Below are 288358 nucleotides of genomic sequence, written 5' to 3'. Positions count from 1 at the left end.
AGTACAACGAGAATTATATTAAACGACAGAGGCCGAAACAAAGGCCCAACTAGAAACATTAAGGTCGAGACTTAAGTAAGCGAATTCTATGGAAGAAATAGATAAAATAGCAAGAGAGCATGAGATAGATATTAACAGAATTAAAAAGAAAATATATAGCAGTTCAGTGTTCAACCGGCTTTCCCCTGAAATTGAAAGAATCAGGATATAAAATCTCAGACCTTTTTCTCCACATCAGATATTAGTCCTCACGCAGAAGGAGAGAGTGGCAGAATGAGGCATTGGGGTGAAAACTTTTTTTTTTAATGTACCATCCGAAAAAAAAGCGAGACACTTCGTCTGCAGAGGTAGATAGCGCTAAGAACAATGACAATGACACCTCACGAAAATAGACCGAGATTCTGTTTATCCGACGAACAAAATACAGACGACACAACAAACAAGGGATAGCTTGATTATTATAACAGATAGTGATAATAAGTCTGGTACTGAGAATGACGTACGAAATTTTAAAAAGGATAGTGAGAATACGGGTAGTGTTGGGAGAAATTCACAAATTCCCTGTCGTGCTTGTATAGCCAAAAATTACGATAAACTCTCCACTGGGGATGAAAAACAAATAGTTCACCCGATTGACCGAGAGAAGCAACAGAGAATAACCTCTACTAGTGTCGCTATGACGACTACTACAGTTGCTGCCAGTGATATTGTTAGTACGGCGGTTACTACTAACACGGCCAGAGCGATGACTGATGCTATGCCTGCTGCAAATTGGGACCGACCATATCCTCAGAGATGTATAGAGCAACCTTTCGGTAGAGAGTTAACTGATGTTTTAGTCGAGAACAAAGCTTCGTTCTTAGAACTGCACGCCTGTGGAACTCTGTTCCGTCTGCCTGCTTCCCTCCTGACTACAACTTGGATGTCTTCAAGTCCAACGTAAACACATTCCTGATGAACCGCCCTCTTAAGTAGACACTTTATTAAATATCCACACTGTACTGTACTTACAATAATCCTTATCCCTGAGTGGCTTCCGGACCTTGATAAGTGGCGACCACCTTGTAAAAAAAAGAGACAGGGTTAAGTGACAATGAGAACCATGATGACGGCGACGACGACAATAATGACGACAACGGCGATGAACATGATGGTGATAAATATACGCTAAACGACGAAAGTAACGATAACCATATGATAGATATAAAGTATATGGCGAAGATGACGACTATTTCGAGAGTAAACCAAAAGAAAATGACGAGGATGGTGACAGTTGTAATAATAAAGTAAGAAGTTGTAATTTACGCCCACATAAAGATTGGGGCAAATGCCTTCCGTCAGATGAACCTTTGAAGACAATCCTATTTAATTTAGCGTTTCGCAAGGCGGTAAATAATATCTTACAATGGAGAATGAAATCTATAAAAATATTTGTAATATTTCCTGCGCCGCTTGTCGAGATTACGTGAAATGGGCTCACATGTGAGCCTGATTCACTTGTTTTAGTGGGGAGATGTTACATAATCCTAAAACAAGATTATGTGGTTAAAAGAGGAAGCTTTAAATTTAACTTATTTTAGCAGACGAAGAATGCATCTAGCCTTTTCACTTTGTTCTAGTTTAATTGCCACTAAAGCAATAAGAGAGAAAGAAAGAGATAAAGGAGAAAAGAGTTGGATAAAACGCTCAACCGATATTAACACTTCCCACCCCCTTCAGTATGAGTCAGCGATTTTTGCCACGTCATCCGTTGTTTTATTACCCCGCTCGGTTTCGGGTTTCTTAGCGTCAAAAAATGAACAAAGAAGGAAAAAGGAAAGACAAGTGAAATATGGATGGAAAAAGAGAGAGGGAGAGAGAGAAAAAAGACATTTCGTACAGACTCTGCCGACCCGCCGATCCGGGCGGACATATAAAATTTCCACCCAACAACGACAGAAAAAAAGGAGAAACGACTTGACACTGTCAAAGGAGATAATGCTGGGGAAGAATTCCACACCAACAGCGAACGAAAGGAAATAATGCAGACCGTAAAATGACGAGGAAATGGCGAACCTTACAGATATGTTTTCAAGCTATGGACTAACGAAGAAATGATTGTTGAAGACATCTGTTTGAACCAACTGTCCAAAAGAAAAAGAAAAAAGAATCCTAAAACAACAGACTGTCGAAGAAGCCTCACATAAGAAAAATATGAACTGTAAGTCCTCCCTCTCTATATACCTCTTCGTGCGACATATCGGCGACTCGTTTATTTTACCATTTTTTTTAATTGTTTTTCATTGATGTATTTTCCGTCGGCATTTTTGGACACTAGCATAAGACCTCCACCCTCATGATTGTTCTTCTTTTGTTGTTTAATTAATTCTTTTTCCAGATCCCCTCCCTTAGCCTATTATTTTCTTTGTAATAAAGTTGACTTAAATTTAAGACCGCGTTTGCCTCCATTTTCTCTCACTGTGTTCTGTTTTATTTCACTGGTCTGAGAAAGGTCTTCCCCTCCCCTCTTGTTCGATATACTGCATGCATTCGAACCAGAGAACCAAAATTATTTTCCACTTTTCTTTTTGTTACGTAATCCTTCTTCGTCGTTCAACACTGAGGGGCATTCATATCAATATATATATATATATATATATATATATATATATATATATATATATATATATATATATATATACTAGCATCGGTGCCTGGCGTTGCCCGGGTGTTTGGGAGTGTGTGTTTAGCAAAAAAAAAAAGTCGAAGTAGGAAGGCAGGCTCGAACCCGTACCGCGAAGGAGGAAAAAAAATGAAAAAATATGACGTCTTTTCTGTTACGACCATCGTCAAACTGGAAGTGGCATAGGTTTAAATTAAGGCTAGAAAATTGAAAACGGGGATGACTTTTGAAAATATCGGCGAAAAAAAGCGACCCTTCCCTGTAGAAAAGTGCAAAGTTGAGGGTGAAGAAATTAATGTTTTTAGCCAATTTTTCGGTATTTTTCGTCTGAAGGGTCGAGCTTCAAACGATACTGATCTTGTGAAAATCGGTTGCCTCTATCGAAAGTTTTAGGCAAACATGCAAATAGACATGCATAGACTTATATATTTGTAGCTCAAATTTTCGACCCAAACCGATTAAAAAACTTGCTTTATCTCTGAATACCCTTTATGTAAAATTTCAAATGTTTAGACCAGAAATTATCTGAGTAATTTGGTAGAGACCACAGAGGTAAAACTTTTTTAAAACTTTAACCCCTATTATGACCCCTGAACATTTATTCTTTTGGGCTCAAATAAAGTTAGTAAGTTAGATCCATGCCCAAGGAACCTATATCTAAAATTTCAAGTGCTTATACCCAAAATTGGCGGAGGAGTTTAGTAGAGTTCTCAAAGGTCAAATCGTTGAACTTTGATACATTAACAGCTAAATTTCTGGCTGAAAACCGATTAAAAGATTTTACATAATCTCAGGACCCTGTAAATCAAATTTTGAGTCTGTATATTGAAAGTTGACTGAGTTATTGTGTAAGGAAATGTACACAGACAGACAGACAGACAGACAGACAGATACTTTAATTTTATAGATCTATCTATATCTATCTATTATCCATCTATACTCGTATGAATTTGTTTTTCTTTTGTGTGTATTGATATTCATATTAAACCCCCTCTTTTCTAATTATTAAAAAAAAAAAATTTCTTATACTAGCAATGGTGCCATCCGTTGCCCGGGTGTTTGCAGGTGTATGTTGAGCAAAAAAAAACGGTCAATTTTTTTAATTTTGACCCCTATTATGACACCTTAACATTTATTCTTTTTGGTTCAAATCGAGTTATTAAGTTAGATCCATGTCTAAGGAACCTATATCTAAAATTTCAATTGTTTAGACCCCAAATTGTGGGAGGAGTTTAGTAGAGTTCTCAAAGGTCAAATCGTTGAACTTTGACCCCCTTAACAGTCAAATTTCTGGCTGAAAACCGATCGCATCGATTTTCCCAAATCTCAGTACACTGTATATTAAATTTGGAGTCTGTAGACTAAAAATTGACAGAGTTATTGCGAAGGAAAATGTCAACAGACAGACAGACAGAAAGAAAGACACACAGACACGCAGACACGTTCACTTTTATAGATATACTAGCATGGAGGCGCGGCGTTTTGGAGGTATATGCTGAGCCAAAAAAAAAGGGTCAATCTTTTTAAACTTCGACCCCTATTATGACCCCTTAACATTCATTGTTTTGGGCTCAAATCGAGTTATTAAGTTAGATCCATGTCTAAGGAACCGCTGAAAACCGATCGCATCGATTTTCCCGTATCTCAGAACCCTGTATATTAAATTTTGAGTCTGTAGACTAAAAATTGACAGAGTTATTGCGTAGGGAAATGTACAGAGACACATAGACACGTTCACTTTTATTGATAGATAGATAGATAGATAGATAGATAGATAGATAGATAGATAGATAGATATGGGTAGTGAAATTGTATTCACTAGTAAAAGATCTAGCTAATTTATATATTCTTTTAAACATTCATTTTAAGTTGCTTCGGTTTTCTTATGGGGTGATCATCTTTAGTTAACTATTACATTTAATTATATTAATGCAGATATTCTACATGATTTATACTTGCATAATATTTGCGCAAAAAGTTTATAGTAAACACAAAATTGTTTCCATATATATATGTATACGGATATATTTTTGTTTAACAAATTTTGCCCACCAAACTCCTCCAAGAGTTTTTGGTCTACAGACATGAAATTTCATATATAAGGTATTTGAATCCACGCGAAACATTATATTTGAGTTTTAGCCCGGAAAAATCAGTGCAAAAGTGTGAAAATTAAAAAAAAAATGAAATTTACCAGGTGAAGGTCAGACGCCACCATTACAAACGCATAACATAGTAGCTATTGGTTCCTGTTTTAATTTTTAACCTTGCAGTAAACGTGGCTTCATAGTCCAGTCATTGACGGAAGAGGCAAAGTAAATCATGAGCTGAACGTTTTGGTTTTGATTCTCGGTGATGTCGCATGAGTCTTTTTTTATATACTTTTTAAATAATTACTATATATTGCATCCAACATGTCTGTCTGTCTATCTATCTATCTATCTATCTATTTATATATCTATCAAAGTGAAAATGTCTGTCTGTCTTTTCTCTATAGTAGTTAAGGAAGACTATTGTACAGAAAGGCATTATTTTACATATTCACACTTTTATATACGAGGGGCGTGCAATAAGTAATACCCCTGACCCACTTCCCATAGCAATAGAGCAACAAAACTTGGCACAGTTATTAGTCTTTCTCTACATAGGAACCACCCAGAGTTATGCATTTCTCCCATCGTTTGATGCAACTCTGGAGACCGTTTTTGTAGAACTCCCCGGGTTGGTCCTCCTGAATACAGGCTGCATCATCTGGGAAACGCTTTCCTTTCAAAAACAACTTCATGGCTGGGAAAGAGGTGAAAGTCAGAAGGTGCAAGGTCAGGAGAGTAGGGAGGATGGGGAATGATTTTATAACTACGCGCCCGTGCTTCTGATCTGGTGACATGCGAGTTGTGGATCGGAGTGTTGTCCTGCAGGAGGAAGGTACCTTTGCTGATCTTGCCCCGCCTCTTGATTTTGATAGCTTCCCTTAATTTCCTCAAAAGTGAAGCATAATAGGAGCCTGTAATTGTGGTGCAGGAAATCTGTCATCACTACTCTGTCCTAATCCCAGAAGACTGTGAGCATGACCTTGCCAGTGGAAGGCTGTACCCTTGCCTTCTTTGGAGGTGGTGAGTCCAAGTGCTTCCACTGCATTGACTGGACTTTGGTCTCTGGATCATAGTGATGGACCCAGGTTTCATCCTGTGTAATCAGTCTTTTGAAAACCTTTAACTCATCTTCTTGGCACATTTCCAAATTCATCCTCGAGTACTCAACGCGTTCTCACTTCTGGAATGGTGTGAGCAACCTGGGAATCCATCTGGCAGACACCTTATGCATATGCAAATGGTCATGAATGATAGACCCTGTACTAATCTTGATATCTTGGGCTATTTGGCGAATAGTAATGCGCCAATCTTCCAAAATGGCAGCCTCAACTTGATGGACAGATGCCTCATCAATGGCAGAAGGGGGGCGATCAGGTCTGGGAGCTGTTTCCACAGACTTCCGGCCATGTTTGAATTCACGATGATAAGGTCATATGATCATAATCACCATAAGTTTCTTTCATTTCATCAAAAGTCTCCTGTGGTGTGCGTCCTTTCAAATACAAAAACCGGATCACTGCTCGACATTCAACAGGCGAACGTGTCTGTGTGTGTGTGTGTTTGTGTGTGTGTGTGTGTGTACATTTTCCAACGCAATAACTCTGTCAATTTTCAGTCTACAGACTCGAAATTTGATATACAGGGTCCTGAGATTTGGGAAAATATTTGTAATTCGTTTTTGGCCAGAAATTGGGCTATTAAGGGGTCAATGTGCAATGGTTTGACCTTTGAGAACTCTACCAAACTCCTCTGCCAATTTTGGATATAAACACTCTAATTTTAGATATAGGTTTCTTGGACATGGATCTAACTTAATAACTTGATTTGAGCCAAAAAAAAAAAAATAAAGGTTCATAATAGGATCAAAGTTAAAAAAACAAAAATTTCCTTAACATGCACCTCCAAACACCCGGGAAACGCCGGGCTGAAATAAAAGTGTGTGTGTGTGTATGTGTGTGTGTGTGTGTGTGTGTGTGTGTGTGTGTGTGTGTGTGTGTGTGTGTGTGTAAACATTTTTCTAAGCAGTAACTCTGTCAATTTTAAGTCTACAGATTTGAAATTTGATATACAGGGTACTGAGATTTTGGAGTCTTTGTAATTCGTTTTCGGCCAGAAATTTGACTGTTAAGTAGACAAAGTACAACGATTTGACCCTTGAGAACTCTACCAAACTTCTCCGACAATTTTGGGTATAAACACTTGAAATATTAGATATAGGTTCCTTGGACATGGATCTAACTTAATAACTTGATTTGATCCCAAAACAATAAATGTTCAGGGGTCATAATAGGGGTCAAAGTTTAAAAAATTGACCTTTTTTTTTTGCTCTGCGATCTCAGACAATTTCTGATTTAAACATTTGAAATTCAGAGGGTGAAGGGTATTCAGAGATAGGGCAAGCTTTTTCATCGGTCTAGATCTAAAAATTTTAGTTAATAATATATAAATGTATGTATATGTATGTTTGCATGTTTGCCTTAAACGTTAGTGAAAGGCGACGGATTTTACCAAGTTATCATTTTGAAGTCCGACCTTTCACACGACAAATATCGAAAAATTGGCTAAAAACATTAATATCTTCACTTTCAACTGGGCACTTTTCTATAGAGGGGGGTGCTTTTTTCGCCGATATTTTTGAAAGTCATCCTCTTCTTTCGATTGTCTAGCCTTAATTTAAACATGAGTCTCTTCCGGTCTGGCGGTGGTCGTAATAGCAAAGACGTCAGGTCTTTTTCCCGGTTTTTTTTCTCCTTCGCGGTACGGGTTCGGGCCTGCCTTTCTACTACCACTTTGTTTTTTGTGTTGTGTTTTTTTTGGGAGGGGGGGGGCTCAACATACACATCCAAACCCCCAGGCAACGCCGAGCTGAAATGCTAGTACTCCTATAAAATCGTTTTTTTTTTAGTTTTTTTGATGAAAATTATATAAAATATGTAAATGATTCTTTTTAAATGTGGCATAAGGCCAAAAAAGAGTGCATGAAGGCCGGGGGTCGTCCACATTGTCTATTCCCTATAACTAGTTGCAGTCACCACGATACTGCATTCACTCTAGGGGTTGGATCGACTTAAACGCCCCAGATGACATGAATAATATTTACTAGCTTTTTTTTTCTTTTTTTTATGATTTTTATTTACAATGAAACAATGAAGGTGATGCGTATGATATATGAAAGATGGAATGGTGATACTTATGATATATGCGGGTGATGGGCGGGGATAATGAGAGCCTTAAAACACCCCAAAATAAAGAAAAACAACAGTAATAAAAAATGAATGAACCAAATAAAACGTTAAGCGATGAATGTGTTAATGAGGACCCATCCTTACCTATTTAATTTTGAAATGCTTTCTGTTTTCCGGTATCAGCCGAAAACAAGGGAACACTTCCTAAGAGTGAATGGACACAACTACGGACAAAATAATAGGGGGAGGGAAACGACCGACGTTGTACATCCAGGGGTCGCTCTTTTGTGGGGTCTTCGTGGCTCTTCAGTTCTTCTTTGCCACCTTGGTCCAGTCATCCGCCGTTGTTGCTTCTGCTGTTGAGGTGCCCCCTCCAGCTGGCTTCTCAGGGGCTGTTGGTACCACCGCCGACGGTTTTGCAACTACTACCACAGGCTGAGCGTTTCTTTTGGATCATTCCCGTGCCATATGGCCCTGCTGTTGACAATTGCAGCAGTGGGGCATGCGACCTTCTACTGTAATAGTCATTTTTAGATTGTAGTCTCCTACCATAATGTTACGGGAACAACGGACTGGGAGAAAAGATTCAACGTCCCCATATTGGTTCATAAATGCCCCTAATTGTTCAGGGCCAAGGAAGCAGGGAACACCCAAGATTGATACGTTGGTCCGCGTTTTGCTCAAATATGCAGGTTTAAAGCGGAGGTTTTTCCACCTTAGCTCCGACCTAAATATTTTGATGGCATCTTCTCTCGGCAGCAGGAGATCCCACATCGTATAGCTATGACGACAGATGTAGGTTGCGGGGATGTTGAGTTCCCCCAGAATTTCTGCTATGCTGTCTTTGGAAACCCCGGTCAGTGCTCTCTTTTTGGTGTCTATGGTGTCTAACGATACTATCCTGTTCGATAGTCTTTCCACAGCTCCAGGCACTGCTTTTATGATATTAACATCGGTCAACTCCTTGTATTTGGAGTCGAATAACCGACGGTAATCTTCGGGGGTGAGTTGAGACTGAGGGCCCCATTACTTTACCACTGCCGAGGCCGTTTGTGGTGCGACTCTGGGGATGGAGGAGTCCTCTGACAAGGGGGAATAGTTGAGCCAGAGGAATCCAGCGCCTGCGAACTCCCTGGCAATGCTGGCCACTCCGCTGGTTTCTCCTTTGGGAACGATGGCTTGGGGACAGGTGCCGGCTTCTTCATGGCTGTGGTACTTGCTGCCCCACTCTTGATGTCTATCCTAGCAGCCCCCTTCTTGCTCCTGGGACGGGATGCTCTCGCTTGTCCTGGCAGTCTGGTCTTGCTTTCATCCTGGCTGCTATCATCACTGCTGCACCGTAGATCGTCACCCAATGTGATGTTAAGTTGTGATTCCAGCAGCGAGAGCATGTGATGTTGATGGCCTCTTCCCGGTCTTCCGGCACCGCGTTCATAAATGCCTGATCCGGGTCGATGGTTCTCAAAGTGGAGAAATTGGCAGAGGTGGATGGTTTTATTCCCATCCCTAGGAGTTCTGTCCTCCTATGGGCGGGAGGGCTAACAGTTAAAGCCCTCTTTCTCTGCCGATCCCACTGAGCTGGATCACATCTCCCAGCTGGCCTAAGCCTACCACTGACGGGGACCGCAGTGTTATTAATAGTCCAGGAGCCGCCACCGGCCAGCACCGGGTCTAGTGCGGGGGGCAGCAGCGGCCGCACCTATGGGTCTATTTACTGAGCCTGAACCGGTGACCGTGTCAGGGACACGACCACCAGAACCCGGGCTAGGGAAAGGAGCGGATCCGGACCACGTGGCGGTGGTGGTGAGACTTTCTCTGGGCCTGATCCAGCCCCCAGATTGATCAAAGCCCCCCTCTGGGAACTGGACCCCGGACTAGGCATTTCCGCACTGGAGTCCGGACCAGCTACCCTCCCTATCTGCGTCTTCTCCCCGGCTCAGACCCGCCGATTTGGCCTGGCTGAGGATTATATTGGATTTGACTCCAATCACCTCAGACACAGAGCGGCCAGCTGCTTAAGTCGAGCCAGGGAAGAGAGACAACCTGAAAGATATCGAAAAAGGAAAAACAGTTAATGGCTTCAACAGGAGGCGAAAAAACAAGAACAATAAAAAAAAAAGTTTTAACCAGACCCAAGGGGTCTGGTAGCTGGTCTTTGGATGTCGGGGACAGCCAAAGGGCTAAACAGAAAAGACAGGAAACCGGTCTTTTTGGTTTGTTTAAAAAGAAAATACAACTTACTTATAAATGAGTTGTGGAATTGCATTCACTAGCAAAAGATCTAGTCTATTTGCATATTCTTTTAGACATTCATTTTAATTAATTCCCTATTAGTTTATTCGGTTTTCTTATTCTTTAGTTAACTATTACGTTTAATTATAATATATATATATATATATATATATATATATATATATATATATATATATATATATATATATATATATATATATATTAATAATATTTGGGTAAAAAGTTTATAGTAAGCACAAATTTGTTTCCATATATATTTATGTATACGTACATATTTTTGTTTAACAAATTTTGCCTACCAAACTCCTCCTAGAGTTTTTGGTCTACAGACAGGAAACTTTATATATAAGGTATTTGAATCCATGCGAAACTTTATATTTGGGTTTTATCCGGGGAAAAATCGGTGCAAAAGTGTGAAAAAAAGAAATTGGCCAGGTGAAGGTCGAACGCCGACATTACGAATGCATAATGTAGTAGGTATTGGTTCATGTTTTAATTTTTAGCCTTGTGTTATAAATGTCTTCATATCCAAGTCATTGACAATAGTGGCAAAAATAAATCGTGAGCTGAACATTTTGGTTTCGATTCTCGGTGGTGGCGCACGAGTCTTTTTTTTTAACTTTTTCAGTCATTACTATGTATTGCGTCAAATCTATCTATATCTATATATCTATAAAAGTGAAAATGTCTGTCTATCTGTGTGTCTGTCTGTGTACATTTCCCTACCAAATAACTCTGTCAATTTTCAATCTACAGACTCCAAATTTTAGATACGGAATATTGAGATTTGGGAAAAATTTTAATCGGTTTTTGACCAGAAATTTGGCTGTTAAGGTGTCAAAGTTAAACATTTGACCTTTGAAAACTCTACCAAACTCATCCGCCAATTTTGGATCTAAACACTTTGGATATACGTTCCTTGGACATGGATCTAACTTGATAATTCAATTTGAGCTCAGAACAATAAATGTTAAGGGGTAATAATTGGGGTCAAAGTTTTAAAAAATTGATTTCTGCGGTCTCTACCAAATTGGACAAAGTGGGGGGAGGGTAGTGCGGTAGCTGTAGATATATCTAAAGCTTTTGACAGGGTATGGCATAAGGGTCTCCTCAGGAAAATTAGAGCATATAGTATCACTGGAAGAATACTTAACATAATTAAATCCTTCTTAGGTAAGAGAAAAATCCAGGTTGTCCTTAACGGTCGTATATCCAAACAATATAATATAAATGCAGAAGTACCTCAAGCGTCTATTCTTGGACCTTCACAGGAAATATTAGAACAATTACATTGAGAGCATTGCCAGGACCGCTGTGAAAAAGGTGGGCTCTCTCTACCGTGCTAGAAACCTACTAACACCTGAATGTATCCTTCTATAAGGCCACCATTCGCCCATGTATGGTGTCATCTTTGGGCTGGTGCATCTGCTACTAGTCTATCGCTCCTAGACAAGCTTCAAAAGAGAGTCGCAAATCTGATAGGTCCTGAACTGTCATCTAAACTCCAGTTCCTGTACCATCGACGAAATGTTGCATCCCTCTGCCTGTTCTACCAGTATTTTAATGGTGAATGCTCTGACGAACTGCAAGCACTTGTGCCCCACACCGTAAACACCCTTAACAAACCCGACAGGCAGCTAAATCCGATACAGAAGTTCAAGTGTAATGTGAACCGACATCTTTCTGCCCAACTCCCTACATAGTACCCCAGTAGTTGTTTCCCCTGATAGTAGCCCCCTACACCAAAGTGGCAATGTGCCTTGTTTGGGGTGAAAATGTAATTAAAAAAAAATAAATAAATTTTTGGTCTAAACATTTGAAATTTTACATAAAGTGTATTCATACATAGGGCAAGCTTTTTAATCGTTTTTTGCAGAAAATTTTGCTTCCAAGGGTCAAAGTCCAAAAGATTTTACCTTTGCGGTCTCTAGCAAACTATTAAGTCACTTTTGGGTCTAAAAATTTTAAATTTTACATAAAGGGTATTCAGACATACAGCAAGCTTTTTAATCAGTTTTTGGGCGAAAGTTTGGCTGGTAAAAGGTCAAAGTTTACAGAGCTGACCTTTACAAACTCTACCAAATTCCTCCGCGAATTTTGGGTCTAAACACTTGAAATTTTAGATGTGGGTTACTTGGACATGGGTCCAACATTTTAATATAATTTGAGCCCAAAACAATAAATGTTAAGGGGTCAAAATTGGGGTCAAAGTTAAAAAAATCTGACCTCTGCGGTCTCAACCAATATTTCTCTATGGAAGTTAAAGGGGCCTATTATATAGAAAGGCATTACCGTACATATACACACTTTTTAATATATACATATGCACATAAATTTATGAATGGTACATAGGACCCAAGTAAAGCCGGGCTGAATTGCTAGAATAGCTATAAAAGTGAACGTGTCTGTTTCTTTTTTTTATTTTACTTTTGTTAGTTTGGATCACTTGATTCTATTACAGTTTAAATTTATATCCGAGGGCTCTTTTAAGGATAGATACTGTTCCCTTTATGGCTGCTATCTGTATTTCCTTATAGTTTGGTTTTCCAGGGATTGCTTCTAAGTATTTATGAAGGTGATTTTTTATTAGGTCAGTTGCTCCTATCACAACTGGTATAATGTTTATTTCTTTCAGAGACCATGTTGTTTTTAGATAATTTTTTAGGTCCTGATATTTTGTTATCTTTTCCCGTTCTGCTCTATTAAGGCCAAAGTCGTTTAGAACTGTGACGTCGATAATGAGTGCAGTCATTTCGGGCTTGTTCCATATTACTATATCTGGCTTGATGGCTTTTCTTTTATGTATCTGCCTGCCTGTATGTCTTTGTCATAGAACACTGTCACTTTTCCATTTGATGTTATCGGTGGTGGTTCATGTTCCCAGATGTTCGACGACCTATCTAGTTGCATCTCTCCACAGATCTTCCAATGTCAGTATCTACATACTTTGTTGTGGCTGGCAGTGTAATGACCATCGGCTAGAATGATGTCTGTGTGTGTGCCTGTGTGTCTATGTACATTTCCCTACGCAATAACTCTGTCAAATTTAATCTACAGACTCGAAATTTGATATACCGGCTACTGAGATTTGGGAAAATCTTTGTAATCCGTTTTCGGTCAGAAATTTGGCTGTTAAGGGGTCAAAGTTCAACGATTTGACCTTTGAGAACTCGACCAAACTCCTCCGCCAATTTTAGATATAAACAATTGAAATTTTAGATATATGTTCCTTGAACATGGATCTTGATTTGAGCCCAAAACAGTAAAGGTTAAGGGGTCATAATAGGGGTCAAAATTTAAAAAATTTGACCTCTGCGGTCTCTACCAAATTTCTCAGACAATTTCTAGTCTAAACATTTGAAATTTGACATAAAGGGTATTCAGACATAGGGCAAGCTTTTTAATCGGTTTGGGTGGAAAATTTGAGTTATCAATATATAAATATATGTATGTATGTTTGCATGTTTGCCTAAAACTTTCGACAAAGGCAACGGATTTTCACAAGATGACTACCGTTTGAAGCTCGACCCTTCAGACGAAAAATACCGAAAAATTGGCTAAAAACATTAATTTCTTTACCCTCAGTTGGGCACTTTTCTACAGGGAGGGGTCGCTTTTTTAGCCGATATTTCGAAAATCATCCCTCTTTTCGATTTTCTAGCCTTAATTTAAACCTACGTCATTCCTGGTTTGACAGTGGTCGTAACAGCAAAGACATCACGTTTTTTTCCGTCCTTTTCCTCCTTCACTGTACGGGTTCGAGCCTGCCTTTCTACTGCCACTTTTTTTTTTTTGCTCAACATACACTTCCAAACACACGGGCAATGCCGAGCTGAAATGCTAGTATATAGATATATTAAAGTGTACACATGCCGTCAACGAAAAAATGTATTCTTCGTTCGCACAAATGAAATCATAAATATTAATTTATTTTCTTATGTTCGTATTTCTAATGACTTACATTTGTCGGAAAGAACATTTGCCCTTGATGCTTAAGAATAAAGCATTATTTCTAGAATCATTTTGTGTGGGGTGTCTGACTTGGCATTTACTTTTCCGCATCATCTTAGTATTTTAAAAAGTTTCATCCAGAGTTAAAAGAAGGCATATTTTTACTTTTATGTGATGATACACTATTATCTTCACTGTAAAGTGAGTAAAATATGTATATATTCATAGAGCTATCTCTGTCTGTCTTTCTCTCTCTCTCTCTCTCTCTCTCTCTCTCTCTATATATATATATATATATATATGTGTATATATGTGTGTGTGTGTGTGTGTGTGTGTGTGTGTGTGTGTGTGTGTGTGTGTGTGTGTGTGTGTGTGTGTGTGTGAAATTGAAATATTTAAATGCTTGGATTTTGACTTTACCTATATTTACTATGTGTGGGTTATTCCGTTGTATATTCATACTGCACTTAATTCAAATTAGTTTCACTATGAATTTCAATTACAAAATTCTGTTTGGTGAGTTTAATTTTTATACTGTTAGATACATTTCGTAAAGAATTCCTCTCAGTGTTTGAAAAGTAATAGGAATTGAGTACACCTACACAAGATATTTTATGAAAAGCATGGACAAATTTGTAAACAACATTAAATGAAATTATTGTGATTGCATGAGTGAATTAAAGAATAAAATATCAACCAACATTCAGAACTGGCAAGGAACGACATTGGGAAAAGGGATGAGACCCAAAGAATTATGGTAAAATATTATTGACTTAATTTATGTAAAACAAACAAAAAAGCAACTAAGAACTCTACAATAGAAAATTTAATATTTAATTTGCAAATAAACTCTTATATCATTAACGTATCGAAAAGGTAAATCCAAAAATTAACGCATGCATTAAAACATCGAAAAATGACATGCGTTGGTCACTAAATATATTCAACTTAAACATGTAAGCAAAACTAAAACTGATTGTTGAGAAAACGGAAAGACTAATTAAACGCGGCAACATCTGAACACACTTCATTCAGATGCATTGATTGAGGAAGACATTTGTGGATGGAGTGGTGGAAGGAGGGAAAATAATTACTGATTTCTTAACGAAGGTTTTACAATGAAAGAGATAAATATTTGAAAATATTAATGCGCGAAGAATACTAAAGTAATGAATAAAAATAGTAAAAAGAAAAAGTGAATTTTGATTAAATAAATGAATGCGTTAAGAAATATTGAACAGAATATAAATGTGAACATTTGCGTCGATTGTGAAAAAATGAATATGCAGGTCAAAATTAACAAAGCATAATTAGCCAATTTTTGTTATATAATATCGAAATACGATGACAATCGGGAAGAGTTTATTGTAAATAATTAATTGAATACAAGTTGCCATTTTACGCATAGTTAATGGGAAATCCAGTTTCATATGTTTTTAAACAATGTTAGTATTATGCAACGATAAAAGAAGTTAGACTTAAATTTGGTTAATAACAATTTCAATGTACGCGTCATTATTTAACACGTGCACTTGGAGCCGAGCGGTTCATGTTGAATGAAACACTTCTCTTCAGAAAATAAAATAAAATATATGACAAGCCGACGAGCCTTTAATATATCATGATTGTAATTTCATGATGTGCAATATTTATTAATCTCTTTATGAGATGACAAGTAAGTTAATAGAAGTTTATATTTGAAAATTTCAATACGTGTGTCAATAAATCCTGAAATATTAATACATAAGTTCTATTTAATATGTTACCAAACGAGAATGTTGCTGAGTTATTAATAAACTATATTCGATACTAAATTAATTTATATTTAAAATAATTTGAAAAACAAATCTCTGATTTCACATTTATATGGATTTGGTGTTCGAAAAAATGTTCGAGAAAGTCTCAAGTTAAAATGTAAAGCAAATCATGGTGTAAACGTTGATACATAACGAATGCCTCAAATGTTGTCGCTGACAAAAATCATTTTTATCGTTAATTTCTATAAACCTGTTACTTTACTACGCCATAATACGTTGCTGGATAATATAGTAATAACGCTAGCAAAACTGCGGACCTGCGACGAGACGCAGACATTTGCTAATATTACAATTCATACGAACAAATTTATCCGCCGAAATGTATTTGCTAACACTTAGACCTAGCTAAATTGTATGAAGCCCTTGCTTGTCATTCATCGAGAGGCAGGCAAGAAGCCCAAACTTGTTTCACAATGTCAATTTTAATGAACACCGTTCGTATTTCCAATTCGTATTGTCCGAAATAATTAAGGTAAAAGCGAGAAAGTTTGGCACGTATAATTGTCGCCGTTCTCTTCCGTTCTGCAAACATAATAAACAGACATAATAGTTCCATCTTGTTGTAAACTACATAAAACTATTCTCTTGTCAGCTTACGTTAAGACAACCTCATGAAATATTCATACCTTCATTTTGATAAAACCAAAAAAAATAGTTCACTGAAAACAGAAGTATTTAACCACGATGAGAGGAAAACGGATGACAAATTTGTAGGTATTTAATCCGGATTAACGTGTCATTAGTTTAACAATATTGTTCAATTTCATCGAAGTCCAGTGCATCCTTGTTGCGCAAATGATGAATACTCAATGTTCTTCTGTTATCTGCAAAATAAATCATCGGGATATGTTTACAACGGTATGAAACACTTCTGAATTATCGTGCTATACTTGCGCATTATCGATTCGAATCTGCTTTATATTGTTCTGATATATGTATTGTCAAATCGATGTTTTAGGCATCAACTACATATTCATCTATGTCCGTGTATCACTAAGATATCTAGGTCAAATATAACGCTGTACAATTGTGTCTACAAATCAAGGCTGTTGTTTTTGTCTGTATGATCAAATAACTTCGTAGGATATGAGCTGCACTTATAAAAAAATACTTTGTATTTCTTTATGACATATAATGCCAAAGATATTTTCAAGTAGCTTATTATCACTTTAACTTATGAAACTCACTGCCCCAATTACTCTAACTGTTGGTGACGTGTATGTAGCATGACTCCTCCTCCTCCTCCTCCTCCTCCTCATCATCATCATCATCATCATCATCTGTCCATTTTCATTTGTTTTATAATCATTTCGGCCTGACTCCTGCATGAGACCAAATGTCACAAATGTTTCCATAAATTTTTCACTGCGTACCAAAACAGCATACAAGTGTTGGTGATTTTCATACAAATCGATTGCAGATCATTTCCGTATAAATTGAGGAATTTCTCATGACGATGTTGACAATGCGATCACACCGAATGTTATATTCGATTATTGATTAATCTACTTTTTATGTATACTTTACAAGCATTTGTTACGTACAGCAGAAATAAAGCATTCGTTTCTAGATTTACTTTTTACCAAATGATATTATTATTATTATTATTATTATTATTATTATTATTATTATTATTATTATTATTATTATTATGATTTTATGATTATTATTATTATTATTATTATTGGCGATATAATGAGAAGGCTAGCTGGTTGGGAGAGGTCAGAGAAAGGCTATCAGAAATGCAGCAGATGAAGGACGTTGAGATAATCATCGACGACGTTAAAGCTGGCATACGAAGGATGACAAACTGGAAGGAACCTGGTCCAGATGGAGTGATGGGCTTCTGGTTTAAACAGTTTCCATGCCTTTATCCACCTATAGATGCTGCTCGGCAAAGGGTTGTAGAGTTGGGAGATATCCCTGATTGGCTTGTGAAGGGAAGAACAACACTGATTAGGAAAGATCCTGCAAAAGGAACAGATGCCAATAATTATAGACCAGTTACATGTCTGCCATTGATGTGAAAACTGTTGACTGGAATATTTGCGGAGAAAATTTATGAACATCTAGAGAGTAATAGTGTTTCTCCTGGCGAACAAAAGGGGTGCCGGAAAGGCTCGAGAGGTACTAAAGAGCAACTACTCAATAATGCAGGGTGCGAAGAAGAAGAAGAGAAATCTGAGCGTAGCATGGATCGATTACAGAAAGGCTTATGACATGGTTCCTCATTCATGGATACGTGAAATACTATTGATGATGAATGTTGCTGAGAATGTGTTAGGGCTTTTGGAGACAAGTATGGCTCAATGGAAAACGGTGCTGACAGCAAACAGAGAGGAGATGGGACAGGTTGACATTAAACGTGGGATATTTCAAGGATATTCGTTATCGCCACTTCTTTTTGTAATGATAATGATGCCACTGAGCATCCTCTCGAAGAGAGAAAAATTGAGGTATAACTTTGGATCTGGTGATAGACGCCTCAACCATCTACTGTTTATGAATGATTTGAAAATATTCGGTAGGAAATGGAGAGACTAGTAGAACTTGTGGGGACATAATCAGGAGACATTGGGATGGAGTTTGGGATTAGTAAATGTGCGGTGCTGGTGATGAAAAGAGGAGTAAAGGTTCATTCGAATGGAATAGTGCTGCCAAATGGAGAAATCATGAAAGAAATAGAAGATACAGGATATAAGTATTTAGGAGTGCTGGAGGGGGTAGGCATCATGAACAGGGAAATGAAAGAAAAAGTCAGGAAGGAGTATCTTAGAAGAGTGAAACTAATTGCAAAGTCGAAACTGTATGGAGGAAATCTAATGAAAGCAGTAAATGCATGGGCAGTCAAAGTTTTGAGATACAGTGCGGGAATTTTAGAATGGTCTGACAAGGATTTGCATGCCATGGATATCAAAACAAGAAAAGTTTTAGCAATATTTGGTATATTTCACATTCGAAGTAGTGTAGCAAGGCTGTATCAAAAGAGGAAAGATGGTGGGAGAGGATTGAAAATTGTAAAAGATTGTGTTAGAACCGAGGAGATGTCGTTGAAGGAGCATGTGGTTAGAAGTGGAGAGTGGATGCTTAAGGTTATGGCCAATGAAGTGGAGGTATGTGAGACCAAGGCTGATTATGTGAAACGTATGGATAGAGAAAGGACAGACAAACTGGCTAGGAAGAAAATGCATGGAATGTTCTTCCAGGATATAGCAGAAGTGGCTGATGAAAGATCATGGCAATGGCTTAGAGCTGGGTATCTGGCTAAGAGTACTGAAGCTTTTGTTTGTGCAGCACAAGAGCAGGCATTAGGAACACGATTGTTCAAAAAAGTGGTTCTAGGAGAGGAAGTTGCTGCAGAATGCCGGATTTGTGGTAAGAGCTCAGAGTCAATTGCGCACCTTGCAGCAGGGTGTAGTGGACTGGCCCAGAGAGAGTACCGCAAAAGACACGATCGCATGGAACTCCGGATATATTGGGAGGTGTGTAAGAGGGTTGGGGGTGAAGTGTACTGGAAAATGGTTTGAGGAGGTTCCTGATGAAGTGAGAACAAGTGAGGATGGCAAGGTAGAGGTATGGTGGGACAAAAGTGTCATAACTACCAAGCAATTGGAACATAATCGTCCAGATTTGGTCGTCATTGACAAGGTTTAAAAAAACTGGAAGATTGTAAACTTCTCAGTACCCTGGGACAGGAATGTGGGAGAGAAGGAAAATGAGAAGTGGAGCAATTATGCTCCATTGGATGGGGTTAAAACACAAATAATCCTGGTCGTAGTTATTACACTAGGAGTAGTATCAAGTCGTCTGGAAGGACAATTGAAAAAACTACAAATCCCCGATGTTTTAGGTGGCCTTCAACCCTCTGCAATTATAGGTACCACCAACATCCTTAGGAAAACCTTCGATCTTTGAAGTTCCTGGTTTGAAGCCGGGATTAAGAGAAATCCTCTGGAAATGAATCCCATCCCTTTCCAGAGAGACGTTCATAAACTAATTCAGAATTTATTATTATTATTATTATTATTATTATTATTATTATTATTATTATTATTTCTGCCTTCACATTTGTGTCTGACTGTTGTTATAGCCAATTTTATACTCATAATAGGCAGATCACAACAAATGACCATACGCTATCAGCATTTTTTCTCAGTTGTCCAACACTTTCAGCAAGACTCTGGTGCTTACTAACAAGGCAGTCTTTTGAAGTATTCCAACATTACAGTAAATCCTAATTTTCTCAATTTAATTAACAAATTCCTTTCTTACACTCATCACAATAAGTACATCTTATTCTTCATATTGTTTTTTTTTTTTACTGACAATCTAACGCAAGTTATTATAAGTGGTCGTTCACTGGTAACAACAGCTAATGTTCCTGGAATCTGAGTAACAAGTCACACCAGATTTGTATTATTTTCTTTTTCTGTCGATTATCGTTAGAAATCATTGTGTATTATTATTATTATTATTATTATTATTATTATTATTATTATTATTATTATTATCAGTAGTAGTAGTAGTAGTAGTAGTAGTAGTAGTAGTAGTAGTAGTATTTCGATGATCGTTAGAAATCATTGTGTATTTATCATTTTATTATTAGGCGTATCGCTCCGTCCGTTATCATGCTGTGCATCCCTAAAAAAGGAAAGTGGAATATTCCAAAAAGTGGAATATTCTCAATAAACCTTGTCACCCTTGAAAAGGAAATTAAAATAAACATAAAAAATAAAATAAATAAATAAATTGGTGTCGCTGTTGAGGCAAAGCTAACAAAAATGATTTGTCTTTCTTGGCCTTTTGGTTAAGATCAAAGTGCAGTATCTGTTCTTCAGGTGTTACATTTCAATTTCTTCTCTCTCAGTTGAAGAGAAATCCTTTACGACTAAGACAATTTTTTCTCCACGTTAAAAAACGACCCTGGTGTCTAAATCTGCCCCGTGAGGAGGCATTGTGAATTGGTACTATGTTTAATGTAACAAGTTTTAATATTAAAAAAAGTAACTGGAAAAGTTATTTCTGATTTAATTACAAAATGCCCTGGAAATGTCACCTCTGATTAATTATAAAATGCCCTGGAAAATGTCCGTTCTGATTATTTTTTTGTTTGTTGTTGTTTACAGGGGCGGAATTGGACATGAGGTCGGTTAAAAGTTTAGGGTGAAACCAGCTCCCCAAAAGGGGCACTCTGGTCAATAACAAAAATAAAAATTGTATCAGTAATGAAGGATTTCTCCTCCATTACCCAAGACCTAAAAAGGGGGGATTTAAGTCATTGGAATGCTGAAACTGATACTACACTCAGAAATTCATGTTGAGGCAATGGTTGCCTAAACCCTTACTGTGTTAATGTTTTTATGTATTACTTTCGAAAAGCTGCTCAAACAGTTTATGATTTAAACATTACTTTATTTCAAGTATATTTTAAGCAGTGGGGTGGGGGATATTAAATCAGTCCCGAAAATGGGTGAAACCGTTTACGCATTACACATTACTTTATTTCATGTATATTTTTAACATTGGGGTGGGAAATATGAAGTCGGTTCTGGAAATGGCTGCAACCATTTACGTTTTGGACATTACTTTATTTAATGTATATTTTAACAGTAGGATAGGAGATAAGAAGTCGGTCCCGGAAATGGCTGAAAAAGTTTACGATTTATACATTACTTTATTTCATGTATATTTTCAACAGTGGGTTGGGGATTATAAGTCAGTTCCAGAAATGGCTGAAACAGTTTACTATTTAGACATTACATTATTTCATGTATATTTTTAGCAGTGGGTTGGAGATATGAAATCAGTCCCGGAAATGGCTGAAACAGTTTACGATTATAACATTACTTTATTTAATGTATATTTTCAACAGTGGGATGGAGGATATGAAGTCAGTCCCGGGATTGAATGAGATGTGCAAATATATACTATCAGAAAGCGTCGCCCAGTATTGAATGAGATATGTGCAAAAGATATAGTAGCAAAATACCCAGCGTTGCCCGGGATCGAATGCGATAGGTGAACGATATATATTAGCAGAATATGCGGCGTCACCCGGGATTGGATAAGATAGGTGAAACATATAATTGATTGATTTGTTTGTAATTAAATAATCAGCCCAGGCAATATATCAAAGTTATTATTTAAGTAAGGGGGAGCAACATATTGGGTTAAAGTTATGAAAATTATTGTCGAAATTAGTAACACATCCAAGAATTATGAAAAATGATGAAATGTGAGTTACTTGATTGGTGTGTTTGTAATGATATAATAAGCTCAAACAATATATCAAATATATTATATAAGTAGGAAGGAGAGGAATAGTGTGGGTTTTTAATTATAAAATTATTGTCGAAATTAGTAGCATATCCAGGATTATGAACAAAGATTAATCGATTATGTGTTTATAATAAAATAATCAACCCAGAAAATATATCAAAGTCATTATCTTAGTAAGAGAGGGCGATAAGGATGGTTTAAATTATGAAAAATAATTGTCGAAATTAGTAACATATCCAAAAATTATGAAAATGTAACATATTATTTAATGCATTACGATGTTTGCAATGAAATAATCAAACCAGAAAATATATAAAAGTTATTATTTTAGTAAGTGGGGCGATGATGTGGGTTAAAATGATGAAAAATGATTGTCGACATTAGTAACATATCCAAGAATTATGAAAAATGACAAAATGTGAGTTAATTGATTGGTGTGTTTGAAATGAAATAATCATCCCAGATAATATATCAAAATCATTATTTTTGTAGTGGGGGGTTGATAATGTGAGTTAAAAATATTCAAAATAATTGTCGAAATGAGTAACATATCCAAGAATTCCGAAAAATTACGAAATTTTATTTAATTGATTGGTGTGTTTATAATAAAATAATCAGCCTAGACAATATATCAAAGTTCTTATATAAGTAAAGGGGGAGGAGATAAGGTGGGCTTAAATTATGAAAAACTATTGTCGAAATTAGTAACATATCCAAGAATTACGAAAAAAATGATGAAATATTAGTTAATTGATTGGTATGTTTGCAAGCAAATAATCAGCCTAGACAATATATCAAAGTTATTATTTAGTTAAGAGGAAACGGCGAAATGTGGGTTAAGATTATGAAAAATGATTGTCTGAATAAGTAACATATCTAAGAATTATGAAAAATGATTAAATGTGATTTCATGCATTAGTGTGTTTGTAATAAAATAATACGCCCAGACTATATTTCAAAGTTATTATTTTATTAAGCAGGGGGCGATAATGTGAGTATAAATCATAAAAAATGATTGTCGAAATTAGTAACATACCCAAGAATTATGAAAAATGATGAAATGGCGGTTAATTGATTAGTGTGTTTGTAATGAAATAATCAGCCCAGCAAATGTATCAAAGTTATTATTTTTGTAAGGTTGGGCGACAACGTTGGTTTAAATTATAAAAAATATTGTCGAAATTCGTAACATATCCAAGAATTATTAAAAATGATGAAATGTTAGTGGATTGATAGTTGTGTTTTTTTATACAATAATGAGCCGATACAATATATCAAATTTAATATTTTATTAAAGAGATGTGGGTTGAAATTATGAAAAATTATTGTCGAACACAGTAACATATTCAATAATTATGAAAAAATGATAAATGTGAGTTAATTGACCGGTGTGTTTGTAATAAAATAATCAGCCCAGGATATATATCAAAGTTATTATTTTAGTAAGGGGGGGGGGGCAAAACAGTTTTAATAAAAAAAACTAGAATAATATGATTGTGCCTTCATTCATGCTGAACAGAACACTCACAGCATGCCCAGCAACAATATATTACATGTGAAAAATGCTGCTGTGGAATTTCCACAGGTCCTGCTAGTTGTTGTTGTTGTTGTTCTTCTTCTTCTTCTTCTTCTTATTATTATTATTATTATTAATAATAATAATAATAATAATAATAATAATAATAATAATAATAATAATAATAATAATATTATTATTAATATTGGCTCACATGGAGCTTTCACACAAGTCAACAAACAATCTGATTGGAAACCTGTGGTATTCTCTGGAGGCTGAGTGACAACAAGTCTCCCCAGACGTCCAGTTCTCTCCACCTCCTTCGATAGCATTTGCAAATGAATTTGCATCATCGCAACAGCCGCTTACCAATGATTTCTCGCCGGTAGTGGGCATTGGTTTGTACTGGAATTTGAGTTGACCTAAGTCTCTCCAAAGTCCCAGTATTTATTTTTATTATGATTATTATGATCATTATCGTATTATTATTATTATTATTATTATTATTATTATTATTATTATTATTATTATTATTATTATTATTATTATTATTATTATTATCATTATTATTATTATTATTATTATCATTATTATTATTATTATTATTATTATTATTTCGATGATCATTAGAAATCATTGTTTATTATTATTATTATTATTATTATTATTAATATCGTTAGAAAGCATTGTCTATTATTATTATTATTATTATTTCGATTATCGTTAGAAATCATTGTGTATTATTAATTTTATTTTTATTATTATTATTATTATTATTATTATTATTATTTCAATTATCGTTAGAAATCATCGTCTATTATTATTATTATTATTATTATTATTATTATTTCGATTATCGTTAGAAATCATTGTATATTGTTAATTTTATTTTTATTATTATTATTATTATTATTATTACTATTATTATTATTATTATTATTATTATTATTTCAATTATCGTTAGAAATCATTGTCTATTATTATTATTATTATTATTATTATTATTATTATTATTATTATTTCGATTTTCGTTAAAAATCAGTATGTATTATTATTATTATTATTATTATTATTATTATTTACATGATTGTTAGAAATAATTGTGTATTATTATTATTATTATTATTATTATTATTATTATTATTATTATTATTATTTCGATTACAGTTAACAATAATTGTGTATTATTATTATCATTATTATTATTATTATCATTATTATTATTATTATTATTATTATTTCGATTATCTTTTTAAAAAATTGTGTATTATTATTATTATTATTATCATTATTATTATTATTATTTCGATGATCGTTAAAAATAATTGTGTAGTATTATTATTACTATTATTTCGATTATCGTAAGAAATCATTGTATTATTATTATTACTATTATTATTATTATTATTATTATTTTCATGTTCGTTAGAAATCCTTGTGTATTATTATTATTATTATTATTATTATTATTATTATTATTATTATTATTATTATTATTATCATTTCGATGAGCGTTTAAAATACTAGTGTATTATTATTATTATTATTATTATTATTATTATTATTATTATTATTATTATTATTCCGATGATCGGTAATAATAATTGTGTATTATTATTATTTTTATTATTATTATTATTATTATTATTATTATTATTATTTCGATGTACGTTAAAAATAAATGTGTATTATTATTATTATTATTATTATTATTATTATTATTATTATTTCGATGATCGTTAAAAATAATTGTGTATTATTATTATTATTATTATTATTTCGATTATCGTAAGAAATCATTGTATTATTATTATTATTATTAGTAGTAGTAGTAGTAGTAGTAGTAGTAGTAGTAGTAGTAGTAGTATTTCGATGATCGTTAGAAAACGTGGTATTTTTTTCAGATTAGGTCCACCTTCACAATTTTCTTTTAAATGACAACTTTTAAAGGTTTTCGACTATGCTAAATACGAAAATCGCATTTAAACTTTGCAGAAATAAGTAGGTATCGAAATATATAAAGTTGTATTATGCATTGTATTCTTTGGCGGCCATCTTTTTACCCGCGTGCAGTGTCAGTCATATATGAGTAGATTTGCTATTGCGCGCGCTGACGCGCGTAAAAAGATGTCCGCCAAAGAATACAATGCATAATGCAACTTATTATATCTCGATAATTTCTTGTTTCTGCAAAATTTCTATGCGAGTGGAAAACTTATAAAAGTCGTCATTTAAAAGAAAATTGTGGAGGTGGACCTAATTTGAAAATTTACCGAAATCATTGTGTATTATTATTATTATTATTATTATTATTATTATTATTATTATTATTATTATTATTATTATTATTTCGATGATCGTTAGAAATCATTGTGTATTATTTGAACCGCACTTTCCTACTGTATTTCTCGCATATAACGGCAAATGGAAGCCTTTCCAATTTTCTACTAATCAATAAAATAACGAGAAAATCATAAAATTCAACAATTCATTCAATAAACTAACGGCGTTCCAAACAATTATTTACTTTTGTTTCGTAAAAATACCACAAAATAAAAAAATCGAAAATTGTGTTAATACCTCGTCAATTTCGTTTTTGAAAAGTCCACCTTAATCTTAGTATCTAATTTGCTATTTATGAATTTCTCTTCTAACTAAAACAGTTAATATGAATTACAATTGTTGCTCATTTGTTCTTACTGCATCGCATGCACATTATTGATATTTACGTGAAACAAAGGATTGTAGATCAGAAATAATTGTAAATATTAATGAAATTCTATAATTCTAAAGGATGAGCAAACCAAATACCAGCATCATCATCTTGTTGCATAACATGAATTGTGAATGAAGTAAACGAAGTGAATTAGCATTTCTTGATGATTCAAATTTACATTTATAATTGTGTGAAATAAACGTTCGAACAATTATTCTCGTGTATATAGCGACATAGTTTCGGTTACAGACAAACATGCATTGTCCACAATAATATGATATGTATTATTTTGAGTATTCGGACTGTTGAAAGTCCGATAACTCTTGTATCCCTATTACCTCCCTTTTCCCTGTACATATCCATAATCCCTTTTTGTTCTTCCCCTTTTTCAATAAAGAGTTCTCCTCATCAGTCAACACGTGTATCTATTTTCCTCCTTTGAATTCCTGTCCATTTTTGTCTCTATTTCACTAAAATGCACCACTCAACAGGTTATGGGCCTGACGTAACGAAACTACCCGCTGTAGTTCGTGGAATGCAAATAAAACCAAAAAAACGCAAACAATAGAAATTTCAATATTTGCATTCAAGGAAAATTCCCTCAAAGCAGAAACAAACACCCGGATGAACGAGCAATAAGCATACTACATCTAGTTCACTCGGACTTAGCCGGCCCTATAAACCCGGCAGACCTAAACGGAAACCGATACGCTGTCTCGTTCACCGATGATTTCTCCGGTGCTGTATTTGTATATTTTATTAAAAATAAAAGTGACACCACACTCGCCGCCGAAAAATTCATTGCGGATATCTCACCCTACGGCGAAATAAAAATACTGAGGACAGATAACGGCTCAGAATTTAAGTCGAACGATTTCCAGAAAATTAGTCCGCAAAAACAAAATTAAACATGAGACCTCAGCACCGTACTCACCTCACCAGAATGGAACAGCCGAAAGAAATTGGCGGACACTGTTCGAAATGGCGAGATGCATGATCATAGAGAGTGGATTACCCAAAACCCTGTGGACCTATGCTGTCATGACATCCGCAGTTATACGAAACAGGTGTTTCAACAACCGCCTGAAACAAACTCCATATTACGAAATAACGAGGAGGAAACCCGACCTCTCGAAAATGCACATCTTCGGTTGGGTGTGCTACACCTACTCCAACACAAGAGGGAAACTGGACCCAAAATGTCAGAGAGGGATATTTATCGGATACGACAGAAACAGCCCAGCATACCTAATCTACCACCCTGAAAGTGGGAAAGTGTATAAACACAGACAAGTAAAATTCATCAACAACTCTGACGTACAACAAAACCAAACTTCTCCACCAAGCAATAATGATAAGGACTTCCTCCAAAGAGATTTGACAAAAAATCTAAAACCGAAAGAAGACAGAGAACAGCCTAGTGTTAATGAACCACTCAATATCATAGAAGAAAGCAGTTATACACGCAGATACCCAGAGCGGGAACACAAGATGCCCAGCTACTTAGAGGACTATGTAACGACAGTTCAAGACGAGAGTGGTCACACACTTGTCAATCTCGACTACTGCTACAAAGTCGCACATGGTGTACCACACACATATAAAGCAGCTACGACCTCCCCAGTAGCACACCATTGGATCAAAGCAATGCAGGAGGAAATCAATTCCTTGAAAGAAAACGACGTGTACAAGCTGACACTTCTACCCAAAGGCAAAACAACAATCAGCGGTAGATGGGTATACAAAATTAAAGAAAACCCTGACGGATCCCCGAAATACAAAGCAAGATTTGTTGCAAAGGGTTACAACCAAACCAAGGGGGTAGATTATACAGAGACTTTCTCCCCAACAGCTGACATCACATCAATCCGCATACTAATGCAAGTAGCTATCCAATACGATCTCATCGTACACCAAATGGACGTCAAAACGGCGTACCTCCATGCCCCAATTGACCATAAGATTTACATGGAGCAACCAGAGGGATTTGAAGTGAGATGGAAAACGGGCGAGAAACCAGTCTGCATGTTAAACAAATCTCTATATGGACTGAAACAATCGGGCAGAAATTGGAATCAAACCCTGCATGACCACCTCACCAAAAATGGTTTCATTCAGAATAGAGTGGATCATTGTGTCTACATGCGACACAACAGTGAGGAACGAATCACCATCATCTCATGGGTCGACGATTTAATTATCGCAGCCAATAATAATGATTCGCTCAACACCAGCAAGCAGATGTTGATGTCCGAATTTCAGATGAAGGACCTTGGAAAACTCCGGCATTTCTTAGGGATAGACTTCGACATAACTCAAAGTCGTATACTGATGAGCCAGGAACGGTACGTCACAAAAATACTGGAAAAGTTTGATATGACCAATTGCAAACCCAGGACAACTCCATGTGAACTAAAGTGTGATCTAACCGAAAATGACTCTGACCTCATCGACCCCAGAAAGTACCGTGAAGTCGTCAGCAGCCTAATCTATCTGGTGATCTGTACCAGACCAGATATAAGCTATATCGTCGGCAAGTTGTCCCAACACTTATCAAAACCGCATGAGCAGCACTGGACGGCAGCCAAACATGTACTTAGGTACATAAAAGGTACTATGCAACACCAAATATGCTATACAAAATCAAACGATCAACTCCAGTTATTCGCGTATAGCGATGCCGATTGGGCATCAAACCAATACGACAGACACAGTATATCTGGATACTGTTTCAGCCTAACAAAAGGCGGTCCACCCATTTCCTGGAAGTCAAAAAGACAACCCACGGTAGCGTTATCCACATGCGAAGCCGAATATGTGGCATTAGCAAATACAACCCAAGAAGGTATGTACCTCACACAATTACTAAAAGAAAGTGACTGGTATAAGGAATACACACCCATTAAAATATTCGAGGACAGTCAAAGCGCTATAGCACTTTCTAGAGACCCAGTGCATCGACAAAGATGCAAACACAGACATAAAATACCATTTCGTCAGGGACGTTTTGAACAACGGCAACATAAAAATTATCTATTGCCCCACAACAGATATGCTCGCAGACATCATGACCAAACCCCCAACCCGAGCAAAACTAGAAAAATTCAAACCACTTTTATTCGGGCTTTAAATTCGTTTTTTTGCCGATTTGATGCTCTTATATATACGCGTATTCTTTCTTTATAAACACCAAAAAAAAAAAAAAAAAAAATAATAATAATAATAATAATAATAATAATAATAATAATAATAATAAACAAATAAGTAAATAAATTAAAAATAAAATACGCTCACACTCTAAGAGCAAGCGGGGGTGTTGAAAGTCCGATAACTCTTGTATCCTTATTACCTCCCATATCCCATAATCCCTTTTTGTTCTTCCCCTTTTTCAATAAAGAGTTCTCCTCATCAGTCAACACGTGTATCTATTTTCCTCCTTTGAATTCCTGTCCATTTTTGTCTCTATTTCACTAAAATGCACCACTCAAATTTACATTTATAATTGTGTGAAATAAACGTTCGAACAATTATTCTCGTGTATATAGCGACATAGTTTCGGTTACAGACAAACATGCATTGTCCACAATAATATATGTATTATTTTGAGTATTCGGACTACTATTCTCATGACATTTCGATGTAAACTCCGATCTTTTTCAAGTCTATCTTTTCGAACTATGGAATCACAAGATTGAAATGATAAAAAGCTGAGGTTACATCGTCAACCATTTTATAAGAACCAAGATGAGAACAGTTAGTCGAAATAAGCCAAACAATCCAAATTATCAAAATCCTCGTCTAAAAAGTCTGAATCATAATAAAATATATGAAAACCTGAATTGTGATTATCGAACGTCCATGATTGTCGAAGCGAATGATGTTTTGGCTTTTAATTAATTTAATATGACTGCACGATCAGACAACTTAAATGAACCGACATTACGGTATAATTAGATAAAAAGTATTCAGACGCACTTAAAAATGTTTTTTGGTTAACTCAGCAAAATGGGCTTTTAGATCGGCTACTTCAAGATCCATTACGTTTTGCCTTTGATCGGTGAAATGTATGAACAAGAAAGTGCTTTAAACGCTTTTTTTTTTTGGTGGGGGGGGTTAGCGAAAAGTTAGTTAATAATTAAATATGCAAATCATAAATAAAATCTTTGAAAATGTATTTAATATGAATATATTATATTTTTTGTACATGGCAAAGTTTTGTTTGTTCATTAACGAGAAAATATGTAATTAATGATTCGGGAGTAAATTTATAGAGGGTAACGACATTGTAGTTAATGTACTAAAATAGTGTCAACTAATATATGCTTTTAGCTCAGTTTCTTTAGAATTTTTATGATGACATTACTTTTTAGTGTAATGCGCCCAAACAAGATGATTTTTAATGACACTGGTGGCAAGTAGATTTATAGAAGACAACGTGACTGGAAATTGTGGCAGGAATTTGTGGTAAATATTTGTTCGCATTGCATTTACATTTTTTGCATGTTGGCACAATTGGAAAAAAGAGAAGTAGAGAGGGAATTCTAAGCTTAAGGCTAGTCCAAGGGGAAGATGACGACCTGCAGTGAATTCATCGTAGCACATTCTGTGCTAGTACTAGCAAGAGGCTTGGGTTTCGAATCCTGAGTTCGGGAGCCCAAATGAGGGTGAAACTCGAGTCTTGGACTTCTGGTTTGTTGGCTGTCATGGCTCTTGTAAGCTGCGACGTTGTTTGGCTGTGGAAATAATTATATATATATATATATATATATATATATATATATATATATATATATATATATATATATATATATATATATATTAGCAGGTCTCCCAGCGTTTCCCGGTCGTCAAATAACCTAACTATGATGTTTTAATTTTGGAAGATTTCGTATTTGTTATACAGTCAATTCTCTACTGATTATTATATTGTTCTCAATATATTGTAGCTGTTTGAAAATGTTAAAATGTGTGTGTAGGTCAAAAACTGACGAAGGAGTATGGTAGAGACTTTTCCTTACACTAACAAAATCAGTTTATATATATATATATATATATATATATATATATATATATATATATATACATATACATACATATATATATATATATATATATAAATTGTTAAAATTACCTAAAAACACACGCAAAACATAAAAAAAATCCTACAAATTCTAATTTAGCATCTAAACTAGCATTAAAAGGCAAACCTATGCATTCAAGATATTCGAATCTTCAAATATTAAAATTTCATTAGAAAGGCAGATCGAATGACCAAAATTTGGAAAAGAACGTAAGAAATAAATTGGTGGAACTGAGAAGTTTGAATTGTGGATTTTATTAAAAAAAAAAAAAGTTTAATGGGTCCGATAAGCTCTGAGATTGGTTTCCTTGGGGGTTGTCATATACTTTTCTAAGTCTACAGAGTCTCATTTTTTACATGTTTATTTTGATATGCAGTTGTCTTTATTCTTTTGATATTTGTAGCTATTGTAAGGTTTGATGTTTGCTTAAAATAATAAACGTCAAGATCGCCATGGGCATGGAATATGTGCCTACATTAAGGATGGCTTCCCTGTGGCAGGGATATCTCTAGAGAAGATCCTAATTTACCCTATATGTGCTTCAGGGTTGCACTTGCTAACACCACTGCATTTATATTTGCCTTCTATCGGCCCCACAACAGCGGAGTTACTATCTTTAAGAGCATATCTGAGAAAATAGACCACATACTGTCTGCACATCACTCAGCTAACATCCACATCTGTGGTGACTTCAACGTCCATAACGTGGAATGGCTGACCCATTCAAATAAGACAGACGATGAGAGGAGGTTTTGTCATGATTTTGCCATTGCTTATGACCTCACTCAGATTGTTCGCGAACCCACCCGTGTGCCCGATACACCCGGTCAATATGCAAGCCTCCTAGACCTTTTTCTCTCAACTTCCCCTGAGCTATGTTCATGTTCCGTTCATTCTCCTCTAGGATCCTCCGACCACTCCGTCGTATCAGTTAAGATAAAAACGAAATGTAAGAAGACGTACCCCTCCACCGTACTGTATACCGGTACTCTATGGCTGATTGGGATAGCTTCCGTACATTCATATCTGATTTACCTCTGCACTCCATGTTTAAAAAGGAAGTGTCCTCTATAGTATCAGATCTGACCGAATGGTTAATTGAGGCATAGACCAATTCATACCATCTAAAAAATTCCAACAAAAACCTAACAGCCAGCCATGGTTCTCCCCAGAATGTGCTACTGCTATCGCGCACAGAAATCACTTTTTCCATAGCTGCCAACGTAATAGATGCACTGAGACTAAAGCTGCTTTCAGGAACGCCAGCAACCACTGTAAAAGAGTAATAAAAAATGCTAGAGAGCTATATGCCCAGTCTGTTAAATCCAAGGTAGCTGATCAGCGGCTTGGTTCCCACCAGTTTTGGCAAATAACAAATAGGATCCTGAACAGAAGTGTGCGTTCTATCCCAACCATTATCAATGGACCAGAGGTCATCGCGTCAGCGTCAGACAAGGCCAAACTATTTGCAAAGAACTTTGCAGCTAATTCTACCCTATGCGACGAAGGCCATCAACTCCCCATATTTCCTCCTATAACACAGAACAAGCTAGGTAACATACAAATATCCGTGCATGAGGTCGTCAAGCTAATTAAGAACCTAGATAACAGTAAAGCAACTGGCCCTGATGGCATCCCAATTATAGTGTTAAAAAAGCTTCAAGCAGAACTTGCTCCCATACTTACGAAACTATTTAAGCGCTGCCTTAAGGGGAAGTGCTTTCCGACTCCCTGGAAGACTTCATCAGTTTGCCCTGTATTTAAGAATTCAGGTGATAAGTCATCTCCCTCTCAGTACAGACCAATAAGTCTCCTGTGTGTTATGAGTAAGTTGCTAGAATCCATATTAAATAGAGAAATAGTCAACCATCTCAGCAGGTACAACCTTCTTAGTGACACACAATATGATTTCCGTTCTGCAAGATTTACCGCAGATGTGCTGACGGTTATATCCCACAGGATTAGTGAATCTCTTGACAAAGGCTTCCTTTCTAGGGCAATTGCTCTTGACATATCAGAGGCCTTCGACAAGGTATGGCATAAGGGTCTACTTTACAAGATTTCCAGCTACGGTATAACTGGAAATTTTTTCTCAATCATTAAATCATTTCTCTCCGATAGGCTCATAAGAGTAGTGGTAGATGGACAAAAATCGGAGGCCTGCAATATAAATGCTGGAGTCCCTCAGGGGTCAATCCTGGGCCCAACTCTCTTCCTGATCTACATAAATGACCTCCCTAAACACATACTTAAATCATTCGTTGACATCTATGCTGATGACACGACCATCTACAGCAACACATCAAAGGCTGTAAATGGCAAAGTTCTCTCTGATTCTCTCTCCTCTGATCTCGAGCGCGTGGTTCAGTGGGGGAAGACGTGGCTGGTTACCTTTAATGCATCCAAAACCAAACTCCTCTCCTTACATCATCAACGCTCTGATCCCCATCTGGCATCAATTGTGATGGATGGCTCTCGTCTGGGTGAGGCCCCGTGTTTTGACAAGCTCCTGGGTTTGACCTTTACTCCTGATCTGAAATGGAACACGTACATCAAGTCTGTTGCCAAGGTCGCTAGAAAGATGGTGGGATCCTTCAACCGCTCCAGAAGATATCTCACTACTGATGCAATACTCTATCTATATAAAAGCCAAGTACGCCCAAGGATGGAATACTGTTGCCATATCTGGGCAGGAGCTGCTAAAAACAGCATATCCTGCCTTGACAGAGTACAAAATAGACTTCGTGGCTTAGTGGGGGATGCCCTTTTCTCTACCCTGCAACCTCTCTCCCACAGAATAGACGTTGCGAGCCTGTCCTTGTTTTATCGTTATTTCCATGGCAGGTGCTCGTCTGAACTCCAATCTCTGGTCCCTCCTTGCCAATCTTTCACGAAAAATACCCGTCTAGCTGAATCCACTGTCAAAAATTTCCCCCACTCTATATCTGTGCCTAAATCAAAACGTGGATCCCATGAACAAAGCTTCTTTCTTAGAACTGCACGCCCGTGGAACTCTGTTCCGTCTGCCTGCTTCCCACCAGACTACAACTTGGATGTCTTCAAGTCCAACGTTAACAAATTCCTAATGAACCGACCCCTTAAGTAAACACTTCATCAAATCTCCACACTAATGTAATGTACTTGCAATAACCCTTATCCCTGAGTGGCTTCCGGGCCTTGATAAGTGGTGATCACTGTGTAAAAAAAAAAGTTATATAAATGGGATTATTTTCTAAGTCTACATTGAAATCCTCCCCGCTATCTCTCAATTCAGTGCATAAACTGGCTTTGGCCGATTGTAAATATGAGATATGGTCGGATAGTGGAAGAGTCGAAAATATCAAAATGCAATGTATTTTGCACGAACATTAGTCGATGAGAAAGTTGTGTTCAAAGTGAGTTGCGCGTTTGCTCATATATTCATTCAAAAACAAAAATTTTGACGAATTAGAGCGTTATTTACAATTGTTTCGTCGTAACAAAAATAAGGAAATAGATCAACATAGATTACCCTAATTCATTCCGGGGTCAAATTGATAGCAAGCTAAGTCGGGAACAGCAAGTCCAAAGCGCAAACACCAGACGGCAAAGATTCGGCCTCCGTATTTTGAAATGTTTAAAGTGCTTTGTTCATAAATTATTTTTAGAATGAAATCACAAATAAAGAAAAAAATTCTTTTGTCAACACAATGCATCATATCACAAGTCGATCTCAACAATGGCAAAAATACATGAATGTCACTTTAAACTTATCATATTCTATAGATGTAGTCTAACCAAATTCTGGTTTTGTGTAGAGCGTAATAGAATTCTCCAGAAAAAAATGACTCCAATAAAGAAGCCACATCGGAAAGTGAGAAGTATTATAAACACCAATGAAATTGTACTATAAAAAACATTTAAATTATTATAGAAGGCGACTAGATTGATGAATCAAGTCGAATTTGTCGGAACTTGTTGCGTGATGTGTTTTTTTAATTCAATTTTCACCCAAACAAGGCACGTAGCCACTTTGATGTAGGGGGGCTACTATCAGGGACATATGCTACAGGGGTACTATGTGGAGAGTTGGGCAGCAAGATGTCGGTTCACGTTACACTTGAACTTCTGCATGTCAGTACAGTTGGGGAAGCAGGAACCTGGCAAGGAATTCCAAAGTCCAGCGGTTCTGGGGAAGAAACTGCTGGAGTAGAAAGCTCTCTTACATCTAGGGATCTCTACGGTAATGGAGTGGGATTTAACTGTTTGTCGGGTTTGTCGGGGGTATTTACGTCGAAGGGGTACAAGTGCTTGCAGTTCGTCGGAGCATTCACCGTTAAAGTACTTGTAGAATAGGCAAAGTGATGCAACATTTCGTCGATGGGACAGAGGCTGAAACTTAGATGACAGTTCAGGACCTATCAGGTTGGCGACTTTCTTTTGACCCTTGTCTAGAAACGAGAGACTAGTAGCAGATGCACCAGCCCAAATATGACAACAATACTCCATACATGGGCGAATGGTGGCCTTATAGAGGTACAGGATACTTTCGAGCGTTAGTAGCTTTCTAGCATGGTAGAGAGAACCTACCTTCTTCGCAGCGGTTCTGGTAATGCTCTCAATGTAATTGTTCCAACTCATGGTAGTAGCAAATATTTTCCTCTTTATTTTCCTCCCAGAAAAAATTCTAAAACACCGATTTTTTATTCACAGCAATACTTAGCTACAAGACACCGGTTCATTATTCCACTACTTTAATGCATTAGTTTCATACATATTACGTTCGCCTGCCATTAGCCAATACGAAACGCTCCCTTTCTATTCTGATTTCAGCAGAATAACGGAATGGCACTCGTACAAACACCTTAGCGTTAGAACCAGTCGTTCTTCGATTAAAGGAATACTATTCCCGAACACGAAAAACGCCTTCCTCATTATCGCTATCAGACACGTTACCACGAAACAAAAACTTTCCTCATATCAAATATATAAATTATCCTTTTTACAAGTTTTCCTTAAATATTCCGGTTATATTTTATAATAAATCAACGTGCATTAACTTTTTATAAATTACATTCATGACAATTGCCATGGCCCATATTTATTGTTTCGTAACGGTGAGTAGGTAAACACACACGTTGTATAGAACTGGCCATCAGCCAGTTGGTTGTCTTTCCTACTTTCTTGGCATTTTTTACTTCTTTTTTCAGTAACATCTTAGTTTCTTCTTTTTCTTCTTTGTCTTCTTCATCATCGTCTTCTTCTTTTTCAGATTTTGCTTCTTTTTCACCGTCTTCTTCTTCTTAGTCTTTTTTTTTTTTTCATTATCTTCATTTTCTTTGTAAACGTCTTCTTCCCCCGTTTCTTCTTTTTTGTTGTCTTTTCCTTTTTCTTCTTCTTCCTCAGAATCTTCCTCATCATCTTCGTCATATTCTTCATTTTGTTTCTTTCTTTTGACTTCTTTTTTTCGTCTTTTTTTTTCTTTTACGTTTTCTTTTCCTTCTTTTTTTCTTTCAGCTTCTACGTAAAACTTCTAAACAATTTCTTACGTTAATCTTAATAGCCACGCTATTAATTGATTATAAGGTTTTACAGAAATGTATCTTTCTATTCGACCGTTTAAAAGCGTCAGTATTTCTTTCAGTTCCTCCTCTAAATATTATTGCGAATCATTAGAACTGGTCAAAATATATTACGTACATAGATACGTATTATAGGCACGGTTTGCACTTTGCTTAACATCATGACATCATTAGAGTGAGCAGTTTTTCACCTTCAGTAACAAAACCTAATTGGGCGTTTTAAGAAGTATTTCGATCTTACAAATGTGATTATTAGTTTCTTTAAAGGGCACATACGCTTGCACCTTAAGTGGAAATAAACGTATATTCTGGAATAGAATTAGTTGAATAGCCGGATCGACTTCAGAATCTTAGTATGCATGCACCGACAGACAATTACAAAGTCAAGTAACCGCCCTAAAGCAAGATTAATCGCCAGTAATCACCAGTGCCAACAATAACAGCCAGTAGAGTCCACTAGCTGTCACTGCTAGTCAATGCACGACAGTAGAAGCCAGATGCTTTTCTTTTGGCCACTCCTGCCAGAGCCCACTGTTTTCTTGAACTTACAATGGCTAACACTAGCAACCACCGCCATCTCTCTGTGTTAATATTTTTTTGTTGTTTAATCATGGTTAGTAATTTGCGTGATTCACATACGATAATGCACTAGATAACCATGAGTATTTTTGGTTTTATGGGAGAGGGCTTCACCGTAGCTGTTCTGGCTTTGGGCCATATTTCCATTGGGAAAAGCCGGTATATTGGCTCCTTCTAGTATCTATTTATAAAACGCTAGGAATGCGTATATGTTTATATATCTGCGTGTATAGGATTCACCCCTAATACTATTTAACTGATCATTTTGAATTTTGATCTAATTTTGGCTTATCTCTAGTATAAATTTGTTTCATACAAAGGGATAAAAATAGTTAAGCTATTTTTATATATTTATATATTTCAGATACCTTCGAATTTTTGTGAAATTTTAATCGTTGGTATTAGCCAATTTCTTTCGAATATTTCAAAATGTAGTTTAGCAAACATAACATAATCACAACTCATTTGTGATTCGAACATTCCAGATTTGCAATGAATTTGAACTATAGTCACTAGACATGAATTAAGTGATTTTCTCTGAATTTCAATTGTTTTATATGGTGCTTTTACTGTGAGTCTTAATTTTATACATTTTATGTAATCAAGGTAATGTAATGGTTCTTGATTACATTTGGTATAAGGATAACAGGCAGATAGTATCATAATATCTTGATTTTAGGCTTCGGACGAACATGGTGCAAAACTGTTCGAGTTGACAAATAAGTTCTATAGTTATTCTTCAAGGTTACTTCAAATTTTTCTTCAGACAAATCCCCCCCCCCAAAAAAAAATAATAATAATTACTGGCGTAAAGTAACCACATTCATTTTTAAGATTGAGTTTTCTCCCACATTCCACTTACAAGACATGATAAATAATTGCATGCACAATTGATTTAAATGTGATGAAAATCACCTCACCCAAATTTCCAATTGATTTTGCTTAAAAAGTTCTGTCACCTTGAGCGACTATGTATATATACGAGGAGAGATAACACTAGTAAACGATATATTCACGTAGATTACAGTCATTATTCACCTTCGATAAGGATAACACAAAATCAGCTACAAGGAAACTAAGTCATTAATCTAAATGAATCAATGACCATAAACATTGTGAACCAACGCTATATCATATCGACGAAACTTTCGGACCCATATGCTATGAGAAAATAATATGTTCAAGCGCCAGATATTTGCAACCTATTTTGAATGTACACTCCTGAAAATTAAATTCCATTGTTATTGACAATTGTTTTAGGGTTACATAATCAAGTGGGAATTTAATAATAAAAAAAGATTATATTAACTTTAAAAGTGGGTGTTTTATATTTGAATACTTTAGTTTTTTGTGTGGTTAATTTGCACAAGTAGATAATATGATCCGTTCTACTTCGAACGATTTAACTCGCATATAAATAAATAAATCTTTCCAAGCGTATTAGATTATCACATAGCATATGCGTTTCTATTGGATATAGTAATACTTACTTCATCTCGTGAGGATTCTGTTGAAATAAAAGTTGAGCACCAGAATGCATTCAGATCCTCTCTCTATCTCTCTCTTAATCTCTCTCCCATAATCTCTCTCGGGCTCCATCTGTCTATTTTGCTTGAAATAACTCATAAGAAATATTGGTGATGGCTTCTGTATTGGATTCTTCCAATAACCGTATCGATGAGCATATAACGATGAAAGCTTCCTTAGTTAAGGAATACCTCTAAAGTGTCATACGGAAAGGAATTGCAAGAAACATTAGAAAATTGATAAGGAAACAAGTCTTATCATAATCCAGAAGTGGACGGACATGCAAAGTGGTAAAAGGAACAATATAAGTGAAGGATAAACTTTGTAAGGTTATTGACGTGTAACATTGCTGAATTCCAGACCGTAGTTGAATGGGGATATAAATGGATGGTGACATTTAATGCTAGTAATACTAAGCTGCTATCCCTTAACAATTACAAGAATCCTCTCCAAACACCAATACCCACAACAAATAACACCCTACCTGAGAATTTTTCCTTCAAACTCCTCGACTTAACATTCATAGCAAATATAAACTGGAATGAATACATTGAGAACACTGCGAAGGCTACTCCAAGGAAGGTGACCTCCATCTATGATACTAGAAAACTGCTGATAGTTGAGATTATCCTGTACTTTATAAAAGGCCACCATTCGCCCATGTATGGAGTATTGTTGCCACATCTATGGTGGTGCATCTACCACTAATCTCTCCCTCTTGAATAGGGTCCAAAAAAGAGTCTCCAATCTAATAGGACGTATTTTGTCAACTAAGCTCCAGCCCCTGTCCCATCGCCGCAACGTTGCATCCTTACGCCTATTTTACAAGTATTTCAGTGGAATATGCTATGATGAACTCATTGCACGTACATATTCCCGACAACCCCGCTTAGCAACAAAATCACACCCCTTCAGTGTTGAGGTTCCCATAATGTCAGAAAATTTTCTACTCAAATAGCTTCTTCCCTATGACATCTCTCTTCCTGTTACATGCTTCCCAAACTGTACTGATATGCAGAAGTTCAAATGCAACGTAAACTACCATCTTAATATTTCTTACACATGATACCAGTTAGTAGCCCCTTTCGTCAAAGTCTTGTTTGGAGTGAAGGTGAGTAAAATAATATATATATATATATATATATATATATATATATATATATATATATATATATATATATATATATAGCAAAAGTACCCATAGTTGACTGGGTTCAAAAACAGCCTACAGAAAATGGACTCTGATCTCTGATTTATTAAAGTATGATAGGTTATGAAAAGGAAGGGTTGTAAATAGATAGCTTCGAATTTGGGGGTATCAAAACCAAAGCAAAATATGATGAAAGTAAAAATTAAATAGATAAACCCCATAATTTATTATACCATACCTGTTCACACTGAAACACTTATCACAATATTCTGTGGATCTATATTAAAAAACCTTGTTAAACTTTGTGACATATTTCCATTCTATGGTCAGGTCAGGCGCGAACGAACACCCCATAATTTTATTATACCATATTTCTTGAAACTGAAACATAATTATCAAAGTATACTTACGCAGATAGATATGAAAAGTCTTTATTAAAGTTTGTGCCTATTTTCATTCTATGGAGGTCAGGCACGAACGCAGACCCCACCATTTTATTGTACCATCCCTATTTAAGTTAAAACATACTTATCAAAGTATTCTTATGTACATCTATATCAAAAACACTAGTAAACGTTTTTTTTTTTAAATTTAAAATTTTTTATTTCCATACTTTGTGGACCAGGCGCGAACGCAGACCCCACAATTTTAATGAACCACCGTTCTGCAGAATCAAACATACCCATTCCTGTGTCTCGATACCTCTTCTATCATTATATGTTATCAGTTTTTTAAAATAGTCATCCATATAGGAGCCTATTCGTGACCAGACACACACGCATACACACACACACATCCAGCTTTATATTATACACACACACACACACACATATGTGTGTGTGTGTGTGTGTGTGTGTGTGTGTGTGTGTGTGTCTTATTTTTTTATTACCGTTTTATCTGTTGGTTACATATGTTTCAGATGTTGGACCATGTTTATGATCTAACAGCCTCGTCAGACATTACAGAAGTGGTTGTTAGTATTAGGAAGAAGTGTTTTAGAAGAAGTACGAAAAAAAGGGGGGTTGAGGTATGAGATAATAAGGGGGGAGGAAGACGGGTATTGACAATATTTCAGTTTTGAGGGTTAAGATACTGGCACTAGGAAATATTAATTATTTTTGTCGCTATAGCATACATCTTTGCCAAGATCATTTATAGGTGCCGACATATTGGCATAGCTAAATAGAAACGTCTGTAATATACCATATAAGCATCAACTGTATATGGTTATCTGGGAAAGGATTAGAGATTGCCAAATCCTTAATAATTGCTCATCGTTTAGACATTTGCAAGTTTGCTTTCTTTTTTTTTCATTTCCAACGTGTACATTAATTTATGTGCATCGCAGTTGGCAACGAGCGCGATTGTGCATGGAAAATATTTTTGTTTTGCAACAATACGTGCACTAGAATGCAGCCGCTTTTGATTCCGATATGTTTATGCCTTGAAAACCATTGTTGCAATCGCTATGTTGCACATCATAAAATCTACAAACAGAGTATACGTCATATGGAATTCATTGTGTACAAAGAAATGTATTTCATTATTAGATAGAGTGTTGTGGGTCTCTAGATATTATGTAATATGAATGTTTCAGGTTGATGGACCAGTACCCCATCGGCTGAGACGTACAGGGTGTCCCAAAAAGATGTATACACACTCCTAAACTGTATTTGCATTTCAACAGCGTTTTCATGCTTAGGATGTTTTCATTTTAGAATGAATTTTTCATGTTTTAATTTTAGAATGAATTCTTTTTCTTCAAAGGTTAACCTGGCTGCCATCATTAACATCGATGAGTTTAATCTGCAAAGAAAAAACAAACACCTGGTGGAAAATTATTTAAAGTGTGTATAAATCTTTTTGGGACACACTGTATTTCGAAACATTCTATAACATCTAGCAGTACACGTGTACCGATGTTGCCTGGTAACAATTCGACTGGAACGCATACGACGCATAAATGTTAAAAATATTTTTTTTCAGATCTTCAAACGCGTAATTTATTCTGTAAAACTGTGATTTTTGTCCGACAATTAATTATATTAACAATAGTAATAATATTTTTATTTAATTCATAACGTATACCTTTTATTTCCTTTTTCTCTTTCTTGCGCGTAGAAACCCACGTGCTGAAAATGTTAAGTAGAAAGCGAACGGTTAAACAGATACGAACAGTTGTGAAATGTTTCTAAGTGAGTCTTAGTAACTGAGCGACTGTAACATGAAAAATCTAAAATTGAAAGCCGTGACACCACGGCAGCAGAAGGGGGGGGGCAAGTGTTATCATTGTGGAAAAACTGGACACATTAAATCTGATTGTCGACTGCTCAGTGAAGATACTAAAGATAATTTCAAGCAGAAAAAGAAACCGTTCTTCACTAAGAAAATGCAGGATAATTCAAACGTTGTCGGACTTTTCTCACATCATACGTTGTCTAAGAATAAAATTACAGACTGTGGACTTTGGTGCTACATGTCACATGGGTTATGGCGAAGAAATTTGTTAATTTCCGGGAATTGGATGCGGCAGAAGAAATAACCTTGGCGATATTTTTTTTTTGGGGGGGGGGTCTACGTGTCTTATAATTTAAACGACACTTTGACGATTAAAGAAGCACTTTCTAGTCATGAGAAAAATGAATAAATGAAAATAATAGAAAGTGAAATTTCTTAAATACTCATAAAGTATGGAATCTTACAGAATTGAACGAAAAGCTGTTAATAGCAAGTGGATGTTTAAGCGAAAATATAATGCCGACGAAAACATGGAACATCACAAAGTTCGACTAGTAACTCAAGATATTTCTTCAGAAGCACAGAATTGGCTGTGATGAGACTTTCTGCCCAGTTGTGAGATTTGAATCGGTGTGAACTGTTATTACGTTAGCAGCACAGCTTGATCTAAAGCTACACCAATTAGACATAACCACTGCATTCTTAAATGGTGAGTTGAAGGAAGAAATTTTCATGAAGCAGACAGAAGGATTTAAAGTTAAAGGCAACGAACATCTTGTTTGTAAATTGAAGCGAAAAATCTATGGTTTGAAATAATCGACTTGTTGTTGGAACGAAACTCTAGATCATCAACTGAAAAAGGTATATTTCAAGCAGTTAAAGTGATCCTTATATCTACATACAATAATCAAGAGGAAAATATTTATAGCTGCTGTTTACGTTGACGATGTTATGCTGGCAAGCAAGCCTCTGACACGTATCCAAGAATTTGTTAAAACAATATTGAAAAGTGTTAACCTTAAGGATGTGGGAAAACTTCAACACTTCTTGATTACTTATCCCAAATCAGGGAAGTATAGATTAAAAAACACAGAATTTTAAAAAATATTCCAAATGGAAAATTCAAAACCCACATCAACTCCAACTGATGCTGAAGCAAGATAAACCAAAGCCACTAAAGAAAGCTAGTTGGTTAACGAAAAGTTTTATCAATCACCAATTGGAAACCTAGTGTATCTGTCAGTGAGGACATTGCCTGATATTGCCTATGCTGTTGGAAATGATTTTGACTTTGTTCCCAACATACAATGGAACACTGGAAATCTGAAAAACATATCCTATGTTACTTAAACGGTACGCAGGAGTGAGGCCTACTATATGACAAGGAGAAGGTAACCAAGCTTCTGAGGTACTCAGATGCAGACTAGGCTGGTGATCTAAATGATAGGAGATCGACCTCAGGGTATGTGTTCAAATTATGTGGAACTGCTGTCAGGAGGAGACGTAAGAAACAAACCTATGTTGCAATATCAACAGCTTAAGTGAAATACGTGGCATTGTCAAGTTCAGCATAAGAGGCAGTATAGATGCAGCGTCTTAAAAGAAGCTTCAGTCAAACCAATACTCATTTATCAGGACAATCAGTCAACGATATATATGATAAAATGTCCATGTCATGGAGGAACAAAATATGTTGATATCGAGAATCACTACATTCGAGAACAAGTGAAAAGCAAAGCTATCAAGCTAGAATACTGTTAGAGCACATGATAGCTGACATACTAACAAAAGCACTTGTGAGCTCAAAATTTGCGAAACACAGAGATCTATTGGGTGTCATAAAACCAACATAAAATTTTTTGTTATAGGTCGAGGAGGAGTATTAAAATTAACGATCTGTTGGAGTTGTCTCCCTTGGACTGTGTGAAGATTTGCTTCCTTTTGTCTGTGTAAGGGTTTGTGATGACGTGTTATATTTAATTCCTAATTTTTAATTTATAGTTAACCATCAGAAACCATAATGGTATTATGGCTACATATGCGCATACAATTTACAGCTTTAAAACGGTTGAAACCTCATCATTTTAAATATTCAATGAAAAATAAATACCAATTTGACGAAAATTAAATTTCTTGAGTGGGGCTAAATTTGTGGTAAAAACGGACCACAGACCGTTGAAATATTTATTTGAGACAGATTGGACGAACAAGAAAATCCAGCAGTTGGCACTCAAGTTGTCCGACTATCAGTGCCGAATTGAATACTTGCAAAGTAAGGAGAATACCTATGCGGATCTCCTGTCCCAGATTCCAGAGCAGCTAGAATCCGAAGACATCCGATTAGAACCAGGAGTGGATGATAGGGCTTTCCATGTAGGAGCGATTAATTCTCACACCATAAAGGAAAGACCGAATTGGACTGAGATAGATGTAACTGAAGCTGAGCCTATAGTCGACCCACATTGGGTCGAAATGATCGAAGCAAGTTAAGAAGATAAGAAATTAGCAGGGTTAAGAGCTCGAGTGAAGGAGGGTCGAACCCAAAAATACACCCTCCACCACGGCAGGCTGTATTATATTGCTGGTCGAGACGGAGAAATGGGATTAAAGATGGTGGTACCAGCCCTACTCCGGAGAGAAGTCCTGAATCAAGCCCATGAGAAGGCAGGATACTTAGGAATCGAAAAGATGTATCAGTTGATATTTAGAAATTATTATTGGCCGGGACTGGTCAAGGATGTTGTAGAATGGGTAAATAGATGCGTAATATGTCAGACTCACAGTAGATACCACCCACTTGCTCCACTGGCGGAAACAGATGTTCCGCAGTATCTCTTCCAGAAAGTAAGTTTGGACATGTCCGGACCCTACTCCTTGACAGAGCATGGCAATCAATATATCGTGAGCATAATGGACTGGCTTACTAGCTGGCCAGAGGCTTATGCAGTACCAGATAAGACTGCCCAGTCAGTAGCCGGTGTAATCCTAGATGAGATTTATCCGAGGTATATGTCCCCAGAGCAATTAGTTACCGACAATGGCGCAGAGAATGTGAATCGGATTATGAAGGAGGTACTCGACGAGCTTGGTGTTCAGCGTGTGTTGACCTCCACTTATCACCCCCAGTGTAACTCCAAGGTTGAGCGATTCCACAAGACGCTGGTGGGTATCCTGCGTAAGCTTGTGTCTGATAATCCGGCGGAATGGGATCTGTTCCTCACACAAACCTTAGCAGCAGTGAGGTTCATGATGAATGAAACATTGGAATTCTCACCATGGTTCTCCCGATTGATAATCTTTTAAGGCCGCGTAGGAAGTATTTGAGGGAGGAGCATCACCAAATATTGTTGGAACAGCAACATCAGAAATTTGTCCAGGCAAGGAACCGTATTAAGCGAGCACAGAAGAAACGGAACGCTCGAGTGAACAAAGATAGAAGGGAAGTGGAATTCAAGGTAGAAGACCCTGTGTATTATAAGGTACAAACTCGAGAGGGGAAGCTGGATAAGCGTTGGACTCCTTACTATCGAATAGTAGAGCAGATTGGCCCTCTTTCATTTATAATCTGGGACCAGGTTGCTGGGAAATTAAAAAGAGTGCACGCCAATGATCTGAAGTTGGCAGAATTGGAATATGCTGTAAAACTTGCCCTGCGAACATCGAGGAGACGCCCACATAAGGCTAGCTTGGTTGCACTCCAGTAAATGGAAACCTCCAAATGAAGAGGGAATGTCCGTTCAACTCGACGTAGATGTTATGAGAACGCTGAGAAATCTGGATAATAAAACCGCGATCCCAGACCCCCGGGAATTGCAAGAGGCCGGAAATCGGCGCCAATCTGGGTGGATTTCCGAACTGAGAACCACGGAGGGCGTCGGCATTGGAGATGACCCTAGAGAGGGGTCGAATGCGGACAGTGAAATCCTGTCGGAGGGCTCGAGTCGAACCTGGGAGGAAGAAGACCAAATTCCTCTATCCGTATTGAAAGAGCGAGAGGGACGAAGGAAACGCCTCTGAAAGACTAAGGGGGGCGGCGACCAGAAGGGGAGAGAACTGTTGACATCGTATTTTGAATTATGAGTTAGATCAACTTCGTTTTTATTTTTGGAATATGGAGCAGTCCTTCCTAGTTGAGAAATTACAAATATTAAGTTTATAAGAGTTAATCTAATAATAATAATAATAATAATAATAATATATATATATATATATATATATATATATATATATATATATATATATATATATATATACACAAATAATTTGAGTATTATCCCAACAGAGTTTGTAGAGACATTAATTTAAGAATTGAATTGTTTCTTTTGAAAAATTAATTACATATTTTTTTCCTTCCTTTTCTCTTTTCTTCCTCCTCAATCGGAAAAGATTTTTTGTCATATGAAATAGGATAGACTTTAGTTGAAAAGAGGCTTTGAAAAGAAAAGGGGAATGAATGTTATTTTAATCAGTTCGTGAATTGGATGAAACATTTTGGCTGAATTAATCTGTATTTCATGTAGTGATACTAGTCGTTGTGGTCAAGAATGAGACTTTTGAGAGTTGCGTTTTTATGTTTTCAACGGGAATAATTGGAAATATTAAATTTTGAGGGTTGAATTAATTTTTGGAAAAAATTATCTTTTGTTTACCTCAGTCTGGAAGGATTTTTTATCAAACTGAACAGATTTAGTGGGAGTTCAGTTGAGAATAATTAAAGACATCAATTGCGGCGATTACTGGACTTTTGGGAAGAACTAGCATTTTATCTCAGTCGGGAAGGATTTCTTAATTGCGAAATAAAGGGTAAAGGGTCGCTAATTGAATGAGATTGATTGAAATGATTGTAAGTATCACTAATCGGACTAATAAATTATATGGAATGCACTTAACACGAAAAGCGACTTAATTAAAAAAAAATTTGCGAGGGCCGCTAAAACATTACGCATTTAAAAAAAAGGGGGGGCTGATAGCGTGTGCCGTTGTAATGATTGTCGAGTGGCCCTCGGTTTTGGATCCGGCCGGGAGTGACCTGATACCAATGGCAATGCCTCCACCCTGCATAGGCCCTGTAGTCATTCATAGGTGTGGTGCACGGGAATGGGATGGAGAAATAGGTGCACTATGAACGATATGTATACAACTCGTGGTAACGATAATTGTGCTGTTGTTGGTGATTGTATGGTGCATGAAAAGGACGAATGTAAGAAAGAAGCAGGTGATGAGCATCTCGAGGCTAATTGCATAGCTGGCAGGAGAGAGACTGCTTCGAACTCGCCGGTGATTTCTGGAAAATGCTGCTGCTGGTGTTAACGAAAACAAGACGCAAGCCGAAGACCTCCCTGATGCTGAAATCCAAAGGAACTGAAGACGGCTTGAAGATTCTCTTTTCTTTCTTTTCTTTTCTCTCTGTTTTATCAAAATTCTTGCAGGGCGCTGAGCTGAGAACCGTCGAAAGAAAATCCCAACGATACCTTGAATGACCGTCTATTGAGGTAAGAAGAAGTCCTCAGTTGAAAGAAATTCTTACAAGATGCCTATAAAGAATTGAACTGTGAATTAGAAGGTGAAGGTTCAACTACGGCTGCTTAAGGTGAGAAAGATTCTCCTAGCTTAATAAAGAGCGGATCCTTTGAGTACCCTGATTAGGGCTGCATACCCTTTATTATGAGATTGTGCTGTTGATAGCAACGAAGTGAAAGAAAAATCTTGTAAATTGTGATTGAAACTCTGTGAAAAACAAAAAATTGAATTATGACTGAATATCTGAAAAAATGGAAGAGGGGGAATAACTCTTATAAACCCCTTAAAAAAATCGAGTAACTTTTTTTATGAAGAAAAAAAAGAAAGGGGACAAAACTTTTAATCAAGGGAGGTAACTCTTATGAGCTAATTGGTGAACTTTTTGCATTTTATTAAGTGACAGGTATAAATGGTGATTATCTTTGAATTATTAATGTGAATTGTAAAAAAAACAAAAAAGGAAACTTGATTAACTGATAAACTCTGAACTTTTACATTACTTATGAACTTTTGATTTTCTGAAACCAGTGAACTGACTTTCTTATAAACTTTTGAATGGAAAAGGGGGAGAACCCTGATTCAAGGGTGGATATTGGATTGTGTGTATGCTGTTTTTCTTGACGGGTAATTTCATAATGGAGAAAGGGGTCTGTGAAAAAAATTTGACGGCGAACTGTGAAAGGGACAGAGCGGAATGTTAAGAAATTAGACTCCATTGGTTCTATCGAAGCAACGGAGTCTAAGGGGGCGAATGTGACCTGATTGACCTAAGGGAGCGTTTTGTTCCCCATTTGGGGGGATCAGACCTTCCAGGGGCCGAGGAGAACCGGATAACTATGCTGAGATAGCTTTAATAGGTCCCGAGCAATGGCGGATATCCTAAGACTTGAGCTTGAAATATATAAATATATTTGGCGTTATTGTTTGAAAATCGAAGATATATTATTGTTTGAGAGATGAACAACAGAAAATGTGAGAATGCTAGAATAATCGACTGTACTTGTCGACCTACAGGATCTTTCAAACTATGGCTGTCTGAGTGATGGCACATGACCTTTTGAGGTCATGGGAATTGAATGTTGATTTTGGCCCCAGATTTCAAAAACTCTCACCTATAAGTCGAGCTGCACACACGCAATCCACACTGCATGGCGTAATTTGATTGGCTTAAGAGACTTCCCAATCTAACAACCCCCCTATATAATGCTAAACCGCTCAGAGATTAAGCAGATTCCCATTTGATTCCAAAGGGCACAGATCGTGTGGAAACTTGCCGTTCCCTGAAGACGTGATGAACATGCCCCTCATCCGACCTGTCTGAGGCTATCTCCGCAGAGAAGAAAGATTTGAGACTTTTAAAAACTTACTAAGAACTGAACCATATATTTGTAAAAAAAAAATCTGTAATATATTTTGTGAAGTAGAATAAAATTCAAGCGTCTGTTGCCCTTTTTGCCTGCGTAAGTTTTGATATTCGTTTTCAGCATACCAGATTCCATGTGACGGCCTCTAGAAGTACCAGATGACACGGGCCAAAGTTTCGAAGATCAGGGGTCCTTACGTAACTTCATAAGAGAGGGTGTTACAATACGATCAGATTCTTGCCCATCACTGAAGAAATAATTCACCTTTAATTTCAAAATTATTTTCTTTTTATCTGTATTATATCTCCCTTAGTCTATATCGTTGTCTATCCCTTTCCATTTTTTCTCGAAAACTACTGAGTCGATCTGTTTAAAATTTTGTATAGACCTTTGTTATGATAAGGTACAGCGAACATACTATGGTATCCGTTTTGTACACAGTTAAGGATTAATAAGAATTAATATGGATTAGTATTTAAGTTCCACTTTTTCTGAAACTATTGAGCCGATTTGTGTAAAATTTTGTATGGACCTTTGTCATATGTTGTAAAATCAGTTTGATGCATAGGTAGGGATTAATAAGAATTAGTATTCAATGCAACAATGTGCACAAATTTAACCATTTTCGACCATCGATTTAACATAAAAGCAGTCATTCACAATCAACGCGTTATCATTTTTTAACGAACTAAAAAATCAACCTCGTGTATTATAAAAGTTTTTTTTTAATTTCCAACTTCAAAACCCCATAAGAATGTTCTTAGATGTTCAGATGACTTCTATTATTTCACCGGAAATGTCTACATGCTTAAACTTTTTAATGTCTATATTTATATGTATGCAACTGTATTCCCTGTATAACCACAACTAACCATATCTAATATAACCCTTTGCATTTGGAAATATATATCTCTAATCAACTTCAAGATCATATTGTATTGAGTTTGAGATAAGAAATTCTATATAAAAAAAAATACATGTCTGTTATTTATAACAACGTAGCCGTAATAACTCGGGTATATTTATTTTGCGTTCAAATATTTGTAGAGCTTCTAATTGCTTTGACGGCCTTGACGAGTTCAAATCTAAGCGGTTCTCGTGTATTCTGCTATGTACTTATAACATTGGAAGAAGTTACACTTTTTTCCACAACTATCAGAAAATAGCAACTTGTATTATACTAATAGTTGTCAGTACTAATTGCGGCTTTTGTATGACATGACACTATATGGGATTGTTACAACTGCATTTCCCTGCTTTCAATGACCAAGATAATATTGTAAATGTTAGTCATTTTCATGCGTCCCCGTGCAAAACGTGTTGCGCGTCGTTCATGACATACGCATTGATTTACTAATATTTACAATTACGTAAACATCGAAAGACTTCCAAAAGATTGTCTATCGTTGTAAGTGAATTTCGTAAAAAGTTTTATCAAATTATTCTACGATCATAAGACATAATCTTAGATTCAGATACCATTGTTAGGTTTCTTCATATATGAGAGCAGCCGGTTTTCATCAAATCGACGTCCTGCTAGAATTTATTTCACGCACGGTTTTTCCGCATAACTAATACAACTACTACAGGAAACGTCGCTTCTAAGCTGCATACGATGACAGGCGACATGTTCTCAACTATTAAAGCTTCTGTGGCATCAACTTCTATTTCAACCACTTGTAAGGCATCGGAAATAACATTATTATTTTAAAATATAATAATAATAATAATAATAATAATAATAATAATAATAATAATAAATAATAATAATAATATCCTATTACAATAAATCGGTTATTGTGATTATGGTTGTTATTTGAAGCAGTTGCCTGATGCAGTGAACCACAAAACTAGTTTTACTGCAAGTTCATTCAGCTTGTGTGTATGCCTTTATTCGGAGCCGGTCATACAGAGATCGGAGTTTGGAATAAGAACGATGTCTTTGACAACAATAAACAACTTCGAATTTCTATTTACTTTTGTTTTCTTTGGAATAATAGCAGCCATAAACGGTGAGTATGCCATTATAATTACACGTGTTGTTAATTATCTGTTTTCGTTTGATGTTTGTAAATGAAAACAAAGATTATGAAACTATGAAAAAAGAATGCTGAGCGTGAAACGAGTTGCGAGTATTAATGGGAAATGAATAGAGGGAAATTATCGAACTGGCTGAAGAAAGTTTAAACTGGGTAAAAGTGTTAAGAAAATACAGCGCGGGATTGTCTCCAGGAAACGGAGTATATATAAGATGTAGATGTATGCATGAATGCATATATGTAACTTTATGTAAATATTTTATTATGACTATAATATATATATATATATATATATATATATATATATATTCCTATAAATTTTGTGTGTGTGTATGTGTGTGTACTGATATTCATATTAAAAACCGTCCCTATTTATTTAAAAAGAAAATACGATTTTCTTATATATGGGTTGTGGAATTTCATTCACTAGCAAAAGATCTAGCTGATTTGCATATTCTTTTAAACATTCATATGAATTAATTCCCTATTAGGTTTTTCGGTTTTCTTATGGGATAATAATCTTCAGTTAACTATTACGTGTATACTTGCGTAATATTTGCGTAAAGAAGGCTATAGTAAACACAAACCTCTTTCTATATATATTTATGTATGCGTACATATATTTATTAAAAATATTTTTTTAAGTTTTTGATCTACAGAAATGAAACTTATATATATATATAGGATATATATATATATATATCCTATATATATATATATATCCTATATATATATATATATATATATATATATATATATATATATATATAGGATATATATATATATATAAAATCAAATATAAAGTTTCGCATGAGTTTGAATATCCTATATATATATATATATATATATATATATATATATATATATATATATATATATATATATATATATATATATATATATAGGATATTCAAACTCATGCGCAACTTTATATTTGATTTTAGCCGAAGAAAATCGGCGCAAAAGTGTGGAAATTAAAAAAATGGAATTCGTCTGGTGAAAGTCGAATGACAGCATTACAAATATGCATGCGTAACGTAATAGGTATTGGTTCATGTTTTAATTTTTAGCTTTGTAGCAAACATATCTTCATAGATCAGGCATTGATGCCAAAGGAAAAAGTAAATCGTTCTGGTTTCGATTCTCGGTGGTGACGAACGGGACTTTTTTTTTATTGTTTAAATCATTACTATACATTTGGTCCTATATAATAATAAATATGAAATCTGCATTAATCAAAATATCATATTTAAGCGTATTTTACGATCGGGCAATGCGGGGCGACCTGCTAGTATAACATAAAAAGAATTTTGCGTACGCTCGTGTATATATATATATATATATATATATATATATATATATATATATATATATATATATATACACAAAGAAAGATGGGGCGTATGTACGCTATCATATATGTGTGTGTATCTACAGTAGCGTCCAAAAGTTAAGGAACGATGGATCATTTTTTTTAATGGCTTCTAACTTTATCTATGAAAAAGAAAAAAAAATTTTGGTGAATTTTCCAATGTTTAATAATGATAGTTAAAGAAAAAAAAATTTTAATTTTTGATTTTAATACATATTAGTTTTTTTTACATATAAATAAATTTAATTTAATTACAGGCGTCCAAAAGCTAAGGAACGAGGGAAATTCATTATGAAAAAATAAAGAATCCTTTCAGTATTTAGTGAAAAGCCCCTTGTTTTCAATCACACTATGGCATCTTTTGCTGCAAGACAGAACCAATCGTTCACATGTTATAGGTGAAATATTATTCCAGGATGTTTTTATACATTCCCATAAATCATCAAGATTTTTTTGGGTTTTTTTCTGTGATCTTATCACCAATAATTTTCCAAACATTTTCAATTGGATTCAGGTCTGGGCTCTGAGCTGGCCAATCCATAACGCAAATATTGGATCTATTTAGCTCTTCTAAAACTATTTTTGCTTTATGGCACGGTGCGTTGTCTTGCATAAAGATATCAGAATTAGAAAGATTAGGTACCACATGTTCTCTAATCAATTCTCTGTACATTCGGACATTAACTTTTCCATGAATTCTCACAAGGGGGCCAGTTCCTTTTGAAGATATCATGCCCCATAGCATTATACTGCCGCCTCCAAATTTTACTGTACTTTTAACGCACTTAGAGGACAGTCTTTCTCCATTTTTTCTTCTGACATGTGGTCTTTTGTCTGATCCGAAAAGATTAAATTTAGATTCATCAGTAAAATGAACCTTTTCCCATTTTTTTCTTCCCACTTGTATTTTTTGAATGGCTTCTAACTTTATCTATAAAAAAGGGAAAAAAAATTTGGGTGAATTTTCCAATGTTTAATAATGGTAGTTAAATAAAACATATATTTTTTTTATTTTTAATACATATTAGTTTTTTACATATAAATAAATTTAATTAAACTACAGGCGTCCAAAAGTTTAGGAACGCAGAAAATGAATACAAACGTTAACAATTTTATTAACAACAATAAAATGTCGACTCCGAATATTCGAAAAAGGCTATCTGTACAAGAAAAACAGCTTATTTGTGACTATTATGATGAAAAATGTCCATAGGGGAGATTGCTAAAATATTGAAAAGGTCTAAAAGCGTTGTTTTTCGGATTATTGAAAATAGAAAAAAGGTTTACCATTGACTGAAAAGAAAAAATCGGGCCGACCCCGAATAACAACTAAAAGGGAGGATAGAAAAATCACTCGATCATCTCGTTCTGATCGCTTTAAAACTGCGGCTTCGATATCCCGAGATTTTACATCCGAAACTGGACACAAGATTTCCCGACAAACGATCTCACGAAGATTAAACGAAGTTGGATTATTTTCAAGAAGTCCATACTCAAAGCCTTTAATTTCTATTAAGAATAAAAAGGCCAGATTGTTATTCGCCGAAAAACATTTGTTTTGGGAAGAAAAAAAATGGGAAAAGGTTTATTTTACTGATGAATCTAAATTTAATTTTTTCGGATCAGTCAAAAGACCACATGTCAGAAGAAAAAATTGAGAAAGACTGTCCCCTAAGTGCGTTAAAAGTACAGTAAAATTTGGAGGCGACAGTATAATGGTATGGGGCATGATATCTTCAAAAGGAACTGGCCCCCTTGTGAGAATTCATGGAAAAGTTAATGCCCGAATGTACAGAGAATTGATTAGAGAACATGTGGTACCTAATCTTTCTAATTCTGATATCTTTATGCAAGACAACGCACCGTGCCATAAAGCAAAAATAGTTTTAGAAGAGCTAAATAGATCCAATATTTGCGTTATGGATTGGCCAGCTCAGAGCCCAGACCTGAATCCAATTGAAAATGTTTGGAAAATTATTGGTAATAAGATCACAGAAAAAAACCCAAAAAAATCTTGATGATTTATGGGAATGTATAAAAACATCCTGGAATAATATTTCACCTATAACATGTGAACGATTGGTTCTGTCTTGCAGCAAAAGATGCCATAGTGTGATTGAAAACAAGGGGCTTTTCACTAAATACTGAAAGGATTCTTTATTTTTTCATAATGAATTTCCCTCGTTCCTTAACTTTTGGACGCCTGTCATTTAATTAAATTTATTTATATGTAAAAAAAACTAATATGTATTAAAATCAAAAAATTTTTAAAAATTATTTTCTTTAACTACCATTATTAAACATTGGAAAATTCACCAAAAAAAATTTTTTTTTTTATATAGATAAAGTTAGAAGCCATTAAAAAAATGATCGATCGTTCCTTAACTTTTGGACGCTACTGTATATATTAATTTGGATAAACAGTAAATGTTAGATAATAAAAATAAGTGTTAAAAACATCACGTTAAAAGTTCAATAATTTATTGAATATTTGATGTTTTTAAATTTATGAATTTATATATATATATATATATATATATATATATATATATATATATATATATATATATATATATATATATATGACAGTTAAACAATTTTTTCTTTATTCCCGAGCAAAATCATAAGGAGAATTGTCAAATTACAACATGTATGTACACAGGGAGGTATGTGAACGTCTGGTTTGACTGGCCTTGTCTAAAAATGTCTTTTAAGAGTAAATTTATTGTAGCGACTTAGTGTAATTTTGTGGGGGGTTTGGGTTTTTTTTTTTTTTTTTTGCTTAAATCATTACAAATTGTTTCAATCGACAGGACAATAATATTATCTCGCCGAGCTCTTCAGACAATTCAAGTCAAAATAAATTGAAAAGTAAGATTCTTTAAAATTACAAATGAGCATAAAAAATCAAGAGTTGAAGTGCTGGAGAGAGAGAGAGAGGGGGGAGAAGTGAGAGGGAAGAAAAAGAAACGGAAAAGAGAAGAAGAGAGGTGAGGGGGAGAAATAAAAACAGTTTAAAAGAAGGTAAATACATACGTCCAATAAATTTAAGATTAGATCTTTTATATAAATGAAATAGGTAATGATTAGAGATTTATAAGTAAATAATCAGTAAAAGTTGATAGAATAGATAATTATTATAATTATTATATTTACTATTAATACTAATGGAATAAAAGATAAATAACTAGCATTATTGCGGATGAAATAAAAGAAAGATAGATAACTATTATTTCATAATTATTACTAATTATTATTATTATTAATAATAATAATAATAATAATAATAATAATAATAATAATAATAATAATAATAATAAATTATTATATTAATATCATTAAAACCTGCCGGTGGTTTATTTGTGGCGGATCTCTTCCACCGAAGAGACACGCGTTAAACTTAAATTTGCCAACATTTAAAAGTAAGTGCATTTCTAAAAGAATTTATCCAAAATTGTATTTTATGGATTAAAAATGATTTACTATCATTTTATTTTTTCATATTTAAACTTATATTTTAATGAATGTTTATAGAAATTAATTAAATTATTTTTATTATGTAAGAACATGTAATTATTATTATTGTTGTTGTTGTTGTTGTTGTTGTTGCTGCTGCTGCTGCTGCTGCTGTTGTTGTTGTTGTTGTTGTGGTGGTGGTGGTGGTGGTAGTATTTAACACGGTCAGCTAAATTAATACTCCAAACTAAATCAAGATTCTTTGTGGCCGATTATATGTTAACACTATGGAAACTTTTGGAAAGAAAACAAAAAATCAATCATTTAAGAATTTAAGGTGGGGGATCTGCTTCACATATCAATCGATGTAAAATGAGTTCCTATTACCGAGACATTTTAGCATTTTAGAGCAGTTAACCAAAATTGTCATGTTTTTCAGTGACGGATAAATTGCGTTTATTTGGAGGGGGGATTAAGTGATTAGTTTTACGATTTTGCTGGTCTAATATAGGGTTAATGCTAAAAACCGTTCATGAACATTACTGTAAAGTTAGAATAACCTGGAAATGATGGGCATTGAGTTTTATGCTAAATTGGTAATCGTGAAGAAAGAGGGAGCCTGTTTCCCAGGTTTGACTATAGGTGGCGTTACTGTCTGTCCACCCAGTTATGGAAGCACAAAATGTATATAATGGCACCTTTGAAATAGAAATAAATGTTTTTGTTATATTTTAATTTTAAACATGTTTTTCTTTGTTTTTTTTTTTGTTTTGTTTTTTGCAAACGTATTTAAGTTTGTTTTTTTTTTCTACCATATTTACATTTTTTTTTCTTTTTGCAAACATATTTAAGTTTATTTTCAAACATTTACGTTTTTGTTTGTTTTTACGTTTTTTTTTTGTTTTGTTTTTTTTGCAAGCACAAACTAAATATTTTTGAAATATTTTTCTTTTTGAAAAGTTTGCTTATGCACTTATTGTACCGCGCTATTTTTTAATAGTAGTTTCAATAAGGTTTTACAATATCCTTTTTCAAATATATATATAAATACTCGCGGAAAAGGTAAAATAAGTGCAGAAAAATTAAGAAAAAAGTGGGGGGGGTCCATAAAAAAAAAAGATAAAAGAAAAAACGTTGATTTTTTTTTATTATAAGAGCGTAAAAAATACTCACGGAAAAACGGTTGTACCCATAAATATGTTTAAAAGAAAAATATAGCAAAAACACATAGTTTATGCTTGCAAAAATAAAAAACATAAAAACAAACAAAAACGTAAATGTTTGAAAATAAACCAGCAACAAAACGTAAATGTTTGGAAAAATAAAACTTAAATATGTTTGCAAAAAAAAACAAAAAAAAAACAAAAGAAAACGTAAATATGTTTGCAAAAAAAAAAAAACATGTTTAAAATGAAAATATAACAAAAACATTTATTTTTATTTCAAAGGTGGCATTATATACATTTTGTGCTTCCGTAACTGGGTGGACAGACAGTAACGCCACCTATAGTCAAACGGAGGAAACAGGCTCTCTCTTTCTTCACGATTACCGCTAAATTTATATACGAAAGTTATCCTCCAGTCGGAATTCTAAAATAATTATTTTTGTTTTCTTTTCCGACAAGTTTTTCACACGTAACAACATGAAACAAAAGGAAGATCGTATTTTTAGCTGAGTGTTGATCTACGAATCTTACATTATTATTAGTAGTAGTATTTCTATTATTATTATTATTATTATTCTTATTCTTATTATTATTATTATTATTATTATTATTATTGTTGTTCTTGTTGTTATTGTTGTTATTGTTATTGTTATTATTATTGTTATCATTATTATTCTCATTATTATTATCGTTGTTGTTATTATTATTATTATTATTATTATTATTATTATCATTATTATTACTACTATTATTATTATTATTATTATTATTATTACTAGTAGTAGTAGTTGTGGTGCTAGTAGTTGTGGTATGTTTTTATTATTACTGTAGCTGTAATGGTAGGTGTTGTTTTTTGCTATCATTGCTATTGTTGTTGTTGCTGTTGTTATTATTATTGCTACCGATATTAGTGTTGCCATTATCATTGTAGATTTTATTTCTATTGTTGTTGGTGGTGGTAATGGTAACAGTGATGGTGGTGGTGGAGGAGAAATTCGGGAGGAGATCTTTCACCTTGGTAGGAAACCCTCCGAGAGATGATGTCTCAATAAACCTATTAGTGGTGGACTGGTGGTGTAACCTTAAATTCACTAACCCCATTTATGGGAGAATGTCAAATCAAAATATTGAAAATAACGACGTGAATGAGACTGGAACATCTTGTGATGGTCTCACGTCAGGTAGGTGTCCCACTGGTCAACAGGGTGGGTCCTGTCGTCATCATACAACTGTTCGAAATTCCGAGGATGAGGCTGGATATAGGGGGAGTGAGAGTTGCTAGAGAGTGTATCAAGACACGAAGGGAGTTGGAATAGGAAATGTCAAAAAACCATGGACGGATGAGAAAAGAAGAGTACTGTGGGAATGCTTTGTAAGAAGTGGAAGTACTAAATCTGGTGGATATATCCGAAAAGTGAAGGAAGGATGGGATTCGGGAGGAGGAGCAGCTAGAAGTGTCGCGAGTTTGGTATCCCAGTTAAAACAAATTAAAAATAACAACCTACTTTCAGTGATTGCAAGAGAAGAGATTGAATGGATGGTTAGGAATGAAATGAATAACGAAAGTAAAATTGATGAAACTAGCTCTGATGAAAGAACTGAGAGAGTATAAGTGCAGAAGGGAAATGTAAGCGATGATGGGAGGCGGACAATTGAGGAGGAATGAAATCCTATGGTTAGGGGAAGTAATAAGAAAGAGTTTGAAGGATCTAAGGCAGATGAAATCATTGACTTTGAGACAATGGAACCAGTGAAAGGAGCAGATGTATGGAGAAGTGATGATGAAGTTCGAACTTTGGCTTCTGTAGAAAAAAAAGTACTTCAGAAGTTAAGAGAGGTTCTTCTCAGAGACGATATCATAGAGATTCCAAGTATGAAGAGCAGTGATAGGTAGAAGGTGAAAAGCGAGGTAATAGTTCAAGGAGTAATTCACAGCATCATAAGAAAGAATATATACATGTACAATAATTTTATTTTATTATATTTTTGCAATAATTTTTATTTTATGATATTTTGTACGGTAATTTTTATTTTAATATATTTAGTACATTAATTTTTTATGTTATTATATTTTGTACAATAATTTTTACTTTATTATAATTTGTACAGTAATTTTTATTTTATTATAATTTGTACAATAATTTTTATTTTATTATAATTTGTACAATGATTTTTATTTTATTATATTTTATACAATAGTTTTTATTTTAATGTATTTAGTACAGTAATTTTTATGTTATCTTATTTTGTACAATAATTTTTATTTTATTATATTTTGTAAAATGATTTTTATTTTATTATATTTTGTACAATAATTTTTGTTTTATTATATTTTGTTAAATGATGTATATGTTATTATATTTTGTACAGTAATTTTTATTTTATTGTATTTTTTACAATAATTTTATGTTATTATATTTTGTACAACAATTTTTATTTTATAATATTTTGTACAATAATTTTTATTTTAATATATTTTGTACAATGATTTTCATTTTATTATATTTTGTACAATAATTTTTATTTTATAATGTTTTGTACAATAATTTTTATTTTATTATATTTTGTACAATAATTTTTATTTTATTATATTTTGTACAATAATTTTTATGTTATTATATTTTGTACAGTAATTTTTATTTTAATATATTTTTACAATAATTTTTATTTTATTATGTTTTGTACAATAATTTTTATTTTATTATATTTTGTACAATGATTTTTATGTTATTATATTTTGTACAATAATTTTTATGTTATTATATTTTGTACAATAATTTTTATGTTATTATATTTTGTACAATAATTTTTATGTTATTATATTTTGTACAATAATTTTTATGTTATCATATTTTGTACAATAATCTTTATTTTATTATATTTTGTACAGTAATTTTTATTTAATATATTTTTACAATAATTTTTATTTTATTATATTTTGTGCAATAATTTTTTATTTTATTATATGTTGTACAATAATTTTTATGTTATTATATTTTGTACAATAATTTTTATGTTATTATATTTTGTACAGTAATTTTTATTTTATTAGATTTTGTACAATGATTTTTATTTTATTATGTTTTTACAATGATTTTTATGTTATTATATTTTGTACAATGATTTTTATTTTATTATATTTTGTACAATGATTTTTATTTTATTATATTTTGTACAATGATTTTTATTTTATTTTATTTTGTACAATAATTTTTATTTTATTATAATTTGTACAATGATTTTTATTTTATTATCTTTGTACAATAATTTTTTTTTATTATATTTTGTACAGTAATTTTTATTTTAATATATTTTTACAATAATTTTTATGTTATTATATTTTGTACAATAATTTTTATTTTATTATATTTTGTACAATGATTTTTATTTTATTATATTTTGTACAATAATTTTTATGTTATTATATTTTTTACAATAATTTTTATTTTATTATATTTTGTACAATAATTTTTTATTTTATTATTTTTGTACAGTAAGTTTTATATTATTATATTTTGTACAATAATTTCTATTTTATTATGTTTTTACAATGATTTTTATTTTATTATATTTTGTACAATGATTTTTATTTTATTATATTTTGTACAGTAAGTTTTATATTATAATATTTTGTACAATAATTTTTATTTCATTATTTTTTGTACAATGATTTCTATTTTATTATTTTTGTACAATAATTTCATAAAATGAAATTATTAATATAATCTTAAAAAATTATCAAATAACAAGGTTCAGCAACCTTAATTAAAAAGATATGTAAGTACTCGTCTAAAGTTCGCGTCATTAAACCAATATGTAATCCGATATCATGGTTACATACTGTTTAAAGAATACACAATCGCCAATATATTTATCCAACCTGTCTACCAAATATAAACATACACAGTTCGCAGAATTCATACATGACTTTATGCTGATTTCGTATCGCAGACAAAAGCATTCGCGTTGTGGGTAACCACCAGTAAACATAACTGATATTGTTTTAATGGCAAATTCGTTTCTGAGCGGTCCGTGATCAGGCCATTACAGTAAATAGAAAATGCGCAAAACTAGTAAAACTCAACATAAACCTTTTTAATCAAATTATCTCGTATGTCATTCTCTTAATCTCTTGTTATTCTCAAACAACGAATTCTGTTTATTCGTTTATATTAGTACACTTAGTTTGGTCTAGTCTACATGTCTGAGAGCAAATCAATCCTATGGAATTATATTGAATGCGAGGCTGAAGAACATATTTATTGTGAATGTAAATTGATTAGAAGCTTCTGGCTATCTTTATCTTAATAAAGTAGGCGAGCATATCTGAGAAAATTGACCACATCCTGTCTGCTCATCATTCGGCTAACATGTGGAGACTTCAATGTTCACAATGTGAAATAGTTAACCCACTCAAACAAGACAGCTGATGAGGGGAGTTTCTGTCAAGATTTCTCCATTACTTATGACCTAACTCATATTGTCCGCGAACCCACACGTGTGCCCGACAGTGGCGGTCAGTATGCAAGTCTCCTAGACCTTTACCTCACAACTTTCTCTGAGTCATGTTCATCTTCCGTTCTGTCCACACTGGGATCTTCCGACCACTCTGTTGTTTCAGTTAAGATAAAAACTTCTCCATCGTACAGTACATCGATACTCTATGTCCGACTGGGATAGCTTCCGTACATTTATATCAGATCTACCTATGCGTTCCATGCGTTCCATGTTTAAACATGCAACTCTATAATATCAGACGTGACGAAATGTTTAATTGTAGGCATAGACCGTTTCATACCTAGAAAAAATTCCAGCAAAAACCTAACAGCCAGCTGTAGTTCTCTCCGGAATGTGTTCCTACCATTGCATACAGAAATTACTTTTTTCATTGCTTCCAACAAATGCACTGAGACTAAAACCGCTTTCAGGAATGCCAGCAACTACTGTAAAAAAGTAATTAAGAACGCGAGAGCTGTATGCTCAGTCTGTCAAGTCCAAAGTAGCTGAGCAGCGGCTTACTTCCCACCAGTTTTGGCAAATATCAAACATAATCCTGAACAGAAGCGTGTGCTCTATCCTAACCATCATCAATAGGCCTAAGGTAATCTCGTCAGCATCAGACAAAGCCAAATACTTTGTCTGGAACTTTGCAGCTAATTCTACCCTATGCGACCAAGGTCGCCAACCCCCGTATTTCCTCCAGTATCAGAAAGCACGCTATGCGACATACAAATATCCGTACATGTTGTGTTCAAGCTAATCAAAAACATTGATTTCAGTAAAGCAACTGGCCTGATGTCATTTCAATTATAGTGCTAAAAAGGCTTCAACCGGAACTAGCTCCCATACTTACGAAGTTGTTCAAGCGTTGTCTTGAAGAGAATTGCTTCTCAACACTCTGGAAAATCTCATCAGTATGGCTTGTATTTAAGAATTCAGGATCTCTCTCTCTCTCTCTCTCTCTCTCTCTCTCTCTCTCTCTCTCTCTCTCTCTCTCTCTCAGAACATACTAATAAGTCTCCTGTGCGGCATGAGTAAGTTATTGGAATCTGTGTTAAATAGAGAAATAGTCAACCACCTCAGCAAAAATAACCTTCTTAGTGACATACAATATGGTTTCCATCCTGCTAGATCTACAGCAGATGTAGTTTCGGTTATATCTCATAGGATAAGTGAATGTCTCGACAGAGGCTTCCTTTCTAAAGCAATTGCTCTTGACATATCAAAGGCCTTTAATAGGGTATGGCATAAAGGTCTACATCACAAGATCTCCAGCTATAATATAGCTGAAAATGTCTTTTCAATTATTAAATCATTTCTCTTTGATAGGTTCATAAGTGTAATGGTTGATGGGCAGAAATAAGAAGCTCATAGTATTTATGTTGGAGTCCTTCAGTGGTCTATAGTGGGTCAAACTCTCTTCCTGATCTGCATCAATGTTCTTCCAAATCACATCCTTAGATCATTCGTAGACAACTAATTATTTTTTTACTGACAATACTACCATCTATGGCTACGCATCAAAGGCCGTAAACGACCAAGTTCTTTCCGATTCTCTCTCTTCTAATCTTGGGCACGTAGTGCAATGGGGAAAGATGTAGCCAGTTACATTTAATGCATCTAAAACCAAGCTTCTATCTTTACGTCATCAACGCTCTGATCCCCATCTGACATCAATTGAAATGAATGGCTCTCGTATTGGGGAGGCTTCATTTTTTGACAAGCTTCTGGGTTTGACCTTTACTCCTGATCTGGAATGAAACACATACATCAAATCTGCTGCCAAGGTCGCTGGAATAATGGTGAGATCCTTCTATCGATCCAGTAGATATCTCCTTATTGATACAATTCTCTACCTATATAAGAGTCAGGTACATACAAGGATTGAGTATTGTTGCCACATCTGGGCAGAAGCTGCTAGGAAGATCTTATCTACCCTTGACAGAGTTAAAAATAAACTTCGTAGCTTCGAAGGGGATGCCCTTTTCTCTCTTTTTTTAATTACATTTTCACCCCTAACAAGGCACATTGCAACTTTGATGTAGGGACACAGGCTACAGGGGTACTAGGTGGGGAGTTGGGAAGCAAGATGTCGGTTCAAGTTACATTGAACTTCTGTATGTCAGTACAGTTGGGGAAGCAGGAACCAGGCAGGGAGTTCCAAAGTCTAGCGGTTCTGGGGAAGAAACTACTGGAGTAGGAGGCTCTCTTACATCTAGGGATCTCAACTGTGAAGGGGTGGGATTGTACTGCTTATCGGGTTTGTCGAGGGTATTTACATAGAGGGGGTACAAGTGCTTGCAGCTCGTCGGAACATTCACCGCTAAAGTACTTGTAGAACAGGCGCGTCGATGGGCGTTGATGGGCGTCGATGGGACAGAGGCTGAAGCTTGAATGATAGTTCAGGACCTATTAGGTTGGCAACTCTCTTTTGAACCTTGTCTAGGAGTGAGAGACTAGTAGCAGATGCACCGGCCCAAATATGACAGCAATACTCCATACATGGGCGAATGGTGGCCTTATAGAGGTACAGGATACTTTCAGGCGTCAGTAGCTTTCTAGCACAGTAGAGAGAACCTACCTTCTTCGCAGCGGTCCTGGCAATGCTCTCAATGTAATTGTTCCAACTCATGTTTCCTGTGAACGTTAGGCTGAGGAGTTTGAAAGATGTGCTTTCAGATAAAGAGTCTTTGGCCATTGCTATTGGTGGTAGAGAAGGTTTCTTGTAGTTATGGAAGGAAACAAGTTTAGTCTTGGCAGCATTGAATGTGATCATCCATTTTTGTCGCTATTCCACTACAGATTGGAGGCAATCCTCTATTGTTTTTGCCATTTCTTTAGATGTGTGTCCATTTGTTTTCCTGTCGTGTCTGTTATAGTTTGGTGTCATCAGCATATATACCCATCTCACAGACATAATTGTCAGGGAGGTCATTTATGAATATTAGAAATAATAGACGTCCAAGGATAGACCCCTGAGACACTCCCGCATTGATATCATATTGTTTAGATGTACGGCCATCGAGGACAACCTGGATTTTTCTCTTATCTAAGAAAGATTTAATCATGTTAAGTATTCTTCCAATGATACTGTATGATCTGATTTTCCTGAGAAGACCTTCGTTCCATACCCTGTCAAAAGCCTTAGATATATCTAGAGCTACTGCTCTACCTTCCTCTGCTTTGTCAAGTGAATGGTATATATGCTCGGAGATTACAGTTAGAATGTCTGCTGTGGAACGGGCCTGCCTAAATTCATATTGTTGATCGGTAAGAAGTTTAGCATCTGTAAGGTGATAGACTAGAGCTTGGTTAATTATTGTCTCAAATATTTTGGCAAAAAGTAGGAAGAGGCTAATGGGGCGGTAATTTGCTGGGTCAGTTCTTTCGCCAGAATTCTTGAAAACTGGTACTACAGAAGCAGTTTTCCAGCAGTCAGGAAAGCAAGATTCGTTAAGGCATTTGTTGTAAAGTTTGGAGAGAACTGGAGCTACTTCGACTGAGCACTTTTTAATAGCACATCCGGCATGAGATCAGGTCCACATGCTTTTGCAGTGTCAAGATTTTTATGATAGCATGCATCTGAGAAGGGGTGATTTTCAGATCGTCAAGTGTGGCGTCTGTCCTCAAAGGAAAGTCTGGGAGAGGGTGGTTAGTAGGGTCTAGTGTGGAGTTGAAGGCAAACCGACTGGCAAGCACATGCCTTCTCAGTTTCTGAGCAAACAACCTCATGATTGTAGGTTAGTGGGGGAATTGTTGGTTGCCCATTATTTACTACACTGTTGTAGATTTTCCAGAAGTCACTGGTTCCTAATTTTTGTGCTTCGATGCATGTTTTAGTGGTTTCAGTAAATTCTCTCTTAGCTGTCACTATTTCTTTCTTAACGTTACTTCTAGATTTTATATACTTCTGTCTGTTTGAACTGGACTTATGTCGGTTAAATCTGCGCAGTTGCGCAAGTAGAAGTAAACCACTGGGGAGAGTGAGGCTTGCTATAAAATTTCCACGTGGGCACATGTGCTTCAATTGCTGTTTTGAACCATTCAGTGGTCTCATTTGCGCACTGTTCAACAGGAAGGTTTAGCTTCAGAGTTTTCCTTTTCCTAGACAGATGACCTGGGAAGATCTACGAGTCCATCAGCACCGAGAGGGTTTACCCCGCACCTGGGTCCTAATCCAGGTATTTCTGTGACCCCGTGTGGGTAGTTAATATTACTGGGTTAGTATGTAAAAGTTATGTCTACTGAGAAATTACACTCCTCAAGGTGATTAAGGGACATTGCTATTACATTGTTACTGGAGAGTAGAAGCAACTATATTTGCAACAGGTTAGTTGGAAAAAGTTCAGATATGGTTTGATATTTTTCCTTTAAATTTAGAAAAAAAATTTTTTTATTTTTTTTTTTATTTTATGTTGGCTTAGGAATAGGATAACGCGTTACAGAATGACTTTATATTAAGCGTGTGTAATGTATGAGTGTTTGTAGCAGCTTGGGGAGTAGGGTAGACTTAGTTTTTAGGAGACGATTAACTTTAGGAAAGTATTCACTTACAGAATACAGTAGAATTAATTCTTAATCTTCCCTTCAACCTCTTTCTCGCATAAGAAACGTTGCGAGCCTATCTCTGCTTTATCGTTATTTTCATGGCAAGTGCTCGTCTGAGCTCCAATCTATGGTCCACCTTCGCCAAACTTTCACGGGAATACTCGTCTATTTGAAAACACTATCAATAATCCCCCCACTCTTTATCTATGCCTAAACCTAAACGTAGATTCCATGAAAAAAGCTTCTTTCTTAGAACTGCACACCTGTGGAACTCTTTACCATTCGCCTGATTTCCAGCTGCCTAAAATATGGTCGTCTTCAAGTCCAACGTAAACAAGTTCTTGATGAGCCGTCCCCATAACTAATAGAATTTACCAAATTTACACTACTAATGACTATTATGATATTGTCCCATTGACTATTGTTCAATCTTTAACCCTTATCCTCGAGTGACCTCTGGGCCTTGATAAGTGGTGACTCCTATGTAAAAAAGGCGCAGGAATTCCCCCTCTGGACAAAAGTATCGTAGGTTTGCAATAGCAGATGCCACATACAAATTCAATACAACTATGCTAATAGCCGAAACCTTATGTATCTTTCACACATCATTTCCGTCACTTCCTGGTGACTACTAGTAGTAGTGGTAGGACAAACTATTTAGAGAGAAAAATAGGGACTCCTTCCTCAAAAGATGTTGCGATTGTAATGGTGTTGCTCGTAAGATGTAATGTAGTATTTTATAATCACGACTGAATGTACGTTACAGCGACTTTGCTGAGTTCTTTAATGTTTTATTTTGAGAGAACGTACTAATGGGGAGAGACAGAGACTAACATAAATAAATTTGTTTTCTTTTAACTTAGTTAAAAACTAAATTAAGAGAAAACGAATTTATTGAGAATTGAAACGGGCCGATGGACAGACAAAGAAGTGATATTCGCTTTAGATTATTCTACACTATTGTGCGGCTTCTAGAATCATGTGACGGACAAGTAAACCTTTGTTTCTCTCGCTCGAAAATGTAACATCATGCCATATAGTGATCATTGGCTACGTTTTGTCTAGGGAGTTTGACCTGTTGCCCCTTGATTCCATACGTCACCTGTTTCTGGATACAATTATGTTTGCAGCTAGGTTATCTCTATATATACTATGTGACCCTTATCAAAATCCACACTAGATAACTTAATCGCTTCTTACTAGGATAGGGTCCTTACTATGTAACACTATTAGTATATACAATGATTGATAATCATAACAAACAATTTATAAGTACACAATAAAGGTAGACACATCGATAAAGAATAACCAATCTGCACAACAGAAATTGTATCACAATTTAGGCCGCGATGGCGCAGGGATATTTAAGTTTAACTTTAGAGAATTGTTTCTTTTTTTTTTTTTTTTTTTGTTATTTCACCCTAAACAAAGCACAGGGATACTATGTGAGGAGTTGAGTAGCGAGGTTTTTGTTCACATTACACTAGAGATTTTGGATGTCAGTACAGTCAGGGGATCAGGGACCTAGAAAAAGAGTTCCAAAGTCTAGCAGTTTGAGAGAAGAAACTATTTTAGTAGAAAGTTTTCGGACATCTAGGGAGTTTGCTACTTGTCAGTTTCGTAGGATTTATTTATGTCGATGGGGTACAAGTGCTTTGAGTTTATTGAATCATATTTTATTAAAATATTTGTTAAACATGCAACATTTTCACGATATGAAAAACGTCTTTAAAAGAATATTTAAAAAAAATTTCGAAATTTGTTTTTTCTACAATTGCCATAAAACAATTGTAAGCACCTTAAAACAGAACTACTTATAGTAAAAGAAAAGAAAGGGGTTCATTGATTGTAAAATTGAATGACATGCGATAATAACTGAAGTTGCAATATAATTATGAGGATTCCTCTGAAATCTTTTTTCGAAAAAGTTTATGACTATTTGCCCAATGAATCGTGCACATAGATATAAGCATAAAACTTGTTTTTCCTATATAAGTTAGTATTAGAAACGAGTTAAAATATATATTTCGTTTTCAAAATATAATAACGGTTTGGATAACCACAGCAATAATCGGCAACAGTTGGTGTGTCCGTTCTGTAGAGAATAGATGATATGCGAACCTGAAACGCGTCTGATACTAAAAATAAGATAAATGTATATTTAGCCGCTATCGTTGTTCGAGGTGGTATTATAAACAAACGTGTTCTTTTTGTGTGTGTGTGATATTTTATTTCGTGCATGTGAGGTTGCTGCAAATTTGTGGAATTCGTCGTTTTATAGAGAATTTTAATAACAATTTGAGTGTCAGACTTTGTGAAATTTGTTGTCGTCGTGAAAAGATTAAAATATGAATCGCGTCTGACTTTTGAGACATGTGTCGTTAATTTACAGAAACGATTTGAGTGACAATTCTTGCCGGATTTTGCATTTTTTAGAATTAACGTTGTAACGTGGACCAGTTTCGTCTGGCAGTGTATCGTGGGTCAGTTACGTCAGGCGGTGTAAGTAGGCCAGTTGTAGTCTGAGTTTAATATACGGCGACGATGAAATGGAGCCGGACGATTTTCACGAGGAAGAAGTGGGAGCACATGCGAAAGAGTAATTGACAAAAACGACCGTCACCAGGATTTCACCTATGTCATAAGACCAGGGAGAGATTTAATAACGGTGTGAAAAAAAAACAACAGCAATAAGCGGCAACGGTTGGCGTGTGCCTTTTGTAGAGAAGTGCTGGCATGCGACCCCGATACGAAAATAAGAAGATAAGTGCAAATTTAGGCATTATCATGGTTCGAGATTGTAGTATAAGCAGATTTTTTGTTGTTGCTGTTCTTCGAGGATAGTGACATTTATCTCCTGCACGTGAGGTTGCTGTCAGTTAGAAAGACGACAAAAAGAAAAATACGATTGCTCGTTGGAGAGGAAATAGAACGCTGATTATTAAGAAGAATTCCGAATCCGACCATTTTTTTCTCTTTTTCTCACTCTGTTTTGAGACCAGTGAGAAATCCGCCAAACGAATCATCTCAAAAGTTAAAAAAAATTATTTTGTTTCGAATGTGCGCGTTGTGTTCTCTACGAAAATTAATGCCATTCTTCAAAAAAAAATGATCTACTCTCTCCCCATCCCCATAATAATAATAATAATAATAATAATAATAATAATAATAATAATAATAATAATAATAATAATGTAATTTACAATTTAAAGCGTAGTTGCGGTGCCAACTACGTGAGTCGAACAACGTTGTTATTGGATGGGAGAGTCCAATAGCACGTACTAAGTAAAATCAGAAATGGGACATACCGAGCAACGGGCGTACTTGCTAACACATACAGGTCTTCAATAATTGACTATCTTATTAAATCCCGTCATGTGCAGCGAACTTCATCACGAACTCCTTTTCAATTCTGAGTCGTGCTCACTCTACATTTCATCTAAAAATCCTGGGGACTATTCACGTTCGATTGAGGAGGCTTTCTCTCTGTAAACAGAGCGAATGTCGCTTAGGTCGCTTAGTGTGATTAACCTCTAGGATCTTCGAAAATATCAGAACGCTGCTTTATTCGCTTCCATGTTCTTTTTTTTTCACCCATGAACAGAACGCAACGTAACTTTATTTCATTAATATACACCTTTTATGTGTTTTACGCATTTTACTTTTACTCATGAATAATAAAAGTCTTCCCTTTATGATTGCAATATTTAAATTTTATATTATATAGAAGGCTATACACCAATAAGTTTCATGTAATATTTGACTTCATCCAACGTGTTTGACCCCGTACCCATACGAAATGTAAAAGAAATAAACATATTTAAGATTCTATATAGTGTTCAAACATCGTGATACGGGAAACGAACGACGCAGTATTGCTTTAATTTAGAACCTCTTCATATTTTCTTACTACATGTTTTACATTTGAAGGAAGCAAAATAAATATTTTTTATACATGATCTACATGTATATATGTAGCAGAATTAGCAGTAACCAAAATGAGAAATAGAGCTTACCTCCGATACGTCTGTTTTGGTTTGAGCAAAAGAGAGAGTTCCAAGATGGCGTCCATGGGCTTTTATTAGCGTTTACCCAATGTGATTATCGTTGAATCACGTCTGCTCTCGCGAGATTATGCTAATATGTCGTTCCCGGCCGCTATAATGGCAGGACACTGGAAAGGAGAGGCGGCGTTCTGCACATTGTGTGTTGGTGATTCTGGCGAGTAGATTGTGCTCGTTACGACCCACGTGTCTGCGAGAAGCGAGTTTTTGTTCCGTCTGTTTTTAGTTGTATTTTTTTTGTTTTGCCTACTACATTTCTGTTTCAAGCTATTTCGGCCCGACTATGGCGAAGGTGCGGATAAGCAGCGATATTATCAAGCCGTTCTCTGGCGAGGGAGACGTAGCGTGGCTGAAAAAAGTGAGACTTGTCGCACAACTCCAGCAGGTGGATGATGTAGCGAGTCTGCTACCTTTATATCTGGAAGATGATGCACTGGCCCTCTACATGGAAATGGAGGCGGACGATCAAATAGAAATAGACCGGATTGAGGCCCGATTAAAGGAGGCATTTACCGACGACGCGTTTGCAGCATACCGAAAAATAACTATGGTTAGATGGGCTGGCGAACGTGTGGATGTTTACGCCAACAAAATCAGGCAGTTAGTTGGATTGGCCGGATTCACAGGAGATGGCTTAGAGAGACTCTCAAAATTGACTTTCGTCACTGGATTCCCTGACGCTATCTCAATTGCTCTTCAACAGGTGCCGAACATCAAAGTCCTGACCATGGGGGAACTAATGTCGAGAGCAAGAATTTTGACGACGACTGGGGAGCACAATCAGGACGTGGTTGCAACCACATGCTCACCCAACAACCACAGGGCCCAGAATATTCCTGTTAGTGTGACCTGTTTCAAGTGCAATACGAAAGGCCACTTTGCAAAGGACTGTCGAAAACGTGGAACACGGTGTTACCGTTGCGGTGAGAGTGGGCACTGGGCTCGGAATTGCTCGGGAAACGAGCACGGGAAGGACACTTAAGCGCCAGTCTCCTTCCCCACCAAGATGCGAGCACGACGCTCCCGGTGATAAGCATCCAGGTTGACGGGACGCGATGTTTGGCGCTTATTGATACAGGATGCTCTATGTAGATGTCAAAACGATTGGTGGAATGTCCCATGCGTGCTGCGGTGTTGGAGCGGTCTCTCTGTCCACTGACGAAGGAGTGTCTGCCAGAATCGATGTGTTGGTGGTGCGTGGCAAACCGCTGGGGTTTGACTTACTTCTAGGGATCGACGCCATAAAAGCTCTGGGCGGTGTCGTTGTCAACCCTACAGGATCAGTGCGGCTGGGCGACAGGAAAAATATTAAATGCGCAGCCATTTCTATTAATGAACCAGATTTCACCGCCACCTTTGATCATCAAAACCGAACGTGGACTGCATAGTGGAAGTGGTCTGAGGACCACCCCCCTGAAAGACTACACAATCGAGTGTCAGAATACCCAGTGTCGGCGGAAATCCGTGAAGAATACACGCAGGAGCTCCACACCTGGATAGCTAATGGTTGGCTCGTGCCATACCCAGAGGATAAATTGGGACCTCCCAAAGGCCTAATTCCCCTGATGGCTGTGATGCAGCAGAACAAAGCCAAAGTGCGCCCGGTAATGTACTACCGGGAGCTAAATCATTACATAGACGCGTTTACGGCCAACGCAGATGTGTGTGCGGCTAAGCTGCACGAATGGAGACAAAAAGGTGCTAACGTGTCTCTACTGGACCTCAGGAGAGTATACCTACAAGTCCGGGTCCATGAGACACTGTGGCCATACCAGATGTGGAAATCGATGGGAAAAAATATTGCCTAACCCGTCTGGGGTTTGGTTTGAATGTGGCTCCCCTGATCATGAGAGCAATTGTCAGCAAAGTACTGTCTCAGGAAAAAGTTGTAAGCCGTGCAGCATCTGCTTACATCGATGACATTTTTGTCCACGAGGACGTGGTGCCCGCGACCCATGTAAGAGAACACCTAGCGCAGTTTGGGTTAGAGTGCAAGAACCCAGAGCGGTTGAAGGACGGTGCACGGGTGCTGAGATTGGCGGTCTGGATGGAACACAGTGAACCACGGTGGAAGCGAGGAAATGCAATTCCAGAAGCTCCCAGCATTGTTACGCGACCGACAATGTTTTCCCTGTGTGGTCGACTTGTCCGGCACTTTCCGGTGTGCAGTTGGCTTCGTGTGGCTTGTGGAATACTCAGAAGGAGAGTAAGTTCAGTAACGAAGGGCTGGGACGATGAAGCAAGGGACGCCGTACTGCATCGTATGATGTTCGAAACCTTGGAATCTGTGCAGCGGAACGATCCGGTCCGGGGAAATTGGTGTGTGGATGGCAAAGAGCTGAATGTATGGGTCGATGCTAGCTCCCTAGCAATTGGTGCAGCCTTGGAGATGCACAAAACTGTGTTGGAGGATGCATGTTGGCTGTGACCTGAAGGTGACTCTCAACATATCAACTTAGCCGAGCTGGATGCCGTATTGAAAGGTATTAATTTGGCTCTACAGTGGCAGAGCAAAGTGATACACATAAAGACAGATTCTATCTGCGTATACCATTGGGTCTCAGGCACACTAACTGGAAAGGCGCGATTGCGCACCAAAGCAGCAAGCGAGATGCTTATTAGGAAGCGACTAAGCACTCTAAAGGAGCTCGTGAAAGAGTACGGGCTGACAGTGGACGTGACGCTGGTTCCTTAAGCACGAAACATTGCTGACCGATTGACACGAGTACCACAGACATGGTTTGAGGCAATGAAAAAGAAAAACGGGCCTGGCCCGGTGATAGGCACGGTTCACACAGATGAGCTGGATGAGAGTCAAATCATGGCTATTCACAAAGGTAATGGACATCCGGGGGTGCGACGCACTACCTACTTTGTCAGGAGAAGTTGCCCAACCACGACAAAAGCAACCGTTAAAACGGTCATACGGAAATGTGAGGAATGTCAGTCCATTGACCCAGCGCCAGTCAGGTGGGAAAAGGGAAAGCAGGAAATTAACGAGAATTGGCAAAGAATTGGAATAGATATCACGCATTATAGCACCTTCCATTTTTTAACTCTGACAGACTGTGGCCCATCGCGTTTCTCCATTTGGAGGAAATTGGCAAGGCAGGACTCGGCAAGCGTGATCCATCAGTTGGAAGCAGTGTTCCTCGAGTGTGGCTCGCCGCACGAAATCCTTTTAGACAATGACACGGCTTTCTGCAGCAACGCATTTCAAGCATTTGCACATAAATGGGGAGTTCACTTGCGATTCCGTTGTGCGTACGCTCCAGCTGGGAATGGCATAGCGGAGCGATATCTACGTACAGTGAAACGAATAGCGGCTAGAATGCTCTGTCCCATACAGGAAGCTGTCTACTGGTATAACATCACACCAATAGACGACACATCTCCCTTCACTGCGCCTGCCAACAGGATTTATCGATACGAAGTTCGAGTAAAGGAGACGAATCTCGCAACAGCTCTTACCAGGTCGGAGATCGCGTGTGGGTCAAAAGACCGCAAAATCGATGTACCACGAGGTTCGGCAAGGGTGAGGTGACCAAGGTAATCAGCCCTCAATCGATTTTGGTGGACGGTGTGCCTCGCCACGTGAAAGATCTGCGCCCTCGCCATTATGTTGTTACATCAGAGGAAGAGGAAGACAGTACAATATCTTCTGAACGAGCAGAGAGTATGATGCAGGACGATGAAGAACCATATAATGCTCATACGGAAGAAGCGGAAGAGGGACCACCCGTCTTGCCTTTATGAAGGAGTACTCGATAAAGACGGATACTGCCCCCCTGTCCCTGCCCTAATTGTAAAACACCGCCTATGGAACAAGCTGGCAGCAATAACGGTGGTAACGAGGAAGATGACAGGGAGGAAGTGCTGCCTCCAGTTCTTCGAAGAAGCACCCGGCAAAGAAGACTGCCCCCATGCCCCGTTTGTGATCATGAGATCAGGGAGGGGAGTGTAGCAGAATTAGCAGTAACCAAAATGAGAAATAGAGCTTACCTCGGATACGTCTGTTTTGGGTTGAGCGAAAGAGAGATTTCCAAGATAGCGTCCATGGGCTTTTATTAGCGTTTACCCAATGTGATTATCGTTGAATCACGTCTGCTCTCGCGAGATTATGCAAATATGTCGTTCCCGGCCGCTATAAAGGCAGGACACTGGAAAGGAGAGGGGGCGTTCTGCACATTGTGTGTTGGTGATTCTGGCGAGTAGATTGTGCTTGTTACGACCCACGTGTCTGCGAGAAGCGAGTTTTTGTTCCGTCTGTTTTTAGTTGTATTTTTTTTGTTTTGCCTACTACATTTCTGTTTCAATATACGTTCAGTCAATAAGATTTCTTTGGTTTGACTAGATAAGAATATACTACCGAGCGCTAGGTTCGAACGCCAGAAGTCATCTTTGACTTTTATCCAACGTTTTTGTCATGACAATATCTGTATATATATAGAGAATTAGATTAGGCTGATTAACGAATAATACCAATATATATCTATTCCGAAAGTACTCAATACTATGCTTGTTTTTAATAGAGCTAATATGTGTGTATGATTTGTTCAAAATACATTGAGAGGTCAAATTTGAGGTTTATGTGACTTCCTCAATTCTGATTTTTTATTCAATTCCAGTTAAATACAAGCTATCCAAAAAGTTACTAAAAGATTTTAAACTTAATTAAATTGTTTATGTTTTATGATATCTTCCTTTAATTTTAACACAATCTGACTATGGCATTAAGAAATTATTTAAAAAAATGCAAAATTCAAACAATTTTTATTTATGAAAAAAAAATGTCTTTTAAATGTTTGCCATTTTCAGCTTCGCATATTTGTACTCTTTCCAAAACATTATTCATGACAAATTGCAGAATCTCTAGATTGCGATTTAACTCCATTATTTTGTTGCTGATGGTTTCCTTCAATTCTCGCAGGAGTTAGGGTTTTTTAACATATCTTTCTTATTGTCAAAACTAGGGAAAGGTGACTTTTTGGAAACGCTATAGAATAGCGATTTTGAGAAGTTCATATAGTTCGAAATCTCGATTTATTGATGTAAACCGAACAAACACACAAACACACACACACACATACACACACACACACACACACACACACACACATATATATATATATATATATATATATATATATATATATATATACTAGCAGGATGACCGAACGTTGCACCGAGATTGAATAATGATCAATGAATATTTCGCACTCACAATCAAATCGATTGATTGCCTGCTCTGGAAATTCATCGTAGTGTACCTGAAGGAAGCTTCACATGCCTCTCGCAGTGACTTAATTCATAATACATTTTAGTCTACATTGCACTGTAGAGAAACTACTGCTGATTTTATAAACTTATGTATATATATAATGGCTTACATTTAAAGTTTAAAATGCAAAAAATCAAGTATCATGCTTCAATTGTGGTCTAAATAGAAACATTCATTTCGAAGGCGCCCTTGTCATATCAAAGAACCTTCTACTTATTTCATATGACTGGCATTACTGGTTGCGCGGTGATAATGACTTGAATTTAAGTTAAAAATGAAAGAGTCAAGTATCATTGTGAAATTGTGCTTTAAACAGAAGTATTCATTTCGAACGCACCCCTGTCGTATTAAAGAACCTACTGTTCATTTTATATATTGTGTCTTTCGACTTGTGAGGTAATAAAATTTCTCAAATGCACTTGTGATGTTAGGCTGTATAAGAGTTTAATTTTGGTCAAAATCGCAGTTTCTTTTTTTTATCGGATTATTTCGATTATCGACACTTATCGAAAAGATTCCGGCGTAGAACCCATCTAAGAACACTGGTAGGCACATAAATTACCTTCGTATGAAATTTCATAAAAATCGACCCTGCCGTATCGAGTGCATAGGGAACGAACACAGGTACACAAAGTTCCTTTTTTATAATAGTAAACAGATGAGAGAGAGAGAGAAGAGGAAAAAATTACTTATATTCTTTGCGTGCAGTTTGCTATGTTGTCGGAGAACAAATCTAAAAAAAAAAGAAAAAAAAAACACTCTCATCCCCGAAATTGACTTGCTCTGTTTTATATGAAACATTATCGAAACAACGTGAATACTATTTTTCACGCCATTGATGGCATACAGTACAAATTTCCGTTGAGAAAGGACACACCTGAACAGCACGCACATGAATGTTGAAAATCTAAGGTTCATTAAGATCGTTACAAAAGGTCACGTGTGTGCAACGATAGCGACCTTCTGTAATCACATTTCAGCGTCACCTCTTTCCATATTATCTAGACAAATAAAATGACATGTTTCTCTTTATTTTATCGGCCTTCTTCAGAAAAAATTGAATGTAGTTCAACTAAATTGATATGTGTATACAGTTTGGTGCAGAGATTTAAAAAGACTCTGAAATCAAATATTTAGTAAATTTTTACATAGAATTATACCGAAATACATGTAGTATTGTTTTTTTTTATCTTTAAAATTATATAAGAAAAATAAAGTCATTCGGTAGATTTCACTCTATGTAAACTGTACGTGTAATTGTGATAAAGGACTCGACATATTTAATAATGCAATGTGCCAACTTCTTCGAGTTTAGACAAATAACTTACCATAAAAAATTGGTATGACCAATCCCTTATGCACACTCTACCAAATTCGAAATATAAATTCTTTCAAATGCTAAACAAATGCAACAAATCGATCCATAAAAAAATATATATGTTGTATAATTCCATTGCATTCGATTATTCAAATCGTACAAATTCAAATTGAAAGTTGTTGGTTTCACATCACATTCAGATGAATGCTTGTTTGTTTCTGTTTTTTTGTTTGTTTTTCAAGGAAACCGTAACTCCGAAGTTACTCTGAGCAAATATAACAAAAAGAATATACTAAAAAAAACAAAAAGACTATACTAAACAATACAACAAAAAGACTATACTAAACAATATAGCAAAAAGACTATACTAAACAATATAGCAAAAAGACTATACTAAATTTTTGGAGTAGAAGTTTTCATAATCTAACTAATCCCTATAAAATCCGCTTCAATACATTCTTATAATTTTCTTAATTAGTAAATCACCCGTGTAAGAACATTTCATTACACCGAATCTCATAGCAAAATCAAATGAAAATATTTTCTTCATCGATTTTACTCAATTATCCCAAAAAATATAAAGATTGTTTTTATTTTTTATGTTGCATTTATCATTTCTTTATCTAATAAAACGTCATAACATTTAACAATATATATATATGTGTGTGTGTGTGTGTGTGTGTATGTGTGTGTATGCATATATATATATGTATGTATATATATATGTATATATATATATAGGGCGAAATTCAAAGACTTACTTTATGTATATGGTTTCTCTCTTTGTTTTATTTTACTTCAGTCGAAGTTCTCAGAAATCAAGCGGCCCACAACCAGGGGCTAACACTTGAACTATATATATATATATATATATATATATATATATATATATATATATATATATATATATGTGTGTGTGTGTGTGTGTGTGTGTGTAAGTATATGTATCTATATGCATATGTATACATATATATGCGTGTATGTATGTATTGTTACAAATATGTGAAAAAAATATATAATTTGAGACAATTATTACTTTTAATATTATAAAAAAACAAAGTCGAGAGAGAAAATCTGTTTTATCGCGCTTTATATTGTCGTCTGCTGTCAGTGAATTTGTAAACATCCGGAAAAAGAAAAAGAGAGAGAGAGAACATACGAAAAAACAGCGAGGGGACGCCTATAAACTGTAAAGAAAGAGAGAATGGGAGAGAGAAGATATGAAACTAGAGAGAGGAAAAGCTGCAGGCATCCGCCTCGCGTATTATTTAGCGAGTGACGCGAGAGAGATGCAGGTACATACAGTGAGAGAGGGGGCGCCAAAGAGAGAGAGAGAAAGGTATACCATTAGAGTGAGGGAAAGGAGCGGCGCAGGGTAGCGAGACAGTTACGATATAGCCGCCGAGGAGGAGGGTCAGGGAAGCGACATTGTTGGCGATAGTGACGGCGTTTGTGGTGCTGACGACGGCGAAGAAATGAACGATATATTTTGATGACAGAGAAAACGAAAAAAGGCGATAATGAGGAATGACGATATATCCAATGGACGAAGGAATGAAATTGTTTCAAAAGAAAGGAATGCGATATAAATATTTAAAACCCGGCGCTGAGTGAGTCGATTGTTTATTTTTCTCTCTCTCTCTCTCTCTCTCTATATATATATATATATCTCATATATGAAAACAACTACAAAAAAAAAACACAAAAAGGATATCCTTCCATTTTGGAGTAAAAAGCAGACGACAGGGTGTGAACTGTTTATTTCTTTTGCGCGGAAATTCTCTCTCGAATCTATTTCAAGTTTGTTTGTTCATCCAGTTACACATTCTCTTTTACTTTCGTTACAATATATTTTTATATATGTAAATAAAATTGTGTTAATTTTTCCATTGGTCTCGATATTGTTACTTGGATGTGTTTTTCCTGTCTTGTGTTTATAAATGTCTTTCGAGAAAATGGATATATCCCTCCCGTATCTAAAAACCCGGGAAAACTAATTTCTTTTAAATAATTTTTTTTTATATTTTGTGTTACGACTTTTACCCCTAGACATTCAGGGTCGCAACAGTATGTATATATATATATATATATATATATATATATATATATATATATATATATATATATATATATATATATATATTATATGTATATAAATTCCTTAATAAAAAAAGACATAAGGCATATTAGTTTGTACATATGTTACATGATAAGGGCTGTCCCCTTTTCATGTAAGGATAAAAATAGAGAGATTTAATTAAAATGAAAATAAAATGAGAGAAAACAGAAAGTTTTAAAGAACAATAGGTTTAAATGGAATGTCCAGTAAATTGATCATTCTGATAAAATAAATAATAAATAAACTATTCAATTGTTAGAAAGAATGTGGATAATAAAATATGGGTTAAATGAATTAGATATGTAGGTTGAATTCCTTTGTGAAAACAACAAAGAAAAAATGGGAAATCAGAATGTTCGGAAACGTGCAGGTCGCGCATGTTGATGGCACGTGAACTGTGGTCACGTTGGCCGGACATGCATGGATTTCTCAATATAGGAAGTGAGAGTTAGTTAGAGTGAAAAGTCAGAAGAAGGGAGGCAGAGAGTCAAAGTCAGACGATAGTCTGGGTCCAGATGGGAGTCGAACGTCTAGAAGCGAGACGGTCACTTTTGAATTAGAATGTGAACCTTTGAATTCCTGAACGCAAAGCCACCAACCGGTCAAGGGAAGAATAAATGCTCATCATGTTTTCATAACTGCCGTCTCCTGTGTCCATCATTACATGAAAAAGGTATTGTCTATTTATGTGTACAAACTATTTGAAATTCATCATCTAAAAAATATGTGTTAGAAAGTATATGTGTCTATTTATGTTATAATAACACTCCCGTTCATACGAACTGTCAAAGCATAAATGTCAACCTCTCAATCTATCTGCATACATGCCAACTTATCGGTCTTTCTATATAGATATGAAAACACCTTCTCAAAATGTATTTATATGCAATCTCTCTCATTTATAAACTCTCCCTCTCTCTTTATATATACGTGTTAATGTCTCCATTCCATATCTCACAACATGATCTCTTACTTCCATGAACACACCTAAGACTCTAATCTCTCATAAGACTACTTATCCTTAAAAACAAGAACACTAAATAATAACTCACGTAACATACGTGCACAAGTGGTACCTTCGTCTAATAATAACACTATATATAACACATATAATAAATACACATTTAAGTGTTGGTTCACTTTGCCAACATTCTGAAAACTTAGTGTCTGTCATGAATCAGAACTTTCTATGATATAATAAGGTATGTTTGAGGATGTGCGCTTTCCTAGGTATTATCTTCTGCGTAGGAAGAATGATGCAATTTCCGATTTCCCGCATCCATGGATGCATACTGGTCCGTAATAGAAACTTACGTAGATTAATAGAAATTTAGGTGAATTATTGTCCATCAGATTCCAATGAACACCAATTAAAAAATAATACTGAAAAAATGCATCTCTAACATAATTTGTTCGAGAAATTTTGTAGAATAGAAAATATAATATTGAAGAGCCAAACTCCTTAGTGTATTTCTTGTTTCATGAACGAAGTAGATTCTGTATTTGAAAGAACTTTGAAAATTGTGAGTGGCCGCTGGAAAAACTAAGCAGCAATACTGATGTAAACAATAGATTAAATAAAATATATAAAATTATATATCCAAAAATTTTTAGACAACTTAACCTGTATTCGTGTATGCTTCTCGCGATTGCGTAACTCGGGCATTGAATTTGTGTATTCCATGCCTTTACGTGTTTATCATTGTAATAAAATATTTACGCGTATTAATTATAATAAAATATTTACGTGTATTAATTATAATAAAATATTTACGTGTATTAATTATAATAACATATTTACGTGTATTAATTATAATAAAATATTTACGTGTATTAATTATAATAAAATATTTACGTGTATTAATTATAATAAAATATTTACGTGTATTAATTATAAGATATTTACGTGTATTTATTATAATAAGATATTTACGTGTATAAATTGTAATAAAAATATTTACGTGTATTAATTGTAATAAAATATTTACTGCATTAATTATAATAAAATATTTACGTGTATTAATTATAATAAAACTATTTACGCGTATTAATTGTAATAAACTATTTACGTGTATTAATTATAATAAAATATTTACGTGAATTAATTATGATAAAATATTTACGTGTATTAATTGTAATAAAATATTTACGTGTATTAATTATAATAAAATATTAATGTGTATTACTTATAATACAATATTTACGTTTATTAATTATAATAAAAATATTTACGTGTATTAATTATGATAAAATATTTACGGATATTAATTGTAATAAAAATATTTACGTGTATTAATTGTAATAAAAATATTTACGTGTATTAATTATGATAAAATATTTACGGATATTAATTGTAATAAAATATTTACGTGTATTAACTATAATAAGATATTTACGTGTATCAATTGTAAAAAAATATTTACGTGTATTAATTATAATAAAAAATATTTACGTGTATCAATTGCAATAAAAATATGTACGTGTATTAATTATAATAAAAATATTTACGTGTATTAATTATAATAAAAATATTTACGTGTATTAATTATAACAAAATATTTACGTGTATCAATTAGAATGAAAATATTTAAATGTATTAATTATAATAAAATATTTACGTGTATTAATTGTAATAAAATATTTACGTGTATAAATTAAAATAAAATAATTACGTGTATTAATTGTAATAAAAATATTTACGTATATTAATTATCATAAAATATTGACGTGTATTAATTGTAATAAAAATATTTACGTGTATTAATTATAATAAAAATATATACGTGTATTAATTGTAATAAAAATATTTACGTGTATTAATTGTAATAAAAAATATATACGTGTATTAATTGTAATAAAAATATTTACCTGTATTAATTGTAATAAAAAATATTTACGTGTATTAATTACAATAAAATATTGAAGTGTATTAATTTTAATAAAAAATATTTACGTGTGTTAATTATGATAAAATATTTACGCGTATTAATTAAAATAAAATATTTGCGTGTATAAATTGTAATAAAATATTCATGTGTATTAATTATAGTAAAAATATTTACGTGAATTAATTGTAATACAATATTTACGTTTATTAATTATAACAAAAATGTTTACGTGTATTAATTGTAATAAACATATTTACGTGTACTAACTGTAATACAAATATTTACGTGTATTGATTGAAATGAAAGTATTTACGAGTATTAATTGTAATAAAAGTATTTACGTGTATTAATTGTAATAAAAATATGTACGTGTATTAATTATAATAAAATATTTACGTGTATCAATTTTAATAAACATATTTACGTGTATTAATAGTAATAAAAATATTTACGTGTATTAATTAAAATAAAATATTTACGTGTATAAATTGTAATAAAAGTATTAACGCGTATTAATTATTACAAAATTTTACGTGAACTTATTATGATAAAATATTATAATAAAATGTATTAATTATAATAAAATATTACATGTATTACATGTAATAAAAATATTTACGTGTATTAATTATAATAAAATATTTTAGTGCATTAATTGTAATAAAATATTTACGTGTATTAATTGTAATTAAATATTTACGTTTATTAATCGTAATAAAATATTTACGTGTATTAATTATAATAAAATATTTACGTGTATAAATTATAAAAAATAGTTACGTGTATAAATTGTAATGACATATTTACGTGTATTAATTATAATAAAAATATTAACGTGTATTAATTGTAATAAAACTATTTTCGTGTATAAATAATAATGAAATATTTACCTGTATAAATTATAATTAAATATATATATATGTATTAATTGTAATAAAAATATTTACGTGTATTAATTATAATATAAATATTTACGTGTATTTATTATAATAAAATATTTAGGCGAATAAAATGTAATAAAATATTTACGTGTCTAAATTATAATAGAATATTTACGTGTATTAATTGAAATAAAAATATTTACGTGTATTAATTATAATTAAATATTTATGTGTATTAATTATAATAAAAACATTTACGTGTATTACATGTTATAAAATATTTATGGGTATTAATTATAATAAAATATTTACATGTATTAATTATTATAACAATATTTACGTGTATCAATGGTAACAAACATATTTATGTGTATTAATTGTAATACAAATATTTACGTGTATTAATTATAATAAAAATATTTACGTGTATTAATTATATTTAAATATTTATTGTATAAATTGCAGTAAATAATTTACGTGTATTAATTATAATAAAATATTTATGTGTATAAACTATAATAAAAAATATTTACGTGTATTAATTGTAATAAAAATATTTACGTGTATAAATTGAAATAAAATATTTATGTGTATTAATTATATTATTTAATGGTGCATGCTCTGACGAACTGCAGACACTTGTGCCCCCACGACGTAGACACCCTCGACAAACCCGACAGGCAGCTAAATCTCACCTCCACACAGTAGAGATCCCTAGATGTAAAAGATCTTTTTACTCTAGTAGTTTCTTCCCCAGAACCGCTAGACTCTGGAATTCCATTCCAGGTCCCTGCTTCCCTAACTGCACTGACACGCAGAAGTCCAAGTGTAACTTGAACCGACATCTTGCTGCTCAAATCCCAACATAGTGCCCCAGTAGTTGCTGCCCCTGATAGTAGCCCCCTACACCGAAGTGGCAATGTGCCTTGTTTGGGATGAAAATGTAAATTAAAAAAATGTCCTTTCTTTGACTGTGTGCGTACGAAGAGGCAACAATTTATCCCTTGCTTCTTGGTAAAAACCTAAGAGATAACCCAATATGAGGGTGGACAAAAAAAATTTTACTTTTTTTTTCTTGCGAAACAAAAAGAAGTGTACTGTGATACACTACAGTTGCAAAAGCATAAAAATAATTGTGGAATTATCTGGAAGTTAACCAAAATGGCTGTTTTGATTATTTATGTGTGTTGGGGGGAGTTGTCCCCACGCGACAGAAAAAAAGGTTTTTCACTTTAGGATCGACATTTAAAAATAGACGTCTGCTGAGTTCAAAAGTTTTTTAGTCCAAGTAAAACAAAAAGGGAAAAAAGAAACATTTCTCTCGTTAAAATATGCATTATCAGCAAAACAAAGGCGAAAAAACTTTTCACTTCATTTGAAAAATGTTCAAATTTGCATACGCCAAAATATTTGACGATAGAATTGTTCACGCGCTGAAAATTAGGTCAGCATTTTTCTCTTTTTCTTTTCTTTTTTCTTTCTTCTTTCAACAAGCCAACAAATTCATTTTTAAGCATTACAAAAAATGCGTTTAGCAGGGGTTTTTTTTTTCAATTTAAATATAGAGAGAAAAAGAATAACTTACAATTTCTTCGATAACTTTGCCATATGTTCGCTTCTTTCTTTTTTTTTTTTTGTTTTGTTTTTAGGACATAATTGCCAGTAGACTTCTTCGCTTGTAAAACCGTCGTTCTTTTGAAGTCAATTAGAATTTCATTTTTTTTCTTTTTGTGGAATTAACCCGTGTGAAAGTCGAATCCTCGCTGCCAGTTGTTATGGGGTTAAATGGTAATAAACGAAAGGAAACACAGGATTTTTAGGAAACGAATATGTATTCATGTATATTACAGGCAAAGCGAATTTCTCAACTGTGGGCGTTTGCACACGACCTGTTTCGTCGCGTACCAATCTCAGACTGCTGGGCACCGGTACTTGATACCGGAAGTGACTTCACTAGAGGAAGTGACGTCATGAGATAGTCCATCGAGAAAGGAATTGCAATTTGACATAAGAAAACAAACAAACAAATAAAGTAATAAATGAGAACGTGAAATAAAAGATAAAAAGCAAAAGGGTAGACAACCTATAATTGACAATCATCGCTCTCTTACGATATGACTGCAACTAAAGTTAATTTCCGAATTTACAGAGAATGATAATGCTTGGCTGCTTAAGCAATTAGAATCCTTCATGAAAACGCTTAAAATAAGGAAACAGGCAAATCATTTACATGGACATGAATATGACACGAGGCAATCATATGATAAGAAAATAGAATGACAATTCAAAAACTAAAATGGTAACCGGAAATTTTGTGATAGACTTTTTGGGAACGAATGAAAAAAATAGAAAAAAATACTGTCTATAATGCCCCAAAAGTACGTTGTATAATTGGGCTTGACTGGAAACTTATGTATATACGGGTTAGAAACTTTATAGTGAAACTCTCGAACAAGTAAATGAAACAAATGTGCAAAAGGTTGAATATTAGCCGCTAAGACTACACACAAAATGAATCCCATACATTAGGAAACGATTGGAGATAAATAACTCCTGTCACATCACCATTATTATCGGCTCACAAGGAGCTTTCACACAGGTCATCAAAGATCTCGTTAGATACAGCCAGTGGTGTTCCCTGGAAGCTGAGTGGTAACAAGTCTCCACAAATTTTGCAGTACTCTTAAACTCTTTCGATAATAAATTTGCATCAACACAACAACTGCTTGCCATTGATTTCTCGTTGGCAGCGGCTATTGGTCTTTACTAGAATTTGAGTGGCAATAAACCTCCCTAAAGTCCCAGTTCTCTTCGCATTTATATAGTGGAGGTCTGGTCAGTGCTCACTCCTCGATCTTTCCTTCCTCCTTGACTACTTGCTCTGTAGCAGTTTGTCTGGTCTGCGTGCGTGTTAGTCTCTGCATTCAAGGGTTTTTCTTAATATTTCAGCTGTTTCCATGATTGCTGTCCGTTGTATTTTTTCAGTTATTCATCTTATCCTAATTTCTCACATTCTTTTTCAAAGTTTTTCGGGATTGTTCCTAGTGCTCCTACTATTATAGGTATTATTTTGATTTTCTTCGTCTTCCATATCCCTTTCAACTCTCTGGCTAGCTCTGTGTGTTTGCTCCGTTTCTCCTTTGCTTTGATCCTGTGGTCAGCTTTAACAACAAAGTCTACGATTTGACTTTTTCTTTCTTGTTAATTATTACGACATCTGGTCTTCTTGCTTGGATGGGTTTATTAGTTTGTATGTCCATGTCTGATAGGACTTTGTGATTCTCGTTTTTTTTAAGTACTGTTGCCAGTTTATATTTGTACCACTTGTCTGTGCGTCCAAGATGCAGTTGTTTGCATGATTCCCAGTATACTGCCCTTCCCACTTAGTCGTATCTGTTCTTGTATACCTTTCGGGCCAATTTGCTGCATTCACTTACTATATGGTTTATCGTTTTGTCTCTTTATCCACAGAGTCTGCATTTACTGTTTTCTTGTGTTTCATTATTATTATTATCATCATTATTATTAGTATAAATTTTTATCATAATTATTATTATTATTATTATTATCATTTTATTATCATTATTATTCTCATTTTCATTATTATTATCATTATTATCATCATTATTATAATCAATGTTATCATCATTATTTTTACAATTATTATCATTATTATTATTATCATTTTCATTATTATCATCATTATTATCATCATTATTATCATCAATGTTATCATCATTATTATTATTATCATATCATTATTACTATTAACATCATCAACATCATCATCAACATCATCATCAATATTATGTAATAACCATATTACTGTTCTACTTTTCTTAAAGAGAAGAGGGGCTCGTATTTTTGGCATCTAATTTACATAATTGTATTTACAGACAGACGTGTATGATTTACTGACACTGTACAAAGAGATTCAATTTTTATCTAAATGATCAGAAAGACATTAAGAAATATCAGTAAACATTGATTTTAGAGTTGCCAGAGGAATGATCGACATTATCAGTGTGTGATATGTTCGTTTCATTAGAAATTACGAGCAATAAAAACAACGTGCCGGACAATATCTCGATTCCAAACAAATTTTCAATCTCGGATCTAAGTATATATTTTGTGTCATGAAAATTTAAAGGAAACAATCGCCATTGGTTGTTTTGGTTGTTTTGGTTGTTTTGGTTTTACGGCATATCAACCCTTTTCAGGTTATTTAATGCCGAATCCAAAAATTTTGAAGAAAATTTTTTTAATAGAATATATTTGTTGTTTTCAAGTCGGTTTCTATTTAACCTATAGTTGGGACCCTAACAGGTACTACCACTCCGGGTCAGAGTGGACCTGGGAGCAATGGCAATTAAAGGGTGGCTCCACACTCTCCAAAGCCCGCAAGCTGGCGCCTCACCACTAGATATAGTTTAAGGTCATATCCAGAACCAAACAATAGCCATTATTGAATACACGTTAACTCAGATTTAGTGTAATAAGAACTGCATGAAGTTAATGTTTTATACATCAAAAAGTGTGAATAACTAGAGTCTTAATGGGATACAACACGTTTTTTTATGTCTCGTAATGTGGCCATTCCTGTTGAATCGAATATTCATGAGATATCAGCTTATTTTAGCAACTTTTAAAAGATGTCTAAACGTCAGACAGGCAGCGAGTATTAACGCGGAAGTCGAGAATAGACTGCAATTTAATTTCAATTTGTGAATATGAAATTCTGTAATATTTATTGATCATGTGCGTGTTGAGAATTAAGGCTCGCTTGTTCTTGAGAAGATGCAATCAGTTTTGGCATCGCCTGACTAATCTTAGCAGCACATCAAAGTCGCCAATCGACGGATTTTATTGTATTATTTTCCCATATAAGCGCTATTAAGACAAAAAAGAAAACGAATTACGTAGTATGATGCCAGTCTGAATAAAACACACACACACACACACACACACACACACTCACACACACACACACACACACACACACACACACATATATATATATATATATATATATATATATATATATATATATGATTGCAACATCTTGTCAGACGAGTGCCACTCCCTCAGATACATGAGCCCAAAAGTGACTTCCATCGCCACAGGACCATTTTAATAGACAAATACTTGAGGGAGAATCTATACACAGATGATGTTACAGAGTCTTGACTTTGTACGACAGCTATGTCTCTATCTCGGTTCAAAATGTTGAAATCCAGCAACAAGCAAAAGCAAGATAGCCAGCAACAAGTTAAACTGCAGACCAGCTTAATGCGGATACTGGTCTCCCGCTTTATGTTTTAATCAGATATTTGCTTCTCCTAGAAAGGTTGACTTCACCACGGCTTACGAGAACCCTTTCCACCCACAACACACACATACATACACACAAACACACACGGTGCTAGTTGGCTGTTGACCCCGAAAAAGAGTTCATTCGCCCTTTGAAAGGTCTTGTTTTTAATCCTTCAGGGAGACTAGCCACCCTCCTCACCAAACAAATCTGATGGGGGGGACAGTTTAGTCGCCGGTGACCCGACCATGCGGCAGGTAGTACTGGGTTACATGATATCAGTAGCATATGACATGACCTGACACACACACACATATATATATATATATATATATATATATATATATATATACATACATTACAATACAATCATACTTCAATTCTCTTTTTCTTCATTGAAAGAGAGAGAAGGGGAGTGAAATGGAGAGAGAGAGAAAGAGAGAGAGAATGACATAAAATATTGGAAGATATATTCATACAGGTTAAACATTGTTTTGTTTTCGAATGCCTCGTTGACGAATTATCCGGTTTTGACCTTTCAACTTCTAAGGTCTTGTATCGTTTTGCCTTGGTTCAATATTATAAACAAACTGTCATTCTTGGCTTAAGTCATAGCAGAACATTTTCAAAATCACAAACACCTGTTTAATACATTTACACTGCACAAGTGCAGATCAAGTTAGGCACAAGGTTCATTAATGTAGAAGCCTCCAGCTCTCTCAAAAAGGCTACGTCATTGTGCCACACCGTTATTAGTAGTTTTTTCAATTGTTGAATTTCTTTTAACCTTAGTTTTGTTACAGACTATTGCTTTGTTTTGCGGAATTGCGTATAAGTGCTTCATATTTTAACACTCTTATCTATATAAACCTTAGAAATGTGTTCTAGTATTTAATAGAATTCCATTTGAATGTTATTTTCAAATCTGCTTACTACATTTTAGATTAAACCAAACATAATTTCTATGTCTACATTGTTTTATTATTACTTCGCTTACTAATAATTGTTAGTTTATCATGGTTATTATTGTGCCGGTTAATCATTGGTGGTTGACTATTAGATTGTTACAGTATAGTTTTTAATTACACAAACTTGTAATATCCTGTTGTTTTCTGTGCGCCATTATGATATTGTTTACTATCTTTGAATATTTATTCATTTTGATATTCTTTTAAATGTCTTGAGATTAATGCATTTTTACGAATTTTTTTTTTTAATTCTTACTATATTCGAAGGGAATTATAATGCATGTATATGTTATCGTATATTTTCTCGAGTTCCTAGAGTGCTGAATCCTTGTACAAAATTCTATGCTTTACTTTAACAGGTAACAGTCGTTTATTCTCTTATTCGAGCGATAAAACCACAACATATACATTGAAGTATATTTGAACGACATCATTAAAAAAAAGAGAATTCAATATGCGTGAGATTCAATCGGTATTTCTGCTCATGCATAAAACTACTAAATCATAATATAAAAAATGGGACCGGCTTTTCATTTACCCTCGCCCTCTATCTTTCTCTCTACACCTGCTGGTTAAGCAATATGTTATCTCCGCTGATATTCCCTTTTCTTTATAATGAACTATTTCCGTCTGTTAATAAATGGAGGCTTATAGAGTGTGAAGGAAGCCAGAAAGTAAACAACGTATAAAATAAAAGTGAAAAAACGACAGAGAGGATGAAAATAATTTGCAAAATACAAATCAGAACAGTTCAAATACAATTTGAATATAATTCAATCTAAAAACTACCGAAAATTGTAGAAAGTATTTTGTGGGATTAAAATATATAGAAAAATTCCTTAACGATAAAAGAAACGTGATTAACTCAGAATTATTATACAGGGTGTCCCAATAAAATGTATACACTCTTTGAATGCCTATAAAATCAACATTTATCATGATAAAAACAAGTTTCATACATTAAAATACTGTGAACAAATGTAGAAACCAGCTAATTCTCGAAAATGTTCAAGTTATTGGCTATTGTGGTCCAGGAACAGCTGACAACGCTTACTGATTGAATTCAAAACGTTTCTTATCAATTCAGATGGGATGCTGGCACATCCTCCTTCAATGGCTGCTTTCAAATCAGTCATGGCAGCTGTTCTTTTTTTGTTTGTTTTGTTTTGTTTTGTTTTGTTTTTTGTTTTTTGTTTTTTTAATGTGAACCTTGTGTTTAAAATGCCTCCTTTCCCCTCCAAAAAATCCATGGGGTTTAAATCCGCTGATCGTGGATGGTACTCGATACTTACTCTCCGTCCTACATCTGTTTGACGGATGACCATAAAGATAGGCTGTTACGTTATGATGATTATGGCGATGTAGTCCATCCTACTGGAAGTACCATTCTTTATTCTTAAACACCTCTTGAAAACGCTGGATGTCATATTCATGTTCAAATTGAAATAATTTAAAGAGTGTAAACATTTTATTGGCGCATTCTGTATATTATATATCATCATATATTTCATCAAAGTTACTGCATTGTTCAAAACAACTAACAAGAGATCCTTAGACGTCAAAAGGTTTTATAATTTAACAGCTTCTTTACTCGGGCTGTTTGCATTTGTAATTCTTTTGCCTGCTCCCATTTTCCCTTACTCTACTAATGTGCAGAAGTTTAAGATGTCTATGTTGATATGCCTCTATTTTGCAGTGGTCTCTTACATTTCAATTGCAATGTCTTCTGAAGTCGATGAAAATGAATAAAAACATAAAATAAAAATAAAATAAATTTTATATAACTAAAAACCGGCACGCCCCACTTGGGGGAGTACGTCAGTATATGAATTCATGTTAGGCCTTTCCGATCACGGAAACCCCCCAAAAAGTGCAACAGATATTCTGATCATTCAGAACAACTCTTACAGCACGTCTACACGGAAACAGGGTAGGCGGGGGTTATTTCGTTTTAATAAGAAAGTCCGCCAATCCAGAGATACATGGCAACCTACGTCACGTTGTGTTTGTTGTTGTTTATCCGCGGCCACAGCTCTCCCTCCGGTGTCGGGGTAGGTACTGATTCCTGAAATTAACTCAAGTTGACTGTCCGGTTTGGTAGCAATGTAAACTCCTTCACAGAAGCAATAATTAAAGATCGCAGTCGTTGGTTTTCTTTTTTTATAAACAAATATTCACAAAAACTATATAACTACAACATTCTAATAAAATAACAATGTACAAAGATAAAAGTATAGGTACTTGAAATTAAAGAGTCCACGCTTCAACAGGTATCGTACCGTCTGTGTCCGAGAGCAGTTTTACCTGGATAAGGGTTATCTATAATTCCAGATTCAGTTTTCATACGTGAAAACATCGACACAATTACGTGAATCTGATTTTTCTTCTTTTTTTCTATATATCACAAACAGTCGGCAGAGGTGGATGCAGGATTGGAAGGGAGAAGCTAGTGCTGCAGTAATCTTGTCGGCAGTCGATTCATTTTTTCGCACACAACTATGTTCTGCTTTGTTTATGAAAATACAATATATGACGAAAATGTTTTACAGCTTGGAAGCGAGAGATATTAACAGCAGAATCTCGATTTAGATGCGGTCAGAGGCGTTATTGGCATCGACTTTCAACCTTTCAACTCTCATCTGTCATCTAACTTTCCACTAAAAACTGCTCTTCCTTGAGGTTTTATATCAATAGATGGGTGGGGAGTGAATTTTCCCCAAATCCAATCGGCCTATCATGGATCGCTATGACACATTTCTGTCTCCTCTTATTGGCTCCGTGCATACTTGGATATCGAAGTAAGTTTTCATCGAATTTTTCCCACGTCGGCTGTTCTTAGAGATTGACATCCGGTTCAAATACTGCTTCCCAAGTTTAGCCAAAACAAACTTCAATACTATTCTCCATAAATCAATGGTTTCCTTTACAAAACAATATTATTATTAAACATTATTATGAATCGCAAATCCGCCAACTGAAGCCGTTTTTCTTTGTTTGAGGTTGCCTCATCGCCCAAACAAATGGGATCAGCAAGGCAATCGAGTATTACCCGGGATTGTTCACATAATAAAAGCTCGAACTTAGCTCTATTTTAATTGATATTAAGGTAAAATTCGTCCACCATGTGTGATTGGGTCACACAATGTTTAAAAGAGACTGAAAAATAGCTGCAACAAAATTTGTTGCAGAGTCAACAAAACATGTCCGCAACATTAACTCGTAATCACACATGAAATCAATATTGCTTACTAAATCTGTCTACAACATAAAACCTGAAGAAAAAACAAAATAAGGAAAACATTATCGAAATATTTTTCACCGACGGAATTCTTAGACAATTCCAAAGCCAATATATATATATATATATATATATATATATATATATATATATATATATATATATATATATATATATATATATATATATATATAAATATATATATATATAAAATAAAATAATGAGCACTATGGAATATTAATATTAAATAAGAACATAATTTAGAATATGCATTCATCGCTATGCAGCAATTTTAACAATTTTACATTTTACATTTTCAATACCACAAAGAAATGCTATTTTATATAATCTGATTAATTTTGGATTTGTTAGCTTAAATATTAAGAACAACCTTATCGTTTTGGGAAATATGATTGGGAATACGAAGTACGTTAAACCCAGGAAAATATTTTATATATCTTGCAAAGTAGAAAAGGAGATTTTTTCTAAGATAGGAAGCTTTAATTAATATCTTATAATTTTGACCTTGTTGAATATCGGTACAATTTGTTTTATTTATATATTTTAAAATGCCATCTTTTAAAATGATTTCTAATTGCATAATCTAATTGTTCAATCTTATTATTCAATATCATAATTATTTGTTTTTCTAACGTCCTTTTATGAAGTTTATCAAATAAATTATCTTAAGAACGTTATATTATAAGTAAGAAATATTAGTTTGACAAGAAAAATTGTTTCGGTTTTGAACTTTTAAATTCAGATGAACACATTTCGGCTGATGCAAAAACTTATTGATCGAAATAAGCACTATCAGAATCAACACACATTTGCCACAGTAAAGCAAGTGTCAGTAATGTATGAATCTTGCGTTCTGGTTTTTAAGCATTTCGGCCTAGCTTGAATTGAAATAACAACGTACAAATGCTTTCTTTCTTAATAATCTAAGGCAATAAATTAACAATGAAACAGAAGCATCCAATAGGCCATTATAAACAATAGGGAATATTATAAAATGGATTAATACTTTTTTTAATTTGTGTTCAAATTAACATGTTGAAGTATAATGGGGAGGAGTTCACCTCAAATACACAAACGGAATGTTCAAGAAAGATTATCGCTACAGTCCTCTGTCTCTACTCTCGTTGCCTTCTCTCCTGCCTGATGGGGAATAATCTCCCAGCACCGAGAAATGAACATCGTTTTATAGTTTCCATCTTCACGCACACATGAGATTACGCGAGAACGGACGAAATAAAAATGCTGGCCGCCATGTTTGTTCTTCCTTTTCTTCGCCTGAACTCACTCGCTGAGCACCTACGGTAAGACTTGTCTTTCTTGCTTCTAACCACACATGTAATAAAGATTAAGATAACCATTAGGACTGGATCTTAGAAACGTGTTTTCTTTACAGGCATATCGATGTATCGACATTCTGTGCTTTACATCGTGTGCGTACCTTCGTGCGCCTGCATGCGTGCAGATGAGAAACCTAATACTTTTCAGTAGGTGCCAAAACAAAATGCCTTTTTTACGAGGCGCGTTCCAAAATTAATGCCCCAGTAGCAATTAAAAAGAACTACATTCTCTAGGAAATCAATGCCTCCTATGAATTCTTCGGCCATAGGTTGACCTATCAGCTCACAAAGTGCAGTAATTCATTTGCTCCCTAAAGTCTTGAGAGAACCTCAGTCAGGACCGGACCTTCAGCCTAGTAACATCTCTCCTATCTCCTCCCCTGTCCACCGGATATCTCAACTTAGCATTGACAGTCTCCACTGGGGACAACTGTTAACTGGGGACGACACAGGAAGTATCCTAACTGACCGACACTGACCCCGAAAGAACTTTCTATTCCTTCTTTCTCTATCTCAGTTCAACCTTCAACTTCTGTTGCAAATAAATACCCTTTTACGTTGTTACTGTTGAAAAGAAGTTTGTTGTGCATTTCGTGCTGTTCATTAAATTTATTTTATTAGTGAGTAAAAACCAGTATCTTACTAAACTTCCTATTTTAATTTTGCTCGAATGCATTAGAGGGGATTGCAAATTGTATTGTTTTCATAACTGAACTAATGCATTCATGACCTGAAAGTTTCATCTCTCTGTTGCATATATTGACAATGTTATAATACTAAGAAAACTATCATAAGCAGAGATACGTCATTGAATTCCTCCATGCAAAAAATGAAGTTATCAACATTCACTGGCGCCTGTTGAACGTTTACGAAGTCGATGCAGTTGATGTCAGCACAGTTGGAAGATGGATTCGTCGATATCAGAGTGGCGATAGAGATGTGAGTGAAAAAGCGTGCTCTGGACTTTCACGACGAAGGCATCAAAGATGTCGGCAAAAATGCTTTAAGAATGGTGGTGGCTATGCTGAAAAATAAATTCTGGTCGCTAGTTTTAATGATTCACATTTTTGTAGTTCTTCAACGTTTTAGTTTTTAAGTTAAAAATAGGCCTTCTCTTTGGAACAATCCTCATGTGAACGTATAAAGAGCAAACATCAGCAAAAAGTAAGACCAAATAACAAAAAAATACATGACTACAGAACGGACATATTATAAAATCACTAAAGAAACGAGATTGGTTTCGAAATTGATGCTGGACAAAGCAAATAGACTTTAAACTTAGTTAAAATAGATTAACTAAAATTTTATAGATATTTTCTAAAAAGCCAATTTATAATTTATAGAAGAACAAAGTGAACGTAGATTTTAAGAATCATTAAAAAGTATTTAAAATATAAAAAAACATGTAAAAGCCAATAAAAATAAAAAATAAAAAAAGCATGTAAAAGCCAATAAAAATAAAAAATAAAAAAAAACATGTAAAAGCCAATAAAAATAAAAAATAAAAAAAACATGTAAAAGCCAATAAAAATAAAAAATAAAAAAAAGACATGTAAAAGCCAATAAAAATAAAAAAATAAAAAAAAACATGTAAAAGCCAATAAAAATAAAAAATAAAAAAAAGCATGTAAAAGCCAATAAAAATGAAAAAATAAAAAAAAGCATGTAAAAGCCAATAAAAATAAAAAAAATTAAAAAAAACATGTAAAAGCCAATAAAAATAAAAAATAAAAAAAAACATGTAAAAGCCAATAAAAATAAAAAAATAAAAAAAAGCATGTAAAAGCCAATAAAAATAAAAAATAAAAAAAAACATGTAAAAGCCAATAAAAATAAAAAATAAAAAAACATGTAAAAGCCAATAAAAATAAAAAATAAAAAAAGCATGTAAAAGCCAATAAAAATAAAAAATTTAAAAAAACATGTAAAAGCACATAAAAATAAAAAATTAAAAAAAACATGTAAAAGCCAATAAAAAATAAAAAATAAAAAAAGCATGTAAAAGCCAATAAAAATAAAAAATAAAAAAAACATGTAAAAGCCAATAAAAATAAAAAATAAAAAAAGCATGTAAAAGCCAATAAAAATAAAAAATAAAAAAAACATGTAAAAGCCAATAAAAATAAAAAATACAAAAAGCATGTAAAAGCCAATAAAAATAACAAATAAAAAAAACATGTAAAAGCCAATAAAAATAAAATATAAAAAAAGCATGTAAAAGCCAATAAAAATAAAAAATAAAAAAGCATGTAAAAGCCAATAAAAATAAAAAATAAAAAAAACATGTAAAAGCCAATAAAAATAAAAAATAAAAAAGCATGTAAAAGCCAATAAAAATAAAAAATAAAAAAAACATGTAAAAGCCAATAAAAATAAAAAATAAAAAAAGCATGTAAAAGCCAATAAAAATAAAAAATAAAAAAAACAGGTAAAAGCCAATAAAAATAAAAAATAAAAAAAAACATGTAAAAGCCAATAAAAATAAAAAATAAAAAAAACATGTAAAAGCCAATAAAAATAAATAATTAAAAAAAAACTTGTAAAAGCCAATAAAAATAAAAAATAAAAAAAGCATGTAAAAGCCAATAAAAATAAAAAATAAAAAAAACATGTAAAAGCCAATAAAAATAAAAAATAAAAAAAAACATGTAAAAGCCAATAAAAATAAAAAATTTAAAAAAACATGTAAAAGCCAATAAAAATAAAAAATAAAAAAAGCATGTAAAAGCCAATAAAAATAAAAAATAAAAAAAACATGTAAAAACCAATAAAAATAAAAAATAAAAAAAAACATGTAAAAGCCAATAAAAATAAAAAAATAAAAAAAAACATGTAAAAGCCAATAAAAATAAAAAATAAAAAAAAACATGTAAAAGCCAATAAAAATAAAAAATAAAAAAAGCATGTAAAAGCCAATAAAAATAAAAAATAAAAAATAAAAAAAGCATGTAAAAGCCAATAAAAATAAAAAATAAAAAAAACATGTAAACGCCAATAAAAATAAAAAATAAAAAAAGCATGTAAAAGCCAATAAAAATAAAAAATAAAAAATAAAAAAAGCATGTAAAAGCCAATAAAAATAAAAAATAAAAAAACATGTAAAAGCCAATAAAAATAAAAAATTAAAAAAAACATGTAAAAGCCAATAAAAATAAACAATAAAAAAAGCATGTAAAAGCCAATAAAAATAAAAAATAAAAAAACATGTAAAAGCCAATAAAAATAAAAAATTAAAAAAAACATGTAAAAGCCAATAAAAATAAAAAATAAAAAAAGCATGTAAAAGCCAATAAAAATAAACAATAAAAAAAGCATGTAAAAGCCAATAAAAATAAAAAATAAAAAAAACATGTAAAAGCCAATAAAAATAAAAAATAAAAAAAGACATGTAAAAGCCAATAAAAATAAAAAATAAAAAAAACATGTAAAAGCCAATAAAAATAAAAAATAAAAAAAAACATGCAAAAGCCAATAAAAATAAAAAATAAAAAAACATGTAAAAGCCAATAAAAATAAAAAATAAAAAAAGCATGTAAAAGCCAATAAAAATAAAAAATAAAAAAAAACATGTAAAAGCCAATAAAAATAAAAAAATAGAAAAAACATGTAAAAGCCAATAAAAATAAAAAATAAAAAAAGCATGTAAAAGCCAATAAAAATAAAAAATAAAAAAAGCATGTAAAAGCCTATAAAAATAAACAATAAAAAAAACATGTAAAAGCCAATAAAAATAAAAAATAAAAAAACATGTAAAAGCCAATAAAAATAAAAAATAAAAAAACATGTAAAAGCCAATAAAAATAAAAAATAAAAAAAAACATGTAAAAGCCAATAAAAATAAAAAATAAAAAAAAAACATGTAAAAGCCAATAAAAATAAAAAATAAAAAAAACATGTAAAAGCCAATGAAAATAAAAAATAAAAAAAGCATGTAAAAGCCAATAAAAATAAAAAATTAAAAAAACATGTAAAAACCAATAAAAATAAAAAATAAAAAAAAACATGTAAAAGCCAATAAAAATAAAAAATAAAAAAAAACATGTAAAAGCCAATAAAAATAAAAAATAAAAAAAATCATGTAAAAGCCAATAAAAATAAAAAATAAAAAAAGCATGTAAAAGCCAATAAAAATAAAAAATAAAAAATAAAAAAAGCATGTAAAAGCCAATAAAAATTAAAAAAATTAAAAAAACATGTAAAAACCAATAAAAATAAAAAATAAAAAAAGCATGTAAAAGCCAATAAAAATAAAAAATAAAAAAACATGTAAAAACCAATAAAAATAAAAAATAAAAAATAAAAAAAGCATGTAAAAGCCAATAAAAATAAAAAATAAAAAAAACATGTAAAAGCCAATAAAAATAAAAAATAAAAAAAAAACATGTAAAAGCCAATAAAAATAAAAAATAAAAAAAAACATGTAAAAGCCAATAAAAATAAAAAATAAAAAAAGCATGTAAAAGCCAATAAAAATAAAAAATAAAAAATAAAAAAAGCATGTAAAAGCCAATAAAAATAAAAAATAAAAAAAACATGTAAAAGCCAATAAAAATAAAAAATAAAAAAAAACATGTCAAAGCCAATAAAAATAAAAAATAAAAAAAACATGTAAAAGCCAATGAAAATAAAAAATAAAAAAAGCATGTAAAAGCCAATAAAAATAAAAAATTAAAAAAACATGTAAAAACCAATAAAAATAAAAAATAAAAAAAAACATGTAAAAGCCAATAAAAATAAAAAATAAAAAAAAAACATGTAAAAGCCAATAAAAATAAAAAATTAAAAAAATCATGTAAAAGCCAATAAAAATAAAAAATAAAAAAAGCATGTAAAAGCCAATAAAAATAAAAAATAAAAAATAAAAAAAGCATGTAAAAGCCAATAAAAATTAAAAAAATTAAAAAAAACATGTAAAAACCAATAAAAATAAAAAATAAAAAAGCATGTAAAAGCCAATAAAAATAAAAAATAAAAAATAAAAAAAGCATGTAAAAGCCAATAAAAATAAAAAATAAAAAAACATGTAAAAACCAATAAAAATAAAAAATAAAAAATAAAAAAAGCATGTAAAAGCCAATAAAAATAAAAAATAAAAAAAACATGTAAAAGCCAATAAAAATAAAAAATAAAAAAAAAACATGTAAAAGCCAATAAAAATAAAAAATAAAAATAAAACATGTAAAAGCAATAAAAATAAAAAATAAAAAAAAACATGTAAAAGCCAATAAAAATAAAAAATAAAAATAAAACATGTAAAAGCAATAAAAATAAAAACTTAAAAAAAACATGTAAAAGCCAATAAAAATAAAAAATAAAAAAAAGCATGTAAAAGCCAATAAAAATAAAAAATAAAAAATAAAAAAAGCATGTAAAAGCCAATAAAAATAAAAAATAAAAAAAACATGTAAAAGCCAATAAAAATAAAAAATAAAAAAAGCATGTAAAAGCCAATAAAAATAAAAAATAAAAAAAGCATGTAAAAGCCAATAAAAATAAAAAATAAAAAAAGCATGTAAAAGCCAATAAAAATAAAAAATAAAAAAAAACATGTAAAAGCCAATAAAAATAAAAAAATAAAAAAAACATGTAAAAGCCAATAAAAATAAAAAATAAAAAAAACATGTAAAAGCCAATAAAAATAAAAAATAAAAAAAGCATGTAAAAGCCAATAAAAATAAAAAATAAAAAATAAAAAAAGCATGTAAAAGCCAATAAAAATAAAAAATAAAAAAAACATGTAAAAGCCAATAAAAATAAAAAATAAAAAAAGCATGTAAAAGCCAATAAAAATAAAAAATAAAAAATAAAAAAAGCATGTAAAAGCCAATAAAAATAAAAAATAAAAAAAACATGTAAAAGCCAATAAAAATAAAAAATAAAAAAAACATGTAAAAGGCAATAAAAATAAAAAATAAAAGAAAACATGTAAAAGCCAATAAAAATAAAAAATAAAAAAAACATGTAAAAGCCAATAAAAATAAAAAATTAAAAAAAAACATGTAAAAGCCAATAAAAATAAAAAATAAAAAAAACATGTAAAAGCCAATAAAAATAAAAAATAAAAAAAGACATGTAAAAGCCAATAAAAATAAAAAATAAAAAAAAGCATGTAAAAGCCAATAAAAATAAAAAATAAAAAAGACATGTAAAAGCCAATAAAAATAAAAAATAAAAAAAGCATGTAAAAGCCAATAAAAATAAAAAATAAAAAAAAATATGTAAAAGCCAATAAAAATAAAAAATAAAAAAAAATGTAAAAGCCAATAAAAATAAAAAATAAAAAAAAACATGTAAAAGCCAATAAAAATAAAAAATAAAAAAAACATGTAAAAGCCAATAAAAATAAAAAATAAAAAAAGACATGTAAAAGCCAATAAAAATAAAAAATAAAAAAAACATGTAAAAGCCAATAAAAATAAAAAATAAAAAAAACATGTAAAAGCCAATAAAAATAAAAAATAAAAAAAGCATGTAAAAGCCAATAAAAATAAAAAATAACAAAAGCATGTAAAAGCCAATAAAAATAAAAAATAAAAAAACATGTAGAAGCCAATAAAAATAAAAAATAAAAAAAGCATGTAAAAGCCAATAAAAATAAAAAATAAAAAATAAAAAAAGCATGTAAAAGCCAATAAAAATAAAAAATTAAAAAAAACATGTAAAAGCCAATAAAAATAAAAAATAAAAAAACATGTAAAAGCCAATAAAAATAAAAAATAAACAAAACCTGTAAAAGCCGATAAAAATAAAAATTAAAAAAAACATGTAAAAGCCAATAAAAATAAAAAATAAAAAAAAACATGTAAAAGCCAATAAAAATAAAAAATAAAAAAAGCATGTAAAAGCCTATAAAAATAAAAAATAAAAAAAACATGTAAAAGCCAATAAAAATAAAAAATAAAAAAAGCATGTAAAAGCCAATAAAAATAAAAAATAAAAAAGCATGTAAAAGCCAATAAAAATAAAAAATAAAAAAAACATGTAAAAGCCAATAAAAATAAAAAATAAAAAAGCATGTAAAAGCCAATAAAAATAAAAAATAAAAAAAACATGTAAAATCCAATAAAAATAAAAAATAAAAAATAAAAAAAGCATGTAAAAGCCAATAAAAATAAAAAATAAAAAAAACATGTAAAAGCCAATAAAAATAAAAAATAAAAAAACATGTAAAAGCCAATAAAAATAAAAAATAAAAAAAACATGTAAAAGCCAATAAAAATAAAAAATAAAAAAAACATGTAAAAGCCAATAAAAAATAAAAAATTAAAAAAAACATGTAAAAGCCAATAAAAATAAAAATTTAAAAAAAAACATGTAAAAGCCAATAAAAATAAAAAATAAAAAAGCATGTAAAAGCCAATAAAAATAAAAAATAAAAAAAGCATGTAAAAGCCAATAAAAATAACAAATAAAAAAAACATGTAAAAGCCAATAAAAATAAAAAATAAAAAAAGCATGTAAAAGCCAATAAAAATAAAAAATAAAAAAAGCATGTAAAAGCCAATAAAAATAAAAAATAAAAAAAAACATGTAAAAGCCAATAAAAATAAAAAATAAAAAAAGCATGTAAAAGCCAATAAAAATAAAAAATAAAAAAAAACATGTAAAAGCCAATAAAAATAAAAAATAAAAAAGCATGTAAAAGCCAATAAAAATACAAAATAAAAAAAACATGTAAAAGCCAATAAAAATAAAAAATAAAAAAAACATGTAAAAGCCAATAAAAATAAAAAAATAAAAAAAACATGGAAAAGCCAATAAAAATAAAAAAATAAAAAAAACATGTAAAAGCCAATAAAAATAAAAAATAAAAAAAACATGTAAAAGCCAATAAAAATAAAAAATAAAAAAAGCATGTAAAAGCCAATAAAAATAAAAAAAACAAAACATGTAAAAGCCAATAAAAATAAAAAATAAAAAAAACATGTGGAAGCCAATAAAAATAAAAATTAAAAAAGAGCAATGAAAAGAATTTATTTCATGACTGGCGGGTGCGGTCGGTCTTTCCCGGTCATAAAATACGCTTAAATATGTTTTAATTCATATATATTTCGTATTTATTATTACAGAAACAATTCTTTGATGGCTTCGTGCGACCTTATCAACAGATTTCATGTGGATCACTCGGGGCGAGACATGCTAGCATGCAATTCTAGCGTGCCTTCCCAACCAAGCACCAACTTGGATCAGATGTTAGTCAGGAGAGGCGATGTAGACTTTGTATCTTGCTCCACGTTCCACTCTTTAGGACACTCGAACCATAAACTGGTTATGGCCCGTTTGATCAAGTACTAAGTATAAACTGTCCGGTTACTGGAAGTTTAATAGTTCCTTACTGGAGCTAGAAGACTTCCGGCAGAAGGTTACAAAAGTTATTGAGTGGACACTAGTGAGGACGGTAACGAGGAGAAGTGGTGGGTTAGCACTAAGGCCAAGATTAGACGCTTCTGTGTCCAGTACAGCCAACGCCTTGCTAAAGATAGAGCTAAGGCAAAGAAGCGTATAGAGGATAGGTCAACCCGGGCGGTGGCCGGAGGGTCCCTTAGAGATAGCACTAACTAAAGAAGACCTCAACCGCTTGGCTAGCGAACGGTATAAAGGTCAAGTAGTTAGGGCTAGGTTAATGAAGATTTCTAACGAGGCTGTGAACGTTGACGCTGCTGAGTGTAAGACTGCTTTACGTCGCGGTTAGTACGGGTACATTTGGAAAGTAAATTGCCTGGAAGGACACGCCCTCGAATAGACACGAGAGATCTGTGAAGGGTTTCGGGAGCATTTATCGGAGCGCTACACACAACTACCTAGACTCGGGGTCGAGGAGTTTGGCAGCTATTTGACCGACTCGCCCCGCCTTGCGGTGGCTCGAGAAGCAAGCTGTGATGGTCCAGTCACGGAACATGAGGTCATTACTGCGTTGAAGCAGGTTGGCTGCAACAAATCCCTCGGACTTGATGGTCTTCCCTACGAATTCTACTTAAGGCGTCAGGCATTTTTTCCATTAAGGCGTCAGTCATTTTTTCCATGAAAGATGCGTTCAACCATTGGTTTTCTCAGGGCTCCATTCTCGGGCAGGTGACCAAGGGAGTGATCACATTGCTGAGGAAAGGCCAACGGCATGGTGGGGAGAAAAATCTAGATGACTTGAGCCTTTAACTGTGCTAAACACAGAGTTGAAGATATTGGCAAAGGTTCTTGTGAATTGCCTGCAGGTTATCATCACTGACTTGATCGAACCGAACCAGAGCTACGTTGTGGAGGGGAGGTCGATTTAAGAATCTGCATTTGATCTGCACGATCATATAGGGGACAGAAGACGACACCAAGACTTTTGATAGGGTCGACCATCGGTTCCTGAGATCTGTTTTAGAGGCCGCCGGTTTTAATCCAGATTTCCGCAAGTGGGTTTCCATTCTGTACCACGAACCAACGATAGCGGTGCAGATCAACGATAGACGTTCAGATTAGTTCGTCATCTCTCAGTCGATGCGTCAGAGCTGTCCGCTGTTGCCTCTGCTTTATGTCCTGGCGTTGGAACCTCCCCTTCGCAAGATTAAGGGACAACTACACCAATCCATGCATGGAATAGTTCTACCTGGCAGTACACGAGCCAGAGTTTCCACGTTCGCCGATGACATCACCGTGTTTGTGTCTAGCTGTATGGACAAAGAAGCGGTGATCAAGGGGCTCTCTAGATATGAAGTCGTAACAGGGGCGTCTTCAACCGCAACAAGTCTGTCGGCCTGCGGTTGGATGCCTAGAGCGGAGACACTATGCTTCCGATCATATTCAGCTGGGCCGACGGCCTGGTCCGCATTCTCGGTGTGGTGGTGGGATAGTCGGGGGAGGAGATCCACTCACAGTAGAATTGGGCACCGGGACGGGACTTTCTTAACAATTCGGAATTTTCCTTTACCTGGTGACTGGTCAGGACGCACAGCCCCTCTTTCACAAACTTCACTTAAATGAGAAAGAAATCCCTCCCATGCTTGAGACGGTTGGGCATGCCACCAATATATATATATATATATATATATATATATATATATATATATATATATATGTGTGTGATTTTCAGAATGTGATAGAATGTATATAATAAATTCCACAGCCAAACAACGTCACAGCTCACAAGAGCCATGACAGTCAAAGAACCGGAAGTCCAAGACTCGAGTTTCGCCCTCATTTGGGCTCATCAGTTAGACACATCCGAACTCAGGATTCGAAACCCGAGCCTCTTGCATGCAAGGCAAGCACTCTACCAACTGAGCAAACGCCCTGCACACAAGAATTCTATTAACCAACACAGATCAAGCAAACCGCGCCGAAATCCGACTGTGAAATGAACCTACCTCGTATCGACAAGGGACGCGGTCATCCAACCAGCTAATAACCTCAAGCCGACGTCTCACAAGTAGGAGTTTCAACTCGAAAGGACGATGCCATCCAGCAATACTAACCAAGCGAGCAACTTATGATAGGATTTTCAGAATGTGAGAGAATGTATATAATAAATTCCACAGCCAAACAACGTCGCAGCTCACAAGAGCCATGACAGTCAAAGAACCGGAAGTCCAAGACTCGAGTTTCGCCCTCATTTGGGCTCATCAGTTAGACACATCCGAACTCAGGATTCGAAACCCGAGCCTCTTGCATGCAAAGCAAGCACTCTACCAACTGAGCAAACGCCCTGCACACAAGAATTCTATTAACCAACACAGATCAAGCAAACCGCGCCGAAATCCGACTGTGAAATGAACCTACCTCGTATCGGAATTTATTATATACATTCTCTCACATTCTGAAAATCCTATCATAAGTTGCTCGCTTGGTTAGTATTGCTGGATGGCATCGTCCTTTCGAGTTGAAACTCCTACTTGTGAGACGTCGGCTTGGGGTTATTAGCTGGTTGGATGACCGCGTCCCTTGTCGATACGAGGTAGGTTCATTTCACAGTCGGATTTCGGCGCGGTTTGCTTGATCTGTGTTGGTTAATAGAGTTCTTGTGTGCAGGGCGTTTGCTCAGTTGGTAGAGTGCTTGACTTGCATGCAAGAGGCTCGGGTTTCGAATCCTGAGTTCGGATGTGTCTAACTGATGAGCCCAAATGAGGGCGAAACTCGAGTCTTGGACTTCCGATTCTTTGACTGTCATGGCTCTTTTGAGCTGCGACGTTGTTTGGCTGTGGAATTTATTATATATATATATATATATATATATACAGTGATGATCATATTTATTGGCACGGTAAAATAAAAGTTAAATTTTGTCTAATAAATTCTAAAAAAGGGATTAAATTAAAGAAAATAACAAAGTATATTATGTATTTTTAACTGGCCTTTCCGATGCAGCAATCGGATTTTAGAAAAAATAAATAACAAAGGAACAACAAACATAATTGCAAAAAAACCTTGTTCAAAATTATTGGCACGGCTTTGTTTTTCTTTTAGTATCAGTATAATATCAATCAATTTCCGGTTTACGTGCTTTCTGAACTTTTTTATAGCCATATTATGCTTGTTTAACGCTAATTCAGTGAATAATTTTTTCAGATAATTTTTAGATAGCGATTTATTTAAACTATTATAAGTGACTAAATTATAATTTTCAATCGCCATGGTTAAAACTAAGGAACACAGCGAAGACGTCAGGAAGCTTGTTGTAGCATGCCATACCAATGGGGAGGGCTATGATAAGATTTCAAAGAAGCTAAACCTTCCCAAATCCACTGTTAGAGCCATAATAAACAAGTTCAAATCGCAAGGCCATGTTATGAGTTTAGAGGGTAGAGGGAGAAAAAGGATTCTTTCCCCAAGAGATGAACGGAAAATTGTTCGACAAGTAAAACAAAACCCAAGGATCTCTGTTGGGGAGATTGCTGATGAACAGAGCACCTCTGGAGTGAATGTATCTCGACATACAGTTGGTAGAGTTTTGAAGAGAGCTGGTTTAAAAGCATGTCGTCCAAGAAAGACTCCCTTATTGAAGCCTATGCACCTGAAAGCAAGGCTAGCCTTTGCAAAACGTCATATTGATAAAGATGTTGCATTCTGGAAACGTGTTCTATGGACTGACGAAACGAAAATAGAGTTATTTGGCCATAATAAAGTGTCTTATATTTACAGAAAATCTGGCGAAGCTTTCCTGCCTAAGAACACCATACCCACAGTGAAGCACGGTGGAGGCAGTTTGATGTTTTGGGGATCCTTTGCTGCCTCTGGACCAGGGCGACTTGTTAAGGTCACAGGTAGCATAAAAAAGGAAGATTATGTTAAAATATTGGATGAAAACCTGAAAGACTCTGCTAAAGAGCTCTCACTTGGTCGTCGTTGGTGGTTCATGCAAGATAATGACCCAAAGCATTCGGCTAAACTGACTAAGAAATGGCTTGAGGACAATCATATTAATGTTTTGCAGTGGCCATCACAAAGCCCAGACCTTAATCCAATTGAAAATTTATGGAGAACATTAAAATTGAGGGTAATGCAAAGGAAGCCTAAGAATCTTATTCAATTGGAGGATTATTGTCAGGAAGAGTGGGCTAAAATTACTACTGAAGAGTGCAACAACTTGGTTGTAAACTATGAAAAGCGACTGAGGAAGGTAATCAAGGCCAAAGGCTATACAATTGATTATTAAATAAATCGTGCCAATAATTTTGAACAAGGGTTTTTTGCAATTATGTTTGTTGTTCCTTTGTTATTTATTTTTTCTAAAATCCGATTGCTGCATCGGAAAGGCCAGTTAAAAATACATAATATACTTTGTTATTTTCTTTAATTTAATCCCTTTTTTAGAATTTATTAGACAAAATTTAACTTTTATTTTACCGTGCCAATAAATATGATCATCACTGTATATATAAATATATATATATATATATATATATATATATATATATATATATATATATATATATATATATATATATTACCAGATTCAAAGACTCTTTCAAAATGAATTGAACTTTTTCCTTTACACACACACACACACAATAATTTTTTAAATATCTTTTGTATAAACACACACGCACGATTTATTTATTTCTTTATTTATTATTTATTCAATTTATCTATTTATTTAATTTATTTGATTTATTTAATTTATTAAGTAGGTTTAACTCCTCGGCGTAAATGTGGTATTGTGGTAAATATAGCCGGCCAAGAGTATCTAGTTACCAAATTACAAAGACCCTGTACCCTTCCCCCCTCTTACTTCTTATAGGGCTTCCTGCCTAAGTTTGTTTATTTGTAAATTTTACTTTTATTGTAAAAACACAAATTGTAACTTTTACACCTGAATAACCTACATATATTAGATCAAAGTGTAGTATCTGTTCTCATATCTATACTTGGCTTAAGAAAGTTAAGGTCTTTCTCTAGGAACCGACCCTATCCTTTGGGAGTCCGGATCTACAGAGACTACTAACTTCACAGATTTTTCCTTCTTTTTCAGATAGTCTAGTACGCATGCCGAACTTAAGCAGCTGGCAGCTTTCGGAGAAAGAAACAACCTCTTTAGGTGACGGTTTCCCTGACTCCAAATCGGCGTGTCGCTGGAGTGCACTAGATTAGGCAGGCCTTTTCTCCTTTAAATTTGAGGTACGCTCCAGGTTTAGAGTTCGTTGTTGGGGGTAGAGTTGCCACACCCGGTGGCACCCCATTATTGGCCCCTCAGGTTCGGATCGGGTTACCACTGGCCCCCGTAACTTCATAGTAGGGGACTAACAGTTAAAAATAAGATTGGACCGGGATGGCTTCAATAAAACTCCGTCGTTACTCAAGTGTGACAGCTGAACAATAAGTATAATAGTTGATGGCAAGAAGCCCCATTGCTGGCACTGTTCAAAGACTGCCCCAGGAAGAACCCCCCTAGAGCTCTTGCTGCTCCGGCCCCGGCCGGAAAGACAACACCTCCAGCTTTCCTAATACAACTGTAGGGGGCAACATCAACAACAACAGCAACAACCAACAAGGACAACTGGAATAGAGTTATGAAGGAGGGCAAAAAGACAACAGTCTGCAGCTCCAGCCAAGTCTCCCACCAAGAAGTCTCCCTCCAACAATCTCCGCAACTGTCTGAAGAAACCAAAACGTCCAACGAGGAGCTGCGGCCAACTAATTTAAAAAGAAAGCTGCGAACTGGTTGCAGATCGATATCACTGACTTGGTCGAACCTGATCAGAACTACGCTGCGAAGAAGAGATCAATTGCATCTGGTCCACACGATCATAGAGAATTGAAGCCGCGCTGATCAATTTAGATCAGTCCAAGGCGTTCGATAGGATCAATTATGAGATCTTGGGATATATTCTAAAGGCCGTTGGATTCAACCCAGGTTTTTACAGATGGATCTCCATTTTGTATACTTGGCCGACGGCAGTTGTAGAGGTGAATGGGATACATTTCGAACCCTTCATTATCTCTTGGCCGGTATGTCAAAGCTGTCCGTTGTCACCCCTGCTTTATATTCTCACGCTGGGACCCTTCCTGCGCAAACTAAGGGGAGACTGGACTGGCCCTACGTAGAATTACTCTTCCTGGCGGTTTTTGCGTATGCCGATGATATGACGGTGTACTTTTCGAGCGTGAGAGATATTTGCACCGTCATAAAGGCACTAAAGCAATAAAAAGAGGTTACAGGGGCCGCAGTCAACCTTAGCAAATTCAATAGCCCAAGGTTAGTTGCTTCGAGGGGCATGCCTACGCTATTAGGCCGTTTCAATTGGATTGGCGTGTGGTTCGTACCTGGTCTCCAGTTGGAGATGAATTGGGCAGAAGTACATTCGAAGGTCAAAGTGTCTGTGAGGATTTGGCTCCGAAGGGGTCTTTCCCTTAAAGGTAGGGCGGAAGCATATGCTCCACTTACGTCTTTCTGCTAATCCTTTACTGATTGTCTGTACTACCCTTGCCTGCGAACTGCCGGGTGGCATAAGCACATTTCCTTTTCTCGCTTCTATGGGACGAGGGGAAGTCGTCTATTTGTGTAACCTCAAACGTGTGTCCGACGAAAGATCGCCGACTTCCAACGTAGTGTACCGTGGATTTTTCGTTCGACTATTCCTCTATTCCTCTTATGGCCGGATCGTGCTTTTCCCGTTGGTGACTGTCGAGGAGAACACGCTTGGTTTCACAAAATAGAAATATGAACAAAGAAATGAAAAACACAAACGCCAATGTTCACATATAAATTGACTGTTGGACTTGTGAGTGTGAGTGTGAGTGTGTGTCTTCTCTCCGTCCCATTGATGTTACATTCGTCTATCTCTGTTTCACAGTCAACTGTAAAATTGTCCACGACTCTATTTCACAGTCAACTCTATAACTGTTCAACTGTAGTCGTTATCAACACCCATCCGTCGTCTAGCGCATCTATATCTCAACTCTGTCCAACTTCCATCCGCGTCTAGCGCATCTAGATGCCAACTGACTGTCTCCTCTTCCATCCGCCCTCAAGTGCATCTAGATCTCAACTTTCTGTCTCCTCTCTCTTGGTCTCTCAGGTCACCCACCCTACCCCGGCTACCGGAAGCTGCCCTTCCCTGTTTTATCAGTAGGTTTCTATTGTTATTGTTATTGTTTGCTAGTTCTGTTGCTATTGTTTGCGTCTATTGTTGATTGTAGGATATTTCCGATTTCTTTGTTTATTCTAAGCTATTTCCTAGCTATTGTTGATTGTAGGATATTTCCGATTTCTTTGTTTATTCTAAGCTATTTCCTATCTATTGTTGATTGTAGGATACTTCCGATTTCTTTATTTATTCTAAGCTATTTCTTATCTATTGTTCATTTTATGATATTTCCGATTCCTTTGTTTATTCTAAGCTATTTTCTCTTCCTTTGTCTATTCCCCCCTGTCAGCACTTAGTGCTCAAATCGACCCCAGGGCACTTTATAGTATCACACACCTCCCATGCCCAACTTGACATTTATTACATAAATTACAAAAACATAAAATCATATCAACATAAATTACATAAAATGCATACATATTACATGAATAATGAAAAACCCAAAGATATGTCCTCCACTTAAAAAAAAAAAATAGAAACAAAAAAAAGCAGAAATTCGGCGTATCATTTCCAAACAAGGACCACAGGTGTGCACAACACTCTCGGTATTCCAGGGGTATTTGAATACCCTTTACAAAAAACTCTTCAAGGCAATTACTTTTTTGACCGGCTCCAGACAACTGATAGAGATTTTCATACCCGAGAGGGAAAATCAACCTCGCCCCTCCATCGAGGTAGAAAAAAAACGAAGGAATTTTAACCACCTCTACAATATTTCGCCTCACTCTCCCAAAAATAGACAGGAAAAATATTAACTACGTCCACAATATTTCGCCCCCCCCCAAAAAAAAATAAACCGAAGAAATTTATACAACCTCCACAATACTTCGCCCCAACCTCCCAAAAACAAATAGGAGGAATTTAAACCACCTCCATAATATTAGGCATTCCGCCACTTCGCCACACCCTCCTAAGAATAGACAGGATGAATTTTAACAACCTTCACAATATCAGGCATTCCGCCATTTCGCCCCAGATTCACAAAAAATGATAGGAGGAACTTTAACTACCTCCAAACTAACAGGCATTCCGCGCCATATCGCCCCACCCTCCCAAAAATTGGCAGGAGGTATTTTAACAACCTCCAAAATAACAGGAATTCCGCCATTTTGCCCCACCCTCCCAGAAATAGACAGGAGGAATTTTAACTACCTCCAAATTAACAGGCATTCCGCCATCTCGCCCCACACTCCCAAAAATAAATAGGGGAATTTTAACCACCTCAAAAATAACAGGCATTCCGCCATTTCGCCCCAACCTCCCAAAAATAAATAGGAGGAATTTTAACTACCTCCAAATAAGAGGCAATCCGCCATTTCGACCCACACTCCCAAAAATAGACAGTAGGAATTTTAACCACCTCCAAAATAACATGTATTCCGTCATCTTACCCCAACTACCCAAAAATAAATAGGAAGAATTTTAACTACCTCCAAAATAACAGGCAATCCGCCATTTTGCCCCAACCCCCCAAAAATTAAGAGGAGGAATTTTAACCATCTCCAAAATAACAAGCATTCCGCCATTTCGCCCCACACTACCAAAAATAGACAGGAGGAATTTTAACCACCTCCAAAATAACAGGCATTCCGCCATTTCGCCCCAACCTCCCAAAAATAAACAGGAGAAATTTTAACAACCTCCAAATCATCAGGCATTTTTCCATTTCGCCCCAACCTCCCAAAAATAAATAGGAGGAATTTTAACCACCATCCGAAATAACAGGCATTCCGCCATTTTGCCTCAACCTCCCAAAAATAAATGGGTGGAATTTTAACCACCTCCAAAATAACAGGCATTCCGCCATTTTGCCTCAACCTCCTTTCAACAAAGGGGAAAAAATCTAGAGTAAAAAAATCAATCCTAACAACAAATGGAAAAAAATGATCAGCGCGATAAAAAAACATGTATACGAAAAAGAACGACATTGTTTCTGTCTTTCTTTAAAAACAAATAGTACAGTTTCCCCTATCTCTTTGAGTATCAATATGAAACAATATAGAAAAACTGCGACGAATCCCACTATATTAAAAAAGTCAAATTTCTGTTCATCCAGATGTGCGCGACCTCCACGCTTACCCTACATCTTTTTTGTTTTCGACTACCCTTTTTCCCATCGACTAAGTTCTCCATCCAATACTTTTCATTGTAGTCGCCAATCTCCTGACACCCCTCTCTCTTTCTTCTATCTCGGTTGACTTCCTCCACCCCGTCACTCCGTTTTTTTTTTTCATTGTCCGGTCGCTCCTAGCTGATTTCCACAGTTTTCTTCAAACGCACCGCCGCTACAAACCTCTCTCTCTCTCTCTCTCTCTCTCTCTCTCTCTCTCTCTCTCTCTCTATCTATCTATCTATCTCCCAATGTATCACATATGGAAAAACCTGTATTCGCACATTTTTATATGAGGCAAGAAAACTAAAACAAAAAAGTTGAAAAATATTTCATTTAAATGAAAACATAAATTGGCCTTAAATTGCCGGGTTTTTTGTGCAGGGCAAAAAAAAAACAACAGAAAGCCACTCACCGTGTATCTATTTTGTGATCCCGAATTTTCCTTGTTGCTCGATTTTCCTTTTCTTATTATTTCTTCTTCCTCCTCGGCTCTCTCTCTCTCTTTCTCTCTCTCCCTCTCTCTCTCTCTCTCTCTCTCTCTCTCTCTCTCCTTCCCCGAAGTTTGTAATGGGAGCGCTCTCATGTTTTTTCACTTTCTTCTTTTTTTGTGTGTGTTCGTGATTTTTTTGTTGTTGTTGTTGTTTCTTTAGTTGATTTTTTTTTTTTTCGAAATGGATTCGGCCGTTTCAATTTTGTTACTGCGTGTCCCTTTTCGTCGTGAAATCGCCTGAAGGTCAGTCTAAGATCTAACGGCACCATTTGTAACCCCAAACGTGTGCCCGGCGAAAGATCGCCGACTCCCAACGTAGTGTACCGTGGATTTTTCGTTCGACTATTCCCCTATTCCTCTTACGCCAGATCGTCCTTTTCCCGTTGGCGACTGTCGATGAGAACACACGCGGTTCACAAAATAGAAACATGAACAAAGAAAGGAAAAACACAAACGCCAATGTTCACATATAAATTGCCTGTTGGACTTGTGAGTGTGAGTGTGAGTGTGTGTGTCTTCTCCCCGTCCTATTGATGTTACATTCGTCTATCTCTGTTTCACAGTCAACTGTAAAATTGTCCACGACTCTATTTCATAGTCAACTCTATAACTGTTCAACTGTAGTCGTTATCAACGCCCATCCGTCGTCTAGCGCATCTAGATGTCAACTGACTGTCTCCTCTTCCATCCGCCCTCAAGCGCATCTAGATCATAACTGTCTGTCTCCTCTCTCTTGATCTCTCAGGTCGCCCACCTTACCCCGCCTACCGGAATCTGTCCTTCCGTTTTATCAGTAGGTTTCTATTGTTATTGTTTGCTATTTTCTATCTATTGTTGATTGTAGGATATTTCTGATTTCTTTGTTTATTCTAAGCTATTTTCTATCTATTGTTGATTGTAGGATATTTCTGATTTCTTTGTTTATTCTAAGCTATTTCCTATCTATTGTTGATTGTAGGATATTTCCGATTTCTTTGTTTATTCTAAGTTATTTCCTATCTATTGATTGTAGGATATTTCCGATTCCTTTGTTTATTGTAAGCTATTTCCTCTTCCTTTGTCTATTCCCCCCTGTCAGCACTTAGTGGCTCAAATCCACCCCAGGGCCACGTTATAGTATCACATTTGTAGACAGGTCAACATTCAATGTCTGCTTGGTGGGGACTTGGTAATGCCCGATTAATTAGCCATAAACATGCCGAGAGATTAGCATTTCTGGGTAGAACTCTGACAGTAGAGTCTGCGTATGGCCCTTCAGTCGATACCGCTTTTTCCGACCTCACCTCCTGATCACTTGGCCAAATTCTGTCGTAGGCCAAGGAATCAATCGCAGTTCTGTAACAAATGCCGAGCTGCGCTTCACGTGTTGCCGGGGTTTAGTGACCTCGCCCGGTCTAGGAAGGCACTATATCGGAAGTTAGTGGTGGAGACTGCTTCAGACCTACTAGGGGAGTGACTGCAGTTGTCGGAGGAGGAGACCCACTCTCAGTGGAATTGTGCGCCAAGTTGGAGTTACCTAAATGATTTTGAATATTCTCTGACCTAACGATTAAGTTGCAATACAGTATATCTCAATGGCATGTGCTTCTTGGACCCTTTTTGCCCGGGTTGTCGGGAGGATATAATAGAAACAGTTGAACACACATTCTTCAACTGTACAAATCTACGGGAATTCTGGACGTGCGTCGGTGAGGTAATGGTTTGCATCGTCGCTGAGTGGGTGACGTGCCTAGATTTTGAATCAGTAATCTACAACAGGGATCCGTTGTGGCCCAGGGAGCAACGAATGTTGTTCCTAGCGATTTTAGCCGTAGCTAGACTCGTAGCGTGGTCTTCACGCATAGAGATAGGGCGTATGGGGTCGTCGCTTTATCATTACGATCTGATTTTGTGTTTTAAACACCAACTTAAAATCAAAATCAGATGTAACAGAAGGAGGTTGACTTTATTGGTATTCAAACACTTATGCGTATTTGTTACAAAAACAAAAAGACAAAATGAAACATTTCTTAGTATTATGAATGAGTCACGTCCCACATTTAGGTGTTAGAATACCTCCAGAATGCCCTTTCTCGAGATAATTATTTTTATCCTCGGCCCACTCTGATGGTACTTATTCTGGAGGTCACCGTACTCCTCAAGAACCACATCTATTTTGCCCTTAGACTGCCCACTTCCTTTTTGAAAGTGTCTTTCTTGATTTTAGCAAAAACTGGAAAACAACGAATACTTCAACTAGAATAGGTTGGGAAGGACCTCGCTAACACAATATAGTTGGCATTTTGTTTTGTTTATTTCTTTTTCTTTATTTTGAGGTGTTTTTAAGGTTTAGTAATAGCTCGCCATTGCTCGATATTTTTCTTTTCTTTTTAATGTTTTATTTTTTGTTTTTCCTTTTATGTTTGTATATAACTGTTTGATTGTTTGCCAAAATAAAAATAAAAAATATTTTTGGGTTTGTAAATAAAAAACGTTTATTATGTTTTTTTAAATAAAATGTTGAAAAACATTCATTCGTGTGGGAATATTTTAAATAGCTTAGGCCCACAGAGTGAATTGAGCAATATGGTGAGTGATCACCTAGCTTAAGGAATAGAAAAAATGGTTGATCTCTGACCACAATTTCTTTCCCCATTCCCTTTTGGCATCATGCCACATTGTTTTAGGGACCGCCCTTATTCTTTATAAAATATTTTAATAAAATTTTATATAAAAATAGGTAACACCTAGAAATAAATAAAAAATAAAATAAAATAAAAATTTTAAAAAATACAAATAAAAAATGAATAGAAAAAATAAATAAAAGGTCCTCTGTCTTTGGGCCGGGATCAAAGTATAGTATATGTTCTGATGCTACACTTAAGTTAATTTGTCTTTGGTCAATGGAGGGGAAAACTTCTACAGTGAGACAATTATTATTTTTGGCTACTGCCAGAGTGTCCCTTTTTGCCTTTTCTTTTGGAGAGCTGGTTTTCCCCAAATTAAAAAGAACCTTATATATACCTGACGGTCAGAGAAATAGTTGGCCGAAATGTCGTGACACAACAACTAAAAAAAATAAGAGGATAATAGTCCGCAATAAAATAAATTAAAAACAACCTTGTGTCACATTTTACTAACAGCAAAAAGTTTTTTTAACAAAAAAGTGTTTTTAATATGAATATCTGTTATACCGGCCTTTCTTGAACAGAGGAATTGACACCGATTAGCACTATAAATAGCACTAGTAATTCCAACACCGGTGAGAGAGATGCGACTGCACTTCAACTGCTAGCCGACTGCCCAGCAGAGATACACGTTTTCCTATCTTTGTACATTATTGTTAATACACTTGTTCTTTAACCGAACCTCGACTTCATTGTTCTTATTTTCACTGTTGTTCCACGACACAACAGGTTGGCGACAAGGAATCAAAACGACCGGCACTGCAGAGAATCACCAAAAGTGATTGGAATAAAGATTTGTAAAATCTTTACGGCAGAACACCTTCGTCATTTCAACAGATATTTGGATACGCAAAGATTAACAGCGAATTAATTACTACAACAGTAATTTGGCGATGGAAAAAAAAAAACTTGCTACCAAAATCTACAGCGAAAAACACAAATGTTGTCAATTATTTAATAATTGAAAACACGTTCCAAGTGTTTTAGAAAGGGGAAAAGGGTTCATTTTTTCTTCACCAGACGCCATTTTTCCTACGGTAAGAATTTTCTTCTGCAAAGTTAAATGTCCAAAATCAACTAGCAAATGCCGTGTAAGCTTATCGTTATTTCGATAACATCTGGGATTTGAAAAAAAACACGCTTGATTTTGTCAAGAGAAAAAGAGACAGACCGTGAAAAATAATTATTCGCGTACGTCATTTGTGTTTAGCAAATACGTAAAGAATCCAGTCATTTTTTGCAAAAGGCAAAGAGGGTAAGAAAAAAATTAAAAGTTTCCCATACGAATTCGTCGGATATTTAAGGCGACGGATTTTGTTTTTGCTACGTAAAAACGCGTGCAACTAAAAAAAATGTTAAACAAATGTTATTTCGCTGGATTGTTTCTAGTAAGACTAGAAATATAGAGTTCAACAAATTAAGTTACAAAAAAACTGCTAAACTGTTGTTCTTCAAACAAAAGAATTTGGAAAGAAAACTTGGTTGATTTTTTTTTTACTAAGGAATATTTCTTTTATACAAGCGTAAATTGTAAACTGAATTCGTATGATGGATGTGAAATTCAGAGATTTACTGTTGGAATTGTTTCAATTCCAGGCAGAGCAAAATCTCGCGTTGCAAAAGCAGCAAATTCAACAACAAGTAGAAAGAGAAGAGAGATTTAAACAAGCATTTGAAGAAAAAAGGCTTCAACAACAGAAACGCTTCGAGGAAATATTGATGAAACACAGGAGGAACAAAGAAAAATTCTTGAGGCGACACAGTTAACTAAAGCGGACGATAATCATAACGCATTTTCTCAAACAGCTGTGAGGGTCGTTATTGAAAATTTCAATTATAATCCAGAAGACCATGTCACTTTCGTCCAGTACTATAAACGATATGAGGATATTTTTACATCGGATTGTAGTACCTGGTCAGACGCGAAAAAGGTTAGGCTTTTGCTCAGAAAATTGGTAACAGCCGAGCATACAAAGTTCGTGAATTTTATTTTCCCAAAAAAGACCAGTGATTTGACTTTCCAAGAAACAGTTAGCTACTTACAGAACTGTTTTCTGCAAAGGCGTCTCTTTTCCATAGGCGATATAAATGTATGAATGTTACAAGAAGAGAGGAAGACGACTACACTACTTATGCAAGTATAGTGAACAAGCATTGCGTAGATTTTAAACTGGAGGAATTATCATCAGATAATTTTTAATGTTTAATATTTGTGCAAGGGATGGTCTTAAATAAAGACGCTGAAATCAGGCATCGTGTTTTAAATAAACTCGAAAACGAACCGAATTTAGAACTACAAAACTTAGCAGAAGACTGTGAACGGTTTATTGAATTGAAAGAAGACAGTCGAGACATAGAGGAAAGCGGAGTGTCGCATATTAAAAAGTTACATCAAAAGAAAAGTTCGACTTCAAAAAATAACCAGAGAAAGAAACAGGGAAAAGATCCACCTGGACCATGTTGGAGGTGTGGAAATAAACATTGGTACAATGAGTGTCCCTACAAATTCAAACACTGTGACAACTGCCACCAGAAAGGGTATAAAGCATTGCATTGTAGAAAAAAAATCTGGTAGAAAGACACCCATTAAACTTAAGAAAATTAAACCTGAGGAACAAAATATCCGGAAATATGTACAGGTCAAAATGTTTAAAGAGAAAGTAAGGCTACAGCTTTATAAGGGGTCTGACATTTCCATTATTGATGTACAGACATGGGAGGGGTTTGGGACACTCACTATGATTAAATTACATAAAACAGCGAGAAGCGTTAACGGAAATCTTATCGTTACTTTCAACGAATTTTATCCCGTTGCACGAGACTAAGAGTTCTAACAGAAATTTAACAAAAATAAAGAGACTGAGGTAAACTGGTGTAAGATTTTATCAAAAAGAAAAATAGAAAAGGAAAGAATGATAGAAAAGAAAATGTATAGTTCAACTGGGCTACCAAATCAGTCCCTCTGGCGGTTCTTAAACTCTTTTAACAATTATACTTTTACAAAAGAAATTCGGCGTAGTTGAAACACGTCAACACTTCTTACCCTTTTTTTTGTGAATTAAGAATTAAGATGTATAAATCATTAGTTTCCAATTGAGTTTATCTGACTTCTCGCGACTAGAAGTAAATCGATGGAGAATCCGTTACCAAAATTTCTTTTACTTTGCTTTTCTTTCACGGCATATCAACCCTTTCTTGCGTTATTTAACAGCGAATTAATATTTATCCGGAAATAACGTATAGATACTATTTTATCGAATAAATTAGGAATTCCAACTGTTGTCATGGGAAATTGAAAACAGACTGTTTTGCTTGTTTCTCGAATTTATAATTTTATCTGATTTCGATTCCGTTCAGGATTTTTTTGGTAAGTTTAATAATCTCGGTGGTTAATATTACTTTCTTCTTGTATTTCAAACGTCGCAACACCGCTCTGATGTAATTCAAAGGTCGAAAAACCGCTCTGGTTCTTTCAGTTCGTCGCAACACCGCTCTGGTGTAATTCAGTTCGACGCAACACCGCTCTGGTGCTTTCAAAGCCTAACACAGCTATGGTGCTTTTTAGTTTCAACACCGCTCTGGTGCTTTTAGTGTCCTGCCAGTCTCTGGTGTTTTTACCCCAGCTTCTGCTGGTTTCACTCTTTTTAAAATGGTGCGCTCAATGTTTTAGCCAACCGAATCTCGCGTGACACAGCAAGAAGTAGTAGCAACAAACACACCGAGAGAGGGGGAGAAAAGAAGGGGAGAAAGAGAGAAGAAAATACACCAATTAGAAAGGGAAAGGAAAAGGATGCAGAGAGTAGAAATACACTAATAGCGGGAAAAAAGGAAGGGGGTAAATAGAGAAAAAGGAAAATAAAATTTCTACAGTGGCTAAAAAATTACCTTCAAAGGAGAATTATTGAGGAATATTTTTTTCCAGAACAGGGCCGAAAAAGCAAGAATTTTGGCATGCGAAAATCAAACAACGTCTTTGGAACTGATCTGTTCGAAAAGTTTAGACTATGGGATCTGCCTTTAAGCTCATTTTTCCAAAACGTTGAGAATCCGAATGTGGAGACAGAAAAACTTAAGAGAGAGTTAAGAGAATTCCCCAGACGTATTTTCAGGCAGTTTGGGAAGGTATACAAAAGCGGTAGCAAAATTTGACGTAAAAGTAAATGAACAGCCAGTGTTCAGAAAGAAAAGAAATGTTCCATACGCCGCTATAGAACAGATAGACGGTGAATTAGAAAGACTCGAACACATGGGTGTCATCGGAAAAATTGATCACAGTGAGTAGGCTGCACCAACGGTTTACATCAAAAAGAAGAGTAAGGAGATTTGGGTTTGCACTGACCTCGCAACAGGCTTAAACAGGGCATTACAATATCACCAATATCCTCTTCCGAGCCCTGAAGAGATATTTGCGAAACTGAGGGGAGTGAAATATTTTTCTAAAATCAACCTCAGTGACGCGTATTTACAAGTATTTATGAAGAGTGTTCAAAGCGGCTATGTATTAATACCCATAAGGGATTGTACAAGTTTAACAGACTTCCTTTTGGAGTCAAAGTCGCCCCTACGATTTTTCACCAAATTATGGACATTATATTAAATGTGTTGGATTTCACAGTAGGGTACCTGGATGATGTGTTAATGAAAAGCGCTAGCAAATAACAACACAAAGCTCATGTAAACCAAGTATTCAAAAGGATCCAGGATTATGGATTTAAAGTAAAACAGGAAAAATATACATTTTTCATGGAGAAAATAAAATACTTGGGGCAAATCATCGATAAACATGGAAGAAGGCCTGATCCAGATAGATGGAGTGCAATAAAGAATATGCCTGCTCCAGAGAATATTGCGTCTTTACAAAGTTTCTTAGGTTTGGCAAATTACTACAATGTATTTGTGGCAAATATACATAAACTAAGGTCGCCTTTAAATAAACGTCCAGACCTATTTTTGGTATTTCCTTAAGAAAGACCAAAAATGGGTCTGGACGCAAGAGTGCGAAGAAGCATTTCGGGAAATTAAAGAGACTTTAACGTCTGATTTGTTTCTCGCACAATATAATATATTATTATATTGTGCGAGAAACAAATATAACGATAATTATATAACAATAATAATTATAACGTATAATCCCAAGCGTGAAATTATAGTTGCAAGCGATGCCAGCTCCTATGGCATAGGAACATGCATCTTACACAAAATGGATGATGGAAAAGTGAAACCCATAGCACATTCATCCCGGCACTTTTGCCAGACGAAAAGAACTACTCACAAATTGAAAAAGAGGCGCTAAACATTATATTCGTGGTAAAGAAATTTCATCGTTTCCTGCACGGTAGGCAATTTCTGTTACAAACAAACCACAAACCATTATTAACGACTTCGGATCGAAAAAGGGACTACCACAACATACGACGAATAAAATCCAAAGATGGAGTATGTACCATCTAAAAAAGTTAGTCATGCAGACGGTTTATCGAGATTAATACCTAAGCAGACAGAACCATTGGAGGATATGGTAATAGCAGCCATTCAAGCGCAAGTTGAAGTAAAAAAAAAATACGTTATGTGACACAATAAGAGAACTTCCAGTAACGTTTGATGAGATTAAGAGTAAGGCAGAGGTGAACGAATTTATTATATGCACGAAGAAAGGATCAACAATAACTAACTGGATGAAGAAATTTATTCAATTTGCGATAACGTCCTATTATATAGCGACAGGGTCGTAATTCTTGCGACATTACAGAAAAGAATGCTCAAGAAATTCCATGTAGGACATCCAGGTATATCAAGAATAAAAAGTTTTATGCGCTCTTTCGTTTAATATGAATATCAATATACAAAAAAAAATTGTAAAAAAAAAGTATGGTTATCCCATAAGTTCTGTCCGAATTTATGAACAAAAAAAAGTGGCCAAATGTTACATTTTATTAAAGATTTAATCATCATTTAATCATACTTTTCCTGATTATCTATGACTTCAATCTATTAACAAACTGATTATTTTCATTACTTTACATCCTTTTGGCTTTGATTCGAAGAACTCACAAATGTCAGTTTCAACATCTTTCTGCATTACAAAAGCTGTTCCTTCCAAATGATTTTGTAAGCTACGAAACAAATGGTAGTTTGAAGGAGCTAGGTTAGGAGAATAGGGTGGATGAGGAATTTTCTCCCAACCAAGTTCTTCAATCTTTTGTGAGGTGTTGTGCATTGTCCTGATGAAACAGCACCCTTTTTCGATTTCCTAGAGCAGGTATTTTCCCCTCAAAGCTTAATTCAAACATTCTAATTGCTGACAGTAGATTTGAGCATTAATTGTTGAATTAGGTGATAACAATTAAAAGTGGATTATTCCTTGGCAATCCCGTCATATTGAAAGAAGAACCTTATTCCCATGAAGTTCTCTTTTCAGCTGTGGCTGAGGTTTTTCCGCTTTACTAAGTCATTGTCTACGCTGCTTAACATTTCGATAAAAGATCCATTTTTTTGTCACCAGTCACAAGTCTATCCAAAAAATGTTAAACGAGAATGGAGAGAAAAATGGCGAGAATGGAGAGAAAAATGGCGATTTGGGATTTGAGATTGTTTTTAGAGAATTCTAAAGCATCCATTTTCCAAGTTTAGAACTTTTTCAAGTTGTTGAAGATGACGATGAACAGTTGTATGGTTTGAACTCAGTTTTATTGCCAATTCCTCAACTGATACAGCAGGGCTTTATTCAAGAGCTGCTTCAAGGAACTTATCATCAAACTCAACTTGATGTCCGGTTCGATCTTCATCTTCAAGAGTGAAATTTACACTTCTGAATTTCGCAAACCATCTTCTGCAAGTTCTTTCATTCACACATTCCTTTCCATAAACTGAGTGAATATTTCTAGCCTCTTCGGCTGCTGAGTTTCCTTTCTTGAACTCATAAAGCATTATATCCCTCAAATGATTCCGAGGCACTTCCATGTTAGTAGGGTTGTAATCAAGCAAATTTAAATTTTATCGTTCTGTAAAAAAAAAATGTAATTAGTTAAAATGCATCTAAACATAAAAATGTGAAAAATTACACAAAATACACAATATTTTTTTAAGTTTCGTTCAATTTAAAAACAAAGGTAAAAATTCGGACAGAACTTATGGGATGACCTGATACATATATATATATATATATATATATATATATATATATATATATATATATATATATATATATATATATATATATATATATATATAACAGGATTGTATTCTCCATGAAATAGGAACTTAGGAACTTTTAGGTCACTTAATGAGGTCATTATTTGACCGAAACATTCACATTGTCGCTGTCGTTACTATGTTAATTATTTACTTGAAATTAATTAAAAGTCTGTTATACTTTTATGTGTGTGTGTGTGTGTGTGTGTGTGTGTGTGTGTGTGTGTGTGTGTGTGTGTGTGTGTGTGTGTGTGTGTGTGTGTGTGCATACACACATGTGCGCGCGTATGTGTATGTGCGTGTATGTGTGTGGTGTGTCTGTAAATGAAGGCATAATATTGAGTTTCTAAATTTTTACGCCTATTTTGTCTGGCGTGTCTCCGGCGCTTTCACTCCAGCTTTCGTATTTGGTTCTTAGACTAACAATCTTCACAGCGTCCAAGTGTTTAGAAATCACAGTCTATACATTGAAATAATAATGAAGCTATTCAGTTCGCTTTCATTTCAAGAAAGCATCACCAACAGACAAAACAGCCTTCATTAAAGGCGTTTGTCTTCTTTTCCGTTCTGTTTTGCTTTTCCGTTCAGTTGTTTTGCTTTTTTATATCGATTTCTTTATTCTATTATTTGTTATCTATTATTGATTGTACTGCTTTTATATATTTAACGAAGAACTAATAGTCTAGAGATAAATCACAATGTAGCAAAAAAGTATAATCCCCTGGTTAGATTGTGTTAAAGTAAAGCAGTTATGAAATATACTGTAAACTAGTAACTCTTTTGGATAAACCAATAAATTACTAGGATAAATTATTTAAAAGGGAACAATTTTGATAAAATTGTATTTTCTCAAAATTTGTTACAAAAATAATATGTCACGTAATAGATTCATATTATTGAGGCATTTATTTACTTGATTTTTATTTTTAGATGATTATTTAAGAATGGGTCATATTATCAGGTGAATTGGCTGAACTCCTGAATTTTTAAATGAATTGAAGTAAAAGATGTTATATTGTTCTAAAGCCGGTTCAGCAATAATAAAATGCGTTATTTCGCCAGAAACAAATATTCATTTTGGCAATTTAAATGGTATTGACAATAATCTTTTATGTTAGATGCACTTATTTCGACAATTCATCAGTTTTTATTAACGGGTATGTAAATATATGTTTGCTTATTTACATATTAGTTATAGCAGTAACATGCATAAGGTTATTGAAGAAATGACAAAATAAATAAAAAATTTTAAGTTTGTAATAAATTTTGAACTTTTAAACATTATGTTTATATTAACATTATAATCTTAACTTTAGTTAAGATTATACCTGCGTTTGAATGAAGTTAAAGAAATAATTTAATCAACTCGAAATATCAGCACCAAACTTTTAGTCACTAAAATGTAATATAATAATCGAAATTCGATTAACACTATATGAAGAAAAATTATAAAGAAAAGCACATTAATAAGCCTTTGAAATCGTCTATGTTTTTATTTAGTGACCATTTTCTTACTATCATTTAATATTATATTATCCATTAGTTTGTTATTTTTCCTTCATCAGGTTCAAGTTTTTTTTTTTATTACATTTTCACCCCAAACAAGGCACATTGCCACTTTGGTGTAGGGGGCTACTATCAGGGGAAACATCTACTGGGGTACTATGCAGGGATTAGGGCAGCGAGATGTTGGTTCACGTTGCACTTGAACTTATGCATGTCAGTACAGTTGGGGAAGCAGTGACCTGGAATGGAATTCCAAAGTCTAGCAGTTCTGGGGAAGAAACTACTGGAGTAGAAAGATCTTTTACATCTAGGGATCTCTACAGTGTGGGGGTGGGATTTTGCAGCTTGTCGGGTCTGTCGAGGGTGTTCACGTCGTGGGGGCACAAGTGCTTGCAGTTCTTCAGAGCATTCACCATTATAATACTTGTAGAACAGGCAGAGGGATGCAACGTTTCGACGATGGGACAGAGGCTGAAGTTTAGATGCCAGTTTAGGGCCTATCAGATTTGCGACTCTCTTTTGAACCCTGTCAAGGAGCGAGAGACTAGTAGCCGATGCACCGGCCCAAATATGACAGCAATACTCCATACATGGGCGAATAGTGGCCTTATAGAGGTACAGGATACTTTCGGGTGTTAAAAGTTTTCTAGCACGGTAGAGAGAGCCCACCTTCCTTGCAGCGGCCCTGGCAATGCCCTCGATGTAATTGTTCCAACTCATGTTTCCTGTGAACGTTAGGCCAAGGAGCTTGAGAGACGTACTCTCAGGTAAAGAGTCGTTGGCCATTGCTATAGGTGGTAGAGAAGGTTTCTTGTAATTATTGAATGAAACCAGTTTTGTCTTGGTGGCATTGAACGTTACCATCTATTTTTGTCCCCATTCCACTACATATTGGAGGTCATCCTCTAGTGTTTCTGCCATTACTTTAGATATATGTTCGTTTGTTTTCCTGTCGTGCCTGCTATAGAGTGTGGTGTCATCAGCATATATACCCATCTCAGAGGCAATCTTGTCGGGGAGGTCATTTATGAATATCAGGAACAGCAGAGGTCCAAGGATAGATCCTTGGGGCACTCCCGCATTTATATCATATTGTTTAGATGTACGACCGTCGAGGACAACCTGGATTTTTCTCTTATATAAGAAGGATTTAATTACGTTAAGTATTCTACCAGTGATACCGTAAGATCTAATCTTCCTGGGGAGACCCTCATGCCATACCCTGTCAAAAGCCTTAGATATATCTAGAGCTACCGCTCTGCCCTCTCCCGCTTTGTCCAGTGAATGGTATATGCGTTCAGAGATTACAGTGAGGATGTCTGCCATGGAACGGGCTTGTCTAAATCCATATTGATGGTCGGTCAGAAGTTTAGCATCTGTAAGGTGCTGGACTAGAGCATGGTTAATTAAGGTCTCAAATATTTTGGCAAAAAGTGGGAGGAGGCTAATAGGGCGATAATTTAATGGATCAGTTCTTTCGCCAGAATTCTTGAATACTGGTACTACAGAAGCAGTTTTCCAACAGCTCGGAAAGCAAGATTCATTAAGGCATTTGTTGTAGAGTTTGGAGAGAACTGGAGCTACTTCGGCTGAGCACTTTTTTAATAGCACAGCTGGGATGAGGTCGGGTCCACATGCTTTAGAAGTGTCAAGGTTTTTATGATAGCATGCACCTGAGCAGGGGTGATTTTCAGATCGTCTAGCGTGGCGTCTGTCCGCATAGGAAATTGAGGTAGGGGGTGGTTTAGAGGGTCCAGTGTGGAGTTTGAGGCAAACCGACTGGCAAGCATGTTAGCCTTCTCGGTTGCTGAGCAAAGAACCTCGTGATTGTTGGTTAGTGGGGGAATTGTTGATTGCCCATTATTTACTACACTGTTGTAGATTTTCCAGAAGTCACGAGTTCCTAGTTTTTGTGCTTCGATGCGTTTTTTAGTGGTTTCCGTAAATTCCCTCTTAGCTGTCGCTATTTCTTTCTTAACGTTACTTCTAGCTTCTATGTACTTCTGTCTGTTTGAACTCGACTTATGTCGATTAAACCTGCGGAATGCATGCTGCCTTTGAGCAATGGCAGTTGCGCAAGTCGAAGTAAACCATTGGGGAGAGTGGGGCTTGCTATAGAATTTCCGCATGGGAACATGCGCTTCGATTGCAGTTTTGAACCATTCAGTGGTCTCGGTTGCACACTGTTCAGCAGGAAGAGAAAAAATATTTCCCCATGGGGCATCTCTGATAAGATCTCTGATAGCTTCCCAGTCAGCCTTTTTATAATATCTCGTTGTTTTGAGCACTGGCTCTTCAGTTTTGGGTCTAGAGTTTAGGGCGATTTCAACCATTATCACCGCATGATCAGCGTTCCCAAGTGGGCTGTCGGCTTTCGTTACACAATCATCAGGAACTGTGATCAAAAACAGATCTAATAGTGATGCGTGTTGTTCTTCCTGATCAGGGAAGCGGGTTGGAAAAGTAACAATTTGCGATAGGGAGTGAGATACAGAGAAGCTATGAGTTGCGCTGCCTGCTGCATCTGTGTAAGTAGAGAATCCAAGCCAGTTTTTGTGATGGACATTAAAGTCGCCAAATACATGTACTTGGGCGCTAGTGTCGAAGGAGAGTGCTGTGTCTATGCTGTCAGATACTTTGTTTATTATGGTGCAGTCTTGGGTCGAGGGAGAGCGGTAGAGAAAGTAAAAGTAGCTAATGTTGTGTTGCATGATTAGTCTAAAGCACATAAAGGCTTGATCATCCGTTTCTAGGTTTGTTTCTCTAGTCAAGGGAAGGGTATTACGAATGTAAACTCCAAGTCCGTGCATATGTCTGTCAGAGTCCTTACGGCAGAGTGGGAGATATCCAGGCATGTTAAAGTAGTTAGAGGGGATGGAGGAGTGTAGGTTAGTCTCACTTAGTGCTAAGATATCCGGGGTATTTGTTAGGAGAAAGTTAAAATAGAGTTGCGTTTTTACTATATAATGTTTTCTGTTTTATTGTTAATTTCAGCGTCATAATTGATTATATGTTTGTAATCTGATAAAGAACACCACAAGCTCTAAACGTGATCCTCGCTTCTGTAAATTCGTAAAGAGTTCTCCTCAGATATAAGCAAACGAGTATTGTTGTGCATACTTGCATTTCACTTTGAAGCTGCAAGACTTGTACTATGAAAAGAAAATCGTTTTCATGTGATTTTGTATCCGCTTTGAGTTATATGCTTGTATAGACAATTCTATTCTAGATGTTTAAAAGACTATTTCTTTTTTGCCATACTTTACTAGGAGGGATTTTGAATTGAATAAAATGGATCCTTTTGTCCGTCTATAAAATGTCACTCGAGATCAATGTGTGAAAAATACTTAAAACAAATCAATATATATTTGCATTTCTTTGCTAGATTTTGAAACTTATAAATATTGCATTGACTAAGAAGAAGTTATGTAGGAGATATTTTCAGGCTTTTGTATCGTTTGACATATGTTAAGCTCCTTTTCATTTATAAATCATAGGCATAAAGCATGTTTTAACATATCTTATGATCAGTATTAAAGTCTATTAAATTTTAGAGATCAAATAAAGTTGAATCTTCATACTCACATGATCATTCATTTTTCATATATCTAAAAATGGCAGATTATTTATAAGATAGTTTGATATTAAATGCTGAAGTATTTAAATTGTGACAATTTTCGTTTAAAATCGTTGGGGTTATTGAAATTCAATTGATATTCACAATAACCGCAAACATGGAGAGTGGAGAGCGTGATACAAACCACATTTTAAAAGACCTGTGATAGAGTTAAGGATAATATATACTATTACCAGGATTAACCGACGATGCCTATGTTAAGGTGTGCGATGACATTATATGCAACACCATATTAAGGAGAGTTTACTTTAACAGCAATCTTGATGTTGCAAACTAGATATTTTACTCACTGAGCTATTAAGATATATAAGTTAATAATCTTAACCTAATACTTACCTTCTTTACATATAAAAAAAATCGAATCATTTTTCCGTCTACAATAAACATTCATAGCATCAGACAATCTATCCCAACTGACCTGAGGTAATATTGTCAGCATCAGACAAAGCCAAACATTTTGCCAAGATTTTTGCAGCTAATTCTACTCGTTATGACCAAGGCTTCCAACCCCCAGTATTTCCTCGTGTATCTGAAAACACGCTCAAATACCTGTACGTGATGTTGCTAAACTAATCAAAAACCTTGATTCCAGTAAAGCAACTGCCCCTGACAGCATTCCAATTATAGTGCTCAAAAAGGTACAACCAGAACTAGCGCCCATACTTACAAAGTTATTTAAGCGTTGTCTTAAGGAGAAATGCTTCCCAACACCTTGGAAGATCTCATCAGTATGCGCTGTATTTAAGAATTCAGGTGATCGCTCATCCCCTTCTTAGTACAGGCCAATAAGTCTTCTTTGCATCATGATTAAGTTGCTGGAATCTGTTAAATAGAGAAGTAGTCAACCATCTCAACAGAAACAACCTTCTTAGTGACGTGTAATATTGTTTCCGTTCTGCCTGATCTACAGCAGACATGCTTACAGTTATATTTTATAGAATTAGCGAATCTCTCGACGCAGGCTTCCTCTCTAGGGCAATCGCTCTTTACATATCAAAGGCCTTTGACAAGATATGCCATAAAGGTCTACTTCACAAGATCTCCAGCTATGGTATTGTTTTCTCAATTATTAAATCATTTCTCTTTGATGGGTTCATAAGAGTAGTGGTTGATGGGGAGAAATCAGAAGCTCTCAGTATTAATACTGGAGTTCCTCAGGGGTCCATCCTGGGACCAACTCTCTTCGTGATCTACAGTAATGATCTTCAAAATCACATCCTTACATCATTCGTAGACATATATGCTGACGACACTACACTCTATAGTAGCACACCAAAGACCGTAAACGACCAAGTTCTCTCTGATTCTCTCTCCTCTGGTCTTGAACTTGTGGTACAATGAGGAAAGAGGTGGTTGGCTACTTTTAATGCATCTAAAACAAAGTTTTATCTCTACACCATCTACGCTCTGATGCCCATCTGGCATCAATTGAAATGAATGGCTCTCGTCTTGGGGAGGCTTCATGTTTTGACAAGCTTCTGGGCTTGACCTTTACTCCTGACCTGAAATGGAACACGTATATCAAATCCATTGCCAAGGTCGCTGGAAAAATGGTGGGATCCTTCTACCGCTCCAGTAGATATCTCACTCCTAATGCAATTCTCTACCTATATAAAAACCAGGTACAGCCAATGATGGAGTACTGTCGCCACATCTGGGCAGGAGCTGCTAGAACCATCTTATCCTGCCTTGACAGAGTTCAAAATAGACTTCGTAGCTTAGTGGAGGATGCCCTTTTCTCTTTCCTGCAACCTCTTTCCCACAGAAGAGACGTTGCAAACCTGTCTTTGCTTTATCGTTATTTTCATGGCAAGTGCTTTGTCAAACTTTCACGAAAAACACTCGTCTAGCCAAAACTACTATCAATAATTTCCCACACTCTTTATCTGTACCTAAACCTAAATGCAGATTCCATGAACAAAGCTTCTTTCTTGGAACTGCACGCCTGTGGAACTCTCTTCGGATTGCCTGCTTTCTACCTGACTACAATCTGATTATCTTCAAGTCCAACATAAACAAGTTCTTAATAAGTAATCCAATTTACAAAATTCCCACTACTTATGTTTACTATGCTATAATCACATTGACTAATGTATACCCATTAACCCTTATCCTTGGGTTGCCTCCGGGCCTTGATAAGTGGTGATTCCTGTGTAAAAGAAAATATATATATATAAACGCACATCCCACATAGAAATTCAATATGGTCATCCTTTTCTACAGTTTGCATTTTAGAGACGGAAGTGTTTTGTTTTTTTTAGATAATTGACTTCTATATTAATCGTACTTTTTATTTTTAGATTCAAATATTAATAACTACATTTTATTTCAGTATTTAATTTATGTATTTCTATTCTATTAAATGCTAGCTTTTTTCTCTCGTCCATAAATGTTTATTTATCTACCGAGTTGATTTTAAATATTGCATAGACTCAATCCATTATATTATCCTTTCAGTCCCCATCCCTTAATCCTGCTTTTATTTTATCTCGCAATTATTTATAACGTCACCAACTAACTTTCGGAAGAATCCTCCCCTTTTCTTTTATATCGCAAGTTTCTTAAAACGTGACTAGCTAAAGTCCAGAATAAAATCACGCTTTTCTTTTAACGGTTAATTTAAAAAAAAAATAAGTCTTTTGAACGCTGTTGTTATTAAAACTTAAATTCTTTTCTACAGTTTGCATTTTGGAGACGGAAGTGTTTTTTTTTAGATAAGTCACTTCTATATTAATCGTACTTTTTATTCTTAGATTCAAATATTAATAACTACATTTTATTTCAATATTTAATTTATGTATTTCTGTTTTATTAAATGCTAGCTTTTTTCTCGTCCATAAATGTTTATTTATCTACGAAGTTCATTGCAAAAATAGATTAGGTAATTGTATTCATTTTTACTTCGTGAGAGGGGAATCTATCACTATACTTTCCCTTAAACACATCCGTTGGACTTTTATAGAATACTTAATATTTTTTTTAATGGAGAGTAGAAAACGCATTATGAATGCATTATCGGCAGCTCCCGTTACTCTCGCTTCCCCTTATTTGTCCCTCAGTCCTCATTTTTTAATGAGTGATTTTTCTGACAAAGGGAGAAGAAAAAGCTGTATTCTAGGCTGGCAGTATTTTGCGCAAACAGATGACAGAGATGGCGGAAATTTTCTGTTTCTATGTCTATCCTTGTAGTCATATCACTAGTAAGGGTGCTGGAGGTAAACGTTTTATCTGGGCTGACGTTATCCACCTGATAGTCAAGGACCCGAACCTTGGATTAACCACTAAGGAGGCTGTCCTATCAGCATGTGCAAAGTACTGGGGCTGCTGTATTGCCACTTGGTGAATGGATTCTGGACCATGCAGTAGCTTCTGGCGGGGCCTCTCGATGCCATATTAGTGGGTAATTGTTACGGCTTTACCTTATCAATGTTCTACAAAAAAATTCTTCGTTTCTTTTTCTCTCTTATTTCCCCTCTCTGTCCTGCTCTAAGCAAATCTGACGACCTAGTCCCCAAATTCCAAAATTCCATCATGACAAGTTTCAAGAAAAAATACATGATTAAACCCAGTTCTCCAACTTCCAACGTAGACCCCTACTACCATGTCTCCTTCTCCAGCATCAGAGGTCTACGTTCTAACCTTCCAGAGGTTGAAACCCAATTACAGGAGACTAAACCAGACCTTTTATTTTTAAGCGAAACTGGCATTGGAATGGCTATTTCCCTAGAAGAGTTCGCAATTAAAGGATACTCTAACTTAACTTCTAAATCTGACCCCCAAGATCGCCATGGACATGGAATATGTGCCTATATTAAAGATGGCTTTCCATGTGGTAGGGACATCTCCAGAGAAGATCCTAACTTACCCTATATGTGCTTCCGGGTTGCATTAGCTCACACTACTGCATTTATATTTACTCTCTATCGCCCCCACAACAGCAGAGTTACTATCTTTAAAAGCATATCTGAGAAAATTGATCAAGTCCGATCTGCTTATCCTTCAGCTAACATTCACGTATGTGGAGACTTCAATGTTCACAACGTCGAATGGTTGACCCACTCAAACAAGACCGATGATGAGGGGAGGTTCTGTCATGATTTCTCCATTGCCTATGACCTCACTCAGATTGTTCAGGAACCTACCCGTGTGCCGATAATGACGGCCAGTATGCGAGCCTACTAGACCTTTTTCTCACAACTTGCCCTGAACTATGTTCAGTTTCTGTTCTGTCGCCTCTTGGATCTTCCGACCACTCTTTTGTATCAATTAAGATAAAAATGAAATGTAATAAGTCCCCAGACGTACCTCTCCATCGTACAATATATCGATACACTAAGGCTGACTGGGATAGCTTCCGTATATTTATATCTGATCTACCTCTGCATTCCATGTTTAAAAAGGATGTGTCCTCTATAGTATTAGACCTGACGGAATGGTTAATTGTAGGTATTGACCGTTTCATACCCTCGAAAAAGTTTCAGCAAAAACCTAACAGCCAGCCATGGTTCTCTCCAGAATGTGCTGCTGCCATTGCGCACAGAAATCACTTTTTCCGCTGTTTCCAACGTAATAGATGTATGAAAACTAAAGCCGCTTTCAGGACTGCCAGCAACCATTGTAAGAAAGTAATAAAGAATGCAAGAGAGTTGTATGCTCAATCTGTCAAGTCCAAAGTAGCTGAGCAGCGGCTTGGTTCCCACCAGTTTTGGCAAATAGCAAACAGAATCATGAACAGAAGCGTGTGCTCCATCCCAACTATTATCAATGGACCTGAGGTAATCTCGTCAGCATCAGACAAAGCCAAACTCTTTGTCAAGAACTTCGCAGCTAATTCTACCCTTTGCGATCAAGGCTGCCAACCCCCAATATTTCCTCCTGTATCAGAAAACACGCTATGTGATATACGTATATCTGTACGTGATGTTGCGAAGCTAATCAAAAACCTTGATTCGAGTAAAGCAACTGGCCCGGATGGTATTCCAATTATAGTACTCAAAAAACTTCAACCTGAACTAGCGCCCATACTTACAAAACTGTTTAAACGTTAAGATAAAAATGAAATGTAATAAGTCCCCAGACGTACCTCTCCATCGTACAGTATATCGATACACTAAGGCTCACTGGGATAGCTTCCGTACATTTATATCGGCTCTATCTCTGCTGCGTTACATATTTAAAAAGGATGTGTCTTCTATAGTATCAGACCTGACAGAATGGTTAATTGTAGGTATAAACCGTTTCATACCCTCAAAAAAGTTCCAGCAAAAACCTAACAGCCTGTGAGACTAACCGTAGCCCTCGGCGCAAGAGGGTCCGTGTGTGCCTGGCGTGTGGGGTGGTGGCTGATCCTGTGGTCGGGGCAGCGGAAGAAAGAGTTTCAAGATGGCGCCTGCCTGCTTTTATTAGAGACGGAATCTCGCAGGATCGTGCGAGATCTCGCGGGGATGCAAATTAGCTAGGCCATCTTGAGTAATAAAAATCGGTCCATTGGAGGTGCGAGGCAGTCGGGTTCTGACGTTCGTGGCGATCAGTACAGTGACCGTTGGGTTCCGTTTCTATTCGTGCAGTCAGCTGAGCTTTGTTAGTTGCCTTCGCGCCGTGACTGTCATTGTTTGTTGGTTTGCTGTGTGTTGCCGTGGTTCTTCAGTGAAACGCTTCGTCGCCCACGACGAGTCTCACCGTCTCCTACACAAGATACTCTTACACAGCCAGCCATGATTTTCTCCAGAATGTGCTGCTGCCATTGCGCACAGAAATCACTTTTCCCACTGCTTCCAACGTAATAGATGTATGGAAACTAAAGCCGCTTTCAGGACTGCCAGCAACCATTGTAAGAAAGTAATAAAGAATGCTCAATCCGTCAAGTCCAAAATAGCTGAGCAGTGCCTTGGTTCCCACCAGGTTTGGCAAATAGCAAACAGAATCCTGAACAGAAGCGTGTGCTCTATCCCAACTATCATCAATGGACCTGAGTTAATCTCGTCAGCATCATACAAAGCCAAACTCTTTGCCAAGAACTTTGCAGCTAATTCTACCCTTTGCGACCAAGCCGCCAACCCCCAATATTTCCTCCTGTATCAGAAAACACGCTATGTGGTATGCATATATCTGTACGTGATGTCGCCAAGCTAATCAAAAACCTTGATTCCAGTAAAGCAACTGGCCCTGACAGTATTCCAATTATAGTACTCAAAAAACTTCAACCAGAACTAGCGCCCATACTTACAAAACTGTTTAAACGCTGTCTTAAGGAGAATAGCTTCCCATCACCCTGGAAAATCTCATCAGTATGCCCTGTATTTAAGAATTCAGGTGATCGCTCATCCCCCTCTCAGTACAGGCCAATAAGTCTTCTGTGCGTCATGAGTAAGTTGCTGGAATCTGTGTTAAATACAGAAGTAATCAACCATCTCAATAAAAATAACCTTCTAAGTGACACTCAATATTGTTTCCGTTCTGCTAGATCTACAGCAGATGTGCTTACAGTTATATCTCATAGGATTAGCAAATCTCTCGACGAAGGCAACCTTTCTAGAGCAATTGCTCTTGACATATCTAAGGCCTAAAGGCATAAAGGTTTACTTCACAAGATCTCTAGCTATGGTATAGCTGGAAATGTTTTCTCAATTACTACATTATTTATTTCTGATAGGTTCATAAGAGTAGTAGTTGAGGGGCAAAAATCAGAAGCTCACAGTATTAATGCTGGTGTGCCTCAGGAGGCTATCCGATTCTCTCTCCTCTGATCTTGAGCACGTGTTACAATGGGGAAAGGAGTGGCTGGCTACTTTTAATGCATCTAAAACCAAGCTTCTTTCTTTACATCATCAACATTCTGATCCACATCTGGCATCAAGTTGAAGACTGGCTCTCGTCTTCAGGAGGCTTCAAGCTTTGACAAGCTTCTGGGCTTGACCATTACTCCTGATCTTAAATGGAACACGTACATCAAATCTGTTGCCAAGGCCGCTGGAAACATGGTGGGATCTTTCTATCGATCCAGTAGATATCAAACTGTTGATGAAATTCTCTATCTATATAAGAGCCAGGTACGTCCAAGGATGGAATACTGTTGCCACATCTGGGCAGGAGTTACTAGAAAGGACTTGTCCTGCCTTGATAGAGTTCAAAATAGACTTCGTAGCCTCGGAGGAGATGTCCTTTTCTCTTCCCTGCAACCTCTTTCTCACAGAAGAGATGTTGCGAGGTTGTATCGTTATTTTCATGGAAAATGTTTGACTGAGCTTCAGTCTATGCCCCCCTCGCCAAACTTTCACAAGAAACACTCGTCTAGCTGAAAACACTACCAATAATTCCCCCACTCTTTATCTGTGCCTAAACCAACAGTAGATTCCATGAACAAAGCTTATTTCTTAGAACTGCACGCCTGTAGAATTGTCTTCCGTTTTCCTGCTTTCCGGCTGACTATAATATGGTTGTCTTCAAGTCTAACGTAAATAAGCTCTTGATAAGCCGTTCCATATAAGTTCACAAATTTACCGAATTTTCATTACTAATGATTACTATATTGTCCAATTTCTACTGTAAACTCTTTAACCCTTATCCTTGAGTGGCCTCTTGGCCTTGATAATGGGGTTTGCCTGTGTAAAAAAAAAACTACTATCCAATATCCGATGTAGGTTTTTCCAGTCTCTTTCATTCGTTAACATAAATTCCTTTAAAATTTCCCAGAGGAGTAACATTCTAAAAAAAAAACACAGACTGAACAATAGTAGCAGAATTTTTACTCACTAATTATTTTATTTTCCTTTCTTTAGTTTCTTTCCATAACCAGTACTTTTTTCAAGACCGAAAACTTTTCACGCCCCAACATCATCCGTAGTTCGCATTTTATCGTGGCCTTCTTTTAAGACGGTCTTGATTTTATCCCCATACGCTTCACATTATATATTTTTTCCTATGGTTTATGTGCTAATTTCATTGTAATAAACAAAACATCAGACAAACACGATAAGAATAATACACTAAATCTCAGTTATAAAAAAATCAAGTTCGAAATAATTTTAAAACTAAAACTAATTAATCCACGTACTTACACGACTAATAGCTCTTGCTTTGGGTAACAGTAATTTGTTGTACATTTGTTTTCGTTTCTTAGTCTTGCCACTTTTTCTTCGTATATTGTTAGGTGCAAGTACAAATAACCTCTTATTTTTTATCGGCTGGATGCATTTTAAGATTGTTTACTGTTTATAAAGTAATTATACACGTGCATTCGGGGTCCTGGATATGACCTTAAACTATATCCGATGGTGAGGTCCCAGCTTGCGGGCTTTGGGGAATGTGGATCCACCCTTTAATTGCCATTGCTCCCAGGTTCACTCTGACCCGGAGTGGTAGTACCTGTTAGGGTCCCAATTATGGGTTAAATAGAAACCGACTTGAAAAATATATATATATATATATATTCTATTAAAAAAAATTTTCTTCAAAATCAATGGAATCGGCATTACATAACCTGAAAAGGATTGATATACCGTAAAAAAAAACAGCCAACCAACAACGTGTCTTCAGACAGGGTGTCGCCCGGGATTCAGTGCATATTTTATGCCTCCCACGTTTATTTTGTTATTTTTACATTGAATTAGTATCCGTTTGTTTTATTTTGGACTTGGCAAAATAAAATTAAGTCTTTAGTCTCTTATCTTTGAAGAATAAATCCTTCTAGATTGTTTGTTTTTAACATAACTTCTTCAGTTTAGCAAATCATTAAAAACAAAAGTTGTTGCTAAAAAGTGCTTCAATATCATGAGATAAGCAGCTCTGTTAAGCGTCGTTTCTTTTCTTGTCTTATGTGGCCCGGGAAACGTATACTGTTATCATTTAAATATATGCAGATTTTTCTTTTTTTAGGGCGATTACGTTCCCGGGGTTTTAGCCGTTTAGTACTTCAGCAGTTTACGAAACGTTCTGTGTTTTTAGGATTAATTATAATATTCCTCCGCAAACACTTTCTATTCATAACTTTTCGGTAATTGGGGTGTGAACATTTTTCCGGTATGCACATTTTGTGGTGGTGGGGGGCGTTGAGTAAACTGCCTTTTTTTACATTTATTGAGATTGTCAGACTGACTTCCCCATCTTGGTTGTTATAGTCACAACGTTTCGGCCGTTTTGCCCTCCGGCCTTCATCAGGTGTTTTGTATCGAACTGGGAAACCGTTTTATAGGAGTCTCGAACCCAACCCTTTATTATTATTACGGGGGTACCGTGTTCGGACTCCAGTTAGGCTCTGGGACATAGTTGCTGATTCTCTGTTTTGAATGTTACTTTTTCAATCCATCTATGAAAACAAAATTACCTCAGTCTTCATTGCAAAACCACCATAACCAATAGTTTCAGGATTGATAGGTTTCCTAACCATTCTTTATTCATATATCAAACTTTCTTTAACAAATTCACTTGCTTTTTAACATTCCTGCTTATTGGTTTTAAATTACTACAAATATTTATTCGTGAGCATTTTCGTTTACATCCAATTATAGGGGGATGCAAGCACATTGTTGTACGTTTATTAACGTGTTTATCAAAATTACTTTTCATTAGTGGGAATCTCAATTCTTCACTTGCCGACCACTTCACAAAACAAAACAAAGCAATTACCTTAGTCTACCATAATGCGCTTCATAATTATAGTTTAATTCGTTTTTTTTTGCGGTGGTGGGGTTCGTTCAACAAATCTGTTACGGTTTTGTGTCACCTTTTCACTTGATTGGTGTATATATATATATATATATATATATATATATATATATATATATATATATATATATATATATATATATATATATATATTCACTTGATTGATATATATATTCACTTGACTGATATATATATATATATATATATATATATATATATTCACTTGATTGATATATATATATATATATATTCACTTGATTGATATATATATATATATTCACTTGATTGATATATATATATATATATATATTCACTTGCTTGATATATATATATTCACTTGATTGAGATATATATATATATTCACTTGATTGAGATATATATATATTCACTTGATATATATATATATATATATATATATATATATATATATATATATATATATCGACGAAATGTTGCATCCCTCTGCCTTTTCTACAAGTATTTTAGTGGTGAATGCTCTGACGAACTGCAATCACTTGTGCCCCCACGACGTGAGCACCCTCGACAAACCCGACAGGCTGCTAAATCCCACCCCCACACTGTAGAGATCCCTACATGTAAAAGATCTTTTTACTCCAATAGTTTCTTCCCCAGAACCGCTAGACTCTGGAATTCCATTCCAGGTCCCTGCTTCCCCAACAGTACTGACGTGCAGAAGTTCAAGTGTAACGTGAACCGACACCTTGCTGCCCAAATCCCTACATAGTACCCCAGTAGTTGTTGCCCCTGAAAGTAGCCCCCTACACCAAAGTGGCAATTTGCTTTGTTTGGGGTGAAAATGTAATAAAAAAAAATATATATATATATAGTGTACCACAACAGTGAGTATACTCACATTTCTTCAAATATTTAAGTATATCTTTTCATGGGACAACACTGAAAAAATTATTTTTGACACAATGAAAAGTAGTCTGTCTGCAGGATATAATAGAGTTAATTTATTTTTCCCTCAAAATAACTCAAAATATAGCCATTAAAAGCTAAATCTCTGGCAACAAAAGCGAGTACACCCCTTACAAAAAGTTGTCAAATTACAACATGTCAACTCTCAATATTTTGTGTGACCACCATCATTATCCAAAACTGCCTTTACTCTATGTGCATGAAGTTTACCAGAGCTTCGCATGTAGCAACTAGAATGATATTCCACTCTTTAATTACGACGTCGCAGAGCAATTTCCGCACCTCCACCTTCTATTTGAGGATGTTCTATTGGGTTCGTCTGGAGACATGCTTAGCTAAGTCCATCACCTCAACCTCTTCAGTAAAGCAATGGTTGCCTTAGATGTATGTTTTGGGTCATTGTCATGCTGGAACACTTCTTTGCGACCCAGTTTCTGAACGGAGGGGATCATGCTCTGCTGCTGTATTTGACAGTACATGTTGAAGTTCATATTGAAATGTGAGGCGTGTACTCACTTTTGTGATACACTTATATATATATATATATATATATATATATATATATATATATATATATATATATATATATATATATATATGTATATATAGCAAAAGTACCCGTCATTGACTGGGTTCAAATACAGCCTACAGAAAATTGACTCTGATTTATGAAAGTATAATAGGTTATGAAAAGGAAGGGTTGTAAATTGTCGAATTTGGAGGTATCAAAACAAAAGCAAAATATGATGAAAGTAAAAATAAAATAGATAGACCCCCATAATTTATTATACCATACCTGTTCACACTGAAACACTTATCACAATATTCTGTGGATCTATATTAAAAAACCTTGTTAAACTTTGTGACATATTTACATTCTATGGAGGTCAGGCGCGAGCGAACACCCAATAATTTTATTATACCATATTTCTTCAAACTGAAACATAATTATCAAAGTATACAGATAGATATGAAAAGTCTTTATTAAAGTTTGTGCCTATTTACATTCTATGGAGGCCAGGCACGAACGCAGACCTCACAATTTTATTATACCATCCCTATTTAAGTTAAAACATACTCATCAAAGTATTCTTATGTACATTTATATCAAAAACCCTTGTAAACGTTTTTTTTTTGTTTGTTTGTTTTTATTTTTTATTCCCATACTTTGTGGACCAGACGCGAACGCAGGCCAAACAATTTTAATGAACCACCGTTCTTCCAGATCAAACATACCCATTCCTGTGTCTTGATACATCTTCTATCATTATATGTAATCAGTTTTTTAAAATAGTCAACCGCATAGGAGCCTATTCGTGACTAGACATACACACACACAGACATTCAACTTTATATTATAGATATATATATTTAAAGCATTATAATTTTTAAGAAATCATAGTTTCGATCAAACACTAACGTTCGATTAATTAGGTGAGGGAGGGTAGATATACCAGGTGTTGTGCTTGTGCGAGCTAAATTATATGTTTAGAATAAGAATCTCTGAAATTATTCCAGTTTCGTAGACGTTGATTAGTGCGGGAACATATGATAAACAAAAACAGATACAGTAAACGTGCTTGTTTCTTCAATTAATACATGAATGTTTCTTATATTTCCTTCTTCATGACTGCATCCTAACAATCCAGAATAACAACAATCAAGAATAATGAGATCCACGCGTTGTCGTCGTCCTCGTCGTCAATGGTAGATATAAGACTTCTATGAATAACCAAAATGATATACAACATTTATATCAACCATCATGACTGGATTTGATGTCGAGATCACGTGATAAATTAGAACGTTCATAAAATATCTGCCAACTCGAACATCCAAGACGTCGATAATTTGGAACCACGATGTGAAAAATAAACACCCGACATCGATTACAGTTCATTAGTAACTATTTAGAAATATGCGAAAGGATTAATTATTGGAAAGGATGGAGCGTGAATGTTAGTGTGTGATTTACGAAATATTTTTTTTCCTGTGAGCAGGATTTCAAATCAACTTTCTTCTAAAAAATGATTGGAATCTTCTACGGCTGCCCTTGAATAACTTTTGATTTTTTCCTTGACCTATATTTTGTTTGGTACGTCTTATGGTGGATCGATGCTGAAACATTTAGAGAAGTGCCGCTTAGGGCACATTTTATTGCTTTCCGAGTAAAAAGTCCACTTCGCAATCTAGTAACAGATATCTTCTGTTTTTTTCAGGTTCTTTCTCGTTGAAAAACTCACGTTAGTTTTTATCGATATTTCCATGGAAAGTGCTCGATTGATCTCCAATCTCTAGTTTTTTTTTTCTTGTTAAACATTCGAAATAAGAACTCGTCTCTTTACAACAATGGATAAAAACTCTCCGTCTTTAATCTATGTGTAAAGGGCCAGGTGAAATTCTCATGAACATAGTTACTTTTCAAGAGCTTCTCGGCTATGGAGCACATTACCAAGAAACTGATTACGTACATACTTCAACAAGTTCGTATTTCAGTTTTATATCAAGAAATACTTTTTATAAATCGGTCTCATAGGCGATTAAATTTTCTTCTATTCATCAGTATTTATCCTCTACACTATTCATCATCAATTAAATAAAAATCCATTTCATCAACCAGTTTCCAAACGTGACTTTTGGCCTTGATACTTCGTAACTGATTATTAATATAATTTTCGCTTATTTTCCTCATTTCTTTGAAGTTCTTTTGCAATACGTTTTTATTCATTCGCTTTTATTTAAATATTCTTTTCTACGTTTTTTCTTCCAATGTTTTTGCTTCATATTTTTGCTTCTACATTGTCTTTTGTCTTCTATGTCTTCTGTGTTTTTTTCTTTCTATCCATTTAATTTGGTTCTTCTCGTTTCGTTTTACTGGCTTTTTCTTTTTCTTTCCTATCTCGTTTTAGCTGCTATGAATTCATTTGTCTTTTATCAAACAGTTTTCATTTTGATTTTTTTATTTGCATATTTAATATGTTTTGTCATCCAATCTTTTGATTCATTTTCCTTCATATTTTTTTCAACTTTTCCTGTTTGGCTGTGTTTAAATCTCGATCGCGCTGGTTTCATAGTTCTCGTTTGGACATATATTTGAAACGAATAGTTCTATGGTGTCTTAAAGTTTCAAAAGAAATTAAATACATTAAATAAATAGAGGGTTTTATTAATTAATTTGTGTGTATTGCCAATTTCTTTTAAAGAACGAAGAAAAGAATGAAGATAGCATTTTTCTTGCTTCTCATTCGTGAAAACCATAATTTCCTTAGCAAACCTGACAAATGTTGCGTAGGCGTTTGTCACGGAAATTTTCAATAATCACCCTTTAATATTCGGTATTGAATGGCCGTCGAGGAAAAATATTCTAAGTTTTCGACCCTCAGATAAAAGAAGAGACATCGTTTACGATTATAATAACTTTTTTTTACCAACGTGTCTCTTTTAAAAAGCTGAATAAGTTCCAATATTAACCGAATATTATGTCATATCCAGCCATCGTTGCAGTAAATAGGGATTCACTAAATATTTTCAGAGCGAACAAGTGAAAGTTTTTCTTTTTTATATTTACAATCTGGAAATATTCATCATATAATTTGATTAGACATATTTTCCCCGTAAATGATATGATATGCCTTATAAATAATGATTATTCTCTAAAGTTTTCATTGAATTAAGGGTGACTTATCTATATAAATATTATTTATTTGTCAACAGTCTATCTCTACTGGTTTCATTAATCAAGGCCAATTCTTCAAAGGCGCTAACCAACTCGTCCTTCCAGTACATCTAATTTCGTTCCTGGCTTGAAGACATGGATAACTAACAGTTCATATTTCTTCGTCTACTATTTCTAGTGATTATTACTCTACTGCTTTGTTGTTACGATTGCCGACAGTTTGAACTTTACTTGCTAAAGATCTATCTTGTGCTATTTATCTTAGCGTCCATGAAAATGTATGCATTCACCTTTATTTTGAGATTTCATTTATAAAAATAGCTTTTCTTCAACTCTTCTCTGCAATCTTCCAAAAGAACTGTTTCCCCTTTTGATGGTCTCATTTTTTTAGTTGCATACTATAAAGTTAGCTGTTTTGCTATTTGTACTTCTTTCTATTTTGTCAAAAGAATAAAAAGTATAGCAAATCAAAAACAAAAAATAAATCGACATTTTCCTTGTGCAATAACAATTATATTCAAATAACTGGGATTTTAAGTGTCAAAATCTACGTTCCTTTACCTTTCTGTTTTAATTTTAACTTTTGTCACCAATAACTTCTACTATTATTATTACACATATGGAGAATCAGAATTATAAATTCCTTATTAAAATATGTCAGCTTTTCCTCTTCCTGTTCAACGCACATAACATAGACCTTAATTTCTTCTTCATGCTCCTTGTCTTTTTTAACTAATCAATTCTATTGTTTGTTTTTATCCCTCCTTTCTGTCTTCGTTTTCGTCTGTTTTTTGTTGTTTATTTGTTTGTTTGTTTGTTTGTTTGTTTTTTTATTTCATTTTTTTTTTTTTTTTTTTTTTTTTGCTTCTACTTATTCGGTTAGTTGTTTTTCTGTTTGTTTCTTTTTTTGCCAGATACTTGTTATGTTTTTTTTTTAATTATGTTTCTTATTTTCAATTAAAATAATAGTGAAATAAAATTAATCAGAAAACATAAAAAATGAATAATGGATTAAAAGGTACGGGCAATAAGGCGGAAAAAATAGGGGGACATAGTTTTGAAAGCCAGTTTATCATAATTTTTTGTAGGTTTCCGACCACTTTTTGATTGGATTTAAAAGTTAATTTCCAAAAGGAAAAGAATATTTGTACGCGTGAAAAAAAAGTTATAATGAAAAATGTTTTCACTGCGACATTCGGAAGCTGACAAATTCAGCTAAGTTTTGAAGTTAAAAATCATTGTAAAAACCTCTTGAGAAATAAATATGTTTTCTGTGCCTATTTCAATTATAATTAGTAAACTAAAATCCTAAAATATTGAATTAAATAAAAAAAAAAACACGTTTTTGTACAAAAATAGCTTAATTAGCCCCCAAAAGCGAGAGATTCTGACTTCGCACAAACAAAAGCAAAAGAAGTCATCTAAGAATGCGTTCTACAGAAGCCCAAAATGTCAGAAAGTCAAAAGGGTACCTTAAAATGACGTCAGGGAGTTGAAGGGAGGTAGGGAGTCCTGGTTTTCTTTTTTTTCCCAGTCGTGTATCTATACATTCTTATCGTGGACATTTGTATAATTCTTACTATTTTTTAATTTGATTATTTTTCTGTGTTCCTACTTTTAAATTAACATATTTTTCAAGATTATATAATAATTACCTTACGCTGAAAGTTACACATTCATCCAAGCACAGACAATCTTAGAATCTCATATATAAAAATTACGCGAAACATGTAATCTAAAAAAGAGGAAATATTTTTTGCAATTATAATGTTTTGTGTGTTAGAATATTAAATAAATAACGCTTCATTCAATGATAATGATAAAAAGTTTTAAGTAAATATTTATACATTTTGAGCATCGGCTATTCATTTTGAAAGTACCTAGTAATTAATTAACGCTCGTTTTCTTTTGTTTTTGTTTTTGTTTTTGGAATATGCAAATAGGTTAACAACCTTCATGTGGTCGCTCGCATATCTATGACTAGGTATAATAAGAAGTTCGTTTTAATAATTTTTTATTTGTGTTTTTTATTGCGTCCTTTTCCTCATTGTTGTTGTGCTATATCGATCAGGTTTTCCTATAGTTGTATCTGCATCATTTCTCGCAGTGTGTTTCTCTCTTCAATTTCTTTCAATTTCACAATCTTACTGTTGCATCGTTTTTTTTTTTTTGTTTGTTTTTTTTTTTGTTTTTTTCTAAAATAGATTTTCTTCGGGAACTCTATTTCTTTCTTCAAAGATAGGCGACGCAGCGTGTGCTTCATAGAGGCCACATCGAACGGACAAACGACTCTCACCATTCTGATGGTTCCTCTCCATATAACAGCTGGGACAGCCGACATTTTTACAGAGGAGCCGAAGCGTCCAAGTTGTGTCAGGAGAAACAAACGTTTTCATCTTTCCGTTCTACCCGCTGTTCCACATGATTGATATGGATTTGTTTCAGTCAAGTTGAATCAAAGCCGATTGCCGAGGTTTCTGCCGCATATGCGTAGCTTTACTCTCTGTTCGATCGATCAGCACAAACGAAATAGATTGACTACAATAAAGACGTATTTGAATGAATGCGTACAAGAATATAAGTTGAGTATACCTGACATTAATCTATTTACCTATATTTATATTTTCGACAACAATCTAGCCATCTTTCTATTCGTGTGTGTGTGTGTGTGTGTGTGTGTGTGTGTGTGTGTGTGTGTGTGTGTGTGTGTGTGTGTGTGTGTGTGTGTGGATCAATATAACTATATTACTGTATTATCTATATATCTATGTGAAATTTGTATTGAAAAGTAGTTAACTCTATTGATATATTAACCACACATAAATGGTAAAAAAAAACTTAAACAACTCCTTAGAAAATTTAGAAAATTTTAATAAAGGTTCTCTGTGTTCCCTATTCTTACGGACTTATTTACGATTAATATTTAAACGTGTACACATGAATTAAGCGATGTCACACATGAGAACAAATAACTGTTTATCTGTTCAAATATGTTAAAGACTGATATTTATGTTGTTTTTCAATGTTGACTTTTTTACTCATCTATTTCTTGTAAATGAGTGAAAAAATACTCCAATAGAAAACATACAAATGAGACTTATTGCGACTTGCTATTTATTTATGTATGTTATTTATTTATCTATGTAAGAACTAGGTACGTGCAAAATGAATGCCTATGCTCAAAATTCTGTTTAAACAAAATTACCTTTACTAAAGTTATGCTTTTCAGTATAAAAAAAAATGATTGAATTTATTTTGCTTTTTTTATGAAAATAAAGCATCGTAAAATATAACAATTAAAAAAGAAATTTAATTTTTACAGGAACATTACGATAAAAGCTCCTAAATCTGTAATTATGAATTCGATATAACTCGAAGATAAATGAATTTCTCAAACTACCGATATTATCATTGAATTATACATTGTTTATTTAATATTTTCACATAAAAAATTATAATAGTAAAAATTATTTCTACTTTTTTTTAATTACAAGTTTCGCATAATTTTTATATGTAAGATTTTAATATTTTCCTTGTTTGAATGAATGTGAAACTTTTGGCGTAATATAATTTTTATATAATATTAGTCAATAATAAAAAAAAACATTAATTTAAAAACAGGAACATAGAAAAATAATTAAATTAAAAAATGATAAAAATTATACTAACGTTCAGGATAGAAATGTATGGATGCACGTCTAGGAAAAGAAAACTAGCACCCCCCTTCCTCCCTTTTAATCATATGACGTCATTTTCAGTCTTTCGACTGGCTGAAATTTTGGGCTTCTTTATATTCCGTGTTTACAAAACTTTCGCTTGTTGTGCTTTTGCGAACGTTTTAATCCATCGGTTTGGGGCTAATTAAACTATTTTTTTATACAAATAAGGTGTCTGTTTGTTTTATTTAATTCAATATCGTAGGACTCTACTAATTATTTTGGAAATAGACCCAAAAAACTAATATTAATCTTTTAAAGGATTTTTACAATGAATGTATTTAATTTCAAAATTTAGCTGAATTAATTAGCTCGCCGTGAAAACATTTTTTATAACTTTCTTTTTTTTTCACATGTACAAATATTTTTCCCCTTTTAGAAATTAACTTCACTCATTAATCTTTCAAATGCAATCAAAAAGTAGTCGGAAAACCTACAAAAAAATATGATAAATCGGCTTTCAAAACTTCTATCTTTATTCGTCCATTTTTGCCCGTACCTAATAATAAAGACTGAATTATAGTCAGGCTCTCGGTGATTAAAATAATACATCCACTAACAAGCCTTTGCCATTCTAATCTGATTAGAGTATGGACATTAAAAACAAGAGTTATCAAATAATGTATAAACTTCATCTATAGTGATAGAATGTAGAAAGTTTAGCATGTCTTAAAACTCTTGCTTCCTCTATATTTATTTTAATACCCACATTTTATGAGTGATGTTTCTGACAAAAGGGTAAGTATTGCTGTTTTCTGGGACGGCTGTCAATTTAAAAAAACCGATGCGTGGAATCTTCTCGTCGCACCATCTAACTGTCAATATTTCCATCCCATAACATATGTCCTCGAGTTATTTTATGCCATTGATAAGTGGTATCTCATTAACAAAAATCAAAGAGAAAACAAAATATGCAAATGATATGCAATCGCTATATCGCATTTAACAAAGTAAGTTTGTATATATGTATATATATACATATATATATACATATACATATACGCACATTATATATACACGCACACACACACGCGCGCACACACACACACACACGAGGTGCTTTCAATAAGTTTCCAGATCTTTTTCGTACGGATACTTTTAGTGATAGTACGCACATTAAACTCTAGTCCTCTTCGAAGTAATCTCCTCCGACTGCAATGCACTGTTTGTACTGTTCCAACACATTCTGGAAGGCCTGATGTAAGTCCTCTTTTGTGAGCATGTGAATGTCCCTCTTCATAGCCTCTTTCATCTTCTCAGTTGTCTCATGACCACAATTTCCTATGTTTTACTTGAGCTTAGTGAATAAGCAAAAGTCACAGGGAGCAAGGTCTGAACAAGAGGGAGAGTAAAGGACTGCCTTGATGCCCATCTTGGTCAAATAATCTATGATAAGGATGGAGTTATGGACTGTCTTGGGGGAAATAAACTGACCCGATTCGAGAAGTGCTACCTCTTCAATAGGTATCTCTTCCTGAACTTCCTTAAAACCTTACATAGTATTCTTTGTTGACTGCCTGTCCAGTGGAACCCAGTGCATGTAGATCATGTCTGTACTGCCAAAAAAAGGGATCATCACAATTTTCTGGGTAGATTTGCTCTATCTGGCCTTTTGGGGTCTGAGAGAGCACGTATGCTTCTACTGGGAAATCTGTCTCTTGGTTTCTGGTCTCAGTAGATCCAGCTCTCATCGCAAATCACCAGAGCATAAAGAACTGTAGGATCTGAATTGATCAGCTCGACCATTTCCCTGCTGTCAGGACAACACCCTGCCTTTCTTGAATCTCTTATGCCACTCTGATGCTTGATTCATGCAAGATTGTCTAAAGGCAATCTGTCTAGACAATATCCAGTCGGAGTAATACAAACATTCACGGGCTGATTTTTTTTTAGCCTGATCTTAATTCTTTAAAATTTAGTCTGAAATCTCTTTTTCTAATTAAGCCGGCGATGAAAGATGACATGCTGTTTTTCTCTTCTTTTTATTTTTCGATCCCATTTGCCTGGAGGTCCACTTCTCTTTGGGTTACTGCACTCTCCGAAAAAAAAAAATTTCCATTATTTCAGCTGCTTTGAAAACTTTCCAGCCGGACTATATGCATCATCACACTGGATTTAATTTTGAACTCCATTCTCTCTAATGAACTATTTTTGCCTTTCGGATTACCTTGAGAGAATCTTCATGCAAGTTGAAATATTATGTGCGGTTTCTTTTTATATTTTTTACATATCCAACATTTTTTCACTTGTTTTTCTTGGCAATTTATGACTATAATAAATTGCGGTTACATTTAATGGCATAACATGCAAATTCTAGCATTGCTACAAATATAATTTGCTGATTTCTTTCTGTCTGATGAGAATAATAGCATTTTTTGAAACTTTGTGGAATAAGGATTTCTAAATTGTTTTTGGAGTATTCAGTCGAAAAATAAATTTTGATTGTAAAGTTCAACTTTCAGTGTTAATTTTCTTTCTCTTATAATAAGCTCTACTCTCCATTGCATATTGAGTTTTTTATTCAGTTGGGATTAGATTATCTATATATAAAAATACTGTTATTTATATTAGATTGAAGTTTACCATTGCGTATATCAGGTAAACATTACACCATTTGATTTCATTACTTATATATATATATATATATATATATATATATATATATATATATATATATATATATATATATAGTGCCGGCAAAAAGAAAGTTTGCGCTTGTAATTTTTTCAAAAACTGTAAATTTAAGCTAAATTTAATGTAATTGTTTAAACAACTTATACCTCATTTGATTGGCCTTTTATTCCTCGATAATTTTACCTGTTCATATTTGACTTTTAATTGAAATATTCTAGTGTTCACGTCAATTTAAAAAAATAACTTTAAATTGAGGAGGCAAAAAGAAAGTCCGCAGCAACAAATTCGCTTAAAACCAGCTTAAATGATCGCCTCTAAATCAGTTTAAAATATCCACCAACAGGCAACAAAGCATCTCTAATCGTAATTATTGTTGTTCCAGGTTATACAACGTAACATTTAGTCCCATATGCCAGGAATTTCTCTTAGTGATTGTCAGAAGCTCATTAATATCAACCTTTCTGGTTTATCCAATCGAGAAATCGGCTGCAGATTGAAATGTGATGAGAAAATGGTACGAAAGGCTGTGCAAAGGCACCAAAACACAAGCAGTGTTCGTGATGCCCCTAAATCTGGTCGTACTAGAGTTACTTCTAACAGGGAAGACAATGCTATCAAGACGCAGCCTAAGAACTAGATTTGAAACGGGACCCCAAATCCAACAACAGTGCAATCTTGTTAAAAAGTGCTCTCTTTCTACTGTCAAGAACAGATTAAAGGAATTTAATTTGCGAGGATATGTTGCAAGACACAAGCCAATAATTTCTGTAAAGAACAGAAAGCGCCGTCTGGACTTCGTCAGATGCAATGAAGATCATGACTCTTCATATTGGTCAAAATTGCTTTTTAACGACGAAGGCAAGTTAATAGGCTAGGCAGTGACGGTAGGCAGTACGTCCGTTGGAGGAAAGATGAAGAATTTAATCCTAGGAGCCCAGTTTCAATGCTGCAAGTGGTGGAGGTTCAATTTTGGTGTGGGGCATTATTAGTACCAAGGTCTATAGTTCGCTTGCAAGGTCGAATTAATTCGACCAAGTACATTAATATGTTGACTGAGCAGTTTCTACCCTACTTTGGTCGGAGTTTGCATGATAATCCATTTTCATGCAGTTACACTCACACAGATAGCAATGTCAAGAGGTTCCTGGAAGAGCATGATATTCCGTGTTTGGATTGGCCTGTACAATCTTCAGACCTCAATCCTATCGAAAACGTATAGCATTACATCAAGCAACAGCTATGCAATAATAAAATATAAAATTTGGAAGAATTTGGACAAAAATTAAAGAAAAGTGGGATGCCCTTTCCCCGGAATATTGCTGCGGTCTAATTATAGGAATTCCCAAAAGATTGCAGGCTGTCAAATTGCAGAAGGGCTATGCTACTAAATATTAACTAGTTCATTGTGTTCCTATTATATTTGTGTTGCATTAATGTCCTAAAGTTACATTTAAATAACAATTTTCCATTATGCGGACTTTCCTTTTGCATCCTCAATTTGAAGTTATTTTTTTAAATTGATGTGAACACTAGAATATTTCAATTAAAAGTCAAATATGAACAGGTAAAATTAGAGAAGAATGAAAGGCCAATCAAATGAGGTATAAGTTGTTTAAACAGTGACATTAAATTTAGCTTAAATTTACAGTTTTTGAAAAAAATACAAGGGCAGACTTTCTTTTGGACGCCTGTGTATATATAATTGAACAAATTGTAGCAGGTTCAGATTACTGATAAACCTTTAAATCTTTGAAATGAGGCTTGAAACTTTCAACACTATAAAACAATGCAACTCGCGTTCATGGAAAGAATAATGTACAGAAATAAGAGTCTTTAAATAGTAAAATCTTTAGATTCTATATTTTAGATAGAGTACATTTCATTGCTTCACTTTAACTATTAAACAGAACAAAAACATAGTTGCAATTGATTTGGGTTTTAGCTAGTAAAAATAATTGCTAAAAGAATCAAAAAAAATTTTAATTTGAACTTAACAAGCATAAGGAGAATAAACGTTTAACTTTTTATGCATGTGCAAATATACATTTATATGGTAAAGTCGGTTAATTGTTAACGTTCTGATACCCATCTGATGTTAGCTCAAATGGTAACGAATAAGATTGGAGAGTTAAATGTTTTGGTTTCGATTCTAGCTGATAGCACCCAAGTTATTTTTTTTTTACCTTTGAAATCATTAATATATATTGGGTACAATATAATAATTAATAGATGTATTGTCTCTATAATAATAAATACAGAAATCTGGACAAATTAAGATATCATATTAAGTGTATTTTTCGACCAGGCCGCCTGCTAGTAAATATATACCTTCGATTGTTTAGAATTAGATGTTACAAATTAAAATTCGGTGATGTTAAAATAATTAAAATCTGTCCAACTTATGAAAAATTTGTGAAATGTAAATATTGCATAACTCTTAATATAATAAATAAGGAAAAAATTTTCTCATGATTTTCTCTGGGGACAACGACAAATATGACTCGCTTATTAGGATTTCAATAGTTGATACAGCATGACATGTGTGAAAATTACAATTCATATATATCGTTTATCAATACACATATACTTATGCACACATATGTAGGGCCAGGTGAGCATATATCCGAAATATCACATGACAGATCTATAATAGTTAGACACAATAATGAATCAGCTCTTTCGGACACACTATAACAAGCACGACAGGAGGAAAACAAATGAACACATGTCTAAGGAAATGGCAGAAACACTAGAGGATGACCTCCAATCTGTAGTGGAATGGGGACAAACATGGATGATCACATTCAATGCTATCAAGACTAAGATTGTTTCCTTCAATAATTACAAGAAACCTTCTCTATTACCAATAGCAATGGCCAAAGATTCATTATCTGAAAGCACTTAAACTCCTCGGCCTAGCGTTTACAGGAAACATGAGTTGAAACAATTACATTGAGAGCATGACCAGGACCGCTGCAAAAAGGCTAGGTTCTCTCTCTACCGTGCTAGAAAGCTACTAACGCCCGAAAGTATCATGTGCCTCTATATTCGCCCATGTATGGAGTATTGTTGTCATATTTGGGCTGGAGCATCTGCTACTAGACTCTTGCTCCTAGACAAGGTTCAAAAGAGAGTCGCCAACCTGGACTGTCATCTAAACTTCAGCCTCTGTCCTACTGACGAAATTTTGCATCCCTCTGCAAGTATTTTAATGGTGAATGCTCTGACGAACTGCAAGCACTTGTACCCCCTCGAAGTAAATACCCTTGACAAACCCGACAGGCAGCTAAATCCCAACCTTACACAGTAGAGATCCCTAGATGTAAGAGAGCTTTCTACTCCAGTAGTTTCTTTTCCAGAACCTCTAGACTTTGGAATTCCCTTCCGGGTCCTTGCTTCCCCAACTGTACTGACATGCAGAAGTTCAAGTGTAACGTGAACCGACATCTTGCTGCCCAACTCCCTACATAGTATCCCTGTAGCTTATGTCCCTGATAGTATCCCCCTACATTAAAGTAGAAATGTGCCTTGTTTGGGGTGAAAATGTAATAACATAAAATAAAAAAAAAACTACTTTATAAAAATATTCAAATATAGATTAAATATTTTTGCTTCAAGTTTAAATACTAAAAAACATTCTCAGAATTTGTAAATCTGTTTAATTATAATTAATTTCTCATTAAGAGATGTAAAAAAATAAAGTATGCTGAGTTAGGTTCGGCTCAAGGCTTTTATTTCTATGACAAATAGATAATTATGACCTCCTTTGTCTAATATTATAACAGCTGTAGTATTAACATACCACTGTTCATTTCTACAAGATTTAAAGCTCATCTTCTCGTCGTGTGAAGACATAATGAAAGAATAACGAATATTATTTCTATTTTTTTATTAATGATGAATGGTTCAGTCTTTCCTTATATTTTGCACAGTGTTAGTATAAGATATATCGATATTGATTCAAAAGTTTTTGAGAAAACGACTTTCTTCAGCTAATTAGTCAGGTTCCTAATGTAATTTTGTGGGAACTTTTAGGAGATTTGCAAACCTATACTTTTTTGGAAAGGGTTTTGTCTCAGGAATCAGAAAATGAATGTTTGCATTTGCCCAGATGCGTATATGGCGGCCATATTGGATTTACAAAGTGGCCGCTGTAAGATGTACGTTTTGTAATATCTCGGCTTCTAAATTAGCTGGAACACTGATTTTAACTGCTAAACCTACATTTTCAGGGTCACAGAAGCCAATGAGGGTAGTCATGAAGCAAAAAAAAATTTACATTAACTTTTCTGCGTTCAAAGTGATGTGGTGTTGTTTTATTACAATATCTTTGTAATATTTCTGTTTAAAGCACAATTTCACCATCATACTAGACTTTCTCCTTTTAATGGCTTGAATTTAATCAAGCCATTATCAATACACAACTAGTAATGCCAGGGATATAAAATCCACAGTTGGTTCTTTGATATGATAGAGGGCGGTTTCCAATTTTTCCCCCTGTTTAGAGCACAATTGAAGTATGATACTTGACTTGTGCATGTTAAACTATAATCCAAGCTATTATATATAAAAATATTTTTTTTAAATCCACAGTAGGTTCTTTACAGTGTAATGAAGACTACAATGTATTGTGGACGAAGTCACTGTGACAGGCATGTGACTTTCTCCCTCTCTTCCTCTATCCCGTCCGGTCAAACACCCCCTCTCACCGCAATATGCACCTCGCTGCATGTATTCATGACACCAATAGTGTCATATCCCTTCCATCCTTATGGGGGGTGGAAATGCAGCCATTGCAGCATTTCCACTCAGCCCTGTCAGAAAAACAAAGAAACAAAATACCCAGTATAACCCCAAGTAAAAAGTTCAATTGCAACCTCAATAGTTTCTGAGTCAGGGATTCTATATTCATCTACACATGCATTGTTTTTTTTTCAGGCGTTAATTCCTCTTTTTCTTTTCGTTTTACTAGTCCTTTTTTATAACTGCAACTCATCAAACTATGTACATGCAAACATGGGGTTTCTTTCACTTATTTTTTCCTTTTCTTATTTACTTTCAGTCCATCTCCACGACTTATTCTATGTGCATGCAAAACATTTTTTTCCCTTTAACTACAACCCATCAGACCATGTGCATGCAGAACTTTTTTTCCACCCTCCCCCTTTTTTCCATTTTTAATTTTTTTTAATTTCGGTCCTTCTCTACGACTTGGTCTATATGCATGCAAAACAATCTCTTTTTTTCTTTAGATTTTCATTTTCAGTCCTAGTTCAACCATAATTTTGTTCAGTAACTGGGAAGGCTCAGCCCATCTTCAATCGCCATTTGCTGTCCCAAAATAATGTGTCACCTGAGATCTCAATTTGTTCTAGGCCTTTCTGCCTATTTAATTCTATCTAAAATTGTTTGCTGGGGGATTATTTTTACACACATCCAATTTTTCAACCTATTTTTGTATTTTATTTTATTTATTTATTATTATTTTTTTCACTTAATTCTTTACACGAAGAGAAAGAACTCACTTCCTCAGTTCATGCACACCTCTTGGCATCGGGGAAAATTTCCCGATGATATTTCGTACTTCCACAAAGTCAGAACCTTCTCAATGGACTGCGTATCTGCAGAACACTTTTGCTTATTGCACAATCATCATCTGCTATCTCACAGAGCATCTCCGTTTGCACCCCATCATTTCTTCACAGCAGTCCCAATTATATAAAAACAACACAACGTGCCAGCCAAGGAAGGTGCACATCGTTCCTCCTAACTACCCTGGTGCAAAGAAACTAGGTCTCCACCACAGCCAATATGTTAACCAAACCATACTTGCACAATGTCACACTTTCCTGTGCAGCTTTTACTGAACTCTATGATACCCACACTTTTTGTACCTTCACTTGTCCCATAAGCATTCTCCTACTCGGAACAAGGGGCAGCATCACTCGGAACAAGGGGCAGCATCCGCCCTGATGCCACACCCAACATGCACCATTCTCATCAAAGAAAGATCGAGGCAATCCTACTCTTCACTCCCGTTGTTCCAACACTACACTCAACATTTTCAATCTCCGTCCTGTGAAGGAGAAATCCTTCTCAACTGAAGCATTTTTAATTTTTTCCAAAACAGAATAATATCAGAACCGTTAGTTTCTGTAAGACATTCTACTTGACAGTTTAAATGCTTCAAAACTATTTACCATAAATCAATTCAATTTCAGAAACTATAAAAACAAAAAACGATCGCATTTTTTCTTCTAAAACTGTCAACTGTCGCTCTCTTTCCCCGTATGTTTTTTTTCCTTTCTCTATTTTCTTTTTCACTTTGTCAACTATCGCTCTCTTTTGGTCTTATTTATTTTCTTCACTCATCTCTACTTCCTGTTTTCTTTTTCTTCTTCCTTTTTCCAAACCTGTTCGCCATATCTATCTATCATATATTTCGCGCTCTTCATTCTGCTTATTACTTTTCTTTATTCATTTCTCCCTTCCCTTTCTGTGTCCAGTCCAATCGCACGACCATTAATTTCTTTTAACGTTAAGCTGATTGATTCACATATATGATGCGTCGGTCAACAATAAACTGGTTATAAAAAATATACAAAAAACGTCACGTTTCGTGTTTACCTCCGAACTACAAAAACAATCGCACTTTATTTCACTCTGTCTATTAACTTTCGCTGTCTCTTTTCTTTCTTATCTCTTTTCTTAACGCTAATTCCCCATAACATTAAGCCCTTTTTCTTTTTCTCATGTTTCTATCTCTCTGTCCCTCTCTCTCTCTCTCTCTCTCTCTCTCTCTCTCTCTCTCTCTCTCTCTCTCTCTCTCCCGCTCGCTCGCTTGTACAACGACAACATATGCGCGTACGTACAGCGACATATCAACCCGTTTCCTCTGTTTATATCCCCATATCTATTCCTGTGGATACAATTGTTTTTAGGCTCATGATTCAGACAAATACACATTTACACATTTCCTTCGAGGGGTGGGGAAGAAAATCAACAATACATATTAAAAATATGTCTCAAAAAAATACAACAAAACTTAACCTATCCAGGTGACACTGAGACAGACAAAAAGGGAAGTGAACCGAACCGGCCTTACCTTCCGCCATCCTTCTTCGTCTTCGTTTCATGTTCGAGATCTTTATTGTTATTTTTCTTTTTGAGTTCGTTTTTTTTTTCAATCAAGCATTCTTTGTGTCTAGTTTTCAGCATTTTCTTTTGTTTATGTTTTGTTTTGTTGAAACAGCCCATATCTTCTCAGGATTTTATTCTGGCTCAACGGCACCATTTATATATGTGTTAGTGGCAACTCGCTCGTGGACATCTCATAGAGATGTGATATCCTGGCTCAGGGCGCCATTTATAACGAGTCCGATACTGCACCAACCACACCAGGTGTCCTTAACCTCGTCGGATTCTACCGGATATGACAGGTATTCTTTCGATCGTACATTGTCTCGTCACAATTTGGCCTGTTGATCGTCTTCGCCCACTGTGTTTTTATGGTGGGGCGCTTTGCCTCTCGATCGAATCGTCTCTTACCCTGTGTAGGTGGTCTCCGGGTACATCAATCGGCTTGCTGCAAAATGAAGAATCCTCACCACAAACAAACAGAACTCCGGTTTATAACAATAACAAACTATTTATTAATTTCATTATTCATAACAGCTACTGTCTAAATTGAGGTGACTGACTATAGCAGTGAAACGATGTAAGATCAGACCCGTAAACTCACAGATTTCCCATTAACACAGGCTAGTTACATCATAACATCAGGCCCTGAGGGCTCCCAAATCGGGAGCGCTTGACCAGCCCAGCCCAGCCCAGCCGTTCAGTTTGCTGGCTACGACTCTACTCTTTTTAGAATTCCTTTTTCTAAATCCAACCCCTTCTCCCCGCCTCTCCTTCAGAGAGTGGTTACAAACACCCTTTCTTTCTTCCTCTTAAAGCTTACCCTTCTCCTTGTCCACTCAACACCTCTCTCTCTCTCTCTCTCTCTCTCGCTCTATCTCTCTCTCTCTCTCTCTCTCTCTCTGTTCCCCTAATTTCTACTCCTCCTCTTCGAACTTATCTCTACCAAATTTTAACCCTCATTTGCGCTGAGGTTTTTACTTATTATACAATTAGGAGTGATTAGTCATTCCAGGTCGAACAATGCTTGGCGGCGACCCTACCCTTGACCCCCATTCTAAGTTGTCAGCCTTAATCAGCAAAGAATCTCTGGATCTCTTCATACCTCTCAACAGAGGTTTTAAAAACAACCTTTCATGTTAACAGATATATAACGACAATGAGATAAAAACAATTATTATTTGTTTGTTTCTCTTTCTGACAAAATCCGCTAAACATTTCTGTTTTGTCCCAATCAGACATCAACACTCCCTCCTCTGTCCTCTCTTCCTCTATCCTGTCCGGTAAAACATCCCCTCTCACCGCAATATGCACCTCGCTGCATGCATTCATGACACCAATCGTGTCATAATTTTTTTGTTTGCTACATATATTTTTTTTTTGTTACATATAATTTTTTTTTTTTGCTACATAATTTATTGTTTGCTACATATTTTTTTGTTTGCTATTATAATTTTTTGTTTGCTACATAATTTATCGTTTGCTAGATAATTTTTTCTTTGCTACATAATTTATTGTTTGCTACATATTTTTTGGTTTGCTACATAATTTTTTGTTTGCTACATAATTTTTTGTTTGCTACATATAATTGTTTTGTTTGCTACATAATTTTTTGTTGGCTACATAATTTTTTGTTTGCTACATGATTTTTTGTTTGCTACATATAATTGTTTTGTTTTGCTACATAATTTTTTCTTTGCTACATAATTTATTGTTTGCGACATGATTTTTTATTTGCTACATAATTGTTTTGTTTGCTACATAATTTATTGTTTGCTAAATATAATTGTTTTGTTTGCTACATAATTGTTTTGTTTGCTACATAATTTTTGTTTGCTACATAATTTATTGTTTGCTACATAATTTATTGTTTGCTACATATTTTTTGTTTGCTACATAATTTTTTATTTGCTACATAATTTATTGTTTGCTACATAATTTTTTATTTGCTACATAATTTTTTGTTTGCTACATAATTTTTTAGTTGCTACATTATTATTTATTTGCTACATATAATTGTTTTGTTTGCTACATAATTTATTGTTTGCTACATAATTTTTTTATTTGCTACATATAATTGTTGTGTTTGCTACATAAATTGTTTTGTTTGCTACATAATTGTTTTGTTTGCTACATAGAATTGTTGTGTTTGCTACATAATTTATTGTTTGCTACATAATTTATTGTTTGCTACATAATTTTTTGTTTGCTACATAATTTTTTGTTTGCTACATATAATTGTTTTGTTTGCTACATAATTTTTGTGTTTGCTACATGATTTTTTATTTGCTACATAATTGTTTTGTTTGCTACATAATTTTTTGTTTGCTACATATAATTGTTTTGTTTGCAACATAATTTTTGTGTTTGCTACATGATTTTTTATTTGCTACATAATTGTTTTGTTTGCTACATAATTTTTTGTTTGCTACATATAATTGTTTTGTTTGCTACATAATTTTTTGTTTACTACATATAAATGTTGTGTTTGCTACATAATCTTCTGTTTGCTACATAATTTATTGTTTGCTACATAATTTTTTGTTTGCTACATAATTTTTTGTTTACTACATATAAATGTTGTGTTTGCTACATAAGTTTTTGTTTTCTACATAATTTATTGTTTGCAACGTAATTGTTTTGTTTGCTACATATTTTTTTGTTTGCTACATATAATTTTTTGTTTGCTACATAATTTTTTGTTTGCTTCATATAATTGTTGTGTTTACTACATAATCTTTTGTTTGCTACATAATTTATTGTTTGCTACATAATTTTTTGTTTGCTACATAATTTTTTGTTTGCTACATATAATTGTTGTGTTTACTACATAATTTTTTGTTTGCTACATAATTTATTGTTTGCTAAATAATTTTTTGTTTGCTACATAATCTTTTGTTTGCTACATAATTTATTGTTTGCTACATAATTTTTTGTTTGCTACATAATTTTTTGTTTACTACATATAAATGTTGTGTTTGCTACATAAGTTTTTGTTTTCTACATAATTTATTGTTTGCAACGTAATTGTTTTGTTTGCTACATAATCTTTTGTTTGCTACACATAATTTTTTGTTTGCTACATAATTTTTTGTTTGCTACATAATTTTTTGTTTGCTACATATAATTGTTGTGTTTGCTACATAATTTATTGTTTGCTAAATAATTTTTTGTTTGCTACATAATTTATTGTTTGCTTCATAATTTTTTGTTTGCTACATAATTTTTTATTTGCTACATGATTTTTTGTTTGCTACATAATTAATTGTTTGCTACATAATTTATTGGTTGCTACATAATTTTTTGTTTCCTACATATAAATGTTGTGTTTGCTACATAAGTTTTTGTTTGCTCCATAATTTATTGTTTGCTACATAATTTATTGTTTGCTGCATAATTTTTTATTTGCTACATATAATTGTTGTGTTTGCTGCATAAGTTTTTGTTTGCTACATAATTGTTTTGTTTGCTACATAATTGTTTTGTTTGCTACATAATTTTTTATTTGCTACATATAATTGTTTTGTTTGCTACATGATTTTTATTTGCTTCATATAATTGTTTTGTTTGCTTCATAAATTTTTGTTTGCTGCATAATTTTTTGTTTGCTACATATAATTGTTTTGTTTGCTACATAATTTTTTGTTTGCTACATAATATTTTATTTGCTACATAATTTTTTGTTTGCTACATATAATTGTTGTTTTTGTTACATAAGTTTTTGTTTGCTACATAATTGTTTGGTTTGCTACATAATTTATTGTTTGCTACATGATTTTTATTTGCTACATATAATTGTTGTGTTTGCTATATAATTTATTGTTTGCTACATATTTTTTTGTTTGCTACATATAATTGTTTTGCTTGCTACATATAATTGTTTTGTTTGCTACATAATTTATTGTTTGTTACATAATTTTTTGTTTGCTACATAATTTTTTCTTCGCTATATAATTTTTTCTTTGCTACATGATTTTTTGTTTTCTACATATAATTGTTTTGTTTGCTACATAATTTTTTGTTTGCTACATGATTTTTTATTTGCTACATATAATTGTTTTGTTTGCTACATAATTTTTTGTTTGCTACATAATTTTTTTTGGGTACATATAATTGTTTTGTTTGCTACATATAATTGTTTGGTTTGCTACATAATTTTTTGTTTGCTACATATAATTGTTTTGTTTGCTACATAATTTTTTGTTTGCTACATAATTTTTTGTTTGCTACATATAATTGTTTTGTTTGCTACATAATTTATTCTTTGCTACATGATTTTTTATTTGCTACATAATTTATTGTTTTCTACATAATTTATTGTTTGCTACATGATTTTTTATTTGCTACATAATTGTTTTGTTTGCTACATAATTTTTTGTTTGCTACATATAAATGTTCTGTTTGCTACATAATTTTTTGTTTGCTCCATAATTTATGGTTTGCTACATAATTGTTTTGTTTGCTACATAATTTTTTGTTTGCTACATATAATTGTTTTGTTTGCTACATATAATTGTTTTGTTTGCTACATAATTTTTTATTTGCTACATAATTTTTTGTTTTCTACTTAATTTATTGTTTGCTACGTAATTGTTTTGTTTGCTTCATATTTTTTTGTTTGCTACATATAATTTTTTGTTTGCTACATAATATTTTGTTTGCTACATGATTTTTTATTTGCAACATAATTGTTTTGTTTGCTACATAATTTATTGTTTGCTGCATAATTTATTGTTTGTTACATAATAAATTGTTTGCTACATAATTTTTTGTTTGCTACATAATTTTTTTTTGCTACATAAGTTTTTATTTGCTACATAATTTATTGTTTGCTACATAATTTATTGTTTGCTATATAATTTATTGTTTGCTACATGATTTTTTGTTTGCTACATATAATTGTTGTGTTTTCTACATAAGTTTTTGTTTGCTACATAATTGTTTTGTTTGCTACATAATTGTTTTGTTTGCTACATAATTTTTTATTTGCAACATATAATTGTTTTGTTTGCTACATGATTTTTTGTTTGCTACATAATTGTTTTGTTTGCTACATAATTGTTTTGTTTGCTACATAATTTTTTATTTGCTACATATAATTGTTTTGTTTGCTACATGATTTTTTATTTGCTTCATATAATTGTTTTGTTTGCTACATAATTTTTTGTTTGCTACATAATTTTTTATTTGCTACATATAATTGTTTTGTTTGCTACATAACTTTTTGTTTGCTACATAATTTTTTATTTGCTACATAATTTTTTGTTTGCTACATATAATTGTTGTATTTGTTACATGAGTTTTTGTTTGCTACATAATTGTTTTGTTTGCTACACAATTTATTGTTTGCTACATGATTTTTTATTTGCTACATATAATTCTTGTGTTTGCTACATTATTTATTGTTTGCTACATAATTTTTTGTTTGCTACATATAATTGTTTTGCTTGCTACATATAATTGTTTTGTTTGCTACATAATTTATTGTTTGCTACATAATTTTTTGTTTGCTACATAAGTTTTTCTTCGCTACATAATTTTTTCTTTGCTACATAATTTTTTGTTTTCTACATATAATTGTTTTGTTTGCTATATCATTTTTTGTTTGCTACATAATCTTTTGTTTTCTACATATAATTGTTTTGTTTGCTACATAATTTTTTGTTTGCTTCATAATTTTTTGTTTGCTACATATAATTGTTTTGTTTGCTACATATAATTGTTTTGTTTGCTACATAATTGTGTTGTTTGCTACATAATTTTTTATTTGCTACATATAATTGTTTTGTTTGCTACATAATTTTTTGTTTGCTACATAATAAATTGTTTGCTACATATAATTGTTTTGTTTGCTACATAATTTATTGTTTGCTACATGATTTTTTATTTGCTACATAATTTATTGTTTTCTACATAATTTATTGTTTGCTACATGATTTTTTATTTGCTACATAATTGTTTTGTTTGCTACATAATTTTGTGTTTGCTACATATAAATGTTGTGTTTGCTACATAATTTTTTATTTGCTACATAATTTATTGTTTGCTACATAATTGTTTTGTTTGCTACATAATTTTTTGTTTGCTACATATAATTGTTTTGTTTGCTACATATAATTGTTTTGTTTGCTACATAATTTTTATTTGCTACATAATTTTTTGTTTTCTACTTAATTTATTGTTTGCTACGTAATTGTTTTGTTTGCTACATATTTTTTTGTTTGCTACATATAATTTTTTGTTTGCTTCATAATATTTTGTTTGCTACATGATTTTTTATTTGCAACATAATTGTTTTTTTTTGCTACATAATTTATTGTTTGCTACATAATTTATTGTTTGTTACATAATAAATTGTTTGCGACATAATTTTTTGTTTGCTACATAATTTTTATTTGCTACATAATTTTTTGTTTTCTACTTAATTTATTGTTTGCTACGTAATTGTTTTGTTTGCTACATATTTTTTTGTTTGCTACATATAATTTTTTGTTTGCTTCATAATATTTTGTTTGCTACATGATTTTTTATTTGCTACATAATTGTTTTTTTTTGCTACATAATTTATTGTTTGCTACATAATTTATTGTTTGTTACATAATAAATTGTTTGCGACATAATTTTTTGTTTGCTACATAATTTTTTGTTTGCTACATAATTTTTTATTTGCTACATAATTTATTGTTTGCTACATAATTTATTGTTTGCTACATATAATTGTTTTGTTTGCTTCATATAATTGTTTTGTTTGCTACATATAATTGTTTTGTTTGCTACATAATTTTTTGTTTGCTACATAATTTTTTGTTTGCTACATGATTTTTTATTTGCTACATAATTTTTTGTTTGCTACATATAATGTTTGTGTTTGCTACATAAGTTTTTGTTAGCTACATAATTGTTTTGTTTGCTACATAATTTATTGTTTGCTACATGATTTTTTATTTGCTACGTATAATAATTGTGTTCGCTACATAAGTTTTTGTTTGCTACATAATTTATTGTTTGCTACATAATTGTTTTGTTTGCTACATAATTTTTTGTTGGCTACATATAATTGTTTTTTTGCTACATATAATTGTTTTGTTTGCTACATAATTGTTTTATTTGCTACATAATTTTTTGTTTTCTACTTAATTTATTGTTTGCTGCGTAATTGTTTTGTTTGCTACATATTTTTTGTTTGCTACATATAATTTTTTGTTTGCTACATAATATTTTGTTTGCTACATGATTTTTTATTTGCAACATAATTGTCTTGTTTGCTACATAATTTATTGTTTGCTACATAATTTATTGTTTGTTACATAATAAATTGTTTGCTACATAATTTTTTGTTTGCTACATATAATTGTTTTGTTTGCTACATAATTTTTGTGTTTGCTACATGATTTTTTATTTGCTACATAATTGTTTTGTTTGCTACATAATTTTTTGTTTGCTACATATGATTGTTTTGTTTGCTACATAATTTTTTGTTTACTACATATAAATGTTGTGTTTGCTACATAATCTTTTGTTTGCTACATAACTTATTGTTTGCTACATAATTTTTTGTTTGCTACATAATTTTTTGTTTACTACATATAAATGTTGTGTTTGCTACATAAGTTTTTGTTTTCTACATAATTTATTGTTTGCAACGTAATTGTTTTCTTTGCTACATAATGTTTTGTTTGCTACATATAATTTTTTGTTTGCTACATAATTTTTTGTTTGCTACATGATTTTTTGTTTGCTACATATAATTGTTGTGTTTTCTACATAATTTTTCTTTGCTACATAATTTATTGTTTTCTACATAATTTATAGTTTGGTACATAATTTTTTCTTTGCTTTATAATTTTTGTTTGCTACATAATTTTTTATTTGCTACATAATTTATTGTTTGCTACATAAATTAATGTTTGCTACATATAATTGTTCTGTTTGTTACATATAATTGTTTTGTTTGCTACATAATCTTTTGTTTGCGACATAATTTTTTGTTTGCTACATGATTTTTTATTTGCTACATAATTGTTTTTTTTGCTACATAATTTTTTCTTTGCTACATATAATTGTTGTGTTTGCTACATAAGTTTTTGTTTTCTACATAATTTATTGTTTGCTACATGATTTTTTGTTTGCTACATGTAATTGTTGTGTTTGCTACATGATTTTCTGTTTGCTACATAATTAATTGTTTGCTACATAATTTATTGTTTGCTACATAATTTTTTGTTAACTACATAATTTTTTGTTTGCTACATATAAATGTTGTGTTTGCTACATAAGTTTTTGTTTGCTCCATAATTTATTGTTTGCTACATAATTTTTTGTTTGCTACATAATTTTTCTTTGCTACATATAATTGTTTTAGTTTGCTACATATAATTGTTTTGTTTGCTACATTATTTATTATTTGCTACATAATTTTTTGTTTTCTACTTAATTTATTGTTTGCTACGTAATTGTTTTCTATGCTACATATTTTTTGTTTGCTACATATAATTTTTTGTTTGTTACATAATAAATTGTTTGCTACATGATTTTTTATTTGCTACATAATTGTTTTGTTGGCTTTATAATTTATTGTTTGCTACATAATTTATTGTTTGTTACATAATAAATTGTTTGCTTCATAATTTTTTGTTTGCTACATAATTTATTGTTTGCTACATATAATTGTTTTGTTTGCTTCATATAATTGTTTTGTTTGCTACATATAATTGTTTTGTTTGCTACATAATTTATAGTTTGCTACATAATTTATTGTTTGCTACATGATTTTTTATTTGCTACGTATAATAAGTGTGTTTGCTACATAAGTTTTTGTTTGCTACATAATTTATTGTTTGCTACATAATTTTTTGTTTGCTACATAATTGTTTTGTTTGCTACATTATTTTTTATTTGCTACATAATTTTTTGTTTGCTACATAATTTTTTGTTTTCTACATAATTTATTGTTTGCTACGAAATTGTTTTGTTTGCTACATAATTTATTTGCTACATATAATTTTTTGTTTGCTACATAATTTTTTGTTTGCTACATGATTTTTTATTTGCTACATAATTGTTTTGTTTGCTACATAATTTTTTGTTTGCTACATAATTTATTGTTTGCTAAATAATTTATTGTTTGCTACATAATTTATTGTTTGCTATATAATTTATTGTTTGCTACATGATTTTTTGTTTGCTACATATAATTGTTGTGTTTTCTACATAAGTTTTTGTTTGCTACATAATTGTTTTGTTTGCTACATAATTGTTTTGTTTGCTACATAATTTTTTATTTGCAACATATAATTGTTTTGTTTGCTACATGATTTTTTGTTTGCTACATAATTGTTTTGTTTGCTACATAATTGTTTTGTTTGCTACATAATTTTTTATTTGCTACATATAATTGTTTTGTTTGCTACATGATTTTTTATTTGCTTCATATAATTGTTTTGTTTGCTAAATAATTTTTTGTTTGCGACATAAATTTTTATTTGCTACATATAATTGTTTTGTTTGCTACATAACTTTTTGTTTGCTACATAATTTTTTATTTGCTACATAATTTTTTGTTTGCTACATATAATTGTTGTTTTTGTTACATGAGTTTTTGTTTGCTACATAATTGTTTTGTTTGCTACACAATTTATTGTTTGCTACATGATTTTTTATTTGCTACATATAATTGTTGTGTTTGCTACATTATTTATTGTTTGCTACATAATTTTTTGTTTGCTACATATAATTGTTTTGCTTGCTACATATAATTGTTTTGTTTGCTACATAATTTATTGTTTGCTACATAATTTTTTGTTTGCTACATAATTTTTTCTTCGCTACATAATTTTTTCTTTGCTACATAATTTTTTGTTTTCTACATATAATTGTTTTGTTTGCTATATAATTTTTTGTTTGCTACATAATTTTTTGTTTTCTACATATAATTGTTTTGTTTGCTACATAATTTTTTGTTTGCTTCATAATTTTTTGTTTGCTACATATAATTGTTTTGTTTGCTACATATAATTGTTTTGTTTGCTACATAATTGTGTTGTTTGCTACATAATTTTTTATTTGCTACATATAATTGTTTTGTTTGCTACATAATTTTTTGTTTGCTACATAATAAATTGTTTGCTACATATAATTGTTTTGTTTGCTACATAATTTATTGTTTGCTACATGATTTTTTATTTGCTACATAATTTATTGTTTTCTACATAATTTATTGTTTGCTACATGATTTTTTATTTGCTACATAATTGTTTTGTTTGCTACATAATTTTGTGTTTGCTACATATAAATGTTGTGTTTGCTACATAATTTTTTATTTGCTACATAATTTATTGTTTGCTACATAATTGTTTTGTTTGCTACATAATTTTTTGTTTGCTACATATAATTGTTTTGTTTGCTACATATAATTGTTTTGTTTGCTACATAATTTTTATTTGCTACATAATTTTTTGTTTTCTACTTAATTTATTGTTTGCTACGTAATTGTTTTGTTTGCTACATATTTTTTTGTTTGCTACATATAATTTTTTGTTTGCTTCATAATATTTTGTTTGCTACATGATTTTTTATTTGCAAAATAATTGTTTTTTTTTGCTACATAATTTATTGTTTGCTACATAATTTATTGTTTGTTACATAATAAATTGTTTGCGACATAATTTTTTGTTTGCTACATAATTTTTTGTTTGCTACATAATTTTTTATTTGCTACATAATTTATTGTTTGCTACATAATTTATTGTTTGCTACATATAATTGTTTTGTTTGCTTCATATAATTGTTTTGTTTGCTACGTATAATTGTTTTGTTTGCTACATAATTTTTTGTTTGCTACATAATTTTTTGTTTGCTACATGATTTTTTATTTGCTACATAATTTTTTGTTTGCTACATATAATGTTTGTGTTTGCTACATAAGTTTTTGTTAGCTACATAATTGTTTTGTTTGCTACATAATTTATTGTTTGCTACATGATTTTTTATTTGCTACGTATAATAATTGTGTTCGCTACATAAGTTTTTGTTTGCTACATAATTTATTGTTTGCTACATAATTGTTTTATTTGCTACATAATTTTTTGTTGGCTACATATAATTGTTTTTTTGCTACATATAATTGTTTTGTTTGCTACATAATTGTTTTATTTGCTACATAATTTTTTGTTTTCTACTTAATTTATTGTTTGCTTCGTAATTGTTTTGTTTGCTACATATTTTTTGTTTGCTACATATAATTTTTTGTTTGCTACATAATATTTTGTTTGCTACATGATTTTTTATTTGCAACATAATTGTCTTGTTTGCTACATAATTTATTGTTTGCTACATAATTTATTGTTTGTTACATAATAAATTTTTTGCTACATAATTTTTTGTTTGCTACATATAATTGTTTTGTTTGCTACATAATTTTTGTGTTTGCTACATGATTTTTTATTTGCTACATAATTGTTTTGTTTGCTACATAATTTTTTGTTTACTACATATAAATGTTGTGTTTGCTACATAATCTTTTGTTTGCTACATAACTTATTGTTTGCTACATAATTTTTTGTTTGCTACATAATTTTTTGTTTACTACATATAAATGTTGTGTTTGCTACATAAGTTTTTGTTTTCTACATAATTTATTGTTTGCAACGTAATTGTTTTCTTTGCTACATAATGTTTTGTTTGCTACATATAATTTTTTGTTTGCTACATAATTTTTTGTTTGCTACATGATTTTTTGTTTGCTACATATAATTGTTGTGTTTTCTACATAATTTTTCTTTGCTACATAATTTATTGTTTTCTACATAATTTATTGTTTGGTACATAATTTTTTCTTTGCTTTATAATTTTTGTTTGCTACATAATTTTTTATTTGCTACATAATTTATTGTTTGCTACATAAATTAATGTTTGCTACATATAATTGTTCTGTTTGTTACATATAATTGTTTTGTTTGCTACATAATCTTTTGTTTGCTACATAATTTTTTGTTTGCTACATGATTTTTTATTTGCTACATAATTGTTTTTTTTGCTACATAATTTTTTCTTTGCTACATATAATTGTTGTGTTTACTACATAAGTTTTTGTTTTCTACATAATTTATTGTTTGCTACATGATTTTTTGTTTGCTACATGTAATTGTTGTGTTTGCTACATGATTTTCTGTTTGCTACATAATTAATTGTTTGCTACATAATTTATTGTTTGCTACATAATTTTTTGTTAACTACATAATTTTTTGTTTGCTACATATAAATGTTGTGTTTGCTACATAAGTTTTTGTTTGCTCCATAATTTATTGTTTGCTACATAATTTTTTGTTTGCTACATAATTTTTGTTTGCTACATATAATTGTTTTAGTTTGCTACATATAATTGTTTTGTTTGCTACATTATTTATTATTTGCTACATAATTTTTTGTTTTCTACTTAATTTATTGTTTGCTACGTAATTGTTTTCTATGCTACATATTTTTTGTTTGCTACATATAATTTTTTGTTTTGTTACATAATAAATTGTTTGCTACATGATTTTTTTATTTGCTACATAATTGTTTTGTTGGCTTTATAATTTATTGTTTGCTACATAATTTATTGTTTGTTACATAATAAATTGTTTGCTTCATAATTTTTTGTTTGCTACATAATTTATTGTTTGCTACATATAATTGTTTTGTTTGCTTCATATAATTGTTTTGTTTGCTACATATAATTGTTTTGTTTGCTACATAATTTATTGTTTGCTACATAATTTATTGTTTGCTACATGATTTTTTATTTGCTACGTATAATAAGTGTGTTTGCTACATAAGTTTTTGTTTGCTACATAATTTATTGTTTGCTACATAATTTTTTGTTTGCTACATAATTGTTTTGTTTGCTACATTATTTTTTATTTGCTACATAATTTTTTGTTTGCTACATAATTTTTTGTTTTCTACATAATTTATTGTTTGCTACGAAATTGTTTTGTTTGCTACCTAATTTATTTGCTACATATAATTTTTTGTTTGCTACATAATTTTTTGTTTGCTACATGATTTTTTATTTGCTACATAATTGTTTTGTTTGCTACATAATTTTTTGTTTGCTACATAATTTATTGTTTGCTTAATAAGTTTTTGTTTGCTACATAATTTATTGTTTGCTTCATAATTTTTTGTTTGCTACATGATTTTTTTATTTGCTACATGATTTTTTGTTTGCTACATAATTAATTGTTTGCTGCATAATTTATTGGTTGCTACATAATTTTTTGTTTCCTACATATAAATGTTGTGTTTGCTACATAAGTTTTTGTTTGCTCCATAATTTCTTGTTTGCTACATAATTTATTGTTTGCTACATAATCTGTTATTTGCTACATATAATTGTTGTGTTTGCTGCATAGGTTTTTGTTTGCTAGATAATTGTTTTGTTTGCTACATAATTTATTGTTTGCTACATGATTTTTTATTTGCTACATATAATTGTTGTGTTTTCTACATAAGTTTTTGTTTGCTACATAATTGTTTTGTTTGCTACATAATTGTTTTGTTTGCTACATAATTTTTTATTTGCTACATATAATTGTTTTGTTTGCTACATAATTTTTTGTTTGCTACATAATTTTTTATTTGCTACATATAATTGTTTTGTTTGCTACATAATTTTTTGTTTGCTACATAATGTTTTATTTGCTACATAATTTTTTGTTTGCTACATATAATTGTTGTTTTTGTTACATGAGTTTTTGTTTGCTTCATAATTGTTTTGTTTGCTAAACAATTTATTGTTTGCTACATGATTTTTTATTTGCTACATATAATTGTTGTGTTTGCTACATAATTTATTGTTTGCTACATAATTTTTTGTTTGCTACATATAATTGTTTTGCTTGCTACATATAATTGTTTTGTTTGCTACATAATTTATTGTTTGCTACATAATTTTTTGTTTGCTACATATAATTTTTTCTTCGCTACATAATTTTTTCTTTGCTACATAATTTTTTGTTTGGTACATATAATTGTTTTGTTTGCTACATAATTTATTGTTTGCTACATGATTTTTTATTTGCGACATATAATAGTTTTGTTTGCTACATAATTTTAGTTTGCTACATATAATTGTTTTGTTTGCTATATATAATTGTTTTGTTTGCTACATAATTTTTTGTTTGCTACATAATTGTTTTGTTTGCTACATATAATTGTTTTGTTTGCTACATAATTTTTTGTTTGCTACATAATTTTTTGTTTGCTACATATAATTGTTTTGTTTGCTACACAATTTATTGTTTGCTACATGATTTTTTATTTGCTACATAATTTATTGTTTGCTACATAATTTTTTGTTTGCTACATATAAATGTTGTGTTTACTACAAAATTTTTTGTTTGCTCCATAATTTATTGTTTGCTACATAATTGTTTTGTTTGCTACATAATTTTTTGTTTGCTACATATAATTGTTTTGTTTACTACATATAATTGTTTTGTTTGCTACATAATTTTTTATTTGCTACATAATTTTTTGTTTTCTACTTAATTTATTGTTTGCTACGTAATTGTTTTGTTTGCTACATATTTTTTTGTTTGCTACATATAATTTTTTGTTTGCTACATAATATTTTTTTTGCTACATGATTTTTTATTTGCAACATAATTGTTTTGTTTGCTACATAATTCATTGTTTGCTACATAATTTATTGTTTGTTACATAATAAATAGTTTGCTACATAATTTTTTGTTTGCTACATAATTTTTTGTTTGCTACATAATTTTTTATTTGCTACATAATTTATTGTTTGCTACATAATTTATTGTTTGCTACATATAATTGTTTTGTTTGCTTCATATAATTGTTTTGTTTGCTACATATAATTGTTTTGTTTGCTACATAATTTTTTGTTTGCTACATAATTGTTTTGTTTGCTTCATATAATTGTTTTGTTTGCTACATAATTTTTTGTTTGCTACATATAATTTTTGTGTTTGCTACATAAGTTTTTGTTTGCTACATAATTGTTTTTGTTTTCTACATAATTTATTGTTTGCTACATGATTTTTTATTTGCTACGTATAATAATTGTGTTTGCTACATAGGTTTTTGTTTGCTACATAATTTATTGTTTGCTACATAATTTTTTGTTTGCTACATAATTTTTTGTTTGCTACATTATTTTTTATTTGCTACATAATTTTTTATTTGCTACATAATTTTTTGTTTTCTACATAATTTATTGTTTGCTACGAAATTGTTTTGTTTGCTACATAATTTTTTGTTTGCTACATAATTTTTTGTTTGCTACATGATTTTTTATTTGCTACATAATTGTTTTGTTTGCTACATAATTTTTTGTTTGCTACATAATTTATTGTTTGCTAAATAATTTTTGTTTGCTACATAATTTATTGTTTGCTTCATAATTTTTTGTTTGCTACATAATTTTTTTTTGCTACATGATTTTTTGTTTGCTGCATAATTTATTGTTTGCTACATAATTTATTGGTTGATACATAATTTTTTGTTTGCTACATATAAATGTTGTGTTTGCTACATAATTTTGTGTTTGCTACATAATTTATTGTTTGCTACATAATCTATTGTTTGCTACATAATTTTTTATTTGCTACATATAATTGTTGTGTTTGCTGCATAAGTTTTTGTTTGCTACATAATTGTTTTGTTTGCTACATAATTTATTGTTTGCTACATGATTTTTTATTTGCTACATATAATTGTTGTGTTTTCTACATAAGTTTTTGTTTGCTACATAATTGTTTTGTTTGCTACATAATTGTTTTGTTTGCTACATAATTTTTTATTTGCTACATATAATTGTTTTGTTTGCTACATTATTTTTTATTTGCTTCATATAATTGTTTTGTTTGCTACATAATTTTTTGTTTGCTACATAATTTTTTATTTGCTACATATAATTGTTTTGTTTGCTACATAATTTTTTGTTTGCTACCTAATTTTTTATTTTCTACATAATTTTTTGTTTGCTACATATAATTGTTATTTTTGTTACATAAGTTTTTGTTTGCTACATAATTGTTTTGTTTGCTACATAATTTATTGTTTGCTACATGATTTTTTATTTGCTACATATAATTGTTGTGTTTGCTACATAATTTATTGTTTGCTACATAATTTTTTGTTTGCTACATAATTTTTTGTTTGCTACATGTAATTTTGTTTACTCATACTTTTTTGAGTTTGTACATATAATTTTTTTGTTTGCCACATATATTTTTTTGGTTTTCTGCATATGATTTTGATTTGCTGCATAATTGTTTTGTTTGCTTCATAATTGTTTTTGTTTGCTTCATAATTGTTTTGGTTTGCTCCATATAACTTTTTTTGTTTGCTACTTATATTTTTTTTTGTTTGCTACGTATAATTGTTTTGTTTGGTACATATAATTTTTTGTTTTCTACAGAGAGTTTCGGGAATTTGTACAAATAACCACTTCAATATAAATAACTGTATGATTACAAAGAACAATGCGGATTCATATTGATATAATTATGAGAAATGTAAATTCGGGACAGAATTGACAAAAGATAGACCACAACATTAATGAAACATGAGATATGACAAAAGCCAACTTCGAGTGCGAAGCGAAACTCATTATCTAATAACATAAAACTATACAAACAAGTTAAGCTAAAATAAAGATTACACTAAAAGAAAACCCAATTCACAAAGACGAATCAAATACAAATGCAACGTCTTTACGATATGAACAAGGAACGAATATCAAATTCCCACGTCAAGAAATAAAGAAATGTCTGAGTGGATGGGAAAATGATGAAGGATAGCATCTCACAAATCTTGAGTATACATCAAATTTATTGAACAGACTAATTGTCGCTCAAGTTGCAAAGATAACTCAAGTCGCCACAAACGTGATCACTGGAGACGGTTGAAAGTCGAGCGTGTTACTATTGTTGCCAATCGACGATTACTCATAATGAACTTTGTTTAATCTATGAGTTAATAAAGTGTTATGGTGAGAACTTATCGGCTCAAAATATAAGTGCATTAAAGAGGAATTACCTTTCGCATAGCAATAGTATTACCCCGAGTTGACATCAATATATGAAATACTACTATTAATTCGACTAGTTCGATTATTCATGTGATGCAATGCGTTGTTTTAGTTTATTGATACATAACAAGAATTGGATGACCACATGTACATAGATGATAATATAGCATTGATGAAGATTAAGATGAACTAATAAAAGCAAATACAATATTTAGCCATGTTATATGAGTGGAATTGGAAATGAAGGCATGTATAGCACTTGAGTTTTAAAAAGCATCAAATTACAAACAACAGAGAACATAGAATTATTCAATCATGAGGTGATGGGATTTCTTGGTAATCATGATAACGCTCAATGCCTGATAATTCTGGAAGCAAACACCAGTAAATTAACAGAAATTATTAAAAGAGAATAGCTCATTGAAACTAGAATATATAGTAGAAAGCTAATAAAATTAATAAACAATCAATACCCGTCCGTTATCAAAGTTTCCGGTACTTGTGCAGATTTTGAACCGGACGTATCTAAACGTTCACTCTACTATGCCTGGAATATGACCCGAACTGCCGGATTATGCTGAGCGTCGTCGATGATCAAATCTTAACAACGAACAGAAAAAAAATAAAATAAGTGGAAATCGTAGAAAAAAAATAATAACAATGACTTACTGTAATTTTGTTTTATTATTCATTTAATCTTTCATGGCGAACATATTTTTATGCGGAAGGTAAATCATTAGTATAACCATTCTTTTTATTTTTTTAATATTTAGCAAATAAAAGTTTGCTCTTTTTAAAAGCAAATTATGTATTTTTGTCTTTCAAAGGATTTTTAAAATGTCTAAAGAAGCAAAACAGACATTTTATTTCCAAGTATTTTTTGTTCCGTGTTTTTTTTAAGAAAATTGTAAGAAAAGGTTTATGCACCTCCAGCCATATCCGTCGCTTACAGAGCCTCTCTTTGCAATGATCCATCTAATGCTAAATGTAATGCAATTCCTTTTGGAATTTCTAATTTTAACAACAAACAATTACGTCTGCAGTTGTTTCTTTAACATTGATAAGTTCATAGTGCTGTTAGTTTTCATGCTTTCCATGTAACATCTAGTTTTTTTTTTCTCTTCCAAAGTCGTCTTCTGAAAGTCGTCTGCTCGTTGCTGAGCATTCTGATTGGTTGATTACAGGTAAACCAGAGCGGTTGACGCTATGTTCAGAGCAAAGCTGAGCGGACGCTTAAATAAATCTGGTTTAAAATCTGCACAAGGACTGTTTCCGAGTTAAAAAAAAAAAAAAAAAAAAGAGAGAGAGAAGCATAAATCACCAGTTGGGCTTGTCCAGTGTTCATTTTTCTGTTTCTTAAAAACTGGGCAAGCATTGTAAGAGGGAGTGGAGCAAATAAAACCAATCATGAATTTGTAAAATGCAAAGTGGAAATAGGCGATACTATAAATTATTGGGAATCTCAAAATTCTTAAGAAAATAGAGATCAGGACACACCCGTTTGTTATAAAGAATAAAACACGCTAATTTTATTCAGGCATATTTGTGATGGTTATGAAAAGAATTTGTAAACGAAATTTTAAAGTTGTACTGGATAAAAAATTCGAGAGTTTCTGCCATTAAATGGCTTTTGCTGAAAAGAATGATAAAGGCAGTTAACATTGACGAACGTTTACGGCGTTAATTGATGAATTATTAATAAAACAGAATTGGTGTAGAAGTGAACGAGAGGACAGGCAATTCGTAGCAAAGATGAGTTGCGTAAATTAGACAAGCACGTTTACATTCTACAACAAATTGCATTTGATAACATAGCACTCCAGTAATAGTACACACACGCAGCGCGCCCTTATCTACTGAAGATGACAATTGTTTGTTAATAATTAAACAAACCTATTAAAAATGAGCAGAATATTTACATGCATTCAGTTTTGTAGCGTGTGTGCTATTTATAACGAGTGTGACCTATTTTTATCACCACAAAGAAGGCATACACACTGTGGGTTGAATTATTCAAACTTCAGTAAACATTTCTAGGGTTCAGTTAAAGCAACAATTAACACCAACACATTTCGAATGAAAGATCACTTTTTGTGATCTGGTGTTTCTTTCTTTTGTTTATATACATTTTTTACTTACCGCTCTTCTATTTTGTGCCTTCTTCGTTTTTATTGAATTCGGTGGGCAGGTTTCATTTACCAATCCAAAAGTAGCATCACGAGATAAAGTATGAACAAGTTATTCAAATGTGTTATAATAAAATCAAATATATGAATAAATACACATTATGTAGTATTAAGTACTTGCTTGATTGTGCCTCATAGAAGCGTCCATACATACACTCTGGGCAAGTGTTGAATATTACTTTAATGTGTATTGTCGCATAAGGAACTAATTATGGTCTACACCGCCTTGAGCGGTTTCACTGTAGTTTTGTCCCTGAATAAAGAAACCATACTATCGAACGCTCTGCATGTGTTTTGTTGTTTTTATCTATTGCCATCCACGTATAAATGATAATGAAACATGGTGACAGCAATGGGATTCGAACCCACGCCTCCAAAGATTACGAACAAAAATTACAGAAAAAGCCGACCGCTATGCTTCTTAAATAGGCTTATCATAATTATTTTTTTAATTTACATCTAAATTTTGATTGTTTGAAATATAACTGATCAAATTTAATCTCTAAAAGGAAAAAATGTATATTTACGTGTTAAAAAATTACAGTGAAAAATGTTGGAAAACCGACAACATTTTATTCAAATTTCAAGTCAGAATAAATCAACTTAAAAATCTCTGGAAAATAATTGTTTTCTCATACTATTTCAAAGATAATTAGTCAATTAAACTCATAAGATACCAAACTTTAAAAATTGTACATACATTTTATAACAAAAACATCCATAATAAAGCAAAATAAAAATAATTACCCACTAGTATGGCATCGAGAGGCCCCAGAAGAGACTACTGCATGGTCCAGATCCAAGCACCAAATGGCAATACAGCAGTCCCAGTACTTTGCGCCTGCTGATAGGACAGCCTCCTTAGTGGTTAATTCAAGGTTCGGGTCCCTGACTATCAGGCGGATAACGTCAGCCCAGACAAAATGTTTACCTCCAGCACCCTTACTAGTGACATGGCCACAAGGACAGACATAGAGACAGAAAAATTTCCGACATCTCAGACTACTGTTCACCAAGTACTACCGACCTTTAAGCAGCTTTTTCTTCACCCTTTGTCAGAAAAATCACTCATTGAATGAGGACTGAGGGACAAAAAAGGAGAAGCGAGAGTTACTGGAGCTGCCGATAACACATCCACTGTATTATCTACTCTCCATTTAAAAAAAAGGGGGAGGAGGGGAATGGGTACAAGTGCTGATCAGGTACAAGCTGATAGGTACGGGCAATTTAATGGCTGCTTCGGTAGGGGGATTGTTTTTAACGTCGGCTAATCATATTTTTTTCATTTTCGATTACTTTTTATTGTGTTTGAAAGATTATAGTTTAAAGTTAACATGTTTCAAGAAAAAAGTGTGTGAAATATAAAATATATGGAATAATTTTATCTAAAATCTGATCGTGTTTACATTTTTTCTGGCAAGAAAAATATAAGTTTTCTGGAATTATTTCCAAGTTAAGTATTAAGTCTTAAGATAGTGAATTAATACAATAAATTTACTTGAATTTGCTAAAAAGTAACAATTATCCAAAAATGTGACACTGGTAGAAGCGATACTTGTTTATCGTATCAAAAAACTCTGGCGGCAAAATTCAAATATGTACGGAAGGACAAATTAGACATAATTTATTTCTTTATTTAACATTATTCCGGCATACCGAGCGACTTTTTTTTTAGTTGCAGACCCCTCTTCCTCCATTTAAAAATGCATAAAATTTAATTGAATTCATTAATTATTCATTGACAAAAAAAAAAGTTAGCACCATTATTTATTAATATTAATACAGAATTACAACTGTTAAGAAAACAATTTGTAATTATTGAAAAAATTACACACTAAAAAAATATAAACCTTGGTTAAAATTTATCATAATATTTACGTGAAATTTAAAGTTGATAACCACAAACAGGCGGATGGTTGAAGAGAGGAGGGTGGGCAAAACAGACTGGTTTTCTTTTCAAGGCTGTGCATCCGTACTTACCAACATGGAACTTCGTACAATTTTTATGATTTTTTTAATTAAATTATTTTCCTATGTTCCTGTTTTTCAATTTATTTTTTTACTTTATTTTCCAAGATTATATGAACATTATCTTACGTTGATGATTATACGTTCGTGCGTGCAATGAAAATATTAGAATCTTACATGCAAAGATTACGTTAAAAATGTAAGCGTGAAAAAAAGTAGAGATAATTTTTGCAATTATAATTTTTGTGTGAAAATATTAAATAAACAATGCTTAATGCAATGATAATATTGATAGTTGGAAAAATTAATTTTTCTTCGAGTTATATCGATTTCGTTAATACAGACTTTAGGGGCTTTTCTCGTAATGTTCCTGTAAAAATTATTGTTTATTGTTACAAATTATGATGCTTTATTAACATAAAAAAGAATAAATAAATTCATGCGTTTTTTTATTTACTACTGAAAACCAAAACTTTAGTAAAGGTGTTTTTGTTTAAACAAAATAATACATTTTTACGAAGATTTAAATAAAAATAATTAGTTAATTATATTCCGCAATCATTATTTGATAAATACTGAAATTTTCATTAAAATTGGTTAATTTCCTGATTTTTGGTGAATTTTTAAGTAAAGAGAGGGATCAAAATATTTATACATTTTGAGCATCGGCATTCATTTTGCACGTACCTACCAGCTGAAAATGCAAACACAAATAACGCTGAAATTTCACTAAACTACGGATTACGATAAGCGTAATAATTTCGTTTAATTATTAGAATTTTGTCATAATAAAATAGGAAAAGCTTACTTTATTAGAATATTTATTGAATATACACAAGTAAACATTTCTGTATTTTCTCTGAAGACTTTTATAGAGATGAGTTGTTGGGCCAAAACTGCCTGCGTTCTTTTTTTCAGCTGTGCATCCATAGATAACAAATGAATTGTTGCCTAAATTTTCCCGATATTTGAAATTAACTTTTTGTGTTCTTGATATTCAATATTTACAATCTTTTTTCACAAGATTATAGTAAACTTTCTTAAGCTGATATTTACACGTTCAGCATGCAAAGAAGATATTGAAAAATGTTACCTTATTAATAATATGAAATATTTTCTGCAATTATTTTTTGTTACAAATATTGAATAAACAATGCTTAATTCAATGATAATGTCGTTATATAGAGAAAATTAATTTTTCTTTGAGTTATTTTCATAAAAAAGCAAAATTAAATGGATAGGATTTTTTTATTAAAGACTATAGCTTTAGTAAATGTGTTTTTTGTTTACACAAAATAATAAATTTCCAATAAATTTTTAAGTAATGATAATACGTCCATTACATTCCGTGATTATTATTTAATAAATATTAAAATTTTCATTAAAATTGTTTGATTTTCTGAATTCATGTAAATGTTTAATTTAAGTAAGAGGTCAAGATGTTGATACATTTGGGGCATCGCCCATTCATTTTGCACGTATCTACCAGCTTAAGACTAAATTAATTTATAGTTTCTTTTAATAAGAATTGATTTTATCTAAAACAATTTATCTATCTTTTCAGATGCACATGGTGCAGTCTTGTGTTCGCAATGTGATTCAAGGAAAGATAACTACTTTGGTGAATGCGAACGATATCCGCCGGAACCCAGAGTATGCGCAGAACACAGTGAATCGGTGTTTTGTTCTATAGTTAGGGAAATAGATTTTGAAGGTAAGTAAAACATTTGAAATCATCAGTGACATACAGTTTACACCTTATGAGATGAGAGTCAATACTCATAATGAACTGTAATATCCCTAACCCCTCATCCCTTGAATGAACTCTTCCGTTAACTATAAATGCTACGTAATTAACGCTATTTGTGACTTGCTTTCTTTAGTGAATAAAACCTTTACAAAGGTATTCGGCTCTTCGTTTTTCACTACAATTTTATTCACAAAAGAAATGGATCGAGTACTTCGTCCCGAACGATTCGACACCGAGTCTACAGCCTTCAATGCAGAAAAAAGTACAAACACTGGAAACTCACGTTTATGAATTACTTACATACGGTTAACGGCACTGAAGAAACTGGAAACACCCAAACTGACTTCTATGCTTTGATAAATAGCATATCGGCTGATGTATACGAAATAATCAGTGACACAAGCGACTATGCATCTGCAATGAGAGCTCTAGACGCGGCATACATCAGGCCTACTAATATCGTTTACAACCGACACCAACTTATTACCATGAAACAACAACCAGCGCAAACAGTGGATTCTTTCAGGCTACAGTTGGAAAACCTCGCTAAGACATGCAACTTCCAAGCCGTGAGTGCTGAAACAAATAAAAGCTAGTATATGCGGGAGGTTTTTATTAGCGGTATCTCCTCCTCCTCCTCAATTCGGCAACGACTTCTCGAGAAATCCTCGCTAACTTTTCGGGAAGCATACGAGATGGCAAGATCTCTGGAACAAGCAGAAAAACACTCTGCGTGTTACAACCAGGAGAGTGTGATTTCTGCGCCAATAATCAGTTCAGGAGAAAATACGAGTCTGGCTGCAACACAAAAAAAAAAACGAGGCCGAAGGAAATTTGTGTTTTCTGCGGGAATTCTCGTCATCCGCGTCGCCTTTGTCCAGCACGGGACTCGAACTGCAATAAGTATTCGAAAAAAAGGACACTGGGCCAAAGTCTGCAAATCTTCCGTGTCAGCGGTGTTAAATGAAGACACTGATTTCCCGAGTCTCGCATGTCTAGGAAGGAAAAAAGACATTACTTTTACTAAGTGTAAAATAAATAGATTCACTGTCAATGCCATGATAGATTCTGGTAGTGTGGGGACTTTCATTAACGACAATATTGCAAAAAAAATGAACCTCGAAATTATTCTCAAACACAAAGAAATATTATTAGCCGACCCTAAAATGAGTGCGAAAATTGTGGGAGAAACTAAAATCGATATCTCTCTAAATAATAATGTACACTCTAACATAATAGTGGAGGTCATTAAAAATTTATTTGTCGACTTAATCATAGGAAAAGATATTCTCTGCAGATACAAGATGGTAACTTTCAAATTCGATGGACCGGAGGAAGAACTTATTATCAGAACAGTCACCAAGAATACCTTTTTTCCATCCATGAACGTTTCTCCTCCCCCATTATTTTCTCATCTCTCTACGAAAACAACACCAATCAGCACCAAGTCACGTCGCCACACAATTGCTGATAGCAAATTTATAAGAGCAGAGACTGCAAAATTGTTGGAGGAAAATGTTATAGAACCCTCAATTTCACCTTGGCGAGCGCAAGTTCTAGTAACATCGAATGAAAACCGAAAAAAAAGAATGGTGATTGATTATAGCGACACAATCAACAGATTTACTGAATTAGACGCTTATCCGATACCAAGTATATCAAAGATTGTCGAGGAAATAGCCAGGTATAATGTTTTCACTACGCTTGATCTTAAATCAGCATACCATCAAATCCCCATCAGTAAGGAGGATCGTAAATTTACAGCATTCGAGGCGAATGGTAAATTATACCAGTTTACTCGCCTGCCGTTCGGAGTTACTAATGGAGTAAGCGCCTTCCAAAGGACCATTGACGGCATTGTCAGCAAAGAGCAATTAGTAGATACTTTTGTCTATGTGGATAATGTTACTATCTGTGGAAACCCCCAAAAAGAGTATGACTATAATCTTCAAAGATTTTATGAGGTTGCTAAACAGTACAACATCACGCTTAATAAAAAAAAAGCATCGTTTCAGTCTCAACGATAACATTACTTGGGTACACTATCAAAAACAACCAGATATCACCTGACTACTAACGTCTTAAACCTCTACTTGAGATGCCACCTCCTCTAAATCTAAAATCACAAAGACGGATTATTGGGATGTTCTCCTACTACAGCAAATTTATCCAGAATTTTTCAGAGAAAATATTAGCACTAAACCGCAATAGAGAATTCCCGTTATCTTCTGTGGAGTTGGACTCTTTTATAAGACTGAAAAACGACTTGAAAGATGCTATGCTGGTAACGGTTGATCCAGAAAAAGAATTTATAGTAGAAACAGATGCTAGTAACAACTGTATTGCAGCTACCCTTAATCAAGAGAATCGTCCGGTTGCATTCTATTCCAGAACACTAAGCCCTAGTGAAACGAAACATCACGCGGTAGAAAAAGAAGCAGCTGCTATTGTTGAAGCACTACGTAAGTGGCGACATTTTCTCCTTGGTAAACACTTTACTGTAATTACGGACCAAAAAAGTATTAGCTTCATGTTTGATAATACCAGGAAATAAAAAATAAAAAATGACAAAATATGCCGTTGGCGCATTGAACTGTCACAATTTAAGTTTAGCATCGTCTACCGTCCTGGTAGAGAAAATATTGTCGCTGATACGTTTTCCCGAATATCTGCTCTCACTTATTCCTTACAAGATCTTCAGGACCTACACTGTAAATTATGCCATCCAGGCATTACCCGACTCTTCCATTTTTGCAAAGAAAGAAACTTTCCTTTCTCCCTCGATCAAATAAAAGGAGTAACTAATTCGTGCTAGTCTTGCCAGTATTTAAAACCCAAATTCTTCACCGGTAACAAGGGAACTCTCATAAAAGCAATAATACCATTTCAGCGATTAAACATGGATTTCAAGGGACCACTGCCTACGTCCACACATGGTAACAAATACCTACTTACGATAATCGACGAATACTCGCGTTTTCCTTTTGCATTTCCGTGTAAAGATATGACAAGCTCAACGATCACACAATGCCTGAATCAACTATTTGCGATATTTGGTATGCCCGATATGATTCACACAGATAGAGCGACTGATTTTCTGTCGGAAGAAACGACCAATTACTTACATGGGAAAGGCATTGCGACTTCGAAAACGAGTAGATATCACCCGGAAGGCAATGGTCAAATTGAGAAACTAAACGGCACACTATGGAAGGCCATACAAGTAACCTTACATTCTCGTAAAATGAGATTATCCTGCTGGGAAAATATTCTACCTGATGCTCTACATCCTATTCGATCATTGCTGTGCACAGCTACGAATGCGACCCCTCATGATAGACTATTTAAGTACAGCCGTAAATCCACTTCTGGTACTTCTATTCCCCTGTGGGCAAAACCAGGCCAAGTATACGTCAGAGATCATATTAGGTCGAGTAAAAATGACCCCCCGGTTACACCTGCGACGTTACTGGAGATCAACCCTCATTATGCCCAAGTACGACTACCTTCAGGCATCGAAACTACCGTCAACGTCAGAGATTTGGCTTCCAACACAATTAATGGAGACAACACGTTAGAGAATGGTTGCATGCCACCTGTGAGTAACGAATGTATACAATATCCTGAACATATAGAAGAAAACACCCGTGGGCAACCAGTTGAGAGCGAAATGCCAACCGAGCCGCTGCGTAGATCTGGCAGAATATTGAAATTTCCTGAGAAATACAAGGACTTCATTACTAAGTAAGGCACGAAAAAAAAGTTTAAATTATAGGCAAAAAAAAAAAAGTTAAAGAAAAAAAATAATGAAAAAAAAATAAATGAATAAAATAATAACGAAAAAAAAACCTTAAAGGGGAAAGTGTAATATCCCTAACCCCTCATCCCTTGAACTATAAATGCTGCGTAATTAACGCTATTTGTGACTTGCTTTCTTTTGTGAATAAAACCTTTACAAAGGTATTCGGCTCTTCGTTTTTCACTACATGAACTAAATAAAACAATATATAGCATGATCATCTCAATGCATATATTATCCATATAGTTAGTTGTCAACTCTGTTATATATGTAATAATTATTCTATTCTAAGTACTGTTAAGACTAGGCTTGTTTTCTTCAATAATTATAACCTTCTCAACCACCAATAGCTATGGCTAAAGATACATGACCTGAAAATACTTCTTTCAAACTCTTCGGCCTAATGTTCACAGGAAACATGAGTTGGAACAGATACATCAAGAACATTGTCAAGGCTACTGCGAAGAAGGTGGACTCTCTCTACCATGCTAGAAAGTTAGTTACGCCTGAAAGTATCCCATGCCTCTGTAAGGCCAAAATTCGCCCTATGTATGGAGTATTGTTTTCACATTTGGGCTGGTGCATCTGCTACTGGTTTCTCCCTCCAGGACATGGTTCAAAAGAGAGTCGCCAACCTGATAGGTCCTGAACTGTCATCTAGGCTTCAACCTCTGGACCACCGATTAAATGTGCATCCATCTGCCTGTTTTACAAGTATTTTAATGGTGGATGCTTCGACGAACTACAAGCCCTCGTACCTCCTCGACGTAAATACCTCCGTTAAATCCGACAAGCAGCAAAGTCTCGCCCTACCCAGTAGAGATCCCTAGATGTAAGAATGCTTTCTACTCTAATAGTTTCTTCCCCAAAACGGCTAGAATCTGGAATTCCCTTCCGGGTTCCTGCTTCCCCAACTGTACTGACATGCATAAATTCAAGTGTAATGTGAACAGACGTTTTGCTGCTCAACTTCCTACATAGTATCCCTGCAACTTATGTTCCTGATAGTAGTCCTCTGCATCAAAGTTGCACTGTGCTTTGTTTAGGGATGAAAATGTCATTAAAAAATAAATAATAAATAAATATTCTTTTCAATGTTTTGACACTTGAGTATGTATCCCATCCAGTTAGACGCAGTTAATCAACCGAGAACAACATCACTCTATATAAAAACACATAAAATATCAACGGATATATACTCGAGAGTCAAAACAATGAAAATAATTTTCTGTTGTCCTAAACCTAGTAATAACATACTTAACTAGTGCTTATATGTGCACGCATATGTAGATATATGATGATTAATTGTGCTTAGATGAAGCTTTCACTGCAGCTTCACTGGATTACCGACCATCAGAATAGTGTACAACTGATATCAGGATGTAAGTTTCCACAAAATCAGGCATATCGTGTAAAAAATAACATACTTTATTCATCTTATTCGTAATATAATCAATCCTCATTTTTAAAATTCAGAAACGTTTTTCATCTTAGTATAGGAATTCGTTAATTCTAAAAAATGTTATAAAAATATAATGTTTGTATTCAACAACATGATGAAAAGTTTGTTTAGTAGTCATAGGGGCGTGAGATTTCGTATTATGAATTGCAATTACTCTCAAATGTCTTACGGTATACGTCACTCTGTCTTGTATTGACAACGATGTGTAAGTGCCTGGTTATAAAATAATTCCCATAACTACATAATACTAAGGAATACCACAAATTCTTTACACAATACGGTTACATGGAAAGGGACAGATCCCAGTAATTAAAGGAAGAACGTAGATAAATTGAAAATTATATTTTTAAAAGGAAAAGGTTAGAATCGAACTGAGTATTAAAAATTTTAAAGTGAATACACATTGCTGTTTAGATACGATTTTCGGAATGTAGAGCATTGTGTGTTTAGAAATAACGATACAACTAGTTAGGTTAGATATCGAACAATGTAAATTAAGGAATGTCTTTGTTTTGCCAGAAACATGTTGGATGAATATGGGATATGTAAAATCCACGTGAGAATATTCACGTGGCTGGAGCACGTTTGACGACACAAAGAAAAAAAATTCCAATATATTCGGAGAGTACGTTTTAGTCAGGGTAGAAAGTTGAGGAGAGTCAGAGAGAGCAATAAGACAGATCGAGAAAGTGAAGAGGGGCAAATAAAACGATGTAGAATCTAAAAGGCATTGAATCCCTGATCATATCATCCGGATTAAATATAAAAGGTCATCATATTCGTTTTGTCATCTTTCAACCATGATAGGTAATGTACGTTTCACTTATTTATACATCACACTGTTTATCATCTTGTAAATTAACTTTGTGTAACACCCTTACAAAGTATTAACTGTCCTCCCGCCATCATAAGTAATGAATCTCATCCGGTTTAAAAGAACTGTATTCCACGTCTCGATCTTCACCTATATATAAGCTTCTATCAATAATATGAACTTAATAAGAATTGTCATCATCGTCGTTGTCGCTGTGTAACTTGTTACATAAATGTTGCATCCTCTGTATAAATGACATTCTCCATTATATATGCCGTCCCCGATACGTACCTGTCAGCAGACACCGATATAGACACCTTCGACTATATTACACCTGTTCGATTTGGTGCTCGTAACCAACGCACCCCTCAAGGGTGCAGAAAAACGTAAATAACTTGGTTTACCATGGAAATAAACAAATAAAAAATAATAAGTCACAACTTGAAAATAGATAAAATGCTAGAAGAGTTACCACACACATACACACAATGTCAAGAAAAAAAGAGAGTCATACACTCATACACGAAAAAAAAATATATTGAAAAAAGAGACGATATGCTGCAAAAGAAAGGAAATAGACAATTAACACAAAAACAACCAAATAGAATACGCATGAGAAAAAATGTTAATCGGTGCATTTGCGTAATTCATTGATAAAATGTTACATTTGTGTTAATAATTGTCATTGTTTGAAATCGTGTGAGTTGTTCATAAAAACTTGTCAGACAAGAACGTAGACAAACGGGTCATTGTCAGTTTGAATCCAGAAAGAAGCGAATTTTGTTTGTATAAATATGATTCTGTTCTAATTGAAAGAATGAAGATTAATGCACTTTTAAAAACCCCTATGGTTCGAATGAATGCACTTTATTGTAAAAAAAATGCAAAGAGGAATGGCATTTTATTGTGGTTAATATTGAATTTTCCCCCGTTTGTTTTTTGTTGTTTTTTTTTTTTTTTGAGGGGGTGTGAAGAAAGGAGACAATATTGAATGCTGATTTTAAATGGATGTCCTGTGATGACGTAAAAGTTTTGTGTTCCAGTGTTTTCAACAAAAGTTTTTTCTTTTGTTGTTGTCGTTTCTTTAGAAAAAAAGGGAGGCGAAGAGAAAATGTTATATTGAACTTTTGATGTCTAGAAGGTCATATTTTGAAATGTGTTATTAAGTGTCTATTAATGCATGTAAAGTTGTTAATTTAATAGTGTATTTTTTTTTAGAAAATTGTCAGCATATCTGAACAAATATTATGAAAAAAAATTAATTTATATGTGTAATGTGATGTGTATTCTCAGGAATTCAATGGTGTAATTAATTAGATAGAAATTAAAACGAAGGAAAAAAAAACAGGTTATAAAAAATAAAAAATGAAAAACGGTGATTTAGACAAATAGTTGGTCTAAAAATAATTTAGAATTTTAAAGAGGGGACAAGAGAAAAATTTATGTAAATGGGTAGTTTTTGAGAAGTTTCCGGGTGTGATAAGCAAAAAAATAGAAATTTTTGTCCATAACATTTTTCCGCACAAAAAAAAACAAATGGACTCTGCGATGTTGTGTACTTAATTAGAGCAGGCTGCAAATACCGGCTTCGAGTCAGTGGTAATTCTCGATATAATAAATTAAAAATGCAGACGTTGGAAGACTCGAGAATTCTTTATGGTACATAGATGACGAAAAGAGTCAGTACAAGGGCAAATCACTCGGATTATTTAGAAATAAAAAGAAAAATATGCCATAAATTTGTAACACGAATAAAGATGTAACAAGATACCTTATAATTTTTTTTAGAGATGAATGTATGTGGGATATCCCTGTTTTTGACTCTTGGACACTGGAGAGAGAAGAAAAATCGCAAAATTCCTGCCAAAGTTAGGGTTCAGTTCGCAAGTAGGATTCGACGCAGAGGAAGGAGGTTATTTAGTTAAGGATGATGTTTTCTGATGTCTCTGTCCAGTTCTAAGAGTCCAAAATAGAAAATCCGAGTGAATCAGTATGATAAAAGAAGCCAACCACAAAGATTTAGGTAAATGAGATTTGACGTATGTCCAAAAAGAAATAAAATAGTTAGAAAATGAGACAAAGCTCTAATTAGTAGAACAACCAAGGTAAAGAAAGGGTCAGGACCCATCGGACGAAAAGCCGTCACGTTGGTAAATAGGTAAAATCGGACCTCTGCTGTTACGGAATAAGGGTGGCTTGTTTAAACAGCTGATATTGATCATAGGAGGTTTTACCCTACACCCAAAAGGAAATATGCCAGAAAGGTCGGGTGAGGATGTCCACACACATACACACAATATCAAGAAAAATAAAAGAGAATCATACACTCACACACGAAAAAAATGTAAATGTTATATCTCCCCTCTTTGGTTTTCATGTATAAAGTAAATTTCACAGTGTATAAAGATTATTTGATACTGAAGATATTCATAATCGTATCCTATTTCCAAAAGAGGAGAGATATATACCATATAAGAAGTATTTGGAATCAAGTTTCCACAGGCTGTCATTTCAGATCATTTGAAACCATAGCAGCAAGTTTCAGTCTTCTCTCCATCAATTCCAGAGGCTTTGAAGTCGCTAACTACAGAAGTACGAGGGGCGTGCAATAAGTAATGCCCCTAACCCACTTCCAATTGTCTGATCTAGCTGAAATTTTGCGTGTGCAATGATTTATAGCTCTATGGGTTATGTGGCAAATTACAGCTCTGAACTAATTGTGGTTTCTGTTTTACAGGTGTTTGAACTGAGTCAGGTGTGAAATGGAGCCTGTTGAATGTCGAGCACTGATCCGGTTTTTGTATTTGAAAGGACGCACACCACAGGAGACTTTTGATGAAATGAAAGAAACTTATGGTGATAATGTCCCATCATATGATTTTGTAAAACGCTGGCATCGTGAATTCAAACATGGCTGGAAGTCTGTGGAAACAGCTCCCAGGCCTGGTCGCCCCCCTTCTGCCATTGATGAGGCATATGCCCGTCAAGTTGAGGCTGCCATTTTGGAAGATCGGCGCATTACTATTCGCCAAATAGCCCAAGATGTCAAGATTAGTACAGGATCTGTGGAAACTATCATTCATGACCATTTGCATATGCATACGGTGTCTGCCAGATGGATTCCCAGGTTGCTTACACCATTCCAGAAGCGAGAACGCGTCGAGTGCTCGAGGATGAATTTGGAGACGTGCCAAGAAGATGAGTCAAAATTTTTCAAAAGACTGATTACACAGGATGAAACCAGGGTCCATCACTATGATCCAGAAACCAAAGCCCAGTCAATGCAGTGGAAATATTTGGACTCGCCACCTCCAAAGAAGGCAAAGGTGCAGCCCTCCGCTGGCAAGGTCATGCTCACAGTCTTCTGGGACTAGGACGGAGTAGTGATGACAGGTTTCCTGGCAAAGGGTACCACAATTACAGGAGCCTATTATGCTTCACTTTGAGGAAATTAAGGGAAGCTATCATAATCAAGAGGCGGGGCAAGATCAGTAAAGATACCCTCCTCCTGCAGGACAATGCTCCGATCCACAACTCGCATGTTGCTAGATCAGAAGCACGGGCGTGTAGTTATGAAATCATCCCATATCCTCCCTACTCTTCTGACATTGTACCCTCTGACTTTCACCTCTTCCCAGCCATGAAGTTGTTTTTGAAAGGAAAGTGTTTCCCAGATGATGCAGCCTTGATTTCTGAAGTTGGAGGACCAACCTGGGGTGTTCTAAAAAAACCGGTCTCCAGAGCTGCATCAAACGATGGGAGAAATGCATAACTCTGGGTGGTTCCTATGTTGAGAAAGACTTATAACTGTACCAAGTTTCGTTGCTCTACTACTATGAGAAGTAGGTCAGGAACATTACTTATTGCACGCCTCTCGTACCGAGGTGACCTTACTTTTTGAACAACCCTCGTATAACAAAGCATGCTCCGGACGCTCATGTACAGCCATCGTTCATCGCTGGCAAAAGTGTATTGAGACTGAGGATGACTATTTAGAAAAATAAATTCTGGTACACAAAAGAGTCGCTTGTTTTCATTGTACTATTCCTGTGTTCGTAGCTTTTCATCTTTTTCAGTTAAAAAATAGGTAGCTACTTTATCTTCAAGAATCACGGGAAATATTTTAAATTTCAAGTTTCATAAATATATCCGATTTGATCGTGTAAAATACATTGATTTTAATTCAAGTTTGGTATGCTTTCATTGTAATTGCCACAATGCATTTATTATTCTTATAAGAATGAGCTGCAAACTTCCATGATGTTTATTAGACATGATTCTCTTGGGTTTTAACTTCGAAAAAAAAACCATGTTCACGTCAACTTTAAAAGGATTAAATTCGATTTAGAAACGGTTAGACTTTAAATGAGAAAGTAATAAATTGCTAATAGATGATACTTTTATGGATTTTGTCATGGTTAAATTTGATTCAGTATTTGATTCTTCAATTTAATGAAGTTATATAAACATACTCCAAACACATAGTGATATTCATCCTCAATCATTACAATTTTGAAGGATTTATTTATAATTATTATGTTTAGTATGAGAAAAGTTGTTATATATTGTTAGATTGAAAAGTTGTTATATATTGTTAGATTGAAAAGTTGTTATATATTGTTAGATTGAAAAGTTGTTATATATTGTTAGATTGAAAAGTTGTTATATATTGTTAGATTGAAAAGTTGTTATATATTGTTAGATTGAAAAGTTGTTATATATTGTTAGATTGAAAAGTTGTTATATATTGTTAGATTGAAAAGTTGTTATATATTGTTAGATTGAAAAGTTGTTATATATTGTTAGATTGAAAAGTTGTTATATATTGTTAGATTGAAAAGTTGTTATATATTGTTAGATTGAAAAGTTGTTATATATTGTTAGATTGAAAAGTTGTTATATATTGTTAGATTGAAAAGTTGTTATATATTGTTAGATTGAAAAGTTGTTATATATTGTTAGATTGAAAAGTTGTTATATATTGTTAGATTGAAAAGTTGTTATATATTGTTAGATTGAATCAACGTATTTTACAAGAAAAAGGATTTCTTCAGTATCAGTTTTACAGGCGTATACATTTATTCTTTAAAAATCAACATTTTAAAAATGTGGAGTTTTTATCTCTCCAGACAAGGCGTAAAACCACTTAATGTAAGAAGCTCACAAGAACGAAAAATGATTACCGCAAAGACAGGAGATGCCTGTTAACCTTACTCTTGAAAAGACAACAGTTAAAACAGGAAGAATAAAGTCAGCAGGAAGAGATTTTCACAAGTCTGCAGTTCTTGGGAAGAAGCTACTGAAATGGGAAGTTGTATTACAATGAGCAAATTGATGAAGACCACTAGATCAACGAGTTTAATAAGCTACTACACAAGAAGCAGGGAATATATCAGACGATTCTGAAAAAAAAAATACTTGCCATGATAGTATTCATAGAAAAGACTGAGTCTAGCAACATCACATCTCTGAGAGAGAGAGAGAGAGAGAGAGAGAGAGAGAGAGAGAGATGGGGGTGAAGAGAAGATGGAGTGGTACCAATTAAATTGTGGATACGTTTCTGCACTTTATTAAGATCCCTCACATTAGACAGAGATTCACCAAATATGACAGCAATAATTCAAACAACGTCTGATGGTAGATTTATAAAGATAGTAGAATAGCCTTATGTATGAGAAAGTGTTTAGATCGATGGAGAGAACCAACTTCATGAGAAACAGAAAAAGCCATAAATCTTATATGTGAATTTCAAGAAAGATTTTACAAGGAAAAAAGTCCAAAGTCGATTTTTCCTCGAGAGCAAAGTCATCCATTAGAATCTCGGGAAGAAAGTGACACGCCTACGATTAAAGACCCAAGCTAAGACTTAACAGGATTAAACGAAACAATCGATTTCGTACCCTATTCTACAATTGAACCCAATTTAATTTTTATATTAGGTGCATATTTCAATTGATATAAGCGAGAATATCATCGTTATACACGTGTTAGTTAATAGAACATTCGGTCTGTCAAGTTAAAGTAAAAATAAGATTTTCTATACCATTTTTAAATTCATTAACAAATCTTTGACCAGTCGACGTATTTCCGTTATATTCCATTTTTAAAAACAGATCGCGAGAGAAAAAAATGAGAAAAAATATTAATTTCCTCAGGAATAGTTCAGAGGGGGTTTTTCTCGTACAGAAAACTTTAAAAAAAAAAAAAAAAAAAAAAAACATATCCAGCCCAAAAGAAAAAAGAAACATAATCCTTTTTAAATGTTTTTTTCTCCTTCAAAAGAAGACTGCCTTCCAAACAAAGTGAATACAAATTAAAGAAATCATAGAAAATAAAATTGTCTTTCGTATATATTTTTACATATGCAAACATTTAATCGTTTGGACTTTTAAACATTTGAAGGTAAAAAGTACAAATGCCTTATCTGTTGCATCTATTATTTCAGCCCTTTTTTCAAGTAAGTTTATTTTATATTGTTAGAGGAACGGGATATGCTTCGTTCTTCTGTATATTTCTTGTGTGATTTGCTTAAGCCTTATTTTTATATTATTAGGTACGTGCATTTTAATGGCTGACTCGGTAAAAGACATGTTTTTGAACACCAGCTGATCATAATATTTTTTTAATTTTCGATTACATTTTAATTGTGTTTGAAAGATTATAGCCTAATCTCTCAAAGAAAAAAGTGTGTGAAATAAAAAAAATACATGGAAAAATCTTATCACAAATCTAAAAAGCACTAGATTTCACGTAAAAAAATGCATTATGAAAAAGATCGTGTTTAAATTTTTCTGGCAAGATAAATATAAGTTTTCCGGAATTATTTCCAAGTAAATTATTAAAAGTGGAAAATATAAGTCCGAATATACCAACTTTATTTAAATCATATAAATAGGATTCTATTCACTGGCTGTTAATTTAACCATATGGACGTATATCTTATAAATAAAAAATAAATAAATAATTTGTAAACGAGAAGCAAATGTAGCGATAAAAAAGTGAGGAATACATGAATAAATAAATATAATTTAACAATAAAATAGATGGATAATGTAGTCGCCACCAGAACAGAAAAAAAAACCATTAAAACGAAAGATAGGAAAGTTAACAGTCATGAGGTTATAATATTACTTTAGTTCAAAGCAAAAACTTAGGCCAATAAACAACCCCAAGTTAAAATAATACCAATACCTTCCGCTGCTATAACTTGACCACATGATTTCGTACTTCCCCCTTCCCTCAACCCCCACCCCTAGCCCCTTCCTTCATCACACCTCCCTCCAAACCCCCTACTGCTCACATTCACAAAGTGTACACCAAACTTTCTTCCAAAGAGTAAACCAAACCTGAATATCTTATAAAAAAAATGTAATCTTGACTCTTTTTGCAGTATCACTCTTTTTTTTCGTCTGATGAAGTGGTTTCCTGGAATAAGGATGCCACTGAAATATGCATGCACATATTTAATCAATAATGTCTATATAATAAACAGGCTATATATATGTATATATCTTTCTATATATAAATATGTAAATATATATATTTAAATTATTAAAAATTAAGAATAATTATAGTAATAAAATTAAAAATTAAAAATTATTATATTAAAAATTATTAGAGTAATAATTATATATAAATTATAATATCGAAAAATAAAAACTATTAAATTTCAACGAGGTTGTTGATAGTGCTCAATAAATAGAGCAGGATATTATTTTACTGAAGTTAGGTAAATAAAAATACAATAAATCCACTGTTTAAATTTTCATTGCCAGGCGACAATAAACCTCTGGTCTTATGCGAGGCCAGTCCTTTAATGAAACTTAATCACACAGACACACACACACACACACACACACACACACACATATATATATATATATATATATATATATATATATACCAATTGTGAAAAAACCGGACTAGAGTGCTCAATGTGTAGCCAGAGCAGTATATAAGAAATATCCAACTAGCATCGTCAGAATTCTATGAATTCTGAAGATGCTAGTTGGATATTTCCTCTCTTTGAGGATCTTCCTCTAGTTGAAACAATATGTAAACTCCTTCTAGACTCACAGTAATAAATTTCTTTTATATAAATATATATATATATATATATATATATATATATATAAGGTCCTTTTCGTTGGCTGTGAAACTTTTGAAATATCGTTTTTTTTTCTACATGCTGATGAGGCCCAAGTCATGCAAATTATAATGTGATAAACGGTTATATTCTTATATTCCAACACGCACATCATCCAAATTTTTATTTCAATCTAAACTCTGTTTATTATGTCTAAAAAGTTTGATGTTATATTCACTAATCATTCAATACGAAAGTTGATAGTGAAAACGAATGGAATTGACAGATGTTTCCGAATTCTTCTTCTTGGTTTTCCATCGTTATCCGATGATGACGATCTTCTTGTTGTGAATCTGCTGATAATTAAATAGTTCTATCCTGAACCCACAAGTTCCGTCACAGATCAGGTATGTGAAGAAGGTGCCAAGTGGAGCAGGGGTGGCCTGGAGAGCATGCCTCTTTGCACACTTCGCTGTATGGTCCTGTATTCGCTGCTTCTCAATACAGTTCACTCCCTGTGAGCAGAAGGAGCGCCAGAGATCCCGGCAGGAAGTAAGTTCTTCTAGTAAAGAGGGGTCTATTCGGCACTTCTTCAGGGATCTCTGTACCACTCTGTCCCTCCATGTGATTTTCAAGGATCTTCTAGAGAATCTTATTTGAAGGTCTCCAGACTTCTCATATAGTAACTGTAAGCCGTCCAAGATTCACATCCATCCAGCAGCGTGGTGAAGCATACTGTTCTGTACATAAGAATTTTGATAAAGAGTCTGACGTTGCTATTCTGAAAAAACTTTTTCTTAGCCGACCAAAGGATGCTGATGCTTGCTTGAGGCAATTCTAGATCTCGTCACCCAATGAGCAGATGTTAGACATTATGCCTCTCAGGTATTTGAATGTGGGCGCAGTGAGCAGGTATTGCTCTTCTGCTGTAAGAGTTTGGTGAGAGATCAGCACTGTATTGACAGAGTATCTCTGTCTTCTGAGTGTGGATCGTCAGTCTCATTCTTGTGTACGCAATTAAAGCTGCCGAAAGGGTGTTTTGCAGGGCTTCCGGTGTATGTGCTATTAGTGCACGGTTGTTGGCGTATTGCAGCTCAATAATGGTCTCCAGGGTCAGTTTGGTCGTTGCCTGCAGCCTCCTGATGTTAAATAGATTACCAATCAAGCCTGAAGTTGATAACAACTCCAGCCTGTTTCTTCAACACAGATAAGGAAAATATTAAAGAAACGTTAGCACACAGCCTTGCCTCACTCCAGTTTTCGTGCCAAAGTATTCTGAGCTGTGTCTTCCACCTACCACTCGACCATCGTCCCCGAATGCAAGGATGTTGAGAAACTTGAGATGGTACCTAAATCTCTTCAAAACCTGCCACAATAATTCCGTTAACTTTGTCAAGTGCCTTCGAAATGTCGACAAAGGCATTGAACAAGCTTTTGTGTTTCACATGGAATTTCTCTTGGAGCTGACATGTCACAAAGATTATGTCAACTGTTCCCCTGCCCTCTCGAAAACCACTCTGCCACTCTGGGGTGGCCCATTCCGATATTGTGGTGATGAGTCGACGGAGTCGATGAGTCGACCTTGGCAAAGACCTTTCCAGCAAAACCAACAGAGATATCTACTATTGGAGCAGATGGATTTGTCTCTTTTATTCTTGTAGATGATCACAATGTTGACATCGTTCCACTGCTGCGGGACACAATCGTGTCTCCACCTCTATAAAATGTATCGATGCAGTGTCAATGTACAGAGGTAACCTCATTCCTTGAAAATTCAGTTGGAATATTGTCAGGTTCATGGGATTTGCTGTTTTTAAGGGTTTTGACAGCACGCAAGATTTCTTCGGATGTTGGGGAGAGGTTGAAATCTGGTATGGTGGAATGTTCAGGGAGCTCAGCGAGGACAGTTTGGTCCACTGAGGTGGGTTGGTTGAGCAGGGTGTTGAAATGCTCAGCCCATCGCTGCACTATCAAAGTCTGATCCTTGGTTAGAGATGCTCTGTCTAACAGGTGCCAGTGAGTAGTTTCTAGGGGCGTATGTAATGAGGCGATATTATATCTGCTTAAGTGATCCATTCTTGCATTTACATGTGTACATATTCCAGCTCCAACAGAAGGAACAACGTAGAGCTTGAATCCTGATTACGATTATAGAACAACAAGCATACATACGCTGTGCGATATCACATATATATCATAGGTTTTATATGATTAAATAAATTATATTTCGATAATCAAACACATACGTATATTATACGTACATGCACACGTAAATAAGAAGAGATTATTTAAAAAAAGAAAACAATGCGATTATTGTTGGTAATTTTTACTCTCTTTTAATATAGGAATAATTGGTAATAATTATGAAAATTCTGAATAATAAACACGTATCATCATATATGCGTCTCAATCTATTCTCAGACAACAAAGATTTTTACATTTCATTAGTTCTTTAGCAAACAAAATGTTAGTTATGTTGAATTAAATTTTTTATCGTTTTTTTTTTTTTTACTTATTGCTATCAAATTTGCTTACTTTTGACTGTAATAAGATCTTATTGGAATTTTTAATAAAATTTCAATATAAATAAAAAACACAGGCGAATACACAAACACATACAGCAAGATATGGAGTATGTTTCCAATAATTGTTATTTTAAAATATCTGTGACGTATTATAACGTATACAATTAGATCACTCGCAATTGAATCTTGCACATTTTTTTTTTCTTTTCCAGGTATCCAGCTGTTATTCGCACGAGGCTGTGCGACAACTCATTCCGACGAGAAGTGTTTTGTAAAAAACATAACAAACGGCTCGACGATCCGACAAAAGAACGTCTGCTACCGCACGTGTGCGACGAGTGGATGTAACAGCGAAAGCCTATCACCCAGAGGAGCATCCAGCCGACTTAAACTTTCGTGGAGAGCTTTGACACTTTTTGTGTTCTTGGCCGTTTATATTAACAGTTATTATCAATCGTTAACCGATCAAATAAAGTAATTGCTTAAAACAAAAACAAAAAAGAGATTGAATTGTTTAAAATATTTATTAAAAAATATAAAGTATTTGTATATTTCGGGCTTTAAGATTTGTATTGCTTCGAACAAATCAACATACACTGTTTTGTAAATAACTTACAACATATATAAGACCTTATGCCACAGTGACTCCTGACTCACATCCAAGGTTTGTTATAATAAAGTAATTTACATGAAACGGACAACTATTTACCTAAGTGGCATGCGAATCAACACGCATATCCTAAGTGGCATATCCTACCCGCACCCTCATATACATATACTCAATTTTATTTTTATAAGCGGGCATAAAATCTCAATTTTTTGGTCCGAAATATACAATATATATGTGTTGTGCGTATATATATATATATATATATATATATATATATATATACATATATATATATATATATATATATATGAATGATAAAATGATTTCAGAAATTCCCCTCTGGACCAAATTACCGCAGGTTTACAATAGCAGATGCCACATACAAATTTATTATGTCTAAACTATTATCCACCATCTTATGTAACTTTACAACGCCGTTTTAGACACAGTTATTCATTATAATCCCACATTACATCCAAGGAGAACCATCACCACTATCGCCAACATCTATCTGTCCCAAATTTAAATGTGACCACCGAAAATATTTAAAAGTCGTCATTTAAGAGTTTTGGGTCGGGTTGGAAAGAAACTTGACATTAACCATGTTTAGTTTTTTTTTATAAACCAAACAATTCTACATACACCCCCCCCACCAAAAAACCACCGTACCCTGAACCTCATATTTGCTGCATGTACGCTATATCCTTACTTATTCTACACACGCTGCTCCTCCTTTGTATGTTTGCTTTTACATGAGTTATACTTTTTTGTTGTTTTCTTTGAAGAAAAGATAATTTTTTAACTTACCTCCAACTTCAAACTTTCCTAAAATATGACGAATCTTATTTCCTTCTATGCTGATTCAGAAAATATTATTCATATTTGATGGATACAACTACTTTACAACATATACCGTCCTCTCCGTGCAGTTATTCACCCATCCCCACCAAAATATAAACACACTCTGAACCCAATATTTTATTCATGTAGGTTACAAACTTATTTAATTTGCATAAGACGTATTTTTTATATGTTTGCATTTACATCATTTGTTCTTTTTTTTAATATTAATTTTTACCTTAGACCAAATTTTGTTGTTGTTTGTTCATAGTATTCGCGTGTGGGAATTCTGGTAGTTATTATCAAGGTTATATCTTGGGCAAATTTTTTGAAGACCCCAAATCCACTCACAAAATGCGGTGTCTATTCCAAAAGCCGTTCTTAACATAGAGAGCTTAGCAGTGTCTATTTCGAAAGCCGTTCTGAACATGATGATGTTGGGGTTAGGCAACAACAACAACAGACACTTTAATTTATTTATGTGGGTGGGGCATCCTTCCACTGGGCAATGCCAGTTAACGGGTCCTGCTAGTATATAATATTTTTGCAAGATCAAGACAACCAATAAAATAAGAATATTATATCATGTATTTTCTTATGTGTCACAATTGTTTTGTAACCATTTGGACCAATTCAAATAGTATAGCTACTCTTCAGATGGCGAAATATATTTGTTATGCATATATAAATATATTCATAATCCATTTTTAAGGGATTAAACAGTTGGACTCACCTCTATCCCAATTTTCATATTTTATTTTTGTTTTTTTAATATTTTATCGATTGCCTTCGAATTGATTCTTTAACTTTTGTATTTCTATTTTTCATATGAAATTTCAATAATTCCCTATTTTTATATTCAATTAATCATTTAGTGTTTTTTTTTTATTTTTTCTAATTATTTTTCCAATTTATTTATTTTATTGATTTATTTCTCAAATACTAATCTACACCTTGAAATTCTAGTTTCTATTTATATGTTTAACTATTCTTTTCTAAATTCGCCATAGTTTCGTAGAAATATTATTTACTCATTACGATCTACTAGTTAATGTTTTTTTTTTCTTCATACGTTATTTCTTATGAAGGAATTATAATTAAAAGATTTACTTAAATGATATTAATTAAAATTTATTTTCATGTTTTACTGTGTATATCAATACATTAAGTTTTAAATTTAGCTTATTAAGTCTTATCATTATCTAAGTATTATATTTTAATTTTTAATCCTTTCTATCCATTATCCTTCCTAGTATGTTGTTAGGGAGATAACTCTCTTTACTCATTTTTTTCTATTCATCATTTATTGAAATGACATGTATTCTTACTTTTATATTTTTACTTTAGCAGACTAGCAGGGGGGGTTACCCATGCGTAAAATACGCTTAAATATGATATTTTAATTTGTCCAGATTTCGTATATATTATCACTGAGTCGTGATTTCAAAAGTTAAAAAAAATGTATTTAGGTGCTATCAGTTAGAATCGAAACTGTAGCATTCAAAGCTGTACCAACGTGACGCGCATATAAACTGATTAAAAAATAAAAATAAACTAAGATGAATGCACAAAATGTTTAACAACTTTTTCAATTTTGACCCATTTTTGACCAATAAAAAACTGTTTTAACCGGCTAAAGAACTATAGAACGGCCCATAAAAAATCCAATCATTTGAGGCCCCTAGCGCGGCTCTGCAACTTTTAGTTTCGGGGGAGATAGAGTTTGAAAATATGGAGACAGACAGACAGACTGACCGATAGACAGACTGACCGATAGACAGACATGTAGCCGTTTATATATTAGATTAATCGCCTTTGCTTGATTTTAAACTTATAGTTCTAACCTTATCCTCATTATTATTTATTTATTATCACAGTTATTTAATATTCGATATATATATATACAGATATATATATATATATATATATATATATATATATATATATATATATATATATATATATAAGGGGGTACCAGATTGGTCAATGGGAAAATTATTCCCAACAAGCATTTAGGTAAAAATGCACTTTCATATAAATACTTGAATTCGTTCAAGAAAAGTATCGCTAACAAAAACAAATAAAAACATCTGCATAAAACGCGATACATTTAGTAGTCAGGCGAGGCATCCGCGTGGTAGAGGTTTAGGCTTCTTATCATGGGGTCCCGATTTCGAGTCTCGCTAGATTCAGCCACTCTGATGAGTCGTAGACGACGAAACACGTGTCAGTGGATAATTATATTTTAAAAATAATATATATGCTGCTCCCCATTAAGGGGGTACCAGATTGGTCAATGGGAAAATTATTCCCAACAAGCATTTAGGTAAAAATGCACTTTCATATGAATACTTGAATTCATTCAAGAAAAGTATCGCTAACAAAAACATATATATACGGAGAGAAAGAGAAAAAAGATGTGTGTGCGTCTGTTCAACGAAATATATTCCGAACTTATAGATTTGTTCCGATGTTTCCGCCTGGATTTAAATGATTACCTTTATATAGAAAAAAGGTAATCATTGCTTAAAGAAAATCTTGTTTATTTTTATTGGTGTAAAATTACAAAAAAAAATTTATAGTCGTTTCGGAGTCCATAGAGAATGAGCACATACACAAAGTGCCTTTTATATATAAGTAGAGATAAATATGAGAAAGTTTTAACGAGAAGTTATTTTATTGAACTAATTTCAGAAGACAAAAAAAAACTTGTGTTCACCCCAAAAAAGAAATATTAGGATTGGAACATAAGAATTTGCTGTGATTAGAGGACAGATTTATAGATGCATTCTAAGTAGGGATTTGTTAACATTGCATTAAAATGTTGACATGACGAGGTGGAATTCCTAAGAATTGAAGAAAGGATCCATTACACTAAAAGATCTTCCGATACGTTGCAACCTCTAAAGTGAAAGGTGAAATTTTTTCTGCATATTGGGTTAGTTGGGGGTGTAACTGTACTATGTTCATTTGAATGTGTTTCGTGGATGAAATAATTGAAAAAACAAACACATGTGACAATGAGACATGCGGGACCAACAAAGTTAGAGTTTTTTTAGCATCCCATCCAGGAGGGAGAGACTAGTTATTGGTGCACTCGCAATCCATGCATTAGCGAATAGTGGCTATTAAATATATTGAATACCGGCAGATGTGATAAGTTTTCTAACCCGATAGAGGGAGCACACTTTCTTTGCAGTAACTTTTATTCCTATGCTTGTTGCTTCTAAACGGTAGATCGAGAAGTTTATACTCCGTACTCCCTATTAATCATGGCAATCTGTGTTTAGAAAGTTAGTTTTGTCTTTGTAACTGAAGCAGGATGTTCTATTTTCAGTTCTTCTTACTGTCCCTTTCTTCCTGACCTCGATTCGCGATACTGAGTATTTCCCTCCTTCACCCCTTTCTGAAACGAACAACACGAAATCTCTTTCACCGACCGAAGCAAATGAAAAGACAATACTGCCGCCACAAAGAAAATCCGACGTCTTTTATTTTCGCGGGGGCGAAAACTAATGCAAATGAGTACAAACCGGATTTCCTGTACCATCACGCAGGCGCAGTGTCATTTGTGCATTAGACGTAATAGTTTTTGGCTCATAATACATTGTCTACAGCAATAGTTTTGACGCCATTCTTCTACAGATTAGAAGCATTTTTTTATGAACTAATGCAAATGAGTACAAACCAAATCACATTAATTTTTTTTTTTTAGACTTTGTTTTATACGTTTGCCAAAAGTTGATTTTGTGTATCTGAAAAAAAAAAATCGAACAGATTTTAAAAATTTGCGAATCAAATCAAATACCAGGACCACAAGTGAAAGCACTCATAGATTTTCGGAGGAAAAAACAGTATTTAAAACAAATCTAAACATAAAACGAATTTTTCTGTCAAACATATTTTTCATGTTTCATGGAAGAGTTCTTTCAAATAAGCAAACGATAACTAACACCTATATTTTGTCATCATGCTTTTTTGGTAAAATAGAAATAAAAATACATTAAAAGTAAATTTTTTTTAATGGTAAAATAGAAATAAAAATACATTAAAAGTAAATTCTTTTTAATGGTAAAATAGAAATAAAAATACATTAAAAGTAAATTCTTAAATAATATATTTTGCCTTTGTATATATTTATTTTTACTTTGCAAAAAATAAATTTGTAGTAACTTGAATTTTACATAAAATGTACTGAAAATGGGCGTACACAAGTTGTGTTAGCATTTGTTTTTGTTTGTTAGTTGTGTATGTTTCTTTTCCATACTTTTATAGAATATCGTAGAGGGAAATTGTTTTATTTTTAGAAAACTATTCGTAATAAACAAATCAAAATATATTTATGTATTGTATTCAACTTACGTAATCAGACTTTTCACTGCTCTTCTATGTAAAACGTCACTTTACTTAGAATTGAGTAAATTGATGAAAGATTTTCAGGAAAGAAAGGAGAAAGCATCTTATTGGATATGATTGAAAAAAAATGATACAAATTGAACGGAGATATGAATTTTGGGCCGTAAAAGAAGAGATGAAGATCTCCAAATTTTTCAACAAATGCATTAACGAATCTTGCTTTCCTGACTGCTGGAAAGCTGCTTCTGTGGTACCAGTTTACAAGAATTCTCACGAAAGAACTGACCCATTTAATTATTGCCCCATTAACCTCCTCCCTCTTTTCGCCAAAATATTTGATTCCATAATTAATCAAACTCTAGTCCACCACCTCATAGCTGCTAAACTTCTGTCTGACTAACAGTATGGGTTTAGGCAAGCCCGTTCTAGTGCAGTAGGTAAGCCCGTTCTACTGCAGATATCTTCACTGTAATCTTTGAACGTATATACCTTACACTGGATAAAGCAGGGGAGACTAGGGAAGTAACCCTAGATATATCTAAGGACTTTGACAGGGTAAGGCACGATGGTCTTCTCATAAAAATCAGATCCTATGATATTAATGGACGAATTCTTAACATAATTAAATCCTTCCTAAATAAGAGAAGAATCCAGCTTGTTCTCTGTGGTCGTATTCAAAACAATATGATATAAATGCGGTTGTACCTCAAGGATCGATCCTTAGACCTTTATTATTCCTGATATTCATAAATGACCTCTGTGATAAAATTGTCTCTGAGATGGGTATATTTGCAGACGACACCACGCTCTATAACCGACATGAGGAGATAAAGAATGAACACGTATCCAAGGCAATGGCTAAAACCCTAGAGGAAGAACATCAGTCTGTAGTAGAATGGGGGACAAAAATGGATGTTCACATTCAATGCTGCTAAGACTAAGCTTCTTTCCTTTAATAACTACAAGAAACCTGCTCAACCACTAATAGCCATGGCTAATGATACATTACCTGAAAGTACTTCATTCAAACCTCTCGGCTTAATATTCACAGGGAACATGAGTTGGAACATTGAGGGTATAGCCAAGGCTGCTGCAAAGAAGGTGGGCTCTCTCTCTCTCTCTCTCTCTCTCTCTCTCTCTCTCTCTCTCTCTCTCTCTCTCTCTCTCTCCTCTCTCTCTCTCTCTCTCTCTCTCTCTCTCTCTCTCTCAAACCGTGCTAGAAAGTTACTTACGCCTGAGAGTATCCTGTCTCTCTACAAGGTTACCATTCGTTCATGTATGGAGTATTATTATCACATTTGGGTTAGTGTATCTGCTACTAGTCTCTCACTTCTGGACAAGGTTCAAAAGAGAGTTACCAACCTATTAGGTCCCACACTATCAGCTAGGCTTCAACCACTGACGAAAGGTTGCATTCCTCTGCCTGTTTTACAAGTATTTTATTGGTAGGTGCTCTGACGAACTACAAGCCGTTGTTCCCCCTCGATGTTAATACCCTGACAAACCCAACAAGCACCAAAATCCCACCCCTACACATTAGAAATTCCTAGATGTAAGAAAGTCTTGTACTCTAATAGTTTCTTCCCTAGGACTGCTAGATTTTGGAATTCCTTTTCGGGTTCCTATTTGCCTGACTGTACTGACATGCAGAAATTCAAATGTAATGTAAGCAGACATCTTGCTACTCATCTCCTTATCAAAGTGGCACTATGCCTTGTTTGGGGTGAATAGTCAATAAAAAAAGTAGGCCTGGCGTTGTATGATGTTGCAAGTTGGTGATGTTGATTACTGAAAAGTGTAGCATTTGACTTGATAACATTTATGTGCGGATGACATCAGTGCTACATAACCAGCTCTGAACTGAGTAACCCCACCAGGAAAGCAGTCAACATGTGTACATATTTATGTGAACAGAAAATACATAAGAACTAGTAGACAGAGCTTCATTTATTACTTTATTCTTCCTGTAAAACTTAAAAGAATTTTATTTATATTTGTATTGCAAAAAAAAATTTCTATAAAATCTTTATATTTTAGAATAAACAGGTACAGATCTATGCAGACAAACATTAAATTATTCATTTCTGAATTTTTGAGACGAGGATTGGTTATTCGTATTATTTGGATTTTTCGAACCACTGTGCTTATCTTGATTTTCACAACGTTTTGGTCGATGTAACCTCCAACCTTCTTAAGGTGTATTTTATCGAACTCGGGAATGTTTCTATCGAACTCGGGTATTTGGACGGAATTTCAAGCGGACACTTTATTTGCTTCACAGTGGTAGCATGCATCCGTCCCATCAGCCATGACTGGATAGAGGTTCTAAATAATTCGAAATTGTTTTTTTCGGTCGCCCACGCAGAGGATTGAACCTTCAACTTTCAGGAGAATATCACTTTTTGCAATTGATGTTTCCAAGTACTCTTACCAATGTGCGAGATCATGCTGGAGTGCAGTCTTCTGCAGCACTGTAGCAGAGCGTGATTGCTACTGTTCTCTTTGGGAAGTTTCCTATAACGTCCCGGCTACTTTCTTTAGGAAGTTGTTTCTTTAGACAATCGTATTTGCATATCTCCTCCGTTCGATCTGGTAAAATGAAATCGTAATGTAATGAATGAGCATGATGTGTAGGGTTATTAATAATAAAGTCAATTATTGATAATAAGTCAATTATTGATACTAATGTCAATTATTGATACTAATGTCAATTGTTGATAATCAACTCAATTATTGATAATAAAGCCAACTATGGATAATAAAGTCAATTATTGAGGATAAAGTCAATCATTGATAATAAGTCAATTATTGATAATAAAGTCAATTATTGATAATAATGTCAATTATTGATAATAAAGTCAATTATTGATACTAATGTCAAATATTGATACTAATGTCAATTGTTGATAATCAACTCAATTATTGATAATAAAGCCAACTATGGATAATAAAGTCAATTATTGAGGATAAAGTCAATCATTGATAATAAGTCAATTATTGATAATAAAGTCAATTATTGATAATAATGTCAATTATTGATAATAAAGTCAATTATTGATACTAATGTCAATTATTGATACTAATGTCAATTGTTGATAATCAACTCAATTATTGATAATAAAGCCAACTATGGATAATAAAGTCAATTATTGAGGGTAAAGTCAATCATTGATAATACGTCAATTATTGATAATAATGTCAATTATTGATAATAAAGTCAATTATTGATAATAAGTCAATTATTGATAGTAATGTCAAATATTGATACTAATGTCAATTGTTGAAAATCAACTCAATTATTGATAATAAAGCTAACTATGGATAATAAAATCAATTATTGAGGATAAAGTCAATTATTGATAATAATGTCAATTAGTGATAATAAGTCAATTATTGATACTAATGTCAATTATTGATACTAATGTCAATTATTGATAATCAACTCAATTATTGATAATAAAGCCAACTATGGATAATAAAGTAAATTATTGGTGATAAAGTCAATCAGTGATAATAAGTCAATTATTGATAATAAAGTCAATTATTGATAATAATGTCAATTATTGATAATAAAGTCAATTATTGATGATAATGTCAATTAGTGATAATAAGTCAATTATTGGCACTAATGTTAATTATTAATAATCAAGTCAATTATTGATAATAAAACCAATTATAGATAATAAAATCAATTATTGATAATAAAGCCAATTATTGATAATGAAGCTAATTATTTGTAATAAAGCCAATTATTTATAATAAAGTCAATTATTGATAATAAAGTCAATTATTGATAATAATGTATATTATTGATAATAAGCCAATTATTGATAATAAGTCAATTATTGATAATGAAGCCAATTATTTATAATAAAGCCAGTTACTGATAATAAAGTCAATTATTGATAATAAAGTCAATTACTGATAATAAAGTCAATTATTGATAATAAATCATTTATTGATAATAAAGTCAATTATTATAATAATGTCAATTATTGATAATAAGTCAATTATTGATACTAATGTCAATTATTGATACTAATGTCAATTATTGATAATAATGTAAATTGTTGATAATCAACTCAATTATCGATAATAAAACCAACTATGGATAATAAAGTCAATTATTGATGATAAAGTCAATCATTGATGATAAAGTCAATCATTGATAATAAGTCAATTATCGATAATAAAGTCAATTATTGATAATAATGTCAATTATTGATAATAAAGTCAATTATTTATAATAGGGTAAATTATTGATAATAATGTTAATTATTGATAAAAAAGACAATTATTGATAATAATGTCAATTATTGATGATAAAGTCAATCATTGATAATAAGTCAATTATCGATAATAAAGTCAATTATTGATAATAATGTCAATTATTGATAATAAAGTCAATTATTGATAATAGGGTAAATTATTGATAATAATGTTAATTATTGATAAAAAAGACAATTATTGATAATAATGTCAATTATTGATAATAGAGTCAATTATTGATAATAATGTCAATGATTGATAATAAAGTCAATTATTGATAATAATGTCAATTATTTGTAATAATGTCAATTATTGATAATAATGTCAATTATTGATAATAAAGTTAATTATTGATAATAATGTCAATTATTGATAATAATGTCAATTATTGATAATAGAGTCAATTATTGATAATAGAGTCAATTATTGATAATAGAGTCAATGATTCATAATAAAGTCAATTATTGATAATAATGTCAATTATTGATAATAAAGTCAATTATTAATAATAATGTTAATTATTGATAATAAAGTAAATTATTGATAATAAAGTCAATTATTGATAATAGAGTCAATTATTGATAATAAAGTCAATTATTAATAATAAAGTCAATTATTGATAATAAAGTCAATGATTCATAATAAAGTCACTTGCAATAATGGTGGACTGGGTCTCATTGTCGCTTACTATTTTTTTATTACTATTAAAGCGACTATAAAGTGGTATCGTTGCATTTAGTGTTGCGGGTGTTGGATGTTTACATTTTAATATTTCCAGCCACATCGTGCTGTTTTTCACAACTATTATATAATAATGGTTTTTTAGGCGTTCAGCATAATCAATTTGCAATCACGTCTGTTTTAGGTAATGGATGAATTTTTATCATTGTCGAATTTTGATAAACCTTACTATATGTGAATGTGACTAACACTTCTCCCCTTCTTTTACTCCTACTCTTTAATGTTTAGAGGGATTAAATAGGCGGCAAATTTTATTTTTGTTGTCTGGACGTTGGACATGATCCGGACCTGCTCACTATGATTCTTATTGGAGGGATCCCAAAAAAAAAAGAAAATTTTATAATTATCTTATTGGATAATATGAATTTTAAATTATCAAACTCCATTTGTTGAATTGAAATGTTATTTTACCATGTTTTCAACAATTGTGGCAATACAAATCAACTAACAGTTACACCGTTAAAATTGAGCTTTTATTTTGGCAACCTTGGCCTGATGTCTCTCAAGGGAATTCAATTAAATGTTTGTCATTATTTACGGTTAATTTCTGAAATGCCAGCCATATCGAGTTGTATGGGTTTATTTCTCACACTACACGCTTTCATAATTTGTTCAATATCTTGGTCCATCCTAGGCCAATTCTTATATTTATGCATAAACATTTTACTCTGAAATACTTAAATGACCGATTTGACATTCACTCAGAATATTCTTTTATAGCATAGAAGTGGTGCATAATAATAGTTAATTTTATATCGAATGCGGATTTATTTCATATTTCTTTTCATATCTTTCATTCACAACGATTTGCTTTTTCGTTTTCATAAAGAATAATTTTTTCTGCTTCTAGATAGTTTCCAATATCATTGGCAATTCACGGATGTTGGATTAACAGTTCTTTTTTCTTCCTTTATTTTGCAGTTATTACCAAGTCTTCTAAAGACTCGACTAATTTCGAAATTAGTCGAAATAGACAGCTGACGTTTTTAAGTTTCGTTTATGATAGTGTTGTGTTTACTCAAATAATTAACAAGAACACGAAAGTAAAGGTATACAATAATATATTTGGAAGAAAAGTTATATACATATTTACATGTCTTCAGATATACTTCAGTTGGAGATATTCCGGCAGGTGGCGTGTTGCATGTCTTATTGGAGGCAGCATAAGCGTTTTTCCTATTTGACGGTCGTTGCATGACTCTCCCAGTATTGGTGATTGATACCTTTATATATCTCACTCACCCGCCTATGTTAATTAGTAGGCGTCTCCACAACAGATAGAAATTCCATTTTAAAATTATAAAATTCTTTCCCATCGCTGTGTGTTAGATTCTGCTGGGGCGACATCAGGCTGCCTTGCTGATAGTCAATTTAGGAAAATCGACTAAAAGTTAAAAACGTTAGATAACAAACATTATTATTTTGCTAGCTGTTATGTAGAAAAAGGTATGCAGAGAGAATATTTGGAAAGAAAGGAATGTTTAGTTAAAATATATTTGTTAACTTAGAAACAATAACAATAAAAGAATGTGGTGGACATAAACAAAATAGGTTTTCAAACCTAGAGATAAAAACAATAAATTTGGCCAGAAAACTTGACTGAATGTCACATGTTAGATTTTTGTGTAGTTGAATGACATAAGGATAAAGGATTAGTTTGAATATATACAAGCAGAGTTATGAGTTAGACAGAACAGAAAGAGAATTAGAGAGAAATAGAGACAAAAGAGGGATGGAAAGAGTTGGAACATTGGATATGGGGCCTGTATGCCCTGTATGCACAGGAAAATCAGAATTTAAAGTCCATGCAATCTTCCAATAGGAAAAAAATTTGGAATAAAAGCTGTCTGAAAATATAACCAGACACTTGGTCGTTTCTTTGGAAAAAATGTTCATTTCAGCTTTGGCCGGTTCTTCAACCAAAACCCAAAATTAATGAAGGTAATATTTCCCTGTTTGGCAAAATGCAATTCCTCAGAAATATATTCTGTCCCTTTGTTGTGAAGGAAATGTTTGTTCATAAAATGTTGCATGTCCTATTGAAACTGTACCTATATGTGTAATGCATATATGTAAACAGTTATACACACATCTACAAAGAACATTTATGAAACACTAGACGACGTGAAGAAACTCATTATATACCCAACTCATTATGTACTCAAAATGCATTATATACCACGTACATTATACACGCTCTTTATGTATATATAACTCCCGCTATCCACCATGTAACTATGCGGGTATGAGTACCTTTCTTAGTTCTGAAAGTTGCTAATGACAGTCGAAGCTCCGTTTGCAGATAAAATTTTCTTCTGTTATTTCAATCTAGCTATAATTTCATTCCACTAGAATTAAAGTTTTAGCAATGTGACCCGTAGGCTTTGTAGTGCCATCTTCAAATTTGTGAACTGCTAGCATCGGATGCTACAACCGTCAAAATGATCTAACGATAGATCTGATACCCAAAAATGTCTTTAACACTTTTTGACCAAATCCTGTTGGCTTTATTTCAGTAGGTTATTCAGTAGTTTTAAGTTTAAATTTTTTAGGTTATTTAGTAGTTTTAAGTTTAAATTTTGAGAATGTATATTTTGAGGATGCATAGGTTGAGGATGTACTTAATTACTCCAGCTCTTTCAGATCTTATGACTTTATCCCCTATTATATAACCTAAATACTTAATTTGCTTCATAAAAAATTCACCTTTATAGTTTGAAACTATACTATACGTCTATTTTCTGGTCTTTTGCCCTTCTTTATGGTGGTTATTCTCGTTCCTTAGTAGGATGTTGTCGAGTTTTCCTATAACCAATTCTCAACATGTCAACATGCTCTACATTATCAAGTGAAATACTCTTGTGGCAAACTTTATCCCAAATGAAAATCTATTTGGTTTATTGAAGTTTTCATAGTATTTATTGTTAGTAATTTTGTGCATTCTTCATTCACTTTTACTTAAAGGTATACATTTGATAAATCTTTTGAAATCTTGTTGCCATCATTTACTCGACAAAAATGTTCCCTGAAAAAGGTAAAGGGTATGCGCTGTCTTTCGGGCAATTGGTCAATCCAGTCAAAAAGTCGGCACATTCTCAAATTTTCTTGTTCTTTGTTTTAATATGCATAGTCCAATCCGATTATTTCACTTTAGAAATTGCACTAATTTCTTCTAAACAGTTCTTTTGTGGCATAAGGAACACAAAGGCTCTCTTTTTGTGCAAACTTGGACCATGCTTAGCTGAAGGGACATAACCAGAAATGTAATGGAGCAATGAATATGATAAATAGCATCGATGGAAAATGAGGGACTGATTTGCCTGTTTCCCTTTTCTTGATTGGACGAACTGGTTCTAAATTAAGAATGTCTTGGCAATCTTGTTATACAGAACTTCGCACAAATAACTAATCCAAAAGCCCGTATTTTTTGGTCTTGCAATAGCGCTAAGACCATATTGGTGCCTCAAACGAAGATCAATTTTGTTTACTGGTTCTAAAAACGAGAAAGATTTTTTTTTTTACATGGTAGTCACCAAGACCGGTGTACAGTAATCGATGGGATAATATCGTAGTAATCATTAGTAATGGGGATTTGATAAAATGTCTTATCAGGAATTTGTTTATGTTGGACTTGAAGATATCCAAGAGTTAGTCAGGTGAGAAACAGGCAAATGGAAGAGAGTTCCACAGGCGTGCACTTTTAAGAAAGAAGCTTTGTTCATGGAATCTACGTTTTCATTTAGGCACAGATAAAGAGTGGGGACAATTATTGACAGTGGTTTCAACTAGTTTGGTGAGGGGGAATAAGAGATTGGAGCTCAGACGAGCACTTGCCATAGAAATAACGATAAAACCAAGACATCTCGCAACGTCTCTTCTGTGGGAGAGAGGTTGCAGGGATGAGAAAAGGACATCCTGTGCTAAGCTACGAAATCTATTTTGTACTCTGCCAAAGCAGGATGGGCTGTTTTTAGCAGCTCTTACTCAGATGTGGCAGCAGTACTCTATCCTTGGACGTACTTGGATTTTATATAGATAGAGAATTGCATCAGTAGTGAGATATCTTCTGGAGCACCATTTCTCCAGCGACCTTGGCAACAGACTTGATGTATGTGTTCCATTTCAGATCAGGAGTAAAGATCAATCCCAGACGCTTGTCAAAACATGGAGCCTCCCCAAGACGAGAACCATTCATTTCAATTGATGCCAGATGGGATCAGAGCATTGATGATGTAAAGATAGAAGCTTGGTTTTAGATGCATTAAAAGTAACCAGCCACCTCTTCCCCATTGTACTACGTGCTCAAGATCAGAGGAGAGAGAATTAGAGAGAACTTTGTCATTTACGGCCTTTGATGTGTTGCCATAGATGGTCGCGTCATCAGCATAGATGTCAACGAATAATTTAAGTATGTGTTTTGGGAGATCATTGATGTAGATCAGGAAGAGAGTTAGGCCCAGGATAGACCCTTGAGAGACTCCAGCATTAATACTGCGGGCTTCTGACTTCTGAACATCAACCACTACGCTTATGAGCCTATCAGAGAGAAATGATTTAATAATTGAGAAAACATTTCCAGCTATACCGTAGCTGAACATCTTGTGAAGTAAACCTTTATGCTATACTCTATCAAAGGCCTTTGATATGTCAAGAGCAATTGCCCTATAAAGGAAGCCTTTGTTAAGAGGTTCACTAATCTTATGAGATATAACCGTTAGCACATCTGGTGTGGATCTTGCAGAACGGAAACCATATTGCATGTCACTAAGAAGGTTATTTCTTCTAAAGTGGTTGACTACTTCTCTATTTAATATGGATTCCAACAACATACTCATGACACACAGAAGACTTATTGGTCTGTACTGAGAGGAAGATTATCTATCACTTGAATTCTTAAATACAGTGCATACTGATGAGGTTTTCCAAGGTGTTGGGAAGCACTTCTCCTTAAGGCAACGCTTAAACAGTTTTGTAAGTATGGGAGCAAGTTCTGGTTGAAGCTTTTTCAACATTATAATTGGAATGCCATCAAGGCCAGTTGCTTTACTGGAATCAAGGTTCTTGATTAGCTTGGCGACATCACACAGATATTTTATGTTGCATAGCGTGTTGTCTGTTATAGGAGGAAATACGGAGAGTTGATGGTCTTCGTTGCATAGGTAGAATTAGCTGCAAAGTTCTTGGCAAATAGTTTGGCCTTGTCTGATGCTGACGAGATGGCCTCAGGCCCATTGATAATGGTTGGAATAGAACGCACGCTTCTGTTCAGGATCCTGTTTGCTATTTGCTAAAATTGGTGGGAACTAAGCTGCTCCTCAGCTGCTGCTCAGCTGCTGCTCAGCTGCTGCTCAGCTACTTTACGTATTTAATGGACTGAGCATATAGCTCTCTTGCATTTTGTATTACTCTTTTACAGTGGTTGCTGACAGTCCTGAAAGCAGCTTTAATCTCAGTGCATCTATTATGTTGGTAGCTATGGAAAAAGTGATTTCTGTGTGCGATGGCAGCAGCACATTCTGAGGAGGATCATGGCTGACTGTTAGGTTTTAGTTGGAATTTTTTGGATGGTATGAATTGGTATATACCTACAATTAACCATTCGGTTAAGTCTGATACTATAGACAGCACATCCTTTTTAAACATGAATTGCAGAGGTAGATACGATATAAATGTATGGAAGCTATCTCAGTCAGCCATAGAGTCTTAATACCGGTTTTATACTGCCATTTGATTTAATCTTTACTTTAGTTTTTGTATTTCTAACTCTTTTGCTGAATACATATTTTCTGTTTCGTTATGTTTTTTCAATTTTTTCAAGATATCAACTGTATTGCAAAAATATTCATAGGTAATTTTCACAAAACAAAAAGCACCATTGTTCGGTTATTATAGAGCACAACCATTGTCCAAAAATAGTTACACAGTTTGGCAGTGGTATTTTTTATTTCTAAATATTTGAGAAGTAATTTTTGAAGTAACTAAATCTTTCGGATCGCGTAACAATTTTACCATGTTGATAAAGGAGTGCAAGTGGAAATAACAAACCAACAAAAAACAGTAAACGACGAAAGGTTTATTGTAATAAAAAGTATAATAATAAACAGACAAACATTTTGTAATAAAAAGGTACAATATTAAATAGACAGACATAATGTAATAAAAAGTATAATAATAAATAGACTGACATAATGTAATAAAAAGTATAATAATAAATAGACAGACATATTGTAATAAAAAGTATAATAATAAATAGACAGACATATTGTAATAAAAAGTATAATAATAAATAGACTGACATAATGTAATAAAAAGTATAATAATAAATAGACCGGCAAATTGTAATAAAAAGTATAATAATAAATAGACAGACATATTGTAATAAAAAGTATAATAATAAATAGACAGACATATTGTAATAAAAAGTATAATAATAAATAGACAGACAAATTGTAATAAAAAGTATAATAATAAATAGACAGACATATTGTAATTAAAAATTATAATAATAAATACACCGATCTATTGTAATAAAAAGTATAATAAATAGACCGACATTTTGTAATAAAAAGTATAATAATAAATAGACCGACATTTTGTAATAAAAAGTATAATCATAAATAGACCGACATTATGTAACAAAAAGTATAATAATAAAATAAACAGTATAATAATAAATAGACCGACATAATTTAATAAAAAGTTAAATAATAAATAGACCGACATTTTGTAATAAAAAGTATAATAATAAATAGACTGACATTATGTAATAAAAAGTATAATAATAAATAGACCGACATAATGTAATAAACAGTATAATAATAAATAGACCAAAATTTTGTAATAAAAAGTAAAATAATAACTAGAGTGTCATAATGTAATAAACAGTATAATAATAAAAAGACCGACATTTTGTAATAAACAGTATAATAATAAAAAGACCGACATTTTGTAATAAAAAGCATAATAATAAAAAGACCGACATTTTGTAATAAAAAGTATAATAATAAATAGACAACCATAATTTAATAAAAAGTTAAATAATAAATAGACCAACATTTTGTAATAAAAAGTATAATAATAAATAGACCGACATATTGTAATGAAAAAGTATAATAATAAATAGACTGACATAATGTAATAAACAGTATAATAATAAATAGACCGACATAATGTAATAAAAAGTTAAATAATAAATAGAGTGTCATAATGTAATAAACAGTATAATAATAAAAAGACCGACATTTTGTAATAAAAAGTATAATAATAAATAGACCGACATTTCGTAATAAAAAGTATAATAATAAATAGACCGACATTTTGTAATAAAAAGTATAATAATAAATAGACCGACATTTGAAATACAAAATATAATAATAAATAGACCGATATAATGTAATAAAAAGTATAATAATAAATAGACCGACATTTTGTAATAAAAAGCATAATAATAAAGAGACCGACATTTTGTAATAAAACGTATAATAATAAATAGACCGACATTTTTAATAAAAAGTATAATAATAAATAAGCCGACATAATGTAATAAAAAGTATAATAATAAATAGACCGACATAATGTAATAAAAAGTATAATAATAAAGAGACCGACATTTTGTAATAAAAAGTATAATAATAAAGAGACCGATAGTTTGTAATAAAAAGTATAATAATAAATAGACCGACATTTTGTAATTAAAAGTATAATAATAAATAGACCGACATTTTGTAATAAAAAGTATAATAATAAATATACCTACATAATGTAATAAAAAGTATAATAATAAATAGACCGACATTTTGTAATAAAAAGTATAATAATAAATAGACCGACATAATGTAATAAAAAGTATAATAATAAATAGACCGACATTTTGTAATAAAAAGTAGAATAAATACACCGACATTTTGTAATAAAAAGTATAATAATAAATAGACTGAAATTTAGTAATAAAATTATAATAATAAATAGACGGAAATAATGTAATAAAAATTATAATAATAAATAAACCGACATAATGTAATAAAAGTATGATAATAAATAGACCGACATAATGTAATAAAAAGTATAATAATAAATAGACCGACATATTGTGATGAAAAAGTATAATAATAAATAGACCGACATTTTGTAATAAAAAGTATAATAAATAGAGCGACATTTTGTAATAAAAAGTATAATAATAAATAGACCGAAATTTTGTAATCAAAAGTATAATAATAAATAGACCGATATTTTGTAATACAAAGTATAATAATAAATAGACCGACATATTGTAATAAAAAGTATAATAATAAATAGACCGACATTTTGTAATAAAATGTAAAATAATAAATATACCGACCTATTGTAATAATAAGAATAATAATAAATAGACCGACATATTGTAATAAAATGTATAATAATAAATAGACCGACATAATGTAATAAAAAGTATAATAAATAGAGCGATATTTTGTAATAAAAAGTATAATAATAAATAGACCGACATAATGTAATAAAAAGTATAATAATAAATTGACCGACATTTGTAATAAAAAGTATAATAATAAATAGACCGACATTTAGTAATATAAAGTATAATAATAAATAGACCGACATTTGTAATAAAAAGTATAATAATAAATAGACCGACATTTTGTAATAAACAGTATAATAATAAATAGACCGACATTTTGTAATAAAAAGTATAATAATAAGTAGACCGACATAATGTAATAAAGAGTATAACAATAAATAGACCGACATATTGTAAAAAAATGAATAATAATAAATAGACCGACAGTTTGTAATAAAAAGTATAATAATAATTAGACTGACATAATGTAATAAACAGTATAATAATAAATAGAGCGACATTTTGTAATAAAAGGTATAATAATAAATATACCAACATAATGTAATAAAAAGTATAATAATAAATAGACTGACATAATGTAATAAAATGTATAATATTAAATAGACTGACAAAATGTAAAAAAGATATAATAATAAATAGACCGACCTAATGTTATAAAAAGTATAATAATAAATAGACCGATATAATATAATAAGAAGTATAATAATAAAGAGACCGACATAATGTAATAATAAGTATAATAATAAATAGACCGATATAATATAATAAAAAGTATAATAATAAATAGACCGACGTAATGTAATAAAAAGTATAATAATAAATAGACCGATATAATATAATAAAAAGTATAATAATAAATAGACCGACATAATGTAATAAAAAGTAGAATAATAAATAGACCGATATAATATAATAAAAAGTATAATAATAAATAGACCGACATAATGTAATAAAAAGTATAATAATAAATAGACCGACATAATGTAATAAAAAGTATAATAATAAATTGACCGACATTTGTAATAAAAAGTATAATAATAAATAGACCGACATTTAGTAATAAAAAGTATAATAATAAATAGACCGACATTTGTAATAAAAAGTATAATAATAAATAGACCGACATTTTGTAATCAACAGTATAATAATAAATAGACCGACATTTTGTAATAAAAAGTATAATAATAAGTAGACCGACATAATGTAATAAACAGTATAACAATAAATAGACCGACATATTGTAAAAAAATGAATAATAATAAATAGACCGACAGTTTGTAATAAAAAGTATAATAATAATTAGACTGACATAATGTAATAAACAGTATAATAATAAATAGAGCGACATTTTGTAATAAAAGGTATAATAATAAATATACCAACATAATGTAATAAAAAGTATAATAATAAATAGACTGACATAATGTAATAAAATGTATAATATTAAATAGACTGACAAAATGTAATAAAGATATAATAATAAATAGACCGACCTAATGTTATAAAAAGTATAATAATAAATAGACCGATATAATATAATAAGAAGTATAATAATAAACAGACCGACATAATGTAATAATAAGTATAATAATAAATAGACCGATATAATATAATAAAAAGTATAATAATAAATAGACCGACCTAATGTAATAAAAAGTATAATAATAAATAGACCGATATAATATAATAAAAAGTATAATAATAAATAGACCGACATAATGTAATAAAAAGTAGAATAATAAATAGACCGATATAATATAATAAAAAGTATAATAATAAATAGACCGACATAATGTAATAAAAAGTATAATAATAAATAGACCGACATAATGTAATAAAAAGTATAATAATAAATAGACCGACATAATGTAATAAAAAGTATAATAATAAATAGACCGATATAATATAATAAAAAGTATAATAATAAATAGACCGACATAATGTAATAAAAAGTATAATAATAAATAGACCGATATAATATAATAAAAAGTTTAATATTAAATAGACCGACATAATGTAATAAAAAGTATAATAATAAATAGACCGACATAATGTAATAAAAAGTATAATAATAAATAGACCGACATTTTGTAATAATAAGTATAATAATAAATAGACTGACATAATGTAATAAACAGTATAATAATAAATAAACTGACATAATGTACTAAAAAGTATAATAATAAAGAGACTGACATAATGTAATAAAAAGTATAATAATAAAGAGACTGACATAATGTAATAAAAAGTATAATAATAAAGAGACTGATATAATGTAATAAAAAGTATAATAATAAAGAGACTGACATTTTGTAATAAAAAGTATAATAATAAATAGACCGATATTTTGTAATAATAAGTACAATAATAAAAAGACTGAAATTTTGTAATAAAAAGTATAATAATAAATAGACTGACATAATGTAATAAAAAGTATAATAATAAAGAGACTGACATAATGTAATAAAAAGTATAATAATAAAGAGACTGATATAATGTAATAAAAAGTATAATAATAAATAGACTGACATAATGTAATAAAAAGTATAATAATAAAGAGACTGACATAATGTAATAAAAAGTATAATAATAAATAGACTGACATAATGTAATAAAAAGTATAATAATAAAGAGACTGACATAATGTAATAAAAAGTATAATAATAAAGAGACTGACATAATGTAATAAAAAGTATAATAATAAAGAGACTGATATAATGTAATAAAAAGTATAATAATAAAGAGACTGACATTTTGTAATAAAAAGTATAATAATAAATAGACCGATATTTTGTAATAATAAGTATAATAATAAAAAGACTGAAATTTTGTAATTAAAAGTATAATAATAAATAGACCAACATTTTTAATAAACAGTATAATAATAAAAAGACCGTCATAATGTAATAAACAGTATAATAATAAATAGACCGACATTTTGTAATAAAAAGTATAATAATAAATAGACCGACATAATGTTATAAAAAGTATAATAATAAATAGACCGACCTAATGTAATAAAAAGTATAATAATAAATAGACCGACATAATGTAATAAAAAGTATAATAATAAATGGACCGACATGATGTAAGAATAAGTATAATAATAAATAGACTGACATAATGCAATAAACAATATAATAATAAATAGACCGACATTTTGTAATAAAAAGTAAAATAATAAATAGACTGACATTTTGTAATAAAAAGTATAATAATAAATTGACTTACATAATATAAAAAAGTATAATAATAAAGAGACTGACATAATGTAATAAGAAGTATAATAATAAAGTGACTGACACAATGTAATAAAAAGTATAATAATAAATAGACTGACATAATGTAATAATAAGGATAATAATAAATAGACCGACATTTTGTAATAAAAAGTATAATAATAAATAGACCGACATTTTGTAATAAACAGTATAATAATAAAAGGGCCGACATTTTGTAATAAAAAGTATATTAATGAATAGACTGACATTATGTAATAAAATGTATAATAATAAAGAGACGGACATAATGTAATAAAAAGTATAATTATAAATAGACTGACATAATTTAATAAAAATTATAATAATAAATAGACTGACATAATGTAATAAAAAGTATAATAATAAATAGACCGACATAATGTAATAAAAAGTATAATAATAAATAGACCGACATAATGTAAAAAAAAGTATAATAATAAATAGACCGACATAATGTAAAAAAAAGTATAATAATAAATAGACCGACATAATGTAATAAAAAGTATAATAATAAATAGACCGACATAATGTAATAAAAAGTATAATAATAAATGGACTGACATAATGTAATAAAAAGTATAATAATAAATAGACCGACATTTTGTAATAAAAAGTATAATAATAAATAGACCGACATAATGTAAAAAAAGTATAATAATAAATGGACTGACATAATGTTATAAAAAGTATAATAATAAATAGACCGACATAATGTAAAAAAAAGTATAATAATAAATAGACCGACATAATGTAAAAAAAGTATAATAATAAATAGACCGACATAATGTTATAAAAAGTATAATAATAAATCGACCGACATAATGTAATAAAAAGTATAATAATAAATAGACCGACATAATGTAATAAAAAGTATAATAATTAATAGACCGACATAATGTAAAAAAAAGTATAATAATAAATAGACCGACATAATGTAATAAAAAGTATAATAATAAATAGACTGACATTTTGTAATAAAAAGTATTATAATAAAGAGACTGACATAATGTAATAAAAAGTATAATAATAAATAGACCGACATTGTGTAATAAAATGTATAATAATAAATAGACCGACATTTTGTAATAAAAAGTATAATAATAAATAGACCGACATTTTGTAATAAAAAGTATAATAATAAATAGACAGACATATTGTAATAAAAAGTATAATAATAAATAGACCGACATTTTGTAATAATAAGTATAATAATAAAGGGACTGACATAATGTAATAAAAAGTATAATAATAAAGAGACTGACATAATGTAATAAAAAGTATAATAATAAATAGACTGACATAATGTAATAAAAAGTATAATAATAAAGAGACTGACATAATGTAATAAAAAGTATAATAATAAATAGACCGACATTTCGTAATAAAATGTATAATATTAAAGGGACTGACATAAAGTAATAAAAAGTATAATAATAAATAGACCGACATTTTGTAATAAAAAGTATAATAAAAAATAGACCGACATTTTGTAATAAAAAGTATGATAATAAAGGGACTGACATAATGTAATAAAAAGTATAATAATAAATAGACCGACATTTTGTAATAAAAAGTATAATAATAAATAGGCTGACATAATGTAATAAAAAGTATAATAATAAATAGACCGACATTTTGTAATAAAAAGTATAATAATAAATAGACCGACATTTTGTAATAAAAAGTATAATAATAAATGGACCGACATTTTGTAATAAAAAGTATAATAATAAATAGACTGACATAATGTAAAAAAAAGTATAATAATAAATAGTTTGACATAATGTAATAAAAAGTATTATAATAAAGAGACTGACATAATGTAATAAAAAGTATAATAATAAATAGTTTGACATAATGTAATAAAAAGTATTATAATAAAGAGACTGACATAATGTAATAAAAGGTATATTCATAAATAGACCGACATTTTGTAATAAAAAGTATAATAATAAATAGACCGACATTTTGTAATAAAAAGTATAATAATAAATAGACCGACATAATGTAATAAAAAGTATAATAATAAATGGACTGACATAATGTAATAAAAAGTATAATAATAAATAGACCGACATTTTGTAATAAAAAGTATAATAATAAATAGACCGACATAATGTAATAAAAAGTATAATAATAAAGAGACTGACATAATGTAATAAAAAGTATAATAATAAATAGACCGACATTTTGTAATAAAAAGTATAATAATAAATAGGCTGACATAATGTAATAAAAAGTATAATAATAAATAGACCGACATAATTTAATAAAAAGTATAATAATAAATAGACCGACATTTTGTAATAAAATGTATAAAAATAAATATACCGACATTTTGTATCAAAAAGTATAATAATAAATAGACCGACATTTTGTAATAATAAGTATAATAATAAAGGGACTGACAAAATGTAATAAAAAGTATAATAATAAAGGGACTGACATAATGTAATAAAAAGTATAATAATAAATAGACCGACATAATGTTATAAAAAGTATAATAATAAATAGACTGACATAATGTAATAAAAAGTATAATAATAAATAGACCGATATTTTGTAATAATAAGTAAAATAATAAAGGCACTGATATAATGTAATAAAAGTATAATAAAGAGACTGACATAATGTAATTAAAAGTATAATAATAAATAGACCGACATAATGTAATAAAAAGTATAATAATAAATAGACTGAACTAATGTAATAAAAATTATTATAATAAATAGACCGACATAATGTAATAAAAATTATAATAATAAATAGACCGACATAATGTAATAAAAAGTATTATAATAAAGAGACTGACATAATGTAATAAAAAGTATAATAATAAATAGACACGCATTTTGTAATAAAAAGTGTAATAATAAATAGACTGACATAATGTAATAAAAAGTATAATAATAAATAGACTGACATAATGTAATAAAAAGTATTATAATAAAGAGACTGACATAATGTAATAAAAAGTATAATAATAAATAGACCGACATTGTGTAATAAAAAGTATAATAATAAATAGACCGACATTTTGTAATAAAAAGTATAATAATAAATAGACCGACATTTTGTAATAAAAAGTATAATAATAAATAGACCGACATAATGTAATAAAAAGTATAATAATAAATAGACCGACATTTTGTAATAATAAGTATAATAATAAAGGGACTGACATAATGTAATAAAAAGTATAATAATAAAGAGACTGACATAATGTAATAAAAAGTATAATAATAAATAGACTGACATAATGTAATAAAAAGTATAATAATAAAGAGACTGACATAATGTAATAAAAAGTATAATAATAAATAGACCGACATTTCGTAATAAAATGTATAATAATAAAGGGACTGACATAATGTAATAAAAAGTATAACAATAAATAGACCGACATTTTGTAATAAAAAGTATAATAAAAAATAGACCGACATTTTGTAATAAAAAGTATAGTAATAAAGGGACTGACATAATGTAATAAAAAGTATAATAATAAATAGACCGACATTTTGTAATAAAAAGTATAATAATAAATAGGCTGACATAATGTAATAAAAAGTATAGTAATAAATAGACCGACATAATGTAATAAAAAGTATAATAATAAATAGACCGACATTTGTAATAAAAAGTATAATAATAAATAGACCGACATTTTGTAATAAAAAGTATAATAATAAATAGACCGACATTTTGTAATAAAAAGTATAATAATAAATAGACTGACATAATGTAAAAAAAAGTATAATAATAAATAGTTTGACATAATGTAATAAAAAGTATTATAATAAAGAGACTGACATAATGTAATAAAAAGTATAATAATAAATAGTTTGACATAATGTAATAAAAAGTATTATAATAAAGAGACTGACATAATGTAATAAAAGGTATATTCATAAATAGACCGACATTTTGTAATAAAAAGTATAATAATAAATAGACCGACATTTTGTAATAAAAAGTATAATAATAAATAGACCGACATAATGTAATAAAAAGTATAATAGGAAATGGACTGACATAATGTAATAAAAAGTATAATAATAAATAGACCGACATTTTGTAATAAAAAGTATAATAATAAATAGACCGACATAATGTAATAAAAAGTATAATAATAAAGGGACTGACATAATGTAATAAAAAGTATAATAATAAATAGACCGACATTTTGTAATAAAAAGTATAATAATAAATAGACTGACATAATGTAATAAAAAGTATGATAATAAAGGGACTGACATAATGTAATAAAAAGTATAATAATAAATAGACCGACATTTTGTAATAAAAAGTATAATAATAAATAGGCTGACATAATGTAATAAAAAGTATAATAATAAATAGACTTACATAATTTAATAAAAAGTATAATAATAAATAGACCGACATTTTGTAATAAAATGTATAAAAATAAATATACCGACATTTTGTAATAAAAAGTATAATAATAAATAGACCGACATTTTGTAATAATAAGTATAATAATAAAGGGACTGACATAATGTAATAAAAAGTATAATAATAAAGAGACTGACATAATGTAATAAAAAGTATAATAATAAAGAGACTGACATAATGTAATAATAAGTATAATAATAAAGAGACTGACATAATGTAATAAAAAGTATAATAATAAATAGACCGACATAATGTAATAAAAAGTATAATAATAAAGAGACTGACATAATGTAATAAAAAGTATAATAATAGATAGAGCGACATTTTGTAATAAAAAGTATAATAATAAATAGACCGACATTTTGTAATAAAAAGTATAATAATAAATAGACCGCCATAATGTAATAAAAAGTATAATAATAAATAGACCGACATTTTGTAATAATAAGTATAATAATAAAGGGACTGACATAATGTAATAAAAAGTATAATAATAAAGAGACTGACATAATGTAATAAAAAGTATAATAATAAATAGACCGACATTTTGTAATAATAAGTATAATAATAAATAGACCGACATTTTGTAATAATAAGTATAATAATAAAGGGACTGACAAAATGTAATAAAAAGTATAATAATAAAGGGACTGACATAATGTAATAAAAAGTATAATAATAAATAGACCGACATAATGTTATAAAAAGTATAATAATAAATAGACTTACATAATGTAATAAAAAGTATAATAATAAATAGACCGATATTTTGTAATAATAAGTAAAATAATAAAGGGACTGACATAATGTAATAAAAGTATAATAAAGAGACTGACATAATGTAATTAAAAGTATAATAATAAATAGACCGACATAATGTAATAAAAAGTATAATAATAAATAGACTGAACTAATGTAATAAAAATTATTATAATAAATAGACCGACATAATGTAATAAAAATTATAATAATAAATAGACCGACATAATGTAATAAAAAGTATTATAATAAAGAGACTGACATAATGTAATAAAAAGTATAATAATAAATAGACACGCATTTTGTAATAAAAAGTGTAATAATAAATAGACTGACATAATGTAATAAAAAGTATAATAATAAATAGACTGACATAATGTAATAAAAAGTATTATAATAAAGAGACTGACATAATGTAATAAAAAGTATAATAATAAATAGACCGACATTGTGTAATAAAAAGTATAATAATAAATAGACCGACATTTTGTAATAAAAAGTATAATAATAAATAGACCGACATTTTGTAATAAAAAGTATAATAATAAATAGACCGACATAATGTAATAAAAAGTATAATAATAAATAGACCGACATTTTGTAATAATAAGTATAATAATAAAGGGACTGACATAATGTAATAAAAAGTATAATAATAAAGAGACTGACATAATGTAATAAAAAGTATAATAATAAATAGACTGACATAATGTAATAAAAAGTATAATAATAAAGAGACTGACATAATGTAATAAAAAGTATAATAATAAATAGACCGACATTTCGTAATAAAATGTATAATAATAAATGGACTGACATAATGTAATAAAAAGTATAACAATAAATAGACCGACATTTTGTAATAAAAAGTATAATAAAAAATAGACCGACATTTTGTAATAAAAAGTATGATAATAAAGGGACTGACATAATGTAATAAAAAGTATAATAATAAATAGACCGACATTTTGTAATAAAAAGTATAATAATAAATAGGCTGACATAATGTAATAAAAAGTATAGTAATAAATAGACCGACATAATGTAATAAAAAGTATAATAATAAATAGACCGACATTTTGTAATAAAAAGTATAATAATAAATAGACCGACATTTTGTAATAAAAAGTATAATAATAAATAGACCGACATTTTGTAATAAAAAGTATAATAATAAATAGACTGACATAATGTAAAAAAAAGTATAATAATAAATAGTTTGACATAATGTAATAAAAAGTATTATAATAAAGAGACTGACATAATGTAATAAAAAGTATAATAATAAATAGTTTGACATAATGTAATAAAAAGTATTATAATAAAGAGACTGACATAATGTAATAAAAGGTATATTCATAAATAGACCGACATTTTGTAATAAAAAGTATAATAATAAATAGACCGACATTTTGTAATAAAAAGTATAATAATAAATAGACCGACATAATGTAATAAAAAGTATAATAATAAATGGACTGACATAATGTAATAAAAAGTATAATAATAAATAGACCGACATTTTGTAATAAAAAGTATAAAAATAAATATACCGACATTTTGTAATAAAAAGTATAATAATGAATAGACCGACATAATGTAATAAAAAGTATAATAATAAATAGACTGACATAATGTAATAAAAAGTATAATAATAAATAGACCGACATAATGTAATAAAAAGTATAATAATAAAGGGACTGACATAATGTAATAAAAAGTATAATAATAAATAGACCGACATAATGTAATAAAAAGTATAATAATAAATAGACCGACATTTTGTAATAAAATGTATAAAAATAAATATACCGACATTTTGTAATAAAAAGTATAATAATAAATAGACCGACATTTTGTAATAATAAGTATAATAATAAAGGGACTGACATAATGTAATAAAAAGTATAATAATAAAGAGACTGACATAATGTAATAAAAAGTATAATAATAAAGAGACTGACATAATGTAATAATAAGTATAATAATAAAGAGACTGACATAATGTAATAAAAAGTATAATAATAAATAGACCGACATAATGTAATAAAAAGTATAATAATAAAGAGACTGACATAATGTAATAAAAAGTATAATAATAGATAGACCGACATTTTGTAATAAAAAGTATAATAATAAATAGACCGACATTTTGTAATAAAAAGTATATTAATAAATAGACCGCCATAATGTAATAAAAAGTATAATAATAAATAGACCGACATTTTGTAATAATAAGTATAATAATAAAGGGACTGACATAATGTAATAAAAAGTATAATAATAAAGAGACTGACATAATGTAATAAAAAGTATAATAATAAATAGACCGACATTTTGTAATAATAAGTATAATAATAAATAGACCGACATTTTGTAATAATAAGTATAATAATAAAGGGACTGACAAAATGTAATAAAAAGTATAATAATAAAGGGACTGACATAATGTAATAAAAAGTATAATAATAAATAGACCGACATAATGTAATAAAAAGTATAATAATAAATAGACCGATATTTTGTAATAATAAGTAAAATAATAAAGGGACTGACATTATGTAATAAAAGTATAATAAAGAGACTGACATAATGTAATAAAATGTATAATAATAAATAGACCGACATAATGTAATAAAAAGTATAATAATAAATAGACTGAACTAATGTAATAAAAATTATTATAATAAATAGACCGACATAATGTAATAAAAATTATAATAATAAATAGACCGACATAATGTAATAAAAAGTATTATAATAAAGAGACTGACATAATGTAATAAAAAGTATAATAATAAATATACCGACATTTTGTAATAAAAAGTGTAATAATAAATAGACTGACATAATGTAATAAAAAGTATAATAATAAATAGACCGACATAATGTAATAAAAAGTATAATAATAAAGAGACTGACATAATGTAATAAAAAGTATAATAATAAAGAGACTGACATAATGTAATAAAAAGTATAATAATAAATAGACCGACATTTTGTAATAAAAAGTATAATAATAAAGAGACCGACATAATGTAATAAAAAGTATAATAATAAATAGACTGACACAATGTAATAAAAAGTATAATAATAAATAGACCGACATAATGTAATAAAAAGTATAATAATAAAGAGACTGACATAATGTAATAAAAAGTATAATAATAAATAGACCGACATAATGTAATAAAAAGTATAATAATAAAGAGACTGACATAATGTAATAAAAAGTATAATAATAAATAGACCGACATTTTGTAATAAAAAGTATAATAATAAAGAGACTGACATAATGTAATAAAAATTATAATAATAAATAGACCGACATTTTGTAATAAAAAGTATAATAATAAAGAGACTGACATTTTGTAATAATAAGTATAATAATAAAGAGACTGACATAATGTAATAAAAAGTATAATAATAAATAGACTGACATAATGTAATAAAAAGTATAATAATAAAGAGACTGACATAATGTAATAAAAAGTATAATAATAAATAGACCGACATTTTGTAATAAAAAGTATAATAATAAAGAGACTGACATAATGTAATAAAAAGTATAATAATAAATAGACTGACACAATGTAATAAAAAGTATAATAATAAATAGACTGACATAATGTAATAAAAAGTATAATAATAAATAGACTGACATAATGTAATAAAAAGTATAATAATAAATAGACTGACATAATGTAATAAAAAGTATAATAATAAAGAGACTGACATAATGTAATAATAAGTATAATAATAAAGAGAGTGACATAATGTAATAAAAAGTATAATAATAAAGAGATCGACATAATGTAATAAAAAGTATAATAATAAATAGACTGACATAATGTAATAAAAAGTATAATAATAAAGAGACTGACATAATGTAATAAAAAGTATAATAATAAATAGACTGACATAATGTAATTAAAAGTATAATAATAAAGAGACTGACATAATGTAATAAAAAGTATAATAATAAAGAGACTGACATAATGTAATAAAAAGTATAATAATAAATAGACCGACATAATGTAATAAAAAGTATAATAATAAAGAGACTGACATAATGTAATAAAAAGTATAATAATAAAGAGACTTATATAATGTAATAAAAAGTATAATAATAAATAGACCGACATAATGTAATAAAAAGTTTAATAATAAATAGACCGACATTACTAAGATATTTTCAATGCGGTGCTCACTTTTATATATATATATATATATATATATATATATATATATATATAGTTTGCCTATATAGAAAAATAGAGTACACGTTATTTCATTACAACCTAAACTAAATATAAATTAGTACTGTTTTATATGATAATTATATAAATTAGAGTACTGTTTTATATAATAATCATATAAATTAGTACTGTTTTATATAATAATTATAGAAATGAAATATGTCTTAGCTATGTTTTACAGCATTTAATTAATGCTCTTCCTATTTTTCATGATATTTCTGTATCATACAAGATCTTTGTCGGTGCTGAGTTTTCCCTCTCGACTGGTTCTCTACAAGGATTATTTGCTCTGATTGCTTCAGGAATTTGTGTACTTTTGTTCTCACTGATATGAGTTTTTGACCAATTAACAAATGGTATGAAGCAAACATCCACTTTGATTATAATATTATCGTCTCCATTAGTTGATTTGGTTTCTCATACTTCACCTGGTTTTGTCCATAGAGGAATTGAAGAATCAGAAATTTGCTTACTATTGTACGTAGTTTATCATGATTGGGTCACAATCGTAGCTCTGCACAGCAACGATCGAATAAAATTTAGAACATCAAATAGAATATTTCTCAACACGATTGACTTATGTTGCAAGAATGTGATGTTACTTGTATTTACTTCTATAATGTTTAATTTAGTTCCTCAATTTTAATATTACCTTCAGAGTGGTATCTACTTGTTTTTAAAGATTATAGTTTTCTGCATAGGTAGTCAGTATTTTCCTTCTAAAGAAATCCATTTTCTCTGCCTGTATGTCTCAAATGTCATACCAAATATTGCTAAAGTTGATTCAGGCATTGGATGCCAGTTTTGCTTGCCATATCTTTACATGGGAATGCAAAATGAAAATGGGAGTATTCATCATCATAAGAAGGCATGCGTTGCAGTGGATGGATGTAGGTACTAGTCTACTGAAATCTATGTTTACTCACTGGAAGGTAGTGGAGCTTCGATAAATGTTCACTTCTTATGGTTAACTGTATGATGCTTCATTTTACTGGAATTTAGGCTTCTAGAATGTAACACAACGTGAGGATTTTGTTGATTTAGGGTGACCGCAATGAAGGCTGTTCCAAAAGTTTGGGCACATTTTGACATTGAACTATTAAGGATATAAAAACGCAATTAATATATTCAGCATGCTTGTAATCTCAAGTTTTTCACGTCCAAAGTTGTTCAATATGAGCACCATTGGTCACACAACACACATCAAGCCAATAGTCCTATTTTTGCCAAACCCGTCCCAGCATTGTGTTGTCAATCGTTGCAACAGTTTCTGTTATTCGGACCTTCAGCTCATCTACGTCTCTTGGAATGGGAGGCACATAGATCATTCCCTTCACAAATTTCTACAAAAAGTATTGCAGGCTGTAAGATCTGGAGAAATGTGAGACACATTGAACATGTGCCCATGATTCAGTTTTTGCAAATTCAAGCACACAAAAAGCCGCCATTATTACTGTATCTGAAAAGAAATGAAAGCTTTATGTATTTATGTACTTTCTCTAAGGTTACGATCAGGATTCAGTTCTTGGGTTTGGGAAGGAGTGAGTCACTCGCTCGACAACAGCTCGTTTCTGCCCTCTTCTTTTCCAATCGACCACACCTGGCCTCTCGCCACCAATATCACACCGCACAATCTGAACGTCAGCAACACGAAATACTTTTCAAAAGAAGATGTTCACGACTCTTTTCTTATTTTTCCTTTCACATATACCCCACACGCCCCCCTGATCTTCGAGATCAATAAGACACTTAATAATCCTTCATCCAAGCAGGCCTCCTCCTCTCACGTTGAGGCCTCTGGGGGACAACTTCTTGGAGGTTAACGTTTTCAGGTTCACTACAGACATTCTTGTCCAATTGTAAAGAACCGCAATGTGGAGCTAAGTCGAATTGAGGTGCATTGTAAGCTTCTTGGTGGATATCGACTTTCTCCTCTTTACTGCCATCATTGCACACTGGCATGGTCACACGACACATGTCTAGGATATGCTGGGGAACGCCATTCACCATCACGTTGTTTTTCGACTGCATTCCCGTTACGACACCCCTCCCCCAGCGAGTTGTACATTTTGCATTGGGGGGCTTCACCCACACCTCCTCACCCACTTTAATGGTAGCTTCTTCACCCTCAGTTCCTACCATTTTGTTACACGAATGCCGCCACTTATATGCGAAGATGGCTCTATGAGGCACAGTTCCGACTTCAGGTATCACATTCCCACGTCTAAAGGCAAGGCTTCCTTTACCATCTCGGCATAGTTTCAACCTCAACGCCGCTCCTCCATCCAGGGACTCTGCCAGTTTTGCAGTCAACCCATACCTCTCGACATGGCCTCTCACTTCCTCCGCTGTCACCTCTGCTTCCTACACAAGAATGTCGTCAATGTACGAACTAGTGGCCTTGTCCACTGTACAGTCTTTACTCAGCATGTCTTAGGTTCAGGAAGGAGTGAGTCACTCGCTCGACAACAGCTCGTTTCTGCCCTCTTCTTTTCCAATCGACCACACCTGGCCTCTCGCCACCAATATCACACCACACAATCTGAACGTCAGCAACACGAAATACTTTTCAAGAGATGTTCACGACTCTTTTCTTTTTTTTTTTTTTTTTCCTTTCGCATATACCCCCACACTTTCATCTTCCTACCATTCATAGTCAAGCAGATATGGGAACTGAAATGTGCCCAAGACTTTTGGAACACCCCGTATAATTGTTACTAACATTTGTTTCTACTATAAAGCTTTTTTCTTGGTCAACAACTATCAGTGTAGCATTTTTCGAATCAATTTTAGCTTTTGAATGGAGTCAAATACCGAATGAAAATCCTTTATTGTAGTTTAGTGCTAGTATTAGTATTTTGTCCGAAAAGTTCTGGATAAATTTGCTATAACAAGAGAATATGCCAATAATTCATTTTTGTTATTATTTCAGACTTAGAGAAGTCAAGAATAGGATTGAGACGATCATGGTTGAATGATATATGATTATTTTTGATACTGTACCCAAAAGAAAGTGATGGGCATGACTGAAACATCGCTTTTATTCTTATTAAGTGCGATGTTGTACTATTTAGCTATCTCATAAAAATCTTTGAAAATTATACTTATGCTTTTTTTTATTTTTTCCACTGACGGTAACGTTATTTAAATAGACAAATATCTCATTGTCAACAATGCTGCTAATACTACGTTGAAACATGCCTACTCCATTCGTAACTCCAAACTGCAAGTGAGTAAACTGGTATAATTTACCAACTAAATGCTGTATACTTGCAATCCTAATTATTGATAGAAATATTATGATAAATATAATTACGAGGGGTCTTCTTCTCATGTAAGTAAGAAGTCAGACTAGATAAGTGAAAATGATATTAGGAAAAGGCTAGAATCGAACCCTGTAGGCAAGTGTTAAAAGATAATGGATAATTGAAATCCTAGGAACAGTAAGTTTCTGAAACTGGTAAAAAAATGTTATCTCATTAATAATTTGACATGCAGTGTATTTTCGTTGGGGACATGTAAACTCTCATGTCTAGGCTGATAAACCAGACACAATAGACAACTTAGAAGACAACATTCAATGCATTATTGCTGAAATACAGACTAAGTTAATGCGTAAAGTTTGTAAAAATTCAAATTCTAGATTACGCTGTATACGAACTAGTCACTAAGTCATCTGGCCAACAAAACTGTAGTTAAATTATAAAGCCAAAAGTAAATCTTTTGTATGATAAAAATATTTTCCTGTTATTTTTCTTTTTTTAATTTTTTTAAGTATTATAAATTTCACTAACATGCTGGAAAAATGTTTCATAATTTTCCATCCAGTTGTCAATGTTCATATCGTACACCGCCCAATACATTGCTTTATCAGCATGGGACCATTTCATATCTCCCGAAGACACTTCCGTATTTAGAAAAAAAAAAATGGGTGACTGTTTTACCAGAACGTTGTAACTAAAAAGTGAGCACCCCTTTCTAATATCGAAATGATTTTTTTTTTTTCAATTTGTTTCCATAATCTGGTTAATTAGTGTCCAATAAATAATAATTCAGTGAAAAAATTTCAAAAAACCTATCAGTATAGAAATTACGCATGGGGGTGATGGTTGTACAACTCCACCCATTCAACAATTTTACTTTTTATATATAAAACACAAAATATTAAAAAAAAAAAAAATTATTAATGAAAGGGAAATAATTCCATTGTTAAACGAAAAAAGTCAGTTTGGTATATAAAAGTTCCTTTTAGTGATGTCACGTGACGGCAGGTGGTGATAAATATATATGTCCCTAAATAAAAAAAAATGGCCAAATCCTTACAAAGAAATCCAGAAATCCACCCATTTATTAAAGAAAAATTAAGTATAATGTTATAATTAAAAGAGATATATAAAAATATGCATGGGTACAGTAAACATATTATACCAAAGTGCAGAAGCAATTGGTCCAGTGGTTATTTAGACTATTAATAATGAATGAACCAAGAATTAGATTTATATATATATATACATATATATATATATGTATATATATGTGTGTGTGTGTGTGTGTGTGTGTGTGTGTGTGTGTGTGTGTGTGTGTGTGTGTGTGATAACTCGATTGATTAATATCTGCTGTTAATCTAATTATTTAAGCTGAATAATACAAATTACTTGTTAATATAGTAATTAAATGAGGGCTATATATCTAATCAATTTTGTTTCATAAGCATTTAAGTGTAATAACTTCATTTGTCTCTTGTTAAATCTAGTAACTATATAAGCTGCCAAAGAATATGTTAGAATGTGAATTCATCATTCATTTTATACATGGAAAAATGTTATATTTCTTATAATGTTGTTAACGATAAAAAAACGCTTTAATGACAGGATACATTGGTTGGAGAAAGTAGTTGATTTGTAATCTTACCCTAAATCGCATATCTCCCAAGCAAAATGAAATTATCTGTCTACAAACAAAACGTTATATGTTGGCTATTTACTTGGATAGAAGGTGTAAATATAGTGGAAATGGGAATAATCTTATATTGGCCGAGATAAGAAGGTTCTTGAATGAAATATTCGTGTTAACAATACTCACCTGGAACAGTAGAGACAGTGGATATAGGTGTTGAGTCTTTACGGTTTCAGATGAGCATTGTCTAAAGATAACGGCTTCAATACTATCTAAGCAGGCCAGAGAATTAGTTTGCCAAAACGTGGTGAGACAACAACTATGGAAGGCAGTAATTACTGGGGATAAGTTGCAAGACTCAGCATGATGTTCATTAAATCCGTTGCCAAGGCCGCTGGAAAAATGGTGGGATCCTTCTATCGATCCAGTAGATATCTCACTGCTGATGCAATTCTCTATCTATTTAAGAGCCAGGTACGTCCAACGATGGAATACTGTTGCCACATCTGGGCAGGAGCTGCTAGAAAGGACTTATCTTGCCTTGATAGAGTTCAAAATAGATTTTGTAGCCTTGTAGGGGATGTCCTTTTCTCTTCCCTGCAACCTCTTTATCACAGAAGAGATGTTGCGAGTTTGTCTCTGCTTTATCTTTATTTTCATGGCAAGTGCTCGACTGAGCTCCAATCTATGGTCCTACCTCGCCAAACTTTCACAAGAAACACCCGTATAGCAGAAAATACTATCAATAATTTCCCCCACTCTTTATATGAAACGTAGATTCCATGAACAAAGCTTCTTTCTTAGAACTGCACGCCTATGGAATTGTCTTCCGTTTTCCTGCTTTCCAGCTGACTACAATATGGTTGTCTTCAAGTCTAATGTAAACAAGTTTTTGATGAGCCGTATATATATATATATATATATATATATATAGTAAATACTATTTGAATATTATTTATGTGATGATCATATTAAAGAAGGTCGCTGGAAAGATGGTGGGATCCTTCTACCGCTCCAGAAGATATCTCACTACTGATGCAATTCTCTATCTATATAAAAGCCAAGTACGTCCAAGGATGGAATACTGTTGCCATATCTGGGCAGGAGCTGCCAAAAACAGCCTATCATACCTTGACAGAGTACAAAATAGACTTCGTGGTTTAGTGGGGGATGCCCTTTTCTCTACCCTGCAACCCCTCTCCCACAGAAGAGACGTTGCGAGCCTATCCTTGTTTTATCGTTATTTTCATGGCAGGTGCTCGTCTGAACTCCAATCCCTGGTCCCCCCTCGCCAATCTTTCACGAAAAACACCCGTCTAGCTGAATCCACTGTGAAAAATTTCCCCCACTCTATATCTATGCCTAAATCAAAACGCGGATTCCATGAACAAAGCTGCTTTCTTAGAACTGCACGCCTGTGGAACTCTGTTCCGTCTGCCTGCTTCCCTCCGGACTACAACTTGGATGTCTTCAAGTCCAATGTTAACAAATTCCTAATGAACCGCCCCTTTAAGTAAACACTTCATCAAATCTCCACACTAACGTAATGTACTTGCAATAACCCTTATCCCTGAGTGGCTTCCGGGCCTTGATAAGTGGTGATCACTATGTAAAAAAAAAAAAAAGAACTCTAATCAACTGCTATTTAATGGAGTTGTTATAAAACCTGATTAACTCTTCTATAATGAATACTTAAGATATGCAAGATAACAATTTTGACAGTTTTTATTGGAGTAGTGATAAAAGGGTAAAACCTATTTGACTACTACTTTATATAAACAATAAATAAAGAGAATAACTATTTTTGTCTGCTGTTTAGTGTAACAACTATATGATGGGAATAACTGTTGTTTTGTATCGCAATCTTATAAGTAGAACAACTCTATTCAAATGCAGTTAAATATGATGCAGCTGGTAATAATCGACTGTTGTTAAATATAATAATTTTATATTAAGTGATGTTTAAAGTAATAATTATATGTGGGCAATAACTATTTTACTATAAATTAATGTAATAATTATATGAAGAGAATGATTTTATCTTACTGATATTAAATGTACTAATAATGTAGGGGGAATGACTCTAAGTGGATGTTTATATACTGTAATGATTATGAAAGGGGGAAAGCTTTAATCGATTATTGCTTAATATAGTAATGATCTTAGGGGAATAACAATTTAATTACTGTGTTATAGAATATTTATATCATTGTTTGACTGCTGCGTAATTAAAAAAAAATGGAACTACATTGATTTGTTTACTGTTGAATGCATTAATTAAATAAGGGGAATAACTCGATTTAACTTTCATTCATAAAGAGGATACATCGATTTGAGTTTATTGTAGGAATTATAAAAGTGGAAGAATAATATTAAAAAATACTGAAAGGAGTTGGCTTATTCCTATGATTACTTTTGTTGCAGAGCTCTGTCTTGCGATAGAAAAGACATCCTCAAAAAATATAACGTTTATTTATCTCATTATAACGATATGGTGCTGTGACACAAGTGTCGAGAAAGTGGGATTTGAAAAACTAGCATCCTAGAGAAATAGCATGCAAAAAATGCCGTCAGCTATCTCTGGTAGGGATGCTTCAGGTGATTAGCAATAAACTAACCCCTTCTTATAGGGAGAAAGCAAAGCCTTGAAGAATGACCCCCTAGAACTGCATAGAATCAAAACCATACCTAAGACAACAAAGAAAAAAGTCATCTCAACAATGGCCTATACTCTGTAGACTTCGCATTTATTTCCCACCACAAGAAATGCGACGCTAAGGTCAGAAAGTGGAATTGAAAAGTCAGCGTCCCACAGGAGGAGCACTCTGGCTGTGCAAAAGATGCCTATGTAGTCTCATCGTTATTCCCCGGCTAAGGTGTCTCAAGCGATTGGCTAATCCCTTCTCAAAAAAAGAAGGCAAAGCCTGGGAGGATGGACCTCCTAGAAATGCATAAAGCCAGCATTACACTGCAATTAACAGGAAACACGTCATCACAGGAATGGGCTAATCTCTGCTGATTTGGGGGGGGGCATTCATAATTGTGTCAAAACATATGCTCTCATAAAATATTAACAGCGCTAGTGTTAATTCCTGGCTCATCAAAATACGGTTTCATATATATAAACTGTTAGCTTGCCATATTATGTTTAATAAAAAAAGGGGGTAAGATTGGAGGTTAGGTGGCAAAATACTCTCGATCTCTATATCACATAAAAGGAATTAAATTTCTCTAATCACCGTTATGTTACTATGCAAACAATATATAAACAATAATATCAGTATTTCAGAAGTTAACATAAGCAAAACTTCTTTATCAAAAATAAACAATATAATCAGAACTTGTCTTTTTTTAATAATAAACACTTTTTATTTATTTTAAACAATATAAATAGACCTTTTTGTAATTTTAAACAATATACACCTTTTTAATTTTGAACAATATACACAGGACTCTTTATAATTTTAAACAATAAAAACCTTTCTCATTTTTTAATTTTAAACAATGTAAATATAACTATTTATAATTTTAAACAATACAAACCTTTTTATTTTAATTTTAATTAATGTAAATATAACTATTACACTAATTACTGATTAAATTTAGTGTAAACTATTACACTAATTACATGATTAAATTTTAATCATGTAATTAATTATAAATTATTTAAATTCAAATTTAATTAAACATGTATATTCTCTTTTTTTTTCTTTTTTCTTTTTTAGTTTGTTGGAAAAAAATTCAATTTCTAAATATTTTCTTATAATGGATTATGCCAATAAAAAGACGATTGTGGATTATGTATTTACCTTTAATGAAATAAAAGAAAAGAAATGGACTTACACATATTTATTTTCATTAAAGAATGACTTGCAAGCAATAACAGATTCTTTGTGGCTTATAACGAATAGCAACGAAAACCATCGAAAAGGATAGACGGATTTATTTAGAAATGTCCATCTTCATGAGAAAGGGCTCCTCTTTTTTTTGAAAAAAAAGCCACCTTCAAATTCAAAAAATTATAATGATAATATTTTGTTGGGGTCTGAAGTTACCGCAAACCATTATAAGAAGAGAAATAGATGATTTGACTGGACCATTTAATCCATAGGTCCATTTGATAGAACAAAAATAAGTAAACATCTTATTTGTACGTTGTTTATGAAAAAGTATCACCAAACGAAAGAAAATACCTATTGCCAGATAAAATTAGTAACCTTATATAATTATATGATGAACAGTTAAAGCTATGATCAAGCTCCTTCGATTCGGTCGATGAGAGTTATTTCCCTTTTACTACATTAAATAGGCTTATTGCCCTTTTATAAATTATACAGTATACAATTGTCAAATAGAATTATTCTATTTTAGAGTTATTCCCCTTAGTACTATATTAAATAATGACGGAATAACAACGTTTGTTAGGATTATGTCGATACTGAATTTTCTCCCTCACACGCCCCTATTCCGAATTCATGGCTATGAGCCGCTATCAATAGAATATAGTGCCGTTCCTGGCTACATGTAGCTCGGAAAGAATCATGGATGAAAACAATGATTGCCAATTCGCTTGATTCCGGTTTTTCACCTTTTACTCCTGTTACTTTGATCCCTCAGCAGATAGTTCACAAAAAGAGAAACGCCAGTAAATAATAAGTACTCGTGCGTAGCTGATTTGTGTGAATCGATGTCCCAATTTGTTGCATGCAGTTGCGATAAAGGAGATCACCATAGAAATATGACTCACCCCCTTTTTTGTTTACTTGTCTCCCCACGAGAGCAGAGTTAGACATGAGGTCGGTTTTTAATGTGGAGGGGCACTCCGGTCAGTAACAAAAATAAAGAATGTATCAGTCATGAAGGATTTCTCCTCCATTAACGAGACCAAAAAAGTGAAGCGTAGCATCTGAAGAACAGATACTACACTTTGATACTGGCCCGAAGACCACAAACAATATGAAACCCTTTATACCCAAAACTCTACTTTCCTGTGAGAAAATATGGCTTAGAGTTGATTGAGTGAGAAACCATTAAAACACTTCAGGTCCTTATAAAGTTCGGACATAATCAACCAAACATTTTCATTTATGAGCATCGGTTCCTATGCACATGTATCAATAGATAGATTAGCAATAATGACAAGGCTAGAAGTATAGAAAGCGCGAACTGACGAAGGTACACCTTACGAGAAAGATATTGAACCGATTAACACTGATAAAGTTGATAATGAAATTGCAAGTAGAAAGTATCTAGATCTGAAAGAAAGGATACATGGAAATAAGAAATACTTTTATTTATAATACTTGTTTAGTAGTAAGAACAGTTATAATATGTATAAATATAATTATGGGTAAAAGTGACAATGGAGAAAAAGCGAAAGACAAAACCAAGAAAAACTGCATATCGTTAATACTTTGCTTACTATTGTGATGGATGAGAAATTGATGTGCAAGACGAACGAATATAAGTTACTCCTTTTCTTTTTTTTTTTCTTTTTTTTTTTTTTTTTCTTGTATTCTGGCATCGGATTTTTACACCGAGATGCAAATGACTTTAATTGCTACCTTTTTTCTTTTTTCACTTCATTTTTCTTTCTCTTCACTTCTTTTTTCTTTCTCTGTTTCATTGGAATTCACTTTCTTCGTCACTCCCAAAAAGCAAGAAATTTTCACAGAAACATGTGAACTCAAAATATATACCAATAAAAATCGTTTCAAACTCCAGAACTAGGAATACTGTGCGAAATTCTACAAGCTTATAAAACAGTGGCTTGATGAACCGAAATTTAGTGTTCGTCTCTCCAAACCCATCCCAGGTGACTGGAATGCGACATGCTGAAATCTCTTACGTTTGTGCTTCTAGATCTCCAGTTAACACATAACACCCAGAAAGTAAACTCTCTCTCTCTCTCTCTCTCTCTCTCTCTCTCTCTCTCTCTCTCTCTCTCTCTCTCTCTCTCTCTCTCTTTCACACACACACACACGCTATTTATTTTTTATTTATTTATTTATTTTTTATTTATTATTTATTTTTTATTTTTTTTTTTTTTTTTTTCAAAATAGTGTCTTTTAACAACACATAAATTCTCTTCTCTTCGCCATATATGAAGAAAAAGAAAAAGAAATTCACGAACAAGACTTTCGGCCCTGATGAGGCTATGTAGCGAAATATCGAAATATCGGACTTACAAAAAAATATCAGTAAATAAAAATGATTTTATCATTATATTTGACACTTAAATGTTTTCAAATTCCCATTTAAATTTTACTTTAAAAATAAGTGTCTTCAAAAGTGTGTGACCATCTTTTATTTTAAATCCCGCTCGAAACTGGAGCATTATACACTTGAAATCACCGGACAACACATAAATTCTCTTCTCTTCGCCATAACACCAAAATGAAGAAAAGGAAATTCACGAACCGCACTTTCGACCCTGATGAGGCTATGTATTAGCGAAATATAGGACTTACAAAAAAAAATCAGTAAATAAAAATGATTTTATCATTATATTCGATACTTAAAAGTTTTCAAATTCCCATTTAAATTATATTTAAAAATAAGTGTCTTCAAAAAGTGTGTGACCATCTTTTACTTTATATATATATATATATATATATATATATATATATATATATATATATATATATATATATATATATATATATATATATATATATATGAAAGGGAAAACCTAAAATAAATAAATGGTTAACAACGTTTCGTCCCTATTTCAGGGGGGCATCATCAGGATTTGGTTTTAAAAAATGCTGAGGAAACAGGTTACAGATCACATGCGAGTGAAGAGAGAAGAACTTTATGTTCCTTCTTACTCTGGAAAAGAATTTACAAAAGTGCATATAGGGGGAGGGGATTATTCTATGTATGTATACATTCAGGCGTTAACCATATACTTGCATATTTACTGGACTGTTGATGTTTAAATGTGTACACGACCTCATTAAAAGCTGAAATATTAGCCTCGGCAGATCGTGGATGGCAGGTCTTTAAGTTGAGTCAAGCAGACTGCACCATCGTCTGATTAGGAGGGCGTCGCTAGAGGCTAGAAAGGTCAGAGATACCTCACTGGATGTTGGAGAGTCTGATTAGAAGAATATTGCAAAAGGTTGAGGCGGAAGCTGGACAGATCTGGTCAGAAGAACATCGGTAGAGTCTGGATGGAATAAGTCATTAAAACATTGCATTTTGATTTGATAAAAAGGAGAATTTAAGTGTCACACGCTGAAGCTAAGACAAATAATAGCAGTAGCACCTGTAAAAATGTGGCTACAGCATCCTTAGATATACTTGTTATTCGTGGTTTTGTTTACACATGTGCCCACGTGCTTAAAAAATTTGTGTGCGCCGGTGCATACAAAATGGTCACCAGTGATAACATAAGGAATTACATTGCATAATAAAGTCTTTAACATCTGAAAAACTACTCATCTGCACCAGATTTAAACGTGATATTCGATTTCAGCATAACCGAAAACCTATACAAGTCGTCATTTTAAAGGTGGAAAGAAAGTAAAAATTTAGCAAAAATTGTTAATGTTTTTAACATTAAAAATCAGACAGAATAGTTGCAACAATATTTTTAATGTAATAAAGTTTATAACATTAGTTGTCGTTAAGATTCTTCTCTCTTTTTTAATTACGTTTTCTTCCGAAGAGAAGCCTCACCATTGAATGTCATAAGAAGGTTCGGGTTTGTATTACTGTACACATAGATTCGAAAAAGTTGTCAAAAAACAAATATATAACAAATAAATGTTATCAGAAGCAAGATAAGTTACTTTTCTACCAAACTGGATATATTTTTCGTGTTTTTATTCAATGTAACATGTTTATTCAGCTCGAAAAACATAGTGCTTACTGATGTATTCGAAAATTCAAGATGGCGTCTGATTCTCTCTTTAACACGGTAAGTTTGGGAAAAGGTGTTATAAATAAAAACCCAGATAAAATACTGTTAAAAACTCGCTCAATATATGTTACCGTGACATAGGTTGACATATATTCGGCGGGTTTTTAATAGTATTTTGTATAGTTTTTTTAATTTATAACACCTTTTCCCAAACTTACCGTGTTAAAGAGAGAATCAGACGCCATCTTGAATTTTCGAATACATCGGTAAACACTGTATATTTTTCGAGCTGAATAAATATGTTACATTGAATAAAAACACGAAAAATATATCCAGTTTGGTAGAAAAGTAACTTATCTTGCCTTTGATAACATTTATTTGTTATATATTTGTTTTTTGACAACTTTTTCGAATCTATGTGTACAGTAATACAAACCCGAAGGTTCTTTCTGATTAATATTTACGTGATGTTTTACAGTTTTCAATTATTTTGAATGATGTTTTTCAGTTTTGATTAAAACATCAACAATGATGTTTTTTCAGTTTTCAACTGAAAATTTAATAATGTTTTTGTATTATTATTATTATTATTATTATTATTATTATTATTATTATTATTATTATTTAAGAAAATAATCACACGAATTTGATTGATTTTTTTTTTCAGAATGGATTTGATTTTAATAAAATATGTTATTATAAAAACATATCTTTACATAAAAAACTAGTCTTTACTTTGAAATATTTATTTTCAGAATCGTTTTATTATTAATACATTATTTATCTTTAAAATAAATGAGTCCTAATCAACCGAATGTTTTCCCAATATTTACTTTTGATTTTTATTTACAATCTGTTATAATAAGAACATATATTTTCTTTATATAATATTTTAACAAAAACTAGTTTTCATAAAAGAGTTTCTGTAATTTAATTGTTTTTTTTTGTATTTTCAAATGCTAAAATGAAAGCGTTTATGATAAAAACAGTTTAAATAGTTTGGCCATGTTTCCTACTCTATTTTTAAATTATTAACATAAAAAATCGTATCCAATAACGAAAATTACAAAAAAAAAAAGTTAGCTTTGATTCGATGCCTCCGGGAAAATTCTTTGCAGATTGCTATTAAAGTCCATAGCATGCCCTAAATTAGTTTTATCATATATAATATAAAAATATATTTATATAAAAAAAAATTTTTTTTAATTTGTTATTTTAAAAATATCGGTTTTTATAAAAACTACTTTTTAAATATATTTTTATTATAAAGCATTTTATTGACCATAAAACCATTCTGAAAAACAGTCAAATTCGTTTGATTATTTTCTTAAGCAAGAAATAAAAAGTGTTATTTAATATTCAATAAAATAACTGGAAACATTATATAAATAAAAGACTTTTTTCTGGCGAGGCTTGCACTCAGTAGAAATCAGAACTTAAAAAGAGAGAAGAATCTTGGCAATAAACAAAAAAATGTAGTTGTTAACATTACAACAACAAAGAAAACGTGACGATTTTGATGTTATGCAATCAATAAGGTGTAAGGTGGCGAGAAAGAAATAGACAAAGACAGGGTGGACCTTTTGACTGATTATTTCACGATCATTTATTGAACTTTAAAGGAAGATGCTGTTAGTGAGGAAAGATTATTGGAGAGAGGGTTATTGGAGCACTAGGCGTAATTCCCTTGTGAAGATAATTGAAGTGAAGTCCGTATTGACATCATCACGTGAGAAGGGAACAGCGAAGATACTAAAAAGAGCTCTCGGTTGGTTTCAATAAAAAGCGGGGCAATGTTGGCAGATGGTTTGGCTTCCCCATACCTAGCATTACAATCTTCAAAGGAAGAAAAATGAAAAAAAAAAAATATGGTGGTGTTGACCGTGTGAAAGCTATCATTGTGATAATAGTTAGAGTATGAGTGCAACGGTGCTGCTGATGATGATTGTGGAGAAGATGGAGACGATGACACTGCTGTATGGAAATTATCTTGTGAGTTGTCGAGAACCCTTGGTCTAGCGGCCAGGGTCAAATTGGTAGTTCTCTTATGAGAGTTGTGGTTCTACTGACAAGGGTTCCTTAGGCAATGTTGCTGCTCCTCCGAGTCTCTCTGCTGGATGAGCTAGCCTTATATTTAGAAATTTGGTAGGCGCCCGGCTCTTATAGTAACTGTGTTCTGATTGGTTGAAGCCAGGTCACAATAACCAATCAAACTCTAGATTTCTAACCAATCAGAATTGATTTTTTTTTTTTTTTTTTTTTGGCAGAAATCGTTCTTTCTGCTCCTGCTAATTGTGTTGCTACTTTTTTGTGTTTTATAGAATAAAAGACAACAAAATGGAGTTTCATTCTATATTCAAAAGCAACTTTATTTGTCATCTTCATTACTAGCGTGTACAAGAGAGAAACAGGTTAGTAGTTGGAAGTGTTCTTGTGTGTAAGGATAGTATGAATATTATACCAACTGGTTGACAGAGAGAATAGCTCAGTTTACACGTGTTTGTAGTCAGTAGTAGCGTGGCTACCGAGAGTAAAGAAGGCCGATACACATGACAGCGTGACGTTATTATCAGATTCAGTTGTAGGTATATGGTCTAGGCTATCAGCAGCAGTTTCCTCTAGTTTTCAGTTTGCTAACATGGTGTATTCTTGCGTTGTTCCAAATTACCGGGGAAATTATCCAAAAGGTCCGAAAGTACATGCATTTTCTTTTCCTAAATTTTCTCAATTTGGATACGTGCCATTGGAAGGGAAAAATTTTTATTCCAACCAAATATAGTAAAGTAAGTAATGTTATTATTATTAAACGTGTATTTAATTAGAACTGTATTCAAATACTTTCATAACGTTTGATAACATTGTTAATATAAACTAAAGAAACAATACTATTTATTGCTAATACAGCAAATATTATGTTGATATTTTTAACTGCTTATTTTCTTATAAGGTTAAAAAGTCTATCAGGAAGGTTGAAATGTTAATTTAATTTTGTTTTAGTTTTAAAAATTATAAACAAATACTTTTTACATGAGAATAATTGTCAAGATGTCTTTTTAATAATAAATAAAACCTTTCATTGAGTATTTCCGAATTATTTTGAAGTTCTATATTTTTTTCTAAAGTCTGTTTGAAAATTATTCACCACGCGACAATTAATGAAATTACCAGTGACTGAGCATTATATATTAAAATTGATTGTTTCTTTTTAAAATTATAAACAAATAATTTTTACATGAGAATAATTGTCAAAAATATTGTTTTTTTAATTTATTTACTTTCTTCCTCACGAGGGCACAGTTAGACACAAGATCGGTTTTTAATGTGGGAAAACCTAGCTCCCCAAAAAGGGGCACTCTAGATAGGAACAAAAATAAAATAAAAATTGTGTCAGTCATGAAGGATTTCTCCTCCATTGACCGAGGACAGAACAAATGAAGTATAGGATCAGAACAGATACTACACTGTGGTTATTATTATTGTAAATGTTTGTTTACTGTCTTTTCTTATACTTTTACAATAGTTTACATTATGGTATGAATGTTTACTTTAATTATGTTTTTAGGAATGTGAACATCATTTTCGGCCTTAGGATGTAATAAAGGAGAAGTCAAGATTCGATGATAAAACGTTGTGAAATAAACACGCAAGATAAGAACATTAGTCCGAATAATCTCTAAAGTTCCAAAAAATAACATTCAACTCATGTGATTTTTCTCTAAATTAAATTAAAAAATATTTCTGCCCTAGTAACTTTTGTTTGTTTGTTTTAAAATATTTGTTTGATTTCAATATTTTGTATTTTATCGTTTCTTTTCATTCTTAAAATTATTTATCGTTTATTTTCACTTTTAAAATTATTCATCGTTGGTGTTTAATATGTTATTTAATTCTTTGTTTCCTAAATTCATAATTCACTTTTATCAGTATTAAATTGTATAATGCTTTAAAATTACTTAATTTTACATAGATAATATTTATATTTTATATTGAATAAAGTTCAGTTTCAGTATTAATCGAACTGTGTTCCTTTTTCTTTTTAAAAATGTGTTATTGCTCTTTTTCGAATGGCCCTGATATAGTACTGACAGTCTGATAAATCTTACCTACATTCCCTGCTGGCATTTTTTAGTTAACAGGCCTTCTTCTTACTCTCGGTGGCCGTGGTAGTAGTCGGAATAGAAAATTAGACATTACTGCGACATAGATAGGCTAAGCCGGTTAATGGAGAAAGAAAGGGAAAGGTATTCAGTGTGCGTCTAGTCTATGTATCGAAGTGAATAGTTCTGTAGCTTGTAAAGAAAGTTTGTGTGTGTACCATGTGTTGTGGACAAAGGATTAAAGAATCCTACGACATAGATTAGATATCCAACAAGCCTATAGAAAGAGAGACGTATTGTAGGAGCGTGCATCCAATAGTAGAGATAGGGCAAAGGGTTAGTATCTCATGGTAGGAAAGAGTATGTGTGTGAAGCGCACATTTTTTTTTTTTTGTACATAGACATCACTACTTATCAAGGCCAAGAGGCCACTCGAGGATATGGAAGCAAGTTTTGCCGATAGCCGTGTTGGCTTGTGGTACTCATGTTAGCCTGAGGCCAAAGCCCCCAGGCAGTGTTTGCTGTCAGCCAGCAGGGAGAAAAAGAGGAGAAAGAGTTGCTGATTTCGCCTTTTATGTACTCGGTCACGTGATTGAGAGGTGGTTTGTGATTGGACAAGCCAGGGAAATGGTTAATTAAAATCTCGAGCCACGAGATTTTGCTCCAGCCTGCTATTATAGCAAGTTTCGACTGCTACAGACTATAACTGTGACAGGGGAATTAGAAATGTTATTAAAGAAGATTGCGACGATTTTCCCTTTTAATGTTTTAATGTAACAAAGTTTATAACATTAATAAAAAAAAAATGGGTAAATGTGCATTTCAGGTGCATAAAAATTGGGTAAATGTGCATTTCAGATGCATAAAAATTGGGTAAATGTGCATTTCAGATGCATAAAAATTGGGTAAATGTGCATTTCAGGTGCAAAAAAATGGGTAAATGTGCATTCCAGGTGCATAAAAAAATTGTGTAAATGTGCATTTCAGGTGCAAAAAATTGGGTAAATGTGCATTTCAGGTACAAAAAATGGGTAAATGTGCATTTCAAGTGCATAAAAATTGGGTAAATGTGCATTTCAGATGCATAAAAATTGGGTTAATGTGCATTTCAGATGCATAAAAATTGGGTAAATGTGCATTTCAGGTGCATGAAAATTGGGTAAATGTGCATTTCAGGTGCATAAAAATTGGGTAAATGTGCATTTCAGGTGCATAAAAATTGGGTAAATGTGCATTTCACGTGCATAAAAATTGGGTAAATGTGCATTTCACGTGCATAAAAATTGGGTAAATGTGCATTTCAGATGCATTAAAAATTGGGTAAATGTGCATTTCAGATGCATAAACGTTGGGTTAATGTGCATTTCAGGTGCATAAAAAAACATTTAAAAAATATCAGTTTTTATAGAAACTACTTTTTAAATATAATTAGAAATGTTATTAAAGAAGATTGCGACGATTTTCCCTTGTAATGTTTTAATGTAACAAAGTTTATAACATTAATAAAAAAAAAATGGGTAAATGTGCATTTCAGGTGCATAAAAATTGGGTAAATGTGCATTTCGGATGCATAAAAATTGGGTAAATGTGCATTTCAGATGCATAAAAATTGGGTAAATGTGCATTTCAGGTGCAAAAAAATGGGTAAATGTGCATTTCAGGTGCATAAAAAAATTGTGTAAATGTGCATTTCAGATGCAAAAAAATGGGTAAATGTGCATTTCAGGTGCAAAAAAATGGGTAAATGTGCATTTCAGATGCATAAAAATTGGGTAAATGTGCATTCCAGGTGCATAAAAAAATTGTGTAAATGTGCATTTCAGGTGCAAAAAATGGGTAAATGTGCATTCCAGGTGCATAAAAAAATTGTGTAAATGTGCATTTCAGGTGCAAAAAATTGGGTAAATGTGCATTTCAGGTACAAAAAATGGGTAAATGTGCATTTCAAGTGCATTAAAAATGGGTAAATGTGCATTTCAGATGCATAAAAATTGGGTAAATGTGTATTTCAGGTGCATAAAAATTGGGTAAATATGCATTTCAGGTGCAAAAAAATTGGGTAAATGTGCATTTCAGGTGCATAAAAATTGGGTAAATATGCATTTCAGGTGCAAAAAATTGGTTAAATGTGCATTTCAGGTGCAAAAAATGGGTAAGTGTGCATTTCAGATGCATAAAAATTGGGTAAATGTGCATTTCAGGTGCATAAAAATTGGGTAAATGTGTATTTCAGGTGCATAAAAATTGGGTAAATGTGCATTTCAGGTGCATAAAAATTGGATAAATGTGCATTTCAGGTGCATAAAAATTGGGTAAATGTGCATTTCAGGTGCATAAAAATTGGGTAAATGTGCATTTCAGGTGCATACAAATTGGATAAATGTGCATTTCAGGTGCATAAAAATTGGGTAAATGTGCATTTCAGGTGCATAAAAATTGGGTAAATGTGCATTTCAGGTGCATAAAAATTGGGTAAATGTGCATTTCAGGTGCATAAAAATTGGGTAAATGTGTATTTCAGGTGCATAAAAATTGGGTAAATATGCATTTCAGGTGCAAAAAATTGGTTAAATGTGCATTTCAGGTGCAAAAAATGGGTAAGTGTGCATTTCAGATGCATAAAAATTGGGTAAATGTGCATTTCAGGTGCATAAAAATTGGGTAAATGTGCATTTCAGGTGCATAAAAATTGGGTAAATGTGTATTTCAGGTGCATAAAAATTGGGTAAATATGCATTTCAGGTGCAAAAAAATTGGGTAAATGTGCATTTCAGGTGCATAAAAATTGGGTAAATATGCATTTCAGATGCATAAAAATTGGGTAAATGTGCATTTCAGGTGCATAAAAATTGGGTAAATGTGCATTTCAGGTGCATAAAAATTGGGTAAATGTGCATTTCAGGTGCATAAAAATTGGGTAAATGTGTATTTCAGGTGCATAAAAATTGGGTAAATATGCATTTCAGGTGCAAAAAAATTGGTTAAATGTGCATTTCAGATGCAAAAAATGGGTAAGTGTGCATTTCAGATGCATAAAAATTGGGTAAATGTGCATTTCAGGTGCATAAAAATTGGGTAAATGTGCATTTCAGGTGCATAAAAATTGGGTAAATGTGTATTTCAGGTGCATAAAAATTGGGTAAATATGCATTTCAGGTGCAAAAAAATTGGGTAAATGTGCATTTCAGGTGCATAAAAATTGGGTAAATATGCATTTCAGATGCATAAAAATTGGGTAAATGTGTATTTCAGGTGCATAAAAATTGGGTAAATGTGCATTTCAGGTGCATAAAAATTGGGTAAATGTGCATTTCAGGTGCATAAAAATTGGGTAAATGTGTATTTCAGGTGCATAATAATTGGGTAAATATGCATTTCAGGTGCAAAAAAATTGGTTAAATGTGCATTTCAGATGCAAAAAATGGGTAAGTGTGCATTTCAGATGCATAAAAATTGGGTAAATGTGCATTTCAGATGCATAAAAATTGGGTAAATGTGCATTTCAGGTGCATAAAAATTGGGTAAGTGTGCATTTCAGATGCATAAAAATTGGATAAATGTGCATTTCAGGTGCATAAAAATTGGGTAAATGTGCATTTCAGGTGCAAAAAAAATTGGATAAATGTGCATTTAAGGTGCATAAAAATTGGGTAAATGTGTATTTCAGGTGCATAAAAATTGGGTAAATGTGTATTTCAGGTGCATAAAAATTGGGTAAATGTGCATTTCAGATGCATAAAAATTGGATAAATGTGCATTTCAGGTGCATAAAAATTGGGTAAATGTGCATTTCAGGTGCATAAAAATTGGGTAAATATGCATTTCAGGTGCAAAAAAATTGGTTAAATGTGAATTTCAGTTGCATAAAAAATTTGGGTAAATGTGCTTTTCAGATTCATAAAAAATTGGGTAAATGTGCATTTCAGGTGCAAAAAAATGGGTAAATGTGCATTCCAGGTGCATGAAAATTGGGTAAATGTGCATTTCAGATGCATTAAAAATTGGGTAAATGTGCATTTCAGGGGCAAAAAAATTAGGTAAATGTGCATTTCAGGTGCATAAAAATTGGGTAAATGTGCATTTCAGGTGCATAAAAATTGGATAAATGTGCATTTCAGATGCATAAAAAATTGGGTAAATGTGCATTTCAGGTGCATAAAAAACATTTAAAAAATATCAGTTTTTATAGAAACTACTTTTTAAATATATTTTTATTATAAAGCATTTTATTGACCATAAAACCATTATGAAAAACAGTCAAATTCGTTTGATTATTTTCTTAAGCAAGAAATAAAAAGTGTTATTCAATATTCAATAAAATAAAACAATAAAAAGTTATTTTTACTTTTTAATACATATTAGACCCAAACACTTAAATAATAAAAAGCTACATACATCATACATATATTGGTAAAACTGCATTTTAGTTGTGTACATGAAAAGATTTACATGTACTGGCAACAAATTGGCGGCATTTTTTTTATCCATCATGGTTAATCGACCATGTGTCCTGTCTGAGATTGTCCCACCACATCTTGTAACTGCATTGCTTCCGAATATATCTGATGTAGACATCTGTTTAAAATGGCTAATGGTACATCAATTATTAAAAAATATTATGGCGTATTCATGTGGTCAACAGTGCTGCATTTATTAACAGTAAGAGGTGGTATTGCTAGACGTGCAAGACACGAAAGTCGTTGCACATTTTTCTCTGATAGTCATTTTACTTTGCAGCAAATTATCATAATGATATACTGCTGGTCTTATAACATGTTGCAGGCTGCAATTAAACATGAAGCCAGCATTTAAAGCAATCAATCACTTAGTGACTAGTGCAACTTTCTTCAGAAAGAATGTGAAACATGGTTGACTAATAATCCAGACGAAATTGGCGACATAGATGCCAATGGAGAGCCATTGGTTGCTGAAATTGATGAATCAAAGTACTTCCACAAAAAATATCACAGGGAACAGTAGAGAGAGGGCCATACGGTCTTTGGAGGTATAAAACGCAACATAGAAAAGTGCTTCCTTATTGAGGTACCTGACCGCTCAGCAGCTACACTCGAACCACTCATTCGCCATCATATCTTGCCTGTTCCTCATATAATATCTGATGGTTGGCCGCTTATGCATACATCGATCAGATTGGAGGCAGAATCTACCTTCACTCATTTCTTCATCAGTAACACTTTGAGGATCTGAACGATTCAGACATTCACACCAAACACATCAATAAACATACGGATGCATACTAAAAGAAAATTGCACAGACAGTTTGGCACATCCCAAGATCTTTTCCCATCGTATCTCAATGAATATATTTTTCACAATAGGTTTTGTAACAAAGACTTGTTTTGTGTTATGCTAACGATTATAGTTATGCCTTCTAAATTTATTATTTTGATTAAAAAATTCGAATAATGTTTTATCTAAATCTAATAATTAAAAACTAACCAGTAATGCTTATTGTTGTACATTGGGTCTAATAATAAATTATGAATGAAGCTTTTTACGGTTGTATTGTCTTTGGGTCTAATAATGTCTTTAACCAAAAAAAAAAAGCTTTTTATGGTTTTATTTAAATCTAATAATTTACGTACCTGAAATGCACATTTACCCAAAATTGTACTCTTTGGCATTACAAAAAAGAAAATATAACGGTAATCGTTTTGTTTAATAAAAAGTACAGTTCCTCAAAGCTGAGTTGGTTTCATCTTTCTAACTTTTCTTCTAGAAAAAATAACAAATGACTTGGTCAAACGGAGTTATCTTCCTTACATCAATGATTTGTTGGGCAAAAACGTCATAGATTGTCTACTGTCTCACTTAAATTATGAAAATAACTGTATTTACTAGTGTTCAATAAAAATGATTATTTTTTACTTGTTTAACCGTTATAAAAAGGAATAAATCTACCTTACTAGTGGTTAAAGCAAGAATGATACAAGGGGGATAACTCTATTTGACTTCTTGAGTTATAAAAAAATGACTTTATGTTGATTTTTGTGGCAATGCCATTATTAGAATGCTGCTTAATCTTTTACTTTTATTCATTCCAAACAATGCACATTGCCAATTGGCTACTGTGATAGATATCAGATTTATATGGTCGATGTGGATGGCAAGTTGTGCAGTAAAATGTTCACATCTTTATAGCACTAGTGCAGTACTGTCATGGGACAACTTTTTTAGTTTCATGTTAGAGATCGCAGAACAGGGGGGAGACAATGCTATTTTAGAACCGGGAGAATCGGAAAATGTCAAAAAATGTCAATAACAATACAATAACACAAAAGAAAACATTAATTATCTGAAGATTTATTTTAAAATTTCCACAAAATTTCCACAAAATTGAGAGGTTTTTTAAGTGTTTTTACACAAAAATTCTGAAATGAATCAAAGTTTGTCACAATGTATGACTTTTAAATAACAAAAGAATTGTCTCCTATTATTTAAAAGTAACTTGATTGGTTATCTTCGTTAGTAAGAATATATAAGAGAGAAATGGGTTAGTAGCTTAAAGTGTTCTTGTGTGTAAGGATAGATTGAATGTTATACCATTATACAATAATCATTGTTGAAGGTTTGAATAGTTCACTGTACACATGTTGTAGTTAGTAGTAGTCAGGAGAAAGGATTAGACAGGCCTGAGATGTAGATTAGGCTGATTAACGGAGAAAGAAAGAGAAAAATATTCAATGTGTTTAGTCTTGTAGTGGGTAGTAGAAGTGTGCGTCTATGTATCAACGTGAGCAGTCGTGTAGCATGATAACCAAAGTTTGTGTGTGTAGCACATGTTATGGATAAAGGATTAAAAGAGTCCTGTAGCACAAGAAAGAAGGTTGTGTGTGAATATAGCCACATTGGCTTGTGGTACTCACATTAGCCTGAGGCTTTGGCTTTAGGTGATGTCTACTGCCAGCCATAGCAGAAAAAAAGAGAGAGAGCTTGTTGCCAGTTTCACGTTTTATACACTCGGTCAAATGACTGAAAGCTATCTTGTGATTGGACAATCCAGGAAGAAAGTAGATTTAAAATAACAGTACAGTCAAAAATTACGCTTAAACAAGACCAATAAAATAACAGTACAATAAAAAATTACGCTTAAACAAGACCAATAAAATAACAGTACAGTCAAAAATTATGCTTAAACAAGACCAATAAAATAACAGTACAATCAAAAATTACGCTTAAACAAAACCAATAAAATAATAGTAAAATCAAAAATTACGCTTAAACCAGGCCAAAACTCAAACAAAACCAATTTGCCTTCTCCTTTGAGGCTTGCATTTATGAACATCCGCGGGCTTAGAACTAATTTAAATGATGTTAAAGCATTTCTCCTAACAAACACCCCGGATATCTTAGCACTAAGTGAGACTAACCTACACTCCCCCATCCCCTCTTACTACTTTAACATGCCCGGATATCTCCCACTCTACCGTAAGGATTCTGACAGACATATGCATGGGCTTGGAGTCTATATTCGAAACACCCTCCCCTTGACTAGAGAAACAAAACTAGAATCGAACGATCAAGCCTTTATGTGCTTTAGACTTAACATGCAACATAACATTAGTTACTTTTATTTTCTCTACCGCTCTCCCCCGACCCAGGACTGTACTCTAATAAATAAAGTCTCTGACAGCATAGATACAGCACTGTCCCTCGACACTAGTGCACAAGTGCATGTATTTGGTGACTTCAATGTCCACCACAGCAACTGGCTTAGATTTCCTACTTACACAGACGCAGCTGGTACCACAACACATAACTTCTCTATATCTCATTCCCTCTCACAGATGGTTACGTTTCCAACCCGTTTCCCAGACCAGCAAGAACAACACGCATCACTTCTAGATCTGTTTCTGACCACAGTTCCTGATGATTGTGTAACGAACGCCCACAGCCCACTCGGGAACGCCGATCATGCAGTGATAATGGTTGAAATCGCCCTGAACTCTAGAGCCAAAACTGAAGAGCTATTGAGAGCATTGCCAGGACCGCTGCGAAGAAGGTAGGTTCTATCTACCATGCTAGAAAGCTACTAACGCCTGAAAGTTCCTGTAGCTCTATAAGGCCACCATTTGCCCATGTATGGAGTATTGTTGTCATATTTGGGCTGGTACATCTGCTACTAGCCTCTCGCTTCTAGACAAGGTTCAAAAGAGAGTCGCCAATCTGATAGGTCCTGAACTGTTATCTAAGCTTCAACCTCTGTCCCATCAACGAAATGTTGCATCCCTCTACTTGTTCTACAAGTATTTTAACAGTGAATGCTCTGACGAACTGCAAGCACTTGTATCCCCTTGACATAAATACCTCCGACAAACCCAACAAGAAGCTAAATCCCACCCCTTCACAGTAGAGATCCCTAGATGTAAGAGAGCCTTCTACTCCAGTAGTTTCTTCCTTAGAACCGTTAGACTTTGGAATTCCCTTCCGGGTCCCTGCTTCCCCAACTGTACTGACATGCAGAAGTTCAAGTGTAATGTGAACCGACATAATACCCATGTAGCTTATGTCCCTGATAGTAGCCCCCTGCATCGAAGTGGCAGTGTGCCTTGTTTGGGGTGAAAATGTAATAAAAAAAAATTTTTAATTTAAAAAATCTCAAGCATTAGCTCCTGCTTGTGTTTGTTGCAATCTTCGTCTGCTACAGACTTTTAAAATTTATAAATAATTATGAATAATCGTTAATGGAATGTGTGTGACTTTTTTGTTTGAAAAAAATATTTTTTAAGAAAATTTTAATAATACAAAATATTTTTTAAGGAATTTATTAAGAAAATTCTAATAACGCAAGATACAATTTTTTAAAGGTTTTTTTTACACAAAAATTCTGAAATGTTATCTGAATATTAAAATTCATTTATTTATTTATTAAAACAAAATTTGGAAAAGGCTCTTCTTCTGAAATTGCATTCTCCCCACCCCCAGTTCTGCGATTTGAATAAAACAAAAAAGGTTGCTCCATGACAATAATGCACAATATGTATTATTATTCATCAGACTACTGTTCTCATCTTGAGTTTGACAACAGTAGTCCGATGAATAATAATACATATAACCAATCCTCATCTCAAAAATTCAGAAGCGTAATAATGCACAAGTACCAAACTTTTTTTTTTTAGTACAGTCGAAGAAACAAAGGAACAAGAATGGAATTCCAAAGGCAATCAGTTTGGGTAAATAATATTTCGGCTGCAGTTAATTGTGACTAAATAAATAAATGTGACTGAATAAATAAATGAATTAAATTAGGGGAATAAATCTAAGTAAGGATAGTAATTATACAAAGAGAATAACTATATCATATAATTATACAAGGGAATAACTATTTTTAACAGTATTTAATAAAATAATTAATAATGGGAATTATTTGCCTGTTCTTTTTATATAAAACAGCAGGCAAATACAATAATTAGAATAGGGATATAATTCTATGTGCCTGCTGCTAAATGGAGTAATTAAAGTGGGTGAAGGTGTCACTTTATTTAACTACGGTGGAAATTTTTAAGAGAGAAATAATTTTTATTTATTTATTTATTTTTTTATACCAATTCAGCATCTCCGCATTTGGGTCAAGGAACGCATTTCTTGACCGGCAGGTCACTTCTATTATCATCAGCAGCAGCTTAGGTATAGTTCGCTTTCTAGCAGCCAGCCCCACTCCTACCCTCTGGAAGGGGGAGGAAGAGGAGGACGATGGGCCTTTCACCCTTTTTTGTCAGTTCGAATCTAGCCGGCCGACAAGACGGACGCTATTCGTTCTCCGTCAAAAGGGGTCTTGACGTTAAAATTAATTTTCCTAAATTTTCTCCTTTAGAGAAAGACGTTTGTTTAGAACTCCATTGGGAGGTACTAAACTTTTAACGTAATTTTATTCCCAGTCATTAAAAGACAACTAGTTTCTTACGACTGGAAAATTAGTACCAGTTATTAAAAGGCAAACAAGAGTTTTACAACTGGTAAATTAATCAAAGGATTAACGAAGGAAACTACCGTGTGTTGAGGAGTTCTTTTCTGAGAACAAAATTTAATTTCGCCGACGAGACGAGCAGAATATCGCCCCTAGAAAAGAAATCCTCTTTTGAAAGATTTTCAACCTTCAAATCTTCCATAATTCAAGAATTTACCCCTCATAAAGCCTACCAAAGGGCTTTATGGTCTTCTCTTCCCTTTGAATTAAAAGGCACAAGAGCCTTAACAAAGGAAATTACTTCTTTCTCACTTTTAGGGTCAAAGAAACTTTTTGTTTGTCCTTTCGGAAAAGAAAAAAAAAGGAAGAACATTTTGTCAAAAAAAAGAACATTTTGTTAAAAGGACTGTTTTCCGTTTTTTGATGTGTTCTTTCTTTCAGCCTTTCTTGCAAGTAAGGATTGACGCCTTTTTTGTATTTTTTTTTTTATATTTATTTTTAAATGTTTCTTAAGGTGTTTTTTTTTTAACCCCAGCCTTGGGAAATAAAGGCAATTGATAATCTTTTGTTTTAATAAAATTAGATCATTTTAAACTTATTCGGGTCTGTATTTCTTTTGCTCATTTCCTCTGGTTACTCTTTCCGAGAAATTTACCATAAATGCTTTTTTTCACCTTTTTTTTCTTTCCTTTTGTTACCATGAAAAGAGGATTTTGGTGACGTACCCCAAAAATTCCTCACTACTGCTTACAATAGTAATTAGAAAAGTTATATAACCATTTGACTGATGCCTAATTTAGAAATCATAAAAGCAGAATATGACTATTTGATTGCTCTTTAATCTACTGATTAAGTTGACTCTGTTTACTGTAGTACCAATGGAATAAATATTCATTAATGAAGGAAATAAACAAAAGAATAATTCAGTTTAATGCTGCTTAATGGCGTCATTCAATAAAAGGAAATAACTCTATTTGCTACTTTATTGAATCGTTTGCACAGATGATTTGTCCTATACGAAAATTTCAATTTCCTCTTCTTTTAGTATTTGGTTCGTAGATGGCTTCTCAGACCAATCTGAGCATAGAATTTGTGTGGTTAGAGAAGGCAGACAAGTGTTGGTGGAGGGCAAGGCTGTTTTACTCGTTTTTTTCTTTTCTGCCTCTTAATCTACAGCAATCCTCTCCTTTCTGTTACAAATTGTTTGGTATTGGATATGATTGATCAGCGCAACAAGTGCTGATCCTAGGCTGTTTTTTCCCAAGCGTGAATATCAAATCCAGTGTTTTTCAGGGTGGGTTTTGTATTGCTGTAGATAGTGGCTGGTGGGTCTTTTTTCTTGCAGCTAGCTCTAAGTACAGTTTTATCGAGGGAGCCTGTTTTCATTAATTCTGAAGACATACCCTTATGATGGTGACCTCAATACTGCAGCTGTTTGCTCTTTCAGGAACGCCTCTGTTGGTTACATAGTAATACCATTTGATGTTCAGTATATTGCAAAACTTTTGCTGGTGGAATTTTTCTAATTTATTGAGATCATGCCAGTACACAGTCCAGGTCTCATACCCATGCAAAAGCGTAGGGATAACAACCGCGTGGTATACCATGAGTTTAGTTTTTATTGAGAGATTTTTATTTTTGAAAATGCACTATTAGTTTGCCAATTCTGCTTCCAATTTCTTTCTCAATTGAACACTTTTCTGACATTATACTTCCAAGATATGGAAAATAATCTACTTGCTCAAGAGGAGTGTCATCTATGTGAATATTTATGTCTTGTAAGATGGCGTTGGGTGCTGGATGTACTAGCACTTTCTTTAGCACTTAACTGAATAATTCAATAATAATTCTATTTCAATCTTGCTTAATGGTGTAATCAAACAAGGGTGATAACTCTCATTAACTTGTGCCTTTTTTTACTTTAAATTATCACAAATAATGCTCATGAGACGTAATGAATACTGTGGATAAGAGGCAAGTTTTATAGCAAGGGCATCCTAAGTGAAGAGCTGAGTAGTGAGATGTTTGCTTACATTACATTTAAATTTCTGCATGACAGTACAGTCAGGGAAACAGGGATCACAGAGAGAATTCCAAAGGTTAGCAGTTTGGGAAAAGAAGCTGTTAAAGTAAAAAGCCCCTTCTGAGGACTTTTCACAATAAACGGATTTAGTTGATTGTTAGATGTATTTAGGTCAGATACCAAAGCAGCAAGTTCATTGGAGCACATTCCATAGAAGTATTTGTAGAAAAAAAACAGCAATGCAATACTGTGGTGATGGGACAAGAGCTGGAGTTTGGTAGATAGTGAGAGACATATTCAATTAGAGACTCTTTATTTTTGGTGCTTGTCAAAGATGAAGAGACTAGTGGATGATGCACCAGCCCATATATGGCAGCAATACTCCATGCATGGATAGATGGTGGCCTAGTGGATACATAGGATATTGGGAGGTGTGATAATTTTTCTAACACGGTAGAGGGAGCCCACTTTCTTTGCAGCAATCTTGGCAGTATCTTCATTCTATTTGTTCCAATTTTTGTTACTTATGAATGTTAGGCTGAGGAGGTTAAATGTTGAACTCTTCGATAGAGTGCCACGAAAATCGGTGATGAAGAGGTTTCTTATAATTATTACAAGGAAAAGTTTTTCTTAATAGTATTAAATATCATCAATTTATGTCCTCCATTCCATAACAGATTTGGCATCATTTCCTAAGCTGCCTTGGATGCATGTGCCCATTCGTTGTACACACATGTCAAGAGCAAACTGTGTTGTCATCAGCAAACATACCTATCTCTGGCGTAATTTCATTAGGAAGCTAGTTTATGAAAATCAGGAACAATAAATTTCCAAGGATCAACCTCTGCAATCCACATTAATGCAATCCACATGATGTTTGGATATGCAGCCATAGAAGATTATCTAGATTTTTCATTTGATTAAGAAGGATCTATTCGTGCAAAAATACGAATTAATTTTCATAAGACCTTCATGCCAAATCTTGGATATATCCAGCACTTTCGCCCCAGTTTTGCCTGCCTTGTCCGGTGTATGGATATGTGTTTAGAGATTACTATTAGGATATCTGCAGTAGAACAGCCGAAATCCATACTGATGGTCAGATGAGAATAACTATTTGACAACTGTTTATTGTAGTAATCAATTCAAAAGAATAATCTATATAATATAATGCGTAAATGGGATAATTATGGGGAGAAATACTGGGTTGTTTCATGCTGTAGTTGGATAGTTCTATTTACCTGCTATTTAATATAGTAATAATATTATGGAAATAACGCTATTTAAATGCTGCTTAATATGATATTAATTAGTCAAAGGGATGAAACTGGCTGAGTGCTGATTAATGTAATAATTTAAATAGGAGTAAAACTATATTTGTAAATGCTTAATGGACTAATCAAACAATAATCATATTTGGCTTACATAATAAATTAAAAGGGGTATATCTGACTGCTGCATAAGGGAGTGATTAAATAAGAAGTATAGCTCTGTTTGGCTTCTGTTTAATGTGATAATTAAATAAATGAGATAACTATTTGACTTCTGTTTAATTTACTAATTGCAAAAGTAGAATAACTATCTGAGTTTTATTTAATGAAGTGATTAAATAAATGGGTTAAATCTATAGTTTAATGTAGTAATTATATATATTTGACCTTTGATTAATTGGGTGATTAAACAAGCATTATGAATCGATTTGATTTCTGTTTACGAGGGTAAATAATTGGGATAACTTTATTTAACTTCTGTTTAATGTAGTCTTTTTATTATTATACAAAGGGTAGTCGTCTGTTAGTATGTATGTTGGTTTGTGTATTTTTTTTTTTTTTTACATAGGCATCACCACATTATCAAGGCCAAGAGGCCACTCAAGGATAAGGGTTAAAGAGTGTACAGTAGAAATTGGACAATATAGTAATCATTAGTAAAGAAAATTTGGTAAATTTGATAACTTATATGGAACGGCTCATCAAGAACTTATTTACATTGGACTTGAAGACAACCATATTGTAGTCAGCCGGAAAGCAGGAAAACGGAAGACAATTCCACAGGCGTGCAGTTCTAAGAAAGAAGCTTTGTTCATGGAATCTACGTTTAGGTTTAGGCACAGATAAAGAGTGGGGGGAATTATTGATAGTGTTTACAGCTAGACGAGTGTTTCTTGTGAAAGTTTGGCGAGGGGGGACCATAGATTGAAGCTCAGTCGAACACTTTCCATGAAAATAACGATACATCAGAGACAAACTCGCAACATCTCTTCTGTGAGATAGAGGTTGCAAGGAAGAGAAAAGGACATCTCCTACGAGGCTACGAAGTCTATTTTGAACTCTATCAAGGCAGGACAAGTCCTTTCTAGCAGCTCCTGCCCAGATGTGGCAACAGTATTCCATCCTTGGACGTACCTGGCTCTTATATAGATAGAGAATAGCATCAGCAGTGAGATATCTACCGGATCGATAGAAAGATCCCACCATTTTTCCAGCGGCCTTGGCAACAGATTTGATGTACGTGTTCCATTTAAGATCAGGAGTAATGGTCAAGCCAAGAAGCTTGTCAAAACTTGAGGCCTCCTGAAGACGAGAGCCATTCATTTCAATTGATGCCAGATGTGGATCAGAATGTTGATGATGTAAAGAGAGAAGCTTGATTTTAGATGCATTAAAAGTAACCAGCCACTCCTTACCCCATTGTACTACGTGCTCAAGATCAGAGGAGAGAGAATTGGGGAGAACTTGGTCGTTTACTATCTTAGATGTGCTACCATAAATGGTAGTGTCATCAGCATAGATGTCTACAAATGATGTAAGGATGTGATTTGGAAGATCATTAATATAGATCAGGAAAAGAGTTGGGCCCAGGATGGATCCCTGAGGGACACCGGCATTAATACTGTGAGCTTCTGATTTTTGCCCCTCAACTACTACTCTTATGAACCTATCAGAAAGAAATGATTTAATAATTGAGAAGACATTTCCAGCAATACCATAGCTTATGAAGTAAACCTTTATGCCATACCCTATCAAAGGCCTTAGATATGTCAAGAGCAATTGCCCTAAAGGTTGCCTCCGTCGAGAGATTTGCTAATCCTATGAGATATAACTGTAATCACATCTGCTGTAGATCTAGCAGAATGGAAACCATATTGAGTGTCACTAAGAAGGTTATTTTTGTTGAGATGGTTGATTACTTCTGTATTTAACACAGATTCCAGCAACTTACTCATGACGCACAGGAGACTTATTGGCCTGTACTATCCAGCTAAAACTTTAAAAACACAAAACAGACCACCATGAAGTTGGTATTGTTTGAAAGAGAAGTATAATATCTAAAATCCAGAAAAAAAATCATTTTTTGCAGTAGAAACGTCACAAAATGTGGATGGGGAAGGAGTCAGGTAAAATCATACCTTTATCGTTGCTATCTGTTTTTTGCATGTTTGCATGCATAAGATGTCTTGATGCTTCTCTTATGTTAAAATATCTTAATTTGCAACGTCTTTGAGATTTGGCATAATAGATTAGATCATAGATTGACGACACCAAGTTTTTACATTCGATCACAGCTGATAGTTTTGTTTTGTTTTTTACTCACTTTTTAAGCTATTTTTTATTCTTTCATTTTTGTTCTTCTGTGGTTCACGGATCGTACTGAAATAAAAACCCACAAATTTAGTATTAAAAAGTTATTGTAATAGACCATAGAGGCGATTTTTTTTATTAGTATTACTCCAGACAAAAGTTATACTTAGCTCGTTAAGTGTTTTATAAAAAAAACTAGAGTTACCTCCCTTTTCGTCATCTCATTTCCTTTCCTTACACTTTAAATAAGGCCCTGTCTCATTGGCCAAAGGTGCCGCTCATAGACCAATCATAACAACCTATTTATTAAGTGGGACTAGAGATTCCCTTTAAACTCCTTCTTTCGTTCGAACCCCTATGGAGAAATGGCTTATTATTTCATCTCTCTCCTTTCTGAACTTGAATGGGGCCGTCAAACTGAAGACGTTAAAATAAGAACTTTTTGGACTTCTTAAAAAGCCACAAACGCAATTGTTTTGCAACCTGTTTATTTTATATTTGTATTTATTTGAAGTTAAATACACTTTTATTGTTCTTCGACTTGTATATTCGTGTTTCTTTTTTCGTCTGAGTCCTAAGTGCCTGGTCGAAACACAACAGTTCTTAAGAAGTAAACAGATGTGTTCACATATAGTGTCCGATTCTTTTTTTTTATTCCATAACATTTTATTTTTGGTTTAGAAAGACTTATTCAAAGTTATGCAAAAGTTATGCGAATCAAAAATACTGTTTAAATTTATAACCGTTTCAGCACATCAATAGGAATTAATTAGCCTCCATGCTTTTACCTGATTTGCACTGATTAGTTTGGTTCTCCACGTACGACAAAACCCTGTAGCATTTATTTGACTCACCATCAAGGCAGTTAGACAGATTTCCTGTTTGGAAACAGAGATACTTTTGCATTAAAAAAAAAAACAAGGTTAAAAGATTGCTTTCTTCAATTAATTCGGAATTTAGATTTCTTTTAACTTTTTTTTATTTTGTGTTTGATTCTCCACTTGTATTATTTACTTGTCTCCTCACGAGGGCAGTTTAAAAAACTAAAAATAGAAACAAAACATTAGAGGCAATTTTTTTTATCAGCGGTTGATTTAGCTGGGGTTTAATTAAGGATCTGATTACTATTAAATGCATGAATATTAGTTACGCAAATCACAAATAATTTTTTAAATTGTAACCACTTAAAACTGTTTTTTTTTTTTTAAGAATGGTATTTACAATAAAATATTAATATTCATTCTGTAAGGGTCAACTGTGCAAGTTTTTGTTGGGTGAGGGTGAGGGGTCTCGTAAAATTGCTGAGTCATTATTTGGAATCTTCCGGAAATTAATGATGAGATTGAGGAGAAGAGAAACCGTGAAGACATTTTCTTTTTTGTTTCTAATAGTTATAATGCAGTATCCGGACCATGTTGATAACAGCATACTCTCAGAGATTACCAAAACTTTGGGAAGGGGGGGGGGTAGTAGAGATGTCTACATTTTGTTATCACAAGATAATCCTCCCAGGCATAGTCTGCTCTGTTTTTTGTTTAGAAAATTTACTCGGATCAATCATAACACTTATACCGTAACTGCATTGTTCAGGAGAAAGAGTTTCTTTCTTGTTTTTATGCTGTATACTAGACAAAATCCACGGTGTTGCCTGCGAGCCAAAATAGGAATAGTACATTATCATATAATGTAAGGAATATAAGTTATTCAATCCAAATCACTTTTACAAAATTTAATTTAAAAAGAAGAGAAAAAATACAAAGATTAACTGATAGAATTCAGTGAAAACAACATTGAGCGTAAAAATAGGTTTTCTTTGTAAATGTTAGAATTCTAGTACGAATATATCTTGCCATCAAATGGTTTTGTTTTTCTACTGCATGATTTAGGTACAAGTAAAATACATAATTTTAATTTGATGACATTTTTCTTGTGTCCATAAACTGCAAAACGTTATTCCATAAATTAAAATGAATCATAAATTATGCCTCTAAAAACAGATTTTTTAAATATAAAATTAAAATTTTAAACACTTAAATTAAAAACATCTGTAATGAAATATGATCTATATTAATTTGAAAATAATACGATGTAAGAATAATAAAATAAATGGCAAGTCAAAATCAAATATTCATTTGTAATGGTGTTTGGTAATGAAAAACGACCAGGTATGACTATCATTTTTCCACTTTTAAAGGGAGAGCATTAGTTTGGGATACAACAAATTTTTGACTAGCAATCTGCTCACGCTAGTAATTGAACCAAGGTCTGTCGCTCATAGATCACAGATTTAAGCAAAAAAAAATTTCTGTTACAAACAATGATGTTTACTCCTGTAACAGTGTAAACTTTTGTGGCTGTTGGTCCTTGTTCAATTACGCTCCGTCATAAAATTGGCATGATTCGTTAAGTCTTATAGAATGGAGTGGCTCCTACAGTATGTCTCACTAACATTTGTGTAGCAACTATACTACAGACAACAGTAGCAAGGGCGTTAACAACATGAACAGACAACATGGGTGTACCAAGTTTGAATTTAGTTTGTCCCACAGAAACACTTTCACTTGGAATGTTGGCAACCTTCATGTAGATCTCCCTGTATGTATCCAATGTCTTTCTAGAAAGAATTCTAACTAGAGAGATATTAGAGAAAGAATGCCAACAAGGAATGAATGATGATCAGCACAGCAGCAACAACAGTCAGGGTTAATAGTTTTCAATCTGTGCTTAATTTTTAAGCTCGGTACTGATTAATACAAGCATTTAACTTTCTTTTTAGCTTGCTCAATCTGATGCCATCTCTTAAGTAAGCTGAGTGTAGAAGCAGAGCAATTAAAGAGAGTGTCAATTAATTTCTGTCTCTTATTCGACCAGAAGGCTGCACAACAAACTGACATCCTGGTTGCTAGGAAGGAATCCCTCTTGGCCCTGGCAGCACATACCTTTATTTGATGTAACACACACACACACACACACACACACACACACCTACTTACATGCATAGACACGGTCTGATTTCAACACCAAAAGGCATTCTCATATATTAGCTCTTTTCCTTTCCTTACAAACAGGGCATTAATTCTATCCTTCATATATGAACTCTTTCTTACTAATCGGACATTTATTTAACACCACGTGGATTTTTATCTTCTTTGAGACTCTTCAATGTATTCTTTTACTAACACTTTTCTCTTTCATTTCATTTTATTTGCGTCTTAACAGAATAATCTAAATCGATGATTGTCCACGACAGACTGACACGTTTCATAGGAGATAATTTTTCACATGCTTGTGAGGTTATGGCAGACACAGGAAGTGAATTAATAAAGTAATTTATCACAGCACAAGGTAAAAGATAGAAGAACAGTTCAAATGGAGCACGACTGCTCATTAATAACGAGATGAATTACTTTCACATTGTTGTCTGCTGTGTTGCGCTACTAATACGGCCATGATAACAGCTGGGAGACAAAAACCAAAGTTCATAAGTTTCTAATAAAACACCTTGTAGACTGCCATTGTCAATAAAATGAAAATAAAAAAGTTTTATTTTTCTCTATCAAATTATCCTAGATCTATTATTGAGCCATGGCTCATTAATTATGCATCTCATTTTTATCATCTATTAGCATCTAAACCCAATAATTTGAAGACCAATATACACACATAATAGCATTTGATATAAGGCTATACAAATTCAGTTGACAAAAATAATATCTTTAATTGTATGCTATAAAAGATTAAGAGATACAATGTTGTTTAAGTTGAAGCTATAAAAATATTACTGATAATGTTTGTTTCTTTTTAGTGAAATGTTAAGAATCCTTTTTTAACTTAATTTGCTTTATGAATTAACTGTGAATTTTAGGGATATGTAATTTTATTAGTGAGATTAAATTCGGATGGGAATATTTGAGGTTTTTATGATTTTTAATAGACTCCATTTACTCCAAATAGCATACAGAAAAATAGGGTTAGGTATTAAAAAAGGGTATATTAAAAATATGTTGGGATAATAAAAAAAAAGCATATATAAAAAATGGGATTAGATAATAAAAATAGGCATACACAAAAATGGATAATAAAAAATGCATATACAAAAAAAATAGAGTTGGGTAAAAAAAAATAGCATACACAAAAGTGGGATTAGAAAAGAAAAGGGCATATACAAAAATGTTACTTATTTCAATATAAAAAATGGGATTAAATAATAAAAAAGGCATATACAAAAATACTATTGGGTAAAAAAAGAGGCATATACAAATATGCATTTCGATAATAAAAAGGGCATATACAAAAATAGGATTGGTTAAAAACAAACATATACAAAATAGGATTGGGTAAAAGAAAACATACAAAAATAGGATTGGCTACTAAAAAGGGTATATGCAAAAATAAGAATAGGTAATAAAAAGGCATATTCAAAAATGGGATTGGAAAATAAAAAATGCATATACAAAAATAGGAATGGGTAAAAAAAAATAGCACTTACAAAAATGGGATTGGAAAATAAAAAAGAGTATATACAAAAATGGGCAAAATAGGATTGGATAATAAACAAGGCATATACAAAAATAGGATTGGGCAAAAAGGCAATTACAACAAGCGGATTGGATAATAAAAAGGACATATACAAAAAGAGGATTAGGGAAAAATAGGGAATATAACAAAGATAGGATTTGGTAATAGAAAGGTCATATGCAAAAATAGGATTGGATAAAATAAGGGCATATACAAAAATAAGATTGGGAAAAAAAGAGGGGCATATACAAAAAAAAGGATTGGATAATAACAATGCAGATAAAAAAATAGGATTAGGTAAAAAAAAAATAGTATATACATAATGGGATTATAATAAAAAGGGCAAAAGTATTAAGTAAAAAAAGAATTACATACACAAATCGGATTGGATAAAAATAGGGCATATACAAAAATAGGTTTGGGAAATAAAAAGGGCATACACAAAAATGGGATTGGATAATAAACTTAATTTATGTAGGTATTTGTAATTACAACAGTAACAGCTTGATTTTTAATAAATAAATTTGAGAAAGGAAAATAACTGCAAATTCAAAAAATAGGATTGAAAAAAGTTTATTGGACGAAAAAGTTTCCAAGTCAAGGTTTTGAAATTGAAATTATTGGGCCAGAGGAAAAAAGGCAACAAAAATGTTTGTTGATTCTTCTTCTTCTTCTTCTTCTTCTTCTTCTTCTTCTTCTTCTTCTTCTTCTTCATCAACAACAACAATCAATAATAATAATAATAATAATAATAATAATAATAGAAATCATATGACAGGATCCCACAAGCATGATAGTAGAATGTCTGAAAACTTACAAAATATCATGCAAAATTATCAATTTGCTTGAAAATGCAATGAGAATATGTAGACTAGAACTGACCAGTGATGGAGAATGCATAATTGAGATTAAAATAGAAACAGGAATCTTCCAAATGGATTCCCTATCACAACTACTGTCTATTATAGCCATGATGCCGCTTAACAATATACTAAGAAAGTGCCAAGCCATATACAAGTTAACTAATACAGATGTTTACGGATTAAGGGTTATGTGGGATGTTTGATACGAAATTTAAGTAAGTCCAGATTTTGGAGAAATTATGTTATTGTGATATTGTTAAAAAAAAGTAATTTCTCAATAATAGTAAAATAGACATTTAGGCGACAAAATTTCTGAATTTAGGTACACAAAATCATTATAGCAATCTGTAGAATATGAAAAATGAAATTGAAAACAAAAGTTTGTTGTCTTTTGATAAAGAAAGAGTCATAGACGCATATCAAGTAGGATGTAGATAGTCAACTTGCTCATTGAGAGAAAGAAAGAGATAGAAAGGCCCAACGAGGAAGAGAGAGAAGAGAGAAAGGGAAGGTGAATTAAAGAGAGATATGGATTAAGAGTGAGAAAGAAAGAAAAGAGATTCAGAAAAAGAAAGAAAAGAGAAGAGAAATTGAAAAGAAAGGGTGATCTCCAAACGATAGAGGAGGAAATGCTAATCTTAAAGAGATGGTGGTTGGTCCGTAAAAATCGTTGTGTTTGCTAGATGAGAGGATTTGTTTGCAGGCTGTCAAAGAGTACGCATCGCTTCTGGGCCTGAAAGCTGATCCCCTAAAAGAGCTAAGTAGGAAAGCTCTTCCTCCTTTGACTGAGAACGTATCTGAAAGTATTCAAGAAAAAATCCTGTATCTTGAAACCTTATGGACTTGAAGAATATAAGTTTCCTTAGCACAAAATGTACCCTGAAATATCTTATGAATAATTATACTCGTTTATAATAAAATGATCTTTGAGTTATCATTGATTGTTGAACTGCTTTGATTTGAAAACAGTTATTTACAGCGCTGAAACCACAACCAGCTCAGACTGCATGGAAAGAAGCGATATACCAGTCATGCACCAAAGTACCTGCAAGAAGAACTCAACCACAGCGTTTAATGACATATGGCCAACCTATGAGTTAAAGGTATTGCTACCCAGGGTCATGCGCGTTTTATGTGCTCTGAGCATCAGAGCAGTATCTCTAGTAACAAGTATCTGGTTACATTGAGTTACATGTGGACGACTTGAAACTGTTTGCAAAAATCAAAAAGGAACAAGAGACGTTAATAAACATAACCAGAACCTTCAGCCAGAATATTTGAGTGGAATTTGATATGGAAAATGTGCACTACTGATCATAAGAAGGGAAAACTGGAAACAACAGAAGGTATAGAACTTTCCAACCAAATGAAAATGAGAACACTAGGTGAACATGACAGCTACAAATATTTGAGTGTTCTTGTAGCAGACACTACTAAAGCAACAGAAATGAAAGAGAAAATTGGAAAGAAATACTGCAGAAGAATAAGAAAACTTATCGAAACTAAACTATATAGTAGAAACATAATAAAAGGTAAAAACACATGGGCAGTGTCACTAGTAGGATACTTCGAACCGTTTATAGGATGGACCTGAACTGAGGCATTTTGACCAGAAGACCAGAAAACTCATGATTATATACACTGCACTAAACCCAAAGCATGATGTTAACCAACTCTATGCGAAAAAGAAAAGACAGAGGAAGAGGACTAGTTTGCATAGAAGACTGTGTAAATGGCACAAAAAAAGAATTAGAAAAATACATAATGCAGAACAACGAAAGAATAATATTACAGCCAGAGACACTGAAAAAAACAAATAAGACAGAAAAAAAGTGAGACAAGGGATAAGACGAGAAAATAAAAATAGGAAGAGAAATAGCTAATGGATAATTCATAAGGATGGCAAAAAATGAGACTAATGAAAACACTTGGATATGGCTAATAAAAGAAAACCCAAACAGAGATACTGAATACCTAATAACAGCCACACAAAATATTGCAATTAGAATAAACCACATCAAAGCAAAGATCGACAAGACACAATAAAACAGTAAATGTAAACTCTGTGGACAAAATAAACTATAAAAATAAACACAATCAAGTGGGGAAGGCAGTACACTGGGAATTATGCAGACAACAGCATTTTGAGTAAATACCAAGGAGACTGAGAAGTGGAGCACAAAACTGGCCAGAGAGCTCAAAGGGATGTGAAAGATGAAGAAAATCAAGATAACACCACTAATAGTTAGAGCACTAGGAACAATCCTGAAAAACTTTGAAAAAAGAATAGGTGAATGCAGATGTAATGAGGGGAAGGTGACACAGCAACTTAAGGAGCTGTGCAGATTGATGAGGAAAGAACAGAGTATGTAGTGGAAGATGTGGATGAAGTGACAGAAAATGGAGAGAAAACAAAGAACGAGGTAATCTATTATATAAAAGCGAAAAATGTGTGTGTGTGTGTGTGATGTGTGTGATGTGTGTGTGTGTGATATGTGTGTGTGTGCATTTTTTGTATGTCAGGCAAAGGCTTTTTTCAGGAGGGGTGCTCTGAGGGAGTCACTAATTCTTACAACTTTTTATATACTTTCTAGATTGTAATATCTCCAATTTACGAAACAAGGTCATCTATATCTCTTATTTCAGTGACTTTTATGTTACAAAATTTGTGCTGTGATTTCATTTCTCTATGGCATGATGTTTGATCTAGAAAACCACACATTGATGTTCATTTAACCACCTGCTTTTTTAAACATTTAATTTCAATCATTATCACTTCTCTGCCCTTGTAGCATCATGGTAAGTTATCAGGTTATTTGTTTCAAGGCTTTGAGTTCGAGCCTACCTACCAAAACTTTTTTTTTTCACCCCGCTAGTCTATCTATATATATAAAAGCGAAAATGTATGTATGTATGTATGTATGTATGTATGTGTGTATGTTTGGATGTCTGCTAAAATCTTTCGACAGACGCAACGAAAATTCACAAACTCGATATCACATCAAAGCTCCATCCTTTGCTCGAAAAGTATCGAAAAATTGGCCAAAAATGTTAACTTTTTCACCCCGAAATCAACAATTTTCGACAGGAGGGTCAACAAAAACGGTCCTCTCGTGACAATGACCGATTCTACGCATGCGTCAGATGACGTCGTGACCTGATTTACTTTAAATAGTTGAAAAACCGAACAAATTTCATGTACGTCGTGTTAGCTCAGTTGGTTAAGGCCTTGGTTCATTATCTAAACTTTCTGGGTTCGAAGCGTGGTGTGAGATGGTTTTTTTTTTTTCAGTTTTTAAATTTAAATATTGAACCAGTGTTATTTTAGCCATTTTTCACGTAACGTCCGTTTTTCTGCTTTTTTTTTTTTTACTTCGCTTATTCTTAGCGACACTCAAAAACACCCGGGTACTCACTGATTTTTAAAATTTTAATATCGAAACAGGTTTATTTTAGCCATTTTTCACATGTTCGTTTTCTGTTTTTATCGTTCGTTTGCTTTATGTTAGTTTTTTTTGTGTTTTTTTTTATTGTTTGATCGCCGCATAGCGGGGAAAACAGAAACTGGCTTCCGCAACTTGACGTTGTCGCACCTGCTAATTTCGGTTTATAAACGTCAACTTAACACACTTATCAATTCATCTGTTCCCGTGGTCGAGATGGTTAGGTCACAGGGTTTTTTTTTCATTTCCTTTCCAAAGAGCCCAGACAATGTATCATATTTATTACTTTAGTAAAAGGGTGCAATAATGTCGGTTGAATCATGAAAATAATTGTCGAAATTAGTAACATATCCAACAATTATGAAAAATGATGGAATGTGAGTTATTTGTATGTGTTTGTAATGAAATAAACAACCCAAACAATGTATCAAAGTTATTATTTTAGTAAACGGGGGACAGTAATGTGGGTTGAATTATGAAAAATGATGGTTGAAATTAGTAACATATCCAAGAATTATGGGATTCAGCAGGATGCATCCACATATATACTAGCCGATTACCCGGAGTCACCCAGGATTAAATTAGATACATTCAAATGTACGAGGGGCATGTAATAAGTAATGCCCCTGAACCACTTCCCATAGTAGTAGAGCAACGAAACTTGGCACAGTTATTAGTCTTTCTCTACATAGGAACCACCCAGAGTTATGCATTTCTCCCATCGTTTGATGCAGCTCTGGAGACCGTTTTTGTAGAATACCCCAAGTTGGTCCTCCAACCATGACGTGACTTCAGAAATCAAGACTGCATCATCTGGGAAATGCTTTCCTTTCAAAAACAACTTCATGTCTGGGAAGAAGTGAAAGTCAGAGGGTGCAAGGTCAGGAGAGTAGGGAGGATGAGGAAGTATTTCATAGTCACACGCCCGTGCTTCTGATCTGGTGACATGCGAGTTGTGGACCGGAGCACCGGAGCGTTGTCCTGCAGGAGGAGGGTATCTTTGCTGATCTTGCCCCACCTCTTGATTTTGATAGCTTCCCTAAATTTCCTCAAAAGTGAAGCATAATAGGCTCCTGTATTTGTGGTACACTTTGCCAGGAAATCTGTCATCACTACTCTGTCCTGGTCCCAGAAGACTGTGAGCATGACTTTGCCAGCAGAGGGCTGCACCCTTACCTTCTTTGGGGGTGGTGAGTTCAAGTGCTTCCACTGCATTGACTGGGCTTTAGTCTTTGGATCATAGTGATGGACCCAGGTTTCATCCTGTGTAATCAGTCTTTTGAAAAACTTTGACTCATCTTCTTGGCACATCTCCAAATTCATCCTCGAGCACTCAACGTGTTCTCGCTTCTGGAATAATGTGAGCAACCTGAGAATCCATCTGGCAGACACCGTATGCATATGTAAATGCTCATGAATGATAGTTTCCACATACCCTGTACTAATCTTGACATCTTGGGCTATTTGGCGAATAGTAATGCGCCGATCTTCCAAAATGACAGATGCCTCATCAATTGCAGAAGGATGGGGACGACCAAGTCTGGGAACTGTTTCCACAGACTTCTGGCCATGTTTGAATTCATGATGCCAGCGTTTTACAAGATCATAAGATGGGGCATTATCACCATAAGTTTCTTTCATTTCATCAAAAGTCTCCTGTGGTGTGCGTCCTTTCAAATACAAAAACCAGATCACTGTTCGACATTCAACAGGCTCCATTTCACACCTGACTCAGTTCAAACACCTGTAAAACAGAAACCACAATTAGTTCAGAACCCGTAGAGATATAAATCATTGCACATGCAAAATTTCAGCTAGATCAGACAACTGGAAGTGGGTCAGGGGCTTTACTTATTGAACTCCCCACGTATGCAAGCAGAATACACAGGCGCCTGGGATTCAATGAGATAGATGCAATTATATACTAGCAGAATACCTGGCGTTGCCTTGAATTAGATTAATTGAAATATATACTAACAGAATACCTTGCATCGCCCAGAATTTAATGAGATTGATGGAGATATATAGTAGCAGAATATCTGGCATTGCCCGAGATTGAATGAAATAGGTGAGAATATATATTAGCAAAATACCTGGCGCCACTTGGGATTGGATGAGATAGGTGGAAATATATATTAGCAGAATACCCTGCATCGCCCCGTATTGAATGAGATTGGTGGAAATATATAGAAGCACAATACCAAGCATCGCCCGGGATTTAATAATACAGGTGCAAATAAATACTAACAGAATACCTGGCATCGCTTGGGATTAAATGATATAGGTGCAAATGCAGAATAGACGAATATTTGGCGACTCCCTGTATTGTATTAGATAGATATATATAGAAGAATACCTGGCATTACTCAAGCTTGAATGAGATACATGAGATAATTTATTTGCAATATGCCCGGCATCGCCCGGGATTGATAGAAATATATATTAGTAAAATTCCTGGCATTGCCCAGAATTAAATGAGATAGGGGAAAATATAAAAAAACAATTTTGTATCACAAAATTACTTTAATTGTGAAGTCGATTCCGGATATGGCTTAAACAGTTTACGATCTCAAAATTAGATAAATACATATATACGTAGGGCGTGCAATAAATAATTCCCCTGAACCACTTCCCATAGTAGTAGAGCAACGAAACTTGGCACAGTTATTAGTCTTTTTCTACATAGGAACCACCCAGAGTTATGCATTTCTCCCATCGTTTGATGCAGCTCTGGAGACTGTTTTTGTAGAACACCCCAAGTTGGTCCTCCAACCACGACGTGACTTCAGAAATCAAGGCTGCATCATCTGGGAAACACTTTCCTTTCAAAAACAACTTCATGGCTGGGAAGAGGTGAAAGTCAGAGGGTGCAAGGTAAGGAGAGTAGGGAGGATGGGGAAGGATTTAATAGTCACACGCCTGTGCTTCTGATCTGGTGACATGTGGGTTGTGGACCGGAGTGTTGTCCTGCAGGAGGAGGGTACCTTTGCTGATCTTGCCCCACCTCTTGATTTTGATAGCTTCCCTTAATTTCCTCAAAATTGAAGCATAATAGGCTCCTGTATTTGTGGTACACTTTGCCAGGAAATCTGTCATCACTACTCTGTCCTGGTCCCAGAAGACTGTGAGCATGACCTTGCCAGCAGAGGGCTGCACCCTTGCCTTCTTTGGAGGTGGTGAGTTCAAGTGCTTCCACTGCATTGACTGGGCTTTGGTTTCTGGATCATAGTGATGGACCCTGGTTTCATCCTGTGTAATCAGTCTTTTGAAAAACTTTGACTCATCTTCTTGGCACATCTCCAAATTCATCCTCGAGCACTCAACGCGTTCTCGCTTCTGGAATAGTGTGAGCAACCTGGGACCCATCTGGCAGACACAGTATGCATATGTAAATGGTCATGAATGATAGTTTCCACAGACCCTGTACTAATCTTGACATCTTGGGCTATTTGGTGAATAGTAATGCGCCGATCTTTCAAAATGGCAGTCTCAACTTGACAGACAGATGCCTCATCAATGGCAGAAGGTGGGGACGACCAGGTCTGAGAGCTGGTTCCACAGACTTCTGGCCATGTTTGAATTCACGATGGCAGACAACTGGAAGTGGGTCAGGGGCATTACTTATTGCACGCCCCTCGTATTGTTGGTTTTCCATGAAAGTTTACTAGGCCAGTTTCTGTAGGGGGTGATCTATATTTTTTTTAATTTTTATGTAATCATCCGGGAATGATGTGATGGCTGTAGTAGTGGGTAGAAAGAAGCATTATTATGTTAATTTTAAGTGTGCTCTTGAGTTTTGTTTTGGGGTTGTGTTGGAGAAAGTAATGTCCGCTTTGGGGTAAAAAAAAGTATCTGAAATTGTTTCATATATGTATTTAAATTATCCGTGTAGGTAAAATTATTTTAAATATGTGTTGTATTTTACCCGGTCTTGCAAAGGTAAAATTATTTCATATATATGTTGACTATTACCTACCCTAGGTAAGATACAATTATTTCATATGTGTAATACCCGTCCTAGGTAGGTAAAATATTCTTTTGCTCGAAATAGCAAATGATATATAGACATTAAAAATTTGTTTCTCCTAAGAACAACAAATACATTCAAAATCAAATTCAATTTTCTCATTGTTTATATGGTCCCGAGTACGCCGGGTAGCCCCGCTAGTATATATATATATATATATATATATATATATATATATATATATATATATATATATATATATATATATGTATATAAAGAGCAAAATGTGTATGTATGTGTGTGTATATGTGTGTGTATGTTTGTATGCCTCACAAAAACTTGACAGAGGCGACGGATCCTCATGAGATTGGTATCGTTTTATAGCTCAACCCTTTGAATGACAAATATCAAAAAATTGGCCAAAAACATTAATCTCTTCACCCTAAATTGGATAGTTTTCTACAAAGAGGGGTTGTTTTTTTTTGTGTCGCCATTTTTGCAAGTCATTGTATCGGTTGGATTGACTTCACTTAATTTCAATGCTCGGAACTTCCGGTCCACCTGCTACTACCACTTTTTTTAACACCTCTCTCTACTTGGACTACTGTTATTTTAAACCCCTCACACCTCTCCACACTCTGGGCAACGCCAGGTACCCCCCCACCACCACTAGTCTAATATATGGCAAAATGTGTGTGTGTGTGTGTGTGTGTGCTGGGATGTCTCACAAAAGCTTTCCACACAGATCCTCACGAGATTGGTATGTTTTCAAGTTTGATTCTTTGGACAACAAATATCAAAAAATTGGCCAAAAACTTTCATTTCTTCACCCTCAACTGAGAAGTTTTGTACAAGGAGGGGTCACTTTTTTTTCTTTTTTTTTTTTTTTGCAAAGTCATCTTATGCACTTGCAATGACTAGCCTTAATTTGAACGGCAGCGAAGTCGTATGTCATGATGGCTGCGGGGGTTAAGCGGTTTACTTTTTTTCACCTTCTTTTCTTCCTTTGCACCACAGGTTCGAGCCTTCCTTCCTACTTCTTTTTCTTTTTTTTCTTATTTTGATGTTCATGTAACTGGATTTTTTTTCCTTTTAAAACAAAAACTGAATTATTTTACTGTTCACTTAAACTTTGGGGTTTCTTTTTCATATGTTTCTCCACCCAGGCTGCATCTATTTTTTTTTTTTTTTCTGGTTATATTGACTCATTACTACACCACTTCTCTACACCTGGGCAATGCCGGGTACCCCTGCTAGTCTATTAAATAAAGGCAAAATATGTGTGTGTCTATGTGTATGTCTGTCAAAATCTTTCGACAAACGCGACCTCACAAGATCGTTTAGAAGCTCAATGTCTTGGATGACAAACATCCAAAAATTAGTCAAAAACATTCATTTCTTCACCCTCAACTGGACAGTTTTGTACAAGGAGGAGTTTCTTTTTCGTCGACATTTTCACAAGTCATCATCTCCGTTTGATTGACTACGCTTAATTTCAACGCTCTTGACTTCCGGTTGCACGATGGAGACATTAGCTAAGATGTTAGGTTTTTTTTCCTTCTTCACATTATGGGTTCAAGCCTGCCTGGCTACTACCACTTTTTTTTTATTTTTAACACCTCTCTCCACCTGAGCTGTCTACTGTTGTTTTGATCCCCCCCCTGCTACTACCAGTTTTTTAACCCCCCCCCCCGGGTTCCTTACGTCACCACCTACACATACTTGGCAACGCCAGGGACCCCACTAGTCTATTATATAAATCTGAAACATCGGTTTGTTTGTGTGTTTGTGCGTGTACTTGTTTGTTCATATGTCTGCTAAAAAATCTTTTCAGCCGCATCGAACCAGGTTGAAACTAGCACCATCTGAAAGAGAGATGCTTTGGACGCCAGGTATCCATGCTTGTCTTTTATATAAATCTCAAACGTCTGTTTGTTTGTGTGTTTGTGTGTTCGTATATCCGCTAAAAACTTTTGTGAGCAGCATTAAACTGGGTCAAAACTGTTGCCATCTGAAAGAGTGATGCGTTTGATGCATAATATAATGAAAATTAGGAAAAAAAGAGTAATTCTGTGGTGATCAACTGGACCAATTCTTGCAAGGGTGGTCATTTCTGGCTACGCGATTTTCATAAGTCACGTATGCGTAGCAAACTGAAAGTATATATAAAATCGTTATTTTGCAGGGCTATGACGTCATAAGTTATTGTGATCCGATGGGCAAAAGTGTTTGCCAGTAACGTTTTCCTTTTCTTTCCCTTTTTCAAATTTCAGGTTCAGGCCTGCCTACCTAATTTTTTTTTTTTTTTTTTTTTTTTTTTTTTTGCAATCGCACTATTTTAATTGAAAGAAAAGTTGCTTTGATTTATTTATTTTTTCAGGAAGGTTCCAGCACACGGGCAACAAAAAGTAGGGAAGTTTTCACCTACTTCTTTTTTTTTTTTTTTTTTTTTTTTTTGGACGATTCTATTCTTTGTGGGGGTACAATGCATTACACTTAAAGGATAATGTTGACCGATTCTACATAAAAAGGAAAGCCGGGGGAAGATGACTGGTTTGTATAGGAGACTGTAAATGACAAAAAAGAATAAGAAAAATACATAACGTAGAACACAAAAATGTTACTCACTGCAGCAAGAGACATTGTAAAAATGAACAAGAAAGAACAGACGGGCAAGATATAAGACAAGAAAAGAAAAACAGGTGAAAAACAGCTACATGGACAATTCATAAGGATGACAAAAGCTGATATAATAAAAACACTTGGACATTGCTACAAAAAGAGCAAAGAAACTGAATCGCTAACATGATTAGAACGAACTATATCAATGCAAATTTTCTAGAAATGACACAAAACATTTCTAAGTAGATTCTTAATGTTTTAATCCTCATGCTCATTATATTTGTAGCATCTGTTGTAACTATTCCTCCTTCTCTATGTAAGTGTGATGGTGCACCTTATCACAGACACAAGAAAGTGAGAAATAAACACTATCACTATCCTGTAAATATTAATACCTCTAATTTAAGGAATAAAAGTATAATGGATCAAAAGCAGATAAGTAATCATTCTAATCATATGTAAGTATGGCAACAACACGGACCGAACACAAGAAAGAAGAAATGAAAAACTATAACAAACTAAAACCCCATAAAAGAAATGAACCACAAAGAGAATAGATTGATAATGGAGTGCTGCTATGAAAACAAATTCGAAGTAAAAGGTTTCCGGAAACAAATGAAAACTCACCTGATAGAAATATCACCAAGAGATGGTTGCTATCAAAGCTGGAAATAAATAAAAGGAAAGGTAAATGATGTAACAGAATACTGGGAAGACACCTCCAAGGAAAGCTCAGACATAAAAGGCTGAAATACTACAAATGTCGAAACAGATAGAAGGCACAATACAAACAGTGAAACAGAATAATGATTGGAATAATATAAATACCAAAAAGAAACCCCGAAAAAAGATTGAAATTAGAATTGTAATGGACTGAAATCGTGAATCTATTCTGACAAACGCTAAAAGACAAATGGTTTTAATTACCACTCTCTTTCTTTTCATCACTTCCTTGACATGAACGTGTTAAATCAAAGTATTTTCAATCAGAAAAAACATTCCAAACCTCAAAAAGTAACACGCTTGTGTGAAAAAGTAATACATCTATGTGAAAAATGTAGCAGGTCTGGAGAAAAAAGTAACATGTTTATGTGAAAAAAGTAAATTGAAACAAAGTTAGAAACGTCTATAAAACAAACAGCCAAAACGTAAAAGAACGTTGCTCACCAACCTCCTCCTGCTTTTGGATCAATGGAGACAAATCACAAAATGAAAGAACTCAATGACTAACGTACTACATCTATACAGCATTAATAAGAACAAGGTAAACCAACGCACACATGTACATGATGTCATACTGCTAAATACTCAGATACCTATATTACTCACACGCACACATATTCACACTTTGAATGCATTGACCTTCACATTTTTTATCCTTGTGACTATTTACTCAACTTCACCAAACAGTGTTTGTAGAAATGACAGAAAATAACTTGGTATAATTATGTTTTCTTATGCAATTTCGTTTCTCTCTCTTTTTTTGTTTTTAGAAAAATCTGTACTCAAACTGACTGAAGGATTAATACAAACACTCAAACAAAGACTGTAATAATAGAAATACTCAGAGAGGAGAATGGAATGCAAACAATGAAACAGAATGAAAACTGTAAATATACAAATAATGAAAAAGATCAAAGACTAGGACATCACAAATTCTGAAACAAATAGAAGGTTGGAATATTACAAACATCCAAATAGAAAACTGGAACATGAAAAATACCAAACAAGATAGAAGAGTGTTATAATACAAACACACGAACAGAGAGAAACTGGAATCTTAGGAAGATCTCCATCATTACAGTAAGTATAGGAACAATTAGACTCATGAAAAAGAATTTCAAAAACTGCCAAATATACCAAGTGAATCGAGTGCAAAAGAGATTCAAACAATTGCACTAAAAAGATCTCTCGGTTGGAATGTATGAGACAGCAAGTGAATATCTGGCATTCGGTAGGATGGCCCATCCCTAGCTAGAACAAAATAATCAGAAAACGGGGGGGGAGAGACATGAGAATTAGAATGCATACGCTTGAAATCGATGCCAACACAGTTTGATGTCAAAAATACGATTCAAACTTATTCAAAAAGTGATTACCTTATGATAGGGTGTGCTGTTCTCATCAGTTAACCATAACTGCTAGGATGGAACTTCAGGATACAGCATTCGTTTATCGACAAAAGTTAACCTATCCAGCAATTCTCGTTATGTTCCAGTGTTTCCTTAAACAAAGGTTGATGCATATTCAGTAGTGGAGATGTTGGGGTTATTTATGGAAGATGGTGACCCTTTCCTTATTCAAGATTCAATTTTCAGTCAGCCACGGCCTGGCACAAATAACTCTACTAAATATTATTTAATTATTGGAATTATTCAGAGCCCGTGGCTCAGTGGATAGAGACATTGAATTTCTACAGTTGTATTGTCTGAAGATAGCGGTTTCAATCCTACCTAAAATCGGCGAGAGGATTAGTTGGTCAAAACGTGGTGAGACAACAACAGCTGTGGAAGGCAGTAATTACTGAAGATACAGTTAAGAGATTCAGCATTACTATCCCGCCGTGGTTAACCACCTGACGAAGGCCAGTTGGCTGCAACGTTGTAAAACAACAACTATAAAGATGAGGATAACAGTCCACAAATAAATAAATTAATTATATAACTCTACTAAATTACTTTTTTATCCTTATTTTTTTCTTGATAAATCATGTAACCAACAACATATAAAGAACTAAAATATTGCCGATAGTTGTAATAAAAACTTCATTAACAAAATTTCTTTTCATCCAAAATAATTTATCATAGTGAATTAAATATTGATACCACTGTTAATGTCCAAACTGCATGACTGTTGATGAGTGAATAAAACATATTTTTATTGATTAGTATTTTGTGTGCAACAATAAACGGTTTTTATATCCATGTCTTTCTCCTCTCAGCTCTGCCTAACTCATTGAAGACATTAACTTCTACTAAGGTTGCTTCTTTCTCCTTCTTGTCCCATATCACTATGTCAGGTATAATAGATCTCCATTTTAAAGGTGCATAGCTGTAGGAATTGCATAGTCATAGTGGATGGTGTATGACTTATTTCCAACTGTTTTTCCTGGTAAACATGTTCCCAAGATTTGCTGAGGTGTGAATGCCAAGTTAAATCTAACAGAAGATACTGCATATACACATAAACAAAATAAATCCCTCATGCAAATGCCACTACATCAAAAAGTAGATTTGCTTTGGTTGCTTGGTTTTACATCACGTTGATCATATTCTTCCATTTTATGCTGAAATCGCACGCATGTTTTGTTTGCACATTCAGTTGCTTCTTAGTTTAATAGATTTTGTAAACAAATAATATTCTGTAAAAAATTAGACTGGAGGTTCCTGCTATATGTGTGAAATGAAGGCTGACCAACCATAGATTATCAAAAAGTAAAACAATCTGTGATTGGTTAGCTCATCAAAACAATCACAAGTGAAAGTTGTAAATAAGCGAACTAACTCTTGCGTATGTGTGGGTGTATATGTGTGTGTGTGTGTGTGTGTGTGTGTGTGTGTGTGTGTGTGTGTGTGTGTGTGAGAGAGAGAGAGAGAGAGAGAGAGAGAGAGAGAGAGAGAGAGAGAGAGAGAAAAGATATACCTAACACAGAATCTAGATGCAAGATTCGTGAACTGAACCATAGGTTTTGTCAGATCATCTATCTAGGAAAAAGTAAAATTAACACCGAGCAATAGCTTATTATTTAAAAACCTTCTTAGAGCTGAAGACTCGGACAAAATATTCAGTTTGCAAACCTAAAATCGTTTAAAAAGTAGAAAGACTCTGTCTATTGCCCTACTTTTAAACTCCTTCCTTTGTTTATTACATGTATACCTGAAAGACACAATGCTTGGTCTTGTTTTCTGACTAGAACAATGAATCTCAGACCATCTCTCTTTCTCTCTATCTTGGCAACTTGGGGACACTTACCTGCTATTTAGTTTCGCACAACTAGTCTGGAGTGCCATTACTTGATAGATTGGGGGTGCAGATTTGACAGCTTCTCTGGCTGTTGTTTCTGACTGGTGGTACAGGAACCTTATGCAGGGCTAAAAGTGGCTGCTCTATCAACAATTTTATGAAATCAAGATAACTGTAGTGTGATGTCATGCATGGAAAGGGATCCTGCATTTACTTCCGGTTGGCTTTTCTGAGGTTACAATAAAGACCCATTTTGTCCAACCCACTCTATCTATTAACAATATAAATTGCGATGACAAAAAAAAAAATATATAATAATAATAAAACCAAACGCTTCTTAAAATCAATCAAATTGTCTCCTTCTTTGAGGTTCTCTTTCACAGATATCTGAGGGCTTCGTCCAAAGCATCTGTTTCTGATCTTATTCCTGTCATAATAATAAGAACATCCTCCACCGAGTTTGTTCTTTCTCATTATAAATGTTGCAACAAATGCTTTGCTGTATCTCACTTCCCTGATACCTGGAAAATTTCCCATGTTGTAGCAGTGTCCCAGAAAGCTCATAAAAGAACTGACTTGCAAAATTATTGCTCCAACTTTATTTTGCTAAAATCTTTGAATCATTTTTTTTTTTTTTTGCTAAAATCTTTGAATCAAATTTAATGATAGTTCACCTCGTCATAAATGCTCTGACCCCCATCATGCCCCAATTGAAATGAATGGTATCGTCTTGGGAAAGCTCCATGTCGATGTATAATACCAAAACATTGTAGTTAGGAGTTTTATTTGATAATACAGGGTGTTTCAAAAGTCTTGGGAACATTATGAGTTATTAAAAATCGTTATGTTCCCAAGACTTTTGAAACACCCTGTATAATAATTCTTGTAAAGATAAGAACTGACTACTGGAGTTTTTATTTATTGTCTACAGGATTTATAACTTAGCTATCAAGCAGAAGTGTCTTCGTAAACATATTTAAAAAAAAAAAAAAGTAGTGCTGTACTAAAGCAACGATTACTGATTAAAAAAAACTCTTGTTGTTTTCTTCACATCAACCCCTCATCACATAATCATACATCAGGACGACCGACTACAAGGCCTGATCTTTGCACTTCTGCGTGGCATCAGGGAAGGTTTTTTTATCTGTTAATCAAGACATCAGTAACAGAACCTCTTACATTGTCGTCATCCAAGAGGTTTTTTGTACCTGGACTTGGTGGTTGTAGGAAAGAGATCAATATTTCACCATCCGATGACTCAGTGTCGTCGTTCTCACAATTGGTTTGACTGAGCAATTATAATGCGCTGCAAGTCCTTAATGTGTCATGGGGTCCCATTAATGTGTCATGGGGTCCCATTAATCCATACCGGCTTTACACCATGAACGTCAGTTACACAACCTATTCTAAAATGAGTTGCTCATTTTCCACCAAAAAGTTTTACCCATACTTTATCTCCAATGGAGAAGGGCGTTTGCTGGCTCAATTACATCAGGCAGGGACACCACAGCGATGTAGCATCCCATTGAAGAGCAAAGTTGATTCCATGCAACACCACATCCAACTTGGCTAAATTTATGTGTTGTGTATTATGTTCTGGACATAGCCAAATCATATCTTAAATGACATTTCCTTTGCTTCTATCACAACATTAGTAGTAAGCGAACTTGCATCCACCCATCTAATTTCAGTCTCACTAATGCGCCACTTTCCTTGTGCTGGATCGTTTTGATGCACTCAGTTCAGCATATCAATTATCATAGTCTTTAAGGGATCATCTTGAGTTTCATTGTTCCAGCCTAATGTAATAGCAATTACATGATGCTTGATGAATGACACTGCAATCATCCACAGACTGGAAAATGTCCCACTAATTTTCCACAAATGGAAAATACTGCTCATCAAGTGATAGTGGTAGGTAATTTCGGGAAATCACTATCTTATTCCCATTCTAGAGATCCGCTTCTATACTGAATGTGCAGGTCAAGCACTTGCACTCCTGTTTTAATTTGTTCAGGTAACTTGCATGTCAATCTATAGCTTTCCAGATGTTCATTCATTTTCTCAATTTCTTAAAGGTCTTTCATTAATATACATGTCATCTATGTATGACGATGTGGCCTGATCTATAATTGAAGTTCGAGATAGTGTGGCATTCATAATCGCTTTCATAATCATTGGCACCACATTTAAACTGAGCCCAGTCAAATGAGACCCTTCACCATCACTGTCCAAAAGCGCTATAATGATTGATGAACATGTACTTGAAGGTAAGCTCACTGTAAGTCCAAAATGGCGTTGTCCACTGTTTGCAATCTCCATTCTTATAATTTCTAGGCACAGATGTCAGAATTTGCAGTAAAAGTATCCACATGCTCTTTCAACTCTGTGGAGTCAAGCACAGGATGCACCTTTCCTGTATTACCATCATTAGTTGTATAAGCCCCTTAAGAGGGCTGTGTTCTTCAGGGTTCTAGTCAATCATTGTCAAGTCACACATTCAGTTCATTTTCATACACCCATCGCATATCATTTGGTACATGGTATTCCACCATACAATTTTTAAGTTGACTTAGTGGCTGTCCTCTAAACCACTTCCAAACCACCGTCCACACATATTCTTGAAAATCTGATTCATTAAGATGTGGTTTACAATGTGTGATCCGTCCTTCATAAGTCAACTAGGTATCTCAGTGTGGCAGGATTCAGAAAAGAATCAGGGTCACTCTCATTGACTCCGCATCTCGGTTTCCGGAGCAGTTCCAACATACATGCTGCCTTTCTCTGGTTGCTTGTCAGGAACTGGGTTTTCCTCAGGCAGGGTTTGGACCGGAGTTACCTCCATCATCAGGGCAAACAGCCTCGAGATGCTTCTTGCTGTCTCTCATCTTCACTCGCCCTCTTACACACCACACCACGGCAGCCAGTATCATACTCATCATTATTAGCATGCTTATTCCCACTCCAGGGTCGCTAATTTATGAGATCTATCCCACCACTCCTTGTCCTCTAGGCCTTCCAACCAGGTCTGTAATTCTCTCAAATCTATTCTTCTTGCTCCCCTTAAAGCCTTTGGCAACCTAAATTGGGTATGCGGCTGCGATCGATGGACCAGGGGTTCCCAGATGTTAGTGAGGTTGTTCAGCTGGGCGTTTGCCCACTTCACATCGGGCACTCCCAACAAATACCGTTCTTCAACCTGATAATACGTGGGTAACCCTATACCCTTCCCATGGGTCTCACATCCCTTGTCCAGTTCTATCATAGTTAAAGGTGGATGAACCTTAATTCTTCCAGCGGTTGTGTTGCCGCACACCCTGGACAATTCCAGCCTCTGTTGGGTAGATACCAACCAGGTACCCCCTCCCACTCTTACTGCCAAGGGCAATGGTCCTTCACTCGCCACTTCAACCTTACAGGCGTGATCTATCACCCTCTCGTCCCCCTGAAATATTCCCAACACACACAGCTCATGATCCCCTGTCACATACATCGGGCTTTGGGACCAACAGATTCCAAGGCCATTAACTCGATATTCCGGTTCAACAACATAAATTTATCCCTCGCTGTATTAAATGCTACGTATTCAGTCTTCACCAGCCCAAATCTGAGCATATCCAATGGATACAGAATGGGTAGAGTGATGACCTGATAAACCTCATATCGACCTCCTTGATCCCAGAAGGACACAGACACGAACACCAATATTCTTCGAGCTTGCAGCTGTGCACTACACCTGAAGGTGTTATAATATTCCCACAATTCTTCTTCTGGGTTCACTGGGAGTTGCAGACGAGACAGTAACTTCTGTCTTATATCCTCCAACACTCTTCGCAACTGATTGGGGCTGATTACACTGGGGGACAAATGCCCCAACGCCAGGGCATCCAACTGCACCCTTATATGATTGGTCCATTCGACCAAGGTCTGCTCGGTTTGCTGTAATCGGCGCAACATATGAATCAGATGCAAGTATCGCTGTAGGAAGGCTTCCCCCCTCGAGAATTCTGTCTCAATCCTACCAGACACATTCCAAATTTCCCCATGCTAACGATATCATTGATACCTTCCCTATTCTCTCTCACCTCTACCCTGGTAATATTTAATATCGATAATCCCTCCTTTGTAGCTTGTATCAATGTGTTCTGTCCCCTTTCTAGTGCCTCTATCCGTGACTTTACTGACACGAGGTGATCCTCAGTGACCACCCTAAACAACGCCTCTAATGCCTTACCTATTAGGGGAATAACCGCTCTTTTGGGTCTGGATTGATTAGCCCATTGGTGTCGTAATATCCGCAACTCATCTTCCAAAGTATTCAATATACGGATATATTGTTCTACTTACTCGTACGTGCTTACTAATTGTCTTCTCATTTCGTCAAACTTATCGATTTCCTTATAATGTTTGCTAATTAATTCTCCATAAGGCCGCAAGTCGTTCACTAGCATCACTAACTGATTTGACTGCGTTATCATTACCTCAGAGGTTTTCTTGAAGATGGCATCCTTCCTCACTGCTAGTGCGGTGGACGTCCACACCAACCCAAACAGGTGCATCACCTTGATCCCTTCCATCCCTGCAATGACATGAAAAAATCGCCCAGTTAGTGACCAATTATTTTTCCTATCCACTAGGTCATTCATTCCCGTAACTACCTCTTGTATTAATGGTTTTAATTACCTAACTATCACCTGTAATCTTAGGTACAAATACCCCTACAAGCGTCAACAGGGTTACCGAGAACTGGAATCGCTACCTCCCCGCACTCTCGGACGAGACTCGACAGGGGCCTTGCTGAGAAACACCCAACGTATTGTGCGAGGGGGAGGGGACTAGCCTCCAGCCCACCCCTAAAGGTGAACTTGCAGGTGAGAAAAGAAAAAAAACAATTCTTGGTTATTAGCCTCTGAATTTGTCATTCCAAAATTTATTTATTTTTTTTAAATTTAATCCACAATATTGATGTAGAACTTAATAAATAGACGCTTTAAAATGAGTGAATAATTTTTTTTTCTCTTTCACTTATTCACGATTCAATATTAAAATCCCAATATTAAAATCATTAGATTCCCAGTAGCTTATATTAGCCTCTCAATTAGCAAAAAAATTTTTTCTTCCCCCAAAAATAATACCCTTACTTACCCCCGGATTAATTCAACTAGATCAAGGTGCAAAATCTGTTCTCGTTCAATAAAGGAGAGATCCTTCTGGGTTGAGGAAATTTTTTTTTCTTCTCAAGAATTAATTTAAATAATATTCTTATTTACTCTTGCATAAACTCAACTAGGTCAATGTGCAAAACCTGTTCTCGTTCAACGAAGGAATGATCCTTCCGGACTGAGGAAAAAATTTTTCCAATTAATTCTAATTTTCTAAAAAAATACTCTTCATATGGCCCAATTTCAAATAATCCTTACATAATGAATTTGCCCAATTAATTCTCCCTCGAGGATTATTTTAACCATTCGGAAACAGAATTTCACCCCAATTATAATAATTATTCACAGAGTCAATGATTTATTTTACTCACGTCACCCTCTCAGTCCACCGCTCACCTTATTTTTCAATTAGAAATACTCAACAGGCTCAATGATTTACATCACTCACGTCATATGCCTCTTTTCGTCATCACCTCCTCCCCCCAGTGATACTGGTCCCTTCTCAAGGTAGGGTGATCTCTCTCCTTCGAGCTTTGCCATCCGGGGATCATGGGGCAGCATATCATCCCATTTTTGCTTAACGCTTAATCGGCTTCGCCATGTGATCGTCACAACCACACCTTCAGCTTCTTGCCCTCCAGTTTCCAGGCATTTTCTCACAGTTACCACCTGATCTCAAACGCAGGCCATTTGGGATTTTTCTGACTGTCCTCGGTTCGGTCTCTTCGGTATGTTGGTGACCTCTCACAACGTCCTTCAGGGCCAAGCCAGTTTTCTAAGCTGCCTGAAAATCTATCGGACTGCTCTTGGCGACCTCTGCCCTTGCGTCTCTGCCAACCAACACTCCTGAGAGGGCTGCTAAATCCAGACACTTTGTCATTAATGTTGTCATACCCTTAGCAATCTCGTCGCCACCTCCCCCGCTCACTCACATGCTACCCATAAAGCGTCCATCTCGTTATCTAACATCCGTTTCTTCAATCTTCCGTCCGTCCTTTTCTCAACACACAACAAAAACATGAGAATCGAATTTAATAACAGCAACTGTACTAATAGAGAAAAGAAACTCACTATAACTCCTTAATTTACTTACACTTTCTCTCAACACAACTACAGCGCAACGAGAACACTTTCACTTTTCATTTCACTCTGACGCTGTCCCCTCCTTCCTCTCTTTTTCCTTTTTCTTTCTACGTTTTTTTTAAATCATGCACCCACTCATTCTATTCATTTAGAAGCACTCCTCAAAACCTTTGCTTTGACAATGAAAGAACTCGAAAAAGAAAACTTTTTCCTCACCCTGCCTGCACGAGTTACGGTGATCTTGCACGACTGATGTCAACTCTCACAGTTTCTGCGTCTCTCAGGTTGAGAAAAGTTTGTGATCTTTGATCTTGGAAATAATAAAAAAAAATTCTCTTTTTTTTCTATGCCCATAATTTCTTTTTCAGTCTCTCTTTCTCTCTATATATCTAATCTACCTCTGCATTCCATGTTTAAAAAGGATGTGTCCTCCATAGTATCAGATCTGACCGAATGGTTAATTGTAGGCATAGACCGATTCATACCATCTAAAAAATTCCAACAAAAACCTAACAGCCAGCCATGGTTCTCACCAGAATGTGCTGCTGCTATCGCGCACAGAAATCACTTTTGCCATAACTACCAACGTAATAGATGCACTGAGACTAAAGCTGCTTTCAGGAACGCCAGCAACCACTGTAAAAGAGTAATAAAAAATGCAAGAGAGCTATATGCCCAGTTTGCTAAATCCAAAGTAGCTGAGCAGCAGCTTGGTTCCCACCAGTTTTGGCAAATAACAAATAGGATCCTGAACAGAAGTGTGCGTTCTATCCCAACCATTATCAATGGACCTGAGGTCATCTCATCAGCATCAGAAAGACCAAACTATTTGCCAAGAACTTTGCAGCTAATTCTACCCCATGCAACGAAGGCCATCAACTTCCAATATTTCCTCCTATAACACAGAACACGCTAGGTAACATACAAATATCTGCGCATGAGGTCGCCAAGCTAATCAAGAACCTTGATTCCAGTAAAGCAACTGGCCCTGACGGCATCCCAATTATAGTGTTAAAAAAGCTTCAACCAGAACTTGCTCCCATACGTGCAAGAGAGCTATATGCTCAGTCCATTAAATACAAAGTAGCTGAGCAACCGCAAATAGCAAACAGGATCCTGAACAGAAGCGTGTGTTCTATTCCAACCATTATCAATGGGCCTGAGGTCATCTTGTCAGCATCAGACAAGACCAGACTATTTGCCAAGAACTTTGCAGCTAATTCTACCCTATGCAACGAAGACCATCAACTCTCCATATTTCCTCCTATAACAGACAACACGCTATGCAACATAAAATATCTGTGTGATGTCGCCAAGCTAATCAAGAACCTTGATTCCAGTAAAGCAACTGGCCTTAATGGCATCCCAATTATAATGTTGAAAAAGCTTCAACCAGAACTTGCTCCCATAATTACAAAACTGTTTAAGCGTTGCCTTAAGGAGAAGTGCTTTCCGACTCCCTGGAAAACCTCATCAGTATGCCCTGTATTTAAGAATTCAGGTGATAAGTCATCTCCCTCTCAGTACAGACCAATAAGTCTTCTGTGCGTTATGAGTAAGTTGTTGGAATCCATATTAAATAGAGAAATAATAAACCATCTCAGAAGAAATAACCTTCTTAGTGACACACAATATGGTTTCCATTCTGCAAGATCTACCGCAGATGTGCTAACGGTTATATCTCACAGAATTAGTGAATCTCTTGACAAAGGCTTCCTTTCTAGGGCAATTGCTCTTGACATATCAAAGGCCTTTGACAAGGTATGGCATAAGGGCCTACTTTACAAGATTTCCAGCTACGGTATAACTGGAAATGTTTACTCAATCATTAAATCATTTCTCTCCGATAGGCTCATAAGAGTAGTGGTCGATGGAAAAAAATCAGAGGCCTGCAGTATTAATGCTGGAGTCCCTCAAGGGTCAATCCTGGGCCTAACTCTCTTCCTGATCTACATCAATGATCTCCCTAAACACATACTTAAATCATTCGTTGACATCTATGCTGATGACACGACCATCTACGGCAACACATCAAAGGCTGTAAATGACAAAGTTCTCTCTGATTCTCCCTCCTCTGATCTCGAGCACGTGGTTCAGTGGGGGAAGACGTGGCTGGTTACCTTTAATGCATCTAAAACCAAACTCCTATCTTTACATCATCAACGCTCTGATCCCCATCTGGCATCAACTGAAATGGATGGCTCTTGTCTAGGAGAAGCCCCATGTTTTGATAAGCGTCTGGGTTTGTCCTTTACTCCTGATCTGAAATGGAACACGTACATCAAGTCTGTTGCTAAGGTCGCTGGAAAGATGATGGGATCTTTCTACCGCTCCAGAAGATATCTCACTACTGATGCAATTCTCTATCTATATAAAAGCCAAGTATGTCTAAGGATGGAATACTGCTGCCATATCTGGGCAGGAGCTGCTAAAAACAGCCTATCCTGCCTTGACAGAGTACAAAATAGACTTCGTGGCTTAGTGGGGGATGCCCTTTTCTCTTCCCTGCAAGCTCTCTCCCACAGAAGAGACGTTGCGAGCCTATCCTTGTTTTATCGTTATTTCCATGGCAGGTGCTCGTCTGAACTCCAATCTCTGGTCCCTCCTCGCCAATCTTTCACAAAAAACACCCGTCTGGCTGAATCCACTGTCAAAAATTTTCCCCACCCTTTATTTGTGCCTAAATCAAAACGTAGATTCCATGAACAAAGCTTGTTTCTTAGAACTGCACACCTGTGGAACTCTGTTCCGTCTGCCTGCTTCCCACCTGACTACAACCTGGATGTCTTCAAGTCCAACGTCAACAAATTCCTAATGAACCGCCAACTCAAGTAAACACTTCAATAAATCTCCACACTAACGTACTGTACTTGCAATAACCGTTATCCCTGAGTGGCTTCTGGGCCTTGATAAGTGGTGACCACCGTGTAAAAAAAAATATATATATTATTTTTTTTCCAGTCTCTTCCTCCGTTTCGTCTTCTTCATTTTTTTTTCCAAGCCTTTCCTGATTATTCAGGGTCTTTATCCTGATTACGGCACCAAATGTGACCTATCCTTTGTAGGTCAACAAGGTATCTCAGTGTGACAGGACCCATCAATTGATTTGGTTGGTCTTAATTCCACGATTGAGTTGATATGCCGCTGCTTTGTCGATCTGTCGGCTAGGAAAACAATTTAAGCATACAAAAGAAAGAAACAACTGAGATATACAGATATACAGTTATGTACAATCGTCCATAGTTCATTGTTGATTTTGACAGATGACGTTAAATTTGAACTCAACCTCAGATCAAAAGTCTCAAACTCAAATCCAACTGTTCTCTTCTCTCTGCACTTTCCACACTGACGCCCAAAATAAAGAAGACGGCTCTTTTATAGAGAGACACAACCACATCTCATTTGCATACCCCTCTCCCCCCTCTCGTCACATCACGTGATTTTCAGTCCATAAATACCATGGGGCGGCCATTTTTATTTTCTCTTTTTTTTTTCCTTTCCTAACACAAACCGCACGATGCATGAGGTAAGGTTCTTTACTTTTAACCACAACAGACTCCACTGAGTCCAAAACGGGTTAATTTCTCTCAGTATCGCAGTGGAATGATGCAGGAAGAGAGAGGTGTGGTGACTCTTCGACTGTGCTTGATTCTGCTCCAAACTCAGCTCAATCCTCTAGCTGCTGTTTCAACACTGGGACCTGCTCATATACTCAGGTAAGGGGTGGGCCGGGGCTCCACCTGGACGACGCAGCTAGTTACATCACCTTAGTAGAGGCTCTATCTTCCCCATATGCACCTGCGATTCTGCAAGCGCTCTCATGCCCCGAAAGGTCAAGCCCATAACCTTAGTCGGGGTAATTGTACTCAAGGGCTAAACATTTCTCCTCTAACCTTGAGTCATCATTTGTTG

At 33.2% G+C, this 288358-nt stretch overlaps 1 protein-coding gene across 1 annotated transcript; it reads left to right on the top strand.

Moving 5' to 3' along the window:
- The first annotated feature begins 51312 nt into the window (after nt 1-51312).
- On the top strand, nt 51313-195199 carry LOC145293138 (uncharacterized). Its single transcript, XM_080139547.1, has 3 exons — nt 51313-51504; nt 177699-177848; nt 194783-195199. The coding sequence occupies exons 1-3, from the start codon at nt 51429-51431 to the stop codon at nt 195046-195048; spliced, it is 492 nt and encodes a 163-aa protein (XP_079995673.1). The 5' UTR covers nt 51313-51428; the 3' UTR covers nt 195049-195199.
- The last annotated feature ends 93159 nt before the right edge of the window (nt 195200-288358 follow it).

This window comes from Euprymna scolopes, chromosome 14 (genome assembly GCF_053919585.1).
Source record: "Euprymna scolopes isolate OS-2025 chromosome 14, ASM5391958v1, whole genome shotgun sequence".
NCBI lineage: Eukaryota > Metazoa > Mollusca > Cephalopoda > Sepiida > Sepiolidae > Euprymna > Euprymna scolopes.
This window is presented reverse-complemented; position numbering and strand designations above follow the sequence as displayed.

Bases quoted from the DNA above. Each gene is read 5' to 3' on its own strand.
- LOC145293138 (XM_080139547.1), top strand. From the start codon at position 51,429: ATGTCTTTGACAACAATAAACAACTTCGAATTTCTATTTACTTTTGTT. The intron at 51,505-177,698 runs GTGAGTATGCCA...CTATCTTTTCAG, and splicing joins AATAATAGCAGCCATAAACG to ATGCACATGGTGCAGTCTTG. The intron at 177,849-194,782 runs GTAAGTAAAACA...TTTCTTTTCCAG, and splicing joins TAGGGAAATAGATTTTGAAG to GTATCCAGCTGTTATTCGCA.